Source organism: Hyla sarda, chromosome 1, assembly GCF_029499605.1.
Source record: "Hyla sarda isolate aHylSar1 chromosome 1, aHylSar1.hap1, whole genome shotgun sequence".
NCBI lineage: Eukaryota > Metazoa > Chordata > Amphibia > Anura > Hylidae > Hyla > Hyla sarda.
The window spans coordinates 88,370,452-88,658,809 of NC_079189.1; the positions used below are offsets into that span (position 1 = coordinate 88,370,452).

Consider the following 288,358-nt stretch of genomic DNA (forward strand, 5'->3'; position numbering starts at 1 on the left):
AGGGCAAGGGAGTAGGGAGGGGGGGAAGAGGGTGACGGCCGTACACCACGAAAAATGGGGATTTGGAGGAAGACTCAGAGACCCTGAAGTTATACGAGAATTCGGCCCATGGGAGGAGATCTGCCCAGTCATCCTGGCGGGAGGAAACAAAATGTCGCAAATAATCACCCAAGATCTGGTTAATCCTTTCTACTTGTCCATTGGACTGGGGATGATATGCAGAAGAAAAATTTAATTTAATCTTGAGTTGTTTACAGAGAGCCCTCCAGAATTTAGACACGAATTGGACGCCTCTATCCGAGACAATCTGCGTAGGCAACCCGTGAAGACGAAAAATGTGTACAAAAAATTGTTTAGCCAACTGAGGCGCAGAAGGAAGACCAGGAAGAGGGATGAAATGTGCCATTTTGGAGAATCGATCAACGACCACCCAAATAACAGTGTTGCCACGGGAAGGGGGTAAATCAGTAATAAAATCCATACCAATCAGAGACCAAGGCTGTTCGGGGACAGGCAGAGGATGAAGAAAACCAGCGGGCTTCTGGCGAGGAGTCTTATCCCGGGCACAGATAGTGCAGGCTCGCACAAAGTCCACAACATCCGTCTCCAGAGTCGGCCACCAATAGAAGCGGGAGATGAGTTGCACAGATTTCTTGATACCCGCATGACCTGCGAGATGGGAGGAGTGACCCCATTTGAGGATTCCGAGGCGTTGGCGAGGAGAAACAAAGGTCTTTCCTGGAGGAGTCTGCCTGATGGAGGCAGGAGAAGTGGAGATCAGGCAGTCAGGTGGAATGATGTGTTGCGGAGAGAGTTCAACTTCTGAGGCATCCGAGGAACGAGAGAGAGCATCGGCCCTAATGTTCTTATCGGCAGGACGAAAGTGAATCTCAAAATTAAATCGGGCAAAGAACAGAGACCACCGGGCCTGGCGAGGATTCAGCCGTTGGGCAGACTGGAGGTAGGAGAGGTTCTTGTGGTCGGTGTAGATAATAACAGGAGAACTTGATCCCTCCAGCAGATGCCTCCATTCCTCAAGTGCTAATTTAATGGCTAGAAGCTCTCGATCCCCGATGGAGTAGTTCCTCTCCGCTGGAGAGAAGGTCCTAGAGAAAAAACCACAAGTGACAGCATGCCCGGAAGAATTTTTTTGTAGAAGAACAGCTCCAGCTCCCACTGAGGAGGCATCAACCTCCAATAGGAAGGGTTTGGAAGGGTCAGGTCTGGAGAGGACGGGAGCCGAAGAAAAGGCAGACTTGAGTCGTTTAAAGGCGTCTTCTGCTTGAGGAGGCCAGGACTTGGGATCAGCATTTTTTTTGGTTAAAGCCACGATAGGAGCCACAATGGTAGAAAAATGTGGAATAAATTGCCTGTAATAATTGGCGAACCCCAAAAAGCGTTGGATAGCAAGGAGTCCGGAGGGGCGTGGCCAATCTAAGACGGCAGAGAGTTTGTCTGGATCCATCTGTAGTCCCTGGCCAGAGACCAAATATCCTAGAAAAGGAAGAGATTGGCATTCAAACAGACATTTCTCAATTTTGGCATAGAGTTGGTTGTCACGAAGTCTCTGAAGAACCATACGGACATGCTGGCGGTGTTCTTCTAGATTGGCAGAAAAAATTAGGATATCGTCCAGATATACAACAACACAGGAGTATAACAGATCACGAAAAATTTCATTGACAAAGTCTTGGAAGACGGCAGGGGCGTTGCACAGTCCAAAGGGCATGACCAGATACTCAAAGTGTCCATCTCTGGTGTTAAATGCCATTTTCCACTCGTCCCCCTCTCTGATGCGGATGAGGTTATAGGCGCCTCTTAAGTCCAATTTAGTGAAGATGTGGGCACCTTGGAGGCGATCAAAGAGTTCAGAGATGAGGGGTAAGGGGTAGCGGTTCTTAACCGTGATTTTATTAAGACCGCGGTAGTCAATGCAAGGACGTAGGGAGCCATCTTTTTTGGACACAAAGAAAAATCCGGCTCCGGCAGGAGAGGAGGATTTACGGATAAAGCCCTTTTTTAGATTCTCCTGGACGTATTCGGACATGGCAAGAGTCTCTGGGGCAGAGAGAGGATAAATTCTGCCCCGGGGTGGAGTAGTGCCCGGGAGGAGGTCGATAGGGCAATCATAAGGCCTGTGAGGAGGTAGAGTCTCAGCTTGTTTTTTGCAGAAAACATCCGCGAAGTCCATATAGGCCTTAGGGAGACCGGTTACTGGAGGAACCACAGAGTTACGGCAAGGGTTACTGGGAACCGGTTTTAGACAGTTCTTGGAACAAGAGGACCCCCAACTCTTGATCTCCCCAGTGGACCAATCCAGGGTAGGGGAATGAAGTTGAAGCCAGGGAAGTCCAAGGAGAATTTCCGAGGTGCAATTGGGGAGGACCAAAAGTTCAATCCTCTCATGATGAGATCCGATGCTCATAAGAAGGGGCTCCGTGCGGAAACGTATGGTACAGTCCAATCTTTCATTATTTACACAATTGATGTAGAGGGGTCTGGCGAGACTGGTCACCGGGATGTTGAACCTGTTGACGAGAGAGGCCAAAATAAAATTTCCTGCAGATCCAGAGTCCAAGAAGGCCACTGTAGAGAAGGAGAAGGCAGAGGCAGACATCCGCACAGGCACAGTAAGACGTGGAGAAGCAGAGTAGACATCAAGGACTGTCTCACTTTTGTGCGGAGTCAGCGTACGTCTTTCCAGGCGGGGAGGACGGATAGGACAATCTCTCAGGAAGTGTTCGGTACTAGCACAGTACAGGCAGAGGTTCTCCATACGGCGTCGTGTCCTCTCTTGAGGTGTCAGGCGAGACCGGTCGACCTGCATAGCCTCCACGGCGGGAGGCACAGGAACAGATTGCAGGGGACCAGAGGAGAGAGGAGCCGAGGAGAAGAAACGCCTCGTGCGAACAGAGTCCATATCTTGGCGGAGTTCCTGACGCCTTTCGGAAAAACGCATGTCAATGCGAGTGGCTAGGTGAATAAGTTCATGTAGATTAGCAGGAATTTCTCGTGCGGCCAGAACATCTTTAATGTTGCTGGATAGGCCTTTTTTGAAGGTCGCGCAGAGGGCCTCATTATTCCAGGACAATTCTGAAGCAAGAGTACGGAATTGTACGGCATACTCGCCAACGGAAGAATTACCCTGGACCAGGTTCAACAGGGCAGTCTCAGCAGAAGAGGCTCGGGCAGGTTCCTCAAAGACACTTCGGATTTCCGAGAAGAAGGAGTGTACAGAGGCAGTGACGGGGTCATTGCGGTCCCAGAGCGGTGTGGCCCATGACAGGGCTTTTCCGGACAGAAGGCTGACTACGAAAGCCACCTTAGACCTTTCAGTGGGAAACAGGTCCGACATCATCTCCAGATGCAGGGAACATTGGGAAAGAAAGCCACGGCAAAACTTAGAGTCCCCATCAAATTTATCCGGCAAGGATAAGCGTATCCCAGGAGCGGCCACTCGCTGCGGAGGAGGTGCAGGAGCTGGCGGAGGAGATGACTGCTGAAGCTGTGGTAGTAACTGTTGTAGCATAACGGTCAGTTGAGACAGCTGTTGGCCTTGTTGCGCTATCTGTTGTGACTGCTGGGCGACCACCGTGGTGAGGTCAGCGACAACTGGCAGAGGAACTTCAGCGGGATCCATGGCCAGATCTACTGTCACGATGCCGGCTGGCAGGTAGTGGATCCTCTGTGCCAGAGAGGGATTGGCGTGGACCGTGCTAGTGGACCGGTTCTAAGCCACTACTGGTTTTCACCAGAGCCCGCCGCAAAGCGGGATGGTCTTGCTGCGGCGGTAGTGACCAGGTCGTATCCACTAGCAACGGCTCACCTCTCTGGCTGCTGAAGATAGGCGCGGTACAAGGGAGTAGGCAAAAGCAAGGTCGGACGTAGCAGAAGGTCGGGGCAGGCAGCAAGGATCGTAGTCAGGGGCAACGGCAGAAGGTCTGGAAACACAGGCAAGGAACACACAAGGAACGCTTTCACTGGCACTAAGGCAACAAGATCCGGCAAGGGAGTGCAGGGGAAGTGAGGTGATATAGGGAAGTGCACAGGTGAACACACTAATTGGAACCACTGCGCCAATCAGCGGCGCAGTGGCCCTTTAAATCGCAGAGACCCGGCGCGCGCGCGCCCTAGGGAGCGGGGCCGCGCGCGCCGGGACAGAACAGACGGAGAGCGAGTCAGGTAGGGGAGCCGGGGTGCGCATCGCGAGCGGGCGCTACCCGCATCGCGAATCGCATCCCGGCTGGCAGCGGAATCGCAGCGCCCCGGGTCAGAGGACGTGACCGGAGCGCTGCCGCGGGGAGAGTGAAGCGAGCGCTCCGGGGAGGAGCGGGGACCCGGAGCGCTCGGCGTAACATGTATCCTGGGGAAACCCTCATGGGTAATTTTGATTTATAAACTTTTCCTCTGCAGAAGTTTTGATAAATCTTCCCCTATGTAACTATTGTACACTAAATCATTATTATTTATTTGCTAAAACTGTAGCACCTTATTATCTAAAAATATGTCAGGGCACAACAGTTGCACTAAAAATCTACCAGTTACACAAAACTTTTCTCTGCAACAAAACTTTCCACAATAATGGATACAATAATTAAACTTAGTTTGTCGCACATTTCGATCAGATAACAATCATGCCAGAAGAAAACGTTCTAAATAAAGTGAATTTACTGCTCAGCTCTGATGTGGTTCTTTACTATTATTGTCTAGCAAATTCCTCTGCCTGACTCTGGATCTGTAAATAACTAAAGCTACTTTAGTGTCTCATAGTTGATATCGCTGGTTGAATGATTATATGATGTGAGAAAATAACAACATTTGCAGTTCTGGGAAATCTCATATAGATGAATGTGCATAAAGCAGCTAAATCGTGAAATTTATTATTATTTGAAAGCACATTAAATGACGTCTTTATTCTTTAGTTCAGAAACCATGAACATTATGCTGATGAGATCAGATCCACAGCTGGCAAATGACAGGAACAAGCGCAAAGTATACTTGACAGATGGTATTGCTTTTCAAGAGGCATATTTCTGAAGGCTCAACAAACTCTTCTTTATATGAACATTTTGAGAATTTAAAACCTTCCCATAATATCTAATGTAAAATGAACTGCAAAGCTGTTTAGGGTCTGTCTCACAGAGCATGTCCTAACACTGTATTCTACATGTGGCACACAAAGAAACCACATAAGCTTCAGCCCACGGCAAACAGTCAGCTTCATTTCCCTCAGCAGTTGGACACTGCCAGAAACTCAATATTAATCACTTGAGAAGAATTACTTTACAAATGTTCAAAGCAAAGACAGTGTGATTGAATTTATATTAGAATGGTTAGATAAGTAATGCGAAGCACAGATGTATGGCAGTAAATATTATGTGAACCAAAAATCAAATGCTACTTTTATTTAACATTTTATATATTTTTCATTTTCAAATAGATATACTTTTGTATTGAAATGGCACATTGTATAAAACTCCATAGAAATGTTATGCAGATTCCTGGATGATTTCGAAAGCATGGTAAATTTTTGAACCCATGGATACTTAAATATAAACTTGAAGGGGTACCCCGGGGAACTTAACCCATAGTCCAGTTCAGCTGTCACTTCATACAGGGAGTGAGAGAAAGACATCATTCTCAGATCCTCCTTGTCTTTGTGCAAACCCCTAAATGAGACAAGCCCCGACCATACTGGAAGACAAACACTACGTGATTTCTGGCTTCCCAGCCACACCTCCCCTCCCTGTGTGAGGATCTAGCCCAGTCTCCTCAGCACATAGCACTGCTCTTTTCCTGCTGTAGAGCTCACCTCTGACTGCTGCCATTCAGAGAATATCATAATTTATTGCTGAGGGGAAGGACAGTTTGAAAGAAAAGGCATGTACAGTGGGTTTACAACAACACAGCATGCACAAAGATAGCAAAAGCAATTGGCTGGCAGAGCTGCACTGACCGCTGGGAGTTGTAGTCTGGGCTGCAAGCAAGAAAAAATAATATTCAGGAGACAACAGGGGCCACACTAGCTAGCAAAATCACATGGATAACTACAGGATACACAGAACAGGTATTGTGGTGGCTTTAGGCCATTTTTATTTTTATTAACTTTCCCGGAGCACCCTTTTAATTATATATGATAAATATAAACTAAAATATATTTGATCTAACAAAACATGTCATAGAAAAATGATTGCTATTTGCATTTTCACAGGCCTTTTCAAAAATGAAAGAAGCAATCTGCTTAAGCTGCTGTTGGATAGCAGTTTAATGTTCCCCGTGTGGTGAGGTTAGTATTACTTACCCCTCCACAATGCTCCGGGGTGCCCTCCGGGTCCAGCGCTGGTCTTCCGGTGTCTTCTCGGCCCTCTCCGATGACGTCAATACGCTGCTGCGCACATCATCCAATAGGAATGGTGTACACAGCGGCGTAATGAAGTCGCTACGCAGGCCCAGTAAGGCCTTGCGGAAGACAGCGGAGGACCGGAGAAGACAGCAGAGGACCGGAGATGACCAGGAGAGCCCAGCGGAGACCAGGGGTCACCATCGGGAGCGGCGGGGACACCATCGCGAGCAGCGGGGACAGGTGAGTACAGCTTCCTACTTTACATTGCACGAATCCCTCAACATACGATGGATTCGACAAACGATGGCTCGTTTGGAACGAATTACCATCGTATGTTGAGGGACCACTGTGTATAGCTGCCTTAATAACCAGACTAGCCGAGGTACCGAACGGGTTCCCGCCGAGGATATTGCTAAAAGTCTGGAAGTCAGCAACAGATACTGGGACTATAGATACTGGAGGCTGACCTGGGTTTCTCAGACTTTTGGATTCCTTTTAAAGCTGCTTTGATGGGGTGTGTACCTAATATGGAAGGAAGGCTAGGATTATATAAGGAACGAAAATGTTGTATGCCTGCTAAATAACTGCGAATTGTTACGCCTAGCACTCCGGGTCCCCGCTCCTCCCCGGAGCGCTCACGGCGTCTTTCTCCCTGCAGCGCCCCGGTCAGTCCCGCTGACCGGGAGCGCTGCACTGTCATGGCCGTCGGGGATGCGATTCGCACAGCGGGACGCGCCCGCTCGCGAATCGCATCCCAGGTCACTTACCCGTCCCGGTCCCCTGCTGTCTTGTACTGGCGCGCGCGGCTCCGCTCTCTAGGGCGCGCGCGCGCCAGCTCTCTGAGATTTAAAGGGCCAGTGCACCAATGATTGGTGCCTGGCCCAATTAGCTTAATTGGCTTCCATCTGCTCCCTGGCTATATCTGATCTCCTCCCTTGCACTCCCTGGCCGGATCTTGTTGCCCTTGTGCCTAGTGAAAGCGTTCCCTTGTGTGTTCCTAGCCTGTGTTCCAGACCTCCTGCCGTTGCCCCTGACTACGATCCTTGCTGCCTGCCCCGACCTTCTGCTACGTCCGACCTTGCTTCTGTCTACTCCCTTGTACCGCACCTATCTTCAGCAGTCAGAGAGGTTGAGCCGTTGCTAGTGGATACGACCTGGTTGCTACTGCCGCAGCAAGACCATCCCGCTTTGCGGCGGGCTCTGGTGAAAACCAGTAGCCTCTTAGAACCGGTCCACTAGCACGGTCCACGCCAATCCCTCGCTGACACAGCGGATCCACAACCCGTAAGCCGAATCGTGACAGTAGATCCGGCCATGGATCCCGCTGAGGTGCCGCTGCCAAGTCTCGCTGACCTTACCACGGTGGTCGCTCAGCAATCGCAGCAAATTGCCCAACAAGGACAGCAGCTGTCGCAGTTGACCGCCACGTTACAGCAACTTCTGCCTCTGCTACAGCAGCAACCATCTCCTCCGCCAGCTCCTGCACCTCCTCCGCAGCGAGTGGCCGCTCCTAGCCTCCGCTTGTCCCTGCCGGACAAATTTGATGGGGACTCTAAACTCTGCCGTGGATTTTTGTCTCAGTGTTCCCTGCATATGGAGATGTTGTCGGACTTGTTTCCTACAGAATGGTCTAAGGTGGCGTTTGTAGTAAGCCTTCTTTCAGGAAAGGCCTTGTCTTGGGCCACACCGCTCTGGGACCGCAATGATCCTGCCACAGCCACAGTCCAGGCCTTCTTCGCTGAAGTCCGGAGTGTCTTCGAGGAGCCTGCCCGAGCTTCTTCTGCCGAGACTGCCCTGTTGAACCTGGTCCAGGGTAATTCTTCAGTGGGCGAGTACGCCATCCAATTTCGTACTCTTGCTTCCGAGTTATCATGGAATAACGAGGCTCTCTGCGCGACCTTTAAAAAAGGCCTATCCAGTCGCATCAAGGATGTGCTGGACGCACGAGAGATTCCTGCCAACCTCCAAGAACTCATCCATTTGGCTACCCGCATTGACATGCGTTTTTCTGAGCGACACCAAGAGCTCCGCCAGGAAAAAGACTTAGATCTCTGGGCACCTCTCCCACAGCATCCTTTGCAGTCTACGCTTGGGCCTCCCGCCGAGGAGGCCATGCAAGTGGATCGGTCTCGCCTGACCCAGGAAGAGAGGAATCGCCGTAGGGAAGAAAATCTCTGTCTTTACTGTGCCAGTACCGAGCATTTCTTGGTGGATTGCCCTATCCGTCCTCCACGTCTGGGAAACGCACGCACGCACCCAGCTCACGTGGGTGTGGCGTCTCTTGGTTCCAAGTCTGCTTCTCCACGTCTCACGGTGCCCGTGCGGATTTCTCCTTCAGCCAACTCCTCCCTCTCAGCCGTGGCCTGCTTGGACTCCGGTGCCTCTGGAAATTTTATTTTGGAGTCGTTTGTTAATAAATTCCGCATCCCGGTGACCCGTCTCGTCAAGCCGCTCTACATTTCCGCGGTCAATGGAGTCAGACTGGATTGCACCGTGCGTTACCGCACAGAACCCCTCCTGATGTGTATTGGACCCCACCACGAAAGGATTGAGCTCTTCGTTCTCCCCAACTGTACCTCTGAGGTCCTCCTCGGTCTGCCGTGGCTCCGGCTTCATTCTCCCACCCTTGATTGGACCACCGGGGAGATCAAGAACTGGGACTCTGCCTGCCTTAGGAAGTGCCTCTCCCCCCCTCCCAGTCCTGTCAGGCAAGCCTCTGTGCCTCCTCATGGCTCCCGTCCTTGTGTCACCCTGCCCCGTGCCAAGCTTCACCCTCTGCCCTCCCTCCCCATTCCAACTCCTGCTGCACTGCCTGCCGTTGAGGAAACCCTCCATTCTTTCCCGGTGTCCTCATCCCAGGGGAGGCAGTTACCGGACAAAAAAAAGGGGAGACCTAAGGGGGGGGTACTGTTACGCCTAGCACTCCGGGTCCCCGCTCCTCCCCGGAGCGCTCACGGCGTCTTTCTCCCTGCAGCGCCCCGGTCAGTCCCGCTGACCGGGAGCGCTGCACTGTCATGGCCGTCGGGGATGCGATTCGCACAGCGGGACGCGCCCGCTCGCGAATCGCATCCCAGGTCACTTACCCGTCCGGGTCCCCTGCTGTCTTGTGCTGGCGCGCGCGGCTCCGCTCTCTAGGGCGCGCGCGCGCCAGCTCTCTGAGATTTAAAGGGCCAGTGCACCAATGATTGGTGCCTGGCCCAATTAGATTAATTGGCTTCCATCTGCTCCCTGACTATATCTGATCTCCTCCCTTGCACTCCCTGGCCGGATCTTGTTGCCCTTGTGCCTAGTGAAAGCGTTCCCTTGTGTGTTCCTAGCCTGTGTTCCAGACCTCCTGCCGTTGCCCCTGACTACGATCCTTGCTGCCTGCCCCGACCTTCTGCTACGTCCGACCTTGCTTCTGTCTACTCCCTTGTACCGCGCCTATCTTCAGCAGTCAGAGAGGTTGAGCCGTTGCTAGTGGATACGACCTGGTCACTACCGCCGCAGCAAGACCATCCCGCTTTGCGGCGGGCTCTGGTGAACACCAGTAGTGACTAAGAACCGGTCCACTAGCACGGTCCACGCCAATCCCTCTCTGGCACAGAGGATCCACCTCCTGCCAGCCGGCATCGTGACACGAATGGTACTATGAGATAGTTTGAGAGAAGAGTGGCAAAATGATGTGAAAGCTAGGATGTACTGGATGTCGAAGGGAGAAGAGGAAGGATGTTTATGTGTAAATTTAAGAAAGGTATTCCAGGCAAGCTTGTAGGTTCTGGCTGTGTTGTTGGCTAAGGAGTTGTTAATCAATTGTAAAGCCCCTAACAAATGAGTTCTTAGTCCAGAGTAAAAGAGCTGAGGGGAGGTGCTGGAGTAGCTACCCTGTCTGCCTGTAGCATGACCTGTCAGAAAACCTGCAAATTAAAGCGTGAAAGTGCGTCAGCAGTAGAATTCCTGTCACCTTCAATGTACACACACTTTATGTGAAATTTCCACATCAAGGCTGTATGCACCAACCTATGCAGGAAAGACATTATAGTCAATGATCTAGACCTGCCTTTCTGAATAATATCTTGAGTAGCCATGTTGTCAGTATGAAACACTACTGTGTGTCCCTGCCACAAGTGCCCCCATGTTTGAGCTTCTGCGACTATTGGTACTATCTCGAACAGGGCTGAAGTAGTAGAAAATTCTGGTAGCGCAAGAAGTTTCGGTGCCCAGGGTACTGAAAACCAGTGATTATTGAAGATAGCGGCATACCCGGCTGAAGCGGCCGCGTCGGTAACCACCACTGGTGATGATGCATTGGCTACCGGAATAAACATGGATATACCGTTCCAACCTGTGAGATACTGGTCCCACATTACCAGATCAGCTTTAGCCGCTTGGCCGAGGACCACCGGGGAGTCCATTTCCGGAGCTGACGGCAACAGGGCCAATAGGCGGGAGACGAAAGCCCGGCCTTGAGGAATGATCCTCATTGCGAAGTTCAGCATCCCTAAGAGGCTCAATAACTGGTGTCTGTTGGTGACTGGGGAGCGAGCCATGCCATGAATTATTGTGCGAATGCGTTCTAATTTCTCTTGTGATAATCTGGCTACCATGTTTACAGTGTCCAACCCCACCCCCAGAAAAGTTATGGAAGTACAGGGATCCTTAACCTTTTTATCAGCTACTGGGATATTCAAGCAGCTGAACATGGACAAGAGTGTCTGCAAGTCTTTAGGTACTTCATTCGGACTTTCCAGCAAGAGAAAGTCATCTAGATAGTGAAGAATGTTGGCACAGGACCACTGATTAACCAAAATCCATTCTAAGGCTGTGGCAAAGGCATCGAAAAGCCAAGGGCTGCTTATAGAGCCGAAAGTGAGGCGAGTAGCAAAGTAATACTGTCCTTCCCACTTGATGCCATGCCACTGCCACAAATCTGGATGAATGGGCAGTAGCTTGAAAGCGTCGGTTATATCTGCTTTGGATAACCAGGTGACGGGGCCAAGGTCCAAAATACGCTGAATGGCCGCGTCTACCGAAGTATATTTCATGGTGAATTCTTCTGATGGTATTAAGGAGTTGAGGCTAGGAATATTGCAAGAATGGGGGGTGGACAAATAATAAATCATACGATATTTATTAAAAAATTTCCCACATGCAACTCCAATGGGGCTCACTCTCCATTGGTTATATGGGGCCCTGTGGAACGGACCGATGACAAAGCCTTTAACAACCTCATTTTTTAACAGCTCCGTGACTACTCCTGGGTTGGCAGAAGCTGAGTGCAAATTTCGGCATTCGAATGTTTCCTGGGGTAAACTAACCAGGCCTGTGTGAAACCCTGACTCAAAACCCTTACACAGGAATTCTGCCAGATCAGAAGCCGGGTGACCCTGGAGGTATTCTTTCAGAATTTGAGTGTTTATCCCGCCTAGTCATGCCTCTTGTCCAGTCTTTTTGGGGCATTGGCTCTTAGGGTGAGCTCGATAACAGACGCTGCAGACATGCAACAATCGGCACTGGCTGAATCTGCACGATGAGTAGTTGAAATTGTTGCATATCTGCGCTTTCCCTAAATAATGAACTGGCCTGCCTAACTTGTCCACCGAGGGACCTGACTGTGTGAATTGGGTCAATGTAGCAGCGGCCTTAGCAGAGAAGGAGCGATAATAATCGTAAAACGCAAGCCCTCCGTATTTGTACCCGAGATCCACTAGTTTGTGAAGGTATTGATCTAGTTCACTGCGCCTATGAGGACTGGCAGCACACACGACATCTCTGTAGAGACCAAAGGCCAGGACAAACTCTGGAATATTCAATTTCTTGTTTAGTCTTGGGTCCCTAGCCTTGACAACTGAAACTACTCACCGCAGACAAAGGTTTTATTGTCAAGGATGTCCTGAGAAGCCACCAGGAGAGAAGCTAAGTTAACATCTTTCCCTTCGAGGATGTCTCTCCTAATGGCTTCAGGTATAAAATGTGCCGGAATGAGGCTGACTGATTGAGAGGACGTACCTGCGGAACTTAACCTGGAAGAGGGATCGGGGGTAGGTGTGAACGCTCCCGAGCTAGATGCAGCTGGTGGTCCTGACAGCATAACTGGAGTGGTGGCTGCCACCAGTGGCGTGCCGGCGCCTGAACCTGCCGAGCCCACGGCCGCTGAGGTTCCTGCAGTTGGTGAGGGACCGACGGCATCGAGGGTGCTGCCGAGGAGGTGGCAGAAGGACGGGACTCTAGAGAGGTCAACCTATCCTGCATCTCGTTTATTGAGGTGGACAATGAGTTTAATAACATATGGATCTGTACAAGAGATACAGGATCGCGATCTTCTTGGCTGTGGACGCTATGAGTCTTGTGGGAATTCAGGATCCTAAATAATTTGGCTTTCCTTGCCGTGGCAGGGAAGGGAATTCCCTGACAACGAAGTTCGGCCGTAATTCTAGGAATGGTCCATGACCTAAGCGTCATCGCGTTCCCGCCAGACGAAGAACTTGCTGGTGAGGGAAGAGCAGTGGAAGGAGGGGCAGCGGCCCCTTCCACACTATCTACTACGTAGGACATCTCCTGAAAGACAATAACGTACCGTCAGGAGTAACCTAAACTTAAAGAAACTGATGCTACCGAAAATAAACGACGTGAGGCACGTGGATTGACAAGACAATCAGCCTCAGGGAGTGCGTATGACAAGACTGGTGAACTATATGTGACAATACGTCAGATTACGAGACGCGAGGACTGCCGCGGGCAGTTAGCTTCTACTGACAATCCTGTGACTATAAGAAAGTACGAGGATTCGAGGATTGACTCACCAATCCACCTCGAAACCTATGACAAACGTGCAACAATAGCCTACCCTTAGTGCAAATCTACCGTTATCCGTAACCGCGCCGACATATATATGTATATACGCATGCGTGCACATATATACATACACATATATATACTCATAAACACATACCCATGTATGCATTCCAATACACATTTAGCCAAAAATAACCATCCTATCGAGTAATAAACAATTCCCAGCCCTAATACTCACAAAACGTGCCCTGGACCTAGCTAAGGAAAAGGGAAAAAAAAATGAGTGCTGCCACCCAGTGTGGTACTCCGAGACGTCCGAGAAAAAGAAATTGTAATGTAATGGTCAGCTACCTTGGAGTTGAACCAGAAAATTGCTTCCAACGCCCGGAAAGGGATATAAGAGTAGCCTATAAAGTAAGATGGTGCAGAAAGACTCAATTTACCAGAAGGCTGGTTACCCAGTAAGAACACAAAAATCCCATCCCCCCCCCCCGACCTACGGACATGTGAAGAGATAAAATAATCAACAGTACATACTTAGAAGCCCTAGCACAGTTTTAGGTTGGTGAAGTGATGATGTATTGAAGTGGTCCCCTCGATGGACGGAACCTGAAATGAATAAAGTAAACGTGCTATGTCAGCATCACTTAATCTGACGACCGATATGACCGTAATTATCGTGCCCAGAAAATACATGACTGTGAAAAAACTAGCATGTGTAACCAAAATGACCAGTAATATCAGCGAGATCTAGAATCATGCTAACTAAACCAGGCCAGCTAAAACCGGTTCGACCTCTTGCTACCATAGTGACATAAGGGCGCACTCCCGTCCGGCGCCCCCGCTCCCCCTGAAATTAAGGGGCGGGAAAATACGCAGCAGCGAATACGCAGCAGAATACGCAAGGCGAGAACGCACCCCCCCAGTGACCCGCCACTCCTTATGGCTATAGAACCACAACATTGGAAAAACAAAACAACTTCAACCTAAGCCATCTCCCCCCCAAATGCAATTTGTGTTGGTCATGAAACTGTGATCCTGACGCCCCTGCCAGCCAACAAGGAGTGCCCGTAATTGGGTCATGCCATACCCCCAGGACGCTGCCAGCGATCCGTGCCCGCACAGTCCAGGAGCCCAGGAGGCAAATATAACAGCTCCGTCATGTCCCGGTGCTGGCGCAAACCCTTGTCCTCCCTTAGTCAATTCCAGGGTATGTCCATGACGGCGTAAGGAACCCCAGCGCGGCTTCTGCTCTCTCTGGCGAGCCCTGCGCCAGCACGGACACCCCAGACCAGGTGACGGAACCCAGCCGCACCTTCTAAGTTCAACACGCTGGGCTTATTATGCCCTGATAGCCGATACACTGACCTGCCAGAAAGTCCCTTTCCCGAACGCTGCCCTGCGCTGCCCAAGCTCCTAAGCACCCGGAGCAATGTCACCGACAGCCCACGTGACCTGCCGGATGTCAACAAACCCACTTGCGTGTGCCGCCTCGCTGCTTCCTGTGCCGCCTGTATATGTGTACCTCGATTTGGTTACGGTCGGGACCTGACCGCTTGTCAGGTAAGAATCGAGGGCTGCCGAGCCCTAAGACCTGCAAAAACCCGCGGAAAAAGAATTCAAACCAGGCACCCTGAAGGCGCCCTTACCTGACAACTCGGATCACTGCCTGAGGAGTGTGCGGGACCGGAAGCTGACACCCGGAAGCGAGATGATGCTGTAGCAGAGACCAGGGAGTCGTGGACTCTGCTTAAATCATGCCCAGACTCCTCCCACAAATTAGGTTAGCTCTACCAGCTAACCTTCACTTATGTCTTGCAATAGAGACCCATGCAGGTAGCTATAAATAAAGGCAATTTCTGTTAAAGGGAAGAGGGGTCATTGGAATGTGTAAAATTTTACATTAGTAATCCCACATAAAGCAAGCCCAGGCAGCATCTGGCAGCATCAAAACAAAGGTGCCATACAAAGCTAGGTAAAATAATAAAAACAAGTTACTTCAGAGTTTTTAGACAGATTAAGGCACTTTTGTGTATTTTGTTTTCAGACTGACACAAGGATCACTAGCCCTATTGTAGGTGTAGCTTTGTATAGTACTATATAGTGTTCATATAACCTTACAGACACGCATTCTTACACTGATAAGAGTATGCATTACAGTACAATATTATAATCTGGAAAGCAAGCTACACTGTATACACTCTTTATTATATGTCTCCTAAGACTGGCTGCATACAATATAGATGCCGGACATGTTGTACACCTACCATTTTAAGATATATCTTAGCATTTAATGTTAATTCAATTTATTTTGGTGTGACACAATTTCAGCCACAACATTTAGCGTTATTTATTTATTCATTTTACCTTGCTCAGCAAATAGTATGCTGGTATGTTCTAGCAAATGTTTACAGTTGACAGCTATGTGTACCTTTAACTGATCTTAGGCTTCCTCCATAGTGATACAAGGAATTATTTAATGCGTACCTGACAAAAAAAAAAAAAAAAAAACAGTGTAGCCATTGGCAATGGTCTCTGATCATATCCAGCCATTTCTTTTTATTTCTTCAGTTTTTTCCTCTGGCTGTAAGCAGACTCATTTTCCTGTATAGAGATCAGTTGTTGTCCTAAACTCTATATAGAGAGATTTTTGAGAACCAATCCCAGCTCAGCTAACAAGCTCTGGTAAAGTGAAAGCTGAGCTGGGATTGGTCACTGTGGGAAAATTACTCCACTTTTTCTCTTACACAGTTTGATAAATCTGGGCCTATGGGTGTTCCCAGGCAGTGAGGATTCTTGCCCTCACAGCTGTAAACTTCTTGTCTCTTAGTTGCCAGGTAGTTAGCAGTAGCCAATCAGCTGTAGTCTCCTCCCTACAGGTCTCTTCTCTGTTAACCTCGGAAATACACAGAGTAAAGGGAAACACAACCACATACACACCTCAACTACTCACACACAGCTCAGCCCTACTGTATATACATAGCAAAGCCCTCCAGACACTCAGCCCTACACACACTCACAGCCCTACACACACTCACACAGCCCTACATATACATACGCACACAGCCCTACATATACATACACACTCACAGCCCTACACACACTCACAGCCCTACATATACACACACACAGCTCTACATATACATACACACACTCATCCCTACACACACTCTCACAGCCCTACATATACACACAAAGCCCTACATATACACACACAGCCCTACATTTACATACACACACTTAGCCCTACACACACTCACAGCCCTACATATACATACACATACATCTCTCTATATATATACACACACACGCAGCCCTTCACACACACACACACTCTCAGCCCTACACACACTCAGCCGTACACACACTCACACACAGCCCTACATATATACACACACAGCCCTATATATACATACACACATACTTAGCCCTACATACACACACTCCCAACCCTTCACACACTCAGCCTACACAAACACACTCAGCCCTCCACACACTTTACCCTGCTGAATAATAATTTCTGAAAAACATTTATTTGTGACAGCTCCTATTTAAATGCTAGAATGTAGGTTTGTTGTAACAGATTTTCCACTAATGATTATCTGAGAACAGTAGCAGTGCTTTTGTGATATTTTGATATATATTTACTACAAAATGCCTAAACTACTTGGGTACCTTGACATACTATTATGTCAGATTGATGAGTTAATCAGGGGGGGGGGGGGAGGGGATAATCAGTGTGTACTATACTACTAGACAAACCTTTTACTATAAAACTGTATCAATATGGAGTTCAGTATAAATATTAAGGGCATATTATTAGGATACAAAGAAGTATTATGCAGCCACTCAGATGTACGGTATCCAAAATGTAAACTTCTTTATTTCAAGAGCATAAAAGGTAATGAGGCAGGTTTCAGGATAATGTCAGGAGAGGCAAATACAGGGGGCTATGGAGCAGTGGGTTCTGACAGCGGTTTCGTGCCCATAATGCACTTCGTCGAACCACCTTAAATGCACTTACTCACAAGTGCAATTTAAACAATTAGAAGGGGGGGCAGAAACATGAAGGAGGTGCTCAAGGGATAGTGTGAATATGCTAAAATACATGTATCTCGAGTAAACAATAACATCTAGTAAACTGTACACTGTTAAAAAGCTTATCTATAACAGGTGAGTATAAGTAAGAAACATATATATATATATATATATATATATATATATAATAATCTAATCTATCATTCAAGCCCAGAGGTTCTATGGCATTCAGCCTGAGGATCCATCTGGTTTCTCTTTGCAAAAGCTGTTTACCTCTATCTCCACCATCTTTTAAAGGTCTTATTTGTTCAAGACCTGCAAATTTCAATACGGAAGCCTAGTTTTTATGATATTTATATATGTGTCCGATCAAATGGGGAACTCCCCTACCAGATTTGATGGAGTACATGTGCTCACGAATATGTACGTACAATTAATGCATGCTTTTCCCAATATAGTAGTATCCACAAGGACACACTATACAATTCACTTTGGCATATGATCATATAATTGACTTTTATTGTTACTTCACCTAACTGTAACGTATTGGCACACATAATGAGATGGCATAACGAGCATTACCCGCATCTAAAATTGCCTTTGGGCAGAGTTCTATTAAGCCAATCATTTTTCTGATTATGTTTTTTTGTTTTTTATAAGTTTGTCTTTTCCAAAAAATCTGAAATAATTTTGTTATTCCTAAATGTAATGATGGGGTTTAATGTTGCTGAAGGTCTTATTTATGGGTCGTCCTGTAATATAAACTAGTATTTATGTATTGTTTTCCTCATAATGTCATTCCGTATTGAGATGCAGGTCTTGAGCGAATAAGACCTTTAAAAGATGGTGGTGACAGAGGTAAACAGCTTTTGCAAAGAGAAACCAGATAGATCCTCAGGCTGAATGCTCTAGAACCTTTGGGCTTGAATGATAGATTTGATTATGCTGTTACCTGCATCATTACCTTTTATGTTCTTGAAATAAAGTTTACATTTTGGATACCGTGCATCTGAGTCGCTGCATTATACTGAGGTTCCTATGCGAGCTCCTGTTTGCCTTTTGGACACCGAGCACCAGGTAAAGATCCTTATAGGACTGCAATCACATGGCTCCTCGGCCAGAGTATCGCAGCACACATCCGTGAGTAAGGGCAGTGTTCAGCTTTTTCTATATATCCTCCTTAATGCTCTTATTGTACAATATTATTAGGATACAACATCAATTGAGAGGTGATAAATGTTTTGACAAATACCAACTCGTAGAATGAACTGGCAGCTTTGCTAGGAAATAGTTGTGACAGTTAATCTAGTGGATCTGCTTGGCTTTTTCTGGAGGCAGCATGGTTGGCCTCTATCAGAAAAAAATCTTTTTTTTAGAACTAATTTTACTTCCGTCTAGTAGTTGCAGTGTCTCCTTGACGAATCATATGCCATTATTGTATGTACAGAAAACCTGCTTCAATATGAACTTTCATATGAAGGCTTATCATGTAATACTGTAAAATGACACTGGATTAGGACAGTACTCTTTGAAGTTTACCTATCATGGTCAATAAAAGACTATATTCTGGGACATCATACTAGGCTTTGTTATTCTTTAATATGCCATGATTTTCTGTTCATTTTATATAATTGGCCATAATGCAGTTACATTTTTTGGAGGTTATCTTAGGTAAAGTTCTAAGAAAAGAAAGTTCACATGCACAGTACATTAAACATTGATAGATTCTGACTGTATAGCCACTGCTACTAAACATGAGAAGCCAAGGCTGCTATTGTACTGATAAAGATATTGTTTCTACTTCTTCAGTTATTACATGTATATACTTTAAACCCTTTATCTACTTCACTTCTTGGCACAACTTTTCTGCTATACTGGAATTTTTATTCTGTTTTAGAATGATATTCTTAATCATTTTATATTCTACAGAAGTAGGTAGTGTGGTGGAAAACAGCAGTCCCTTCTCCTGTACCTATTTGAGGCATCTACTTAATGGAAGGGATTACCTAAATGCCCAGGGCATCTATTTAAAGGAGATGTCCTGTGCGGACTATTCCTATTCCATCCTGCCCGGGCTGCAAAAAAAGAGAAAACAAACTTTCACTTACCTTCCTACATTCCCCTGGAGCTCCGCAACAGCTGATCGGTAGGCCGGGATGTCTACTTCCCTTACCCCGGGACGTCACACGGCACTTCAGCCTATCACTGGCCGAAGTAGGACATTGCAGCGGACATTGCAGCGGATATCGCAGCGGCCGGTGATAGGCTGAAGCGCCGTGTGACGTCCTGGGCTAAGGGAAGTAGACAGCCCGGCCAACCAATCAGCTGTTGCGGAGCTCCGAGGGAACGTAGGAAGGTAAGTGAAAGTTTGTTTTCTCTTTTTTTGCAGCCCGGGCAGGAAGGAATAATCTGCACCGGACATCTCCTTTAAAGGGGGATTTCCTACCAACTGGGGGCTTCTACTAGCTGGGGGAATACTCACCTACAGGGGGTATCTTCTTATTCTGAGGAGAATTACCCATGTACTGGGAGAATTTACTTAATTAGGGATTACCTACCTACTCAAGGCATGTATTTAATTGCAGGAATACCTACCTACTAGGCTTATCTACTTTATGGGGGGAATTACCTATCTATTGGGGCTGTTACTTGATGGAGATATTACCTACCTACTTGGAGCATCTGCCTAATGAGTGGAATAATCCACCTACTGAGGACATCTAGCTAATCATGGAAAATTCCTACCTAGTTGGGGGCATCTATTTTAAGGGGAGGGAAATTGACCAGTGCACCTACCTTCTCCCAACACACTTACCTATTCACTCAAACTATGCAGGGCAGCAATGGATGAGTTATTTGGGCACTAAAGTTGCAAGTAGCTGTTCTTGCCTAGGAACCAAAAAAATCTAACACCGGCCCTGCCCTTTAGGTAACTCTACTGATCTTGCAACTTTGGATGCCAAAATAGTTCCACTTCCAGACCTCTACTGTGGATATTGTTTCCATAATCAACTACAAAGTGAAGTGAGTATATTGTAGTACAGTCAGGATTCTCTTTCCACACAAACTGTTTATTATTATACTTATTAACATAAGTTTCAGGAATAAAAGACATTAATCTATGCAGAACAGCCTTTTCTTGACCAACTCCAACTTTTGCCCATGGGCAGTGAGGGGTTACTTACATGTACATGAAATACTCTAACCACATAACTAACAATAAAACACAACCTAATTTAGTTAAAGTAACTTTAATAAGAAATACAAAAAGAGAAAATTAAGCAAATACTGTAATTTGAAATAGCAAGCAAAGGTGATACATTAAAACAGTTTTATCCCTTGTGTTAACGCTTCTTTGAACAAGGTCACAAATTACAGGATATTTCTATTTTTTTTCTTCATAATTACATATGTAAAAATAAAGAAATTGGATCAGGAACCTTAAATAAATGTCAATAATACATTGGGTTCTCATTATTTAAAAGGAACATTTACACACAAATATTTAACAACTGTTGTATACACTTGCTTGTTTCTCTCAAATAGCAGGTTCATTGTATTTTGACATTTTTGTTCTGTTTTAAGATCATTATTAAGACATAAAACATGCAATTTACACAAAACATAATATAGGAATACAAGCTTTTATAACTAAGGGCAATAATTACAGTATCTTTTCTTTTTCTTGTAACATTCCATTCACCGTTTACATGATTTGGTTTACATATATAAATGATTGGTGTTTAAGAAAAATAATAGTAATTCCAAAGAATAATTCATTAAAGTGACTAGTGAAAAGAGATACAGGAAAGTTAAAATATCAACCAAAACAGCATTATGACATCTTTTTGAGCATATAGTTACTACAATTCTCTCCCGTTCCTTTTGTACTTCATTGCATAAAATGGAACTTATAACTTCTATAATGTAGTTATCTATAAAAATGTATCTACTACTATATCTTTATAAAAATGTCTAAAACAATGTTTATCTACAACTTCGATCATACATTCCTCTCTTATATATGTCCATTGTTCTGTACAGTATATGGCTGTCAGCATCAAGCATTTCGGGGGAGATGAACCAAGCTGTCTTTGTTGCCTATAGCAATCTATCAGAGTTCAGCTCTGGGCTACAAAGAGAATCTTACTAATAGACAGCTTAATAAATTTCCTCCTTCATTCTTATAAGCTAATGCAAAACAGAAAGTCAACATTTTGCAAGACTTTTGAACTTTTTTTTTATATAATAAATGAATAGGCTTCAATATTACAGGTTAAAAAATGTTATAAAGAAAAATTAAAATACAAGCATATTTTTGAGTGGAATACTCACACTGTGCAGAATAGTGCAGCAGAGAGCCAGACTGCAAGACTATTACCACACTGTGGCCAACGGATGCCAAGACCACATGTAAATACACTGTTTCTTTTTGTGCGATTCCTAAAATATCAGTTTCCAATGGACTTTTGTGCCCATTAAAATTAAGCAAATAACACATTTGGGGCTCACATTTGTTTTTACTTGTTTGCTGTAGGGAGTTTTTTTTTTTGCCATAAACACCTCCTTGGGGCCAATGTTAGTCTGTGGTGAATGGGGAATTATGAAATGCCAGACCCACATGACATTTTTTCATTTTTGCTGTTCTTTTACACCGTTTTTAGGCTCTGTGGCATGTTGAGGGTATGGCATTTTTCCCAACAAACTTGCTGTTTTTCCTACGGGAGAAAAAATGTTATGTGTATTTAAATGTTTTTCTGCCATTTTCCTTCCAATTAATGAAAATCATATCATGAATCACATGACTTGAAAAAAAAAAAAACACAGGAAAAAACGCCTATACTGAATCATAGGGGGAGGGGAAGATTAATCAAAACCTGTCCAGAGGAAAAATTGCTGATTTGCCCATAGCAACCAATCAGATTGCTTTTTTTATTTTAAAGAGGCCTTTTTAAAAATGAAAGAAGCAATCTGATTGGTTTCTACGGTCAACTCAGCAACTTTTATCTGGACAGGTTTTTATAAATCTCCCCCACAATTTTTGAAGAAAAAAAGCAGTATCTTGGGAGTGTAAAATGAAAGAGCAGTTTTGTGTTGCGCTTTTCTTGAGTTAATAAAATGTCAGCCAAAAGTTGTGTGTAACCCCACCCTCATACTTGAAATGATACATTTAACTTGTGCTACAAGATAATGTGGTTTACAAGATAATACATTATTGCAGTCCAGGAAACAATAAGCCATATTTTCCAATATAACCTAAGTGGTCAAATGTAGGTACTGTTTTTAGAATGAATTACCCAGATAAAGCTGATCTTCCCCAAAAGTCCCAATGACTCACACTAGTAACAAGGCATATGGAGTAAGTAAGGCTGACTAATATACCTCAATAAACCAATGGCCTCTTCCTTGGTTTGTGATACCTCAGTTGCCTTTTAATCTATTCTGATTCACTTGACCAGTTCTTTCAGTAAAGAACATTTTGGATAATGTGCCTTCTTTTCAAAAATGATATATTCATCATTATATTACATATATATTTGGTTTAAGTGAACAAATATTTTATTATAATCCTTGGAGAATGTATTTTTGAACATGAAACTTTCTTTTAAACATGAAAACTATCATATAATAACTTTTCATATTTCCTTTAGAGATGTATTAAGCTTTAACTTGAAAATGCCATTACATCAGTAAATGAAGTAAAGTAAACAGTCCAATGCACTTTTCACACCTAAAGTGTGTATTTTGGCCTTACCAAAGGTTTTACTAAAAAATTAGACACTTTTACAAATGAGCTTAAAAAATGATCAGTTGATATTGATGGCTTGGACTATTTTTACAAATATTGTGCAGATATAATGGTCTTTAATAATCTTTTTGAATAAATGTCACGTTCTTTTTACTTCTGTTTCATTGACTTGATAAATTGGTCAACCTGGAAGGATTGTTACAACTCAGCCAAGACAAACCTAAAACTTTCTAAAGAGAGATCAACCTGGCTTAAGTTTTCTGGGCACATGACTTAAAGGGGGAGAATTATGAAAACCTGTGTAAAGGAAAAGTTGCCCATAGCAACCAGACAGCTTTTTTACATTTTGCAGAGGCCTTGTTCAAAAGGAAAGACACAATCTTATTGGTTGCTATGGGCAAGTAGGCAACTTTTCACAGGTTTTGATAAATCTCCCCCAAAATGTTTATTCTTGACCATGTTACAGACAGTCCACTAACCTTTTACAGGACTCACTTACTTGCTACATTGTAGTCTTCTGTTAGCTTATGTTCTATATTTTTATTTTTGGCCCTAGAATGGTTAGGTTGGGTTTGCATATGTCCAGCACCTGGCATCCACTGTTTCTTCACGGCAGCCAGCTGCGTTCCCCTGTCCGATGATCTCTGTCGTGTCCAACCATCCGGTGTTAAAATTGAGATGCTAATTGATTGTGAACTGTTCAATTGAAATGAATGGGATGAGTTCTAGCATCAGTTTCCCTCCGGTGCATGCCAGAGGAATACTATGTCGGACAACTGATAAATGTGAACCCAGCTTTAGCCAGAAAAATACATAATACACAGGAAAGCTTAAGCTGCTTCACTTTCTTTTAGGTTCCATTTTTGTTTTTTCAATACCTAACCTAACACAGTACTTTGAACAGTCTTCCTCTTACTCAGCAAACACAACTTAAAAGGGTTGTCCAGAATCTGGGTCATGTTACAAAAAATCCTAATCTTTTATAACTTTTCAACTATCCTCTGATGATATCCTGCAATCCTATGTGATGACTAGGCTATAGTGATGCTGAGGTCATATCACATGACCATTGCTAAATTTTGTCTATAGTGAAGCCAATATCATGTGGAAAGAAGTCTGCTGGTAAATATATTAGATTTATATCTATTTTCTGTAACATATTTCTGGTTGTTTAAAATACCAAACATCAAACTTCATTGTCTTTATACTTAGTTAAGGTAAATATGTATTCATCACTGTCTTTGTTTTCAGACAGACTTTGCTTCATCACAAGTGAGCAATTTGCTTTTGTCAATGTTCTGAACAAGGCCGAGATATGAATCATACTTTTAACAAAGTCAAACAATGGATTGAAGACTCTTCCTGTAAGGATATGCATTCAATTATTTATTCATATTTATAGATTGTTTTTGTGTTACTTTCTTAACATAATGATTATACAATTTTGTGAAACCTAAATAAGAAAATCTATGTTGTGTCTGATTCTTTTATCATGTCTGTCTGACCACAGAATACAACCGGGGAATCAAGTTACATATTATTCTCAAAAATGGACTGGAAGCAAACCTCAAGTTTATTAAATTGATTTTGATGAGTTTATATTAGATCTTTGCAACCTGCATTAGAAAATACATTTTCTCATATGTAGTCAAGAGCTCCAGTTGCTTCGGGTACTATTATACTAAAAAATGAATGAACCACCAAACTTTCTACATTTTTCTGAATAGTTTTCAAGGAAATATTTAACATTTCAAACCACTAAGGATATTTATAAAAGGCCTTTTTTTTTTGTTTAGTGACCTGTACCTGTACATTGTAAGACAAATTCTACAGGATTCTACATGAATAATGCGACCATGAATTCCTAGTGTACTTTTTTTGGTTTTGCTTCACAGAGTATCAGCATATTTGTATATATCATACATGTCCTCATCTTATTGACCATGTTGCAGAATAATCTACAAGCCTAGAAGTATATAAGATGAACTGTTACTGTGTGAAATTTCAGTCTCTGACCCATGTCTCCTTTACAATATATATGGCATAGGAACACCTGTCAGTGAATCAGAAATATTAAAAAAAGGGTATCAGAAATATCCAACAAAGCTACAAAATGTACGGTAATTAAAAAAAGAGCAGTTAAGTAGAATTTTTCAGAACAGGAGTCACATTTTTAACTTTAAATTACAGTAAACACAAAAAATTATTTCCTTAATATGTTTATTTACAAAAAGACAAAATGTAAGAAAAATACTGAAATGGCTTTGTTTCTTCTTCGCTGAAAAGAGATAGTGACAATCCTGTAGTCAGAACACAAAGATAAGTTAATCTGTTCTAGAAGAAAAAGAGAATTCCTAAACTTGCCTGTAAATAAAAGAAAAAAAGATTGGAGCAACTGGATATCATGTGGTGATATACTGAGTTTTTAGCCTCAAAACTGAAATGTTTTTTTTGGATTGGTTTATTGATATGTTCATTAGGTTTATAGATAAGTCCAACCTTTTTCTTGTTGCTCAGACATGTTAAAAGGTAAGGCTGATTAGGGTCTAGTACTTGGTAGCATGCACTACTCTTTGGCTCAGTACTCAGTCCAAAGGATGCGCTCCATAGACACTAAGGCAACATATCAGTTGTACTGCGTTTCATCCGGCTATAACTAATGAATAGAGAGGGTCTCAGAACTCCTGTGCATAACATTGTACCCCCTATTTAGAGGGTAGGGAATACGTGTCTGTTCTTAGAGGGTCTGACCGCTGGGACCTCCCCACAATCTCCTGCCCGGTGCCCTAGTGTTCTGAACATTTGTGTTCAGAGCACAGGCTCTTCTCTTGCTCAAAGCGGCTGTGGTCGACAAGTCCCCTCCATGCATCTCTATTGGAGAGCTAAAGATACAGCGCTCATGTATCTCCGGCTCTCCCATAAAGAGGCATAAAGGAGGTGTGGTAACAACAGCTTTGTGTGATGGTCAACAGTCTCCTTGCATGGAGAGGAGATCGCTACATGCACAAGTAGAGCTGGAACGCTGAGCAGGAGATTGCGGGGGTATATGGGATAAGATGTTATGTACTGGAATTCCCCTTTAACTTTTGATTTCATTACTACTCACAGTACTATTCTATGGTGGGGTTGATTTATTGTTGTGTGTGACATGAAACACATAGAACTACTGGAAGTGTTTTAAATGCTTACATCCCATTTTCTGGTCTAATCATTATATAGATAGATAGTCAAGGTTACTAAAATAAGGGCATTTCCAAAAATAAACATATTCAATGTTATGAAATACTAAGGCAGCACTGAGGTGTAACAATACTAAATTAGTGTTGAGGTGTACAGTAACATAATGCTAAGGTAAAGTTGACTTGTAACATAATACTAAGGTAGCGTTGAGGTGTAATACTAAGTTGGCATTGATTACAGGAAAGAAATAAACTGGTCAATTATTATGTGAACAGGCCATTCAAGAAGCAAAAATCAATTTAAAGTAACATTGATTATACATATGGAATATATACAGTTTTTTTTCTTATATACAGTATATGTTACTTTATACAAATATTTATAACAACATTAATGGTGTTACAACATTACTTTCATTTCTTAAATGTTAAATTTAGAATCCATCACTCCCACTTTTATACATACAAATGAAAATAGAGAATTAAACATTAACAATTATTTAAGCGTAATGAACCAAAATGACTGTATGTAAAAAGTCTACATTATACTTATGTACTTCAGTTCATGTAGCATGCATGTATGTGCTAGAGTATTATTGCTTGCCAGTAACTGTGTATATAATATTGCACACACCTCAATGGAAGATCCAGATTCATTTTAGCTGTTTCACTTTCAATTACACATAATAAAATATATATTTATTTCTATCATATGGATAAAGTGCTCTGCTTCACCTCGTCCCTTTTGTCTGAAAATTAACAATAACATTTAAATGAACCAAATAAAAACAATTAAAGGGGTTTTCCAGCAAAATTTTATGTATCCCCTATTCACAAGATAGGGGATCAGCAGCTGATCGCGGTTGGTCTCCGGAAATGGGTCCCCGGCTCTCAGTGAGGACCATGTGCCGTAGACAGCATGCATTCCATTCATTACTATGGTAGTGCTGTACTCTGGTCTCTTCAGCATTCCAATAGAAATGAACAGAGCGTGTGCCATCTATGGCACGTGCTCCTCACTGAGAGCCGTAGTTGCATACCGGAGATCATGGTAGGCAGCATGTGTTCCATTAAGTTCTATAGGAGTGCTGTACTCAGATCTCTTTGGCGTTCTCATAGAAATTAATGGAACGTGCAGCGTCTAAAGCACGTGCTCTTTACTGAGAGCTAAGGTCGCATACCAGAGATCGCGGGGGCTCCCAGCGGTCAGTCACAAACCCCAAATCTCCCCCCCCTACCATGTGTAGGGGATAAGTTAGTCTTCGCTGGCAAACCCTTTTAACAAGCAATCATAAAATAATGTCTAAAGCACTAAATGACAATAAACAAGATGATTTGACTTTAGAGGTATAATAACTTCAATATGTTGGGCCCCAATATCTGTCATAGGGCTCTACAACTACCATTAATCATTTATCATAATAGTTTCCCCATATGGGTCTTCTTAGTTTTCAGAGACTAGAAGCCTTGATGTGACTGTAAAATATGCACTTTCTATATTAACATCATTACTTAACAGCTGTTATATAGTACACACTAGCACCAGCAACACTTTTAATAACTATTGTAAAGCAAATATATCATAATCTAGCATTCCGGATAAAGCAACATACTGTAATTTTGTTTTGAAAGAAAAATTTATTAATAAAAAAGAAACATAACACACTAAGGAACTTAACATTATCATTGTTCCCAACCTGTCTAATAAACCAATTAAAGCTTTAATTCACTTTTCTTGCTCCTTCATTGCCTCTAGTATCAGGGCACTCTGTCTATGGCTGGTGACTCTGTTTTCCCTGAAGCTTCAGATCATAGCGCCGTTCACCAATCATTGGCCATGGTAGTACACCACATCGGCCAGTGATTGGCTGACCGATACTGTGACATCATGTCTACAGCTTTGGCTGGCTCAAGGAAGCAGATTGGCAGCGAAGACCGGACAGAGATAGGCTACCCTGATACCGGTGGCTACAAGGGAGCAGAAAAAGGTGAGTTACATTTTTTGTTGTTTTATTGGGCAGACTGGGGACAATCGTAAAATAATACATTTCACAGGAAACCGCCTTTTAATTTGTAAGGATGCCCTCACATATATGTGGAGATTTGGCTCAGTAAACTGGCCAAAACTAATGGGGCAACTGGCAACAACTGGCAAAGTGACTATGTCCAGTTGACTATGGTCCAGCTGCCAGTTATTTCTCCTGGCATTCGGATTGAAGTGTCGGGTAAAATAGAACTGAGCCGAATCACAGCACATATGTGATGACACCCTAACCAGTTTATTTATTGGCTTGTGATTCTAAATGTTTTTTTTGTTCTTATTTTACTAGGTAAAATTTTTAATTTTACATTTCATGTTACCATTCTTGAATCAACAACAGAAGGTCCAATGTAAACATTTCTATTCATAAATAAGGAAGTCAATTGGCAAGCACAGTATCCTGTAGTTTTTTTTTACATTTTCTTTAAATTGCCTAAACTTTATAGAATTTAGCATTTGCGACCTTGGTGTTGATACAAAGAAGATGGTTCAATTGATGAAAACAGGATGAATTGACAAGAATTTGTGATATAAGAATGTATGTACTCCTGATATTTCACTTTACATAATCTTTACATAGTCTTAACAGAACTACACCCCTGAAATGTTTCAAGAAAATGAAGTATTTCTCACAGCAAAGCATTGCAGTAACACATCTTTTGCTATACACATGTTTATTCCCTTTTGGAACTAAACCAAAAAAGGTTATAAAAAAACCACATTGGATATAATGTCACACCAAACTCCAAAAATGGGCTGGACAAAATTATTGGTACCCTTAACTTAATATTTGGTTGTACACCCTTTGGGGAAAAATAACTGAAATCAATCGGTTCCTATAACCATCAATAAGCTTCTTACACCTCTATGCCGGAATGTTGGACCACTCTTCCTTTTTAAACTGCTCCAGGTCTCTCTTATTGGAAGGGCGCCTTTTCCTAACAGGAATTTTAAGATCTCTCCACAGGTGTTCAATGGGATTTAGATCTGTACTCATTGCTGGCCACTTCAGAACTTTCCAGCGCTTTGTTGCCATCCATTTCTGGGTGCTTTGTGACGTCTGTTTGGGGCCATTGTTCTGCTGGAAGACCCAAGAGTCTTGAACTTAAACCCAGCTTTCTTACACTGAGCTGTACAGTGCTTCCTAAATCCATTGGTAATCCTCAGATTTCATGATGCCCTGCACACGTTCAAGGCACCCAGTGCCAGAGGCAGCAAAACAACCCCAAAAACATAATTGAACCTCCACATATTTTACTGTAGGTGCTGTGTTCTTTTCCTTGTAGGCCTCATTCTGTTTTAGGTAAACTGTAGAATGAAGTGCTTTACCAAAAAGCTCTATCTTGGTCTCATCTGTCCACAAGACGTTTTCCTAGAAGGATTTTGGCTTACTCAAGTTCATTTTGGCAAAATGTAGTCTTGCTTTTTTATGTCTCTGTGTCAGCAGTGGGACCCTCCTGGATCTCCTAGTGTTTAATTTCATTTAAATGTCGAAGGATAGTTTGCTCCGACACTGATGCTCCCTGAGCCTGCAGGACAGCTTGAATATCTTTGGAACTTGTTTGGGGCTGCTTATCCACCATCAGAACTATCCTGCATTGACACCTTTAATCAATTTTTCTCTTCCGTCCATGCCCAGGAAGATTAGCTACAGTGCCATGGGTTGCAAACTTCTTGATAATGTTGCGCACTGTGGACAAAGGCAAATCTAGATCTCTGGATATGGACTTGTAACCTTGAGATTGTTGATATTTTTCCACAATATTGGTTCTCAAGTCCTCAGACAGTTCCCTTCTCCTCTTTGTGTTGTCTATGCTTAGTGTCACACACACAGATACAAAATGCAAAGACTAAGTGAACTGCTCTCCTTTTTATCTGCTTTCAGGTGTGATTTTTATATTGCCCACACCTGTTACTTGCCCAAGGTGAGTTTAAAGAAGCATCACATGCTTATTTTTCCACAATTTTGAAAGGGTGCCAATAATTTTGTCCAGCCCATCTTTGGAGTTTGGTTTGACATTATGTCCAATTTGCTTTTTTTCCTCCCTTTTTTTGGTTTAGTTCCAATACAAACAAAGGGAATAACCATGTGCATAGCAAAACATGTGTTATTGCAATCCTTTTCTGTGAGAAATACTTCATTTTCTTGAAAATTTTCAGGGGTGCCAACATCTACGGCCATGACTGTATATGTCCCATCAATATATATACACAAAGGTTGTATGAACTATCCTCAATTTAATGAAATTATTGTGTATCCTTCCTGGGATTTGTGAACCCTCCTGCTACCACAGAGAAAGCACTGGTGTAAACAAGTCAGTTATAATGTCCATTTGGACTCAACTTTGGGATAACAATATATAAAAAGAAATAAAATAGCTTTGTACAATATTACAGCGATACTATTAGCTATGAATATTTCCATACACAATGCTGTAATTTACACAGTTGCTCTGAATTACACTTTATATTAAAAGAAAATGGCAATTGATCAGACACAGAACTGTAGTGCAATTCTAGTGAACAAGAAGAACAAGTGCCGCAAAGGTTTCAATGTTTCTGACACAAATTTCCCTGATCAATTTGTTAAACGCCACAACACAAAGTTACTAAAATGGAATAATTCCTTCTAGTATAGGGTTAAAGAAAAAATTGACCTTAAGAATGTGACATAGGAATGTAGTTTTAATCATTTCTGTGAAATGCATGTTACACCTAAAGTATGGAATCAGGAAGGGCTTTTAGTACATAAGCACATTGCATTATCATATAAAAGATTAACATCGTATTTAACAAAATAGGATCCCCATAAGGAAAATGAAAAAATTGTCTCAGTAAAACGTGTTCTCTGTTAACAAGCATTCTTTTTGTTTTCCCCATACATTGCAGTTACACCATAATCCAAAGTGAAAATACTTTGCGGTCAAAAAGAAATTTTCCTTTTTTTTTAATATATATATCAGGAGTGCTACAGTATCTACTCAAGGCTCATTCTAGTTAACAGAGTCACCTCCCACCTCTTCTTAGATAGGAGGTGCTTACTGTACATGTCAATTCACAAGTTATTCGTCATACATACTAAAACAATCTATCTGAGTCTGAGAATGCCAGTACCGCTTTAGCATACAAAGGGCCTTTACTTTGAAAGGACAAGCCCTTCTATGGCAAGTTCCCTGTTCAGATAAGTGGCCCAATATACCAGGTTAAATGTACCAAATAAAAGTGGAAACACTATCCTAGACATTCTGTCAATTTTACTAACACTGTTGAATGTTTTCTTTGCTTCTTGTGGTTTTGCTTTGTTGGCATCTGCTGTTGCACTTTTTGATATCGTTGGGAGGGCGGAATCCTTAGTGATGTTTGGGGCATAGTTTGCCACAGCAACGGCATAGGCATTATTCTTCTTAATTACAGATGCCTTTTCCTTTTTCTAAAACAAGAGAAAAATAATTTAAAACATTGTTAGTTGTTCTGTCCAAAAAAAAAAAAAAAAGCAAAAGCCAAAGAAATTACAAAGTAAATGAAAACAAAAATGGAAAAAGAAAATTAGGTTTTGGTCTAGAATATGTAAATCTACACTGCAGTTTGTTTAAATAAATGATATTAAATATTTACATTCAAGCTAAACAAACAGTATGACTACAAGAAGTACATACAATAAATGTATTGTAGCCATTAATTTAAGAAAGAAAGAATATGGAAAAAAGACAAAATCTATTATGGCTTTAGATACAATAGGTCCATAGAGTAAAGTTGCAAGATCTTTATAAACGTAGGGTTAAAGAATGCCAATTCTTTTTGTTCTTTCACAGCACCAGGCAAAACAATATTCTTTCAATTTTTTTTCATTTATTTTTGTTTTTATTTTTATTATTTTTCATTATTTGTATTCTCTCTCAGTATTACATATTTTATATATATCTTATATATAGCTATTTATATCCTTATTGCAATAAGTTGCATGCATAAATACAAAATTTGCATTGTGTATGTAACCAGTGTTACAATCAACTGGTGCCAGAAAGTTGAACAGATGTGTAAATCACTTCTATTAAAAAATGTTAATACTTCCAGTACTTATTAGCTGCTGAATACTACACACAAAATTGTTTTCTTTTTGGAACACATAGCTCTCTGCTGACATCATGACCACAGTGCTCTCTGCTGCTGACATCTCTGTCCATTTTAGGAACTGTCCAGAGCAGCATATGTTTTCTATGGGGATTTTCTCCTACTCTGCACAGTTCTTTAAACAGACAGAGATGTCAGCAGAGAGCACTGTGGTCATGATGTAAGCAGAGAGCTCTGTGTTCCAAAAAGAAAATAATTTCCTCTGTAGTATTCAGCAGCTAATAAGTACTAGAAGTATTAAGATTTTTTAATAGAAGTAATTTACAAATCTGTTTAACTTTCTGGTACCAGTTGATAAAAAAAAAAAAAAAAAAGTTTTCCACCGGAGTGCCCCTTTAATATAAATAGACCTCAACTCTATACTACTCTTTGGGTGGACAACTAACCGCAATCCAATTCAACCCTGTTCACATTTGGACTAACAGCGATTCAAATAAAAACTCTTTTTGCTTGGAGAGTGCGCGCTTCTGAAAGTAAGCTGACATCACACTCCACTAACAGGAGACGGCTGCACAGACCACATTACACATGCCGCTGCCAGGAATGAAAGGAGTATGGGACTACTGCCAGAGGAGCGGTGAGTGGCACACAGTGCCATAGACGATCTATTTCTCCCGCTACTATTCCTTTATGTACACTTGTGTGTTCCTCTGTTTGTCAATCCAGTCCGGACTAGGAGTGGTGGTCCATCTGTAGTTATGGAGCTGACAGCGGAAATCTGTGCTGGAAATTAGCCGTCACTGTTCTGCCACTAATTAGACATGGAACAGTGAGTGACACCTGTTGCCATTATTATTGATATTGTGGAGTGATGTTTGACTTATGTTTTAATATTTAGCTTTTAATATATAGAGCTAAATTGCTTGATATTGGCTATTTATATTTACCGATGACCAGTTGGTTTACATACTGGACATTAGATCACAGGTCCATTATTTAAATCTTAATAATGGTTATATGAATACACATATTAGAGCCATATTTTATTCAGGGTTGCTATTGTTATATATTGTAAGTCTTGCCACAAGGGCGCTATGGCTAGACTATTTTTTATGTATTTTCAATTTTGCTATTTTATGGTTAGTTTTCCTTTTAATTAATTAAATATTCTTTTGATTAAATCTTTTTATAGTTTTTTAATAGTTTTTATTGTGTTTATCTGGTGGCAGACTGAGGATGGGTAATTTTAGTATTTTTTCAGTATTTATTTACACTCTTTGGGATATAAGTGTATATACAGTTAACCTTGCCAGATTTTTTGTTATGAGCTGCACAAGCAATTAATTATTTTGTATATAAAAAAAATTGTCTATGTATATTTATATTAAATTTACATAAACACATATTAGTTATAGATTATGTTGCTAAAATGTTTTTTCTTTAAAGGCATACTAAAGGCAATACACAGGCTTTATCCAGTGTACATACTTATCCTCCTTATCCCTCTCCCTACATTCATCTCCTTGTTATCTTGTCACCCCTGCTACAACAACACAATCCTGTATCTGTTACTGGACCTGTATGACAAGATTCTTTAGGCCTGCAACCTATTGGACACCACATGAGTCCATCTCATGTGGTGTGATGCAGTGATGTCACAAATGTAGTATCATTACTTTGGGGGGCAACTTTGTGGGGACATAAAAGGAGTATTGCCAATAAAGGGGCCTAACAGGAGAGCACTATTACTTTGTAGGGTATGGCTTTGTAGAAGAACAAAATGGAGCACTATTATTGTGAGGCACCATAAGGGGGAATTATTTTGTGGTAGGCACAGAGAGAATTATACCTGGGTGAGGGACACAATTACTTTATAGGAGACAAAATGGGCACAATGGGTGGACACTGTTACTCTGTGAACGGCACTGTGAGTAGTAGCAGGATAGAGAGTTTCTAGGCAGAGATGCTTATGGCTAACAAATATCTTTATTGTGGTCTGGACTAGAGATGAACGAATCGAATCGGACGAAGACGAATTGTTCCGGATTTCATGAAGAATTCGATTGAGACCGAGTGAATTTTTTTTCACTTTGCTTTTTTTAGCCCTATTTATTTTATTTTTTTGGGCATGATGGCGCTTCCTTCAATTCCGGATCACTGCTGTCTGGTATCGGGGGAAATACGGGCGGTGATCATACAGCTCAGCCGGGAGAAGGTGGTGACTCTTTGTTCTATATCTGTTTTTCTTTGTTTTTGTATTTTTGTGTAGTTGGGGTCAGATGCCATTTGGTCCAATTTTTTCAAGTCAAGTCAAAGCAAGTGTGCTGATATGGTGACAGGAGATTAGTAAAATAAAGTTAGGTATTGAGGATGCTAGCTACAGCTATAGTGCCAGTCTAGCAGTAAACATTGGTAATGTAGCTATAGGTTGATTTTATGCTCTTCAAATGAATATTTGCTACCTGTCATTGCCTGTAACTGGACAAATGCCCTTTATAATATGACCCGTTTATTTGTTGTTTATATGTTATCTGCATAGAATTCAATAAAATATAAATGTATAAATAAATAGAAAATGATTTAATAATATGTCTTTGAAGAAGCCATGGGAACCGATGTGGATACAATGCTATATGTGGTATATTTAGGTCGATTGCCAAAACCATGAGCTCCAGTTAGATTAATGTCCAGTAGACTACCGATTTGGTTTATTGCACAAGTTTCTGAAAATGCAGCATTGTAATACCTGCAGCTAGGAAAGACAGAGATAGTAGGAGAAGAACTAACTGCAGTGTAATGGACAAGCCAAACAAACATGGGTGTTTTATATTGGGTTCCTGATGGCGGCTTTATGATAAAGTGCTATTCCTGCCCCTATACGCTTATCTCCTATATTATGGAGAAGTGTTTGTGGGCTGGAGTACCTCTTAATAAAGCTAATGGCCCCAATACAGAAACTGGCAAGGGGAAGAGACAACCCAACAATCAGGATAGGATATTATTAGAAAAAAGGTAAACCCTGTTTTGGCATATGGTCAGATTGAGATAAAGCGTCAAATTTTTTCATGTTATCTGAGGGTAAAATTGTGCTGCGGAGAATAAGGGTAAAGGAGACTCCATAAGACTTATATAAAGGGCTAAAAGATATAGAGAACTTCGAGGTTTATGTCAGATAAGGAAAATGGACATTTGCTGTGGTGTCCAAATGCGAAGGCAAGGTGGGGGCGAGAAGGAAGAGGGGTAAATAGTCTCTTAGATCAATAGTTTAACTCTGACGTTTATTGGTAAAGGAGACCTATGGGCCCTACTACATTTGGGCCTTTATGATATTACATGTAACCCAACACTTTTTCTGAAATAAGTGCAAGGATTGAGGTAGATCGGGTTGAAATTTTGCAAAAGCATTAGAACCTCTAGGAAAAAGGTTTAGGTGGGAGATTTATCAAAATATGTGCATAGGAAATGTGGTGCAGATGCCCACAGAACCAATCAGATTGCTTCATTTTTTTAATTAAAGAGGTAATTTGGTTGCTATGGGCAACTGCACTCATTTTCCTCTGCACAGGTTTTAATTCACAGACCCCTTCTCTCTAGGTCTTTTACAATGACAGAATTTGCTACGTTAACTGCTCTTGTTAAGGTCCTGATAGGAGGTCAATTATTTATAAAGTTTAAATCATAAATTGGTGGGCACAGTTTGCAGCGCAACCTGCTTCATGAGCTGGTAAGGATCAGCGGATTTGCCACCATGTTGTTGGATCAGGGTTTCCCGGTGGGGCAATTGTTACCAAAGGTTTGCTTGTTGAACGATTAACCTGCATCCCGAGTCCTCAAGGACGTGGGGCGTTTGCATACGCCCGTGGGAATTCCGGTCCCCGAGGCTAGCCGGTTGGGGACCGGGATGCCTGCTGGAATCATTCAGCAGGCATCCCGTCACATCGCCATGTCTGCGATCGCAGAAAATCGCATGTCAATTCAGACATGCGACTTTCTGCTATTCCGGGCTGATCGGGTCTCTGGTGACCCGTTCACCCGGAAAATAGGTATGATCTGAGCTGTCAGTGACAGCCCCGATCATCCTGAGGGATAGGAGCGAGGTCGCAGTGCTGTGATCTCCTCCTATCCCCTGCCATTGGTCAGAACTGAATTCTGACCAATGGCAGCGCAGGACAGTGGGTTGTCATGGAAACCCCCGCTCTGCCCACCCCTGGATGTCGGGCAGAACGGGGGGAGAAGATGGAGGCCAGTACCTGGAGGAGAAGATGCGTGGGAACCGCCGATCGTCGCTGGAGACTGCGGAGATCACGGCGCAGGTAGGGAAGCGACGGTGGGGGGGGGGGGGAGGAAAGTTGCAGTAAAGCGATCTTTACTGTGGCAACCACTAGGAAGGCCGAACTGCAACTCCCAGCATGGCCAGACAGCCAAAGGCTGTCTGGGCATGCTGGGAGTTGTAGTTTTGCAACATCTGGAGGGTCACAGTTTGGAGACCACTGCTACAGTGGTGCCCAAACGGTAGCCCTCCAGATGTTGCCAAACTACAGCTCTCAGCATACCTAGACTGCACAAGCATGCTGGGAGTTGTAGTTCTGTAACATCTGTCCCTTCAGATTTTGCAATTTTCATGAAATTTTTTAAAATTGCTGCTCTACTTTGAAGCCCTCAAATTTTTTCAAAAAGTTAAAATATGTCCATTTTATGATGCCAGCATAAAGTGGACATATAGTTTTTGTGAATAAAAATAAAATGTATTTGGAATATCCCTTTTCCTGACAAGCAGAGAGCTTCAAAGTTAGAAAAATGCTACATTTTCAAAATTTTCATGAAAAAAAAAAGGATGCAAGTAACGCCGAAAATTTACCACCAAAATAAAGTAGAATATGTCACGAAAAAACAGTCTCAGAATCAGAATATTCAGTAAAAGCGTTTGAGTTATTAATGCGTAAAGTGACGGTGGTCAGAATTGCGAAAAAGGGCTCAGTCCTTAAGGTGAAAAAGGGCTGCGTCCTTAAGGGGTTAAAACCCTACGTGATCTGGGTTCAGACTGGAGGAATTCAGGAAATTTTGCTCTTTATTAGTGATGAGCGGCATAGGCCATATTTGTGATATATTTGCTAAATTCGCATATTCGTAATATTCACGTTTTATTTTCGCATATGCAAAATATTTTAATATGTGAACATTAGCATATAAAAATTAGCATATGCGGAAATTCGTATACGCGAAAATTAGCATATGCTTGTTTTCGCATATGCAAAAATTCACACACCAGTCTCACACAGTAGTATTAGAGCGTTCTTTACACCACACAAGCTGGAAGCAGAGAGGGGTGATCACTGTGATGTGTACTGTGAAAAAAAAAAAATATATATATATATATATATATATATATATTTGTAATTGCGAATATATAGTGCTATATTTGCGAATATTCGCGAATTTGCGAATATGCGATATTCTCGAATAAAATTTGCATTGCAAATATTCGCGAGCAACACTACTATTTATATGGAGATTTTTCTAGCAAACAATGACCGAAAAATTGCGGCCTATTTTTTATGCAAACTGTGCCCCCCAATTTATGATTTAAACTTTATAAATAATTGACCTCCTATCAGGATCTTAACAATAGCAGTTAGCGTAGCAAATTCTGTCATTGTAAAAGACCTAGAGGGAAGGGGTCTGTGAATTAAAACCTGCGCAGAGGAAAATGGGTGCAGTTGCCCATAGTAACCAAATTATCTCTTTAATTTAAAAAATGAAGCAATCTGATTGGTTCTATGGGCATCTGCACCACATTTCCTATGCACAGATTTTGATAAATCTCCCACCTAAACCTTTTTCCTAGAGGTTCTAATGCTTTTGCAAAATTTCAACCCGATCTACCTCAATCCTTGCACTTACTGCAGGAAAATGTTGGGCTATATGTGATATCATAAAGGCCCCAATGTAGTAGGGCCCATAGGTCTCCTTTACCAATTAACAACAGAGTTAAACTATTCATCTAAGAGACTATTTACCCATCTTCCTCTTCACAAACCCTCTTCCTCCTTGCCCCGACCTTGCCTTCGCATTTGGACACCACTGCAAATGTCCATTTTCCTTATCTGACATAAACCTTGGAGTTCTCTGTATCTTTTAGCCCTTTATATAAGTCTTATGGAGTCTCCTTTACCCTTATTCTCCGCAGCACAATTTCACCCTCAGATAACATGAAAAAATTTGACTATTTATCCCAATCAGACCATATGCCAAAACAGGGTTTATCTTCTTTTATTAATATGCTATCCTGATCGCGGGATTTTCTCTTCCCCTTGCCAGTTTCTGTATTGGGGCCATTAACTTTATTAAGAGGTACTCCAGCCCACAAACACTTCTCTATAATACAGGAGATAAGCGTATAGGGGCAGGAATAGCACTTTAACGTAAAGCCGCCATTATAAACCCAATATAAAACACCCCTGTTTGTTTGGCTCGTCCATTACACTGCAGTTAGTTCTTCTCCTACTATCTCTCTATTTTCTAGCTGCACTTATTACAATGCTGCATTTTCAGAAATTTGTGCAATAAACCAAATCGGTTGTCTAATCGACACTAATCTAACTGGAGCTCATGGTTGTGGCAATCGACCTAAATATACCACATATAGCATTGTATCCACATTGGTGCCCATGGCTTCTTCAAAGACTTATTATAAAAATAAAAATAAAATGTTATTCTTTTTTTTACATTTATATTTTATTGAATTTTATGCAGATAACATATAAACAACACATAAACGGGTCATATAATAAAGAGAATTTGTCCAGTTACAGGCAATGACAGGTAGCAAATATTCAGTTGAAGAGCATAAAATCAACCTGTAGCTACATTACCAATGGTTACTTCTAGACAGGCAATATAGCTGTAGCTAGCATCCTCAATACCTAACTTTATTTTACTAATTTCCTGTCACCATATCAGCACACTTGCTTTGACTTGAAAAAAATTGGACCAAATGGCAACTGTCCCCAACTACACAAAAATACAAAAACAAAGCAAAACAGATATAGAACAAAGAGTCACCACCTTCTCGTGGCTAAGCTGTATGATCACCGCCCGTTTATCCCCTGGTTCCACACAACAGCGATCCTGAAGAGAAGGAAGCGCCATCATGCCCAAAAAATTTTTATTAAATAAATGGAGCTAAAAAAGTAAAGTGAAAAAATAATAATAATAATCATGATTTAGAACGAAAACTAGAAAAAAAATATTATGAAATACACTCCTCATTAATTTTTATTATTGAACACTGAATTTTCTGGTCCCTGCCTGCTACCGAAAATTGAAAAACAAAAAATAAAAAATGTTAATGTTCATTTCAAACAGGGATACATTTATGTGGTTGGGCTGGGACCTAAATATGTAGCCGAAAATAATAAAAATGTAGAAAGGGGCCATTTAAACGTAAAAATTATATATTATTTATAATTAATTTGATTTTTGTTTTGTTATTAGTAATGTATTTTAATATTGTGTTAAAGTGTGTGTGTTTCACTTTTGTTTTATACATTTTTTACATTTATTACGTAGTACTACTACTCCCAGCATGGAACTGACTGTACTTTAATGGGAGCTGTAGTACCTGTACTAATAGACAGATCACCCTGGGTGTCACTCCTTACACCTGATGCGATTGTCCTTTCTATTGCAGAGATGAAGCGTCTTTCTCCAGCGCTGGCATCTCTGTACTATACTCTGAAGAATAAATTAGCCAGCACTAGTGATTCCAAACTATTGTAAAAACCTGGCTTGCAGGTGCAGGCTGCTCGGCTAAATATATAGATAGAACATGAAAAGCTATACAGCTGTAATGCAATAAATGAAGATCCACGGTCCACGCTATTTGGCGCCAAATTTGCAAGCTAAGTACCTCATAATTTCATAGTTTCATATCTTCATTTATTGCATTACAGCTGTATAGCTTTTCATGTTCTATCTATATACTCATGTTTTATCTATATACTCATGTTTCATCTATATCTTTGTGCTAGTAGTGTGCTGCTGTATTCTCCTGTTGCTGTACTATACTCTGGCCGTCCAGAGATGTGAATAGAATTCACATCACTTATTCATATTTCCCATAGTGAGCTGTGATTAACCAGATGGGTCCAACCAATCACAGCTCTATGCGGGAAATATGAATAATAGGTATATATATGGCATATACTCATACTACAGTGGGACCAGAGAAGAGCGGCCAGCCGCTCGCATCTATACATTATGCAGGATGATCGCATCGGGTGTCAGAAGTTACACCCGCTGCGATCTGTCTATTAATGCAGGTACTACAGCTCCCAGCATGGAGCAGAGTGTGCTCCATGTTGGGAGCAGTAGTACCTGCAGTTGAGGACAAATCACAGCAGGTGTTACTCCTGACACCCGATGCGATCGTCCTATCTAGATGCGAGAGAGCCGCTCGCATCTATACACTATACAGGACGATCTCAGTGGGTATCAGGAGTGACACCCGGGGCGATCTGTCTATTTCCACAGGTACTACTACTCCCATCATGGAATAGTCTGTTCCATGCTGAGAGTAATAGTACTACCTAAAAATAAAATTTAAAATTTGAAAAAAAAGTGAAAAACACACACACACTTTATTAAAATACATTACTGATAAAAATTTATTCGGATCAAATACATTTTATTTTTATTTTTAATTCGGAGAATCGGCCAAATCGAATTTTTCAAAAATTCACTCATCTCTAGTCTGGACCCAGATAGGGAAGAAAAGAAAACATTGACTACAATTAAAAATATTATTTCACCAGTTAGTCATTGGATTTAACTATACAGTATATACTTTTGTATAGAACTGGTATAGTATCTGATCACTGCCTGATGACTTTTATTTAAATGTTTACTAACATACATAAACCCTAGTATTGCTGCTGAGTATGGATCAATGTAACCATGGATATTAATTTCCACAGCAAAAAATGTTCTTACCTTATCATTGACAACACTTTTTCCATCCCAAGCCCATCCTCTTTTTGTAAAATAGTTAACAGTGGCAAATTCAATCAAAGCTGAGAAGACAAATGCATAACAGACCGCAATGAACCAGTCCATAGCTGTAGCATAAGCTACTTTTGGCAAGGAGTTTCTAGCACTGATACTGAGTGTTGTCATGGTCAAAACAGTTGTGACACCTAAAAGCAAAACAAAAGAATCAATCAACAACTTTACTTAATATTTATAACATGTTCTTGTTTCCATCTAAGATTGACAACAGATCATTAAAATCTTCTACTATTGAAAAGTTTGAGTTGCTTACCAAAGAATTAAAAGAAACAGTTGGGTAGCCCACTGGAACATTCAAATGTGCCCATTCTGCCACTGTTTGGCCATGTGAATGTTTCCTTACAGTAAGCAATCCCTGTCTGTGATGATAGTGAAACCATCTTCCTTCTAAACACAGAGGACGTACCCTTGTCATGGGTACCCGCCTAATTATAAGAAGATCCCTAGAAAGATCTTTGTACAGTCTATATATATATATATATATATATATATATATATATATATATATATATATATATCAACAAAAGAATGCAGCATGCAGCAGCACACTGCCAGCACAAGGATATAGGTGAAACATGAATATGCAGTTAAAACATGGAGAGCTATACAGCTATGTTGTAATAGATGCAAATGTGAAACTATGAAATAGTGAGGCACTTAGCTCGCAAATTTGTCTCCGCCGGCGGTCAAATAGCTTGGACCGTCCCACCGCGATAAGGTGGCCTCATTGGGACGGACCCTACACTGTGAATATGCCTCTGTGTGAACAGTTCAGTAAGCATGGCAGGATCTGGAACATCCAAGACACCTTATATATACACCTGATAGAGGTGGGTGGGGTGCAAGGCCAACATGGAGGTAGCCACTCTCCCGTATGTGCAATACAGACAAAAAATAAGTCAGCCAGCACATTAGTTGATACCAAACTATTATATGGACCTGGCCTGCAGGTGCACGCTACTAGGCTAGATATACAGCAACAAAAGAATGCAGCAGCACACTGCCAGCACAAGGATATAGGCAAAACATGAATATGCAGTTAAAACATGGAGAGCTATACAGCTATGGTGTAATAGATGCAAATGTGAAACAATGAAATAGTGAGGCACTTAGCTCGCAAATTTGTCTCTGCCGGCGGTCAAATAGCTTGGACCGTCCCACCGTGATAAGGTGGCCTCATTGGGACGGACCCTACACTGTGAATATGCCTCTGTGTGAACAGTTCAGTAAGCATGGCAGGGTCTGGAACATCCAAGACACCTTATATACACACCTGATAGAGGTGGGTGGGGTGCAAGGCCAACATGGAGGTAGCCACTCCCCCATATGTGCAATACAGACAAAGAATAAGTCAGCCAGAACTTTAGTTGATACCAAACTATTATATGGACCTGGCCTGCAGGTGCACGCTACTAGGCTAGACGGACCCTTGGGACGGACCCTACACTGTGAATATGCCTCTGTGTGAACTGTTCACACAGAGTCATATTCACAGTGTAGGGTCCATCCCAATGAGGCCACCTTATCGCGGTGGGACGGTCCAAGCTATTTGACCGCCCGCGGAGACAAATTTGCGAGCTAAGTGCCTCACTATTTCATTGTTTCACATATGCATCTATTACACCATAGCTGTATAGCTCTCCATGTTTTAACTGCATATTCATGTTTCACCTATATCCTTGTGCTGGCAGTGTGCTAATGCATTCTTTTGTTGCTGTATATCTAGCCTAGTAGCGTGCACCTGCAGGCCAGGTCCATATAATAGTTTGGTATCAACTAAAGTTCTGGCTGACTTATTCTTTGTCTGTATTGGACATACGGGGGGTGGCTACCTCCATGTTGGCCTTGCACCCCACCCACCTCTATCAGGTGTGTATATAAGGTGTCTTGGATGTTCCAGACCCTGCCATGCTTACTGAACTGTTCAGACAGAGGCATATTCACAGTGTAGGGTCCGTCCCAATGAGGCCACCTTAACGAGGTGGGACAGTCCAAGCTATTTGACCGCCGGCGGAGACAAATTTGCGAGCTAAGTACCTCACTATTTCATAGTTTCACATTTGCATCTATTACACCATAGCTGTATAGCTCTCCATGTATTAACTGCATATTCATGTTTCACCTATATCCTTTTGCTGGCAGTGTGCTGCTGCATTCTTTTGTTGCTGTATATCTAGCCTAGTAGCGTACACCTGCAGGCCAGGTCCATATAATAGTTTGGTATCAACTAAAGTGCTGGCTGACTTATTCTTTGTCTGTATTGCACATACGGGGGAGTGGCTACCTCCATGTTGGCCTTGCACCCCACCCACCTCTATCAGGTGTGTATATAAAGTGTCTTGGATGTTCCAGACCCTGCCATGCTTACTGAACTGTTCACACAGAGGCATATTCACAGTGTAGGGTCCGTCCCAATGAGGCCACCTTATCGCGGTGGGACGGTCCAAGCTATTTGACCGCCGGCGGAGACAAATTTGCGAGCTAAGTGCCTCACTATTTCATAGTTTCACATTTGCATCTATTACACCATAGCTGTATAGCTCTCCATGTTTTAACTGCATATTCATGTTTCACCTATATCCTTGTGCTGGCAGTGTGCTGATGCATTCTTTTGTTGCTGTATATCTAGCCTAGTAGCGTGCACCTGCAGGCCAGGTCCATATAATAGTTTGGTATCAACTAAAGTGCTGGCTGACTTATTCTTTGCCTATATATATATATATATATATATATATATATATATATATCATTTTTACAACTTTCTCAAAATCACATGATCCTGTGTGTGATTTTAACTTTAGTCAGTAATTCATCATTTGCGCCAATCGATCTTTGGCGCAATTTTGACACAAATCCAGTTTTTTTGGCGCAAATCCCCGCCAACAAATTTAGCACATGGAAAACACACTTAGCAATGTCAGAAAATGTAAAGGCGTCAAAATACATTAAAAAAATTTTTTTGTCAAAGCAGCGACGCCTCCAGGGCAGCTCAATACTATCCTGCGACATAGTTGTCTCTGAGGGACCTTCACCCTCCGTTGAGCCAGCATTGGACATGGCCACACAGGTTCAGGAAAGGTAAACACTAAAGCAGTGGTCTCTAACCTGTGGACCTCCAAATGTTGCAAAACTACAATCCCAGCATGCCCGGACAGCCGTTTGTAGTTTTGCAACATCTGGAGGTCCACAGGTTGAAGACCACTGCACTAAAGTAACAAAAAAAAAAAATACCCAAGTTGAAAATAAAATCCATTTTACATGGTGGCTATAAACCCCACAAAAGAAAATAACCCACGTCGCCTGCTGATATACTGCAGGAGGGACTCCGAAATGGCTGCTCTACAGGGTAAAATATGCTGTCCTCTGTGGTGGTAAGTTCTGTGTAAAAGGCGCTGTGAACAGCTGATTTCAACATTTGAGCCAAAATTACTAACAACTTGCACCAAATGATAAATTTGGTGCATGTCCACGAAAACCAAAGTGAAAAAAAAAAGGGTAAAAAGAAACTGTCAACAGGCAAAATTGATAAATACCCCCCATTATGATCAAATCATCACTAAGACGTCTTTTCTCCAGACAAAATAACCCCAAGCTTGATAACCTGTCTTGGTCCTGTAATCTTCCCATACCACCAATTATCTTTGTCGGCCTCCTCTGTATCCTCTCCAGTTCAGCCATGTCTTTCTTATATACGGGTGCCCAAATTTAAACACAATACTTTATAAATGGTCTGACCAATGCTTTATACAGAGGCAAAACTATGTCCCTAACATGAGCCTCTATGCATCTCTTGAAACATCCCATGACTTTGTTAGCTTTGGCATCCGCTGCCTGGCACTGAAAGTTGAGCTTACTATCCACCAATATCCCCAAGTTCTTTTTGCTAGAAGTTTTACCTAATGTCTTATTATTTATCACATTATTGTACATTTTGTTTTTATGGCCCAAAAGCATAATCTTACATTTATCCCCATTAAACTTCATTTGCCATGTCTGTGCCCAAGTCTCCAGCTTCCCCAAAACTGAGGTCAAAGTGTACTTCTAATTCGGATACTATGTCTGGCCTATTGGTTGTTATACTTGACGACTTATAACAAACCCCTTTAGGTAATTTCTTGTTCTTACCCCCTCCCCTTATTTCCACCCATATAGACTCCACATGATAATTTTCCTCACCTTTAAAGGGGTATTCCAAAAATAAAAATAAACTTTCATTTTTTCTTTCAAAGACAGCTCCCTCATCGTCTCCACTTTGGGTGTGGTATTACAACTTGGCTCCATTTATTTTAATGGAACTGAGTTGCAGAACCACACCCAACCTGGAGACAAACAGCAAGAAGTCTTTGAAAGAAAAAAGGCCTGTTTTTTATTCCTGTAATACCCCTTTAAATTTGCACAGAATGGGCCTAAAACAGGATTTTATGTATAAGCAAACCCCTCCCCCTTTCTTACCTGTATGGTCATTTGGGAACAGAATGTAACCCTGTAAATTAACCACCCAGTTATAGCTCGCATCCAGCCATGTCTCACTATGTGATAGTCCTCTTCCAACATTAAAGGAGATCTGCAGCCCTAGACACTAATCCCCTATCCACAGGATAGGGGATAAGAGTCTGATCTCGGGGGACCCCCGCTATCTCCTGTACGGGGCCTACCTACCTATCTCCTGTGAGGTTTCTGAAATTTGTATATTTACACCTGATGTTTTTATTCATATTTCCTTTCTTCTTATCACTTATGTTCTAACCCATCCCCCCTGCTCCATTCCCTGTTTTATTACTTATCTCCAGTTCGCTATCTACATTGTCTTTCCCCTCTATATTGTAGATTCTCTCCTGCTTAGTCCTTAATTTTAACACTTCTTCACCCTCATCTCTTTCTTCTCCTCAAGCACAGCTGCACCCTTCCGATTAGGATAGAGCCGATATCCGACAAAGAAGTCGGCCCAGTTCTCCATGAACCCAAAACCCTTCTTCCTACGCCAGTTTCTAACTCACTTGTTTGGCTCCCTAATCTCCTGCTGCCTCGCTAATGTGGCAAGTGGTACAGCTAATATTTCAGAAAATACTACCTTGGAGGTCCTTGCCCTAAGCTTGCTACCTAGGTCCCTGAAATCATTTCTAAGGACATTCTACCTACCTATTACTTTGTCATTAGTGCCTGCACTCCTTCTCCCCTCCTTACTGGAGCAGACGCCACCTTGCTGTCAGAGGCAGTGTCAGTGTCTTGCTGCAGCAGTGCTGGCTCTGAAATAACTTCCCCCTCATTTGTCTACTGGACAAACTTGTTGGGGTGTGCCACATCAGGGCTAGCCTCCCTGACCCTCATACCATCTACCTTACCGCCTCACAAATTTACCTGCCTCTTTCTCGTGCACCTCCATACCACTATCCTCCCTCCCCCCCAGGCCCAGAAACTGCTGGCTTAGGCTGGGTTCAAATCACGTTTTCTCCCATACAGGAGCGCATACGGCAGGGGAGAGCTAAAACCTCGCGCTCCCGTATGCTTTCGTATGCATTTTTGCGCTGTATGCGCTTTTTCCCCGGACCTAAAACTGTGGTCAACCACGGTTTTAAGTCCGGGTGTAAACGCGCATACGGCGCAAAAATGAGCCGACCGAACCGAACGTTTCACTCCGGCCAGCTCATTGAAATGAATTACATACGGGAGAGCATATGAAAGCATACGGGAGCACAAGGTTTTAGCTCCACCCTGCCGTATGAGCTCCCGTATGGGAGAAAACGTGATGTGAACCCAGCCTTAGTAAGCAGCAGATTCCTCTCCATATTATCCCTGCTTATCAATCTTGCTAGTTGTTCATTTAGATCCAGGACCTGGGCCTACAAGCTCAATTAATAGCTTTAATATCTGGGCGCCATATGAGTCGGCATTATATCTTTTCACAAAAACATGTAAAATAAATAAAACACAAATATTTGCCTAAACTAGCAAACTTGTTAAGTCAATATTTTATGTAAAGGATCTAAGAATAAGATTAAATAGAACCAGTCAGTTCTCTCTCTGAGGGTGACATAAAATAATGACGGGCACGTTGGCTTCAGTCTTCTGTTACTTCTGTGTGAATATGCAGTAGTTCTGGAGAAGTCAGAGTCTAATCACTATAACACAATGCCAGTGCGAGGAGGCCGATATATGCATGAGATGCAAACTTTCCCCGCCCACCTGCCGCTAATTGACAGCTTTCTCCCTATGCCCCTATCCTGGTTTACACTGCTGGCATAGCACTGCAATGATTATTCTGAGCTTTCCAATACTTCTGCACATCCACACATAAGTGACAGCTGAAAACACTACTTTATGCTGCCCTCAGAGAGGGGCTGACAGATTCCTTTTAATGTTGAGTTAATTACTTTTACTTTCTCAGAATAAAGTCTCTTTCACACCACATTGCAAATTATATGTTTTTTTTTTTTGCTATTTGTAACAGTATGGTAAAAGCATTTCCCTTCATCAGAAATGTGCATTAAAACATACACAGTACCATGCAGTCCTACGCACTATAATAAACATTTAACACAATACCTCTTTTATCTTTGAACACATAAAATTCTATTAGCTAGACATACAGTATGAAAAAAGAGTGTCCTTTGAGAAAACATTTGGCTAGCATTAATCAGTATACTCTTCCTCCAAATGTGCAACATGCTATAAACTTAGCAGAAGTATGCAGTTGTACTTGGTATAATGTTACATAACATTGAGGAAATTATAGCAACACTATTTAAACATGCACAATGAATGTATGAATGTAGCCTTATAGAGACATTATATAATTTCTCCATTCAAGGAAAGATGGGTATATCCTTCTATGGAGCCTCTTATGTTATATCTCAATTCATATTGATAGAATGTAAATAATACTGGCAATTAAAAGTAAATCAGTGGGTATTTTCATAATCAAAAGTTATCCTCTATCTGTATTAGGGGATAACTAGTGGTTGGGGGTCCAAATGTTGGTACCCTCAACGTTCATGAAAAGGGAATACAAATGTCTTTCTAAAATATGCAGTGGTAGTGTGTTTCTAACCAGCTAAATGATATTGGCCAAGAATTCTTGCAAATAAATTTTGAAGCTGGTTTCTAACCTATGGTTCTCCTGATGTTGGGAAAGTCCCAGCATTGTACAATAGCCTGGTGCTGTTATAGCATTTCTGCTGAAAGTCCTTTGGAGGTATTTCAATAATTATCAATTATTTGATACAGTATTTTAGGGTAAAAGTAAGAACAAATATCTAGAATTAAATATTTTTATATTTTAAATATAATAAGGCTGGGTTCACGTATATCCGCATAGGTGAACTCAGCCTAGATCTGGACGCAACTGATGCCACAACTGATGACAAGTTGTCATCAGTTGTATGATATCCGGCACCCATTGTTTCTGGACGGCGGAGAGGGGAAAGCAGCAAGCTGCGTTCCCCTGTCCAGTGTCCTCTGGCGTGTCCAACCATCGGGTGTCAAAATTGGATGATTGTGAACTGTCCAATTCAAATGGGTACACGCCGGAGGGAAACTATGCAGGATGCCTGATATATGTGAACCCAGCCTAACAACATAAATAAACTCTCTGTCACATGATGTTGTGATGTATGACTACTTAAACAAGTTCAAGGGAGGCCTGAATGCTTTTCTTGACAAACACAGTGAGGCAAAAAGTATTTAGTCAGCCACCAAGTGTGCAAGTTCTCCCACTTAAAAAGATGAGAAAAGCCTGTCATTTTCATAATAGGTATACCTCAACTATGAGAGACATATTGAGAAAAAAATCCATAAAATCACAATATCTGATAAAAACATTTATTTGCAAATTATGGTGGAAAATAAGTATTTACAAGCAAGATTTCTGGCTCTCACAGACCCGTAACTTCTTTAAAGGGGTACTCCGGCGCTTAGACTTCTTGTCCCCTATCCAAAGGATAGGGGATAAGATGCCTGATCGCGGGGGTCCCACCGCTGGGGACCCCTGTGGTCTTGCACGCAGCACCCCAGTTAAAATCAGTCCCCGGAGCATGTTTCGCCTGCCCCGTGGTTGCTGGTAATCAGACCCGGAGTGAACATGCTCCGGGGACTGATTTTAACTGGGGTGCTGCGTGCAAGATCACGGGGGTCCCCAGCGGCGGGACCCCCGTGATAAGGCATCTTATCCCCTATCCTTTGGATAGGGGATCAAATGTCTAAGCGCCGGAGTACCCCTTTAAGAGTCTCTACTGTTTTCCACTCGCTAGCTGTATTAATGACACCTGTTATCAGAATAAAAAACACCTGTCCACAACCTCAAACTGTCACACTTCAAACTCCACTATGGCAAAGACCAAGGAGCGGATGAAGGACACCAGACAGAAAATTTAAGAAAAATGTAGAACTGCACCAGGCTGGGAAGACGGAATCTACAATAGACAAGCAGCTTGGTGTGAACAAATCAACTGTGGGAGCAATTATTAGAAAATGGAAGACATACAAGACCACTGATAATCTCCCTCGATCTAGGGCTCCATGCAAGATCTCACCCCGTGGTGTCAAAATTATTACAAGAACGTGATCAAAAATCCCCAAACCACACGGGGGGGGGGGGGGGGGGACCTAGCGTATGACCTGCAGAGAGCTGGGACCAAAGTAACAAAGTCTACCATCAGTAACACACCACGCCACCTGGGACTCAAATCATGCAGTGCCAGACGTGTCCCCCAGCTTAACCCCTTAACGACGCAGGACGTATATTTACGTCATGCGCCGACTCCCGCGATATGAAGCGGGATCGCGCCGCGATCCCGCATCATATTGCGTCGGTCCCGGCGCTCATCAACGGCCGGAACCCGCGGCTAATACCACACATCGCCGATCGTGGCGATGTGCGGTATTAACCCTTTAGAAGCGGCGGTCAAAGCTGCCCGCCGTTTCTAAAGTGAAAGTGAAAGCGACCCGGCTGCTCAGTCGGGCTGTTCGGGACCGCCACGGTGAAATGGACACCGGGAGGGCCCTTACCTGCCTCCTCGGTGTCCGATCGGCGAATGACTGCTCCGTGCAGGAGGCAGGAGCAGTCAAGCACCGATAACACTGATCACAGGCGTGTTAATACACGCCTGTGATCTGTGTAAGAGATCAGTGTGTGCAGTGTTATAGGTCCCTATGGGACCTATAACACTGCAAAAAAAACAGTTAAAAAAAGTGTTAATAAAGGTCATTTAACCTCTTCCCTAATAAAAGTTTGAATCACCCCCCTAAAAAATGAATTTCCCATAAAAAAAATAAAACAGTGTAAAAAAAATTAAAATAAACATATGTGGTATTGCCGCGTGTGTAAATGTCCGAACTATAAAAATATATCATTTATTAAACCGCACGGTCAATGGCGTACGCGCAAAAAAATTCCAAAGTCAAAAAAAGTGCATTTTTGGTCACTTTTTAGACCATTAAAAAATGAATAAAAAGTGATCAAAAAGTCAGATCAAAACAAAAATCATACCGATAAAAACTTCAGATCACGGCGCAAAAAATGAGTCCTCATACCGCCCTGTATGTGGAAAAATAAAAAAGTTATAGGGGTCAGAAGATGACATTTTTAAACGTATAAATTTTCCTGCATGTAGTTATGATTTTTTCCAGAAGTACACCAAAATCAAACCTATATAAGTAGGGTATCATTTTTACCGTATGGACCTACAGAATAATGATGAGGTGTAATTTTTACCAAAATATGCACTGCGTAGAAACGGAAGCCCCCAAAATTTACAAAATGGCGTTTTTTCTTCGATTTTGTTGCACAATGATTTTTTTTTCCGTTTCGCCGAGCATTTTTGGGTAAAATGACTAATGTCACTGCAAAGAAGAATTGGCGATGCAAAAATAAGTCATAATATGGATTTTTAGGTGGAAAATGAAAAGGGTTATGATTTTTAAAAGGTAAGGAGGAAAAAACGAAAGTGCAAAAACTGAAAAACCCTGAGTCCTTAAGGGGTTAAGCCAGTAGATGTCTGGCCCCGTCTGTAGTTTGCTAGAGGGAATTTGGATGCTCCAGAAGAGTATTGGGAGAACGTCATATGGTCAGACGAAACCAAAGTAGAACTTTTTGATAAACACCCAACTCGTCTTGTTTGGAGGAGAAAGAATGCTGAGTTGCATCCAAAGAACACCATACCTACTGTGAAGCATGGGGTTGGAAACTTCCTGCTTTGGGGCTGTTTTTCAGCAAAGGGACCAGGACGACTGATCTGTGTAAAGGAAAGAATGGATGGGGCTATGTATTGTGAGATTTTGAGTGAAAACCTCCTTCAATCAGCAAGGGCATTGAAGATGAAATGTGGCTAGGTTTTCAGCATGACAATGATCCCAAACACAACGCCTGGGCAACGAAGGAGTGGCTTCATGTGAAGCATTACAAGGTCCTGGAGTGGCCTAGCCAGTCTCCAGATCTCAAACTCATATAAAACTTTTGGAGGGTGTTGAAAATCCGTGTTACTGACTGCCCCAAAACATCACTGCTCCAGAGAAGATCTGCATGGAGGAATGGGCCAAAATACCAGCAACAGTGTGTGAAAACCTTGTGAAGACTTAAAGAAAACGTTGGTGTGATGATTATGATGTTTCCACCCCCCATGCTTCACAGTAGGTATGGTGTTCTTTGGACGCAACTCAGCATTCTTTCTCCTCCAAACACGACAAGTTGAGTTTTTACCAAAAAGTTCTACTTTGATTTCATCTAACCATATGACATTCTCCCAATCCTCTTTTGGATCATCCAAATGCTCTCTAGCAATCTTCAGATGGGCCCGAACATGAACTGGCTTAAGCAGGGGGACACATCTGGCACTGCATGATTTGAGTCCCAGGTGGCGTAGTGTGTTATTGATGGTAGCCTTTGTTACTTTGGTCCCTCATTTTGACACCACGGGGTGAGATCTTGCATGGAGCCCTAGATTGTGGGAGATTATCAGTGGTCTTGTATGTCTTCCATTTTCTAATAATTGCTCCCACAGTTGATTTGTTAACACCAAGCTGCTTGCCTATTGCAGATTCAGTCTTCCCAGCCTGGTGCAGGTCTACAATTTTGTTTCTGGGGTCCTTCATCTGCTCTTTGGTCTTGGCCATAGTGGAGTTTGGAGTGTGACTGTTTGAGGTTGTGGACAGGTGTGTTTTATACTGATAAGTTCAAGCAGGTGCCATTAATACAGATAACGAGTGGAAAACAGAGGAGCTTCTTAAAGAAGTTACAGGTCTGTGAGAGCCAGAAATCTTGTTTGTATGTGACCAAATAATTATTTTCCACCATAAATTGCAAATACATTCTTTAACCCCTTAAGGACTCAGGGTTTTTCCGTTTTTGCACTTTCGTTTTTTCCTCCTTACCTTTTAAAAATCATAACCCTTTCAATTTTCCACCTAAAAATCCATAATATGGCTTATTTTTTGCGTCGCCAATTCTACTTTTAGTGACATTAGTCATTTTACCCAAAAATGCACGGCGAAACGGAAAAAAAAATCATTGTGCGTCAAAATCGATAAAAAAACGCCATTTTGTAACTTTTGGGGGCTTCCGTTTCTACGCAGTGCATATTTCGGTAAAAATTACACCTCATCATTATTCTGTAGGTCCATACGGTTAAAATGATACCCTACTTATATAGGTTTGATTTTGTCGCACTTCTGGAAAAAATCATAACTACATGCAGGAAAATTTATACGTTTAAAAATGTCATCTTCTGACCCCTATAACTTTTTTATTTTTCCACGTACAGGGCGGTATGAGGACTCGTTTTTTGCGCCGTGATCTGAAGTTTTTATCGGTATGATTTTTGTTTTGATCTGACTTTTTGATCACTTTTTTTTCATTTTTTTAATGGTATAAAAAGTGACCAAAATACGCTTTTTTGTACTTTGGAATTTTTTTGCGCGTACGCCATTGACCGTGCGGTTTAATTAATGATATATTTGTATAGTTCGGACATTTACGCACGCGGTGATACCACATATGTTTATTTATTTATTTTTTTACACTGTTTTATTTTTTTTATGGGAAAAGGGGGGTGATTCAAACTTTTATTAGGGAAGGGGTTAAATGACCTTTATTAACACTTTTTTAAAACATTTTTTTACAGTGTTATAAGTCCCATAGGGACCTATAACACTGCACACACTGATCTCCTATGCTGATCACTGGCGTGTATTAACACGTCTGTGATCAGCATTATCGGCGCTTGACTGCTCCTGCCTGGATCTCAGGCACGGAGCAGTCATTCGTCGATCGGACACCGAGGAGGCAGGTAAGGGCCCTCCCGGTGTCCGATCAGCTGTTCGGGACGCCGCGATTTCACCGCGGCGCTCCCGAACAGCCCGACTGAGCAGCCAGGATACTTTCAGTTTCACTTTAGAAGCGGCGGTCAGCTTTGACCGCCGCTTCTAAAGGGTTAATACCGCACATCGCCGCGATCGGCGATGTGTGGTATTAGCCGCGGGTCCCGGCCGTTGATGAGCGCCGGGACCGAAGCGATATGATGCAGGATCGCGGCGCGATCCCGCTTCATATCGCGGGAGCCGCCACAGGACGTAAATATACGTCATGCGTCGTTAAGGGGTTAAAAATCAGACAATGTGATTTATGGATTTTTTTTTCTCATTATGTCTCACATAGTTGAGGTATACCTATGATGAAAATTACAGGCCTCTCATCTTTTTAAGTGGGAGAACTTGCACAATTGGTGACTGACTAAATACTTTTTTGCCCCACTGTATAATATTACAAGCTATGGGTATTGTCATATTGTAGTCAGGAAGTAATTTCTCTCCCTGGCATGGGGAAATTGGCATTTTTTTCTTTGCCTTCTTCTGGATGAACACAGTAGGGTTATGGGATGAACCTGATGACCTTTTTCAACCTTATCAAATATGTAACTCTTTAAGAAGACCAAATACATTTTGCATAGTGGCCATTTTCTTTAGGAAGACCATCCCCATAGAAGATCACTTTTCAATGCAATTCTGTATGGTCTTCTAAAAGAGGTTTCACACTGTTAAACAGTATACAGTCATGGCCGTAAATGTTGGCACCCCTGAAATTTTTCTAGAAAATGAAGTATTTCTCACAGAAAAGGATTGCAGTAACTCATGTTTTGCTATATACATGTTTATTCCCTTTGTGTGTATTTGAACTAAACCAAAAAAGGGAGGAAAAAAAGCAAATTGGACATAATGTCACACCAAACTCCAAAATGGGCTGGAGAAAATTATTGGCACCCTTTCAAAGTTGTGGAAAAATAAGATTGTTTCAAGCATGTGATGCTCCTTTAAACTCCCCTGGGGCAAGTAACAGGTGTGGGCAATATAAAAATCACACCTGAATTATGTGTTACTGCAATCCTTTTCTGTGAGAAATACATAATTTTTTAGAAAATTTCAGGGAAGCCAACATTTACGGCCATGACTGTACCTATTTTCAGAATTTTGCCAAAATATATGATCTATTTTTACATTTTGCCAGCTTCAATATCTTTAAGGCTGGGTTCACACACAGTATTTTTGGGAGTGGAACTGACACAGAGAGAAACTATAATGGAAAGATTTGAAGACTAAAGGACTATGAATCTTTGAAAGTATTATAGCAAATTAATAAAAGTGACAACCGAGCATGCAAGCTCCTCTACTCAATTCACTTAGGGGACAAGGGACCTTTGTTTTAATGATCAGTAGAGCTCTCAGTGATCTAACTATCCTCTGGATGATAGGTTATAGTCTTTACATAACCCCTTTAACATTTCCGTCATTCTCAAGGCTTTGATCTACTGCAATAAGGACACCTCTGTCTAATAATAATGATAATAATAAAAATAATAATAATGATATTATGTGCGAACACAAAAATATATCTTTAAATCCATAAAATGAAGAGTGCAGTTGATTTCCTTTCTCTCCTCATAGAATGTTTTATTGATCAGGCATCTGCAGAATCATGAAATGGTACCAAAATCTAAATACATTTTTCTCTTAAGCCTGCTGCCGTTCTACATCTGTAATAAAACGACTCATGTGTGGAAATTGTTAAATATGGGTGTAGTAGAATTATTATGCACACATGCATCTGGGCTTTTGTTACAGCTACAGATGACAGGCTACTTTGGTGGAAGCAATAATAATTTGGGTTTATTTGCATATTTTCTCGCAAAGTAACATGTATATTCTACTTGTGGTTTGATTATTTTATTTTCACAGAAAGAAAATTTGTTCTAGGCATGAAATATTTATAAGATACCATATGAAATGCAGAAAAAAAAAAAAAACAGTAACCTTCAAAATGTGATCTGCAACGCTATAATCCAGCTTTTACCGTGATTATTATTATTTTGCCACTGTTATAATGTCTCCTTATGAAGTAAAGTTCAGTAGGCAACAATGTTCTGCGACAACGGATGAACAGTTTCTTTAAGTACTAATATTTAAAAAATTACAGGAAACAGGTGAGAAGATAATATCAATAATAAAAAGTTTTTGACAGGAAAGTTAGCTTTTTACCATTTATTAACTTATTTATCTAAACTATGAAAGAGTTGGGGAATTGATGATCAACTAGCAGCCTCTATGTGCCTGGTTTACAGCACTGAAAATGCATGTGACCCTGATGTATACTTCCTAACCCCTTACTTTCCCTTTTTCTTCGCTTAACATATCCTGAGATATGTGATGCAAGATGACCGGCTTTGAAACGAAACAACAACTATGAGTTTGCAATACTCTGTCTGGAGATGTATATGTGCATGTGGCCATAGCACATCACAGTGGTTGTGGTTTGGAATGCAGCCTGTCATCAGTTTAGCTAGCATGCCACTATAATATACCGTATTAAATTTGTATTGTGAAAAACTAGACTCTTAAAGGGGTACACTTTTTTGTATATCAACTGGCTCCAGAAAGTTAAACAGATTTGTGAGTTACTTCTATAAAAAAAATATATTAATCCTTTCTGTACTGATCAGCTGCTGTATGCTCCACAGGCAGTTGAGTTGTTTTTCTCTGTCTGACCACAGTGCTCTCTGCTGACATCTCTGTTAAGTCAGGAACTGTCCAGAGTAGAAGCAAATCCTCAAAACATACCTCTCTTGCTCCAGACAGTTCCTGACATGGACAGAGGTGTAAGCAGAGAGCACTGTAGTCAGACAGAAATTAAATTAAAAAAAAAATAACTTTTTCTGTAGTATACAGCAGCTGATAAGTACTGGAAGGATTCAACTTTTTAATAGCAGTAATTTACTAATCTGTTTCTGGCACCAGTTGATTTTAAATAATAGTTGTCATCTATCCTTAGGATTGGGGGATAACAAGGAGATCAGTTTGGTAGAACTAGCCATTCTGATAACCAGCAATGAAAGGAGAGAGTCATACATGCATGGTCAGTGCTTCACTTATTGTCTATGGAGCAACACCCAGCGACGTCTAGAAACCAAACATAGAAAAATGTGCCATTCCATGAATGAAGCACTGTCCACCAATGCACAGTCCACTCGTTTTTTTTGCTGGGGACATTTCTCCCCTGTTCTTGTGATCAGTGCAGGCCCAGTGGTCGCGCTCACACAGATTATCTAGATAAGGGATGCCTTTAAATGATGGTAATACACCCTTTACCATAATTCATGAGAAGTTAAGGAAGGAAATATCTGCATAGGTGTGCCTTACTTCTCCTTGTCCAAACCCAGGATTAATTTACCCTCTACAAACCTTTAATGGAGTCAAGTGCCAGATAGGGCCGGATTAACATAGGGGCTATCGGAGCTTCAGCTCCAGGCCTCTTCTCGAAAATAGGCCCAGCTAGCTCCCACACCAAGTAAAATAAAAAAAAAGGAGTCGTGGCTTCAGAGAGGGGGCATGGCTTGTGATGTGCGTGCCGGAAGTCATCTGCATCGCAGTTAAAGTTCAACATGCTGGGATTTGTTTAGGGTGAGCTGCAGAGCCATTAGCTGTAATCAGAGCATGCTGGGAGTTGTAGTTAGTAACTAACTGCAACTTCAAGCATGCTCTAACACAGTGTATGGCTCTACAGCAGATCCAAAACTACATCTCCCAGCATGTTGCACTATAACCTATACTATAGATTTTGGTAGTTTTGGTATAAGTCAGCTGCAGAGCCATGTCAGGGCTTGCTAGTAGTTGCAGTTATTTACAAACTGCAACTTCCAGAATGCCCAGATACAGCCTATCGCTCTGCAGCTGTCTCAAAACAAAACTACAACTTCCAGCATGTTGAACAATAACTTATACTATTCCACAATATAATGCAACATGCTGGGAGTTATAGTAATTGTTTGGGTCAGCTGCAATGCTATAGGCTATATCAGAAATGTATAACAGAGAAAAAGGGGGTGCAGACAGGTATGGCCCTTGACAGTGCTGGGTCACTGGGTCAAGGAAATGAGAATACACAGATTTCTTAAAGGGGTACTCCGGTGGAAAACCTTTATTCTTTTATTTTATTTTTTAACTCAACTGATGCCAGAAAGTGAAACAGATTTGTAAATTACTTCTATTAAAAAAATCTTAATCCTTCCAACTTATTAGCTGATGTATACTACAGAGGAAATTCTTTTATTTTTGGATTTCTTTTTTGTCACAAGCACAGTGCTCTCTGCTGACACCTCTGTCCATTTCAGGAACTGTCCAGAGCAGGAGAAAATCCCCATAGCAAACATATGCTGCTCTGAAAAGTTCCTAAAATGGACAGAGGTGTCAGCAGAGAGCACGGTGGTCGTGACAGAAAAGAAATCCAAAAAGAAAAGAATTTCCTCTGGAGTATACCACCGCTAATAGGTACTGGAAGGATTAAGAATTTTTAATAGAAGTAATTTACAAATCTGTTTAACTTTCTGGCACCAGTTGTTTTCCACCGGAGTACCACTTTAAGGGCTTACCTTCTAAGCTGCACTGGCCGGCGCAGTACAATAGGTGTTTACTGCTGGTTAGGCATATATGTGGAAGCAGCTGGCCATCTGACCCAAGCCTTAAGCAGGAGAGAAGAGGAAATCAGGATATCCTGGCAAGAAGTCCTGAGGAGAAAATCCGACTGGCAGCACTTTTCAAATAATCAATGTCCAGTATGGATGTATGGTACAAGTAAAAGTTGCTTTATTTCAGGTAAAGTATACAGGATAAAGCAGGACTGTATACTGTACCTAAAATAAACCAACTTTTACTTGCACCATACATCCCTACTGAACAGTGATTATTTGAAAAGCGCTGCAAGTCGGATTTTCTCCTCAGGCCTTCTTGCCAGGATATCCTGATTTCCTCTTCTCATAGGCTATAACAGGGCATGCTGGAAGTTGTAGTCAGTAACTAACTGCAACTCTCAGCACACCCTGAAAAAGCATATGGCTTTGCAGCTGACCAATAACTAGTACTACATTTTTTTAAAGTCATTTATGGCTTTTGTTTTTGATCCCTACTTAGCTAGCTAACTACCTACCTATATGCAAAAAAGAGGTTCCGCAGTACTCCAGAATCAATTCAAAGTGATTTATTTTCCCATGTAAAAGATACAATGTTTCACCAGCCTCACGTCGGCTTTTTCAAGCATGCATGCTTGAAAAAGCCGGCATAAGGCCGGTGAAACGTTGTATCTTTTACATGAGAAAATAAATCACTTTGAATTGATTCTGGAGTGCTGTGGAACCTCTTTTTTTGCATATGGCTAAACAGCAGACTGCGACCTGGACTGCATTCTCTGCTGACACCCACTGCACTTGTAACTTGGGTTGTGCTGCTTTTCCTGCTTGGATGACTGCCTACCTAGCTAGCTATCTACCTACCTACCTGGTGCCCTACCTAGCTAAGCAGCTACCTAACTAGCTACTTACCTACCTGGCTAACAACCTACCTACTGTCATATTTACCTACTTGGGAGGGGGAGATCAATCTACCTACCTAATACTACCTGTTGGGTACATTCACATGTGCGTATTTTTGCTGCAGATTGCTGCCTAATGATTATAATGGGTGGCAAAATCTGCTGCAGCAAGTCTGCATTTGAAAATATGCAAGCACGAATGTCCCCTAAGGGTACATTCAAACGCACAGGATCTACCGCATATATTACACTGCTGATCCACAGATGACTCAACCCTATAGTGTGCCTTCAGCTGTTTTCCCCCCTGTGTCCTGCTTCAGTATGGTCACTGTGTGATGTATACTTTGCTCCTGATGCATCAGTATTATTTGGCCCTTGTATTTTTTGTATACTGTTTATAAATTGGCATTGTTAGTCTGTTTATAATGTTTTTTACCCAGTATGGTGCTATTATCCAGGCTTTGTGCGAGGGTATAATTTGTACCATGTATACTGTTATAATTGGTAATATAAGTCCCAATACCCTGGATTTGATCAGTAACTGTACAATGGTAATATGTATTGTGATAATATTCCCCCTTGTATACTGGTTTTATTGGTAATATTGGTCTCAGTATATAGGATTTGGTGAGTAACAGTATGATGGTAATATGTATTGTGATAATATTCCCCCTTGTATACTGCGATTAGTGGTAATATTGGTGTCAGTATACAGGGTTTGGTTAGTAACAGAATGATAGTAATATGTATGGTGATAATATTCCTCCCTGTATACTAGTATTATATGAAATATTGGTCTCAGTATACAGGATTTGGTTAGTAACAGTATAATGGTAATATGTATGCTGATAATATTCCTCCTTGTATACTGGTATTATTGATAATATTGGTCTCAGTATTTAGAATTTGGTCAGTAACAGTATGATGGCAATATTTATACTGATAATATTCCTCCTTGCATACTGGTATTGGTAATATTTGTCTTAGTATACAGAATTTTGTCAGAAATAGTATGATGGCAATATGTATGGCAATAATATTCCTCCTTGTATACTGGTATTATTGGTCATGGAAAATTATCTTAAAGGGGTACTCTGCACCTAGATATCTTATCCCCTATATGGTCCAGGGGCCCTGAGTGTTGCTAGTCCACTTAATGCTATAAAATCATGGGGACATTTTGATTGGTGTATTTTATTGCTAGCTACATATCTACATGGCTCGCTACCTACCTAGCTATCTAACAACCTACCTAGCTACCCACTTACCTGGCTACCTACCTATCTCACACTGTATGTATTGTGCTGTGTTGCACATAATGTTAGTAAATGAAATCGCACCGTGACCTACAAATGGCCGCAATGCAGCTAATGGGTCATGCCCACTTTTAGGCCCATCAAAATCCTCAACACCAGGTTTATGATGCTCTTAATCTGGCCCTGGTGCCAGATTCTCTTTTTGTTTCATTTAAATGTTTAAATTGAACAATTAATTGCTTTATGGTTTATTAGCTTGGGGTGCCCTGACCGCACACCTTTTTACAGTTTCTTGATACACCCTTCCGTTCCTGAAATATGAGGATTTATAATTTGTCTGGGAATCAGTAACATGAGCGTGAACTTAATTTTATTAATGAAAATGATGGGTGGGATTATACAGTCAGGAGGTGTATATTAGGCATACACACCCGTCAATGTAAAACATCCATACCCCCATCCATAATCCCAACCATCACCTGATAATACTCACTCCCAATAATAAAATAAGTTCATGCCCATCTGATTCCCTGAATTGTCAGACAAACTATAAACCCTTATATCTGAGAAACTGAAGGGGGTATTAAGAAAGAAGGTGTGATTAGGGTACCTAAGCTATTTATTGATGGTTGGCCACAGGTCTTCTTAACGTAATTAATAATTTCTATATTTCTGAGACAAACAATAAAACAGAATATAAATTATAGAAGGCCATCAATTTTCAGCTGCTTTTTAGGGCATGCTAATCAGCCATGTCCTAAAACTATAGCAGCATCCTGTAGTAATGGCTACAAGGATGTAGTTGACAGCCAGGACATTATAGACCTCTCATGAGACAAATACTACTGTGCAAATAAGAGAGAAATACTATTACTTTCTAATAATGTCAATAGAATTAACACAAGTCAATATTATTCTAATAAGGTTGGCTAAGATAATTTTTTTATGATCAAATAGGACTGAAAGTAGAAGAAGGGAGTGGGAGGACAGCAAATTGTAGACTTATTCTCTACAGAAATTCCACAATGACAAATCAAGAAGTACAAAGCAATAAAGCCTTGTTGTCAGTGACTCATCTGTTATGGAAAGAAATGAAAAGACACATTGAGGGTGCATGCTTATGAAAGTAACAATTATAACAACTATTTGTACAGTCCAATTATTTTAACATGTAAATGGGATATTCCTATCTTGATGATCATAGGTAATTTATACCTAATGGAAGTTAAAAGGAATGCAATTTACATAATTTTATCATAATGCACTATGAACTATGCATACTGGATGCCTTGCACCCATCTCTTGCTGTGCCTATTTCCCATAAACAGTGGTTTTGGCTACCACTAAATTCTGGTAGCAGTGGCCAAGATTGCATACATCCTGTTTAATGCTTTTCCACAAGCACCTAGTCTGTCCACCTCTCCCTTGTGTTATAGAAATGAATAACAAAGCTCCCAGGCATGACCACCAGCCCTACTGTTGGACTAGTCTCCAGTGCTCAGCATTCCATCACAGGGCTAAAACCCTTAGCCCTGTGATGGAATGCTGAGCACTGGAGACCATAGCTTGCATATGTAAGTGTAGAATTAACAGTAATTAGAACTGTACTGTGTAAGAAGGACTTAGTATTGCCCACTAAGTCCAGGGTATGGGGAGCATAAGGAGATGGAAATACACTGATGGCGGAAAAATATATAAATAGAACCTATGAGCACATTCATGGTTCCTGAACCACTAGTCATTGGGATGGTCCTCGTTGACTTGATTGCTAGATCTCTCCCTATAACTAAATAAGGAGAAATCTATCAACCAATGCTGATGGGGCACAAGCAACCACCCTGATGACTGGTTTATGGTTAATGCAACATAACAATAGTCAGGTTCCCCTTAATCTGCAGATTTTTGCATAAATAAGAGTCTGGAAAAATAGATAATTTTGGAAAAATAACCCTTCAATTGTTCCTTGTTGATAATTTGTGACATATATTGTCAGCATCCAAGGAATATTACTGTATTATGGCTGAATTTAAAGAGAACCTGTTGAGACTTAAACAATGCAAATTAAAAGAATATAAAATATAAAAAAGAGTATATCTTGGCATCATAAAAAATCGGTGATATCCAGAAGAGAGGATATTGATTTTTCTGATTTAAGTTTTTAAAAGATGCACTGGACAGAATAAAATAATTTAGATTTGTGTTCATGAGGCCAAAGTGAAAAATAAGTAAAACATATATATTCTGTGAGGAAATATGTAAAAAATATTTGCAGTGATTCCGGGTCATACGGGTCTCCGGTGACCCGAAAAATAAGGGGGATCAGGATTGGCCTGAAGGGATAGAAGTGAGGTGGCAGGGGGGCCACCCCTCTTATCACTGCTATTGGTCGTTAAGAAGCGATGACCAATAGCAGATCAGGGGGGTTAACTTTCGGTTTCCCTATTGTGCCCACCGACAGTAGGCTTGGCAGAACGGGGAAACCGACAGGGACCGGCAGAAGAGGACGGCGATGCGGCTCCCTGGATCCAACAGAAGCCGGTAAGTTGCCTAGCAACATCTGGAGGGCTACAGTTTGGAGACCACTATACACTGGTCTCTAAACTGTAGCCCTCCAGATGTTGCAAAACTACAACTCCCAGCAGGCCCAGACAGCTGTTTGCTGTTTGGGCATGCTGGGATTTGCAGTTTTGCAACAGCTGGAGGGCTACAGTTTGGAGATCACTGTGCAGTGGTCTCTAAACTGTGGCCCTCTAGATCTTGCAAAACTACAACTCCTAGTATGCCCACACAGCAGTTTGTTGTCTGGGCATGCTGGGATTTGTAGTTTTGCAACATCTGGAGGGCCACAGTTTGCAGATCACTGTGCAGTAGTCTCTAAACTAGTCTCTAAACTGTAAGTAACAGTAAGTTTCCTGCTTGAAGTTTGAGGTGTGGCAAACTCACCGCAAACCCCTGCCAGTAAAAATATACCCTAAAAACACTACACTACACTAACACATAATAAAGGGTAAAACACTACCTATACACCTTACACTGTCCCCCCCAATAAAAATGAAAAACGTATCGTACAGCAGTGTTTCCAAAATGGAGCCTCGAGCTGTTGCAAAACAACCACTCCCAGAATTTCTGGACAGCCACTGACCATCCAGGCATGCTGGGAGTTTAGCAACAGCTGGATGCACCCTGTTTGGGAACCACTGGTGTAGAATAACCCTATGTCCACCCCTATGCAATCTTTAATTTAATCCTCAAATGCGCACGGTGCTCACTCACGTCAGAGCCCTGTCGTATTTCAAGGAAACAGTTTAGGGCCACATATGGGGTATTTCCGTACTCGGGAAAAATAGCACTACAAATTTTGGGGGTCTTTTTCTCCTTTTACCTCTTATGAAAAGGAAAAGTTGGGGGCTACACCCGCATGTTAGTGGAAAAAAATTATAATAATTACACTAACATACTGGTGTTGTCCCATAGTTTTTATTTTCACAAGAGGTAAAAGGAAAAAAAGACCCCCAAAATTTGTAAGTCAATTTCTCCTGAGTACGGAAATACCCCATATGTGGGCATAAAATGCTCTGTGGGCGCACAACAAGGCTCAAGAGTGAGAGCGCACTATGTACATTTGAGGCCTAAATTGATGATTTGCACAAAGGTTGCTGATTTTACAGCGGTTCTGACATTAACACAAAACAATTAATACCCACATGTAACAAGGGGTATAGTGAGCCTTAACACCCTACAGGTATTTGAAGACTTCTCATTAAAGTTGGATGGGAAAATAAAAAAAATAAAAAAAATGTTTTCACTAAAATGCTGGTGTCACCCTAAATTTTTTGTTTTCACAAGGGAAAATAGGGAAAAAAATTTGTAACCCCATTTCTTCTGAGTAAGAACATACCCCATATGTGGATGTAAAGTGCTCTGCTGGTGCACTACAATGCTCAAAAGAGAAGGAGGTCCATTGGACTTTTGAAGAGAAAATTTGTCCGGAATTTAATGCCACGTGTTTACAGCGCCCCCATAGTGCCAGAACAATGGACTCCCCCCCACATGTGACCCCAATTTGGAAACTACACCCCTCGTGTAATGTTATGAGAGGTACAGTGAGCATTTATGCCCCACAAGTGTCTGACAGATTTTTGGAACAGTGGTCCATGAAAATGAAAAATGTATTTTTTCATTTGCACAGCCCACTGTTCCAAAGATCTGTCCAATGCCAGTGGGATGTAAATACTCACTGCACCCCTTATTACATTCTGTGAGGGGTGTAGTTTCCAAAATGGGGTCAAATGTGGGGGGTTCACTGTTCTGGCACTATGGGGGCTTTGTAAACACACGTGGCCTTCAATTCCAGACACATTTTCTCTTCAAAAGCCCAATGGCGCTTCTTCTCTTCTGAGCATTGTAGTTCACCAGCAGAGCCCTTTACATCCACATATGGGGTACTTCCATAGTCAGAAGAGATGGGGTTACAAATTTTGGGGGGCATTTTCTCCTATTATTAAGAAAAAAACATTTACACATCCAACTTTAATGAAAAGTTGTCAAACACCTGTGGGGTGTTAAGGCTCACTGTACCCCTTGTTACATTCCTTGAGGGGTGCAGTTTCCAAAATAGTATGCCTTGTGTTTTTTTTTTTGCTGTTCTGACACCATAGGGGCTTCTTAAATGTGACATGCCCCCCAAAAACCATTTCAGAAAAACTCTCCAAAATCCCACTGTCACTCCTCCCCTTCTGAGCCCTCTAGTGCACCCACAGAGCACTTGACATACACATATTAGGTATTTCCTTACTCGATAGAAATTACGTTACAAATTTTAGGAAGATTTCTCTCCTTTTACCTCTAAAAATTCAAAAACTGGGTCTACAAGTACATGCCAGTGTAAAAAATGAAGATTTTGAATTTACTCCTTCAATTTGCTGCTATTCCTGTGAAACACCTAAAGGGTTAACAAACCTTTTGAATGTCATTTTGAATACTTTGAGGGGTGCAGTTTTTATAATGGGGTCATTTGTGGGGTATTTCTAATATGAAGGCCCTTCAAATCCATTTTAAAACTGAACTGGTCACTGAAAAATTTCGATTTTGAAAATTTTGTGAAAAATTGGAAAATTGCTGCTATACTTTGAAGCCGTCTGATGTCTTCCAAAAGTAAAAACATGTCAACTTTATGATGCCAACAAAAATTACATATTGTATATGTGAATCAATATATCATTTATTTGGAATGTCTGTTTTCCTTATATGCAGAGAGCTTCAAAGTAAAAAAAATGCTAAATTTTCAATTTTTTCATCAAATTTTTGAATTTTTTATAAAGAAATGATGAAAGTATCGACAAAATTTTACCACTAACATAAAGTAGTATATGTCACGAAAAAACAATCTCGGAATCAGAATGAAAAGTAAAAGCATCAGAGAGTTATTAATGCTTAAAGTGACAGTGGTCAGATGTGCAAAAAATGGCCGTAATGGCTGTAAATAAACCCCTCATGGGAATGACATGTCAAGCACACATTAAATCTAAAACTATTAAAGGCTCCAATCTGCATTTGTTTGGTTTACATTTTATTATTCTCATTTTGTAATACCTTTCATTTGTTAGTTTCCATATAGAGCCCAGTTAAAGCTTGATGTCCTTTAAGCCATAATTGAATTGCATCACCTTGAAATTACAATGCATTGCACATAGCATGTATATATATATATATATATATATATATATATATATATATATATATCACCGCAGTAGTACCACTTCTCCCTCATTATTTCAGCCAGACTATATGCTGAGATCTGATTGCAATCAGTAGAAGTCTACTCCAACTTTATATTCTATGGGCAAGAGGCTCCAGTCATAGCCAATCAGTGATGTCTAATTGTTGTGATATGCAGCTATGTGACAGCTAGATATTATATTATTAAGATTGTTCTATTATTTAATACATTATTCAGCGCATGTAATGAAGGCAAATGCAGTGTTGTGTCAAAACCCATTTCATCTGCCTAAACGTAAAACCCTGCAGATACGTGTTAAAACATAAGCACATGAAAAAGCACTTACTATATATATATAAGGAAGTTCTACTTTCTACAGAATTCAAGACAATATGAAGGTTACATACATCAATAAGTCCGCCTCAAAAAAAATGACCAGACCTTGCTAAGCGGCAGTCATGAAGCGTATGAATTATTGGCAGCAATGTGGCTGAGGGATTAACACTGTGTCCTTGACTGAAATGTGAACAAGGTCAACATCTACATTATGTCCCTCCAATGTTTGCATGGGTTTCCGCAAACTTCTATAGTTTCCACTCACAGTCCAAAAACATACTAAAGGTTCCTTAGAAATTTAGAGACAGTGATGAGCATATCTGCTAAATATGTTAGTGTTACTGTAATAAATACAAGCAAAATGTGTGATATATGGTACAAAGAAAAGCATTTACTAATCATTGAATCATAATCCCTCAGGGAACTGAAAAAGAGAAGCGATCATTGATCACTGTCCTAAGTAGACATGCTATCTAGAAAATTGATGAATGATGGGCAATTCACTTTATTTGTCCTAACTAAGCAACTACATATTGACCATTTGCTTAAAATTGAGTTTAATCTCTTAGGGATCTAGTGGACCAATGGGCACTACAAAAAAAGATAAATGTGTCCTTTTCATAAGGAAAAAGACAGTGATTAGCACTCTAACTTTAGATTCATTAAATCATTTATGGTTGGTAAAACCTAACTAAAAAAAAATATATATATTTTATTTTAAAGTGCTACTTTTTTGAACAATGGGGTAGATTTATGATGTTTTTAATACGTTTTGTGGGGTAAATACATTGTGAAATATGATGTATGAGCCATATTATGAAGTCAGTGTACCACTCTCTGTAACATGTTTTAGTGTAAAAGTGTTGGTGGGCTTTAAAGAAGTTGAGTGACAGACAACAGAGGGTTGTAGTCAATGGAGTATATTCAGAGCAAGGTCTTGTTACCAGTGGGGTACCTTAGGGATCTGTACTGGGACCAATTTTGTATAATATTTTTAAGGTCTCGATGGCAAGGTATTGGCCTTTTTGCTGATCACACAAAGATATGTAACAGGATTGATGTTCCTGGAGGGATACGCCAAATGGAAAAGAATTTAGGAAAACTAGAAGAATGGTCAGAACTCTGAAAACTGACATTTAATGTGGATAAGTCAAGATAATGCACCTGGGGCGTAAAAACCTTCGGGCAGAATATAGAATGTTTGACACAGTCCTAACCCCAGTATCTGAGGAAAGGGATTTAGGAGTAATTATTTCAGAAGACTTAAAGGTAGGAAGACAATGTACTAGAGCAGTAGGAAACGCTAGCAGAATGCTTGGATGTATAGGAAGAGGTATGAGCAGTAGAAAGAGAGAAGTGCTCATGCCGCTGTACAGAACACTGGTGAGACCTCACTTGGAGAATTGTGCGCAGTTCTGGAGGCCGTATCTCCAAAAGGATATAGATACTCTAGAGAGAGTTCAGAGAAGAGCTACTAAACTAGTACATGGATTGCAGGATAAAACTTACCAGGAAAGGTTAAAGGACCTTAAAATGTAGTTTGGAAGAAAGAAGAGACAGAGATAATATGATAGAGATTTTTAAATACATAAAGGGAAACAACACGGTAAAGGAGCAGAGCATATTTAAAAGAAGAAAAACTACCACAAGAGGACATAGTTTTAAATTAGAGGGGCAAAGGTTTAAAAGTAATAGCAGAAAGTATTACTTTACTGAGAGAGTAGTGGATGTATGGAATAGCCTTCCCGCAGAAGTGGTAGCTGCAAATACAGTGAAGGAGTTTAAACATGCATGGGATAAGCATAAGGCTATCCTTCATATAAGATAGGGCCAGGGACTATTTATAGGCTTCAAATTATTGGGCAGACTAGATGGGCCAAATGGTTCTTATCTGCCGACACATTCTATGTTTCTATCTTGTGCAATACATTAAATACAAACAGTACAGGAATAAGGTCAGGGCACAAAAGAGTCAACTAACAACAGCACAGCAAAAAGACAGACAGGAAATGCATGTATAAATGTACAACAAGAGTCAAACAAGCCAAGTTAATAGAGTGAGAGAAAAAGAGAGTGAGAGTGTCGAAGAATAAATACACTAAGCAAGGGGGGTAGTCAAAGAACAAGCCGAAGGTCATAATAAATGCAGGTAAAAATCTTTTGCTAGCATTAGTATTTCTATTAGTGCTGGGCGGTATACCGGTTCATACCGAATACCAAAAATTTTTTCCTGCACGATATGAATTTTTCCTATACCGCAATACCGGCTGGGCCCCTCCCCCCTCGAATTAATTAATTATCAGCCGCAGCCACATTAGGCAACTAATCATATGTGACCCGCGGGAGCTGTTCTGCTTCTCCCCCCCCCCCCGCGGTTTATCAGCCCAGCACTGTCCCCCACATAATATTAATAATCATATGTGACACGCGAGCGCTTCTCTCCCCCCACCAAATAATTATCAGCTGCTGCGCTGTACTGTACTATCCTGAGCCCAGGCTTCAGAAATGAACAAAATAAACTTTCACTCACCTTCTTCCAAAGTTCCCCCGTTGATCCGGAACCGGCCTCATGGTCCCTCCGCTGCTCTTGCTGCTTCCTGGGCATGGGAACATCACAGAGAGCCGTCAGCCTATCACCAGCCACAGCGATGTCCCGCCTTGGCCGGTGATAAGCTGAGCGCACTGTCATATAAGGAGCCGGTATGCATATCTTTGTATATTTCCCATAAAAGGGTACTCCGCTGCTCAGTGTTTGGAACAAACTGTTCCAAACGCTGGAGCTGGCATCGGGAGCTTGTGATGTCATAGCTACGCCCCTTCATGATGTCACGCCCTGCCCCCTCAATGCAAGTCTATGGAAGGGGGCATGACAGCTTTAAAGGGGTACTCCGGCACTAAGACATCTTATCCCCCTATCAAAGGATAGGTGATAAGATGCCTGATTGTGGGGTCCCGTCGCTGGGGACCCCTGTGATCTTTCACGCAGCACCTCATTACCATCAGCCCCCTGAGCATGTTCGCTCCGGGTTTGAGGACTTCCGATTACGGGGCTGGAGTATTGTGATGTCATGGTTCCGCCCCCTTGTGACGTCACGCTCCATCCCCTCAATGCATGCCTATGGGAGGGGGCATGACAGCTTAGCGCCAGAGTACCCCTTTAACCACTGAAGCACTGTTTTATTTATAGATATCATTTAGTCAAAGACTAGGTAGAGTTTTATGTTTCTTATTAATCTTGAGAGAAACTGAGAAATACAAATATAGTTATACGGTCTGCTTTGAAAAGATAAACATTTTCCATGATTCACATTGAACATTTTTATAAATTTTCTTCTACAACCTCTGGAAGCTATTTGGAGAAATCTCAATTGTAAATATAGGTAGCACAATAAATATAGTAACCAAAGTCCACGATTCAGAGTATGTCGTACTTAAAGAATTTCCTTCCAAAAGAAAAGGCTATTCTACTTTAATATAGAAAAGGGTATACACATACAACTATAGAGATTTCTTAGAAGGTTATATCTCCTTGAATTAGGTAGTTACTACTCTCAATGAAAATGCCAACATTTATCACCAACATAGCCATCAATAACCTAAAGGTCACAGAACTGTAATGAGCCATTTCTCATGTCTGATACCAAGTGTCTACAGATCTTAATCAAAACAACCTATTTACCTGCTCTATACCCTATACACAGAGATATAGTACATATGTATCATTGTTGGGTAATGAAAAGAGCAATTGCTCTTAGATCACTCAATTCTTGAAGACACGCTGCAATTTGAGAAAAAAAAATCCTGACATGTAGCCTGGAGGAAACAATAAGAAGGCATTGTATAACAAATATTGTTGATGCATATGAATGACTTCAAAACAGTACTTAATGGTAACATCATTGGGAATATTTTGGAGAAAGTGGTCATACCTGGACAAAGAACGAGAAAGCCTTTCTTCACCTTCAGTACCATTTGATATATCAAGTGAATCTAGCCATCTGTGGATTATTTCTAAGGCAATGAATGGACATTACCAGGTTTGAGGCAAATTACTTATTGTCAATGTATTTAGGTCTAAAATAATCCTTTCACAGGAGTAACAAAAGAAACTATAGTGATGGCTGAGGCCAATGGCTGACATATTTACTCTACTGTGCAGGCGTGTCTTCAAGCAAAATTGTCACAGAACTGATTATACACTGTAGCTGCTGATGAACCTTTCACTGAACTATTGTTAAACTGTATACTAACATTCACTACTACTGATATCTCAGTTTCTAAAACATAAAGATGTAAAATATGTTTGTTACAGACACCTCTGCCATTAGGTGTGCTGCTCTTTTTTTCTGTTAGTTATTTATTAAGATTGTGTGTATTGCATTTTTTTCCCCTTAAAGGAGAAGTTTCATGGATAGCGGCGCATCACAAACCCCCCAATATATCTCTATAGAAGAGCCTAAGCTAGCCGAATGGCTCTCCCATACAGATGTATGGAGAGGGCATGGCGGCCTCTGCTTCAAGCGAGGGTCGTGACGCACCGCTCCAGGGGAGAGCCAGAGCTCCATACAGGAGGTCACGGGGCCCCAGCGTTTGAAACCCCCGCAATCTAAAACGTATCCTCTTTCCTGTGGATAGGGGATACGTTTTTATCCATGAGACTACTCCTTAACCTGTTGGGGACAGAGGGCGTACATAGGCCATAGCAGTAGATCGTGACCCAGGAGCGGTGGTCGGAATACTCAAGTGGGGCAGTAAACAGGCATACAGCCTCCAGCCATACACTGTATATGGCTGAAGGCTGTATGTCTGTGGGGGAACTATACTGCACCTAATGTGGGGGAACTACTGTATACTGCACCTGATGTGGGGAATTATAATGCAACTAATGTGGGGGAACTACTGTATACTGCACCTAATGTGGGGGAACTACTGTATACTGCACCTAATGTGGGGGAACTACTGTATACTGCACCTAATGTGGGGGAACTACTGTATACTGCACCTAATGTGGGGGAACTACTGTATACTGCACCTAATGTGGGGGAACTACTGTATACTGCACCTAATGTGGGGGAACTACTGTATACTGCACCTAATGTGGGGGAACTACTGTATACTACACCTAATGTGGGGGAACTACTGTATACTGCACCTTATGTGGGGGAACTACTGTATACTGCACCTAATGTGGGGTAACTACTGTATACTGCACCTAATGTGGGGGACTACTGTATACTGCACCTAATGTGGGGGAACTACTGTATACTGCACCTAATGTGGGGGAACTACTGTATCCTGCACCTAATATGGGGGGACTACTGTATACTGCACCTTATGTGGGGGAACTACTGTATACTGCACCTAATGTGGGGTAACTACTGTATACTGCACCTAATGTGGGGGACTACTGTATACTGCACCTAATGTGGGGGAACTACTGTATACTGCACCTAATGTGGGGGAACTACTGTATACTGCACCAAATGTGGGGGAACTACTGTATACTGCACCTAATGTGGGGGAACTACTGTAAACTGCACCTAATGTGGGGGAACTACTGTATACTGCACCTAATGTGGGGGAACTACTGTATGCTGCACCTAATGTGGGGAACTATACTGCACCTAATGTGGGGGAACTATACTGCACCTAATGTGGAGAACTATACTGCACCTAATGTGGAGAACTATACTACACCTACTGTGGAGAGCTATACTGCACGTAATGTGGGGGACTACTGCACCTAATGTGGGGGACTATACTGCACCTAATATGGGGGAACTATACTGCACCTAATGTGGGGAACTATACTGCACCTAATGTGGGGGACTATACTGCACCTAATGTGGGGGAACTATACTGCACCTAATATGGGGGAACTGTATTGCACCTATTATGGGGAAACTATACTGCACCTAATGTGGGGAACTATACTGCACCTAACGTGGGGAACTATACTGCACCTAATGTTGGGGACTATACTGCACCTAATGTGGGGGACTATACTGCACCTAATGTGGGGGACTATACTGCACCTAATGTGGGGGAACTATACTACCAACGTAATGTGGGGGAGCTATACTCTTTACCTAATGTGGGGGGAACTATACAAAAATATAAAATTGTACTATTCTGATCCCTATAACTCTTATTTTTCTGTATATGGGGATGTATGAGGGTAATTTTTTGCTCTCTGATTTGTAGTTTTTATCGGTATAATTTTTATTTTGATGGGACTTTTCAATAGCTTTTTAGATATATTTTTATAGTATTTGAAGTGACCAAAAATGTTCAAATATGGTTAGTGCACTACTACGACTTTTGGGGCCCCACTTTTGATTTTGCCTAGGGCCACGCTAAGCCTAAAACCTGCCCTGGCGGCAGCATGGAGCAGCGGCGGCAGCAGAGACATCGCGGCAGGGGGAGTGCGGCCGAAAAGTGCGGCATTGGAGGAGTGTGGCCACTGTGGCCTTCTAAAAATTGCAAAACCAAAGGCTGTCTGGGCATGTTGGGAGTTGTAGTTTTGCAACATCTGGAGGACCACAGTTTGGAGAGCACTGTGTAGTGGTCTCCAAACTGTGGTCCTCCAGATGTTGCAAAACTACAACTTTCAGCATGCACTGACTGTCTGCACTATATCCTGGTCTCCAAACTGTACCTTTCCAGATGTTTCAAAACTACAATTCCCAGCATGCCTAGACAGCCATGGATGCTGGGTGGTGTAGTTCTGCAATAACTGGCCCTTCAGATGTTGGAGAACTACAACTCCCAGCATGCAAGGACAATCTGGGCATGTTTGGAGTTGTAGTTTTGCAACATCTGGAGGGCTACAGTTTGGAGGACACTACTTAGCGGTCTCCAAACTGTTCTTCAACAGTTGTTGTATAACTACAACTCCTAGGATGCCTTTCGATTGTCAGTGCATGTTGGGAGTTGTAGTTTTGCAACAGCTGTATTCACACTGGTTGGGAAACACTGAGATAGAGTCTGTTTCCTAACTCAGTGATTCCAACCAGTGTGCCTCCAGCCGTTGCAAAACTACAACTCCCAGAGAGCTAGAGTCTGTTTCCTAACTCAGTGGTTCTAGTTTTGCCACAGCTGAAGGTTTGCCCCCCCCCCCAACCATGTGGATGAACAGGGTACATTCTAGTGTTGAGTGGCATAGGCCATATTTGAATTTGCAATATTTTGCGAATATATGGACGAAAATTTGTCATATATTCGCTAAATTCGCATATTCGTAATATTCGTGTTTTATTTTCGCATTTGCGAAAATTTGCATATGCAAAAATTTGCATATAAAAAATTAGCATAAGCGAAAATTCGCATATGCGAAAATTTGCACGCCAGTCTCACACATTAGCATTAGAGCCTTCTTTACACCACACAAGCTGGAAGCAGAGAGGGATGATCACTGCGATGTGTACTGTGAAAAAAACAAACAAAAAAACGAATATTCGTTATGAAAAGGTAAATTTGGGGGCTACACCAGCCTGTTAGTGTAAAAAAATAAAAATAAATTACACTAACAGCATGTTAGTTAGTTGTTGCCCCATACTTTTTATTTTCACAAGAGGTAAAAGGAGAAAAAGACCCCCAAAATTTGTAATGCAATTTCTTCCGAGTATGGAAATACCCCATATGTGTACGTAAAATGCTCTGCGGGCGCACAACAAGGCTCAGAAGTGAGAGAGCGCCATGTACATTTGAAGTCTAAATTGGTGATTTGTACAGAGGTGGCTGATAGTTATAGCAGTTCCGACATGAATGCAAAAAACAAACACCCACATGTGACCTCATGTTGGAAATTACACCCCTCAAGAAATGTAAGGAGTGCAGTGAGCATTTACACCCCACAGATGTCAGACAGATTTTTGAACAGTCTTCCGTAAAAATTAAAAATAAAATTTTTAATTTGCACAGCCCACTGTTTTAAAGTTCTGTCAAACGCCAGTGGGGTGTAAATGCTCACTGCACCCCTTATTACATTCCGTGAGGGGTGTAGTTTCCAAAATAAGGTCACATGTGGGTGGGGGGAGTGACCATTGTTCTGGCACCATGGGGGCTCTGTAAACGCACATGGCCCCCCCGACTTCCATTCCAACCAAATTCTCTCTCCAAAAGCTCAATGGCATTCCTTCTCTTTGGAGTGTTGTAATTCGCCCGCAGAGCACTTTATATCCACATATGAGGTATTTCGATACTTTTTCTCCTATTGAAAATGAAAATGAAAAATTTGGAATAACACCATCATTTTATTGACATTTTATTTTTACATCCCACTTTAACGACAGTTTGTCAATCACTTAACCCTTGTTACATTTCTTGAGGGGTGTAATTTCCAAAATAGTGTGCCATGTGTTTTTTTTTTTTTTTACTGTTCTGGCATCACGGGGGCTTCCTAAATGCGACATGCCCCCAAAAATGAAAATGAAAAATTTGGGATAACACCAGCATTTTATTGAATTTTTTATTTATTTTTTACGTCCCATTTTAACGACAGTTCGTCAATCACTTAACCCTTGTTACGTTCCTTGAGGGGTGTAGTTTCCAAAATAGTATGCCATGTGTTTTTTTTTTTTTTTTTACTGTTCTGGCATCATTGAGGCTTCCTAAATGCAATATGCCCCCAAAAACCATTTCAGCAAAATTCGCTCTCCAAAAGCCCATTGTCGCTCCTTCCCTTCTGAGCACTTTACATCGACATATGAGGTATTTCCTTACTCAAGAGAAATGGGTAACACATTTTGGGGGGCATTTTCTCCTATTACTCCTTGTAAAAATGAAATGTTTGGGGTAAGACCAGCATTTTAGTGTTAAAAATCAAATTTTTCATTTTCACGGCCCATTTTAACGAAAGTCCGTCAATCACCTGTGGGGTATAAAGACTCAATTTACCCCTTGTTACGTTCCTTGATGGGTGTAGTTTCCAAAATAGTGTGCCATGGGTGTGTGTGTGTGTGGGGGGGGGGGGTTACTGTTCTGGCATCATAGGGGCTTCCTAAATGTAACATGCCCCCCAAAAACCATTTCAGCAAAATTTGCTCTCCAAAATGCCAGTATCGCTCCTTCCCTTCTGAGCCCTCTAGTGCATCCACAGAGCACTTTACATCCACACATGAGGTATTTCCTTACTCGAGAGAAAATGAATTACAAGTTTTGGGGGGCCTTTTTACCTTTTACTCCTTGCAAAAATGAAAAAAAAAAGGGTTAACACACTTTTTGAATGCCATTTTGAATATTTTGAGGGGTGCAGGTTTCAGAATGGGGTCCATTATAGGGGATTTCTAACAAAAAGACCCTCATATTCACTTCAAAACTTAACTGGCCCCTGAGAAATTTGTGAAAAATTGCTGCTATACTTTGAAGCCCTCTGAGGCTAGGTTTCCACTGCAGTTTTTGAGCCAAAACCAGAAGTGTATTCAAAAGGAATAGGACATATTAAGGAAGGACTTACACTTCTCCTCCCTTATGGATCCACTTCTGACTTTGGCTCAAAAACTGCAGTGGCAGTTTTCCAAAAACTGCCAGAAAAAAAAACAAGTGGAAACCTAGCCTAATGTCTTTAAAAAGTAAAAACATGTCAACTTTATGATGCCAACATAAACTAGATAAATTGTATATGTGAATCAATATGTAATTTATTTGACATGCCCCTGTAATTTATTTGACATGTGCTTCAAAGTTAGAAAAATGCAACTTTTTTTTAAATGTTTCCTGATAATTTATCACTAACATAGAGTAGAATATGCCACAAAAAAACTATCTAGGAATCAAATTTATAAGTAAAAGCATCCCAGAATTATTAATGCATAAAGAGTTAGAGGTCAGATTTTAAAAAAATGCTCCCGTCCTTACGGTCATAATGGGCTCCATCCCATGGGGTTAATTTATTAGCTTGGACATTTTCACGTGATGATATCAATCAGTTTTGTGTAGGTTTTATTTCTGGCTGGAAAAAGAGGAGTAATTTAAATTTTTGGGTGGATTCATAATTTATATTTATGGTGTGTATATATATATATATATATATATATATATATATATATATAATGTATTTATTCATTTAACGTTTTTATTTTTTTTACTTTATTAGTACCCATAGGATATTTGTACAAGCAATATTTTAACTGCTTGTATGGTGCACTGCAATGGTACTGTATTGCAATGTACTGTCAGATTGATAAACTACAAGTACAGCCTGCTTATGTATTTAAAGTAAGCATTTTTACAATATTTAGCATACTATTTAAAAAAAAAAAAAGACAAATTTATAAGCATGGCAGAATCAATTCACCAAGATCGAAATTTCCAATGTTTTACAATTTAAATAATTATTAAAGGCCAAAAAAAAAAAAAAAGTATTATATCTTCTTATGTTCATTTAATACTTTTTTTTAAGTGACACTGCTTGTAAATTAGAAATACTAAATCACATTGTGATCAAATTGATACATTTTCTTCTACAAAGTAACTTTTTTTAAGTATACAGTACTATTAAAATGAATAGCTTTGTTGAATGCATTATTAAAGGGGTATTCTGGGATTTTTTTTATTTGACTGTGTAAAGGGGCTGTAAAGTTAGTGTAGTTCATAATAAAGTGTCTGTACCTTTGTTTAATGGCTGGTCTTGAAATTCTCATGTGATCTTTGCCCCGATATTCTATTTTAGCAGAATACAAAATGATTGTTGTCTTGGGCTTTTCCCAGGTTAGAGTGCTGCTCGAGACATTATATCACTATATAGGTGTTGAAAGGGAGTGGTAGTACTTCACTGGATGGAGTGACCACTAAGTGGCATGGAGATCATTCTCCACAGAGCTGTAGGGAATTGTTGTTTCAAGCACAGCACACATGGAAGGCAGCTCAGCTGTGCTGCAATGGGTGGGGTAGCTGATGTGTGGGAGGGACAAAAGTGACCTCACACTTACAAACAAGGGATCCTGGGACTTGTTGTTGGAGGGAAGGAACTTCAACAGGAAATAGCCATTTCACCAAAAGAAAGCAGCAGCATTATGGTGGGCTCACAATACCGCCATTTAGCCCTAAGAAAATCACAGATCCTTCCTAAACATGTCCATTACTGTCTGGAAGGTAAATACTAAAGTCACCTTATGGTGGATAACCCCTTTGATGTTTTTCCTATAGATGCGAGAACTTTATACATTCTTTATGATTTTATGAGATGAAAATACATCTTTGTGATTTTTACATTGAAAACACTGTTAATGCTCAGGTATGATGAACTGCAGTCTTTATGAATTATCTGCTTATGTGCCCAGTTTTATATTCATTGATAATAAAAGAATAAAAACTTATGAAGACGTTACCTTCTTATGGTAGAATTTAAGTGAGGGTTTATCATATGTAGTCATGTTGTTATTATATATTTGGCAACACTGTGACCAAATATTTTTTTACATCAATGGAACTACAAATAGGTTAGCGGCTAGTGTTACTTTAAAAGCTCAGTGTGAAAGTGTTAAATGACAGACCTCTGTTACAACTGTCGCTTACTGAGAATTCAGCGTAGTTTGTTAAATCTGTATAACTGCCCTTTCATTCTGTTTTTGTTTTCCTCAATTTGCATTTATTTTTATATTTTAATTTAAATACCATTTTTTCCAAATGATTGATGAAACTAAATAGAACTGCAATACCTGTCAGGTTATAGTCTACATTTAATTGTCCACCGTAGCTTCATCACAAGGTGGTTGTTTAGTGGAATCTTTTATTATAAAACGTGTTTGATATTTTGTATCTCATTTATGCATTGCTTAAGGCCAATTTTAAATATGTGAAATGTCTGTTTTTTCTGCACATGATATATACAGTACATATGATATAAACTGAACACTCTTTACATATTATTTATTCTGACACATTCTCCCGAGGGGTGGAACTGTTACATCCTCCAGAGCTTTTCAAGAATATATTTTAATAAGTGAAACAAACACTTTTTGCTTTTTCGCTGTCTGGACAACATCTCTAATAACAGTCAAAACACGGGAGTAATCTTAATGTGGGGTGAGATTTTATTGAAGGCAACCTCTGGGACTATTTATCACTGCACAACAACATCAGCAATAATACAGAGCAAAGTCTGTGTGTGCTAACATAACAATATGCCAGCTGTTTAAAATGTGCATGACAATGCAAAATTAGACTGCCTAGTCTGTATTGAATTTTATGAGAAAAAAAAAAAAAGACAGATTCTGCAAAAATAGATATAGTTGGATATTATGGTATTATTAATATGGTTTTCCAGGATTTTCAAAACTTGTCTACTAACAAAAGAATCTGCATGATATAGGAAAAAAACTTTACTCGCCTGCAATTGTGTCTTTTTCCAGCCTTGACATTATTGTCACCAGTGTTATTCCCCCAAGCCTGATTACATCACATATGTTGCTTACATGATTCTTTAGCCAATCACCGATTTCAGAGCTGTCTCTGTGTATGTAGGGTATGTCACTGCTGAGTTCAGAGATTGGCTGCAACATGACATGGGCAATGTGCATGACATCATCACAGTAGGCATGGAAGGGACCTTATGGCAAAATTATGGGTAAGTGTTTTATTTATTTATTTTTTCTGATGCAGGTTCTAGCCAGTAGGCAACTTTTAAAAAAATCCTGAAAAAACATATTTGGGACTGTACAATGATTACAATATTTAATGGCTGGAATATATACTCTGATAAGTCCATTTCCCATTACACCATATTTACATTATTTAAAAATAAATTGCAAATATGTAAATGGTCTGAAAATGTGATCACTACACTGCATATGTTTCACATCTTCACTTTTAAAGGTTACCTTTCATCAAAAAAACTTTTGATATTTTATAGATTAATGTATGCAGAATAACTTTCCAATAGCATGCTATTAAAAAATATGCTTCTTTCTATTTAATATTCCACTTTAAAAAAATGATCACTAGGGGTCTCCCTTCCAGTCCTTTTTTTTTTTTTTTTATAGATTTCAGATTTATGCAGGAGTCCTAAATCTCAGACTGCAGCTGGAACACAGACAAACTCACGACTGCTCACTGCCAGGGAGCAGTGTTGAGCTTGTCTATGTCCCGGCTGCAGTCTGAGATTTAGGACTCCAGCATGAGTCTGAAATCTATAAAAAAAAGGACTGGTAGGGAGACCCCTAGTGGTCATTTTTTCAAAGTGGAAAATTAAATAGAAAGAAGCATATTTTTTAATAACATGCAATTGGAAAGTTATTCTGCATACATTAATCTATAATATATTAAAAGTTTTTTTGATGAAAGGTACCCTTTAAGTAGTAAAACATTGGCCTTTTTAGCTCAGAGAACTGCCTAGCCTGTATAGAAGTGTGGCAAATTCCCAACTAAATAAAATATTAAACCAGTATGGCTGCGGGTGTAAAATAGAAGCACAAGAAAGAGAGTTCTTGAAAGTGAAGAATACTTAAAATCTGAAGTGTATAAGAAATGTGAAAACCTATTACTTTATGCTTTATTTACATAAATGCAACAAAAAAATTGTCCACAAATCTAATTTGTGTTGTATATAGTCCTTTACCCTGATGAAGGCATAATGTCTGAAACGTGTGTTGGGGTGCTTCAGTGCAGTAGAATCCCCTGGTATGGTTACCTGTACTAATTCTAGTGCATTTCTCTAAAATCCCATTGATATGTATCTTCAGCCAGCACCCTGATGTAACATTACATATCTTACCTTCTTGCTTGAATATTTTATGAATATTTTTTTTTATGTAATATGAAGTTGATAAACCAAAGATATACTGTACTTTTCTAACATATTTTCTCACTAGTACATAGCCTTTATAGGTTTACATATGCATGTATTAATATAAAATTACAAACCATTACATTCTCACATAAAAAGAAAGGAATTGAAACAATGCCTTCCACATACAATACAATAAGAACCAGTCTACAGTATCAGGTCTAAAATCTAATTTTCTATGCCACAGCAAGCTATCTCGCTAGATTGAAAACCTTTCCAACATCTGTGGAGAACATAATAGTTTTTTTATTGAAAATTTGAGCTACAAATATCAGCTCTATAACTCCTAACTTTTGTTGATCCATTATACAACAAAGCAAGGGTCCTCTTCCTGGAGACCTTTGACACACTATTTAAAGGGGTATTCCAGGCAAAACCTTTATATATATCAACTGGCTCCAGGAAGTTAAACAGATTTGTAAATTACTTCTATAAAAAAATCTTAATCCTTCCAATAGTTATTAGCTTCTGAAGTTTTCTGTCTAACTGCTCAATGATGATGTCACATCCCGGGAGCTGTGCATGATGGGAGAATATCCCCATAGGAACTGCACAGCTCCCGGGACGTGAGTCATCAGAGAGCAGTTAGACAGAAAACAACAACTCAACTTCAGAAGCTAATAACTATTGGAAGGATTAAGATTTTTTAATAGAAGTAATTTACAAATCTGTTTAACTTTCCAGAGCCAGTTGATATATAAAAAAAAGTTTTGGCCTGGAATACCACTTTAATTCCCCCTAGTGACAAAGTGGCTACCTTGCAAGGCTTGGGAACATGAATGCAAATTTGAACAGACATCTGGCAGAAGTTACTTATTTACTATTCCTCTAAAACATGTTGGTAGGGTAACTGGCTACTGATATGAATTTCCAAGTGGAATGTTTCTGATGGATTCTTCTTGGAAATTCCGCTGTGTGAACATAGACCAAATCTCTGCTTTGGTTTTTAGATCCTCCACAGGGACTCCCATCTATTATCCCAGATTACCCCAACAGGTATTCAACCATGGGCTTTCTAAACATAACACTCCGTTTAACACATATCAGTGTACTATGTTGGATTGTTTGCTCTAACAAACTATATAAAGCTTTACATTCTAAGCTTTCAAGCTTTGCTTCATGGTACTATCCCCCATAAAGTCCTCCAATCTTTTTACTCATCCATATATCCTTTGCAGGATGATCCACAATCTTACTACTGTGAAAAATCCCCTCCTCTGTTGACCATAAAAAGACTTTTATTAAATTTCAGGTTTGCCTCCAGGTCATCAGCTTTAGCCTTTTGCTAGATCTTTGCAATGGCCTCTGATGCATTGTATTTTTAAGCTGTAATACAGTCACTATAAAGATATCTTTTTCTAGTCACTGTATTTTCTTCTTACATTATGAAAATGTAAAGAAAATGTCTCAAAGGAAAGGTGGTCTGTAAACAGCAATAACGGAAAGGTATATTCAATATATATAAGCAGCTGCACAACACATTTCTTGTTGGATATTGGACAGAACAATATTTTACAAATACATACAATACAATAATATATGATGTAACAGGATGTTTGGTAGATTTTAAATGGGGACAATCCTGATCACCTATCTCATATAGAGTCCAAATGAAAAGTCCTGCATTCCCTATAGCACTTTAGATCAATAACTCGCTTTTAGGTTTATTGTAGTATGGTAGTATTTTTTCCTTTTTAATTTTTTTGCATATTTAACCAGAAAACAGATTTCCAGAGAGACAGAAAAGTGACCCAAATAACTGAAGGAATTAAAGTGTTTGTTACGCCGAGCGCTCCGGGTCCCCGTTCCTCCCCGGAGCGCTCGCCTCATCCTCGTTGCTGCAGCGCCCCGGTCAGATCCACTGACCGGGTGCGCTGCGGTCCCGCCTCCAGCCGGGATGCGATTCGCGATGCGGGTGGCGCCCGCTCGCGATGCGCACCCCGGTCCCCGTACCTGACTCGCTCTCCGTCGGTCCTGTCCCGGCGCGCGGCCCCGCTCCCTAGGGCGCGCGCGCGCCGGGTCTCTGCGATTTAAAGGGCCAGTGCACCAATGTTGGTGCCTGGCCCAATCTTCCCAATTACCTATTAGTGTGATCACCTGTGCACTTCCCTATATTACCTCACTTCCCCTGCACTCCCTTGCCGGATCTTGTTGCCTTAGTGCCTAGTGAAAGCGTTCCCTTGTCTGTTCCTAGCCCGTGTTCCTGACCTCCTGCCGTTGCCCCTGACTACGATCCTTGCTGCCTGCCTCGACCTTCTGCTACGTCCGACCTTGCTTCTGCCTACTCCCTTGTACCTCGCCTATCTTCAGTATCTTCAGCAGTCAGAGAGGTGAGCCGTTGCTAGTGGATACGACCTGGTCACTACCGCCGCAGCAAGACCATCCCGCTTTGCGGCGGGCTCTGGTGAAAACCTGTAGTGGCTTAGAACCGGTCCACTAGCGCGGTCCTCGCCAATCCCTCTCTGGCACAGAGGATCCACCTCCTGCCAGCCGGCATCGTGACAGTAGATCCGGCCATGGATCCCGCTGAAGATCCTACACTGGTCGCCCAGCTAGCCTTAAAGATCGCCCAACGAGATCAACAGCTGGCATACTTGACCTCCGAGGCACTGCGTATTCAGTCACAGATACAGCAGCTGCAGATACAGCAACAGCTACAGCTGCAACTACCATCTCCTCCGCCGGCTCCTGCAACTCCTCCGCAGCAACCGGCCGTTCCTAACCCCTGCTTGTCCCTGCCGGACAAATTTGGCGTAAAGATCGCCCAACGAGATCAACAGCTGGCATACTTGATCTCCGAGACACAGCGTCTTCAGTCACAGTTACAGCAGCTGCTGCCGCAGATACAGCAACTTCAGTCACAGCAGCTGCTGCCGCAGATACAGCAACTTCAGTCACAGCTACAGCTGCAACAACCATCTCCTCCGCCGGCTCCTGCAACTCCTCCGCAGCAACCGGCCGTTCCTAACCCCTGCTTGTCCCTGCCGGACAAGTTTGATGGGGACCGCAATGATTCTGCCACAGCCACAGTCCAGTCCTTCTTCGCTGAGGTCCGTGGTGTCTTCGAGGAGCCTGCCCGAGCTTCTTCTGCCGAGATTGCCCTGCTGAACCTGGAACAGGGTGTTTCTTCCGTTGGCGAGTACGCCATTCAGTTCCGTGCTCTTGCTTACGAATTGTCCTGGAATAGTGAGGTTCTCTGCGCGACCTTTAAAAAAGGCCTATCCAGCAACATTAAAGATGTTCTGGCCGCACGAGAGACTCCTGCTGACCTACATGAACTCATTCATCTTGCCACTCGCATTGACATGCGTTCTTCCGGATGGCGTCTGGAGCTCCGCCTGGATATGGACTTTGTTCGCACGAAGCGTTTTTTCTCCCCGGCTCCTCTCTCCTCTGGTCCTCTGCAATCCGTTCCTGTGCTTCCCGCCACGGAGGCTATGCAAGTTGACCGGTCTCGCTTGACACCTCAAGAGAGGACACGACGCCGCATGGAGAATCTTTGCCTGTACTATGCCGGTACCGAACACTTCCTGAAGGATTGTCCTATCCGTCCTCCCCGCCTGGAAAGACGTACGCTGACTCCGCACAAAGGTGACACAGTTCTTGATGTCAACTCTGCTTCTCCACGCCTTACTGTGCCTGTGCGGATATCTGCCTCTACCTTCTCCTTCTCTACTATGGTCTTCTTGGATTCCGGATCTGCAGGAAAAATTTTTTTGGCCTCTCTCATCAACAGGTTCTACGTCCCCGTGACCAGTCTCGCCAGACCCCTCTACATCTATTGTATTAACAATGAAAGATTGGACTGTCTCATGCGTTTCCGCACAGAACCCCTCCTAATGTGCATCGGACCTCATCACGGAAAAATTGACTTTTTTTTCCTCAGGTTCTTTGGCCCCAAGAAGAGGGGGAGACCCAAGGGGGGGGGTACTGTTACGCCGAGCGCTCCGGGTCCCCGTTCCTCCCCGGAGCGCTCGCCTCATCCTCGTTGCTGCAGCGCCCCGGTCAGATCCACTGACCGGGTGCGCTGCGGTCCCGCCTCCAGCCGGGATGCGATTCGCGATGCGGGTGGCGCCCGCTCGCGATGCGCACCCCGGTCCCCGTACCTGACTCGCTCTCCGTCGGTCCTGTCCCGGCGCGCGGCCCCGCTCCCTAGGGCGCGCGCGCGCCGGGTCTCTGCGATTTAAAGGGCCAGTGCACCAATGTTGGTGCCTGGCCCAATCTTCCCAATTACCTATTAGTGTGATCACCTGTGCACTTCCCTATATTACCTCACTTCCCCTGCACTCCCTTGCCGGATCTTGTTGCCTTAGTGCCTAGTGAAAGCGTTCCCTTGTCTGTTCCTAGCCCGTGTTCCTGACCTCCTGCCGTTGCCCCTGACTACGATCCTTGCTGCCTGCCTCGACCTTCTGCTACGTCCGACCTTGCTTCTGCCTACTCCCTTGTACCTCGCCTATCTTCAGTATCTTCAGCAGTCAGAGAGGTGAGCCGTTGCTAGTGGATACGACCTGGTCACTACCGCCGCAGCAAGACCATCCCGCTTTGCGGCGGGCTCTGGTGAAAACCTGTAGTGGCTTAGAACCGGTCCACTAGCGCGGTCCTCGCCAATCCCTCTCTGGCACAGAGGATCCACCTCCTGCCAGCCGGCATCGTGACAGTGTTGCATCATTAAAAGAAAAACATGATGTAACTATAGTGTGTCATGGATTGTCTTACATTAACATATCACATACATTTATGACATGAGAATCACATGGGCTCAGAAGTGAGCACTGTGAAAGCCTAGAGATGATTGACCTCCAGGGGGGACATTTATCAATGTTTGCTTATGTATTCCTTTTTCTAGTTTTTTTTTTTCTTACAATTCTTTTGCTTATGTGCGACTTATCTATCAACTGTAAATTACCCAATGTGTTTAAAGGCCATCTGAAGTACAATGTCCTATGGTCGCCAACAGCACTCAACACCAAACAATTAGACCATATTAGACAAGGAACACAATGATATAGAAAAAAGGTATACATTTTATTGAATAACAATCCCCCTGACGAAGCCACATTGCGAAAACGCGTTTGGGGTAGGAGGTAAGAGGCATTGCTCTCTAGGGTGCATGATCTTCCTTTGTTTTATTATGTCTTGATGTCTTTATCGGAAGCTGTCTTTGGATACTAAGTGACATTTAAATTGGTTACCACCCTTTTCTCATGTTTGTTTTATAGCATTAATACACAGTTTTGGGGTTATACCTGCTGTCAGTTTCTGTATTATTTATTATTGTTTTAGCCTATTCTTCTCAAGGATTCTATTATCAGGCACAGATCCGATATATGGCCCTATACAATTCTTTATAAGAGCAATATTTTATTACATCTAATTGATGCCTCTACCCTCCACTCATCTGTCCGAGCTCTGTTGTTGTGCCATTATGTGTCTTTTATATATGTCCTTTTAATATTGATTGTTATTCAATAAAATGTTTACCTTTTTTCTATATCATTGTGTTCCTTGTCTAATATGGTCTAATTGTTTGGTGATGAGTGGTTATTTATCAACTGCTTTCAGCCTGTGGATAAATTTCTTTCATGTAACCAATTTTTCTTTTTTTGCTTTGGTAGTGGCTTTTTCTGCTCCATGTCTGAGCTGGAGTAAATTTAGTAGGTTTTTTCATGCGACTTTTTTGCGACTTTCGCACTTGATGAATCTCTGACCACTGCAAGTCAAAAATCACTTTGTGCTTTGGTAAGCATGATAAAAAATGTTTTGCTTAGGACACTGCACAAGCAAAAAGCAAGTGCGACTTTTTTGCAACAATTTTAAGCAAAATAAACCCAAAAAACACTAAATGCTTTGATAAATGTCCCCCCAGGTTCCCACTATACAGATTATACAAAGTTATACAGATACAGTATAAAGCGACACCCCCCACTGGTAACCCCTCAAACTTTTAAAAAGGAATAATAGAGTAATTCCACAAATCAGAGTTATGAAAAATATGCCCCAGAATTGTTCATGAAGAACACAAGTATTTCTTAAAACAGACATGACAGAAGAGCAGACAGGTCCTCTGTAAGTATTTTCATCAAATTATAATTGTACATTTTATGTGACTTTCTATTACACACTATGTAACACTATGGTTTACTGAAAGTCTATAGATTTTTTTTTTTTTTTATAAAATAGCCATAATGACAGAGTGATTCAGAAAAGATGATGCAAAAGTAAAGGCCTGCAGTTAAAGGGGTTATCTAGGAAAAAACTTTTTTTTCTATATCAACTGGCTCCAAAAAGTTAAACAAATTTGTAAATTACTTCTATTAAAAAATATTAATCCTTTCAGTACTTATGAGCTGCTCAAGTTGAGTTGTTTTTTCTGTCTAAGTGCTCTCTGATGACACCTGTCTCGGGAACTGTCCAGAGTAGAAGCAAATCCCCATAGCCAACCTCTTCTACTCTGTGCAGTTCTCGAGACAAGCAGATATGTCAGCAGAGAGCACTGTTGCCAGACAGAAAAGAACAACTCAACTTCAGCAGTTGATAATTAATGGAAGGATTAAGATTTTTTAATAGAAGTAATTTACAAATCTGTTTAACTATCTGGAGCCAGTTGATATATAGAAAAAAGTTTTTTCCCTGGCAAACCCCTTTAAAGTAACATGAGTGGTATATTGCTATGGACTTAAAATCAAATAAATACTAGGCTGACTAGTATGGATCTACTGGTGCCACAAACCATGGTATGGCGACAAACTGAAATGATGTGCCTATTGCCAATTTTATGAGGTGACCTTTTATCTCAGAGGGAAGGTTAGTCACGTCAATGTTAGAATTTGGGGCTCAGAAAATGTTCACAATGTTGGATCAGTCTTGCCAGAAAGAACAATTTACCAATATTGTGCTGACCTCCACGATCGTTAGATCTAATAGCCTGACACTTCTTATTGTGGGGATACGTCAGGAACTCAATGTATCTGTCGTTCCAGTCAGTGAAAACAGTGGAGTCTACATCCGAGGATAATGTGACACGCATCTGGACAGAACTTTACTACAACCTAGACATCTGCCATGTCACCAATGGAAATCAATTTAAACATTTGAAGTGAATATATATAACTCGGATAGATATTGTGTTTTTTCATGTTAAATTTGTGCTATGGGTTATGAATATGGAGGCTATAATTTGGCACCATACTTTTTCAATCACCATGTATGTGCACTGCTATATTTACTCACCAAAGACTGTTCTTGCAGGAACAGACTCCCTGTTCAGCCAGAATGACACCTGAGACAAAATGACTGTCATAATGCAGGGGAGATAGGTCTGAATCACAAAATAACCAATTTTTCGCTTCAAGTGAAAATGTGTTGTCATAACCGTGTACTCTCCTGCCAGACAGAAAAATCCAAATGAGAATTTTGTTCACAGTACAGATAACTCCTAGCATGAAAGGCTGCACAGGATTCTCTCATTTCTCTATATGCAATAACAAGATCCTGTCATAAAAAGGTTATAAAAAAGAGCAAAAACATTTCATCTGTCCATAATAATGTATGGTATTTAAGGCATTTCAATCTCTTTGAACATATTAAGATATTAACTCCTTGAGGACCTAATTCTTTAGCATTGCATTCCAGGCACCATAATCATATTTTATTCTCCATCAATGTACAGTGGCTGTATCAGTGCTTTTTGTATTTGTGTATATATATATATATATATATATATATATATATATATATATATATATACACCGGGAGAAAAACGAATAGAAGATTTTCTATAGTGCTAAGATACTGTGATCCTTTCCCTTGAGCTCTTTGCACGTCCGTCCAAGGGGACAAAGGGTTACTACAATTATTTGCAGAAATGGCATGTTACCAAATTAGAGCTATATTCACATATGTATGCATTCAACAGTCACCAAACGTGTTTCTGCTGCCAGATGATAAGCAGATTCATCAGTGGTGACACATAACTGTAGCTAAGGTAACATGATATTCTATTACCCACGCTTAACATTTGTATGATTCCACCTGTAAAAGAAAGTTTTTCCTATCACAGAGATTTTAGTTTATTAGCTCCAAGTATCCACAATTTATATAAGTAGAATATCATTCATTTGTTGGGGTGCTCCTCTCTAACCACATATTTGGTTGTATATTTTCAGGTTGTAGATGACTTTGTACAAGAAGGTCTCTTAAATTGTCATATCTATAGGTTATGAGGGGTCTGTCTCCCACTACCTGCATCAGGTCATTGTCCATTTTAAGAATATCCCAGTGGTCAGATATAATCGACCTGTTATGATCCGCCGCTCTATCAAAAGTACCCACAATTCTTATTGGGCCCTCAATCAATAACTTCACCCTTGGGGTGAGGAGCTCTTCCCGGGTCCTAGATAGTGTTGTCTTGCATGCATTTCGTAAAATGTAATCTGCGTATCCTCTGTCCAAAAATCTTAGCCTCAAATCTCCAGCTTGCATCTGAAAGTTTTTCATTGTTGAACAGTTCCTCCTGTGGCGGAGACACTGCCTCTTCGGTATCCCCCTTTTTTTTGAGAGGGACCGGATGGCAGCTCTCCCACCTCAGAAGGCTGTTCGTGGAGGTCTTTTTCCTAAAGATTGTACTCTGGAGTTTCCCTTCCTTGTCTTTTTTAGATGCTCACATCTAGAAATGCCAGACTTTCTCTCTCCATTTCTGATTAAAGTAGAGACCAAAGTGCAAGAACAAATAAATTGCTCATATTCAGATGTCGTTCCATTCCATAGAATGAAAATATCATCCATGAACCTCATCTATAGTAATTTGTGCTCAACAAAAATGTATCTTTCGTCCGCAAGTACTGTTGTGGCCTCCCACCAGCCCAGGAGCAAGTGACCCTAAACTGGTGGTAAATGCAGTCATTGTAGAGAAAATTATTTCTGGTGAGCACAAACTCAAGCAATTTTAATACAAATTCATTATGTCTCTGGAATTGTATTCCTCTGGTAGAGAGGAAGTAGGAAACTGCCTGCAATCCCAGATTGTGATGTATCGAAGAATAAAGTGCTTCAACGTCTATACTGCCCAAGATTGCGTCCTGTTCCATAGATAGACCCTCTATCCTTTTTAGGATGTCCGTGGTGTCCCTCAAATATGGGCAATAGGGCAATGTCAGAATGAATTGCCTCAAGACCTTGTCTATGCAGACTCCTACGTTCTGGCCCAACCCTCCTATTCCGGAGACAATAGGTCTGTCTTTAGTGGCACTGTGCCTTTATGTATCTTTGGGAGGGCATAGAGTAATGGGATTAGCAGGTACTAGAAAGTCCCTCTCATTGGTGTCAATTAATTTCTCATTGAAAGCCTCCAAGACCAAATCCATAAGTTCCCTTTTATAGACTTCTGTAGGGTCCCTGTACAGGACCTCATATGTTTCCCTGTCATCTAAAAACTTATAACACATATGGGTATATTGTGTACTTTTCCAGGAGTACAATATTACCCCCTTTATCTGAGGGTTTCACTATAATATTATCCGCATTTTGCAGTTATTTGAGAGGTTCTCCATTAGGTCAAAAAAAGGAGGCTGAAATGTATTAATGTCCTTCAGAACTAATTCCAAAAATATGTCAATGCTAGATGTATCTCCTATTGGAGGGAAACTTTTATTTTTAATCTTACAGTTTGTAAATGGGCCTTCAAAACGGGATTGTTCATTTGTCAATTCCTCAAGGTCTCTAGAGGTTTTAAGGTCCTTAACTGTGATACTCTTTTTTCCGTAGATGATGGAATTTATGCCATTTCAGTTTTCTTGTAAATAAATGCAGGTCCTTAACCCACTCAAAAGCGCTGAATTTAACAGTTGGGACAAAAGAAAGCCCTTTCTTAATGTACTTGTGTTTGTGTTGATGATAATTGGGTATGAGAGAGATTAATTATTTGTGAGTCTTCCGGTTTTGAATGTTCCCCTATTTTATTTAAGTCAGATTTCTGGGGGTATCTTAGGGTGTATGGGTCCCGCTCTATAAAAGAGGAGGCCGATGATGATGATGAGGGGGGACCCCATTGTTGTGAGTTGGTATTCCTGTTGTTTCCTCTAGGTCTGCCTCTACCTCTTCCTCCTCTCCTTCTACCCAGACCATGTCCTCTATTTCCCCTTCCACCTGTTCTTTCATTACCTGATAAATCAGTATCTGAAGTGGAAGCCTCTGTTTCTGACTCTTTTTGAACTCTCTCTATTGATAAATACTCTCAATTTTCCTTAAAGTCTTGTAGGTCTCTTATGCATTGAAGATGTTTTAGCTCATTGAATTGATATTAAAAAAATTCCACGTTACTCTGTAACTGTATCTCTTTGTTCGAGAATTCAGGATCCCCCTTAAATTATAATACAATATTCTATACATTTTTGTAGAATATTTTAATACTGGCCGTGATCCGTGATGGGGCATTAATGTGTGTCACTATGTTTATCCTGGATCGCGATCACATGATTGCGACCAGGAATGCGCAGATACCACCCCCACCGTGAAGCGTCATGCAGAAGCATCATGCAGAACTGAGAGGGCGGAAGTGATGCGGCTGTCCAGAGCGGATATGACAGCAGACACCGAGTCCAGAGCTGGTGAGCGCCAGCAGCCGAGCAACCTTGGCTCTCTGCATGACAGCAGGTTAGTGATCAGCTCTGGGAATGAAATGTGACTCTCAGAACTGTGAGTACTGGCTTGACCGGAAAAAAAATGATTTTACAGGCATCTGGAGGAAACAAAGAAAGCAAAATATATGTTATTTCTTTTTCACAGGTATGGCCGTTGATATGTGTATATAAAAGCCTACAGCCTAGGTGTCCTGGCACATCTCTTCTTTGCAGGAAAAACAAATGAATGATATTCATTTATACAGGATCACAGTATCTTAGCACTATAGAAAATGTTTTATAAATTTTTCTCACAGTATATATATATATTTATATATATATATATATATATATATATATATATATATATACACGGTATATATATATATATATATATATATATATATATATATATAGTAAAAGTTAAATTTCAAAGGTACATATCCCCATATGTTTTGACGTTAATATTTTGAGATTATAATTTGCTGCATATGAGATTGGGACCTTGGTTTGATGTGGGACCTCTACAATATTTTCACGTATACTCTTTACTAAAGGTGTATTTTTCAACAGAACCATTTGGGGGTAAATATGATTTATTTATTAGTTTATGTTTTTAAATCAGAATGCAAAAAATAAAATAAAATAAAAAGCAATTCTGCCAGATTTTACACACCTTTCTATCACTATTCATCTTTCTCATATAAGTATTTTAGCACAATCATTTTTATGAAAAAACAATTTAAATGTTGCATTCTAAAAGGAAAAACTTTTTTTTTTTTACATTTCCATCAACTTAGCTGTATGAGGGCACTTTTTTCTGCAATGAGTTGTTATATTTATTTGTAATATTTGGAGGTACATATAGTTTATTGATTGACATTTTTCAAGGATTTTAAAACAATAAAAGCAATACCATATATGGTTATCTCTAGGGTTAATTGTTATTTGCAACTTATTTCCATTTTTAAGGGAAAACATTGTTTTAATGTTTTTGTACTGTGCACTTTTTTTTTTTTAAACTAAAATGTATTTTTATTTTATTGATCATTATTACCCACTGTTGGCTAAATTCTGATAGTTTGATCACTTATGTGATACTTTGCTATACTTTGCATGTACATAGCTATATGCCTATTAAGCTAAAGGCACAGCCTGATAGATTGCTTGGTGGTAACAGGCAATATTGTTTTGGTATACTTACCAAAACAATATTGCCTGTCAACACCAATCAATCTATCAGGCTGTGCCTCTAGCTTAATAGGCATACAGCTTTGTCAGGCCTGGGGGCCATTGTTAGGCCTCAGCTGCTATGGCAACCATTGGCTCCTGTAACTGCATTCACATCATGCATGTTGATGGATCACAGAAGGAGACACCTGTCTCTGTAAATCACCGTGGATCACAGCATCTAAATAGTTAAATTAAATCTTCCAGTCCATCTGCACACTATGAGCTGACTGATATTGATGCAATAACATGAAAGTTATCTTCTATAAAGCCGATGGCCATTGGAGAAGTTATATAATAAGGCTTTTTATTTTTTTGGCTGAAGTGTCAAGGAGGCAGGACCAAGCTGCTGAAGTGTCACAGCATTGCCCTTTATCAGCTTAGCCCCACATCAGTTTGTGCAGAAACGATCTAGCATTTGTTATGTAGATCAGCCTGCAAATGATTGAACCATGTAAAAGCCTCTCTAAACAATAGCCAGTCTACTAGATTAGCGCAAACCTGCCTCTCTATAAGGACTTCAAGCTCTGTATATGGACGGCTCTCTTGGTCTCATATGGAAACCATTGTACTCACTCACTTCCAGAACACTATAATTATCAGTGACTCTTATTATTTCAGGTACCCTAAAGGGCACATACCCTTCTGTATAATCTGCAAAATACAAGAAGGAAATGTGCACCATAAATATAGCTGTCCTCAGGTAAAGATTTATAAATATAAAATAAATAGCTACAACATAAAAACGACCAAACATGTTATTTATCAAATGTGCCTTGTAGCAACTGAAGTGAATAAAAGTCCATAGAGAGATCTCCTAGATTTCTAGACTCTCCACGAAACTCCCTCATCCCCTCCTTCAGATTTCAAGGAGTCATAGGGAAGTTTGATCCTTATCTATGCAGCCACAGAATGGCACAAAGGAAGAAGGCAGCCCATGGGCAGACAGTAATAGCATAATAAATATCCATAATTATTGTGTCCAGTACTTGGCAGTACTGAAGGGCCCGATGAGGAATCTGAAACTGGGACCCTCCAGTATCTGCACTGCTGGTTCTTAACAACAAAGAAGACATACACTATACTTTATTTGAAAAGTAAATCCATAAAATAAGTTAATTTTTTTTTACTCTTCTAATGTACTTACCAGTACTTGACTTAATGGTTTCCTTTCCAACCAAATGGCCTAAAAGGACATACTGATTAAGTCTAGAGCCATCTGGTGCCACCACAACCGACTCTGTGGCATTACGGGTCCATACATATGTCACTTCTGAAGTTGTATAAGCATCTGCATCAAGCAAACAAATCAAGATTTTACATGTTTGACTTAAAACAGTATTGCAACATTTTCCACTGATGGTGTTTTATTCATAGTAGAATATTGGTAAATAAATGGCTTATACCCCTTCCCCTTCTAAAATGCTGCACCCCAGTTTCAAATATCTGCCTTGTATTAAATAAGCATTTTAGGAATTTTTACTAAATGTTTTCACACATTTTTACAGCATTTTCGCTGTCTTGACAAATTGCAGTAACAACAACATGTTTTTTCCTATCTCCATTTACTATGATTTGGGGAAAATCACTGCAAAAAAACTGAAAAAAAAGGGGAGGTGTATAATTACTATATATATATATATATATATATATATATATATATATATATATATATATCCTTATCCCATAGTAATAGCAGATAAAGCTAATAGAGGTGGGGAGGGGTCTGGGAGCTAGCAGGAGGGGATATGGTCAGTAATGATGTCCTCCTGTACTCGACAGGAAGTCACAGTCTGACATTCTGTTGTAACCATTAGGCACTGGAAGATTGGGAGGGTTAGACTGGTGATCACATAAGCAAACTAGAGGAATAAAACATAGATGAAGCTGAGATGAAATAAAACAAATGGTGCTGTAGGACTAGTGATGGTGAGTGGACATGATATAGGCAGAAAAAAGCAGTTCTTCTTTAACATAACGCTGCTTATATCTCAAATTGTGTCCTAAGCAAAACAGATGACTATTATTTTCAAGATATAGTAAAGATAAAGTGGCCCTGTTAGTAGGAAAAGGGGGTGTAAATAAGTCCATGACTAGCTAGAGCTACTTATCAAGATTTCAGATTTACCTGTTTTTATCTCCATACATAGTCCTTTCTAGGCTGAAATCTAAAGATTTTTGTTAATATTCTCAAAAACCCAGGGACATTCCCCAGTATGGTAATTTGACTGAAGCCACTAGATAAAGAGGAGATGGGTTGTTCTTACCTGGGCTCTTGTCATGCTAGGAAACACCCCTTTAGGCTTTTTAGCCTCATTTACATCTTAACAAAAAGGTATATATTTTGGCTCTAAAAAAGGACTATAAAGAGTAAAAAAAATAAAAAAAATAAAAGGATGCTCAGAATCCTGATGATCTAGACATGTGCATATTTAGAACCCTGTTTTCCTGACAGCTCCCCTTTACTCATAGACATTACACATCTATGTTGATGTTATCTGGGGGATGTTACTAGTAGATTAAGCCTTCAGTTTTACAGAACATTTTACTCAACTCAAGCAGCCTGATCATATGTAACTAATAATTTAGTTATACACTAAAGCTACCCACTCCATTACAATATTCCTTTAGAAATTTAGCAAATAACTAACAGAAATCGGGGATATCTGTGCCTGATACAAGAAACAGCTGTATAATAAAAAAAAAACTCAGAAATGCGACACGTTGAAATTTCTAGCATGTCACTAAACACAGCGTTGCCTTATGTCTTGTATATCTACACTTCTCAAATGATTGTAATGAACAAATAAGTTGTATTTACTCAAAATATTTATTTAAATGTATGGAACCTTAAAAGAGTTGCATTTAACTCTACCATGTAATGAAATTAAATATCTATTCTTGGTAGATAATACATACATTTATATCAGCTTGCAATGTCTTTACATGTAAAGCCATTCTGTGATTTTTTATTATTTTTTGACCAGAAACGGACAGTAGTCTTGAAGATAAGCTGTCAGTGAAAGACAAATATCTGTCTACGTGCTGTAGATGATAGGTGAATGGTGTGCATCACCATTGACCTATAGTTGGCAATTCACAGCTGCAAAGCTCAAATTCAATTTATATTACATCAGAATGCTGTAACACTTAAAGGAGAAAGGTGTTCTTTTACTTCTATACCTACAAAATACAGTTTTCTCTAGTTTTAGAAAAGTGAAGCTCAGCTATTACTATGAGGCTGTAATTTCTATTCCTTTATTTATTTTGAGACCTGATATGCAATTTCAAATATTTCTCATGTGGCTGTGTGCCTCTCAGTAATACAGTATCTCCCACAAGTGAGTACACCCCGAACATTTTTGTTACTATTTTAGATCTTTTTATGTGACAACACTGTAGGAACGACACTCTACTACAATGTAAAGTAGTAACAATGTTTATTGTTGTATCCGCATAATTGACTTACTAAAGAAGCTAAAGGAAGAGGTTTAGCTAAAGGAAAAGGAAAAGGTGCTCAAGCATGTCCCCAGGTAGGGGAGCGCAAGGTCTCTAAAATCCACCAGCTCTGGGATGTCATCAGGAAGGAGTGGAAGAGGACTCCAGTGGCAACATATCAAGCATTGGTGAACTCCATGTCCAAGATGCTTACAATGGTGCAGGGAAATAATGGTGGCCACACACAATTGACACATTGGGCCCAAATTGGACATTTTCACTTAGGGGTGTAGATAATTTTGTTGCCAAGGTTTAGATATGAATGGCTGTGTGTTGAGTTATTGTGAGGGGACACAACATTAAACACTGTTATACAGGATGTGCACATTGAAGCAGACTATCATTTCTTCAGAGTTGTCATATGAAAAGATATAATAAAATATTTACAAAAAAACATTTGAGGGGTGTACTTACTTATAGGAGATGCTGTACATTACTGCATATAAGGTCTGTGTGTCCAGGATGTTGCTTCCCTCACTAAGGCTGGGTTCACCTATGTCCAGCATCCAGCATAGGTGAACTCAGCCTAGATTTTGACGCGACTGATGCCATAACTGATGACAATGTGCGTCAGTTGTCATCAGTTGGATGGCACCCAGCATCCATTGTTTCTGAATGCCAGACAGTCTGGTGCCATCCAGTGTGTCCAACCAACCGGCATCAAATTTGAGACGCTGGATGATTGTGAACTGTCCCATTCACATGAATGGGATCAGTTCTGGCATCAGTTTCCCTCCGATGCACGCAGAAGGGAAACTATGCCGGACGCCGGACATATGTGAACCCAGCCTAACTGTGCTGTGGGTACAGCCTGTGTGATCCGCCCTGAAAATATGGCTGCTTTCTTTCCACTCAAGTAGACAATAAACAGATCACATCCGTGCAAAGGTAGGATTTTGCCAGGCACTTCTCCTCTTAAATGATTCTAAACCACACTCAGTGGATGTGCAAAAACAGGATTCCAAAGTTTTATTCAAGGTGCAACAACAAGTTTCGAGTCCGGGAAGGACTCTTCGTTAGGCATAGTGAGTTAAAATACACACACAGTATAAAAAGTCCCCTGGGTAATAACAACCAGGTCATCAGGATACAAGTTTACACAACACACATTTTTTTTAAACAGTAGATATATATAAACAATTGAATATTATAATGTGCATGATCCATATAGATAAGAAGGTATATGTGAGAACTGGATACAGTTTTTCTTATTTTTGGCTGAATGGTGAAAATGACAGTGCTGCTTTGAAAGAGCACTGTGTTGTGCTTAGGGCTGGGTGGCATGACCAAATATGTGTATCACTGTATTTTTTTTAATTTACCGCGGTTCCACGGTATATAATGGTATTTTCTCACCCCCCCCCAATCATGTGACCCGCGCGCGGTGATCGGCTCCCCCCCCCCCAAAATCATCTGACCCGCCAGCACTGTTCTGCTCCCCCCAACCCCCCCAATCATGTGACCCGTGCACGGTGTTTGCCCCCCCAAATCATCTGATCCCCCAGCACTCTTCCGCTCCCCCCAATGAATGATCAGACCAGTGGGGTACCACTCACAGATGTCAAGCACTGCCCTCCTCCTCTTTGTTGGGGGCCGCCGGGCGCTGGAACTCACTGTACGCCAGTGGTCTCCAACCTGCGGACCTCCAGGTGTTGCAAAACTACAACTCCCAGCATGCCCGGACAGCCAACGGCCGTCCGGGCATGCTGGGAGTTGTAGTTTTGCAACAGCTGGAGGTCTGCAGGTTTGAGACCACTGCTGTACGCTGAATAGCTATGCCCGGGCTGCAAAAGATACAGAAAATAAACTTTTAACTCACCCACCTCGGCCGCACGTAGAGGACGGGGACTGGAACGTGGACAGCCGTCAGCCTATCAGCCGATGTCCCGCCCCGGCCAGTGATAGGCTGAGCCCACTGTCAAGCAGGCTTCTTACATGACAGTGGGCTCAGCCTGTCACTGGTAGGGGCGGGACATCGCTCCGGCCGGTGATAGGCTGAGCCCACTGTCAAGCCGAGTTCTTAATGACAGTGGGCTCAGCCTATCACTGGCAGGGGCGGAACATCGCTCAGGCCGGTGATAGGCTGACGGCTGTCCGGTGTTCCAGGGCAGACGTAGGTAAGTTAAAAGTTTATTTTCTTTATCTTTCTTTATCTTCTTTATCTTTATCGGCCCGCAACAAAGAGGAGGAGGGCAGTGCTTGACATCTGTGAGTAGTACCCCGCTGGGCTGATAATTCATTGGGGGGGCCAGAAAAGCGCAGGCGGGTAACATAGGATTAGTTCCCCGATGTGGGGACAGTGCTGAGCTGATAATACATTCCCAAGGGGGAGGGGCCCAACTGGTATTGCGGTATCGGCTAAAATTCATATCGTGCAGCCCAAAAATTTCGGTATTCGGTATGAACCAGTATACCGCCCAGCCCTAGTTGTGCTGAAGCCCCAAATGAATGGAAACGGGAGCGAGGCAGGTAAATAGATCGTAGTATAGATATCAGTGAGATACTGATGGTGCTGTGAAGAGGCGGAGACGTGGCAAGTAAAAAGACCTAGAAGCAGCGATCATGATGTCCCTGGACCACTAGTAAGCCAGCAGCGCTGCCAAACCAGATAGCGATATGCTGGAGGGTACGGATGCTATTGAATTAGCTGGATACAGAGGCGAATCTTACATTGAGGCCAGAGGAGTTTCACATTAAGCATGATAGTATCAGGGGAACGAGTATATGTGTTAATATTATGGGGGGAACGAGTATACAAGTATATTGAGCATGATATTATCGGGGGGAAAGAGTATATGTTGAACAGAAACTGCTAAGATGAGTGGTGAATTATGGGCATTATTAAATTAATTATTCTTTCCACTCAACACACTGATCTGTTGTATATAACCTCTTACTCCTCCTTGCTGCTTTCTCTCATATTAAAGGGGTACTCCGATGGAAAACATTTTTATTTTTTTTTTAAATCAACTGGTGCCAGAAAGTTAAACAGATTTGCAAATGACTTCTATGCTGCTCTGGACAATTCCTGACACGAACAGAGGTGTCAGCAGGGAGCACTGTGGACAAGACAAAAATGAAATAAAAAAAATAATTTCCTCTGTAGCATACAGCTGCTAAAAAGTACTGGAAAGGTAAAGATTTTTTTAATAGAAGTCATTTACAAATCTGTTTAACTTTCTGGCACCAGTTGATTTAAAAAAAAAATGTTTTCCACCGGAGTACCCCTTTAAGTGATGATGAGGAAAAGCAGAGAAAGCTATCAAATCCAGGAACAGTGTACTGTTTCATGTATGCCAGGAGCAACAGGATAGCCAGCTATGTAAAGGAGTTACACAGTAGTTACTATTTAAAAATGAATTGTATTTAGGCAGCAAATAAACAATAATTATATCAGTGCCTTAAAAACATGCTAGATTTTTTTCTGTGAGTATAAAAAAGTCTGTAACACAAGGCTATCTCTAGAGAGCAAACGTAAGCTGAGTAGATGAATAATTACAGAAATATATGTGTTTAACACATCTCTACATGTAGTTATGCAGTGTAGTGACATCAGAAATGCTCGTACAGTTGGTAAGTCAGAGGTGAAGAAGATAATGGGCAGCAAAGCTCATTCAACACACCTACATATAGACCTCACTTTAAATGCAGGAACAATAGTCGTTTTTATATGGAATTGGACAATGTATTTTTTTGCTAATAATAGCTGGTTCTTCTTCATGTTATAGAACATTGTAATTATGTGCAACAACAATAAATGAAATAAGGACATAAAACAAGTCAGTACATTCTAATTAACAAGTGACCTTCAAACAAAGCCTGGCAAATACTTACAGCTGCCAAATTTTAATGGACAGGCATGTGCATCCATAGGAAAATCTTCCAAATGCATGGGGCATTCAGCCTGGACAGTGAGCCTAAGAAGCAGAGATAAAAAAAAAAAAATATGTTTTCTTCTCTAAGGATTAATACAAAGGGAAATCTGTTCCACAATGCCGCCCAACTTATGATGACTGAGATAATAACATCATTAACATTTAAATCTGAGGTTTTCTTTTCATGTGGCCCTTCATAAGACGTTTATAACATCAAAACATTGCAAACAAGCTAAATTTAATCATTTCCATATTTTATATAAATTCACAAATACAGAAGCAGTTCATGTTGTAATATCTAAACACTTGACTTATTTGGGTGAATTAACTGTAATGGTACTTGAGTTGTTTAGTTAAAAAGAATATTTTTCCAAAAAGATTTGGATGTTTTTATTTTTATCATTTTTTTTTTTCAAAATAACTGTAGTGTGAAAAAACAGAACAGCTTTGGTTTACAACTTTAAATTAGTCCCCTGTTTTCAGCAAATTATGCTTAATTGTGGAATAAACATGGTGATGGAGAAAAGTTAAGCAGTTATCTAACATACTTTCTATATCAATTCCTCACAGTTTTCAAAATAATTGCTTGTAGTCATTGAATGGGCCCCACGTGTATATTTATTCCTTTCAGATTTCTTACATGTGTAATGCAGTGGTTGGCGACAAGGATAAAATCTGAGCTGCCAAATACAATGAAGAACACAGGTGTGGGCAAGTGCCCTGAAGGGATCTATTACTGGCAGAGAAATGCGTCTGGTAATTCTGCTGCTTTTTGCCACAATTCTGAGCGAGAAATGCTTTGTAAAGTGTTTAAATGCAAGAAGTAACCAAGCTGGGAGAGTAAGGAGACAACCTTTTAGTTTGGACTGAAAGTACTACTTGCCTGTGTAACTGTGGGCCTTGAAATCTGCATAATACCCTGCCCCTCTGCAGGAAACCCCATAGGAATTAGAGGATGAGAAAGCGCTGGCACCCAGTACACAGTGAAAGGAGAGGTAAAGTCAGGTTTCAAAGATATGATAGGATTCGTGAGGCCTAGTGGCACTAGTAAAGTGAAAAAAACGACTGTGTCACAGTTTGATAGAAAACTACATCTTAGCTAGTGCCCCTGAGGTCAGGGTCTGACAGATGTAAGTAGTCACCAGATAGAAGGGTGGATCTGACCACATGTGGTCCTGTGAAAAGTAAAGAAGACCTGTGAAGAGAACTGGAACCCGAAAATAAGTTGAAGGGATGAATATTATTATATTTCTGTTAACTATATATTAACATCCAAGCACAAATAGACCTCTACAGTACTGTAAAAATGTGAAAGCATCCACACGTAGGCAGATGTTCCCGAGTGGACACTCAAGGCCATTGTTGGTTTGACATCAAGTCAAGTTATGTTATATGAAATCAAATTCTTTTTAGGCACACCCTGGTATCATTTTTGCATTTTACCTGATTCTGGACATACATGCAGGTTGGCAATAACATGTCATAGGATAGGCCATCAATGTTAAAAATCTCGGAAAATCCACAGAAAAGAACAATGTTGTACAATAATGAACCAAGATATCTTTACTTGACCATATTTAAAGAAAATAGATGTTAGATTCCAAGCAGGGATAAAACCATCTTGTAAACACTGCTTTTATCCTGCTACATCTCATCACTAAGTTATATAGATGCTTTCAATTCCATACAGAACATCCATTTTGATGCCAAGTAACACAACAGTCCATTGTCAGTGTGCTGACAACAAACATAGAAGGGGAGCCCCTAGCAAAGATCAAAATGGGCTCCTCCTTTTGGTGCTATTTTTTTTCCAACTATGGAAGAAGAGTCTAGTGTTTTTTTTCACTACTAAACCAATTCACCATTCAAAGATTTTTTTAAACATATTTTTATTAAGTTCAACAAAATACAGAAATAAGGCATTGCTCTGAATTATGAGATGATGTCAAAAAAGTACAGATCAAGAAGTAAAGACAATATGCAAAAAAAAGGTAAGTAGTTAGCAAATACCAAGCATCCCTATCTGACATATATCACAGAATAGTAACAAACTCAATGAAACCAAACAAAAAAAATATAATAATCCCCCCTTCCCCCACCCCTATTATTCAGTCTAATAGAGGCAAAGGAAAGAATCCCAGAAACCAAAGGAACAAGATTAAAGGGGTTATCCGCTGCTAGACATCTTATCCCCTATCCAAAGGATAGGAGATAAGATGTCTAATTGCAGGGGTCCCACTGCTGGGGCCCCCCGCAATCTCCCACAGCACCTTGGGTTCTAAACAAATGCGGGGTTCCTGTGGCAGGGATCGTGAGGTCACGGCCATGGCCCATTGTGACATCACACCACGCCCCCCCCCCCCATTCATGTCTATGGGAGAGGGCAGGTTGGCTGACACCCCCTCCCATAGACATGAATGATTTAATGACATCACGAGGGGCTGTGGCCGTGACGTCACAATCACGGCCTCCAGCTCCGAGCATTCTGAACAAAGTGTTTAGAACGCTGGAGCACCGGAGTAGGGTTTGTATAGGAAGCAACTGAGGATGACTATGAATAGGAAAATAACAAAGTGCAATCGCCTCTCCCTAGAGCTCATAGCTGCTCCCTTTAAAAGGAGCGTCACAAGATTATTTTCTAGAGGCTTTTAAACGGAACGATAGGGGCAGGCTAAAGAGCTTTTCCACGAATGGTCATTGGGCCCTAACAATATAGCTCCTTTAGAAAGGGAAACTATGCATAGTTCCTCACCTCAATATAAGTTAAGCAACCAACCAAAGCTGGCCCCTCATTCCAAGGGCCCCATAGGAGAAGCACTACCTGTTTCTAGAGTATGTACTCATGTTAGAATAATAGTTCCATTATATGTATAATCTTCCGGTTGCTGTCACCAAATACAATTCTTAATAGCAGACCCCAACTAAACAACATCTCAAGTGGAAAATATAAGCCCTAAAGAATAGGCTTGCTGCTATTAAATCAGAAAACCATGCCATCAACGTCAAGCTTTTTTTCACCTTCCAAGGCTTTTTTTTATGATCCTCATCACCTTCCACAATATATATGTGTAGAAAAAAAAATTAAACATAACTGCAACTGGTGCAAATTACAAGAATAATATCCTTTGTTCGATCTTATTCTTTAATAGGGATTGTTAAAGTGGCATGAAGCAGACAGCAGTTAAGCATTTGAAAGGAGATGATTTCTCAGAGTTGTAATGTCAATATTCGGAGATTTAAGTAATAAGGCATGAAGCACAGTATAGAGTATTGAAGTGGAACACAGAAAATCTCCTTTACACACCGTGACACTATGTTCCTTTGTACAACATATCCTTCAAAGCTTCTCTAAATCATCACAGCAACATCTTTCATGTGAAGCTAAACATTTTTTGGGCAGCAACCATTGCCTTTTAAATGAAAGAATTCTCTAAAGCCTTTCTTGACTATGTACTGATATCTTCTATATGGTAACAGCTTTACAGACTCAAGGGTTTGATCCTAATGGTCTTCTCTGTTTCTCTGTGTATATATGTATATATATATATATATATATATATATATATATATATATATGCATTCCTGTTAGATCTACAAAAATATAAAGGTCTTTATTGGATGGCTCTACCGTACAGAATTGTTAATACAAAACCCAGTCAGTTGAAAATATTTCACATGATTCTTTATCTATTTCACAAATCACTTATAATATGTCACAGAAAATCCCTTAAAGTGAATATCTAACGTTATCTCTGCTTTTGAAAAAAATATAGCTCCCAACACTATGAAGATAAATTAACTCCTTCCTGACACAACAATCGTTGATACCAGCATTTGCGCTTTTTCAAAAGCAATCACATTTTTCTGTCCTTGTTTCATGTTTGTCCTGTGTTTAATATTTGTTGCGGTTAAATTTGAGTCTGTATGATAGCAATACCAAATTTTTATAGTTTTCGTAATGTTTTACTATGACACCCATAACTTTTTTTTATTTCTTTTACTAATAAACATGTTTTGATTGTGTGCAGGATGAACTGTGTTTTTTATTTTATAGAATTTTATGATAGACGTGAATTTGTGAACATTTATTAATCCTTTTATTTATTTATTTTTTTAGGTGGAAAGTGAGGTGATAAAAATACAGCAATTGGTATTGTGTAGAAGTGCCATCACTACAAGGGGTCATTCCCCGAAAGGAGACTTTGGAGCTAAAGGCTATCTTCACATGGCAGAATTTTCTCACTGAATTTCCTCTACTTCTCCATGCAAAAACCATGGTACATAAGCAGATTCCAAAGAGTGTCAATGTGAAAATTCTGCCCATAACTAAAGCCCCATTGATGTCAATAGAAGGTCCTGGAAAGGGTTATTCTCTTCTTCAAAAATTGACATGTCCTGCTCGCCCATTACTTGCTGAGGTGGGACACTGCTGTGGCCTGTGACTGGCTTAGCAGATGTCTTGTCTACAGCTGCGGCCTACTCCAATGAAGCAGACTGTTAGCGAGGCCTCGCTAAGGAAGGTGATTTAAAGTTTTTATTATTTTATTAGGCAGGTTGTTGGGGAAATTCCACCAGATAACCCCTTTAATTTGATCTCTAGTGATATTGTATAGTAACAGTATAATTTTTTGGGAAAGTCTTTAATAATTTGGCTTGTCCCGCACAATAGAAGTTATTCCCTATCATTGTATTGGTGGTGTACACTTGTCCATAACTGAAAGAGCAAGTGTACAACTGTCAATGATTGACATGGTGGAAATGATTGAAGTACTGTTGTGTCATTTTGTTAAACAGAATACACCATGCAGGAAAAATAACAAAATATTTTGGGCTTATAGATGTGACAATATCATTCATGTATATTTATTTAATATTTTTTACATGATTAATGGGGAAAAAAACTTTTTACTTGTTTATTTCTATTTTGAATATTTTCAATAACTTTTTTTCTAGCAGTCACCAATCTTGTAGTTATCTTCACCTTTTAGTTTCACAAGGACAACAGGCAAAACAATAGCCGGACAATGAGTGGTAGGTATGTACGGGGGTGTTCACTAACCAACAAGTCACCTGTTGTCCTGCTTCTGAACGGCCTGTTGTCCTTGTGAATACAAATGTCGAAGATAACTACAAGATGCTAGTGAAAAGTGTATAAGAAACTTTCACTATAAAATGCTATGCACCACTGAAATAGTATAGCCGGGTGTATCATTACAAAGAGTCCTGAACTTGGGTGCTGGCCCTTAACAGAATTGCAGTGTATTGCACAGATTGCACTATAAGGATATTTTCCCAGTGTAAAAGTTGGCAACATATTTTATTTTTAGTGCTCATATTTAATCTGCAATTCACAAAAATGTGGCTGCACAGATGAATATGCACACATTAAATAAAATACATGGTCAAATTGTACACTGAGTACACTGATTTAATGAGCCTTATCAAAGCATTTAGTAGTTTTTTTTTTTTTGCTTGAAATTGTCGAAAAAAAGTTGCACTTGCGACTACTCTCTTTTTTCTGCAACTTTGTGCAGTGTCCTAAGCAAAAAAAAAAAAATCTTGCTTACCAAAGCAAAAAGTGATTTTTGACTTGCAGTGGTCAGAGATTTATCAAGTGCAAAAGTCGCAAAATAGGTCGCATTACATGAAAAAAAAACCTACTAAATTTACTCCAGCTCAGACATGGAGCAGAAAAAGCCACTACCAAAGCAAAAAAAGATAAGCATACATTCATAAATGTCCCCCATTGTCCTTCCTGTACAATACATTGCAATTCTGTTAACAGTCGACGCTCGCAATGTATGGAGCACAGCCAGTTCTGAGCCCACTATATATTCCCTGACTAAACATCTTGACGTACATGTATCTTAGATGCCAGTAAGGGGTTAATATATGAATCAATGCAGAATTTTAAACTTTAACACATGATTAAAAAAAAAAAACTTTATGTATGTTTTTTTTCTATAAAGACGCAGGACGTAAATGTAAGTCCTGGTGAGGTGGTACTTAATGCATCGGAGCGATGCAAGCATCGGAGCGATGCTCGGGTCATGCGAGGCAGGTCCCGGCTGCTGATAGCAGCCAGGGACCTGCCAGTAATGGCCGACATCCACCATCACGCGGATGTCCGCCATTAACCCCTCAGATGCCGTGATCAATACAGATCACAGCATCTGCGGCAGTGCGCTCACCTGCCTCCGCTGCCTTCCATGGGTCTTCTGCTCTTGTCTGAGATTGAGCAGACCAGAGCAGAAGATGACCGATAACACTGATCAGTGCTATGCCCTATGCATAGCACTGAACAGTATTAGCAATCGAATGATTGCTATAAATAGTCCCCTATGGGGACTATTAAAGTGTAAAATTAACAGTAAAAAAAGTAAAAAATTAAAGTAAAAAAAATGTGAAAAATCCCCTCCCCAATAAAAATGTAAATTGTCAGTTTTTCCCCAATTTACCCCCAAAAAGTGTAAAAAAAATATTTTTATAAACATATTTAGTATCGCCACTTGCGTAAATATGCAAACTATTAAAATATAATGTTAATAATCCCGTACGGTGAACGGCATGAACGTAAAAGAAAAAATCCCAAATTGCTGCTTTTTTATAACATTTTATTCCAAATAAAATTGATAAAAAATGTATTAAAAGTTTCATATATGCTAATGTGGTATAAAAAAAATTACAGATCACAGCACAAAAAATGAGCCCACATACCGCCGCCTATATGGAAAAATGAAAAAGTTATAGGTCAGCAAAATAGAGGGATTTTAAACGCACTAATTTCATTAAAAAGTTATCAATTTTTTAAGCGGTATAATAATAGAAAAGTATGTAATCATGGGTATCATTTTAATCGTATTGACCCACAGAATAAAGAAAACAGGTCTATTTTACTATTAAGTATACAGCATGAAAACGAAACCTTCCAAAATTTGCTAAATTGCGGTTTTCTTATCAATTTCCCCACACAAATAGTATTTTTTTGGTTGTGACATACAATTTATGGTTAAGTGAGTGATGTCATTACAAAGGGCAACTGGTCGCACAAAAAACAAGCCATCATACTAGTCTGTGGATGAAAATATAAAATAGTTATGATTTTTAGAAGGCAAGGAGGAAAAAACAAAAACGTTAAAATAAAATTGTCCTTAAGGCCCAAATGGGCTGAGTCCTTAAAGGGGTACTCCGCCCCTAGACATCTCATCCCCTATCCAAAGGATAGGGGATAAGATGTCAGATTGCCGGGGTCCCGCTGCTGGGGACCCCTGGGATCGCTGCTGCGGCACCCCGCTGTCATCACTGCACAGAGCGAGTTCGCTCTGCACGTAATGACGGGGCATCGCTACGTCACGGTTCCGCCCCTCAATACAAGTCTATGGGAGGGGGCATGGCATCACGCTGCTCCGTCCCCTGTATCGCCCGTCATTAAGCACAGAGCGAACTTGCTCTGTGCAGCAATTATAGCGCAGTGCCGCTGTGGCGATCCCGGTGGTCCCCAGCAGCGGGACCGTGGCGATCTGACATCTTTTCCCCTATCCTTTGGATAGAGGATAAGATGTCTAGGGGCGGAGTACCCCTTTAAGGGGTTAAAGGGGTATTCCAGGATTTTTTTTACATTTTACAATGCTACAGGGGCTGTAAAGTTAGTGTAGTTCATATTATAGTGTCTGTACCTGTGTGTAGCGGTCGTCTCACAATTCTTCTGTGATTATCACCCCAATTTTAATTTTTAACAGCATACAAAATTACTCATGTCTCAGGATTTCCCAGGTTGCAGTGTGTCCAGACCTGACATCACTAGTCAGGTGATCAGAGAGAGCCTGTCCTGCTTCAATTTTGTAACAGCTATAGTGTTTCAGTATGTGTTTCAATGGGTGGGGGGCTGATGTGTGGGAGGAAGGAAAGTGATCTCAAACTTTTAAGCATGGAACGGTGGGAAGTGTAGTTTAGAGAACAAAATCCAACAGGAAATACCCAGTTCTGGCAGGTAAGTACTAAAATCATCTTATGGTGGATAACCCCTTTAATATGAGCTAAAAACAAACAGAAAATCACCCCTGTAGGCCAGTTATTGACTGCTGTCATCACTTATGTTTCATTACTATGAATGTAGACTGTGCAGAGGAAAAGCTGACCAGATGCCCATATCAACCAATCAGATTTTTTTTAAAAGGCCTCTGAACTTTTTTTTTAAAACAATGGTATTGGTTTCTATGGGCAAATGGTCAACCTAATGGTCAAAACCTAATTTAACCTAATGACAGTTTTTACAATAAGAGATCCCTTGAAACAGTATTGATAAATCTTGCTCATCATGTCTATATAGCAGCCACTGATATATGTAAAACATAAAAAGTAATAACTCTACTTAGAACTTAAGTAATAACTTACAAAAGATTAATTAATGGTTTATATATTTATGCAACTAGAGGAAAGGCTTATGAACTTGGGCATATTACAGCTCTGTACAACTCAGCCTACGGTGCCTTACTACTGTCTCTATATACCTCTCATTTTATTAAGATGTTGGAATTCATATATGACAGGAAAAGAAATTGTGGCATGATCCATCACATGCCGTCTTACAGAATCAATGCCTCTAGGGAAGAATAACACCACTGCTATTTAGAGATGCCATATGGCATCTCTAAATAGATTCTATGTTCTACTGTAAAAGCTTCATACGCATGACAAACCTGTGTGAATGGTGCCTTAGACTCAGTTCACATGCCCTATTTTCTCTGTCCGTCTGGTTTATCTAGTGGGAAATTATTAGAACTACAAAGCTTGACACAATACAATGAATTATTGTATGATTGTATGAATTAATGATTCTATAATTTCATTCTGGCATTGACTTAAAAAAAATAGCTTGTTGACTCTATATGCTGTGATGGTACATTGATAACTAGTAGACAAAAATAATTATGTGCATGTTACTTGAATCATCCTCATATACAGATCAATCTCATAAACACAACATTTATCAGCAAACTGATATTAGATCATCCCTACATACAAGTCATCCACATAGGCATAAAATTTGGGAGCAACGTATACCCTTTTTGGTGACCATACTGCTGGCTCTATTGTTGGCTAGGGGCCCATTATGATATTGTCACTTCTGGCAATAGGGAAAAGTGCACACTAATGCTCACTCTACTTGAAGATTCCGCTCTAAATGAGGGGCCCCAACTTGGCAACAGCCCCAACACTGGACTAAGTGCAGAGGTGTCAGAATTGTCAGACAGGCCAGGTTGGAGACAAATTGGAAGATTAAGCTTAAAAACAGCAGACAATGTGGTTAAACAGAAAACAAGACAGAAAGTCAAAACCTAGAAATAACATAGCACTAAATCAAACAGAACAAACAAAGATAAGACTAGCCAGGTAAAACCAGGAAGGTAGTACAGTACAAAGTCAGGAGACAAGGCAGAACGATAATCAGGCAAGAGCCAAACCAGGAGTATACATCAAGTAAAAATCAGCAGGCAAACAGTCAGGGTCCAGGAAAGGCTGAGTAGTTAACAAACTACTAGAGAAGGCAAGTAAGACCAATTAAGGGAGTGGCAGTAGTGCAACTGCTGGTTTTAATATCTTTTCCTCAGGAGGTGTAAGTGCCAGCACTCCCGATTGGTTGGCAGGGTTATCAGCAATATGACACGCAGTTCTGCACTGAGCAGAGCTTGTCAACAAAGAGACCCAGGACAATGCTCTGCAGGAAAGGAATCAGCACAGGAGCAATGACAGTTATGTTTATGACAAATCTAGCCAGCTGATGCATGCATAGGTCAGAAACATCTCAAAATGGAATGCCAAGGTATCTGGCACAGGCTCCATTCATTTCAATTGCCTAAATACGCTGAATATATATATTTGGGCTTGGACTGAATAAAAAAGCCGACTCCCACTTATGCTCAGAAAATTACCCAAATGTGGGCATTAGCGGACTACGTTTGGGTCATTGAGGTGAATGGGACTAATTTTGAGATTTGCATCCGATGGCCATATTGTAATGTGAACTCAGCACAAGATAAAGCCAGCAATGTGGACATCAAAAAGGGTATACTTTGCTGATAAATGTTATATCTATGGGGGTGAACTGTTTGTAGAGATAATGTAATCTAATATCTACTTTATTAATGTTTGTAGAGATAATGTAATCTAATATCTACTTTATTAATGTATTTTATGTTTATGGTGATGATCCCCATCAGTTGGCCAAATCATGATGTGAACCAACCCTTAGAATTAATGATACAGTGGGGCAAAAAAGTATTTAGTCAGCCACCAATTGTGCAAGTTCTCCCACTTAAAATGATGAGAGAGGCCTGCAATTTTCATCAAAGGTATACCTCAACTATAATAAGGAAAAATAATCCATAAAATCACATGATTTTGAAATAATTTATTTGTAAATTATGGTGGAAAATAAGTATTTGGTCACCTACAAACAAGCAAGATTTCTGGCTCTCACAGATTTGTAACTTCTTCTTTAAGAGTTTACTATGTCCTCCATTTGTTACCTGTATAAATGGCACCTGTTTGAACTTCTTATCAGCATAAAAGACACCTGTCCACAACCTCAAGCAGTCACACTCCAAACGCCAATATGGCCAAGACCAAAGAGCTGTCGAAAGACAGCTATCTCCCTTGATCTGGGGCTCCACGCAAGATCTAATCCCTGTGGTGTCAAAATAATCACTAGAATGGTGAGCAAAAATCCCGGAACCACAAGGGGGACCTAGTGAATGACCTGCAGAGGCTACCATCAGTAACACACTATGCCGCCAGGGACTCAAATCATGCAGTGCCAGACGTGACCCCCTGCTTAAGCCAGTACATGTCCGGGCCCATCTGAAGTTTGCTAGAGAGCATTTGGATGATCCAGAAGAGTATTGGGAGAATGTCATGTAGTCAGATGAAACCAAAGTAGAACTTTTTGGTAAAAACTCAACTCGTTGTGTTTGGAGGATAAATAATGCTGAGTTGCAACCAAGGAACACCATACCTACTGTGAAGCATAGGGGTGGAACCATAAAAGCTTTGGGGCTGTTTTTCTGCTAAGGGACCACGAAGAACTGATCCATGTAAAGGAAAAAATGAATGGGGCCATGTATCGTGGAGTGAAAACCTCCTTCCATCAGCAAGGGCATTGAAGATGAAATGTGGCTGGGTAGTTCTGCATGACAATGATCCCAAACACACCACTCGGGCAATGAAGGAGTGGCTTCGTAAGAAGCATTTCAAGGTCCTGGAGTGGTCTAGCCAGTCTCCAGATCTCAATTCCATAGAAAACTTTTGGAGGGAGTTGAAAGTCTGTGTTGCCCAGCGACAGTTACAAAACATCACTGCTCTAGAGAAGATCTGCATGGAGGAATGGGCCGAAATACCAGAAGCAGTGTGTGAAAACCTTGTGTAGACTTACAGAAAACATTTGACCTCTGTCATTGCCAACAAAGGGTATATAACAAAGAATTGAGATGAACTTTTGTTATTGACCAAATACTTATTTTCCACCATATTTTGCTAATAAATTCTTTAAAAATGAGACAATGTGATATTATGGATTATTTTTTCTCATTATGTCTCTCATAGTTGAGGTATACCTATGATGAAAATAACAGACTCTCATCTTTTTAAGTGGGAGAACTTACACAATTGGTGGCTGACTAAATACTTTTTTGATTCACTGTATGTCCTAATGTCGTATAAACAAGCTGTTAATTAGAACCATCCAATCGATATGTTAATAGTCATCATCACATCTCATCATGATGTATTCAGCTTCTCACCTACAAGAAAATGTGTTCACATCCATAGTTCTCTTCAGAACTGTCTGATCTAATATTTATTTGCTGCATGTAATGGAAAGAATGGAACTTACAAGAATCACTTTCATCACCATTTCCATCAGATTAATTATATATGAGGTGTGCAATATAAAACACAATTTTAAGATCAATGTTTTCCAGCAAAACATATTAGTCAGCCCCAAATTTTAATTTGGAAAACGATTACAATTCATCCACTGTGGATTAATAGGTCCCTGACCCCAGTGAGAATATTGATCCATGCTCCCAATATTCTGCTAAATTTATTGACGCAAGTAAAGTCAGAAGAAAATTTCTAAATAAAATAGTAAGATGATATAACAAAATAAACATGTTTATTTGTATTATATATTTAAACATTCTAGGATAATTATATTATAATTATAACTATCATAATCATATAACACCAAGTTTAATGAATAGAGATTCTTACATCCTTTGGTTTATAGAAGGAGTCGTATATTTTGCATTTCTCTATCACTGTTGATTTGGGCTTTGAGACGAGCAATCTATCAATAGGTGAAAACAGGTTTTTATTGCATCAGCCCATATTGATCCTGCATTGCTATAGGTAGCTAACACAGACCTAAGATTAGGCAATTGAGCATAAAACACTTGCAAAATCGATTTTTCAGGATCTATAAATTTTTATTAGAAAGCCAATATGGAGGTATTTTTCATAGAAGTTAGAAGAGCTCAATTGACTTCTATGAGGCTGTATCAATGTGACTAAAGTGTAGGTGTGTAATTTTCCACTTTATGTGAGTCTTTATTTATTTCTCTCTGTTAATAGCACACTGTGAATGAAATAATATACATGGTCTTGGTTGACACTGTTATAGAATGGTTTGGCAGATAAGAACCATTTTGCCCATCTAGTCTGCCCAATACTATGAGTAGTCCCTGGCCCTATCTTATTTGAAGGATAGTCTTATGCCTATCCCAGTTTTATGCCTATCCCATGCAAATTCATTACTGTATTGGCAACAACCACTCCTACAGGAAGGCTATTCAATGGGGGACATTAACTAATCTAGTCTATTCTGGATATGCTTATAGACCAGCGTATGTGGTATTCTCCTGTCTATTGTGCTCCTAATTTATCAAAGGTCTCACAGCCCTTGATAAATTCTGTGCTCAGACTTCAGGGTCTACAGCTTAAACTGCATTTAGACCTGCTCCAACATGGTCTGAAATTTCCGCGTATTTTGGGCAGATGCGACTTGTCGCACAAAAGTCGCACTTGATAAATTCAGCACCAATGCATTTTCCAATGCATTTCCGTCTAAAATAGACTTGCAAGCATCATGTTCTAAAAATCCTCTACAGCAAAAGTCGCAGAAAAGTCGCACATATTTAGACTGCGACTTTCTGTGTGACAAATTTAGACAGGAAAAACCAGTCTAAATAGTTTGATAAATCTCCCCCAATGTATCTACTACTCTTGTCAGTAAAGCAAAACTTAATCATATTACCAAAGAAACTTTCGCCCTCTAATATAAAACTATGTCCTCTTGTGGTGTTTCTTCTTCTTTTAAATATCCTCTCCTCTTTTACTGTGGTAATTCCCTCTATGTATATAAAAGTTTCTATCATATCCCCTCTGTCTCGTATTTCTTCCAAGCTATACATGTTAAAGGGGTACTCCGGTGGGAAACTATTTACATTTTTATTTTTAAATCAATTAGTGCCAGAAAATTAAACAGATTTGTAAATTACTTTTATAAGTCATTCCAGTACATATCAGCTGCTGTATGCTTCAGAGGAAGTTAATTTCTTTTAAAATTTCTTTTCTGTCTGACCACAGTGCTTTCTGCTGACACCTCTGTCCATGTCAGGAACTGTCCAGAGCAGGAGCAAATCCCCAAAGCAAACCTCTTGTTACGCCGAGTGCTCCGGGTCCCTGCTCCTTCCTGGAGCGCTCGCGGCGTTCTTTAGCGTGCAGCGCCCCGGTCAGATCCGCTGACCAGGAGCACTGCTCTGTTATCACCGGCGGGGATGCGATCCGCATAGCGGGATGCGCCTGCCCGCGGGTCGCATCCCAATCTTCTCACCTGCCCCGTCCTCCTGCTGTCCTGTCCCGGCGCGCACGGCCCCGCTCTCTAGGGCGCGGGCGTGCCGGCTCTCTGAAATTTAAAGGGCCAGTGCACCATTAATTGGTGCCTGGCCCAATCAGTACCGATCACTTCCCACATTATAAAAACCCACTTCCCCTTCCTGTCCTTGCCGGATCTTGTTGCCTAGTGCCCTGAGAAAGCGTTTCGTGTGTATCCCTAGCCTGTGTTTCCAGACCCTTTGCCGTTGCCCCTGACTACGAACCTTGCCGCCTGCCTTGACCTTTTGCTACGTCCGACCTTGCCTTCGCCTTGTCCTTGTGTACTACGCCTGTCTCAGCTGTCAGTGAGGTGGAGTCACTATCAGGGGATACGACCTGGGAGTTACCGCCGCAGCAAGTCCATCCCGCTTTGCGGCGGGCTCTGGTGAAAACTAGTAACTTCTTAGAACCGGTCCCCTGGTACGGCCCACGTCATCGCCTCACTGACACAGAGGATCCACTACCAGCATCCTAACCGCTTACCAGTCCGGTTACTGACAACTCTCCTGATCTGGATAGTTCCTGACATGGACAGAGGTGTCAGTAGAGAGCACTGTGGTCAGACAGACAAGAAATTCAAAAATTTCAAAAAAAAATTCTGTCACGACCACAGTGCTCTCTGCTGACACCTCTGTCCATGTCAGGAATTGTCCAGAGCAGGAGAAAATCCCCATAGCAAACATATGTTGCTCTGGACAGTTCCTTAAATGGGCTGAGGTGTCAGCAGAGAGTACTGTGGTCGTCACAGAAAATAAATCCAAAAAGAAAAGAACTTCCTCTGTAGTATACAGCTGCTAATAAGCACTGGAAGGATTAAGAATTTTTAATAGAAGTAATTTACAAATCTGCTTAACTTTCTGGCACCAGTTGATTAAAAAAAAAAAGGTTTTCCACCGGAGTACCCCTTTAACCCCATAAGGACTCAGCCCATTTGGACCTTAAGGACTAAGACAATTTTATTTTTACGTTTTTGTTTTTTCCTCCTCCCCTTCAAAAAATCATAACTCTTTTATATTTTCATCCACAGACTAGTATGAGGGCTTGTTTTTTGCACGACCAGTTGTCTGTTGTAATGCCATCACTCACTTTACCATAAAATGTATGGCGCAACCAAAAAAAATACTATTTGTGTGGGGAAATTAAAAAGAAAACCACAATTTAGCAAATTTTGGAAGGTTTTGTTTTCACGCCGTACAATTTATGATAAAAAGGACATGTGTTTTTTATTTTCTGGGTCAATACGATTAAAATGATACCCATGATTATATACTTTTCTATTACTGTTGCGCTTAAACAAAATAGCAAACTTTTAAACCAAATTAGTACGTTTAAAATCCCCCTATTTTGAAGACCTAGAACTTTTTCATTTTTCCGTATAAGTGGTGGTATGAGGGCTCATTTTTTGCACCGTGATCTGTACTTTTTATTAATACCATATTTGCTTATACAAAACGTATTAAATTTTTTATTAACTTTTTTTGGAATAAAATGTTATAAAAAAAGCAGCTATTTTGGACTTTTTTTTTTTTTTTTACGTTCACGCCATTCACCCTACGGGATCATTTACATTTTATTTTAATAGTTCGGATATTTACGCACGCGGCGATACCAAATATGTATATAAAATATTTTTTTTTTACACTTTTTGGGGGTAAAATAGGGAAAATGGGACAATTTACTGGGGGAGGGGGTTTTTCAAATTTTTTTACTTTATTTTTTAACTTTTTTAACTTTTATTTTTACACTCTTATAGTCCTAATAGGGGACTATTTATAGCAATTATTCGATTGCTAATGCTGTTCAGTGCTATGTATAGGACACAGCACTGATCAGCATTATCGGTCATCTTCTGCTCTGGTCTGCGGGAAGGAAGAAGACTCCTGGAAGGCAGTGGAGGCAGGTGAGGAGACCTCTGTCTGCCGTGCAGGATGATCGGATCGCCGCGGCAGTGCTGCAGGCGATCCGATCGTCCTGTTAAGTGACCGCGATGCTGCAGATGCTGTAATCTGTATTGATCATGGCATCTGAGGGGTTAATGGCGGACATCCGCGAGATCACGGGTGTCTGCCATTACCGGCGGGTCCCTGGCTCCACAGCCGCGACCTGCCGTGCATGATGCCGGCATCGCTCCGATGCCCGCGGTTATGTTCAGGACGTAAATGTACGTCCTGGTGCATTAAATACCACATCCCCAGGACGTACATTTACGTCCTGCATCGTTAAGGGGTTAAATGAAAATATTATTACATATCAAAAGACTTTTGAATGGGACTCCCCATTATTATATGGGGAAAGACATCTAGCACAGCTCTCAGTGTCCGCAAGTTCACACAATTGAAACCCAAGACTCCAAGGATAAGTACTTATATTGCAGTTCTGAATACACAAACAGCTAACAAAGCAAACTACAATGGATCACACTAATAAATAGAATCATCTTGTGTAATGTATGCTCAAATAAGCATCCAATAAGGCATGATTCCATTTGTCAAATAATGGCTGGCATAATGTTCTTCAAAATGTGGTACCGAAAACGTGCATGAGTATGAGATATTTGCTGCAACTTTTTGGCACATCTACTTTTTGTATTTGTAGCACACTTAGCTTGTGCCATTTCCTTCGATAAATGTACATTTACAGTCATGGCCATTAATGTTGTCACCCCTGATTTTTTTTACTTTTTTTAAAGAAAATGAAGTATTTCTTACAGAAAAGGATTGCAGTAACACATGTTTTGCTATACACATGTTTATCCCCTTTGTGTGTATTGGAACTAAACCAAAAAAGGGAGGAGAAAAGCTAATTGGACATAATGTCACACCAAACTCCAAAAATGGGCTGGGCAACATTATTGGCACCCTTTCAAAATTGTGGAAAAATAAGATTGTTTCATGCACCTGGGGCAAGTAACAGGTGTGGGCAATAAAAAAAATCACACCTCAAAGCAGATAAAATGGAGAGAAGTTCACTTAGTCTTTGCATTGTGTGTCTGTGTGTGCCACACTAAGCATGGACAACAGAAAGAGGAGAAGAGAACTGTCTGAGGACTTGAGAACCAAAATTGTTGAAAAATATCAACAATCTCAAGGTTACAAGTCCATCTCCAGAGATCTAGATTTGCCTTTGTCCACAGTGCGCAACATTATCAAGAAGTTTGCAACCCATGGCACTGTAGGTAATCTCCGTGGGTGTGGACAGAAGAAAAAAATGTATGAAAGGTGTCAGCGCAGGATAGTCCGGATGGTGGATAAGCAGCCTCAAACAAGTTTCAAAGATATTCAAGCTGTCCTGCAGGCTCAGGGAGCATCAGTGTCAGCGCAAACTATTTGTCAACATTAAAATGAAATAAACCCCAATGGTAGGAGACCTAGGAGGACCCCACTGCTGACACAGAGACATAAAAAAAAGCAAGACTACATTTTTCCAAAATGAACTAGAGTAAGCCAACATCCTTCTGGGAAAATGTCTTGTTGACAGATGAGACCAAGATAGAGCTTTTTGGTAAAGCACATCATTCTACTGTTTACCAAAAACGGAATGAGGCCTACAAAGAAAAGAACACAGTACCTACAGTGAAATATGGTGGAGGTTGAATGATGTTTTGGGGTTGTTTTGCTGCCTCTGGCACTGGGTGCCTTGAATGTGTGCAAGGCATCATGAAATCTGAGGATTACCAATGGATTTTGGGTCGCACTGCACAGCCCAGTGTCAGAAAGCTGGGTTTGCATCCAAGATCTCGGGTCTAGCAGCAGAACAATGACCCCAAACATATGTCAAAAAGCACCCAGAAATGGATGGCAACAAAGCGCTGGAGAGTTCCGAAGTGACCAGCAATTACTCCAGATCTAAATCCCATTGAACACCTGTGGAGAGATCTTAAAATTGCTGTTGGGAAAAGGCACCTTGCAATAAGAGAGATCTGGAGCAGTTTTCAAAAGAAGAGTGGTCCAACATTCCAACTGAGAGGCGTAAGAAGCTTATTGATGGTTAAAGGAAGCGACTGATTTCAGTTATTTTTTCCAAAGGGTGTGCAACCAAATATAAAGTTAAGGGTGACAATAATTTTGTCGAGACCATTTTTGGAGTTTGGTGTGACATTATGTCCAATTTGCTTTTTTCCTCCCTTTATAGGTTTAGTTCCAATACACACAAAGGGAATAAACATGTGTATAGCAAAATATGTGTTACCACAACCTTTTTCTGTGAGAAATAGTTCATGTTCTTGAAAAATTCCAGGGGTGTCAACATTTACGGCCATGAATATATAAACAAGTTGGTTGGTAAGAACAGGCTGGTGGATGGGCAGTAGACGTACTCAGTAGAGATAACAAAATTTATTGGTAGATTTGTAGTATTCAGGTACATTTGAGGAGATTTATCAAAACATGTGTAAAGGAAAATGGTGCAGTTGTCCATAGCAACCAATCAGATTGCTTATTTCATTTTTCAGAGGACTTTAAAAAAAATCAAAGAAACAATCTGATTGGTTACTATGGATAACTGCACCATTTTTCCTCTGCCCGGGTTTTAATAAATCTTCTCTATTATGTATTTGTATTTATGATGCAAAGTGAATTCAAGCCTTGTAAAACAGGAATGATGATTCAATAACATCCCCACATTTATGATTATAACGTTTCCGATGTTGAACCAAAACGTCTATTTAAAGACCACATCAGCCCATGTATTTTATACATTAACAAAATGATGTATTGATCAATGCCATAATATATGTATATATATATATATATATATATATATATATATGTATATATATATATATATACCGGTATATATATACCGTATATATATATATATATATATATATATGGGGCAAAGTTAAGCATTTTCAGCTTGAAATCCCCTACAGAGGGGTACATGAGAATATGTATCCATCCATCATATGGTTATGTTGATGGATTAAAAGTAGAGACGTTGGCTTAGTACAGTGCAGCTATTATTCCCATCTAACAATGTTAATTTCTGGTGCCGTGGCAGTGCCAATCAACTATTAATGACCTATCCTATGGACAGCCAATCAATAATTTTTAGACATGCAAATCAATTATTTTTTTAACAAGTTTTTATTTCATTTTATTATATCTATCATACTTGTATTTTAACTGATGTGTAGAATAAAGTTATAAAGTGGTACTCTCATCACAGCTAATACATTAAAACATGTAGGATAAACCTCTTTCCTCTTATATTCCTGCTACTTTTCTTTCCTTTTTAACAGTTCATTTTCAAGGTTACAGACCACCACTCCACTGTTAAACAGGTTGTTGGGCTAGTGTGGTGGTGTGTGTATAAATATATATATATATATATATATATATATATATATACAGCAACCCAACCACTGCTTCTATCAAATTTACATTCTTCTCCAGATATACTTGTTCCTTTTCTCCTCTGTTTGACTCGCTGTCTAGGTTACAGACCGCCAATCCACTTTAAAAGATGTGTTTGAGCTAGTTTGCTAGCCTATATATATATATATATATATATATATATATATATATATATATATATATATATACCCATCCATGTCTTCTAATGTGGAGTAGTAGTCCCTAGGCAAAAAGCTGTCAAAATAGGGAGGAAAGGAGCAGGAATAGCAGAAGAAGTAGGTAAATTGCTAAATGATCGTATTAGCTAAAACATTTACATTGATATGCCCTACCAATTTAACTATCTTAGTTAAAGAATACTACTTTAAATTAACTTTTTTGTGCATATTTTGTGAAAAAAAAAAACTTGTCAAGACAAGCCCTCAACCAGGTATGTCAATATGAAAAAAATTAGTTATGGCTCAGTAAATTAAATGATGTAGAACAAAACCAATTGCTTGATAGATTTGGTGTCCAGTGTAAAAAATAAGTGTGTAAACAAGAGGTGTAGGTTGACATATGTGCAATACTATACACTTTGTAAATGAGACTTTATACTTTGTAAATGTAACCTGTAAATCTATCATGTAATGATGGAACAAGCACTGTAAACTTCCTATTGAAAGATTTTAGATCTCCAAGGATTTGTCAAGTTTAATTATTCTTTCAAGTTACAAACCAACTAACTTCTCTATTCTAAGATGTATTTTTACGTGTTTGACCTAGTTTTCAAAGAAGAGAAATCTAATCTCTCCAGTAACAAATTTAAATCACCTGCCAGGGTAAGACTGGATACTGGAACCCTGCCAGCACTGGGAGCCCATAATTTAAGAAGTAGAATTATGATAGAACATACAACATAATCAGCGGTGACAGTATAAGGAACACCTCCTCATGTAACAAAATATTATATAAATCATCCCCATCACTGTCAAGTGTGCAGACGCTTAGGATGTTTATAGAATCTGTTAGATTAATACTGCATTATGCATGCAAACAATTCAGCACATCATTCACTCTGTGCTGTACAGAGAAAGTGACATAACTGGACAGGCATAGTTAGCTCTTAATGGGCTATGAGGACACATTTTTGTGATAACAGATGGGTGGGCTGATACATGGTGCCAAGTATTGATGATGTTGATGATGATGTTGATAAGTTTAGCCATTACACATAATGGCATCCAGGCTGTCCCCATGTAGGGTTCTACGCTAATAGTCCATTTATGTGGAAATGTTTTATGTGAGACAAAAGGGAATGAACACTTTTGGCTAAAACTATTCATTATTTAAAATTGTGTTTGGAATTGACTGTTGATTGTTTGCTGTGGCAGGCGAGGCCGTACAATGACCCCCACATCTGCTTTGTATTTAATCAGCGATAAGAGGATTGAATCTTTACTTCTCTTTACCTGTGGAAATATATATATATATATATATATATATATATATATATATATATATATATATATATTGTAATGTCCATTTTTGTGTTTTTGCATTTTTCCGTTTTAGGCCTTGTTCCATTTTTTTTATGTATTATCTGTTTTCTGTGCTATTCTCCCTGGCTAGGGAATAGTTAATCGTATTAGCCAATGAGAACTCGGGTGGGGCTATTTAAACCCTAGCTCTGCTACACTCTGTGTTGGTTATTAGATCTACTCTATGTTATTAGTGTTACCTTTGCTATGACTGTTTTAGTTTGTCTGCATTTCTGAGTTTTAACCATGGTTGATTCCTATTATGATAGATTTTAGTCTGCTTTGTTTTTAGAACATTTGTCGGTTTTGTAGGATTAGGTTTGTCCGTTCTGCTTTAAACTTGTTATATCTTAGTCTGTGTTCACACTGTGAGTCTTGCTTGTACCTGTGCTCTGTATTTAGTATTCCTGTTTAGAGTCCTGACCCGTATTCCTCTGTGTTTTGGAGTATGGTTTTGTAATATTCCTGTTTGGTATCCTGATCCATATTCCTCAATGTTTTGGAATTTAGCTTTTGAAGTTTTCTCTGGAGGCTGTTCAGACTCATCCTTTTCTCTGTCTTGTGTTCTGTGTAATATTTTTCTGTTTCCTTCTAGGCTAGTATACTGGTCACACGGCGGAGTGTGCACGCTGGCAAGAAGCCTATTTGGCATTTGTATTGATGTCCCTCAATGTTTGGAGTGGAAGTCTAGTTTGTCCTTTGTTTAGTGTCCAGCGTGAACAGTGTTCTATGTCTCCTGACCTGTTTAGTGTTTTACATTCAGTTCATCTGTTCATCCCCTGCATCTCCTGGTTTCTGCTGTATACTTAATCCATATCTAGTCTTGTTCATTTATTTATATCTGCCATTTATCTTGATTCCGGTTTCTGAACTGTATGTTACTACACTATGGGGGGTATTTATCAAAGGATTTATGTGTTTTTTTTCACGTAACTTTGGCGCAATGCTTTGGCGCAGTGTCTTTTTGCGCCAAAGTTTGGCGCATTCTGTCCACTGTAATTTTTACAACTTTTTTTAAATCACACGGTCGTGTGTGTGATTTTAACTTTAGTCAGTAATTCATCATTTGCACCAATCGATCTTTGGCGCACTTAGCAATGTCAGAAAATGTAAACAAAGGCAAATTCCAATTTTTAAACAGGGATCAATTTATGTGGGCGGGTAAAGCACTAAAAATGTAGCTGACAATAATACAAATGTAGTGTGTGTGTGTTTTTCACTTTAATTTTTTTTTTTTAAGCAGTACTACTACTCCCAGCATGGAACACACTGTTTCATGATGGGAGTAGTAGTACCTGTACTAATAGACAGATCGCCCGGCGGGCGCTCTTCTATGGTCCCCTGCCCTGACGTATTTATACACATATTCATATTCCCCGCAGAGAGCTGTGATTGGCCAAATGGTTCCAGCCAATCACAGCTCTCTGTGAGAAATAGGAATATGTGTATATATACTGCAGTGCAGGGGACCATAGGAGAGCGGCCGCTGCATCTATACATTATACAGGAGGATCACAGCGGGTGTCAGGAGTGATACCCGCTGTGATCTTTCCATAACTGTAGGTAATACTACTCCCAACATGGAGCACACTCTGCCTCATGCTGGGAGCTGTAGTACCTGCATTAATAGACAGATTGCAGTGGGTGTCAGAAGTTACACTCGCTGCGATCTGTCTATTAATGCAGGTACTACAGCTCCCAGCATGGAGCAGAGTATGCACCATGTTGGGAGTAGTAGTGCCTGCTTAAGGACACATCACAGTGGATGTCACTACTGCTCTGCACTATACTCCGGGCCGGCCACTCACTCATTGATATTTTCCTCAGATCTGTGATTGGCTGCAACCATCCGGCTAATCACAGCTCTGTGTGGGAAATATGAATGAATTATGTTATATTCACATCACTGGCCGGAGTATAGTGCAGAGGTGTGAGCAATATATACAGCAACATCTGTGCTATATAATGGACGATCGCATCGGGTGTCAGGACTGAGACCCGGGGCGATCTGTCTATTACTACAGGTACTACTACTTCCAGCATGGAACAGTCTGTTCCATGCAGGGAGTAGTAGTACTACCTAAAAAATTAAAAAAATAGAGAAAAAAAAGTGAAACACACACACTTTATTAAAAAATACTAAAAAGTTGGCTATAAAATATATACATTTCGTTTAATAAAATGTTTTCCATCACTGCAGCATCCTTTTTTTTTTGGTACCAAACAAATTTTGGGTACCAAAAAAAAACGCCAAAAGGTGACAAAAATGCAATTTCTGCACAAATGAAAAAAACGCCAGAAAAAACGCCAGATGCAGGACATTGCAATGCAATTTTCATGCGTTTTTTCATGCGTTTTTTTAATCACTAAAAACGCAGGACAAAAACCAAGTGGAAACTTAGCCAAAGGCAAATTCAGAACAAAGGTAAAAACGCAAGAAAAAACACCAAAGCGCAAGGAAAAACTCCCTGCGCTTTGGCGTTTTTTTCTGGCGTTTTTATGCCAAAAAAATCGCAGGGCAAAAATCTCAGTGGAGTCCTAGCCTCGAGTTAAAAAATAAAATCCATTTCATACGGTGGCTATAAACCCCACAAAAGAAAATAACTTGCTTGCTGATATACTGCAGGAGGGACTCCAAAATGGCTGCTCTACAGGGTAAAATACCTCTGTGGTGGTAAGTTTTGTGTAAAATGCGCTGTGAACAGCTGATTTGAACATTTGAGCCAAAATTACTAACAACTTGCACCAAATGATAAATTTGGTGCATGTCCACGAAAACTAAAGTGAAAAAAAAAGGGTAAAAAGAAACTATCAACAGGCAAAACTGATAAATACCCCCCTATATCCTGCTGTTTGTATTTTTACATCCTGTCTGGTTTATCTGGTTGTTTTCCCGTTATGTTTCTGGCCTGTCCCCAACAATGTACAGTATTATTTGTGTACCTTTATGCCCAGGCAGTTAGGGACTGGCACTGTGGTTGTTGAACCGCCATTTAGGGAGGAAGCGCAAGTAGGCAGGGAGAGTGTTTCTAGGAACAGCTTAGGGCTCACTCTCCCTGTCCATCCTGTCGGTATATTTATTTTATTTTTTAAGTTTTAAAAATAATACTAATAATAATTAAAAAGTCTAGAGATGGTACACTGCTGCAGCCAGTTACTAAGCAAGCGGGTAGGTCCTGCTCTGACTACCCTACTTGAAAGCAGGCAGAGGCAGTGAGCAGAAGGGACCAGAAGTGCATAAAACTGATGCTAAGGGTGATCAAATTCACCAATGCTAAGGGTGATCAAAGTCAGTATCGCTTGTTTGTTATTTTTACATTATCCCCAACAACATCATCATCTAGTATGTCCTTTGGAGTATTTTCTGCCTCAAAAATAGACAAGTCAATTCTTGAGGCTGGGTTTATATGGCAGAATTTCCTCACTGAATTTTCTCTACTTCTTCATGCAAAAACCATGGCACACAAGTAATCTGTGGCAGATCCAAGCAGAATTTCCATGTGGAAATTCTAACAGAAATCCTTGTGGAATCAAAGCCCCATTGATGTCAATGGAAGTTTCTGATGAAGATTATTTTCAATGAAGGAATTCAGTGAGAAAATTCCGCTGCGTGACCATAGGCGTAAAGGGATACTCCACTGGAAAACATTTTTTTTTTAAATCAAGTGGTGCCAGAAAGTTAAACAGATTTGTAAATTACTTCTATTTAAAAATCTTAATCCTAGTACTTATCAGCTGATGTATACTACAGAGGAAGTTCTTTTCTGTTTGAATTTCCTTTCTGCCTGACCACAGTGCTCTCTACTGACACCTCTGTCCATTTTAGGAACTGTCCAGAGTAGGAGCAAATTACCATAGCAAATCTCTCTTGCTCTGCACAGTTCCTGATATGGGCAGAGGTGTCAGCAGAGAGCACTTGTTGTCAGGCAGAAAGGAAATTCAAAAAGAAAAGAACTTCCTCTGTAGTATACAACAGCTGATAAGTAATGAAAGGATTGTGATTTTTTAATAGAAGTAAATTACAAATCTGTTTAACTTTCTGGCACCAGTTAATTTAAGATAAAATTATTCCAGTGTAGTACCCCCTTTAAAGTGTACCTGTCGTCAACAATTTTTTTTTATATAATGTAGATAATACCATTATATATATATATATATATATATATATATATATATATATATTTGTAATATACATTGGTTAAAAATTGTGTATATTTTTGGGTGAAAAAGTGCTGTCCCTGCAGCTATTGTCTGTGTGTCTCTATGAGGAGTCCAAATACAGGAAGTGATGATAGGACAAGAAGGGATCTGTGCAGACTCCTGGCATGTCAATCATCCCGATGTATGAGCCACGAGCATGTTATAGAGCCTCAGTGCACACTGTCCTGTTTTTTCTTAGTGCACAGAGCCCTGCTTGTCACTTCCTGTATTTGGACTCCTCATAGAGACACACATGCAATAGCTGCAGGGACAAAAATATACATATTTTTTAACCAATGTATCTTACAAATATACATATAATGGTATTATCTACATAAATCTAAAAAGTTTTTGTTGACGATGGGTACACTTTAAGGGGGTTGTTCAAGGAGCCAAAAAGGAGCCAATAGTTGCACTGTGTTGCCACAAAAGAGGTAGCAGTAAAAGTAGCAGTAGAGGTAAGACATTATCTGCACTCAGGACAACCCATTTAATGTTGATAAATTACATTATACTTGGATACAACAAAAATAATTTAAAAAGAACATGTAATGTGGACCAATTTTCTTTAGACAGGCATTAAAGAAGCATTTTAGTTTTTTTTCCCATTGTGCACCCATATCATCACTAGTACTACAGTGCTATCATGTTTCATTTCAGCACCGCTGCATCCATGGGGTTTTAAACTGTAACCGGGCCATGTGATCACCACCCTGTCACACAGAAAATCAAAATGCTTAATGTGTTAAAGGAAGTGGTTCGTCCTGGGTCAGCTGACTTCCTGTGAACTACAGGATGACAATCTGTATAATCTCTCTTCGGGCTGCTCACAAATCTCTTCTGGCTGCTGTATGTGCATGTATGTTTATGGATAAAAATGTATTTGCTTAAATAATTTAGACCTAAGGAGAGATGTGCCAATCTAAAAACATTTTATTTTCCCTTGATTCTCCAAAATACAAATTACTTTTATTCATTGCATATCTCCAGTATGGCTAATCAGTTCTTTTATCTCCAGACCTTAATTTAGTCAGTCCTGAAATCTGTAAACATACAAATTATTAAGCCATTAAGGATGGTTTTTCTCCTCTTCTAATAGCCATAATGTTTAAAATTTTCCACCTACAGGGCCATATGACAGCTTGTGTATTGCACCATCAATTGTACTTTGTGATGACACCACTCATTTACCACTAAATCTACGGTGAAACAAAAAAATAATAATAATAATAATTTTGGGACAAAAAAAAAAAATTTTGCAACTTTTGGGGGCTTCTGTTTATATATTATTTAAATTTTTTTTAGTCCGCATAGGGAACTATTGCATGCACAATGTTGAACAATTTAGTGCCATAGAACAGCAATAATCAGTGTTATCAACGCTTTATCACTACAGACTGCTGAGGCCGCCTGGAGTACCGGAGCACTGAATGGACAAGACAGAGGCAGGTATTGACCCTCTGCCTATCCTCTCAGCAGACCGGGACCCCATGATTTTGCCATGGTGGGCCCGATCAGCTCCAGCTCCGTGGGGTATGTGACCATCACTGAAGTGTGTGGCAGGCGCATATCAAGGACATGTAACACGAGACGTGCATGCTGGAGCTGAGCTCGCTTTATAGACTGTGGGTTCCAGCAGGTGTGAACCCGCTGCTAATGGTGGACATCAGCGAACATAGTTATGTCTGCCATAAACCCTATAGATGGTTTAGATTACAGAGATGCCTGTGGGTTTGGGATGCTTATCAAACCACCGGTGAGAAAATAGGGGTCTAATGAAGCAAATGACAGAGAAGGCCTCCTGGCCTTCCTTCTACAGGCTGGATCATCAATCCAATGATTTTGCCTGGCTATATCCGTAGGGTGCCAATCTTGCTGTACAATAGTAAACAATAGCACAGCATTTTGCAGTGAATGCAAGCCAATGATTGCATATAATAGCCCCAAATAGGGACAAAAAAAGTGTAAAATAAAAAAAACACTTTAAGGACCAAGGGCGTAACGGAACACCTATGGTTTGGTGCTTAAGGAACAAGGATGTACCTTTACACCCTGGTCCCGTTACCGGTGTTTGAAACATGCTCACAAGCTGAGCACGCTTCATACGCGGTTGGTCCCGGTTGCTATCAGCAGCCAAAACCCACAGTGAATGCCAGGCATTGCAGATAAACCCTTAAAACATCACAATTAAAGTTGATTGTGGCATCTAAAATGCGGGGTTAACTCTCCTGGCAGCTCAGTGGAGCTGATCAGGCCCATCGCGGTGAAATTGCGATGTCCCATTCAGCTGAGTGGATGGCAAATTTTTGGTCACTTCACACTGTATATCATAAAAATACGAATAAAAAACAATCAAAAAGTGCCATTAAATAAAAAATGATACAGATCTACATATCACAGATCATAGCGCAAAACATGAGCCCCCATATAGCCCCATATGGTGAAAAATAAGTTATGGGGGTTAGAATATGACAATTTTAAACAGACTAATATTAGTGAATGTAGTTATAATTTTTTTAAAGTAGTAAAAGAAAATAGGTATTTTTTACAATATATTTAGGTGATAGAGGCATAAAAATTGGGTACTGAGTAATATATTTATTTATCTATTTTTTTTGTGGGATGTTGCAAGTACACTTTAATGGTAAAATTAAAGGTGTGCTGTATCTGCAAGGCCAAAATTAAAGGGGTACTCCGCCCTAGACATCGCATCCCCTATACAAAGGATAGGGGATAAGATGTCAGATTACGGGGGTCCCGCCGCAGGGGAATCCCGGGATCTCGGCTGCAGCCCCTTGCTTTCATTACTGCACAAAGCAAAATTGCTCTGTGCGTAATGACGGCCGATACAGGGGCCGAAGCATCGTGACGTCACGGCCCACCCCCTTAATGTAAGTCTATGGGAGGGGGTATGACGGCTGCCACACACCCTCCCATAGACGTGTATTGAGGGGGCGGGCTGTGACATCACATGGGGCGGCGCTGTGATGTCACGATGCTCCGGCCCCTGTTTGCTCTGTGTAGTAATGACAGCGGGGTGCTACAGCCGAGATCCCGGGATTCCCCTGCGGCGAGACCCCCGCAATCTGACATCTTATCCCCTATAAGATGATAGGGGCAGAGTACCCTTTAAGGGGTTAAGAGAGATGAATGTAAGACTGCTGACAGACACTCAAAATGTTATGTCTCCTTTCGCTTACATACTACAAATCTAAGGGATTTTCTAAACTTGCACTTTAGTAGAGCTGAACTGCAATACCAGAAAACAGCCATTAGACAAAAGTTTACTTTTTCCAAAAAAATTTTTTTTAGCTATTGCCCATCCAAAATGACTGATCACAAAATATACTATAGTCTTTATGTGTAAAGGTGCCATCACATATGTACAGTGATCGGGCTCAGTGTCTCTCCAGCTCTGTAGAAAAGGGGATATTGATAATTTAACTGATCCTTCAATTGGGATACCAGATCGCGGGGCATGCTGATAAACTCTAAGCAGAAGAGGGTCCATATTTCTTAACATATCAGAGCAGTTTTGTAATAACTATAACCCTTTACAATACCAACCACATAGTTTACTTTTAGGTGCCAAAAGTCCAGAAAACAGTTTTAAGCTGATTCTCGATGACCAGATGGCTCCAATGTTTTTAGACAAGATGTAAATATTGCAAAAAAATATAATATTTTCTATTTGATTATTGTTGCATATGTCTCCGTATATTACTGGACATTGGCTGAAGTTCCACAATTACCATATGCTGCCTCTAGTTCACTACATAATAAGCTCATACGGTTTTAGACATCCTGGTTTCATGGACCTATTAAAATATAATGACTGCAATCCTGTTCTAGAGTACAGAATCCTCCACAGAAGCCTCTATAAACTGTATAAAACACCATTAAACAACTCAGTTATTTTTATGATACTGTAAATCATTTGATCATTTCACAGTTCATGACTCTACCTGTAATATAACCGCTATAAAAGGCTGTTATAATTTAAAGGAACAATAACATCATATTGATGTAAACCGCAACACTACATCTAGAGATGTAAGGGAACATATCACTTACATTTTTGTAATAACTAACACTATAAAGTAGGTTTAGTTATTATGATAATAACAAAAACATTTTTGCAACCCGTTCATGCTATTTTTTCAATGTAGTTATGGAGCAGCAGTCTTGCTTGTCGGATGACAATCCAGGGCATTTTATTGGCATACCAGAGAAGTCTTATGGGTGGGGCTCATATATATAAAAGTACATATGTATTAGTATTTAAAAAAATATTTCAACAGAAGTATCTTCTTTAATTCTTATAGTGCATGTGTTAACTGGAACCTGTGTAATCTGTTTCTATCTTCATAAGCCTAAGTTTGCAATTTCCTGCATCTGGCGTTTTTTCTGGCGTTTTTTCATTTGTGTGGAAATTGCATTTTGGCCCCTTCGGCATTATTTTTTTGGTACCCAAAATTTATTGGGTAACAAAAAAAAAAAAGGGATGCAGTAGTGATGGAAACATTTTTTATTTAACTTTATATATATTTTTAGAACAAAATTGTAATACATTTTTAATAAAGTGTGTGTGTTTCCCTTTTTTTCTCTCTTTTTTTACATTTTTTAGGTAGTACTACTGCTTGCAGCATGGAACACACTGTTCCATGATGGGAGTAGTAGTACCCGTACTAATAGCCATAAGCCAGATGTGATCGTCCATAATATAGCAGAGATGCAGAGCGGCTCTATACAGCGCTCACATCTCTGTTCTGTACTCCGGCCAGTGATGTGAATAGAACATCAACCATTCATATTTTCCACCCAGAGTGGGGATTGGCCGGATGGTGGCAGCCAATCACCGCTCTCAGAGGGAAATATGAATGAGTGATGTTCTATTCATATCACTGGCCGCAGTATAGTGCATAGATGCGAGTGCTGTATAGAGACGATCCACGTGTCTGCAATAGAAAGGATGATCACAGCGGATGTCAGGAGTGATACCCGCTGTGATCTGTCTATTAATGCAGGTACTGCTACTCCCATCATGGAGCACACTCTGTTCCATGTTGGGAGCTGTAGTACCTGCAGTTAAGGAAAGATCACAGTGGATGTCACTCCTGACACCCGCTGTGATCCTCCTGTATAATGTATAGATGTGGCCGTCCGCTCTTCTATGGTCCGCTGCACAGACGTATATATACACCTATTCATATTTCCCACTGAGTTGTGATTGGCTGGAACCAATAGGTGTGTATATATGGCAGTGCAGGGGACCATAGAAGAGCGGCCACCCACATCTATAAATTATACAGAAGGATCGCAACGGAACCCGGGCGATCTGTCAATTAGTACAGGTACTACTACTCCCATTATGGAACAGTGTGTGTTCCATGCTGGGAGTAGTAGTACCACCTAAAAAAAAATGGAAAAATAATTTTGCGATTTCTCATTGATTTACAGCTAACATCTGGCCACAGCGTTTTTTGGACGAAAAAACGCCATGCGGCAGAATTGGCGTTTTTCCCCAAAAAAAGTTGAAACTTAGCCTAATAGAGGTATTATCTTTAATGGTAATTGTGTAGGTGTTTACTGCTGAGAAGTGATCTCTACAGAAGAGAAAGGGCCAGCATTTGAGTCTTTGTGGCTGTAAATTTAGGATAAGTTTTCAGGATTTTTTTTATTTAGATGATTTAGATAAAATAATTAGAAGAATTATCACAACAAATGTAGAAAAATAATGCAGAAATTTCAGCAACTGAAAATCTTTGTTCATACATCTGATTTTGGTTGTTATAGTTGCAAGCTGCATCTACTCTAATTAATTTTTCTGTTATTTTTATTAGTGCATACCAAGGCAGTTAGTACATTTCTATGTACAAAAGGGCTGTTGCCTCTGAGCGCTTCAGAATATGTCCATAGACAGCTTGCTGCAGACTGGCCCGAAGTAGCTAAGTATTGCAGACAGCCTGGAGGCGGAATGTGCAGGTCTGTTCATTTCTTTAGTCTTATTTTTTTATTAGTGCATTGATTGTCTTCTGAGAGATGTAGAGAAAACTAACAATAGTAAATATAAAATAATGGTGAATTTATAATTTGCATAGTGGTAGAAGCAGCAACCACTAAAGTTAGCTTACTAAAGATGAGTTAAAGGGAAACTCTGGTGGAAACAAGTAGAAAACAAATGTTTTCAAATCAACTGGTGCCAGGAAGTTAAACAGATTTGTAAATTAGAAAAATTGGGGTATGTGCAGCTCACAGAATAAATTAGTTGAGGCTATATGGAATGTACTTACACCAAAAAAAAGTACAAATGTAAAATAATTTGTAGAAAGAAAAAGGTACCAAAAGCCTCTACACTAATACCATAAATGGTACATGATGGTTAATTACAGAAAAATAAAGTCGGACTGTGCTTCACTTTAAATGATGAAAAATAATTTATTATAAAATAATTATATATATATAAATGAGACATTAATATAAAACATAAATAAAAAACATATAATATAAATTAATACCTCCTTACACAGGGCCCTTGTGGGGAGGTAATATAGGATGATATAAAGCAATAAAACATTAAAATCCGCTGGAAGAAAGTTCTTGGTGTGCTAGTATGGCTGGACGTCCGAGAGGCAGATGACAAATACTGTGGAGTCTGTGTCCATGGCATGCGCTTGCGGCGATGGGCCCGGTTGCCACAGGCCTAGGAGAAGTTGCCGTTCACAGAGATAGATGGATTACTCCGGAGATGGAAGCAAACTCGGAGGTAGATGGATCTGCTCCGGGGACAAAGCAAAGCCTCGTGGAGGGCCTCTCGGCGGCTGATGGTATCAAAGCAGGTAAATGCAGCCAGGTGTAGATACAGGATATGGCAGAGCTTAACAGGAGGGGTGTCAGAGATAGGGAGATGCAGTTAATGGATTTCAGGGTACTTTATAAACGACCCTTTCCTCAGTAGAGATATGCTGAGGAAAGGGTCGTTTATAAAGTACCCTGAAACGCGTCTAGAGAAAGAGGCTATTGCCGCACGACTACCGCAATCCATTAACTGCATCTCCCTATCTCTGTCACCACTCCTGTTAAGCTCTGCCATATCCTGCATCTACACCTGGCTGCATTTACCTGCTTTGATACCATCAGATGCCGAGAGGCCCTCCACGAGGCTTTGCTTTGTCCCCGGAGCAGATCCATCTATCTCCGAGTTTGCTTCCATCTCCGGAGTAATCCATCTATCTCCGTGACCGGCGACTTCTCCTAGGCCTGTGGCAACCGGGCCCGTCGCCGCAAGCGCGTGCCAGCGCTGAACACAGCCTCCACAGCATTTGTCATCTGCCTCTTGGACGTCCAGCCATACTATCACACCAAGAACTTTCTTCCATCTATGGGAGCTGGTAACTATACAACTACATGAGCTATCTTGAAATTCTACAACATATATAATTATCGAGTGCACTTCATAAAAAGTGAACACAATGTCGGATTAGTGGAAGATTTCACTGTATAAGCGGATTTTAATGCTTTATTGCTTTATATCATCCTATATTACCTCCCCACAAGGGCCCTGTCTAAGGAGGTATTAATTTATGTTTTTTTATTTATGTTTTATATTAATGTCTCATTTATATATAATTATTTTATAATAAATTATTTTTCATCATTTAAAGTGAAGCACAGTCCGACTTTATTTTTCTGGAATTAACCATCATGTACCATTTATGGTATTAGTCTAGAGGCATTTGGTAGCTTTTTCTTTCTACAGATTTGTAAATTACTTCTATTAAAAAATCTTAATCCTTCCAGTACATAATAGCTGCTGTATAAAACAGAAACTTTTTTTGTGAATTTCTTTTCTGTCTGAGCACAGTGCTCTCTGCTGACAACTCTGTCCGTGTCAGGAACTATCCAGATTAGATGCATATGTCCATAGAAAACCTCTCCTGCACTGGATAGTTCCTGACACGGACAGAGGTGTCAGCAGAGATTGCACTGTTGTCAGGCTGGAAAGAACTTCACAAAAATGACTCTGTAGTATATCTGTAGTATACAGCAGCTGATAAGTACTGGAAGGATTAATATTTTTAAATAGAAGCGATTTACAAAAATGTTTAACTTTCTTATACCAGTTGTTTAAAAAAAAATATATACCGTATTTATCGGGGTATACCACGCACCGGCCTATAACACGCACCCTCATTTTACCACGGATATTTGGGTAAAAAAGGTTTTTTACCTAAATATCCATGAAAAAATGAGGGTGCGTGTGTGCGCGTGTATACCCCGATACACCCCCAGGAAAGGCAGGGGGAGAGAGGCCGTCGCTGCCCGCTTCTCTCCCCCTGCCTTTCCTGGGGTCTAGAGCGCTGCTGTCGGCCCTTCTCACCCCCTGGTTATCGGCGCCGCTGCCCGTTCTGTCCCCCTGACTATCGGTGCCGGCGCCGATAGCCAGGGGGAGAGAAGCGGCGCCGACAGCCAGGGGGAGAGAAGGGGCAGCGGCACCCATTGCCGGCGCCGCTGCCCCGTTGCCTCCCCCCATCCCCGGTAGCATAATTACCTGAGTCCGGTCCGCGCTGCTCCGCTGCTCCAGGCCTCCGTCGTGCGTCCCCGGCGTCATTGCTATGCACAGCGCGGCGCATGACGTCAGAGCGCCGCGCCGTTCAGCGCATAGCAATGACGCCGGGGACGCACGACGGAGGCCTGGAGCAGCGCGGACCGGACTCAGGTAATTATGCCACCGGGGATGGGGGGAGGCAACGGGGCAGCGGCGCCGGCAATGGGTGCTGCTGCCCCTTCTCTCCCCCTGGCTGTCGGCGCCGCTTCTCTCTCCCTGGCTATCAGCGCCGGCACCGATAGTCAGGGGGACAGAACGGGCAGCGGCGCCGATAACCAGGGGGTGAAAAGGGCCGACAGCAGCGCTCTAGACCCCAGGAAAGGCAGGGGGAGAGAAGCGGGCAGCGACGGCCTCTCTCCCCCTGCCTTTCCTGGGGGTGTATCGGCGTATAACACGCACACAGACTTTAGGCTAAAAATTTTAGCCTAAAAAGTGCGTGTTATACGCCGATAAATATGGTATATTCTACCGGAGTACCTCTTTAACTTCCTAAGCTGTCTCTGGCAGCAGCTAACTAGATTTGTTTCATTTGGCTCTATACCAGTAATGGGTCACAATTTGGATTGGGAAAACCAACTAAAAACCATTTTAGATCTGCCATCATAGATGTATTGGAGGAGGTTATGGTCCTTAACGACTGAGGGCGTACAGGTACGCCCGTGGGAATTTCGGTCCCCGCCGCTAGCCGGTCGGGGATCGGACTGGGATGCCTGCTGAAATCATTCACCAGGCATCCCGGCACATCTCCGATGAGAGTCCTGAGACCCCCCCATGTCAGCAATCGCCGCAAATCGCCGGTCAATTCAGACCGGCGATCTTTGACGATTCCGGGTCATACGGGTCTCCTGTGACCCGGAAAATAAGGGGGATCGGGGCTGTCCAAGACACCCACGATCTCCCTGAAGAGATAGGAGTTAGGTGGCAGGGGGTGCCACCCCTCCTATCCCTGCTATTGGTCGGTCAGAATAGCAGATCGGGGGTGAGGGGGAGTTAAAGTTCGGTTCCCCCGATCTGCCCACCCACAGTAGTCCAGGCAGAACGGGGGAACTGTTCTGTGACCGGTGGTCACTTAACATCGGCGGCCGAAGCGGGCGCCGCGATGACGTGCAGCTGGCTGCCTGGTGCAGACTACGGAAGCCGGTGAGTTGCCTTGCAACATCTGGAGGGCTACAGTTTGGAGACCATTATACAGCGGTCTCTATACTGTATCCCTCCAGATGTTGCAAAACTACAACACCCTGCATACCCAGACAGCTGTTTGTTGTTTGGGCATGCTGGGATTTGTAGTTTTGCAACAGCTGGAGGGCTAAAGTTTGGAGATCACTGTGCAGTGGTCTCTAAACTGTGGTCCTCTAGATCTTGCCAAACTACAACTCCCAGAATGCCCACACAGCAGTTTGCTGTCTAAGCATGCTGGGATTTGTAGTTTTGCAAAATCCGAGGGCCACTGTTTGGAGATCACTGCGCGGTGGTTTCTAAACCGTGGCCCTCTAAATCTTGCAAAACTACAACTCCCAGCATGCACAAACAGCAAACGGCTGTCTCGCCATGCTGGGAGTTGTGATCAGTACATGCTGGGCGTAGCAGTTTTGCAACAGCTGGAGGCACACTGGATCGAAAATACTGAGTCAAGTAACAGAACCGAACTGAAGGTTTTCCAACCAGTGTGCCTTCAGCTGTTGCAAAAGTACAACTCCCAGCATGCACGGTCTGTTAGTGCATGCTGGGAGTTGTAGTTTTTCAACAGCTGGAGGTTTGCCCCCCCCCCCCCCCATGTGAATGTACAGGGTACATTCACACGGCGGGGGTTTACAGTGGGTTTCCTTCTTCAAGTTTGAGCTGTTGCAAATTTTACACCGCAGCTAAAACTCCTAGCGGGAAACTCACTGTAAACCCCCGCCTGTGTGAATGTACACTAAAAACACTACAATACACTACACTAACACATAATAAAGGGTAAAACACTACATATACACCCCCTTACACAGTCCCCACCAATAAAAATTTAAAACGTATCGTACGGCAGTGTTTTCAAAACGGAGCCTCCAGCTGTTGCAAAACAAAAACTCCCAGCATTTCCGGACAGCCAATGACTGTCCAGGCATGCTGGGAGTTTAGCAACAGCTGGAGGCACCCTGTTTGGGAATCACTGGCGTAGAATACCCCTATAACCACCCCTATGCAATACCTAATTTAGTCCTTAAATGCGTATGGCGCTCTCTCACTTCAGAGCCCTGTCGTATTTCAAGGAAACAGTTTAGGGCCACATATGGGGTATTTCCGTGCTTGGGAGTAATTGAGTTAGAAATTTTGGGTGGCTTTTTACCCCTTATGAAAGGGAAAAGTTGGGGTCTACACCAGCCTGTTAGTGTAAAAAAATTAAAATGTTTACACTAACATGATGGTGTTGTCCCATACTTTTTATTTTCATAAGAGGTAAAAGGAAAAAAATCACCCAAAATTTGTATCGCAATTTCTCCTGAGTACGGAAATACCACATTTGTGGGCGTAAAGTGCTCTGTGGACGCACAACAAGGCTCAGGAGTGAGAGAGCACTATGTACATTTGAGGCCTAAATTGGTGATTTGCACAGGGGTGTCTGATTTGACAGTGGTTCTAACATACACACAAAAAATTAATTCCCACGTGTGTCCCCATTTTGGAAACTACACCCCTCACGGAACATAACAAGGGGTATAGTGAGCCTAAACACCCCACAGGTGTTTGACAAATTTTCATTAAAGTTGGATGAGAAAATGAAAAAAAAATTGAACTAAAATGCTGGTGTTACACAAAATTTTTCATTTTCACAAGGGAAATAGGAAAAAAAGGCCCCCCAATATGAATGTAAAGTACTCTGCGGGCAAACTACAATGCTCAGAAAAGAAGGAGTGCCATTGGGCTTTTGGAGAGAGAATTGAAGACCATGTGTGTTTACAAAGCCCCCATAGTCCCAGAACAATGGACCACTCCCCCCCTCGTGTGACCCCATGTCATTTTTCATTTGCTCAGCCCACTGTTCCAAAGATCTGTCAAATGCCAGTGGGGTGTAAATGCTCACTGCACCCCTTATTAAATTCTGTGAGGGGTGAAGTTTCCAAAATGGGGTCACATGTGGGGGGTCCCACAGTTCTGGCACCACGGGGGGCTTTGTAAATGCTTATGGCCCCCGACTTCCATTCCAAACAATTTCTCTCTCCAAAAGCCCAGTGGCGCTCCTTCTCTTCTGAGCATTATAGTGCGGCAGCAGAGCACTTGACATCCACACATGGGGTATTTCCATACTCAGAAAGAATGGGGTTACACATTTTGGGGGACATTTTCTCCTATTACCCCTTGTAAAAATGTAAAATTTGGGGAAAAACAGCATTTTAGTGAAAACATTTTTTCTTTCATTTACACATCCGACTTTAACGAAAAGTCGTAAAACACCTGTGGGATGTTTAGGCTCACTGTACCCCTTGTTATGTTCCTCGAGGGGTGTAGTTTCCAAAATAGTGCGCCATGTGTTTTTTTTGTTCTGGTTCTGGAACCATAGGGGCTTCCTAAATGTGACATGCCCCCCAAAAACCATTTCAGCAAAATTTGCTTTCCAAAAGCCAAATGCGGCTCCTTCTCTTCTGAGCATTGTAGTGCAGCAGCAGAGCACTTGACGTCCACACATGGGGTATTTCCATACTCACAAGAAATGGGGTTACAAATTTTAGGGGGCATTTCTCCTATTACCCCTTGTAAAAAAATTGAAATTTGGGGAAAAAAACCTGCATTTTAATTTAAAAAAATGTTTTAATTTACACATCCAACTTTAACGAAAAATCGTCAATCACCTGTGGGGTGTTAAGGCTCACTGTACCCCTTTTTACAATACTTAAGGGGTGTCGTTTCCAAAATTGTATGCCATGTGTTTTTTTTTTTGTTTTTTTTTTTTTGCTGTTTCGGCACCATAGGGGCTTCCTAAATGTGACATGCCCCCCAAAAACCATTTCAGCAAAATTCACTCTCCAAAATCCCATTGTCGCTCCTTCCCTTCTGAGCTCTCTCGTGCACCCACAGAGCACTTTACATCCACATATGAGATATTTCCTTACTTGAGAGAAATGGGGTTACAAATTTTGGGGGGATTTCTCGCCTTTTACCCCTTGTAAAAATTCAAAAAATGGCTCTACAAGAACATGCATGTAAAAAATGAAGATTTTGAATTTTCTCCTTCACGTTGCTGCTATTCCTGTGAAACACCTAACATGAAAGCCCCTTTGCCCTTTTAATATAAAACTATGTCCTTCTGTGGTAGTTTTTCTTCTTTTAAATATCCTCTCCTCCTTTACATTGTTGTTAAAGGGGTTATCCAGGAAAAAACTTTTTTTTATATATCAACTGGCTCCAGAAAGTTAAACAGATTTGTAAATGACTTCTATTAAAAAATCTTAATCCTTTCAGTATTTATGAGCTTCTGAAGTTTAGGTTGTTCTTTTCTGTCTAAGTAATCTCTGATGACACGTGTCTCGGGAACCGCCCAGTTTAGAAGAGGTTTGCTATGGGAATTACTTCTAAACTGGGTGGTTCCCGAGACAGGTGTCATCAGAGATTACTTAGACAGAAAAGAACAACCTTAACTTCCGAAGCTCATAAGTACTGAAAGGATTAAGATTTTTTAATAGAAGTAATTTACAAATTTGTTTAAATTTCTGGAGCCAGTTGATATATATATATATATATATATATATATATATATATATATATATATATATATAAACGTTTTTTCCTGGAATACCCCTTTAAGGTCCTTTAACCTTTCCTGGTAAGTTTTATCCTGCAATCCATGTATTAGTTTAGAAGATTTTCTCTGAACTCTCTCCAAAGTATCTATATCCTTCTGGAGACACCTGTGTAGAGAAAGGCCTTTTTAAAAATAAAGAAGCAATCTGATTGGTTGCTATGGGCAACTTATCCACTACTGATCCACTTTTTCTACACAGGTTTTGATAAATCCTCTCCATGGTTCTCAGTACTGCAAATAATACTCCAAGTGAGGTCTCATCAGTGCTCTGTACAGCGGCATGAGCACTTCCTTCTCTACTGCTAATACCTCTCCCTATAAAAACATGAGCACTTCCCTCTTTCTTCTACTAATACCTCTACCTATACACTGAAGCATTCTACCTGCTGCTCTATTACATTGTCTGCCAACCTTTGAGCAGGCAGACAATGTAAGCTGTGGTCTTAATGAGTTAATGCGTGTGGTTAGGGGTCTGTCTGAAATCAATTATTATTTTTTTTTGTTTAACAAATAAGTAAGTGAAACAGTAACAAAACAATAACTGTACTTTAGTGTTCATCTTGAACCTTCACCTGACTGATGATTCAGGTAAGTTCCAAGTATACTTGATCTACAGTATAATGTGTTAATAGAAGCAGTGGACATGGAACTGTGATAGAAATATTAAACTTTGAACCTTATATGGATATATTATAAGACATATACTTACTGAACTTACATTAATACAATTAAAAAAATGTTTCTACTTAAAGTTACTACTGGTTTGTAATGTCCTTGTCTAGGATATGGATGTGAAATATGTTTTATAATTTTACACTCACCATACATCACCCAAATAGCAGTTCAATATTTCTACTATTACAAAGTTTAATTTGTCATGTAAAGGGTTATTATAAATTTAGCAAACAATGCATATTTATTGTGTAATGGAAAATCAAATCATACAGGTTCCTAACATACAGTATTTTCTGTACTAATTCCTTTAGGTTTTCAAGATCTCTGTTCTCAACTATTTAATAAGAGTCTTCACCGTTTACTTGAACTGAATCAGAATCTATCCTGGTCATGTGAACGGATTGTTAGACTGGGTTCACATATGTGCATGCACTGGTGTACACCGGAGGGAAAATGATGCTAGAACTGATCACATTCATTTGAATGGGACAGTTCCCAATCATCTGGCTTCTCAGTTTGGACGCCGGATGGTTGGACACGGCGGACGGCACCGGACAGGGCAACGCAGCTTACGTTACGTTATGTTCCCCTGTACGGCGTCCAGAAACAATGGATGCCAGATGTCATACAATTGATGACAACTGATACATGTTGTCATCAGTTATGGCATCAGTTACGTCGAGATCTAGGCTGAGTTCACCTATGCCAGATGCCGGACATATGTGAACCTAGCCTTACATGACAACAAGTTGTAGAGCTACACAAAAACCTGACTGTGATAACTCTCACATTATCATGGTTATCGGCCTCTGTAACCCAAACCCCTATGTGGCAGGGGAAATTGAAATTTGGAAAAAAAAAAAGTGTATTTATCATTTTTTTTAATTATTATTATTATTATTGCTGAACTCCAAGCTTACAATATATAACATAACAGTCAATTTTCAGATTTCTGAGGAAATGCATTTGATATTCCTAGCTGACTACAGACAAATAAAGACATGTGTCTACAATATCCATCATCTTCATTTTTTTGTCTTTTTCGTGTTGATCTGTAGTTGCTACACATAAAAACTCTGCCAGCATAGAAAACTGCATTATTAAATTATCATCAAAAACATGATAATACAGTCATGAGGTGACTTTAACACCTTCCATTATCCATTTCAACACCAGAAATTGATTTGTAAGAAAAAATAGACATCATATTGACTGATATGTCATTTTAGCAGAAAAAACTTTTTTTCATACTCAGATAAATCATCTTCCATGGGTGAAGCAAGAGTCAGAAACATAACGGCTTTCCTCTACCCTGTCTTATAAAAGAAGGTCCAGGGCTGGTCCAAGATAATAAAACGGGTGTGTAGTCAGTTATAGAGCCAAGAGTCAAACCCAATAATAGAACAACATCTACCAGCAGACAAGGCAGGAGTATAGTTAGAAACAATTCTAAGGTCAGGAACAATTTTAAAAATTTAATTTAGTAGAAGAAACACATGAACAAGAGCCTATATACACCTACATTAGCAAGCAATGCCTTAGAGGTCTACTGCTCAGCCAGGCCTGATATTACCACCACAAGCATGGCAGCAGACCATCGACTGGTGTTTGGTCATTGTCAGGTTTTGTGTCTAGAGCAAGGGATACCATTGCTGAGACTAATATAAGAAGCATCTCATTGTCTAGAAATCAGAAATAGGTGTTACCAGGAGATTTGTCTACTGGCTGGGATGTGGTACTGAAACTGGACAAGGTGAGTAACACCCCAAAACATTAACAAATTAAACATTATATACTGTGAATATTGTCTGTGACTTAAATATTTGACATTCAATATTCTTCTGTTTGTGAATTTCCCTATACAAAACAATTTAAATAGCTTCTGTCATTTTTAAAAACTTTCAACATTTCGTCCAGACTGAATTGCAGAATTACAACCTGGTGAAGTGTGCGGCAGCAGGCTGCCTCGTCCAACTCATTCACTCAATTATAGTCTATAGTTTGACAGCCAGGGAGTGAAACGTGCTGCAGTGCGCTTCACCGGGTTCAAACTCAAGATTGCATAGAGTCTCAGTACTGAAACCCGATGCAAATTACTGTAAAGAGGTACACCGGTACTTCTATTTAAAAATCTTAATCCTTCCAGTACTTATCAACTGCTGTATGTTCCAGAGGAAGTTGAGTTGTTCTTTCCAGTCTGACCACCCTGCTCTCTGCTGACACCTCTGTCCATGTCAGGAACTGCCCAGAGTATGAGCAAAACCCAATAGCAAACATCTCAAAGAGCACTGTGGTCAGAAAGAAAATAACTCAACTTCCTCTGGAATATACAACAGCTGATAAGTACTGGAATAATTAAGATATTTAAATAGAAGTAATTTACAAATCTGATTGAAAAAAAAACTTGTTTTCCACTGGGGTACCTCTTTAAGCTTTTGATGTGTCCAGAAGACATGCCATACATTTTTACAAATGACAGTAAGGCATTCATGTATAATAAAAAAACTAAATAGTCATAAAATGTCATCAAAAATGTATATTGTACATGTATCAAAACTACATAACAAAGTAACTACCTCATGGTATATAGCAGTGTTCCATCATCCTGAATTCTCAGAAGCTTATTTGGCATTGTCATGTTATGGGCTATAGATTTTTTTCCATTATGAAAGAAAGTGTCCGGTGTCCAAATTTTATTAGCCATCAGATTGTTTAATCGAAGAATACGCATTGGTCCAGTAAACCTCAGTCTTTCATCTTCCCAATTTTGACGAAAGAATACATCTATAGTGTATTCCTATAGCACAAAAAATAAAAATGTATTAGTATTCATTGACCTGTCACTTTAATTGCATTTTGATAGAATACATGTCTTTATTAAATACAAAATAGTCAAAAATGTCAAACATTTAAACTGTATAGTAATTGGTGAGAAATAACTACAACAGCGAACGTAGGCCCCTTTCACACTATAAAGTTGATCTGTTAAAAGATTCATTATAAACATCAGTTAGAAAAGCCTTAAAAACGGATGTTAAATGTCCGTTACAAAGTCCCATTCAAGTCTATAGGATTTTTTTTATTATCCGTTATGACCCATTATAGCCCGTCATGAATAACGGACGTTATTTGTAACGGAAGGAAAAACTGCACATGCACAAATTTTTCTTCCGTCACAAGAAACGGGTAAATTAATGGCCGTTATTTTTAACATTGAAGTCTATGGCAAACGGATGAGCCTTTATGTCATCCGTTTGCACCTGGTTTATAATATCTGTTATTTCTTCTGAGCATGCTCAGAAGAGGTGACATCAGCAGACTCCTGCAGTGCTGAGGGACTACTACTACTCCCATCATGGAAAAGACTTGTTTCCATGATGGGAGTAGTAATTCCCCGGCTGTGGGAGTCTGCCGGTGGCTGGGGAGGCTACATTAGTGTTTGTACTACTACCCCCATCATGGAACAGAGTCTGTTCCATGATGGGGATTGTAGTACAGGGCTGAGGGATTGATCGCACCGGGTCTCACTTCTGAGACCCCATGCGATCAGAAGTTATAAAGCAGGGGAGCGGGCGGCATAGTCCGCAACCCTGCGATGTATTGTGTGTTTTTACTTTCATTTTTAAATTCCCCGCCTGGAGCCCTGAATGGCCAGTACCAAGGAGCCATTCAGGGCTTCCAGCGGGGTTTTTAAAATGGCAGCGGGAGCCATATGTATATTAAAAGAGCTGTGGGGGGGGGGGCAAGATATATAGCGCTGCAGGGGGGGGCAGACATATAGCCTATATATCTAGCCCCCCAGCGCATTTATAATATGCCCACAACAGTGCATTAATAAAGATATGACTCCCACCGTCGCATATATATATATATATATATATATATATATATATATATATATATATACCCCCCGCCGGCACATTTATATAATGTGCCCCCCGCTGCTGGCCCGATGCACTGCTGATAGAAATACTTTTCACATATAGCGCTGCAGTGGCATAATATGCGTTGTGGGGGGCACATTATAAATGGGACGGGGGGGTAAACGGCAGGGGGTATATATTTATAAATGCGCCGGCAGGGGGTATATAATTATAAGTGCGTCGGCGGGGATCATATCTTTATTAATGTGCTGCGGGGGGCATATTATAAATGCGCTATGTGTCTGCCCCCCTGCAGCTCTTTATATCTTGCCCACCACAGCGCTTTTAATAAACATATGGCCCCCGCTGCCAATCACAATATTCATTTTAAAAACCCTGCGGAGAGCCCTGAATGGCTCCTTGGTACCGGCCATTCAGGGCTCCCTGCGGGAGATTTAAAAATGAAAGTAAGAACACACGATACATCGCAGAGGAGTGGATCATGCCGACAGCTCCCCTGCTTAATAACTTCTGATCACATGGGGTCTCAGAAGTGAGACCCAGTGCTATCAATCCATCAGCCCCTGTACTACAACCCCCATCATGGAACAGAGTCTGTTCCATGATGGGGGTAGTAGTAGAAACACTAATGTAGCCTCCCCAGCCACCGTCAGGGAATTACAACTCCAATCATGGAAACAAGTCTTTTCCATGATGGGAGTAGAAGTAGTCTCGGCTGTGGGAGTCTGTAGGCAGAGGTGTTAAAATGGCCATACATGAAGAATGTTATAACGGGTCTCGGATGAATATGTCCGTTATTTTCATGGACACTATTCATCCGTTAGCACCCGTTATTTCATCCGTTATTATACATCCATTTTAACACAGAAAACGGATGTTTACTAACGGATGAATACTCATAGTGTGACAGGAGCCTTAGCAAGACATATACCACAGGCACAAGCAAACCATAAAAAAATGTCCAGTAAATCAGAAGAATATTAAGCTGAATATCAATTATCATTCAAGAAGTAAACTGTGTAAAAAAAAGCTCATCTTATGAAAAACATGCCATACTTGAAACGCTGCACAGACCTTTTATTGATGTCCTATCCTTAAAGGGGTACTACACTGAAAATATTGTATCCCCTATCCAAAAGATAGGGGATAAGATGTTGGGGACCCCCGTGATCTCTGGGCTTGCTGCATGCTCCATTCATGTCTATGGGAGGGGGTATGACGGCTAGTACATAACTGTCATGCCTTCTCCCATAGATGTGAATGGAGGGGGCGTGGCAGCTGGCATCGCCAGTCATTGGGAACGGAGCACTGTTCGCTCCGTGCACCGAATGACAGGGGTGCCGCGTCTGAGATCGCAGGAGTCCTCAGTGGCAGGATCCCCGCGATCTAAAAACTTATCCCATATGCTTTGGGGATAGGGGATAGGGGAGTACCGCTTTACAGTCCCTATACACTCTTGGCCAAAGTCTGTCGAGCCCAATATCTTTGTCAGGACCAGCTGTTTAAAGTGTATGGGTGCCTCCTAACTCTTCTGTGACAGATTATGATAGGGAGAAAAGGATCAGGAGCTGTCTAGCAGCAGCCTGCCCCCTCTTTCTCTATGGAGAACACATGCACAAGATAGCTGGAGAGATGGAGCTGTCACCCAAATAATTGTCAGTCATTGAAGGCTTATGCCCACCTTTTAGGACATGCCACAATACCAGAGCAGCAGAACTTGTGGCATCTCTGCTGATTGGCTGACTAAAGGGCTGGTGCTTTGGTTTAATGGGAAAAGCTGCAGTACTAGGAAAAGATGCTACCAAATGTACAGAAAAGCCACAGCGCTCAGAACAGCACAGGGGCACCTTCAACTAACTGAGTGGCAGGGTTGTTCGGATAAGAAACCCCTAAACACATCCCCCCCCCCCCCCCCCCACACACACACACACACACATGCACAAACCAATAATGGAACCTTTAAGATTTCACATATACAATTTTGCTCTGAAATGCACTTTGGGTTGATACACAAAAAGTCACTTTTTCTAGTTTTGCTATTATCCTTTATTGAGAAATATAGTAGTTTGTCATTTAATCATATACCAGCATGAAATAGAACCCAATAGTCTAAACAGTTACACGTTTATGGTCTGACATTCCTGCAGATGGTCAATATATATTATGCTTTATTTAGCAGTCTCGACATCTCCTGAGAAGGCATGGGGTGAAGTTACAGTGCCATGTAGTTATGCTTTCCTTCTCCCACCCACTCAGGCTTTGCACAAGATACCTGGCACTTATGTCAAGTCTAAGAAAAGTTATGTACAGTTACCAGGTACTGGAGAGGGCTAATAGGCTTTAAAGGGGTACTCCGGTGGAAAACAAATTTTATAAAAATCAATTGGTGCCAGAAAGTTAAAGAGATTTGCAGATTACTTCTATTTAAAAACTTAATCCTTCCAGTACTTGTCAGCTGCTGTATGCTCCACAGGAAGTTGTACTTCTTTATGGAATTATTTTCTGCCTGACCACAGTACTCTCTGCTGACACCTCTGTCGGTATAAGGAACCTGGTAGCAAACCTTTCCTGCTCTGGACAATTCCTGATGGACAGAAGTGTCAGCAGAGAGCACTGTATTCAGACTTCCTGTGGAGCATACAACAGCTAATAAGTACTGGAAGGATTAAGATTTTTATATAGAAGTAATTTACAAATCTATTTAACTTTCTGGCACCAGTTGATTTGATAACATTTTTTTCCTTTAAGATAAATGATCACGTATAGTAGTGGCTTTACACTTCTTACATGTATTTACTACCTTCAGACAGTTCATCTCTTGAAAAAACTAAAACAAATGATGATGTAAAATGTTGTTAATATATAAAGCACTGTAAAGGCTGAGAACACGGCTACAATATCTAGCGTACTCTCGTGTGATATGGGTTGTCATGGACGTCACGATATGACGCGCTCACAAGTCGGGTCACATGGGTATTATTCGGGCATCTGATTGGGTACACTGGTATATAAACATAGTCAGTCTTTAACCTAAGGACACGCCCCGGAAGAAGCCTATCTTGGTGAAACGTCGGCCCACGGCGGTCTGGTCTTACACTCTCTCACCCTCTCCACTAGGTAATTTATTGCTTATACTTCATTTACGTCCTGTTGGGTTCTCAGTTTCAGCCTGCATATATATTTTTTTTTTACGGGTGAAATCCACTTCGTTTCTATGCACCTTATCATGGGGCTATTACTCAGGACTTAACCTCTTCCTGGCTTACTGATTTATTTACTCTGGGCATTTTGTTGTATTTCCCCATTACTTACTTATCTCTGTACTTGTGGCAATGTACACATGAATCTGATGTACAATGACCAGATCCCCCCCTTCCTGCCCTTGTGGATTTGGAGTTGTATCTCTCATTTTATGTGCTTTTAAGTGTTTGTCTTATTTTTGTGCATTTTGTACTAATAAAGCTTAATGAGTCTTTGATACTTTGGTCTACATACACTTTTCTTTTTTGAATTAGTTAATATATAAAGCAGCAAAGACAGCAAATAATGGATTTCTAAATGTGAGTGTCTAATGTGGAAACTAATAGACTGGATTGGAAAAAGCCTTTAGCTATCTGTCAAACCTAAGTAGATCTATGTAAATGAGTGAGGAGGTCAATACATGAGTATCTTTAAAGTAGATGTAGTGCCGAGTGCTGACTGATGACCAAAATCCCCCCTCCCCTCCCCATTTATTGTTTAGTGGGTATGGGAACAAGAATATTTCAAAATAAATAAAAAAAATAATACGAAATGTCTTATTTAAAACAATCGTATTAAGCCTTTTGACATTTTTTTTTCTTTTCTTTTTTCTGGATTTAATTTCAACAGGCAAAGGTTTTACAGCTGAAAAAAATTTAGGTATGGGATTCAAATAAACTAAAGCCGCCATATATTTTACATAACTAGTTTGACCAACAGCTCTCTTTCCCAATCCCATGGCATGCTATGATTAAAGTCTTCTGGCTAAACCGTGTAGGAGGTTTTCATAGTTTTGCGTAGGAGGAATTTGATAGTCTGTACCACCAAGTACATTTTACTCTAAAATAATAATGGAAATAATAATAATTTGTTGGAGAAATACAAGAAATTTTCCTTAGTTTGGGGCTACCAGGGTAGCAGCCAGAGTCCATGCACCAGACTAGACTTACCTAGAAATCATCTCTAGGGGCAGTGAGCTAATCTTGTGCACACACCTAGAATGTAATGTTAAGTTTATTTACCCTGAAAATAAATTAATGCTCAGATTTGCATGTATTTTGGATGGGAAGAGGGTGGTAAACTGCTGCCAGACTCTGGTGGTGATTTGTCTATTGGCTTTCAACTGACACCTGCTGTTGGGGCAGATTTAGAAGGTCACCGTCTATCAATTGTCAACTATAAATTGTCAGATCGGTGGGGTTTTGGCCTCCCTTTCCTTCAGCTGCTTGGCTTCTAATAGAAGGACTTTGCATAGAGCTGTGTTCATATATATTCCCTGTTGCTCCATTTAAAGTCTATGGCATAGCCATGCACAGAGGCTAGGTGATCAATACCTCTGGTTAGAATGCCCCTTTAAAATCTATCATATACTTGCATCATTTTTTTTATTTAGAATAATTGGGATCATTCATAATTTGTCTGTGAATGACATATGTGTAAAGGTGTACAGTACATGGCTTATGTAATTCACAATGTCTTGATGCAGTTAGGTAAATCATCTATTTTTACTGCCTTGCTGAGTTGTATCAAAAATCTACAAAGCCACAGATGACTTAGCTGACCAAGTAAGCAATCTTTAGATATTGATCCAGCCTTCAGTGTTCCATATGAATTCCAATAACTTAACCCAGTGCCGTTGTCCAGTTTCCATTCCTACAGCACGATAGAAAGTATACTTACAGAACGTACTTGAGTTTACTGCCTCATGTTACGTAGAAAAGATTTATGCATTCTCAACCATATTGTCAATAGCATACTGTATGCCTCTTAGTGGCGGTAAATATTTACCAAGTCCCTCCACTGTGTATTCATGTACATTGAGGACGTGTTAATGTATTCAAATGTATTCAAAGCTTCTTTTATCTGAGAAGGTCTGACGGGCCCTCATAAATTTCAATAATTTACAGATACTCCGCCTGAATAAATTTATATGTTTTAATATTTACTGATCCCTTTAAAGCTATTTTAAGATAAAATTACCTCCGGGATGAATCCCAATTTCTGAATAGTTTCCATTAGTCACAGGCTAAGGGCCAGCAGACAATATGAAAACCTGCAAAACGCATTGACCTATACTTTTTTGATTGGCTTCATACTTCTTTTTATGGTGGTATAATATGCAAGTAGATAGTGTAACTTCTAGACAGCACAGGCATCCACTACAAAGAATATTAGTTTAACCATTTTTCATTTGGTTCTCCAGAGGACAGATGATAAAACTGATGCGTGATTCAGATTTACAGTCATTTCAGCACTGAAATCAGATAACCTCATTAGACCACAAAGTACATGGAACACACAATCTATTTTCATGGCACTGTTTTAGAGTTACAGTGGACAGAAGTCAATTGGGCTTAAAAAGGTTGTCAATCTTGTTTGAGAAGGTCCCCAGGAAAATTGCTGGTCTTCTAGAGAATTGTTCCAGTTACCGATCCCACCTTACCATAGCTATATGCCTTAATAGGTTAATTGTATTTCAAAGGGTTGTCTTATTATTTTCTAATCACTAATAAGCTTAAATTTTGTGGGTCCAGAAGATTATACTTGTATTGTTATAGAGGAAATGTACCGGTAGTAAATAAATGTGCGACTTTGTAATACATGGTGCTGTAGAGTTCTCTGAAGTAAAAGGAGCACTTTGCAAAAGACACACAAAAGTCTTAATAGAGCTTATGGATTTGGGTTGGGGTCCTGATGAGGTGAAAAAAAAACTTTACCCCTTCCATGGAATTAAATACAGTGACAAAATGTTTAAATATATTAAGATTTATAAGGGTGGTTCAGGGATAAAATGTTTTATAAGGGGTAAATGAAGGTTGCTCACATGCTCAAGCCTTCACTATTGTTGTTCTGATGGTGCCCAGGTCCCCACTGATCTACACTACCTGGTCCCTATTTTAACATGCAAGAAATACCTGCTTAGCCACTCAAAGTAGAAACAACAAAGATACCCTTATTAGGGAAAGGTAGCTAAAACCAAAAACCATGTGCCTCTAATGCACTATTATACCTATATAACCCTAATAAAACATCACTTTTAATATACGATTAAGAACTAAAGTTATATTAAAATCACCTATATTGCTACAGAATCACAAATATATGCATATAGTATCAATGTTTATGAACATGGGGCGTACAGTACGTCCCATATACAGCATTTGCTTGTCACACTGTATGAATAGATGTCAAAGGTATATTAGCCCAAGGCTGCAGTCCAAAGATTACTATTGCTGTGGCAACAATAAAATGTTAGAACCCTAACAGACATAGCCCCCTAACTAGTTTCACTCTAAGCAAGCTTCATCAGAGGTACAGGCTGTTAGTGACTTAGCTAGTCACTAGCCTGTACCTCTGATGAAGCTCGCATAGAGTGAAACTAGTTAAGGGGCTGTGTCTGATAGGGTTTTAACAAAAGCTGTGCACAGGAAAAGTTGACTAGTTGCCCCTAGCAACCAATCAGATTGCTCCTTTCATGTTTTTGAAAAGGCTCCTGAAAAATAAAAGAAGCAATCTGATCTGTTTGACTTTTCCTCTGCACAGGTTCTGATAAACCTCCCCTATGTATTTTCAAATACAAATTTTGAGTTTAGATATCACCTGATAATTCCGTAAGGGTTAGATCACCAAAGTGCCTTCACCTGTTGCAAAACGACAACTCTTCGGCTGTCCAGGCATGCTGCTAGGAATTGTAGTTTTGCAACAGCTTGAGGAACAGTGTTTGGGAAACACTCCGATTAGTGCTGCAAGATTTGGGGGAAATGTGTGATTGCGATTATGGAGGTAAATACTGAGATTTCGATATGCGATTATGATATAATTAACAAATGGTGAAATCCCCCCTATTTAATGTTGAATCCCCTCACTTCACATAGCCATTGGCATGCCACACTAGGTGATGCAGCAGGCTGGACCACCACATCGGAGCCACGGTTCTCCCAGGCCGCTTTATGGTGACGCTGTATATGTTGATGCAGGGCCGTGGTGCCAACATTGGGACCCTGGCCATGCTTCACCTTCTGCCGACACATCTTGCATGTGGCCAGGTTAACATCCTCCTGATGCTTGATGAAAAACTGCCACACCGCCGAGTAGCTGATTTTCCCCCTAACAGTCTGCACTGATTGACTGCCGCTGTCTCCAGGAACCCCTGTTCTTCTACCTCCTGGGAAGGTAGGCTGCCGCAAAGCACTCCTGCCACCATGCTGACTGCCGACCATGCTACCACCTTGCTGGCTCAGCTGCCTCAACAGTGTCTGCTTCAGGAGCCTGAACGCTCGATACACCGCCTCCCATGCCACTCTCCTCATCACTTCTTGCCCACGACTTTACTCTAGCAGATCGTCCTCACAAAATAGTGGAGATGAACCCACAGCATAAGATACATCTGTGGAGGAGGGAACAGCATAGGACAGAGGCAATGGGAGGACAGGGACTGCACCCAGGCCATGCCAACTGAGGGTTGTGTCTGAGGAACCCACCAACTGTTGACTGGGGGTGTCAGATGTTACTTGTGATGAAGTGGATGACCGTGTTAACCAATCCATAACGACAGATGGGTTGCTGGCCGAGACACGACCACTAGCATATACCAGGAGCTCAGGCCTCTCGCTGTGACTCCTGCTGCCACTCGCCCCTAGTCTGCTGCGACCTCTGCCTGATGAATTTAGCCCTCTGCCACTCCTCTGTGCCCATCCTGGCACTTCTCTGCCTGACATACTTCGTGTGTATATGAGAGGAGTACAATGCGCTTCAGTACGCTTAAAACAGTATTTGTCTACAACACCAGCAGGTGTGTACTTTTGGATGGCCGTTCACAGTATCTAGGCCCTTAAGACTTTAATAGGAACAAAATGGTACACCACTTAGATGTACGTATGTGTTATGCACTTATGAGGGGAGGACAATGCTCTCCAGTACGCTTAAAACAGTATTTGTCTACAACACCAGCAGGTGTGTACTTTTGGCCTTTCACAGTATCTAAGCCCTTAAGACTTTTAACAGGAACAAAATGGTACACCACTTGTACGCACCAGTTAAACTTAATAGAGGACAATACGCTTTTAGTGCTCTTCTCACCCTAGCTGGCTGGCTACTATTAGCTTTTCAGTTGTTGTACACACGAGTGCTGCAGCCCACAGTCGCTGTGTAATACACCCAAAATTCTCAATCTCACTCCCTTCCCTATCAGTGCTTCTAGGCTGGATTTGGGCTTGAGGTGAATTGCTGCTGTAAAAAAGCTTTTCTGTGCAACACACACTGCTCTCTGTCCCTCTCTCTCTGCAATAGACCGCTGATGTGACTGGGAGGTGAATCAATGCTGTAAAATTGCTTTTCTGTGCAACACACACTGATGTCTGTCCCTCTCTCTGTAATAGAACGCTGATGTGATTGGCCACAAGATGGTTGCCGATTATATAAGGCTGTGACATCACAGGGGTGGCTGGCTGCTGATAGGCTGCATGTTGCATGTGATTCAGGGTCATCCCACTGACGATTGTTCCCGCCTTCCCCGGACTCCTTGCCCCATGTCCTCACATGTGGATCCGCCATTTTAGATGCCCTGGAGCCTGGACAGCACTAAATGGAGTTTAATTAAATGATTTGCGCGATCGAATTGTGGCAATATTTGCATTTGTTATGAATAAAATTTTTCCAGAAATTCATAACGAATTCGGATTCGTCAGATTTGATTCACTCATCCCTAGACCTCACTCATTTTACCACAAATTCTGGCGGGAAAAAAAAACCATAAAAAAAATAAACAATTTGGGTTATACGTTTTGTGTGCCACAATTTGCGACCAAAAAAAACAATACTCTCCATTTTACAAGAAAAACCCGAAAAGGGAGCATGTCCACGGGAGAAAGGAAGCGTGATGCCACAAAATGGGCGTGTCCCAGACAATCTTAAAAAATTCCAACATACTGTAATTATTAATGTTCCCAAATTTGGATTTGAGCTTGAAAAACCTGACAGTACGAGCATGTGTAAAAAAAAAGCAAAACGCAGGGAAGAGTGCAAAACGTAAGGAAACCTTAGAAAATACCCTAGGAAAATACCTGTCGGGAATTAAAACCCACAAAGAAAACTCCACTCTTAGCAAATCAACCCCATTATCTATATTCTGCAGGTTCATACAATTACAATTATGTCCATTTTTTTATAGTTTCTGTTTTAATTTACTACCTAAAAATAATCTTTTTGTAAAAAATATAATATCCTCTTCTGATCCCTATTACTTTCTTATTTTCCCAAATATGTGTCACGCCGAGCGCTCCGGGTCCCGCTGCCTCCCCGGAGCGCTCACGGCGTGCTTCTGTCTGCAGCGCTCCGGTCGGCATTGCTGACCGCGAGCACTGCTCCCTGGTCCCCGGAGGGAACGCGATCCGAGGCATGGCTCGTGCCCGCCCTCGGATCATGCCCCATGTCACTCACCTCTCGCCCCGTCTGCTTCCTCCCGGAACGCGCGGCCCCGCTCCCTAAGGCGCGCGCGCACCGGCTTGCTACAATTTAAAGGGCCAGTGCACCACTAATTGGTGCCTGGCCCAATCACTCCCTAACATATAAAAACCCACTTCCTCTTCCTCACCTTGCCGGATCTTGTTGCCTGCCCTGACCTTCTGCTACGTCTGACCTCGCCTCTGTCTAGTTCTTGTGGGCCGCGCCAGTCTCAGCTGCCAGAGAGGTCGAGTCGCTACTGGGGAACACGACCTGTTAGTTACTGCCGCAGCAAGTCCATCCTGCTTTGCAGCGGGCTCTGGTGAACACCAGTAACTGCTTAGAACCGATTCCCCAGTACGGCCCGCGTCATCGCCTCTCTGGCACAGAGGATCCACCTCCAGTGCCTTCACCACCCGCTAGTCCGGACCCTGACAGTAGATCCGGCCATGGATCCCGCTGAGGTGCCGCTGCCAAGCCTCGCTGATCTCTCCTCAGTGGTTGCCCAGCAGTCCCAACAGATTGCTCAACAAGGAAAACAGCTGTCGCAGTTGACCGCCATGATGCAACAGCTTCTGCCTCCACAGCCTCAACCGCCAGCTCCAGCATCTCCTCCTCTCCGAGCCGCTGCTACTTCTGCTAGAGTCCGCCTGTCTCTCCCAGATAAGTTTTACGGGGACTCTAAAAAGTGCAGGGGATTCCTGTCCCAATGTTCCCTGCATTTAGAGATGTTATCGGAGCAATTCCCCACCGAACGGTCTAAGGTGGCGTTCGTCATCAGTTTACTTTCTGGGAAGGCCTTGGCCTTGGCCACGCCGCTCTGGGACCGCAACGATCCTGCCATTGCCTCCGTCCAGTCCTTCTTTTCTGAAGTCCGCACTGTCTTTGAGGAACCTGCCCGTGCCTCATCCGATGAAACTGCCTTGCTGAACCTTGTCCAAGGAGACTCTACTGTGGGCGATTACGCCATACAATTCCGTACTTTGGCCTCTGAGTTGGCCTGGAACAATGAGGCTCTCTGCGCGACCTTTAAAAAAGGTTTATCCAGCCATATGAAGGATTGTCTGGCCGCACGAGAGATACCCTCCCCCTGACTGAACTCATCCACCTGGCTACCCGCATTGATATGCGCTACATTGAGAGACGTCAGGAGCTCCGCCAGGAGAAAAATCTCGTTCGCACCAGGTGATACTCACGCCTGGCTCCTCTCTTCCAGCATCCTTTGCAGTCTGTTACTGTGCCTCCCGCTGAGGAGGCCATGCAAGTGGACCGGTCTTGCCTGACCCATCAAGAGAGGACTCGCCGGAGGAACGAGAACTTATGCCTATACTGTGCGAGCTCTGAACATTTCCTAAAGGATTGTCCTCTTCGTCCTTAGCGTCAGGGAAACGCTCGCAACTAGTGAACGTGGGAGAGGCGTCACTGGGTGTAAATTCCTCCTCTCCACGCCTGACTATTCCAGTGTGGATTTCTCCAGCTGATAAAGCCTCCTTCTCTGCGGAGGCATTCTTGGACTCTGGTTCAGCAGGAAACTTCATTAAAGCCTCCTTCATCAACCGGTTTAACATCCCTGTTATCCATCTCGTCAAGCCCTTCTTCATTTCCTTAGTTAACGGAGAACAACTGAATTCCACCGTGCGTTACCACACGGCCCCAGTACGCATGACCGTGGGGGTTCTTCATCAAGAAATGATTGAGTTCTTTGTCCTGCCTAACTGCACCTCTGACATCCTTCTTGGCTTACCCTGGCTCCAGCGGCATTCTCCTACCCTCGACTGGACCACTGGGGACATTAAATCCTGGGGCTCTTCCTGCCACACACGCTGCCTTAAGTCGCTACCCACCAGCCAAGTCTCCATTGCTTCTCCATTGCTCGGCCTTCCAAAGGCCTATCAAGACTTTTCTGACGTATTTTGCAAGAAACAGGCAGAGGTCTTACCACCACATAGGCCCTACGACTGCCCTATAAACTTGCTCCCTGGGACCAAACCGCCCCGTGGCTGGATTTACCCTCTCTCCGCTCCAGAAACTGAGGCCATGACGGAGTATATTCAGGAGAATCTCAAAAAAGGTTTCATCAGGAAGTCTTCTTCTCCTGCTGGAGCAGGATTCTTCTTTGTTGCCAAGAAGGATGGGTCTCTACGCCCTTGTATTGACTACCGCGGCCTCAATAAGATCACTATAAAGAACCGCTACCCTCTGCCTCTCATCCCGGAACTCTTTGACCGGCTGCGCGGAGCAAAGATTTTTACTAAGCTTGACCTCAGGGGCACGTATAATCTCATCAGAATTCGTGAAGGAGATGAGTGGAAAACCGCTTTTAACACCCAAGATGGTCACTTCGAATACCTGGTCATGACATTCGGTCTTTGCCACACCCCTGCAGTCTTCCAAGACTTTGTCAATGAAATCTTCCGGGACTTGTTATATACTTGCGTGGTGGTCTATCTCGATGACATTCTAATCTTCTCCTCCAACCTAGAGGAACACCGCCTCCATGTTTGTCAAGTGCTCCAGCGCCTCCGTGTTAACCATCTCTACGCCAAGATTGAAAAATGCTTTTTTGAACGTACCTGTCTTCCTTTCCTGGGATATCTGGTCTCAGGACAAGGTCTTCAATTGGACCCCGACAAGCTCTCCGCGGTCTTGGATTGGCCACGCCCCTCCGGACTTTGCTCCGTCCAGCACTTCCTCGGATTCGCTACGGCCGCCTTAAGGCCACCTTCGAACTACGCACCACGCTGCCTGCCCTGACCTTCTGCTACGTCTGACCTCACCTCTGTCTAGTCCTTGTGTACCACGCCAGTCTCAGCTGCCAGAGAGGTCGAGTCGCTACTGGGGAACACGACCTGGTAGTTACTGCCGCAGCAAGTCCATTCTGCTTTGTGGCGGGCTCTGGTGAACACCAGTAACTGCTTACAGCCAATTCACCAGTACGGGCCACGTCATCGTCTTTCTGGCACAGAGGATCCACCTCCAGTGTCTTCACCAGTCGCTAGTCCGGACCCTGACAATATGTGGTTGTATGAGGGAATTTTTTTTGTGCCGTGATCTGTATTTTTTTATTGGCACCACTTTTGTGATGGGACTTTTTGATCCCTTTTTATTTATATTTTTCGGCTATATGAAGAGACCAAAAATTAGCAATTCTGGACTTTTTTTTTTTTTTTTATGTTTACACCATTGACCATGCAGTTTTATGAACTTTGTATTTTAATAGTTCGGGAGTTATGCATGCAGCGATACTACATATGTTTATGTTTGTTTTTGCTTATTTCATTTGAAAAATGGGGGGAAAGGGGGTGATTTAAATGTTTATTGTCAGGGGACTTTTTCAAATTTTTTCCACATTTTTTTAGTCCCCATAGGGCAGTGTTTTCCACACAGTGTGTCTCCAATTGTTGCAAAACTACAACTCCCAGCATTCCCAGACAAAGGTTGTAGGGCATGCTGGGAGTTGTAGTGTTGCAACAACATGAGACACACAGATGCAATCTTTTGATTGCAGACACTGATAAGTGCCGTGCCATAGGAGCCTATAGCAAAGCACTGATCAGTGTTATCAACGCTCTATTACTACAGATTGCTGAGGCTGCCTGCATTTTTGGAGCGCCAATCGGACGGGAAGGAGGTATGTAGGGACTCTCTGTCCATCCTCTCAGCTGATCTGGACCCTGCGGGATCGAGTGTCCTGATCATCTCCACTGAGCTACCGGCACTTGATTTTGGTCATTTTAGACACCACAATCAACTTTGATCATAACGTCTAAAGGGTTAATGCTGGGCAACACCCGGATAGGTGATGTATGGCACTCCTGAGCTTGCTTCAAAGGCCCGCCGCACACCTGCGCCATATACATATGGCAGCCAGTCATGGAAAGATTAAGTCACCTCCTCCCAGGGTTAGGCACTGCTGGGAGGGGGAGACAGTGAGACGCAGGCTGGAGGCCCTGGACCACACTGCATGGGAATTGAACATACAGCCACCACCAGAGTCTGGTGACCGACTCATCTGCCGTGTTTCATCTGCTTGTCGGCTCTCATATGGCGTGGCCCCTATAGCGTGCGGCTATACACGGTTTCTCACACATTTTTTGAAAGGGCAAAATCGTCATATCTCACTTTGCAAAAATCGTGATTCGATTACAATTGCAGTTTATTGTGCAGCCCTTACTAGGATAGATAAACAATTATAGCTCACAGAAGTAAGGTGCAAAGCACTAGGATTATACAATATTTTCAATTGAAATTGCAATAAAAAACTCCAGAAAAAAACATGAGTGGAAACCTAGCCTAAAGAACACTAACATAATACAGAAAATACCCCAGTTCAGGATTCTTCTCTATAAATGAAAGATCAAAAATTGTCTGATAAAGCTGAAGAACAACAGAGATTCCATTTGAAACATTAGACATTACTGACACTCAGTGTCTGAGTGGCCAAAAGTATGTAAGTTTGGACCTGTTTTTGTCCCCTGTACATATATGTACAATTTTGTGTGGAATAGAAAAGTTCTGCATGCACTACTTTTCTGTACCACAAAAAAATCATAAGTTGAGGTAAACATTTTTCTCCTTCTAGAAGTATATTAGTGACATATGGTGTACTATTGTGTGTTATAGTGTAATATAGTATATATTTTTTTTCCTATTTCACAGTTTTTACGTAGTTTAAACTAAACTTTCAATATATTGTTCCTTATGTAATTATAAGACACTTTGCCATTGACGTAAACATTTTAATTCTTAATGTTTAAATATTTTAATGTGATTGAAAAAACAGCCACTAGGTAGCTTTGTTCTGTTCCCTACGCAAGTCAAACAGTTAGTTTGGTCTCCTCCCGACATGGCAGGAGACCAAACTCAGGAAGTGCGTGTGGGACATGGTAAGGCACAGCTCTCGAAGGCTTTAGTGATGTCACGCCTGCTGAGGAATGCCCAATTTCTCCTGCTGGGAGCTCAGACAATGTAAGAAAGTGGAAAGGTTTGATAGACAGCTTTTTAAAGCTCTGCAATTTTTTTTAGGGCAAGAGGGGTGTTAGGAGTAGTTAGGAAATATAATCTGAGTTAGTTTCGAAAATATGGTTTGATGACAGGTACTCTTTAAACGTATTCTTTTTTTGATAATATGTTAAACAGTATGCAAACGTCTATCACAAACTAAAACGTATGCAAAATTGAGCTCAATTGCTTTTGTTTTGGTATATCAGTTTGTGGTATACCACAAATGGATGTGTGTAACATTGATGTAAACCTACCCTAACAAAAAAAGTATACATTTAGAAAGTATGTAACATTAAGCCAAATTGGTCATGTTTTTGTACATGTTTGTGTTCTATGACAATCAAACATACCAAAACAAGTCTAGTTAAGGCGTCTTTCACACTACACTAGAGGCTCCGTTACAAACAGCCATTAACCCCTTAAGGACTCAGCCCATTTTGGCCTTAAGGACTCAGACAATTTAATTTTTACGTTTTCATTTTTTCCTCCTCGCCTTCTAAAAATCATAACTCTTTTATATTTTCATCCACAGACTAGTATGAGGGCTTGTTTTTTGCGCGACCAGTTGTCCTTTGTAATGACTTAACTCATTATATCATAAAATGTATGGCGCAACCAAAAAACACTATTTTTGTGGGGAAATTAAAACGAAAAATGCAATTTTGCTAATTTTGGAAGGTTTCGTTTTCACGCCGTACAATTTATGGTAAAAATGACATGTGTTTTTTATTCTGAGGGTCAATACGATTAAAATGATACCCATTATTACATACTTTTATATTAATGTTGCGCTTAAAAAAAATCACAAACTTTTTAACCAAATTAGTACGTTTATAATCCCTTTATTTTAATGACCTCTAACTTTTTTATTTTTCCGTATAAGCGGCGGAATGGGGGCTCATTTTTTGCGCCATTATCTGTACTTTTTTTTATACCACATTTGCATATAAAAAACTTTTAATACATTTTTTATAATTTTTTTTTTAATAAAATGTATAAAAAAAAGTAGGAATTATGGACTTTTTTTTTTTTTTCGTTCACGCCGTTCACCGTACGGGATCATTAACATTTTATTTTAATAGTTCGGACATTTACGCACGCGGCGATACCAAATATGTCTATAAAAAAAAAAATACGCTTTTTGGGGGTAAAATAGGAAAAAACGGACGTTTTACTTTTTTATTGGGGGAGGGGATTTTTCACTTTTTTTTTTACTTTTACTTTTACATTTTCTTACATTTTTTTTTACACTTGAATAGTCCCCATAGGGGACTATTCATAGCAATATTACGATTGCTAATACTGATCAGTTCTATGTATAGGACATAGAACAGATCAGTGTTATCGGCTATCTTCTGCTCTGGTCTGCTCGATCACAGACCAGAGCAGGAGACGCCGGGAGCTGGATGGAGGAAGGAGAGGGGACCTCCGTGCGGCGTTATGAATGATCGGATCCCCGCATTAGCGCTGCGGGCGATCCGATCATTCATTCAAATCGCGCACTGCCGCAGATGCCGGGATCTGTATTGATCCCGGCACCTGAGGGTTTAATGGCCATTACCGGCGGGTCCCTGGCTGCTTTCAGCAGCCGGGATCAGCCGCGCATGACACGGGCATCGCTCCGATCCCCGCGGTTATGCACAGGACATAAATGTACGTCCTGGTGCGTTAAGTACCACCTCACCAGGACGTACATTTACGTCCTGCGTCCTTAAGGGGTTAAAGGGGTATTCCAGGCAAAAACTTTTTTTTTATATATCAACTGGCTCCGGAAAGTTAAACAGATTTGTAAATTACTTCTATTAAAAAATCTTAATCCTTCCAATAGTTATTAGCTTCTGAAGTTTTCTGTCTAACTGCTCAATGATGATGTCACGTCCCGGGAGCTGTGCATGATGGAAGAATATCCCCATAGGAGCTGGACAGCTCCCGGGACGTGAGTCATCAGAAAGCAGTTAGACAGAAAACAGCAACTCAACTTCAGAAGCTAATAACTATTGGAAGGATTAAGATTTTTTAATAGAAATAATTTACAAATCTGTTTAACTTTCTAGAGCCAGTTGATATATAAAAAAAAGTTTTGGCCTGGAATACCCCTTTAATGGCTCTTTTTTTTTCTACTTTGTCTGCCATTAACGTCCCTTATAACGGTGCCTAACAGTGTAATAACGGGCACAGAGGATCCCATTCACTTGAGATGTGTCATGCACAAATTTTTCTCCCGCTATTTTCCTAACGTACGTCACCTACCAGGCGAAAATGGTAGTGTGAAAGAAGCCTAAGCTCAATGTTGCAAATGTTTTTAAATATTTTAAATGTATATTTTTTTTAATACAGTAAAACAAACAAAAAAAAATGTATACCACACCATACATCACCAATATTCTTCTATGGGGAAAAAAAAAACTTACCACAGAATCCGATTTGTTGTGGTACATAAATGTACTACATGAAGAACTTTAAAAAAAAAATGTACGCAAACGTACTGGGGACAAAAAAAGGTCCACACTGACCACAACTTTTACATAATGGAAGTCTATGGGTACACTGCAGCATACATATAGGTACCATTATTTAAATGTATCTCCTGGCACACTGCTGTGATATAGAGGTAAAACAGTCCTTTACGCAGGGTATGTTGCCATTTTTTTTTTTTTTTTTTGCCAAGATAGACTAATAAAGAGCGTCATTCTACACTTTAGACCATTGGAGTTCTCTGCCTATTTTACAGCTGATGTGTCCATATAGCATGGTTTTCTTTATTGCTGACAAGGGTGCTTTGGTATAAAAATTACTGTTACTGCTTGTTTTTTATGTGTAGTCCATTTTTTGCCAGTCCATGATTTTAATACTTTTACATTTAATTGGGTCATGTTTATATAATAAGGATTTATGTTGATCACTTGGCAGAAGAAGCTCAGAACATCACAGAAACTAAGAGAAAATGGCAGATGGACTGTTTAGTGTATGTACTGAGGGATAACAAACAGCTCTATGACTTACATACTGGATGTGTTTCCAGTAGTAGATAGATTTGAACTGGAAAATAGTACTAAGAGGCTACAATGCCTTTAAGCTCTTAATCCTAATGGGAACACTGCAGAACTGAACATAAATGCAGTAGAGCAGCAAAGAGTAAGGCTTGGGTTAAGGCTCTGAACTAAGGTTATGGCTTCTCTCAATCTGTTGAAAATAGAGCAACAGTCAAATAGAAATATGAAAGAGCGGCGTTAGGCTCGTGCTGGACAAGCCTAACGAAGCGCCAGGTGTGCGCGAAGTAGCTACAGCCGTCCTCTCCCCACCACGCTATCGTGTTTCTGATTTTAACATGAAGGAAATAAAGTGCTGAAGATTTTATGCAGCTATAACTGGTGAGTCGCCGCTCTTTCATATTTCTATTTGACTGTTGCATATTCGGGATCCCAGGATATTCACCAGGACCTGAGATCTACTTGCTAGAGCAGAGCACCTCAGGATAGCATTTTCAATCCAGCCTCCACATACACATCTTACCCTCCGGCTTCTATGTTACACAAGTAGTTGCCGACTCCACATTGTATTCCTGTCCATTGGTTGCTTGTTGAAAATATAGGTCTGGTTCTTTAGCAATTTATAACTTATGTATTACAAAGAAACTAACATGTCACAAAGACAGATCTTTTTAACCCCTTAAGGACCAAGCCTATTTTCACCTTAAGGACCAGGCCAATTTTATTTTTGCATTTTCGTTTTTTTCCTCCTCGTCTTCTAAAAATTCTAACTATTTTATATTTTCATCCAGAGACTAGTATGAAAGCTTGTTTTTTGTGCGACCAGTTGCCCTGCATAATGACATCACTCATTTTACCATAAAATGTATGGTGCAACCCAAAAAATATTATTTGTGTGGGGAAATTTAAAAGAAAATCGCAATTTTTCTAATTTTGGAAGGTTTTGTTTTTACTCCGTACAATTTACAGATAAAATTACATGTTCTTTATTTGGTGGGTCAATATGATTAAAATGATACCCATGATTATATACTTTTCTATTATTGTTGCACTTAAAAAAAAATTGCTAACTTTTTAACCAAATTAGTATGTTTAAAATCCTTCTATTTTGACAACCTATAACTTTTTACTTTTTCAGTATAAGTGACGGTATGAGGGCTCATTTTTTGCGCCATAAGCTTTACTTTTTATTGATACCACATTTGTGTTTATAAAACTTTTATTAATTTTTTAATTATTTTTTTAAATAAAATGTGACAAAAAGCAGCAATTTAGCACTTTTATTTTTACGTTCACACGGTTCACTGTATGGGATCAATAACATTATATTTTAATAGTTCGGACATTTACGCACGTTATGTGAATTAATTTTTTTTTACACTTTATGGGGGTAAAATGGGAAAAAAAGAACATTGAAATTTTTTATTGGGGGAGGGGATTTTTCACATTTTTTTTTTACTTTGATTTTTACACTTTAATAGTCCCCATAGGGGACTATTTATAGTAATCCTTTGATTGCTAATACTGTTCATTGCTATGCATAGGGCATAGCGCTTATCAGTATATCGGGCATCTTCTGCTCTGCTCTGCTCAATCTCAGACCAGAGCAGAAGACCAGTGGAAGGTGGCGGAGGCTGGTGAGGGGACCTCCGTGCACCGTTCTGGATGATCACGGCATCTGAGGGGTTAATGGCAGACATCTGCGTAATCACGGATGTCGACCATTATCGACAGGTCCCTGGCTGTGATCAGCAGCCGGGACAAGCTTCACATGATCCGAGCATCGCTTGGTTGTTAAGGGGTTAACCTTAGTCAGCTGCTAACACTATGAATTATAATAGCTCATTGAGTTAAATAAGCCCCTCCCCTAATAAAAATTAAAATCACCCTCCTGCTTCCGATTTTTCAAAAAAAATAAAATAAAAAACACAAGAAAACCCCTCATATTTAATATCGCCACATGCAGAAATGTCTGAACTATTAAAACATAATGGGGGATATTTATCATTGGCTTCTTGACATTTTATTGGCTGAAATTTGACACAAAATTTTAGCAATTTCAAAATAAACAACTTGGTCAAAAGTGACTGTGAGATGCAGTGCTTTATTCTTACTCAATAACTAAACCCCAAGGCCAAAGCCCGGGGTGTAAACCCCTATTGCTTACCCCTTAAAAATTAGCTTTTATTATTGATAGTTAAAAAATAATTCCCACAACAAAAAGATTAAAACTGACAACCATGTGATCCAAATATAGCAGTAGGTGCATTAAATAGGATCAATGTCCTCTCAAGTACTAGGTAGCCCTGCAGTGGCTGCCTATTCAGGGGATCACTCTGGTGTCGCTTAAAAAATACACATAAAAATCCGCCTCTACATGCTTTCTCAAGAGGCAATGGTGGCAAGGCCATTGCCACCATTGCCTCTTGAGAAAGCCGCGGAGGCGGCGAAACATGTAGAGGCGGCAATTCTGTGTATTAGAATTGCCGCCTCTACATGTTTCGCCGCCTCCGCGGCAAAATCTATCAAACTCTGTGCCTTTTGGCAAATTTGGCAGAAAACCCAGGAGAGAAAAAAGGCTATAAAGTGGCTTCACACAGACATATATTGATAAATCTTCCCTAATGTTTATGATCCCAAATGGTAAATGACATACATGTAAAAAAATATTAAAGTCCAAAGTTGCTGATTTTTTGTCATATCACAAAAAAAGCAAAAAAGCTTAATGTTCTTCTAATAAAGGACTTGGATGAAAACATCTAACAGTGAGTGCTTTGTTCCTTTTTTCGCTTATCTTGTGTGCTGCTAAAAAAAAACTGTTATATGTTACTCACTACCTTATCCTGATCATGTAATTTTTACGTCGCTATCACCAATATTTTACTAGAAAATAGCATATTACAGCTGCTTAATCTCTTTTCCATCTTGTCAAAGGGAGGGGGCGTGTCCCGCTCTTGCCTACACTGTGATGACTCCCCCCTCCCTCACTCTGCTGACTCACTGCTCTCGGGAGCCTGGCAGCCCTGCTCTGTAACCCTTTCCTCTCTGGATTTATGCAGTACACACACACACACACACACACAATTATTATTGTAGATTGCCAGTACTCTAACACCAAAGACATTATGGTGAGTGTATAATTTAGATTTCCATATGTCATTCATGTGTATCATCCTTAGGCAGCTCTGTAATGCTGTAATATTGAAATAGTTGGAGGTACAAATGTATATAAAATATATAAATGTAATGAACTTAGTGAAGGGTGATATGCAAAAAGTTGCAATACATTTTTGGTGCAACTGTTATGATAAATGTTGGCCATTGTATCTTTTGAAATCACAGCACAGATAATGGAGGAGATTTATCTAAACGTGTGCAGAAGAAAAGTGGACCAATTCACCAGTCCATAGTAACCAATCATATTGCTTCTTTTATTTTGGTTGCTATGGTTTGCTTTTCCTCTGCACAGGTTTTTCTAAATCCCCCTTAAAGTCAAATTGTTGGCATGTGCTTTCTATAGACCTAAGTTTATCCATCTTTAATGGAAAAGGTTCAATCAGTAACATCAACCATTATGCTTTCCCAGCTACTCAAATGACATGGCTATGGAGAATCCAGTATACACATTCCAATTCCAATTTTTTACCTTGTACAAGCATTATTACTATGAACACTAAGGAAAAAGTTACCATTGACTTTGCACCATTGAAGTTTGAATCCTAGTAGATATACATACAAATATATTATAACTTACCATATCTGTGTCAGAAACAGGTCCGAAACTTGTCACATAGATATCAGTGTGCACCTCTGTTACACGATCTAGAATATCAAAGAATACAATGACAATTCAAAAAGCTTTAAAATCAAAGAGGTGTCACACATATCTTTAGCATTAACATTGTTTCCAGACATGTCCTGTATGGATTTATAGCCTTAAAAAGAGTTGTTGAGAGACAATAAAGTTTTATATATGGCTGGAATTGTAAAAAGCTATACTCAATCTAGTCCCTTCTCAGCTTTCAGTCTGACTCAATTTGGTACCCCGCTTGTCTACACTCATTCTGAGATGAGTAATCTTTGCAGAATCTGTCTGCTCAGCCAATCACTGTCCACAGGATAGTTCCACCTTAGTCAGTGACTGAGTGGACACTTCCTGCTGAGACAACTCAATTTGAAAGCAGGAAGTTGTGGTGGTAAGTTGGGGGACTGGATGAGGTCAGACCAGGATCGGGGTAGGTGAACATGACTTTTTTCATTTTTACAACAATCCCAGCACTATATAATACATGTTATGTTCATGGACAACACCATTAATCATGGAAGAAGGAAATACATCAGCACCTAGCCATAAACAGGGCTTTATAGGAAGAATTCAGGTCCCAGCATGCTATTCAAAGCCTTTTTCAAAATTCCTTATTTTTTATTATACTTATTATCATCATTGTTGTTGTGAATCACCCATGTTTAAACTATTGACTATCTGAATTTTAATATATAGGTTATTCCACATATTTGATTTACAGATTTAACTATTAGGAAATGTTGCCTAAATGATATAGTGTGAATCATCATTGAAGTAGGATATGTACCCTAGGTAGCCTAAATTTTCATAGTAACCATTAATCTTGTTTGCTAAGTGCATTAGGATGAGTTTGCATATGTATGGAGATCCAAAGCTGTCTCGAAGGGAACAGCGGATGCCACAGAGTATATTGTATCCAGCATGTTAAAAAATTCATAGAGTTTTTTTATTTTTTTTATTTTTTTAGTTTTATATTTTCTGTATACATTCTCCGTACACAACTATGGCACATGTGACCAACTTCTTAGTAAGACCTTATTTAAAAAACAAACAAACAGAAAAACAGATTAACCCCTTAAGGACTCTGGGTTTTTCAGTTTTTGCACCTAAAAATCCATATTATGGCATTTTTTTTGTGTCACCAATTCTACTTTGCAGTGACATTAGTCATTTTACCCAAAAATTAACGGCGAAACGGAAAAAAAAATTATTGTGCAACAAAATCGAAGAAAAAAACTACATTTTGTAACTTTTTGGGGCTTCCGTTTCTACGCAGTGCATATTTCGGTAAAAATGACACATTATCATTATTCTGTTGGTCCATACGGTTAAAATGATACCCTACTTATACAGGTTTGATTTTGTCATACTTCTGGAAAAAATCACAACTACATGCAGGAAAATTTATACATTTAAAAATATCATCTTCTGACCCCTATAACTTTTTTATTTTTCCACATACAGGGCGGTATGAGGACAAATTTTTTGCGCAGTGATCTGAAGTTTTTATCAGTATGATTTTTGTTTTGATCTGACTTTTTGATCACTTTTTATTAATTTTTTAATGGTATAAAAAGTGAGCAAAAATACGCTCTTTTGGACTTTGGAATTTTTTGGCGCGTACACCATTGACCGTGCGGTTAGATGCACTTTAGTAATATTAACGTAAGCCATCTATCCTTAACCTCTTCAGGACACAGGGCGTATGGATACGCCCTGCATTCCGAGTCCTTAAGGACCGTGGGCGTATCCATACGCCCGTGGGAAATCCGGTCCCCACCGCTAGCCGGTTGGGGACCGGAGCCGGATGCCTGCTGAAATCATTCAGCAGGCACCCTGGCACATCGCCCAGGGGGGTCCTGAGACCCCCCATGTCGGCGATCGGAGAAAATCGCATGTCAATTCAGACATGCGATTTTCTCTAATTCCGGGCTGATCGGGTCTCTGGTGACCCGATCACCCGGAAAATAGGGCTGATCGGAGTTGACAGCAACAGCCCAGATCAGCCTACGGGATAGGAGTGAGGTCGCAGAGCTGCGATCTCCGCCTATCCCCTGCCATTAGTCAGAACGGAGTTCTGACCAATGGCAGCGCAGGACAGGGGGTTGCCATGGCAACCCCCTGTTCTGCCCGCCCCTGGATGTCGAGGGGATCTAGGAAGAAGATGGAGGCCGTACCTGCAGGAGAAGATGCCTGAGGACCTGGGATCTTTGCTGGAGCCTGCTGGATACTTGCTCAGGTAGGGAATCGATGGGGGGGGGGGAGGGAATTGAAAGTGAAAGTAAAACGATCTTTACTGTGGCAACCACTAGGAAGGCCAAACTGCAACTCCCAGCATGTCCAGACAGCCAAAGGCAGTGGTGCCCAAACGGTAGCCCTCCAGATGTTGCCAAACTACAACTCTCAGCATGCCTCGACTGCCCAGGCATGCTGGGAGTTGCAGTTCTGTAACATCTGTCCCTTCAGATTTAGCAATTTTCATGACATTTTTGAAAATTGCTGCTCTACTTTGAAGCCCTCTAATTTTTTTCAAAAAGCAAAAATATGTCCATTTTATGATGCCAACATAAAGTGGACATATTGTATTTGTGAAGAAAAATATAATTTATTGGGAATATCCATTTTCCTTACAAGTAGAGAGCTTCAAAGTTAGAAAAATGCAACATTTTCAACATTTTCATGAAGTTTTGGGATTTTTCACCAAAAAAGGATGCAAGTAACGCCGAAAATTTATCACCAAAATAAAGTAGAATATGTCACGAAAAAACAGTCTCAGAATCAGTATATTTGGTTAAAGCGTTTTTGCGTTATTAATTCGTAAAGTGACGGTGGTCAGAATTGCGAAAAAGGGCTCAGTCCTTCAGGTGAAAAAGGGCTGCGTCCTTAAGGGGTTAAAACAGTACTTTTATGACTCCTTTCAAATGATGAAAAAAAAAAAGCTTCCTGCATCTTCCTGCAAGATGATCTGCTACTGTAACTCCTTGTTGGATGCTAGGTAACGTTTCTGGGACTAACATTTTACCCAACAGATTAAAAGCTCAGATCCTGTCAGAAAGATTGGTCGCCACAATAGAGATCACTGACCTCTATAATGAAAGCTATGAAGTTGCATGCTACATTTCAAGTGCACTCGGCTTTCAGTGAGTCCAGAGGTTAGATATGCCATAAAGATGAATTTTATAGTAAAGACCTTTTAACATCCATAAATCTTGTTTTGGTAAAGCATATTTACCAGTTAAATAGACAAAATCAAGTAGCAATTGGGACTCAATAGAGCATGGTATATAATAAATAAATCAACCCTATAGAGCATGGTATATAATAAAGTCTACAATGTTATTTTTGAAAATAAATAAATAAAATAAAATACAGATTACAGATGAACACCAGAACAAGGGTTATAAATCGATATTTGGAGAAAGTTTGGTTAGTGGCAAATTAGTTCTCCATGAACTGGCTAATAAATAAGACACAAAACACATGTACAATGCTGCTTAAAGAGGTATTCCAGGGGGGAAAATGTATATATCAGCTGGCTCCAGAAAGTTAAACAGATTTGTAAATTACTTCTATAAAAAAATCGTAATCCTTCTAATAATTATCAGCTGCTGAAGTTGAGTTGTTCTTTTTTGTCTGCCAACAGTGCTCTCTGCTGACATCTCTGTCTGTCTCGGGAACTGCACAGCGCAGAATAGGTTTGCTATGGGGATTTGCTTCTACTCTGGTCAGTTCCTGTGACAGGTGTCATCAGAGAGCACTTAGACAGAAAAGAACAACTCAACTTCAGCAGCTCATAAGTACTGAAACAATTAAGATTTTTTTTATAGAAGTAATTTAACAATCTGTTTAACTTTCTGGAGCCAGTTGATATATATAAAAACATTTTTTTTCCTGGATAACCCCTTTAAGAGCTCTAAAGCCCTATATAACACTGCTGGGACACCTAGAAATGTATTCAGTTAGTTTTGAAGTGGTTTTATGTTACGTTTACATTAATGTAAAAGTTACAGCAACATGGGGTAATCCATGGTAACTAACATCTTGTTTAACCCCTTAACGACCACAGACGTAAATGTATGTCCTGTACATGACCGCGAGCATTGGAGTGGTGCTCGCGTCATGCACTGCAGCTTAAAAATGTAAAAATAAAAAGTAAAATAATGTGAAAAATCCCCTCCCACAATAAAAATGGAAATTGTGCCTTTCTCCCATTATACACCCAAAAAGCTTAAAAAAAAATGTATAAACATATTTGGTATGGCCGCGTGCATAAATGTCCGAACTATCAAAATATCATGTTAATGATCCCGTAAGTTGAACGGCGTAAACGTAAAAAATTAAAAAAGTCAAAAATTTCTGCTTTTTTGTCATATTTAATAAAAAAACTATAAAAAGTGATTTAAAAGTTTCATACACGCAAATGTGGTATCGATAAAAAGTACAGATCATGGAACAAAAAATGAGCCCTCATACCACCCCATACACGGAAAAATTAAAAAGTTATAGGTGTACAAAAAGTTTGAGTTTTGTTTAAGTTTTACAATAATAGAAAAGTATGTAATCATGGGTATCATTTTAACTCCTTAATGACGAAGGACGTATATTTACGTCCTCCGCCGGCTCCCGCGGTGACTCCGCGTCATAGCGGGTCGGTCCCGGTGGCCATCAACGGCCGGCTAATACAGGACATCATCGATCGCGGTGATGCCCTGTATTAACCCTTCAGACACGGCAATCAAAGCTGACCGCCGCATCTGAACCGAAAGTGAAACTATCCCGGCAGCTCAGTCGGGCAGTTCGGGACCGCCGCGGTGAAATCGCGGCATCCCGAACCACTTACAGGACACCGGGAGGGCCCTTACCTGTCTCCTCGGTGTCCGATCGGCGAATGACTGCTCCGTGCCTGAGATTCAGGCAGGAGCAGTCAAGCGCAGATAACACTGATCACAGGCGTGTTAATACATGCCAGTGATCTGCGTAAAAGATCAGTGTGTGCAGTGTTATAGGTCCCTATGGAAGCTATAACATTGCAAAAAAAAAAGTTTAAAAAAAGTGTTAATAAAGATCATTTAACCCCTTCCCTAATAAAAGTTTGAATCACCCCCCTTTTCCCATAAAAAAAATAAAACAATGTAAATAAAAATAAAAATAAACATATGTGGTATCGACACATGCTTAAATGTCCGAACTGTAAAAATATATCGTCAATTAAACCGCGCGGTCAATGGCGTACTCGTAAAAAAAATTCCAAACTCCATAAAAGCGTATTTTTGGTCATTTTTTATATATTAAAAAATTTATAAAAAGTGATCAAAAAGTCCGATCAAAACAACAATGGTACCGATAAAAACTTCAGATGACGGCACAAAAAATGAGCCCTCATACTGCCCTGTACGTGGAAAAATAAAAAGTTATAGGGGTCAGAAGTTGACAATTTTAAACGTATACATTTTCCTGCATGTATTTATGATTTTTTCCAGAAGTACGACAAAACTAAACCTATATAAGTAGGGTACCATTTTACCTGTATGGACCTACAAAATAATGATAAGGTGTTATTTTTACCGAAATATGCACTGCGTAGAAACGGAAGACCCTAAAAGTTACAAAATTGCATTTTTTCTTCGATTTTGCAGTGGATTTTCGGGTAAAATGACTAATTTCACTGCAAAGTAGAATTGGAGACGCAAAAAATAAGCCATAATAGGGATTTTTGGGTGGAAAATTGAAAGGGTTATGATTTTTAAAAGGTAAGGAGGAAAAAACGAAAATGCAAAAACTGATAAACCCTGCGTCCTTAAGGGGTTAATTGTATTGACCCAAAGAATAAAGAAAACGTGTAATTTTTACTGTAAAGTGTACAGTGTGAAAACGAAACCCTCCAATATTTGCAAAATTGTGGTTTTTATGAAAATTTCCTTCCTAAAATTTTTTATTGGGGTTCGCCGTACATTTTATGGTAAAATGAGTGGTATCATTACAATGTAAAATTGGTCATGCAAAAAACAAGCCTTAATATGGGTCTGCATATGGAAATATGAAAGAGTTATGGATTTTAGAAGGTGAGGAGGAAAAAACAAAAACACAAAAATAAAATTGTCCTGGTTCTTAAGGTCAAAATGGGCTTGGTCCTTAAGGGGTTGAAAACACACTGTACTAGCAGATATTATATGCTTTTTTGATGGGATCTATAGTTGCCAGCAGACAGCAGGCAGGGGTGAACAGGTGGGAGTTGTAGAAGCCAGCAGATAGGACAGCAGGGAGCGGTGTACTGGTGGGAGTTGTAGTAGCCAGCAGACAGCAAGGGTTGGTGGTTGTACTGTCCAATCAGTGGCATCTGGCACATGGTTTAAATTCCTCACTGATCCATTCCTGGTTTTTCCACGTCGCTGGCAGACAATATTGTTCACTTAGGGGTGATGTCGCTTCTGCTGCACTGAACACTCTCTCTCTCTCTCTCTGATGCTACACTGGAGGCTGGACAAGACAGAACATGGTAAACTGGGCAACTTCTGGCTAATGGTCTGATGACCCAGAAGTCCATGGGGTCTAGGTTCATGGTGTCTGTCAAAGAAAGGGCAAAGTTTAAATATGTACAAGATGTTGAAGCATGTATGAGAAGAGCAATAGTAAAAGATAAGGATATGCTTGGCTAAGAATGTTCTGAGGCTATTATAACTAAATGGTTATTTGGCACAGAAAGGTACGTTTGTCCAGCTTTACACCTTTTTCGGATTTCCTGATGGTTCAATTTCTTGTGTGGTAAAGAGAATAAGGCAGATACAAAAAGAAGCAACCAAATATGGCTTTTTATTACAATATTACTTGATGGCTTAACTGTTGAACTTTATTCAACTCCATCTCCAAACTGAATGTGACACCAGGATGATGCTGCACTGGCCTTTCTAGTAGGGTTCCACCATGTAACTGTGATTTAATGACACTCTTGATAGGTTGTTTGTTTTTAGGATGTTACTCTAAAAATGTCCTACTTATGCAGCACTTATAGATATGTCCTTTCTTATCTCATCTCTAAGCACAATATACAGATGTAGGCATGGCTATCTTGATTGAGTTATATGTTTTGTTGGGATATTCTAATGCACCAGTAATCAATATAAGGCCAATAATTGGCTTCTCGTATGTTGTGAGATTACAGCAGCATTTTGTGCCATGGGCTATTCTGTACATGATTAGGCAAAATTTGAATGACTTTTCATTCAATCTGTTATTTTAGGCTGAAAGTATATACCAAGTTTAATATGAAAAAAAAAATGTGTATAGGTAGCTGCAACCCGACAATAGCTACATCAGATTTGACAGTTGCCATCTACCCCAATGGCTCATCAATATACCCTATGGACAATATCGACGGATCAGACAAAATTGAACGCACATCAATAAATTTGAGGAGGAAGCACAGACCCTAACTAAACAGTACCCTAATACACTCCTACAAGACTCATTACACAAAGCTAGAACACAAGACAGAACACAATTTTTCAACAACACCCCTATAAAACAAGAAGGCACTACACACCAAGCTAAACTTATAATGCCATTTAATACATCACATCAACAGATTAAAAAGATTGTCAACAAACACTGGCACCTATTACAGTTAGACAAAACCATTGGCCCATCACTACCGTCAAAAGCTCCAGTCATATTTACAAAAGCACCAAATTTAGGATTAAAAATTGCAACCACAACTAAACAGACCAGACCATTATCACATAAAACAATACAACTGACCCTTTCTGAACTAACAGGATTTTACAGATGCAATCAGTGCAACAATTGCAAAGTTACAAAGTTCCCAAAAAAACTGACATAATAACATCTACCACGAACCATAAAACACATCCAATAAAAGAACTTCTAACTTGCAACACTAAAAACATCATTTATATTATCAAATGCCCATACAATAAACAATATATAGGTCGCACATTCCGTACACTTAAAAAGAGGATAGCTGAACATTTTGATAATATAAAAAGAGGATACAAGAAACACACACTCTCTGCCCACTACAAGGAAACACACATTAGAGGCACACATTAGAGGCACACAGGTCGCAGCCCTACAGTCAGTTCACTCCGACTGGAGAGGCGGCAATTTTATTTCAAAGATGTCAAGTATAGAGTCCAGATATATATACACGAGATGGAAACTTTGGCCCGTAAAGGCTTAAATGCCAAACTGGAAATGTTTGGATTCATCTAGATAGAGACCACACTAGGATGACATGAGGAATCTAGTTTCCTTCCTTCTCCGATTCTACAACCCATCATCCTTTCACTTCTTTCTACATCATTACTTTATATAGTCATCTTTCCACCGTACAGCTATAGTATCCTAATTTAGATCCATAAATGTTCTTTCTGAACTGTATATTTATATCTGTGCCTATTTATGTATACAATTTTTTATTTTATACCTTAAACTATTTTCTATAATTCTTTCTGTAATTTAAAGTTTTTTGTACAAAAAGATATATATCCTTTATATTTTTATACATATTCTTCTATATAGATTTTTCTACTCATAAATGCATTGTGATATCCGAATTACTACCATTATCAGTAGGACACATAGCTCAAATATCACACTTCTGCAATACGTGTCTGCAGTTTATAGTCTCAATACAACGTAACACCAACTCAGTATAATAAATCACCATTCCAATTATGAATCAATATATATGATATCAACCTATTGTCTTATTATCACAAACATCTCTACATACGCATGATTATAATATATTTTTATTATTTTTTGCCATCCTTACATCATTTATTACTATCTTGATCACCATGTATATACAAACAATGTTTCAACATATTTCCACATAATAAACATTTATGAACATATCCACAATATGCCATCTCTCTATACCCAATTTTTAAAAATTTTTTTTTGCAATCAAATCTTTACACTCAACAAGAAGTCGACAACGAATTTTCCACATCCAGGTTTTGCATCACAACACTAGACAATCAGTATCACCTGTACAACGATCCAGCACACAATTTGTATAAAACGATGAGAACTATCCAATTACAGGGCTACGGCAGGTATAAATAGTACCTCTCCACAAGCAGTCAGCCATTGCTGTTGAAAAAGAGGTAGATGAGTACCTCAAAACGCGTCTAGCCTCTATCAACTGTACCCCAGTATTGGCAAAGCCGACGATCTTTACCATCATTCACCGGATTGCAAGAAATTTACCGGAGAATGCTTCCTGGGTTGTACGCATCCCGTCTGCCAGCAGACATCTCCCCAGCGAAAACCTTTTTCCAGCAAACAGGCTCCAGGTCATTGCTGGTAAGAGGCACAGTGTGCCAAATCCCCAAATCCACTCAAAACTTTCCCTGTGCCGCCGGAGTAGAGTGGTCCACATTTGAGTGGCATCCAGCGCAGCCTCATGCACCCACAGGATAACAATTAAGAGACTATCTATATCCCACTCACCAATCTCTATCCCTGTGCCGCCAGGGTAGAGTGGGATACACAAAAGGAAACCCCAGCACCGCAGAGCGCATTGATTTTAACCCCTTACCAACACACTTCCGCATGCAGTATCCTGACCAGATACGAACTATACAGATACATTGCTACAGAGACTATTTGTAATCAACCATACAAGGCAAGATCTCTGTGTATACATCTATAAGCGCTACAGACTATTTGCCACACTGGGATACCAGCACTTTTTTACCCTGTATATTATATGTCTATTTTATTTTATTTTATTTCATTGTATGAATATTTTATACATTCACTAACTTGCTTATCGTGGTGAGTCAGATGTAAGGGCCCTACAAAGGACACCACCAGCACTATTATTGTAATAAATAGTTTTAAATTATTTCACTGGATCTACATCATTTTTACATATATTTTATATACACCCATTTATTGGTGACAATCAGGCCCAGACTTGAGGAAAGTGTACCCCCACTATACAAGTTTAATATGAAATGGACAGCTTTTGGCACAGATGTGCATTGTTTTCAGTTATATGTAGCCACATATAAACCAGTCCAAAACCCAGACTGACTAACATTTTTCTTTAATTCCACCAATTATGTTTGTTTGGGTCAATATGCAGCGATTTTTCTAAAAATGAAGCCTTATGTATGTTGTCCTGATGAAGTTTCCCTGACAAAATAATTCTTTGCCATTGTTGTATATCTATATTTACCCATGTCCTATATTGGTTTTTGTAGCTCTACGAGGGATTGTATGTTCTGCTTATTCTGCTACAAACTGGGAATTAGGGTTTTTAATAGTTTTTAGAGGGGTGTTCCCATCTCCTCAATCATGTCTCTATGTGTAGAGCATAGCAGCATAAACAGGTTTGCAATTGCCTTCATTTATAAAACTTGCCTGGCTCTGTAGATATCTATTATCTCCACATTTGTTCCCATCTTCCAGCTCCGCCTTAGAAGCAGTGGTGACCTCACTCCCCGGTTGGAGCTCCTGAGAGCACACCAGGCTCCCTGCTCAGGCTTATCTCAGCACATTCATCATGTCTGTCAGTGGCAGGCATAGTGCTTCAGCTTGGGAGCTTTCAGACACAGAAGCAAATGTCCTGTCTCTGACCCCAGCCCCATCGACCAGCAATCCCAGGAGTGTGAGCAGATAACAGAAGCAGAGAGGTAATCAGGGTAGAGGAACAACCCATTTAACAGTGTATGGGCTTTGTGATACTATGTAATAATAAAAATTTAATTTTCTGTATTTTATTAGCGGTTGTACACATTTGTAGTTTTATAAGAAATCTTTAACAAACCTAATGGAAATGTAAAGGAGGACACATTTGTCAATGTATTGAATTGACATTTTGACAAAATTTATATTCCCTAATTTAAATTCTCTAATTTAAAAATGAATACTTTACCTTTCATGTTTCTAGTTCTGAAAATGTCAAGAGAGAATTACACATACAGATCTGCTAACCCTTACCTTTCCAACATTTTTTTAACTCAGTTTTATTAACAATGATTACAAATAGTACAAAAAAGTACAGTATAAAAGTCAGAGTTATAAACGCAACATCACATGTGCAAAATCATATACATAAAAGAAAAGATGGAACATAGGCATACAATCAAAGAACATTGATGACATAAACACTGTGAAGGTACGTGGACATATGTCTTCAAAAACTGCAAAAAGAAGGAAGCAAAACCCTCCCACTCTGAGACATGAAAGCACTACCTATTCAAGGTATATCAGTGTAGTATGCCAATCATGTTGCTTTCTTTACTATGTTATATACCTGTTCCACTATAATATGCTGTACAATGGATTGGAAATGCAAAATACTGCTGTCTAAACTTAAACAGCTAACACAGCCCTGTATGGATATATCCTGAGGGTAGAACTCAAGTAAGCAATTAACAGGGCTTTTCTGATGCCTGAAAAGATGTAAAGATGTCAGCAAGGTCCTAGCAGTAGACCAAACAAACACACTAGTACTGTAAAGGGAATATTCACTTTAAGACTCACTTAATCCTTTGATGACATCTTTATTGGTTGTACAGAGCCTTAAGGCTGCTTTAACAGTCACTTTTTTCATAGTAAATGATAGCTAATTTAGGTGTATGGTTTGTTTCTTCCATTCGCACATAACAGACATTGATTTGTGTAATTTCATTGAAGGTCGATTGTTTTATCATCATTCGAACACTTGGATCTGTCATCAGCCTAAAGAGTGAATAAAGTGCAGCCGCAACTACTGGAGAATACAAGTAGTCAGGAATACTCCAGTATGCCCAAGACTCTTATAAGCCATTATAAACAGTAGCAGCTGACAAGTAAAGCACCATTTTTAAGAATAAATAATCATTTTATGTGTTTAATGATCGTTTTGTTCATTTACTACAGTAAATTATCATTAGAACTGGATTGGGTGAAATATCACTCGACGCAGAAGGGAGTCGGACAGGCTAGAATACGAATTATGGTTATATATTTATAGATAATGATAATCTAGAAACAAAGTTGTCAGAAGACAAACAAATTATGGTATCATTCTATTGGACAAAAGAAGAATCATAGCTTTCATTAAAAACAAGAAAGAAAGTGCCTATTAACGTTACTGCTTACATTAGGTCGTAAACCTCAATTATCATGGATTAGAATAGTTATATGAAAGTGCAGCTAATTGTTCAGACATGATATTACTGCATCCATCACTGAAATCCATTCTAAAGAGCCTCTTTGTATAGGCTGGGGGTCCTCTGAATTATCTATATTCATTCCGCCACACTAAACTGTTTATTTCATAGCAAGCAGCTAGCATTGTACGATGGGTCCAATAACATGATTAAAAAAAAAATTGTTCTCTATATAGGAATTCATTCAGCTCTATAGACAAACTTCTACTGCAAAAAATTGCATCATTGACATTTGTGCATCCCCTGCTTACACATCGATATATGTTACGACTAATAATGGTATTTTGGGCTGCACAATCCCAGCAAGCAGTCTGAAAATGAGTCATTGCTTATTTTCGAGAATAATTAGCCTAAAATTTTTTGCTATACCTGTCTGAAAGTCTGTCTAAGGACATAAAAGGTCGTTAGACTCTCAGAAAAGTACAGTGGTCCCTCAACATACAATGGTAATTCGTTCCAAACGACCCATCGTTTGTTGAATCCATCGTATGTTGAGGGATTCCTGCAATGTAAAGTATAGGAAGTTATACTCACCTGTCCCCGCCGCTCCGGACCGCGTCCTCACTGCTCCCGATGATGTCCCAGGGGTTCCCGATGCTGTCCCGCTGCTCCGGCGTCTTCTTCGGGATCCTCCGGCTTCTTCGGCATCTTCTGCAGGGTCCGGGCTTCGCTTTCTGGTGACATTATTACGCTGCTGCGCCGGCATGGCGTGCGTAGCGACGTAATAACGACGTTAGAAAGCAAGGCCTGGACCCTGGAGAAGATACAGAAGACGCCGGAGGATCCCGAAGTGGACCCAGAGCAGCGGGGATAGGTAAGCGAACCTGTCCGGGATGCTTAAACTGCTATCCGACAGCAGCTTAAGCATTTTGCGCTGTCGGATAGCAGTTAATGCGATGGCCCCGACATATAAAAGCATCGTATGTCGATGCTGACATCGACATGCGATGGCCTCTGAGAGGAGGAGTGAACTATGGAGACATATCTGGGGTAGTTTTAAACACCAAAAATGAAAAACAAATTAAAATAGTAAGCTTCACTTTTAGTATTCACTTTTACTGTACATCTATTCCAGGGAATCAAATACTAGTAGGAATTGGAGCATGTGCACTGGAACAGCTGGGTATTTAACAAGTAACTTTTGTATTTTTAACATTTACTGTAGTTAGTTTATTTTTTTACATTCACAGTCACAGTCAACCCCTTAAATTTTACCTGTCGTTTAGCAAAACCTTTGACATGTCACAGAAACATGTTGAAAGTTTTATTGGTTGGGGTCTCAATGCTGAGACCCCAATGATCAGGAGAAGGAGTGGTAGCATGCTTCAATCCTTACCTTGCAGTGCTCCCTCTCCAGCTTTTCTGGATGGCCCCTATACATATAATGGGGCTGCAGGGTGGAGTAAAGAGCACTACCGCATGATTCTCCCCACTCGTATTCCTAATCTTGGAGGACTCAGCATAGAGACCAAGCAAAACTTTGAATTAATTTACATTATAAAAGTTTGTGTTCGGAAAAAACACGGAAACAAATAAACATATAATATCTTACCAATTACAGTACTAACTTGTGGGTAAAAAGAGTGAAACTACATTGCATCATTTTCTATGGCTATGGCTACTCATTATAGCCTGCAAAAAAATTGGTAAATGCAGTGATTATTACAATTAACACTGACTGAACTTGTGACGTGGGTGCAACTGTAAAGGTTTTATCGACTTTTCACACTCACTCTTACGTACACTTTTCTTAATAGGCTTAAAGGGGTTCTCCGGTGGAAAACTATTTTTTTTATTTAAATCAACCGGTGCCAAAAAGTTAAACAGATTTGTTAATTGCTTCTGTTTAAAAATCTTACAATCTTAATTGTCAGCAGAGAGCACTGTGGCCAGACAGAAAAGAACTACACAACTTCCTCAGTAGCATATGGCAGCTGATAAGTACTGAAAGGATTAAGATTTTTTAATAGAAGTAATTTTTTGCCACAGGTTGATTTAAAAAAATTAGTTTTCCCCCAGAGTATGCCTTTAAACACGTAAAATGCATCTCACGACCAGTCCACACAGAACGATTTGCTTCCTGGGGACATAGTCCAGCCTATTTCCAGTTTTGAGTCCATACAGAAGATTTTAGATTACGATCAAAACATACCCCAGAAAGTAAAGAAAACTATACAACGATTACTTTTGTCAATTCAATTGTTTTGGATTGATAGAAATATACATATTTAATCGTTAGTCTAAAAATGTATCCTATATACAAAAATCCCTTTTTTTTAAGTGTACATTACAAAAGGGCTGTATGTTCATGGTATACACTGGCATACTAGCAGAATGCTATGTTGAAATATAATAAAATATACTGTATGTTGAAATATATCTGATATATATGATGAGCCCATTTATTTTTATTACTAAACATAACATCCAAAGGAAAAAGATCATCTAGTACTACAGTAATAAAGAAAATAATCTGGTTTGTTTCATCTAGATTTAAAAGCATTCCAAGACAGAAGCTGCAAACCCAATGAGACACTCTAATATTATCTAGCGTAATGTAGTGCGAGTGGTCGGGCTTTAGGTCAGCAGTTTGTTCACTTCCTATGTAAACCTGGCCTGTTTCTGACCATATACCTTTATTTTTCAAGGATTGTAAGGGCATCCTCTTAAGTCCAGAAAAAAAAGTTTGGAAAATGGGTAGAATGTAGTCTGTTTTAGGTCCATTAACTTTTTAGAAAAAAACATTTTTTTTTAATTGCCATTTTTGACCACAACTTTTTTAATTTTGTCTTTACCAGGCTCTATGAGGATTATTTTTTTTACCATGATCTGTAGTTTTTGTCAGTACCATTGTGGTACTGATCTGACTTTTTGATCACTTTTCAATACATTTTTTTCTGGGGTATGATGTGATAAAAAAAATAACCGTTAATAGGGTTAATAGCAGTACATGGCGATCTTTGCATGCTGGTTAATACTGGCGGGCCTCAGCTAGAGCAATCAGCTTAGGGCCGTCCGGTATGGCATACAACCTTAACGTTTATGCACGTCACTGGTTGTTAAGAGGTTATAAGGGGTTATCCTGTATCCACAGGATCCACAGGATAGGGGATATATTTTTAAGTGCTGGATAACCTCTTTGAGGCTGTATTCACGCCATTCACGTCCATTTTTCACATTTGATATTTCAGAAAATAGCAGTAAAATTGTGGACTAATTAGTGACAGTACCGCTAATTTTCCCATGTTAACACAGCCTAAAAAGGGGTTAAAAGGAACGTTCATCTTCACATTTATTACATGAGTAACATGTTCTCACTGGTTGGAGCTATTAGTGCTTTAGAGGTTTCCAAACTTTAGCCCGGGTCTTCATACCATCTCCAGGTTCCAAAGAGTCTTTTTTCATAATCACTTTCCATAAAATGAGCAAATAATCTCACCAATTTTGCTTGTTTTTCGCCCATATCTCTCTCTTTGGAAAGTGTCGCAGGCACGCCAAGAGTGATGTTTTGTGGGCCAAATGGCAACATAATTTTGTACTTTACAATTAGCTAGAATTTATTACAAGACGTATCACTCATAGTAAATTCTGGCCACCTGCTAGGCAATAAAAACTGGGATAAATAATGTACATCTGTATAAACCCAGCCTAAGAACATACCACTGAAGATGTGGGCTGCTAAAAAAATAAGATTTATAATGATTCTAGTCACCTTGTATGGGAAAATGGATGCATTCACAGATAAGCATCATTTTATACGCTTTGTTGCTACACTATTCTGCCCCTGAGGGGCAGCAGAGAGCTGATGGAATAAAAACATCAAAACAGAGCTAAATTGCACCTAAATCCTGGAAATTCATGTGTGAATGCATTTAACTAATATTCTACTTCTTCCATATTCGTAGTGCGAATAAAAGAAGAAGCAATATGTGATAGCCTCTGGATATGTTCTTTCTCTGAATTATCTGAGAAGGCTAAGGCTAGGTTTGCTTGGACGCTGAAGCTTCAGCTATTTTGATGCAGAATTCTTTTTGGTCATAACATATTGTATTGACAAAGATCTGTTATGTCCCTAGCCTGGGCATGGAATACTTCATTATTTCTTTATTTCTGCAATGTCGGTTCTCCTTTTGCTAATCCCTTGCTGTGTGTGCTGAATACAAACATGTCAACTAATGCAAGGTCTAAGGTCACCGGTGACATAATGATTTAGCGGTGATTTATTGGAATATGGTATAAAAGAGAACCCAGACTAGATCATTATCTCACTTGTGACCTGACTTGTAAGCTGACAGCTTGATGCATTTTTTGTCTCCATGCACAGCAATAATACAGCAGTTGAGTGGGTGTAATTTTATTTATACACATCCACTGTGTGGGACTGGTACACAGCTATTTTTTACATTACATTTCACATTCATTTCTCAGAGGTGACACTCTAATTAACTCATTTATTCCAAATACGATGACACAATAGATTATCTACAATGGTAGAACACCTACCGATGTTTTAGTAAAGAGGTCGTGATCAAAACCGAAAAGTCATCATAATGCAGTTTTTAGCTTTGCACAGGACTTCAGGTAAACCTCATATGGCCCCAATGTACAACAATGCAAGTAAATAGTTAAATGACAAACTGTGCTTAGATATATCTGCAGTGCTGGTCAGCTAAAATTTTTATGTAAAAAAATAGCATTTTAAAATAATAATTTTGGTTGAAAAAATAATACATTTTACAGATACATTAATGAGGGGTCCGTAAGTGCAGTTCTCAGCATATTTATTTCCCATGTAGTTTGGTCACCTTGGTGCATGTGCAAGAAAAGAAAGCATTGATTTAGGAGAAAAAAAGCCATAATTCATTGAATTGCCGATAGATCTGTGCGTTTTTATCAGTGCTTAGGAGATCCAGAAAATATCTCACACCAAAGGCATGGTCACATCTTGTTTAATCTCTATGTGTGTTTGTAGAATCATAAAAAAGGGCTTAGCTTGGCCAGTTGCATTGACTTACCTGAAATACAGTATACATGTACCATAACAAGTCATAGCTTTAGTTATAGCTTTTTGTTTTTTTTACAGAAATGTAAAATAATTATATATTTTTGTTTATACCATAACCAACCATCCAACCAATTTTTCATTATTTTAATGCTGCCTGTGCTGGCCTTTTCATGCTGTGCGCTTGCAGAGGGTATGGTAAATTTATCATTTGTGCAAAAAGTATTTTTGCTTTTTTTTCTCCAGTGACCAGCTGGCATATGAATGGGGCTTATAGGGGCTTCCTATCATTTGCGCAAATTTGCTAAACAATCTGTGCTAATAATAATTTCCCCCCAATATATTTAATATTTAAAGTAGATGTGATTGGCTGTTGTCTCCCAAGGAAACTACAACTGACTAGGCATTTTAAAAATTCAAATGGGAAAACCTCTTATTAGACATGGTCATCAGCGCTAGACTAGCCAGGAACAATATCTGAAAAAAACTTCCAACTTTGTTAGGATAGCCAGTGAGAAGATGTTAACTAAGCAGTGTAGCTGATGAACTTCATTTCTTGATGGCTGCTGTTTACACTATGGCAGAAAGACACTTTCAGTAGGACAATGCACCAAGCCACAAGGAACGTATTGTAATGGCTTGGTTTCAGGACCATGACTATTTGTTTTCCTTGCTTCCTTGTCCTTTACATTCCCCCAATCTTAATCTTATAGAGCATCTTTTGGATGAGGAAGACTAGTCTGTTTAAAGCATATTAGTACCCTCATCTAATGTGTGGCAACTGTGAGAAGCAACCCTGTCAACTTGGGACAATATTCTTGCAGAGTACTGTTTAATTTATTTTTATAAAAATTTTGAGTAAACAATACAGAGAGAGACATTATGTCAAAAAAAGGGTATGTATGAATAAAACAAAGAACAAATTACAAGTAGTAAATGCATCATACATTGGTGAATTGAATCCTTGAGTTTTCTTAGTGTGTACTATTTTTATGTACTTATTATCTTTATTAACACTCACTAAATATGAGAGTCATAGACCAGATTTATCAAAGAATGTCTACGGTGGAGCTATTTTCCCACATTTATTTGGGTGGTAGGTTTGACTAGTGCGCATCTTATTTATCAAGAAGGTTCAGCAGGATGATTAATTTTGTGCACCTGTGGGTGGGAAAAGCTCTACCACATACACTTTTTCTAGACGCTTGTGAGGGAGGGAAGTAGACACTTTCCCGGGTCCTGAATTTGGCAGGTTAGGTGTTTTTACTTACTTTCACAGAGCTCCCGAGACATTTATACTTGCATTTTAGATGCTACAATCAAATTTGATTGCGGTGTATAAGGAGTTAAAGCCAGTCATCACTATGATCGGTGATGTCTGGCATTAGAGATGGGTCCTGGTGGCAGATAGCCACCAGGACCACCCAGCTATGACCCATGCTCAGCTCCTGAGCACGTGTCATAGAAGGAGAGTGGGATGCTGTCGTCTACAAGGGGTTAAAGGTTGAAATGTGGAAGGTAAAAGTGATTCTCATGCCTACAGGTAGGTGGTGTAGCTTTGCGACTAGAAAAGTACCTTTGCGCACAAAATAGCGACTTTTAACAAATATCGCAAATGATAAATATGTGACCACTGCATGGTCAAAAAGAAAAAGTTCTACAGGTAGGCAAAAAGAGTAAAACTGTCTATATCAAAAGGTGCATAAAAGTCTCAAATATGCTGCTTGCGTCTGAACTGTGCTCAAACATAGACAAAAAAAAAAATGCTCTAAACGCAATGTTAAATCTCCCCCATTGTACTCATGAAAATAGACTAATTAACTGATACTGCAACCATAACATTTTCACTCCCTATAACTATCTTATAAACATGTATCTTCAGAAAACATATATCTTCAGAGGATCTCATCCGTGCTCCATTCTTGTATAGATAAGGAGTCAGTCCCTTTATACCCGTATCAATTTTTTTTTCTTAAATGTTGACATCCCTGTATATAGTATACAACATTCAGAAATGCCATAGAGAACTGCCGCAATTCTGATGGCCAAAGGAGATGCAACATTCTACTGGGTAGGAAGGATTAATAAAGTGACCATTCATTGTATATACTCTAGTTCTAAATAACATGGGTCAGATAGTTAAAAGTGCTTGACCAACTATTACTCTTCAGATAAATGCTCCCTATGCCGCAGAACCATACACGAAGCCTCTGTATTATGGGATTTAACAGCAGTGACTTTTGACTCCACATATCAACAAGGAAAATAATGCAAACTGTAGAGTTAACAACTTTTATACTTACACAGTTGTATAAATAAAGACATGTCAATCAGACCCAAACTTTCACAGACTTCATTCAGTAAAAGATGCAAGTGCAGGTGCTAGGCAGGAAAGGTACCTAGCTGCCTAGCACCTACACTTGCATCTGATACCTCGGACAGGTTAACCTGTTGCCGATTCCAGGAAGCTGCTCCACCATCATTTATAACTACGCGCTTATTGCTGTTGTGTCTATATACACAACAGTACAAGGTGAGCAAGATTACATACTTGTTTTACAGCATCACCATATACATATATACCTTGTTCAAAACGTATTGCCCTATGAGGAGCTCTGCTCTATCTTTTTCTTCATAGAATACATTCATTCAGTAAAAGGCATAACTAAGACACTGTAGGCATATACAGAAGTGGTGGGACGGCACTACTGCTTGCAAAAATCATGTTGGAAACTCTGGTCACTGTTGGGAGTAGTAGTGCAGGGGATAGGGGTGCACAAATAAAGAGCAAACAAAGTCCATAAGTAAGAAGGTTTTTAGAAACTGTATTTCGGCACTCACCTATTAAAATGTAACTTTTACCTTTCTCTGGACTCCAAGAGGCAAGAGGAAGTGGACACACCATGAAACCAGTTTGTAGCTACCATCACCCGCTCAGCTTTGGCTGTAGCGTTTCTAATTTCCCTATTCTAGCAGTGGTCAACTGTTTTTATGAAGATGATGAGATAAAAGTTACATTCACTAGGTGAGTGCCGAAGTACAGTTTCTAAAATTGTTCTAAATTGACAAGACATTGTAGACACTTTTACCTTTTTAACCACTTTTGAGTTAGTCTCTTAATTTCCTTGCATCAATAGAAAATCATCACATTTACCAATGGCAAGTTGCATTACCAATAGTCCAGTCTAGATAAATGTCTAGATCTTTTCGAAATTCCATCATGTTTTTCCAGTAAAAATACCCTTTTCTGTACAACAACGGAAGTGCCTTTGCTACACATATGTAAATGATGTATTCTACTCTATTGCACAGACTACTGTGGATCACCTCAATGACTCGTGGTTCAGGCAGCTCAAAGGGAATGACATGTTTCCTTTAACTAAATTCAGGTAATAAATACACACCTCTTTGCCACTACCTACTGAGTTTTGGGATAACAGGTACCAACACACACACACACATACACTTATACACTGCTTTCCAGCATTCACAGGGTTATGTTCTTTAGAGTATACAAGGATCAATCCTATTGTCATTTAAAGCTTTAATATAAAAGATGCAGGTTTGGATTTGGCCCTCAAAATATAAACCACGCTATAGTTATTGTTTAAAGTTATATTTTTATATCCTGAGTCCTTGACTCCATCAGATCATTCGGCAAAGAAGGTGCTTGTGACTGGACAGTGTAATGGAAAGGCGCAAGACAGTAAATATAAACAAAGTGCATTATTCTTTTCCTCATCCCGCTAAGATTGCTTAGTTCTAGACAGAGAATGTCCATATTTCTACATTTTGAAGTCACAAAGCCAAGCCTAGGTGTTTAACATCACACTAAATATCATGTTCAAGTATATCAAAAATACACAAAAAAAATAATATTTACTCTCCAATTTAAAGGGTTTATTGGCTTTGCTCAGAAACTTTTCATGACAATGGGAATAATGCTTTAAATAATAAAAGCAAGAAGCCACACGGATAATTGCAGCGTACATAATAACAAAGACACACATAAATATAATGTTTATGTGCAGTATACGAATGCTCTGCTTATCACTTGCATTTTTGTGCTGATACCTTAAAACTGCCCAGTTTACAGGAGTTGTGGCTGCTGTGCTCGCTGTATGCCACCGAGTTGAATTATTAAACACAATTCAATATTGTGCTGACTTTTGAACTTTACCTTATAACTATGTATAAATATATCAGAGGACCGTACAGAGATCTCTCCCACGATCTATTTATACCCAGAACTGTATCTATAACAAGGGGGCATCCTCTACGTCTAGAGGAAAGAAGGTTTCTACACCAGCACAGACGGGGGTTCTTTACTGTAAGAGCAGTGAGACTGTGGAATTCTCTGCCTGAGGAGGTGGTCATAGTTAACTTGGTAAAAGAATTTAAAAGGGGTCTGGATGTATTTTTGTAGAATAACATTACAGGTTATGGATTCTAGATCTATAGGGACAGAACACTGATCCAGGGATTTATTCTGATGCCATATTTCGAGTCAGGAAGGAGTTTTCTACCTCTAGTATGAGGGTTTTTTGCCTTCCTCTGGATCAACTCAGTAGGGTTATAGGTTGAACTTGATGGACTCTGGTCTTTTTTCAACCTTATGAACTATATTACTATGTTATAAACTATCTTAAATCTGTAAAAATATCAAAATAGATGGACAGATCAAAACAAAAATTGTATGAGGTTAAAGGGGTACTCCGCTGCCCTGCTTCCGGAGCTCCGCTCCCCAGTGTCCAGAAGTTTATTGTTCCAAACGCTGCATGCGGGCTTCCGTGTTCAGGGCCGCCCCTCGTGATGTCACGCCCACCCCCTCGTGATGTCACGCCCGCCCCCTCGTGACGTTACGCCCGCCCCCTTCACGAAAGTCTATGGGAAGGGGGTGTGACGGAAAGATGCATACATTTTATCATAAATAACTTTTACACATAAAATTTCTCACAGGGCCCTTGTAATATAACATAAAATAACATTAAAATATACTTGATAATAAATGGACAATCTATAAAAAGGGAAACCTATAAGATACAAGAAAAATGTCCAGTGTGTATGGAATGACACTTCGGAATAAATATATATAACTGCAATAGTGATTGACCGCAATTCACATTCAATAGCAGTTCGTATTCAATAATGCGGTATCTGAATAACTGATGGTACTATGTACCGCTCACCGCTCTTTGAATAATCGCCATCCACCACTCTGTAAAGGCTCTGCTGATGTATTTCTAAAGCAGCTGAGGAAGGGGCTAGTACACACTTGTCCATGCCCCGAAACATGTTTGGCCTACCTACCCTGTCTGAACAAGATGCTAAGGAAGGAATTTTTATTTAGGAACTTTACCTGGATTACTATCTGACCGCTATTAGATTGAAAATTCGGCCAGGTACTACTTTGCATACCACCGTGTGTCACCAGAGCCCTGCAGCTGCCGGCCACAGCAGAAACAGCTGTGATGTCAGACACCGCTTTTACTTTCCATCTACACGCGCCCGGTCTGGAGTACCTTGGCTGTATACTGTTCCGGCAGAGTCGCAATATTATTTATTGTATACCGGCAACTATTACATCCATCAGCAGAGCCTTTACAGAGTGGTGGACGGCGATTATTCAAGGAGCGGTGAGTAGTACATCGTACCTTCAGTTATTCAGATACCGCATTATTGAATACGAACTGTTATTGAATGTGAATTGCGGTCATTCACTATTGAAGCTATATATTTATTCAGAAGTGTCCTTCCATACACACTGGACATTTTTCTTGTATCTTACAGGATTACCCTTTTTATAGACTGTCCATTTATTATCAAGTACCGTATTTTTCGCCGTATAAGACGCACTTTTTCTTGGGGGGGGGGGGGAAGAGTTGGTGCATCTTATACGGTGAATACACACACCTATCGGGTTGGTCCCTGCGACCCGCGGCTAATACTGGACATCACCGATCGCGGTGATGCCCTGTATTAACCCTTCAGACGTGGCGATCAAAGCAATGTTAGAAAAAATCCACAGCATTTTACAGCAAAAGTATGACCTAGGGGAAATAGATCTAGCAGTGAATTGAAGAAAGATGTATTTATAAAATGGTGCAGTATACATGTAGCCTGGATTTATTATTTGTACATGCAGACTATATACCTTTGTTTCTCAATAGTGCAGAAGAAATTAATCTTTCCAATGTAAGCAAGAATCAATGGAGTCAAGTGTTAAAGGGGTATTCCAGGATCTTTTTTTATTTGACTATGCTACAGGGGCTGTAAAGTTAGTGTAGTTCATAATATAGTGTCTGTACCTGTGTGTGACAGTTTTCTCACAAATCTTCTGTGATTTTCGGAATTTCCCAGGTTGCAGTGCGTCGAGACCTGACATCACTAGTCAGGTAATCAGAGGGAGTCTGTCTTGCTTTAACGGGTGGAGCGACCGCTGGGTGGGAGAGAGATAATTTTGCAACAGCTGTAGGCCTCATGATTCGGAAACACTGGTCTTTGAATGGACGCAGCTCATTTGTGCTGGGTGGGATGGCTGATGTGTGGGAGGGAGGAAAGTGACTTCACACTTACAAGCATGGAACTATGGGATGTGTAGTTAAAGGGGTACTCTGCCCCTGGCATCTTATCCCCTATCCAAAGGATAGGGGATAAGATGTTAGATCGCCGCGGTCCCACTGCTGGAGACCCCAGGGATTGCCGCTGCGGCACCCGGCCCTCATTACTGCACAGAGAGAGTTCGCTCTGTGCGTAATGACGGGCGATACAGGGGCCGGAGCAGCGTGACTCATGGCTCCGCCCCTCATGACATCACGGCCCGTCCCCTTAATGCAAGTCTATGGCAGGGGGCGTGATGACCGCCACGCCCCCTCCCATAGACTTGTATTGACGGGGGCGGGCCGTGACGTCACGAGGGGCGGAGCTGTGATATAACGATGCTCCGGCCCCTGTATTTCCCGTCATTACGTGCAGAGCAAACTCGCTCTGCGCAGTAATGATAGCGGGGTGCTGCAGCAGCGATCCCCGGGGTCCCCAGCAGCGGGACCCCAGCGATCTGACATCTTATCCCCTATCCTTTGGATAGGGGATAAGATGTCTAGGGGTGGAGTACCCCTTTAAGAGAAAGAAATTCAACAGGAGATACTCAGTTCTGGCAGGTACGTACTACTAAAAATCCCCTTATGGTGAGTAACTCCTTTAAGGCCACAACTAACTGATTTAATAAAGTATTACACAATTTAAATTGATCTGAGTTATTGAATTGCATAATGCTTAGATGGCCATTGACACAAAAATGTTAATTTGATATTTTATTGGATTCCTGATTTCACTAAGCAGTAAGGTGGTACACAGAGGCATGAGGCAAGCTTGGTATCACAGCTCATCCTTATTCAAGTAATTGGGGATGAATTATAATACCTAACTTAGGCCATGGACAAAAATTTTACTTTTTCTGGAAAATCTCACACCATTTTTTAAATAGTTTTTTCATATAGCTAACTCTTCAGTTGACTAGCACTAAGATTTCATACACACTGAGACCACTCTAGAGCATTTGTTCTCTATTGTTTCTCCAGTTCTTTGCCATTTATCTACAGCCATTACCACTGGAGAGACGTGAACAACGATAGTGGAAATTAAAGCTCTTTATGATTTCATGTTTTTTATATATAGCAACTGTCTCCAGAAAGTTAAACAGATTTGTAAATGACTTCTATTAAAAAATCTTAATATTTTCAATAATTATCAGCTGCTGAAGTTGAGATGTTGTTTTCTGTCTGGCAACAGTGCTCTCTGCTGACATCTCTGCTTGTCTCGGGAACTGCACAGAGTAGAAGAGGTCTGCTATGGGGATTTGCTTCTAAACTGGGCAGTTCCCGAGACACGTGTCATCAGAGAGCACTTAGACAGAAAACAACTCAACTTCAGAAGCTCATAAGTACTGAAAAGATGAAGATGTTTTAATAGAAGTAATTTACAAATCTGTTTAACTTTCTGGAGCCAGTTGATATATAAAAATTCTGGATAACCCCTTTAATTGTTTCATAGAGAATCTTCGTATTGTGATCAAAATAGAACACGATCTGCGGAAATAGAAATTTTTTAAGGATTATACACACACACACATATATATATATATATATATATATATATATATATATATATCAGGGGTGTGGAAATTTAAAAAAAAAACTACTTGTCCAAGGGACTAAAGCGGAACACAATCTACTTGTCCCTCAAGAAAATCCACTTGTCCTGGTAGATAAAATAATTTCCACCAAAATAGTCTGATCCCCCCCACTAGACCACCAGGGATGGATATAAGATCCTTTAGACACTGCTGACAACTTAGACAGCGGTGATCTAATGGTTTAATAGCGGCCGCAGTGATCGCAGTATGCCAGGCTATTAGCAGCAGGAGAGCTGTAGCTCCTTTAACGCCTGAGACAAGCCCAGATAAGTCTAGATGTAACTTTTTGATCACCTTATGAAAAATTTCTCATATGAAGTGACCAAAAATGAACAATTCTGGACTATTCTTTACATTTACACCGTTCACCATACGGTTTAATTAACATCATATTTTAATAGTCTGGACATTTCCACATGCAGAGATGCCACTTATGTTTTATTTTTGTACATTATTTTTATTTAAAGAAAATTGGAAACTTTTATTAGGAAAGGGGCTTATTCACATGTATACGCACTTTTTAAAATATTTTAATCACTATTTTTGAGTCTTCATAGGGACTTATGTGTTACTGGGGGGTGTTCTGCTTCTCCAGTTTATGTGGTGCATTTTGTGTCAGAAAATGCTGGAAGTTGCATTTAGTTACTAGATAACTACAACACCCAACATGCCCTGATACAGTCTATGGTTGTGGGGGTGTTGCAGCATGTTGCACTGTATAGTACAGTTAAGGTTATTGTGTAACATGCTGGGAGTTGTAGTTTTGGTTTGTGTCAGCTGCAGAGCCATAGGCTGTGTCAAGGAATACTGGGAATTGCAGTTAGTAACTACAACACCCAGCATGACCTGATGCAGCCTATGGCTCTGCAGCTGACCCGAACCAAAACTACAACTCCCAGCATGTTACACATTATAGTTCTACAGTTTAGGTTATGGTGTAACATGCTGGGAGTTGTAGTTTTGGTTCGGCGTGTTTGCGTGCATCCGTGGGGCTCTTGGTCGGCGGGTGAGTATGAAGGGGAGGATTCTGGGGGTGCAATTTACTGCGGGTGGCCAGAAACCACTAAAAATAAAATTAGATGGCACAACTGGCGGCGGAAGTGCCCCCCCCCCCACATCATACATTACATACACACATCACAGATACATCATACACACATACACTCACACCATACATATACACCATACATACACCCACCGCTGCCCCCCCCCCACATTATACATCACATACAAACACACATCACCCCGGCAGACATCATACACACATCACACATCCACTCACACCATACATATACACATCCTGCATACACCCGCCGCTGCCCCCCCCCACATCATATACATACACACATCACACTTAGACAGACATCATACACACATCATACATTACATACACACATCACACACACTCACACCATACATATACACCATACATATGCACACATCATACATACACCTGCCGCTGCCCCCCCCACATCATATACATACACACATCACACTTAGACATCACACACATCATACATTACATACACACATCACACACACTCACACCATACATATACACCATACATATGCACACATCATACATACACCCGCCGCTGCCCCCCCACATCATATACATACACACATCACACTTAGACAGACATCACACACACATCATACATTACATGCACACATCACACACACTCACACCATACATATACACCATACATATGCACACATCATACATACACCCGCCGCTGCCCACCCCACATCATATACATACACACATCACACTTAGACAGACATCACACACATCATACATTACATACACACTCACACCATTCATATACACCATACATATGCACACATCATACACCCACCGCTGCCCCCCCACATCATACATCACATACATACACACATCACACTTAGACAGACATCATACACACATTATACATTACATACACATCACACATTACATACACATCACATACAGACATCATACACACATTATACATTACATACACATCATACATTACATACACACATCATACATTACATACACATCACACACAGACATCATACACACATTATACATTACATACACATCACACATAGACATCATACACACATTATACATTACATACACATCACACATAGACAGACATCATACACACATTATACATTACATACACATCATACATTACATACACATCACACACAGACATCATACACACATCACACACAGACATTATAAATTACATACACATATCACACAGACACTCCCACCATACACATACACCCACACTTCCTGTCGCCTGCATTCTCGGCCTCCTCACCTGAGCCGCCATGAGTGGACATCAGAGCTGTAGTCCTGGCCGGTGTGAGGTTACATGGGTCTGAAAATCTCCCCTCACACCGGAAGTCCTCTCCTCTCTCCCCTCCCCCGCTCTGTGTTTTCCCCGTGCAAACATGCAGCCTCCCCGTGGTGGATTAGGTCCTGTGGAGACAGGGGAGGGGGAGGGATAGAGCTGTGTGCGGGGGAGGGGGGAGCTGTGTGCCCAGCTGCCTACGTCCTTTCTCTCACCCTGCTGTGTCTTCTTGTGTAGAGCTGCATCCTCCGGGAGGGGAGATAAGGGGACTCTGCAGTCAGCTGGGGGCCCCCGCCGCCCCCTTCATACACTCTGAGCGCTGGTGTGAGGTGTAGACTTCCATCCGCTCCTGCGCCTCACACCGGCAGTAAAGAAAAATAAGGGGGACGTTGGTCTGTCCCTGCTCGCCCGATACAGGGCTAAAGTTATAAACAATTCACCTGCCCGGCGCCCAAAACTACTTGTCCCGGGCGTCGGGCGATAGAATTTCCACATCCCTGTATATACACAACTAACTAAATGGACATGGTCACTCCACTCTAATTAACCACAATCCGAGCACAATAATCCCCCAATACCCTAAATGGGAAAAGACAATTTATAACCAACACAATATTGTGGCTCAAGGATTATATGAACACTAAGAATTAATCAAAAATAAAATCGAATTTAATAAAATTCCAGTCGATTTTGTACAACTATAGAACTATACAATTGTACTCCACATGGCCCACGTGGGTACAATATACATATATATATATATATATATATATATATATATATATATATATATATATATATGGTATACAAAAAAAGAGGATTGCACCAGCACACATTGGTCAAAAAATGTAGGCTCTCAGCGCACTTTTTGATCAAAACGTGTCCCCCATCCACCACGGGGAGGTGGCCTCATTTAGGATGGGACCCTAGCACAAATTCTGAGCCTAACGCTCAAATATCCACTCACCTCTGCTGGGCATATAGCCTCTGACTGGGTGACATGCTGGATCCATAAACAATTTAAAACTCCACCTGTGAAAAAGGGGAAGGGGTGCACAGGTAAAGAGGGGACACGTTTTGATCAAAAAGTGCACTAAGAGCCAAAATTTTGTGACCAATGTGTGCTGCTGCAATCCTCTTTTTTTGTATACTCTGTATCTGCCATAGCAGTGTGCACAGTAAGTATTTATTCTAATCTTACTATATATATATATATATATATATATATATATATATATATACCGTATTTATCGGCGTATAACACGCACTTTTTAGGCTAAATTTTTTAGCCTAAAGTCTGTGTGCGTGTTATACGCCGATACACCCCCAGGAAAGGCAGGGGGAGAGAGGCCGTCGCTGCCCGCTTCTCTCCCCCTGCCTTTCCTGGGGTCTAGAGCGCTGCTGTCGGCCCTTTTCACCCCCTGGTTATCGGCGCCGCTGCCCGTTCTGTCCCCCTGACTATCGGTGCCGGCGCCGATTGCCAGGGAGAGAGAAGCGGCGCCGACAGCCAGGGGGATAGAAGGGGCAGCGGCACCCATTGCCGTGGCCGCGGCCCCGTTGCTTCCCCCCATCCCCAGTGGCATAATTACCTGAGTCCAGGTCTCCGTCGTGCGTCCCCGGCGTCATTGCTATGCGCTGAACGGCGCGGCGCATGACGTCAGAGCGCCGCGCCGTGCATAGCAACGACGCTGGGGACGCACGACGGAGGCCTGGAGCAGCGCGGACCGGACTCAGCTAATGATGCCACCGGGGATGGGGGGAGGCAACGGGGCAGCGGCGCCGGCAATGGGTGCCGCTGCCCCTTCTCTCCCCCTGGCTGTCGGCGCCGCTTCTCTCCCCCTGGCTATCGGCGCCGGCACCGATAGTCAGGGGGACAGAACGGGCAGCGGCGCCGATAGCCAGGGGGAGAGAAGGGCCGGCAGCAGGGCTCTAGACCCCAGGAAAGGCAGGGGGAGAGAAGCGGGCAGCGACGGCCTCTCTCCCCCTGCCTTTCCTGGGGGTATATCGGGGTATACACGCGCACACACGCACCCTCATTTTTTCATGGATATTTGGGTAAAAAACTTTTTTTACCCAAATATCCTTGGTAAAATGAGGGTGCGTGTTATAGGCCGGTGCGTGGTATACCCCGATAAATACGGTATATACAGTAAGATTAGAATAAAAAAAATTATATATATATATATATAAATATATATAAAAAGCAAAATCATCGGTAGTTGCAGTATCTTGTAATACCTTTTTTATTGGACTAACAACATTATGTAGAAACAAGCTTTCGGGATTCCTCCCTTTATCAAGTCATAAGCATTTCTGAGCTCACAAGGAGAGCTCAGAAATGCTTATGACTTGATAAAGGGAGGAATCCCGAAAGCTTGTCTCTACATAATGTTGTTAGTCCAATAAAAAAGGTATTACAAGATACTGCAACTACCGATGATTTTGCTTTTTGCATCACTGGACTAATACAGCTACTCCTAACTAATCTGAATATATATACACAACAGAATTGATCCTCACAGCACACCGGTAAAGTGCAAAGAAGTGCAAGTTTATTCACCCATCAGGACATACAACGTTTCAACGGCATCACGCCGCCATTCTCAAGCATCGCTTAGAGAGCATATGCTTGAGAATGGCGGCGTGATGCCGTTGAAACGTTGTATGTCCTGATGGATGAATAAACTTGCACTTCTTTGCACTTTACGGGTGTGCTGCGAGGATCAAATCTGTTGTGGATTTATCTTCATGGTCTGCCATTGAGACCGTGTCATATGCCTGCTTGCACCCCAGGATACCCTATACTCATTCGGTTGTGCTGCTCGTGCAATTTCGTGTATATATATATATATATATATATATATATATATACATACACATATTTAAATATATACACACACATATATATATATATATATATATATATATATATAGCCAATTTATTATACAGTGTTTTTATTCTTATACTATAAATAATAAATGATACTCAAAAATAGGTCGCTATATTGCATAAAAAGTCCAATTGCCTGTAAACTATAGGCTTTTTTTTTCTATAAGCATTTGGTTTCATCAGTAGTCACTATAAATTATTATTGGAATTTTGTTTTTTCAGGCACAATATGAACTTTTTCTCCTTCTCTTTTTTTCTTCACAGTATACAGTATATGTATTTTTTATGATCAATTGTAAATAAAGCAATTTCAAATAAAATGGTAACTTCCCCTTCAGGGGACATTTCTGGCTTGGCTTAATAAATTCCCAGTTTTGTTCTAAGGCTTCTTAACCCCTTAAGGACACATGACGTACTGGAACGTCATGTGTCCACTCCCGATCTATAACGCGGGGCCACGGCGTGGCCCCGCGTCATAGCGGGTCGGGCCCGTCCTCTAACAATGGCCGGGACCCGTGGCTAATAGCGTGGGGCATTGATCGCTGTGCCGAGCGCTATTAACCCTTTAGACGCGGCGTTCAAAGTTGAACGCCGCGTCTAAAGTGAAACTGCAAGTATGCCGGCTAGCTCAGTGGGCTGTTCGGGATAGCCGCGGCGAAATCGCGGCATCTCGAACAGCTTACAGGACAGCGGGAGGGCCCCTACCTGCCTCCTCGCTGTCTGATCGCCGAATGACTGCTCAGTGCCTGAGATCCAGGCATGAGCAGTCATGCGGCAGAATCGTCAATCACTGGTTTCTTATGAGAAACCAGTGATCAATCATAAAGATCAGTGTGTGCAGTGTTATAGGTCCCTATGGGAGCTATAACACTGCAAAAAAAAAGTGAAAAAAAAAAGTGAATAAACATCATTTAACCCCTTCCCTATTAAAAGTTTGAATCACCCCCCTTTTCCCATAAAAAAAAAACAGTGTAAATAAAAATAAAAATAAACATATATGGTATTGCCGCGTGCGGAAATGTCCGAATTATAAAAATATATCGTTAATTAAACCGCACGGTCAATGGCGTACGTGCAAAAAAATTCCAAAGTCCAAAATAGTGCATTTTTGGTCACTTTTTATATCATGAAAAAATGAGCCCTCATACCGCCCCATACACGGAAAAATAAAAAAGTTATAGGGGTCAGAAGATGACAATTTTAAACGTATAAATTTTCCTGCATGAAGTTATGATTTTATCCAGAAGTACGACAAAATCAAACCTATACAAGTAGGGTATCATTTTAACTGAATGAAGCTACAGAATAAATATCAGGTGTCATTTTTACTGAAAAATGTACTACGTAGAAACGGAAGCCCCCAAAGGTTACAAAATGGCGCTTTTTTTTTCAATTTTGTCTCACAATTATTTTTTTTTCCGTTTTACCGTAGATTTTTGGGCACAATGACTGACGTCATTACAAATTAGAACTGGTGGCGCAAAAAATAAGCCATAATATGGATTTTTAGGTGCAAAATTGAAAGAGTTATGATTTTTTAAAGGCAAGGAGCAAAAAACGAAAATGCAAAAACGGAAAAACCCCCGGTCCTTAAGGGGTGGTACTCTGGTGGAAAACTTTTTTTTTTTATCAACTGGTGCCAGAAAGTTAAACATATTTGTAAATTACTTCTATTAAAAAATCTTAATCCTTCCAGTACTTATTAGCTGCTGAATTCTACAGAGGAAATTATTTTATTTTTGAAACACAGAGCTCTCTGCTGACATCACGAGCACAGTGCTCTCTACTGACATCTCTGTCCATTTTAGGAACTGTCCAGAGTAGGAGAAAATCCCAATAGCAAACATATGCTGCTCTGGACAGTTCCTAAAATGGACAGAGATGTCAGCAGAGAGAACTGTGCTCGTGATGTCAGCAGAGAGCTCTGTGATTCAAAAAGAAAATAATTTTCTCTGTAGTATTCAGCAGCTAATAAGTACTGGAAGGATTAAGATTTTTTTTAATAGAAGCAATTTACAAATCTGTTAAACTTTCTGGCACCAGTTGATTTAAAAAAATAAAAAAGTTTTCCACCGGAGTACCCCTTTAAAAGAGTCAGTTCATTGACCTGGAGAGAAGTTATCTCTAAAAGGTGGCACCAGAAATCTACTTAGAATATCCTTTTTCCAAAAGAAAAAAATGAACACCTTAGTAACAGGAAACAAGGAACAATATATGTAATAAAATTATAACAATTTTACTGCAGCAAGCAAATTTTATTATGAAGTCTCTAATGTCTTTAGAATAGGCTGTCTAGTATTCATAGATGAAAAATAAATGCTGACATTATTATAGCTGGAAGTTTTAATAATTCACATGTAGGTATTGCTAATCTAGGGAATTATTTATGATTGAGATGTTACCGAAAATGATGCTGTGTGTGTTGCTGGAATAAAAATACTGCATTAGGGCCTGACATTCCTATGGGATAATTACTGTAAAGAGCCATAACATTGGTCACAGCTGAATCATAGAGTGCACTACAAAGATACAGTAATAGAGGTATAAATAAGTTATAATGTATCTGGTAAAGTAGTCCTTTCATGTCCAAGAACCTTGATCTTCACCTCAATAATCTCTGCATGCTCCATCTCGACTCAATCTTGTTGACAAACATAATATAGTTCTCAAAGAGCGGTAACGCGGTACTGCGTGAAGCGTCTGAACAAGGAGCCTGTGCTGGTATAGGATCTAGATGTAGCAGATGGTGCTGGTGGCGGTGCTCTGATGTATATAGTCAAATTCAAATGTTCACAAAAAGAAGGTAAGGAAGACATCGGCCACTCACCGGTTTTCAGCAGAAAATATCTCCTTTATTGAAGCATACTCATGTCTTCCTTACCTTCTTTTTGTGAACAGACAAACATCATTAAATGGCTTTTACAGTCATAGGAGACAAGGATATAGTGAAAAGTTTGCAATATAAGGTCATCCAAATTCAAATACCGTATATACTCAAGTATAAGCCAACCTGAATATAAGCCGAGGCCCCTAATTTCACCCCAAAAACCCAGGAAAAGTTATTGACTCAACTATAAGCCTAGGGTGGGAAATACATCATCCCCCATCTCATCATCCCCTTGTCATCATCCAGACCCCCGTCATCATCACCCTGTCATTTTCACCCCGTCATCATCACCCCGTCATCATCACCCTGTCATCATCAACCTGTCATCATCACCCTGTCATTATCACCCCGTCATCATCACCCTGTCATTATCACCCCGTCATCATCACCCTGTCATTATCACCCCGTCATCATCACCCTGTCATTATCACCCCGTCATCATCACCCTGTCATTATCACCCCGTCATCATCACTGTCATTTTCACTCCGTCATCATTACCCCCTCATCATCGCCCTGTCATCATCCCCCTCGTCATCACCCCCCCCCCTTCATCATCACCGCCTGTCAATCTCTTTCAGTGGTCTTCAACCTGCGGACCTCCAGATGAGGCACTCTTCTCCGCTCCGGGCCAGCCCCGCACTAGTGACGTTGCCTTGACGATGACCCACAGGGACATTCATGCGCAGGTAGGTCTGCGGCGCACGGACGTCCCTGTGCGTCGTCGTCAAGGCAACATCACTATGCCGGGGCCGGTCCGGAGTGGAGAAGAGGGTCTCCCGATGAAAATGGACAGCCCGGAACGACTAACCCTCCCCACTGGACGGTCCCTGCAGCATAGATGGCCCGGTCCAACTCACCCTTCCTTCCCCCCAAGGGGAGGTGACTAGAAAACTAAAGGGGGGTCTGGATGATGACGAAGGCCGCAGTGGTCTTCAACCTGCAGAACTCCAGATGTTTCAAAACTGCAACTCCCAGCATGCCCGGACAGCCGATGGCTGTCTGGGCATGCTGGGAGTTGTAGTTTTGCAACATGGGGAGGTCCACAGGTTGAAGACAACTGAGAAGGGATTGACAGGCGGAGAGTTCACGCAAGAATAAGCCGAGGGGGCGTTTTCAGCACAAAAATCGTGCTGAAAAACTTGGCTTATACTCCAGTACAGTGTTTCCCAACCCAGTACTCAAGGCACACCAACAGTCCAGGATTTTAATTTTTCCCTGTTCTATTCCAATGGAATAACTGAAAAAACCCAGAATGTTGGTGTGCCTTGAGGACTGGGTTGGGAAACACTGCTCTAGTATATACGGTAGTCAGATGTTGCAGCAAAAAGAATGGGATTAGAATACCATATTAGTATTCAATCCTGATATAGTTGCTTATTTTGGAAACACTATCATAAATATATATATACCATACTCAGGGGCAAAGTGAAGGATTTCTTTGTTAGAGAGTGGGTCCAGCTGGGAACTAAAAAAAAGCATGTTTTATGTTCTTTCTAAGATCTTACAAATGTAAAGCCTGGAAGGTCCGTCATTTTCCCATTAACAACAGATTTAAGGTTTAGAAAAGAAAAATAATGTTTGCTAACATTTTGCGGGCTCTTGCTTTTTATGCTGGATCATGATATCTTTTTACTGGCATAAATCAGCTAAAAAGTAGTGCAAAAAATGAGACATAAATAAACTACAACTTAGAAGTGATGAACAATGCAAGAGTCTTAGGGGCATTAGAATACCCTGAACACACCTGAGCGAAGGTTGTAGCTATAACTGATGACTGCTGACAACAAAGGACCCATGGTGTATGCCTCTGGCACTATTTGTTTGCAATAAAAGAGAATACCATGTCAAAACCATAGTAGGCACAGACACTTGCAGGCTTTCTAAATGGGTTTCCTACCACAACAATGATTTACCAATAAGACATCATGAACAACACATTGGCCCTCATTTATAATTGGAAATCCAACAGTTTTTGTCATTTTTTTTTTTTTTGGCACAAGATGTCTGCGACAAGGCGCAGACATCGTGCAACAAACTGCAACAAGCCTTTCTCGGGGATTTTTCAAGCCGAAAAAGGGGCGTTTCCCGACCAAAACCAAGGTTTCCAACTGATTTATTAAGAAACCCGACCAGACTTTTAGGGTTTCAGTGTCCTTTTTTTCCCACTGCTTCAAGCAGTGGGAAAAAAAGTACACTGAAACTCTTAAAGTCTGGTCGGTTTCTTAATAAATCAGTTGGAAACCTTGGTTTTGTTAGGGAAACGCTCCTTTTTAGGCTTCTAAACTCTCCGATACATGCTCTTATGTCAATAGTCATTATGCATTGTTTTCTAAACTAAAAAAAAATATTAGTTATTTCTTCTGACAGGAAATTTGCTAATAACGCGAGAATTCGAAAGCTGAGACAAAAAAACCTGCCTGCGAAAAAAAAAAACCCGATTGCGACAAAACGTGCAAAACAATAATAAATTGATAGGGAAAAAGATGGTCGAGTTGAAAACAAAAAAAACAAAACCAACCCTACATTTTTGATAAATCAGGACCATTGTTGGGATCTCTACTGATTCCGATTCACCAAAACTCCCATTTGTTGAATTCAAACTGAATACAGGGAGGCCATGCATGCTCTCTTCAAGCAGCCTGTTCATAAAATTAGTAAGGGCCTGATCTTTGGAGTCTATTGATAATCAATATACTACGGAGGAAAAATTCCTTTAAAGGGGTACTCCGGCGCTAAGACATCTTATCCCCTATCCAAAGGATAGGGGATAAGACAGCTGTCACGCCCCCTCCCATACGCTTGCATTGAGGGGGCGGAGCGTGTCATCACACGGGGCGGAGACGTGACGTCACTATGCTCCGTCCCCGTGATCGCCAGCAATCAGACCCAGAGCGAGCACGCTCTGGGGGCTGATTCTAATGGGGTGCGGCATGGAAGATCACGGGGGTCCCCAGTGGCGGGACCCCTGCGATCAGGCATCTTATCCCCTATCCTTTGGATAAGGGATAAGATGTCTTAGCGCCGGAGAACCCCTTTAAGACAAATAGTACATATAGTAATAAGAACTGAGTGTGGATTACTATACAGTATACGTAAATGGGTTATCCAGCAAAACCTTTTTTCCACTTATACGCCCAGGCTGTGTTATCACATAAAAAAGCCTATCCTTACCTCCCTCACTCCTCCATAGCCTATAGTATCATGACATCCAGTCTTCAGTCTTCCTAGTGCTGCAGACATTACATCACATTGCTGCTTAGCCAATCACTCCTGCATGCTTGGAGTTGAAGTTTTGCAACATCTGGAGGGCCACAGTTTGAGACCACTAAGCTAGATGGCTATTTCAATATGAAGGTCAGTTGACTGAAATGTATTGCCTAAATTTTTTGTTGATTGTTGTGAATATGTTTTTATAACAAAAGACAGCAGCATTAAGTATCAAGAACAAATGTACAGTATTGACAAATCTCTGGAGGTAAATCTCTATTTTTACATTTATTTGATTTGAAATCATTACTGCAATGTTTTACGCTTACATATTGCGATAGAAACCAGCGCTTCCTTGAAAAAAAAAACACGTAACATTTCTTACTCCTTCAATTACAAGTGTAGCCACCGTGTCGGCATATTTGTCACAAACACAAGACAATCCCTGACTATATTTATTTGTTCTCCCACACAGGGGCACATCTGTGCTTATAATTGACATGCTCCGATAAGAGCCATGACCACATTTGGAATGTCACCTAATAAAAAAAGAGAACACTGCCTGTGGCCGGGAATGCCTTAAATTACTCCTTCGGCGATGCTAAATTGTTAATTGCCTATGTGTCTTTTGTACATATCTAAAAATGGATGTATAAGAAAACAGGACGAAAATCCTCTTTATTAAATGCTACCATCTGTGATGGCTAAGAATTCAGTTTCTATGGGAACCTCTGACAACAGCTAACATCGTGTTTTTCTTACATATGGCCATATTAAATGTAATTGAGCAATAGCGGTGTTGATGCTTCTTTTTTTGAAAAATGAGTCATTCATTATACAGCATTACTGCATTAACTATATGGACCTAAGTGACTTTAATGATGCAGTGAAAAGAAGCTTTAATGCACTCGAATTACATGTAGATATAATTAAAACTGGTCCCATTAAAATGTATACATATGAATGATACATAATAAACACATATGTAATGCACTGCTGACATATACAGTGGAGCAAAAAAGTATGTAGTCAGCCACCAATTGTGCAAGTTCTCCCACTTAAAAAGATGAGAGAGGCCTGTAATTTTCATCATAGGTATACCTTAACTATGAGAGACATAATGAGAAAAAAAATCCATAAAATCAAATTTTTAAAGAATGTATTTGCAAATTATAGTGTAAAATAAGTATTTGGTCACCTACAAACAAGCAAGATTTCTGGCTATCATAGACCTGTAACTTCTTCTTTAAGAGTCTCCTCTGTCCTCCACTCGTTACCTGTATTAATGACACTTGTTTGAACTTGTTATCAGTATAAAAGACACTTGTCCACAACCTCAAACAGTCACACTCCAAACACCACTATGGCAAAGACCAAAGAGCTGTTGAAGGACACCAGAAACAAATTTGTAGACCTGCACAAGGCTGGGAAGACTGAATCTGCAATAGGCAAGCAGTTTGGTGTGCAGAAATCAATTGTGGGAGCAATAATTAGAAAATGGAAGACATACAAGACCACTGATAATCTCCCTCAATCTGGGGCTCCACGCAAGATCTCACCCTGTAGTGTCAAAATGATCACAAGAACAGTGAGCAAAAATCCCAGAACCACACGGGGGGACCTAGTGAATGATCTGCAGAGAGATGGGACCAAAGTAACAAAAGCTACATCAGTAACACACTATACCACCTGGGACTCAAATCATGCAGTGCCAGAGGTGTCATCATGCTTAAGCAAGTACATGTTCAGGCCCGTCTGAAGTTTGCTAGAGAGCATTTGGATGATCCAGAAGAGGATTGGGAGAATGCCATATGGTCAGATGAAACCAAAGTAGAACTTTTTGGTAAAAACTCAACTCGTTGTGTTTAGAAGAGAAAGAATGCTGAGTTGCATCCTAAGAACACCATACCTACATGGGGTGGAAACATCATGCTTTGGGGCTGTTTTTCTGAAAAGGGACCAGAACAACTGATCTATGTTAAGGAAAGAATGAATGGGGCCATGTATTGTGAGATTTTGTGTGAAAACCTCCTTCCATCAGCAAGGGCATTGAAGATGAAACATGGCTGGGTCTTTCAGCATGACAATTATCCCAAACACACCACCCAGGCAATGAAGGAGTGGCTTCATAAGAAGCATTTCAAGGTCCTGGAGTGGCTTAGCCAGTCTCCAGATCTCAATCCCATAGAAAACCTTTGGAGGGAGCTGAAAGTCCGTGTTGCCCAGCAACAGCCCAAAAACATCACTGCTTTAGAGGAGATCTGCATAGAGGAATGGGCCAAAATGCCAGCAACAGTGTGCGAAAACCTTGTGAAGACTTAAAGAAAACATTTGGCCTCTGTCATTGCCAACAAAGGGCATATTACAAAATATTGAGATTAACTTTTCTTATTGACCAAATACTTATTTTCCAATAATTTGCTAATAAATTATTAAAAAATCAGGCAATGTGATGTTTTTTTCTCATTATCTCATTATATCTCTCATAGTTGAGGTGTACCTATGATGAAAATTACAGGCCTCTCATCTTTTTAAGTGGGAGAACTTGCACAATTGGTGGCTGACTAAATCCTTTTTTTGCCCCACTGTGTATATATATATATATATATATATATATATATATATATATATATATATAGTTAAAGAGAGCCTAGTGGATAATCATTGTGTCTGTCTTCACCTTTTACCCTTTTATCATTGTGAGTAATGATCTTGCACCCATATGAGTATAATAATGTTATTGCTTTAGGAGGCATATCTCAAACTCAGCACATAAAAGGGATTTATATATATGAAGACAGGTTATGTGTAGCAGATTATTAATGGAGGTTGTGGAATAAGAAAAATTCCCTTGCATACTGTGCCTGAAGACAAGCAAGCCACCCAAGGATATACCACATTCTTCTAAAGACTAACATTTAACATGAGATTTAAGAGATATGTTATATGCTTGTTGGGAAGAGCCCCCCCCCCCCCCCCCACACACACACACACACACCATATTTAGAAGCATGTCAGATTCTTACACATTAAAGCTAACTTTCATAACATTCATAGCTTATTCTAATGAATAAGCAGAATCATTGCCATGTGAACTGTAATTTTAATACTTTAAACTATTGCATTAGCATTGTCTGGTTGACCCCCAACTGGACAACAGTCTCAAACACAATGCAATAGTCAGAAAAGGGTCAGGGCACAAAATCATTAACTAACAACAGCAAAGCAAAAAGAAAGACAGACAGGGAATGCACATCCAAATTTAAAATCGGAGTCAAACAAGCTAAGACAATATCCGGTGAGAGTGTTACAGTACATATACACATAGCAAGGGGGTAGTCAAAGAACAAGCCAATGATCAGGAGAAAAGGATAATAGATGCAGACAAGAAGCAAGTGCTAGGAATAATATCTTTATTACAGACAACATGCAGAGAACATCTGAGGTATTATAGCCCACCTCAGGAGGGCATGGATGGCTCCTAATTGGGCTGGGCATTATCACAGTAATGAGTGATGCTGCAGCTGAAGACAAACAGAGCTACAGGCAGAAACACCCTTAATAAGGGTCTCCCACTGGGGAGAATGTATGTAGCCAAGAAGTCTTGATCCACTTTTCTTCTTTTACCCAGTATTAAAATACTCACATGAGCAGGCAGTATTTAAAATTCTGCCACACCTAAATTAAAGCACTAAAGCAGACCTGTCAGTGTGCCAATAAGGGCTAGTCATTTGGATTTCAAGAATGCCTTTTCAATAGACCTCTCTGTGAAATATAAGTATTTTTATAATTATGAAAATTAGACTCAAGTACCCAGGTGGCATTCCCCAACACAGCAAGAACCCAGGTAAGTCGAGACTGTGACCAATTTATCTAGTGGCTGTCAGTCGAATGAGCTAAAGAGAGCCATGCTGAAAAGGACATTGGCTGGATTTGCGTGGACTTTTGCCATGCAGAGGAATGCCCCCTAGGCACTTAAGCATAATTAGCAGAATAGGAAAAAATTCTCTCTGCAATGGAGATGACTATTGAAAAAGAAAACCTATGCATGGAATCATATTGGCTAGCTCTATCTAGCCATGTGCTAGACCCTAGTTGTTCTGCTGACAGTTCCACTTTAAGTTTTGTCCATGTTTTTTTTTTTTTCTCTTTAACATTTTCTTTTACTTATATGGCTTCTATTTCTTGCTTTTCTTTCATTAAAACACATGGCACTTTTGTATCAACATTTGAATGCAAGGAACATGTAATGTCAAGCATTACAATTATAATAATCTTATAATAATGTTATAATAAAGCACACATGTATATCCCATTAATTTACTAAATTATAAAAATAATAAAGAAAAACAGTAATAGGCATAAAGTGTGTATTTATGTAATATTCTGTTACATTACGTTCTTCTTTTTGTATCTTTCTATTATACCTTGTTTTTGTTCTCCTTCTTTAGGCATCACACACGGTTTTGCTGTACTTCATTAGGCAAGCTAAATTGCCAGGCACAGTAAGGCAAAGTTTCAACTTGTTTTTTTTTTTTTTTTTAATGCAAAGAAAAAAAACGCCACATCTGCCCCATTAAATTTTTTCAGTAAAAAAAACCCTGTGGCCAGATCGTGCCATTTTTCTCCCATAGAAGTCTATGGAAGTGAAAAAACTCCAAGAAAAACGCCATGTGGGTTTTAAGGTTGCTGTTTTTGCAGGCGGTTTTTATTCTTTTTTGGACTTAAGTGATCCAAAAAAGCGATGGAGATATTAAATTTCATAGGGGACCATTAAAAAAAAAAAGATACAGTGGGGATGGACGAAATTTAAAAATTAATACAAATTTTGTTCTAAAATATATAAATTTATAAACAGGGACCAATTTGTGTGGGCGGGCAGGGACCTAAAAATGTAGCCGGCAATATTAAAAATGTAGAAAGGGGCCATTTAATTGTTAAAATAATATATTTTTTCTAATAAATTTTTTGAAACTTTTAATAATGCTTTGTAATTATGTGTTTTATAAAGTGTGTGTGTGTTTTTTTTTACTTTTGTCACTTTTTTAAAACATTTTTTAGATAGTACTACTACTCCCAGCATGGAACAGAAACGCCATAAAAAAAACGCAGGAAAATTATGTGGCGTTTTTTCTGGCGTTTTTTTTTGGAAACTTAGCCTAACAAAGGTAAAAAGGAGCACAATATATCTGCATGATTTTTTTTTTTTTTGACTGGCGGATGCTCCGATGGCAGTAATAAGAGCAAGCTTCCTGCTGTGGCCAACTATGGGTGTCCGCTCATAGCGGCAGATTTTCTGCTGCACATCTGCTATGAGCAGGGACTGTGTCTACATCTGGGAATCGGTCACTATGAGCGCACACACAGAGCTACAGGGAGCTTGCTCTTTGGACTGCCGGTAGCGCATCCGCAGCATGAAATACACTGTGGATGTGATCCTTGGGAAGACTAGATGGGCCGAAGGGTTTTTATCTGCCCTCACATTCTGTGTTTCAACTTCACCAATGTGGAAGATGTTTGTAATGACTCGTCCCAGTTTTGGTCCAAAGGTTTAACATTTTAGGTTCTGGCTTAGCTTTAGTTGCTGTGGTTATACCCTGACCTATCAGTGGGTCAGTCTCTTTAGCCATTCAGATACCTTGTGTGACTACACCTGTTCAGATGCCTATTTAAGCCTTCAGTAGGCTAGTGCACTTTGCCTGTGAAAGAATAGTGTTTCTGGAGCTAGCTTTCTGTATTGTATTCTACTATCTGGTGTTGACTTAGGCTGTGTTTCCCAGATTAACCCCTTACTTTCTGATTAAACATCCCTCTGGTTCTCTCGGTTGTGATTTCAGATTGTTGACTCTGTTGGTTTTTTAGTCTCCCTCTGTATTGCTAGTGTTTGTTAACCTGTTGTATTCCTGACAATTCCCTCACCTGTGACTGAGTATTTTATAGTTTGTTATTTTGACTTGACGCTCCCAGCACGCAGATAGGAAGGGACCGTCATTGTGGTTGTCGATCCGTCATTTAGGGCGTATACACAATAGGAAGGGACAGGGACTGTGGGTGAGTGCAGGACTTTAGCTTTTTCCTGGCCATACGTGACAATGTTTACTTGAATTATGAAATGCCCACCTCCAACCCCTACTGTAAGGCATGTCCCTATCTGACATCTAAAGAGGTTATGCAATATTGCAATTCTTTGCTACTATCTTCAAAAAAGAGTGTCATTCTTGTCCTCAGGCTGTGTGAGGTATTGCAGCTCAATTCCTTCAAAGTTAATTGAGGTGAGTTGTAAGACCACACACAACCTGAGGACAGATGTGGCACTGTTTTTTGAAGAAAGCTGCTGTTTTTCTAATCCTGGATATAACTTTATTAAATAAAAAGGAGGATTCACATTTGTGTGTTTTGGTTCTAAAAACAAATGTTCTTATATATCACATCTGAGCATTGTCACCAAGCGTTTTCATATTCCCACATTAATATTATAATGTGTCACTGAAACAATATAATTTATCTGCTACATGGCTTCGATATAAGTGTTCTACAATTTTTATGTGCATTCAGCACAATACAGAATACAACTTTGCCAATGTACATGACAAATAACATTGAATACCATTAGCTGCTACAATACAACATGTATAACATAACTTTCCTATGATACATACATACATACATTCCACATTTATCCAGCATGCATATTACAAACTAAAAGAGCTGTCTATGTTAAACTAAAGGATACAGTTCACTCGATGAATTCAATTACTTGAAAGGTAATTTCCCCGTACAAGCAACAAATTGATATCTTATCAAGGGAAAGAACGACATACCTAGGAAAGAAGTAACTATTGTGTGATTCATAGCAGTCAAGAAAAAGAAACCTACTGCAATGCAGTAAAATGTTCATTATTGTGTCGCCTCATCCTATTACCATAACTAGGGGGAGGTTATTATTTGGGACTTTCTGCACCTTTTGTTAAAGCTTGTTTTATGCCAGTTCCTATTGCACAAATTCTATTGCACAATGTATGATGTATGATGAATTTGCACAGTTTTTTCCAATGTGTTTTGTAAGCCACCAATTGCGTAACGGAGCTGGATGTGGATCCACTAACATGTGTGGCTGATGACTCGGACCGTATCCGGGAGCGGATTCTAAGATGCCGCTGGTCTTCACCAGAGTCCACCGTAAGGCAGGATGGGCTTTTTGCGGCAGGCGACACCAAGGTCGCTACCCCCGACATGGCTCGACCACGCAGGAGAGAGAGGTGAGTGACTGGCTGGGATTCACATGCAGGCGCGTCCCGCGATGCGAATCCTAGCCCCGCAGTCAGCCGGGGACATTGCGCTCGCGGCCGGTGCAGGCGGCCGGAGCGTGGGACAGAACAGTACCACCCTCTTTGGTCTCCCCCTCTTTTTTGAGGACAGGAACTTGTGGATAAGGTCAGGATCCAGAATGTTGTCCTGCAGTTCCCAAGATCTTTCCTCTGGGCCAAATCCTTCAAAATTTTCTCCTCTGACCAGCTTGGAATCTAAAATTTCTTTGACGACATAAACATCGGAGGTACCAGAGATGGGAGTAGGAGTGATGACTTTTTGGTTATGGATTTATGGATAACAGAGAGAATTCGGGAGGAGGGCGTCTTTTCTTGTCCGCTTGTGATTTCATATGAGTGGTGGCATGCTGAAGAGAGTCACAAGTCTTTTGCCAGATGGAGACAAAGTTCTGCACTTGATCATCGGCCATGGGAACTCCAGAGGAAGTGGACAGGGGTAAAGGAGGACGAGGATGAAGTCCATAGACCATGAAGAAAGGAGAAGACCCAGTGGATTCGGAATCCTTATGGTTGTAGGAAAACTCGGCCCAGGGTAGCAGGTCGGCCCAGTCATCTTGGCGAACGGAAACAAAATGATATAGTCTTCCAAGACCTGGTTTACCCTTTTGACTCGTCCATTGGATTGAGGGTGGTGTCCCGAAAAAAAAATCTAATTTAACTTGAAGGCGTGAACATATGGCCCTCCAACACTTAGCAATAAGTTGGACTCCTCGGTCGGAGACAATATGGGTGGGCAATCCATGCAGGCAGAAGATATGGCAGAGGAACAAGTTGGAAAGCTGTGCTGCAGAGGGTAATCCCGGTAATGGGCCGAAATGAGCCATTTTAGAGAATCGATCCACAACAACCAAAATGACCGTATTTCCGCCAGAAGAGGGAAGATCTGTAATAAAGTCCATAGCAATATCGGTCCAGGGTTGCTCTGGAACTGGCAAAGGATGTAGTAGACCAGCAGGCTTGGAACGAGGGGTCTTGTCCCGGGCACAAACTGAACAAGGATTAGCAGACTTCTTGGTAAGCAAGACGATGGGGCTACCAGAGTGGAGTAGTGAGGAATAAATTGCTGATAGTAATTGGCAAAGCTGAGGAAGCGCTGAATTGCTTTTAAGCCCAAAGGTTGAGGCCAGTCCAGTACTGCGGACAGCTTGTATAATAATATACCCCAGAAATGGAAGACAGTTTTTTTCAAAAGTACATTTCTCCAGTTTAGTGGAGACACTGTAACACTTGATGGAGGTGAGAGCGATGAGACTGGATATTGGGCGAGTAGATGAGTATGTCATCCAAATAAACAACAACACAGGAGTATAGGAGGTCACGAAAAATATAATTGACAAACTCCTGGAAGACTGCTGGAGCATTGCAGAGTCCGAATGGCATCACTAGATACTCGAAGTGACCATCACGAGTTTTAAATGCGGCCTTCCATTCGTCCTCTTCTCGTAAACATATAAAATTATAAGCCCCACAAAGATCCAATTTAGAGAAGATTTTAGCACCTCGCAGACGATCAAACAACTCTGAGATTAAAGGGAGTGGGTAGCGGTTCTTAACTGTAATTTTATTTAGACCTCAGTAGTTGATGCAAGGTCGCAGAGACCCCTATTTCTTTTCCACGAACAAAAAAACGGCATCGGCAGGGGAAAAGGACTTCCTGATAAATCCCTTCTGAAGATTCTCCTGGATGGAATTAGACATGGCCTGAGTTTCAGGAACAGACAAAGAGTAGATTCTGCCCCTGAGAGGTGTGGTGCCAGGCAGCAAATCAATTGGACAATCGTAGAGACGATGTGGTGGTAACACTTCATCTTGCTTTTCACTGAAGACATCAGCATAGTTCTGAAGAAAGGAAGGCAAACCGGGTAGTGGACGAGATGATGGTTCAAATTTTGTGATACTTATGTGGATACAGTTGTAGTTGCAATGCGGACCCCAGCGAAGAACTTCTCCAGTTTTCCAATCCAGGTGAGGAGCATGGAGTTGCAACCACGGTAGGCCAAGCAAGAGAGGAGAAGTAGAATGAGGGAGTGCATAGAAGGACAAGTTCTTCCTATGCAAGACTCCGACCTGCATAATCAACGGTTTTGTGCGATATAGCACGGTACAGTACAGAGGCTTTAACAGGCGGGACACCGGCAGACGATGCCTATGTACTAGGGAATCATCAATAAAATTTCCTGAGGAGCCTGAGTCCAAAAAGGCATGAAGGGAGATGATCTCTTTGGAAGGTAGGAAAAGCTGGACTGTCATTTAAGCGTGGAGATGTGGTATTCAAACCTAGGGAGGCCTCTCCCACAAACCCTAGGTGCGCGCGTTACCCTGTGGCTGAAGACGCAGAGGACAATCTTTTAGGAAGTGATCCGCACTGGTGCAATATAGGCATAGATTCTCGGTTCGTCGGCGAGTCCTTTCCTGTGGGGTCCGGGTAGACCGATCCACATGCATAGCCTCCACTGCGGGAGGCAATGTAGAAGGTTGCGGTGGCTGCTGGAAGACAGGTGCCAGACGAGGAAAGCACCGAGGTTGTGCAGACTCCCTTTCTTGGTGTAGTTACTCACGTCGCTCTGAGAAACGGATATCAATCCGGGATGCCAACTGTATAAGCTCATTCAGATTAGATGGCAATTCCCGGGCAGCGAGGACATCCTTGATTTGACTTGATAATCCTCTCTTGAAAGTGGTGCAAACAGCTTAATCATTCCATGCTAATTCCGATGCCAGGGTACAAAACTGAATGGCATATTCGCCCACAGAGGAGTTGCCCAGAGTAAGACTCAGCAATGCCGTCTCAGCGGAGGAGGCTCGAGCAGGTTCTTCGAAGACACCCCGGAACGCCTAAAGATTGATAGTGAGAGCATCACTGCGATCTCAAAGCGGAGTTGCCCAGGCCAAAGCCCTTCCAGTTAAAAGACTGAGGATGAAGGCCACCTTTGCTCGTTCCGTAGGAAACTGATCCGTCATAAGTTCAATGTGCATAGAGCACTGAGTCACGAAACCACGGCAAGACTTGTGATCCCCCTCATATTTCTCGGGAAGAGACAGATGGAGTTTTGATCCGCAGATGACTGCAGGAGCAGGAGGTGCCACCGGAGCAGGAGGAGGCTGTTGTAGTGACGGTTGCTGCTGAGCAGTTAGCAACTGCTGCATCATGACGGATGACTGGCTCAACTGCTGTGCCTGCTGGGCCAACTGCTGTGACTGGAGTGCCACGATGGAAGCGAGATCCGGATTATCAGGCAGAGGAACCCCAGCGGGGTCTATGGCCGGATCTTGCTGTAATGGAGCTGGATGTGAATCCACTAACCTGTGTGGCTGATGACTTGGACCGTATCGGGGAGCGGAGTCTAAGGTGCTGCTGGTCTTCACCAGAGCCCACTGCAAGGCAGGATGGGCTTGCTGTGGCAGGCGACACCTAGGTCGCTACCCCCAACATGGCTCGACCACGCAAGTAGCTGGGCAAGGCGAGGTACAGAAAGATAAGGTAGTAGCATAGTCAAACATAGCAGAAGGTCACATAGCACGGGACATAACAAATTGAGTATAGTGGAGTTGTACAAAACTGCTGTGTATTTTTAAAAAGTTGCACATAGTAAATGTGATTAAAAACTCCCTACACTTAAACCATGCCTCAATACTGCTGCCTAGCCTCTTTGGTGGAGAGGGTATGAAAATGACTAGAATACAGCAGTGTCAAATTTATTTTATATTCTTTTGACAGTCTCTGTCTATAGTATTTGTCAGCTCAGCAACAACCTGATTCTTCAACATTGCTAGTAAACAGATGGCTCAACTAGTCCTTAAAGGGGTACTCCTCCCCTAGACATCTTATCCCCTATCCAAAGGATAGGGGATAAAATGTCAGATTGCCGGGGTCCCGCTGCTGGGGACCCCCGGGATCTACCATGCAGCACCCACCTTTAGCGGCTTCCGGAACCGCTGGAGGTCCTCAGGCTGAGCCCATCTCAATCACGAGGACAGAGCATAGTGATGTGACGGCTCCGCCCCCGTGTGTCACGCCCCCTCCCATAGGCTTGCATTGAGGGGGCGGAATATGATGTCACACGGGGCGGAGCCGTGATGTCACTATGCTCTGTCCCGGTGATCGGCAGTAATCAGACCCGGAGCGAACATGGAAGATCATGGGGTCCCCAGCGGCGGGACCCCCGCGATCAGGCATCTTATCCCCTATCCTCTGGATAGGGGATAAGATGTCTTAGCGACGGAGTACCCCTTTAACATTTCTCAAGTGTCCTCTTTTGGACTTTGGGCTTAAGTCCCTCTGTCCTTTTTTGCCCCTTACATGGCCCTCTTTTTGACCTGGAGAATTGACATTACACATTTCACCAGAAACGTTCAGGTTCCTAACTATATTAGGCCCCGACATGCATATTATTCCTTCAGGTGCGATTTAAATCACATAGCTGTTATATTCAGATGAATCATGTGATAATATTAAAATAAAAAAGTAATCAGACTCATAGAATGCAGGTGAAAATGGAAGTTTCATACAGTGAATCATAAGTGTTACTCTTTGGTTATCCAAAATGTAGGGTGGTATGCATCCTACATCAACTTTAATACATAGTAAACTAAAAGCCCACTAAAAGCCTACTAACAGAGGAGTCTATTGTTGATGTCACATATGTCTAGCGATCCTGCTCAGTACTGAGCCAGATTTACTGAGCCGGATTACCGGCCACAACTGATGCCCCAAATGATGGCAAATTATATCAGTTGTGTATGGTGCGCTGCCAAGTTATTTCTGAAGGTTGGGCAGGGAAACACTGCAAGATGGAGATATATCTGAACTGTCTCATTGAAATGAATGCAATCACTTTGATCATTTTCCTTCCAGTGCTTTTCTACAGTGGCGGAGGGAAATTGAGCCGCCTCTCTGAACACATGTGACGCCACCCTAAGTAGTCCTCTACATTACATCCCTAAGCTTAGTAGCCCTCTCTATGAATCAGGATGTTGCCTTTGCAGGCTTTCAACAGGTAAAGATAAAAATATGCAAATTCAGAATCAGAGTTGTTTGAACTATTTTCTGATCACTGTATTTTAGTGGGATTTTGGAGATGACAGGGTCCCTTTAACCACTTAAGGACCCAGGGCATACCTGCGTCATAGTGGTTAGGGCCCGGCCTCTAACAACGGCTAATAGAGCGCTATTAACAATTTAGACGCGGTGTTCAAAGTTGATCGCAGCATCAAAAATGAAAGTAAACTACTCCCGGCTAGCTGGCAGACACAAGGATGGTCCTTACCTTCCTCCTGCCTCCCTGATCGCCGAATGACTACTCAGTGCCTGAGATCCAGGCATGAGCAGTCAAGCGGCAGAATCATCGATCAATGTTATCCTATGAGATACCATTGATCACTGTAAAAGATCATTTAGTGCAGTATTATAGCCACTAGAGGGGGGCTATAACACTGCAAAAAAAAAAGGTAAACAAAAAAGTTAATAAAGATCATAAGGATAAGATAATAAAAGTTTGAATCACCCACCTTTTCCCATTTAAAAAAAAACTGTGTTAATAAAAATAAAAATATGTGGCATCGCCACGTGCAGAAATGTCAGAATTATAAAAACATATCGTTAATTAAACCGAAAAGTCCAAAATAGCGTATTTTTGGTCACTTTTTATATCATGAAAAAATGAACAAAAAGTCCGATCAATACAAAAATGGTACCACTAAAAACTTCACATCATGGCACAAAAAATTTGCCCTTATACTACCCCATACACGGAAAAATAAAAAAGTTATAGGGGTCAGAAGATGACAATTTTAAATGTATACATTTTCCTGCATGTAGTTAAGATTTTTTCCAGAAGTATGACAAAATCAAACCTATACAAGTATGGTATAATTTTAATCATATGGACCTACAGAATAAAGAAAAGGTGTAATTTTTACCGAAAAATAGAAAAATTTACTGTGTAGAAATGAAAGCCCCCAAAAGTTACAAAATGGCATTTTTTTTTTTATTTTGTCGCACAATGATTTTTTCTTCCGTTTCACTGTAGAATTTTGGGTAAAATGACTGATGTCATTACAAAGTAGAATTGGTGGCGCAAAAAAATAAGCCATCATATGCATTTTTAGGTGCAACATTGAAAGAGTTATGATTTTTTAAAGGTAAGGAGGAAAAAACGAAAGTGCAAAAATGGAAAAACCCTGAGTCCGTAAGGGGTAAATGAAGAAAACAGGTGGCAAACTGATGTATTTAGAGAGCCATTAACATAGGAACAAATCAAGGCAAACAGGTTTACCAAACAGTATGGAATATAGGATTCAGCCAAAGTCTTTGTGAATTATATGGGTAAAACAGATGCTTCCTTATACTTATCTCCATGGCTCAACACAAACCATGAAACGACTGGCTTTTGCAATACTCAGGAGATGTGAACACTATATGGGGCAAATTTATCAAAATCTGTGCAGAGGAAAAGGAGAGCAGTTGCCCATAGCAACCAATCAGATCACTTCTTTTATTTTTCAGAGGCCTTTTTAAAAATGAAAGAAGCGATCTGATTGGTTGCTATGGGCAACTCAGCAACTTTTCCTCTGCACAGGTTTTGATAAATCTCCCCCTATATGCCTATGCATAGCCACCTAGTGATTTCTGTGAAGCTCATGTAGCTATATTAACCCCTTAAGGAAAATGGACGTACTCCTACGCCCCCGTTTCCGAGTCCTTAAGGACCGAGGACGTAGGAGTACGTCCTGTCCATTCCCGGCCCCCCGCCGCTAGCCGGAGGGTAGCCGGTGCCCGATGCCTGCTGAAATCGTTCAGCAGGCATCGCGGCATATTGCCCAGGGGGGTCATTATGCCCCCCCATGTCGGCGATCGCCGCAGATCGCTGGACAATTCAGTCCAGCGATCTGCGGCGATTCCGGGTCAATCGGGTCTCCAGTGACCCGGTGACCCGAAATTACTGGCTGTTCGGGGCCGTCTCTGAGGGCCCCGAACAGCCAGAGCCTGCAGGGGTGAGGTGGCACTGGTGCCACCTCACGATCGCCCTGATTCGTCGGCCGGATTACCGACCAACCAATCAGGGCGCCTGCTGCGGGTGTCACTCGCGCACCCGCTCCACCCCTCTTCCGGAAGACGTGAGTGGGTGCAGGACGTGCACCCCTGGTGCTGGGGACCCCGATCCCCGGCGTTAATGTTGGGATCGGGGCCCCAGGAGCGACGATGGCGGCGGCGGGACTGACCTGCAGCGTCGATCAAGCAGCAGCAGGAGGTGAGTGACAGCCTCCTGCTGTTGCTTAGCAACAGCTCCCAGCATGCAAAAAGGGCATGCTGGGAGCTGTAGTTATGCAACAGGAGGAGGCAGACCACCACAACTCCCAGCATTCCCTTATGGGCATGCTGGGACTTATGGTTTTGCAACAGCTGGAGGCACATTCTTTCTATGGAAAAGTGTACCTTCAGCTGTTGTGTAACTACAACTCCCAGCTTGCACAAACAGCTAAAGTGCATGCTGGGAGTTGTAGTGGTGCATCTGCTGGTTGCATAACTACAACTCCCAGCATGCTCGTTGGCTGTCGGTGACTGCTGAGAGTTGTAGTTTTGCAACAGCTGAAGGCACACTGAGTTAAGTAGCAAACCAGTGTGTCTCCAGCTGTTGCATAACTACAATCCCCAGCATCCCCAGCCAAAGTAGTATGCCTCCCGCTGTTGCATAACTACAACACCCAGCATGCCCTTCCGCTGTCCGTACATGCTGGGGGTTGTAGCTTTTGCAACAGCTGAAGGCACACTGGTTGCAAAACACTGAGTTTGTTGCCAAACTCAGTGTTTCACAACCAGTGTGCCTCCAGCTGTTGCAAAACTACAACTCCCAGCATGCACTGATAGACTTTACATGCTGGGAGTTGTAGTTTTGCAACAGCTGTATGTTCCCCCCCCCCCCCCAATGTGAATGTACAGGGTACACTCACATGGGCGGAGGATTACAGTAAGTATCCGGCTGCAAGTTTGAGCTGCGGCAAATTTTCTGCCGCTGCTCAAACTGCCAGCGAGAAACTACTGTGAACCCCCCGCCCGTGCGACTGTACCCTAAAAACACAGCCCCCCTCCCCAATAAAAATGAAAAACGTCTGGTACGCCACTATTTCAAAAACGGAGCCTCCAGCTGTTGCAAAACAACTACTCCCATTATTACCAGACAGCCACTGACTGTCCAGGCATGCTGGGACTTTTACAACAGCTGGAGGCACCCTGTTTGGGAATCACTGGCGTAGAATACCCCTATGTCCACCCCTATGCAAGTCCCTAATTTAGGCCTCAAATGCGCATGGCGCTCTCACTTTGGAGCCCTGTCGTATTTCAAGGCAACCGTTTAGGGTCACATATGGGGTATCGCCGTACTCGGGAGAAATTGTGTTACAAACTATGGGGGGTATTTTCTGCTATTACCCTTTTTAAAAATCAAAAATTTTTGAGAAACCAACATTTTAGGTAAATTTTTTTTTTTTTTTTTACATATGCAAAAGTTGTGAATCGCCTGTGGGGTATTAAGGTTCACATTACCCCTTGTTACATTCCCCGAGGGGTCTAGTTTCCAAAATAGTATGCCATGTGGGTTTTTTTTTTGCTGTCCTGGCACCATAGGGGCTTCCTATATGCGGCATGCCCCCAGAGCAAAATTTGCTTTCAAAAAGCCAAATGTGACTCCTCCTCTTCTGAGACCTGTAGTGCACCAGCAGAGCACTTCTCACCCCCATATGGGGTGTTTTCTGAATCGGGAGAAATTGGGCTTCAAATTTTGGGGGGTATTTTCTGCTATTACCCTTTTAAAAAAAATGTAAAAATTTTGGGAAACCAAGCATTTCAGGTAAAAAAAAATGTGTTTTTTTACATATGCAAAAGTCGTGAAACACCTGTAGGGTATTAAGGTTCACATTACCCCTTGTTACGTTCCACGAGGGGTCTAGTTTCCAAAATGGTATGCCATGTGTTTTTTTTTTTGCTGTTCTGGCACCATAGGGGCTTCCTAAATGCGGCATGCCCCCAGAGCAAAATTTGCTTTCAAAAAGCCAAATGTGACTCCTTCTCTTCTGAGACCTGTAGTGCGCCAGCAGAGCACTTTTCACCCCCATATGGGGTGTTTTCTGAATCGGGAGAAATTGGGCTTCAAATTTTGGGGGGTATTTTCTGCTATTATCCTTTTTAAAAATGTAAAATTTTTGGGAAACCAAGCATTTTAGGTAAAACATTTTTTTTTTTTTTTTTACATATGCAAAAGTCATGAATCACCTGTGGGGTATTAAGGTTCACTTTACCCCTTGTTACGTTCCCCGAGGGGTCTAGTTTCCAAAATGGTATGCCATGTGTTTTTTTTTGCTGTCCTGGCACCATAGGGGCTTCCAAAAGGTGACATGCCCCCCAAAAACCATTTGTCGCTCCTTCCCTTCTGAGCCCTCTACTGCGCCCGCCGCACAATTAACATAGACATATGAGGTATGTGCTTACTCGAGAGAAATTGGGTTTCAAATACAAGTAAAAATTTTCTCCTTTTTACCCCTTGCAAAAATTCAAAAATTGGGTCTACAAGAACATGCGAGTGTAAAAAATGAAGATTGTGAATTTTCTCCTTCACTTTTCTGCTATTCCTGTGAAACACCTAAAGGGTTAATACACTTATTGAATGTCATTTTGAATACTTTGGGGGGTTTAGTTTTTATAATGGGGTCATTTATGGGGTATTTCTAATATGAAGACCCTTCAAATCCACTTCAAACCTGAACTGGTCCATGAAAAATAGCGCGTTTGAAAATTTTGTGAAAAATTTCCAAATTGCTGCTGAACTTTGAAGCCCTCTGGTGTCTTCCAAAAGTAAAAACTCATAAATTTTATGATGCAAACATAAAGTAGACATATTGTATATGTGAACCAAAAAATGTTTTATTTTGAATGTCCATTTTCCTTACAAGCAGAGAGCTTCAAAGTTAGAAAAATGCAAAATTTTCATTTTTTTCATCAAGTTTTGGGATTTTTCACCAAGAAAGGATGCAAGTTACCATAAAATTTCACCACTAAGTTAAAGTAGAATATGTCACGAAAAAACAATCTCAGAATCAGAATGATAACTAAAAGCATTCCAGAGTTATTAATGTTTAAAGTGACAGTGGTCAGAATTGCAAAAAACGCTCTGGTCCTTAAGGTGTAAAATGGCCTGGTCCTTAAGGGGTTAAACATAAAACTTTCCAAACACTGACTCTAGCTACGGAATATGTGGAAAGCCTGGATAAAGGCTTCATGAATATATCTATATAGCAGCAAGTAATCAATTTTGCAGGAAAGCAGGTAAAACAGTATTTTTTTTTTTTTTTTTTTTTTTTAACAAATACAAGTTTTCAATGTCATGTTTAACCCCTAGAGGACCCATGATGTAAATGTATGTCAAGGAGTCCTAGGACTTAGCACACCATGACATACATGTATGTCATAAACATGAATCGAGTGCAGGTGCTGTGTCTACTTCATGCGCTTGGGACCTCAATGCAAATGGTGACATCATTGGTCCTGCTGATGTCCACCATTAACCTTTCAGATGCTGTGGTCAATACTGCTCATGGCATCTAATGCAGTTGTGGGCTTTTTTGGGCTCATTGGAGCACCAAAATGATGCAAAAAATGATCCCTCATACAGCTCCATATACAGAAAAATGATTGGGGCTGCAACGATTAATCGATAAAATCGATTTAATTCGATAATGGGATTCGTTGTCAACGAATAATGTTATCGAATAATCGCCCGATTCGTTGTCCGCGGCGGTAGTGAATGAAGGAAGCTGACATGTCCCGCATGTAGGCTTCATTCATTCACCGCCGCCACCCGACATGTCCCCGCTGATGCTCTACTCCTAGCGCAATTAGCGTAGCGCCGGGACATGTCTATTATTTGCTGCTCATCTCTGTACCCGATGGAGATGAACAGCAGAGAATAGACATGTCCCGGCGCTGCGCTAATTGCGCTAGGAGTAGAGCAGCAGCAGGGACATTTCGGGCGGCAGCAGTGAATTGAAGTATCGGGCCAATACTAGCAATTTGCATAGTATCGGGGACTCGTTTAGTGTCCCCGATCCCAAAACAGATACCTGCTTCTCCCGTTCTCCCGTCCGCATCCCTGTCCCATGGAGGAGCATGTGACACACACGTCACTCCACCTCCTCCCCCGCGCCCAGCATAACACTACGGAGGAAGCAGAGTTACGTGTATGTCACATGCTCCTCCATAGATCGCCATGATGCGGACGGGAGAAGGGGCCGAGGACAGCCGCAAGCGAGTGCTATCTACAAGGGTGGGGGCTGCCGTCTACTGGAAGGGCTGCTACTAATGGCTGCTACACATGGGGGTATCTGCAGAGAATTGCACCCTAGTGTAATCTAGAGACACTAGGATGCTATGCTCTGCACACACCCCCATGTGTAAAGTAGTGTAAGTGTGTACTACATGCACACTGCTATACACATGGTAGTATGTGCAGAGCATTGTATCCTAGTGTCTGTACTACAGACACAAGGGTGCAATGCTCTGCATATACCCCTATGTGTATATCAGTAAAAGTGCACACAGCTTTACCCGTGGGGGTTTGTGCAGAGCATTCCACCCTTGTGTCTGTAGTACAGACACAAGGGTGCAATGCTCTGCACATACCCACATGGGTAAAACTGTGTGTATGTAGTACATATACACTGCTATACACATGGGGGTATGTGCAGAGCATTGCACCCTTGTGTCTGTACTACAGACATGGGTCGGGTGCAATGCTCTGCAGTCTGCAAATACCCCCATGTGTATAGGAGTGCTATAGAAAAATTGTAAAGTAAAAACAAATTAAATGTAAATAAACCGCCCCCCCAATAAAAATTAGCTCCACCTTTTCCTATTGCTTTTCCTATATACAAAAATCGTAAAAAAACAAAAAAAAACATTTTTTTACATATCTGATACTGCCACATGGCTAATTGTCTGAACTATTACAATTAAATATTAGTAAATCATTAACATTTTATTTTAATAGTTCAGACAGTTACCCATGCAGCAGTATCAAATGTACGCTGGTTTCTGTACAGGATCATTAATAATGACCCTGTATAGCAACCGAAGTAAACTTTAAAAAAAAAAAAAAAAGTAAAAAATTGCTGTTGTTTGGTCACATCACATGCTAGAATACTTTTAATATGACCAGTGTACATAATTCTTCAAGTAAAATCAGCTGAACCTCTTTTTTTGGCATTTTGAAGTTTTTCCGATTAATCGATTAATCAATAAAATAATCGACAACTAATCAATTATTAAAATAATCGTTAGCTGCAGTCCTAAAAATAATAGAAAGTTATAGGGGTCAGAATAGGAAAATGTTAAGCATATTTATTTTCTTACTAAAACTTTTTTTTAAAGTAGTGCAATAATAGAAAAGCATGTCAACACAGGTATGGTTTTAATCATATTGATCCACAAAATAAAGAAAACATGTCAGTTTTACCATAAAATGCCACAACCAATAATTATTATTCGTTGTGCCATACATTTATAGTAAAAAAATATCAATACATTACTAAGGAAAATTGGTTGCACAAAAAGGGTCTGTAAACGGAAAAATAAAAGAGTTACGTCTCACAAAATGCTAAGAGGAAAAAAGAATGTGTCCTCAAGGGCAATATAGGTCATTAAAGGGTTAAATGTGTAAGTTATGGTGTTAAACGATATTAGTTACAGTACTTTTATTTGTAAGGTTTTTTTTTAGGAAACATGACAAAATCATCCGATAGAATGCAAGGGTTAATGTGGAGATGGGTGACATTTGCGCAATATGATAGATTGTTTTAATTACATGGATTCATGTATTTAACAGATGTATACCGAATTCATGCATTAGCAACATGATTAGCCATATGATTAACACCGCCTGAATATTCTTAAGAGACTTGTTGAAGAGGTTTATAACGACCTAACTGCCACATTCTGTCACATGGCAATAAGGAATCCTATCAAATAATAGCTATATAGAGTAAAATTACTAAATGTATCCATACAGAATACCAAACACCAATCAGCAGTCAATCATAAAAAAAATTGTCTTTCTTAAAATTATTCCCAACTCTAACATATGTAAATAAAGGGGAAAAAAGTCTATACAAATAGTTTTTTTTTATTTTTATTTTTTTATTTAGTTAGTTAACAATTAAAAATAAAACATTTAGTAAAAATTAAGTAAAATTTTCGAAAGAAAAATATACATTCAAGTAAATCAGTAGAACAAAAACAACATATCTCTACTAGAAGCTATACTGTAATAGTAAAGCCTGTAAGCAATGGAAATGCAAACCTTGTTCTCATAACAAATACATGTGCCTCAGGCTTAACAAATACAAATAATGATGTCCTCCGTATAAAGAATACTTAATGATCCTAAGTGTTGGATGACCTAATAGTTACAATAGTGCAGTAGAGCACATGTAGCACATTATTATAGGCATTATGCAGCTAAGTGGAAGACATTTCCGAATAAAATACCATACAAACTTTGTTAGTAGAAAAAAAAAAATTCAGGAAAACATAAAAAAGGTAGGTAAAAACGATTATGAAAGTTACAAATACTGAAAGAAAGGCAAAGAATGCCTCCCTGCCCAGCAAAGCTTACAACCAGTAGAAGATGGCTATAGAAACAGTTATAGTGCTGGTTGTACATACAATGGGTAAATATAACACAGGCAGGGTCATATTGTCCATCTATCTGCTCTATCGAAGGAGCAAAACAACAAAAATAATGGCACAGCCAGGTTTCTTACATGTCAGATACAAAAAGTGCCCAATGGACTTGACTGACATTAAAGGGGTACTCTGGCGCTTAGACATCTTATCCCCTAAGATGCCTGATCGCGGGGGTCCCGCCGCTGGGGAAGCCCGTGATCTTGGCTGAAACACCCACCTTAACGGCTTCTGGAGACGCTGGAGGCTTCGGATCCCAACCACGCGAGAGAAAGAGCGTGATGTCATGACTCCACCCCTGTGTGATGTCACGCCTCGCCCCTCAATGCAAGTCTATGGGAGGGGGCGTCACGCCCCCTCCCATAGGCTTGCATTGAGGGGAAGGAGCGTCACATCACATGGGGAAGAGCCTTGACGTCATAACACTCCGGCCCCGTAATCGACAGTAATCAGACCTGAAGCGAACACGCTTTGGGGACTGATTTTAACGGGGTGCGGCGTGCAAGATCACGGGGGTCCCCAGCGGCGGGACCCCCGCGATCAGGCATCTTATCCCCTATCCTTTGGATAGGGGATAAGCTGTCTAAGCGCCGGAGTACCCCTTTATTGTTTTCAGCATTTTCGTAAGGCTCCTTGTTAAACTTCTGAGGCAGATTTGAACACAACTTATTGCTGCATGAATCAGTCACTCACTCCATTTCTGTACCAGCACTAATATATATATATATATATATCTATATATATATATAGAATTCAAATGGTCTTTGTCTGGATTTTTTGCACTTTTCTGCTATAAAAATCACATACACAGCAGTTTTTGTTTTGTTTTTGAGACATTTTGATGTTTTTGTTCTTTTGTTTTTTTGTTTTGTTTTTTTATGCACCATGCTCTAAGTAGGGTTTTTCTTTCTATAATTTTCTCTACAGGACTTCAAAAATATCAGAAGAAAATGCATTTTACAAATGTAACAAACAACACCATCAACACATAAAATCGTGCTTTAAAGAAAAAGCTTAAAATGTAAAAGAGTTTTTAGCAGCGGTTTTAGAGAAACTAATAGAACTGTGTGCGTGAAACAGGCCTTCAGATAGGAAACTTTTTGGGGAGCTACTGGTTGCTTTTAACTTTCAAGCTACAATAAGCAGTAGATTATTTTGAGCCTCACTATGGGCCTTATTTTGGTCAAAAAAATGCTGAAAGAGGTGTCAAGTCTTACCAACATAATTTCCTCTGAGTGAGTTTGACTCTGACTAAATACTGTGAGAGAACACAACCTTAGTTGTCTACAATCAACAAATCTACACAATTTCTCAGTGTAGCTCTAGCCTAAGGCCAATTTTTGATGACTGTAATAAGACTTCATTTCATCATCTGTATAAGGTTGGTGTTACACACAGCATTTTTTTTTTAAACTGCCACTGCAGTTTTTAAGCCAAAGCCAGAAGTGGATCCAGCAGGAAGAAGAAGTTTATTATAAGTCCTTCCTTTTATATCCACTTCTGACTCCACACCATCTTAACATTTAAAGGGATTGTCTGGGAATTTTTTTTTTTACAGTTAAATGTTCTCAGTCTGGGTAAAAACTAAAGGAAATGTGTACTCACCTGCCTTGATTCCCTCACTGACCTTGTTCCAATGGTGCCCTATCCTACTGCACAACACATCCTGGTCTCGGTACTGACACGAGGAAGAGCCCATTCAGCCAATCATTGGGTGAGACAGGTGACCACTGTGGCTAGTAATTGGTTGAGGGACACTTCCAGGATGTGCTGTGCATTTGGACTGGGCACTGTAGGAATGGCAGCCACGTATGGAGACAGATGACTACACAATTTTATTGTTTTTACCCCAAACTGAGGACACTTACCTTAAAAACAATCCCTAAACCAGGATTTTAAGTTACCAAACAACATACATTATCTCAAAACATAACTATTATTTTTAACATATAACATTTTAACTTAAAAAAAGGATGAAACCTGAAGAAAAGGTTCTAGAGCAAGATCTACTGCAGTCTACAGACTTCTTAACACCATTGCCAAAGCATGTCAAAGCTAAAAGGAAAAATGACTGTCTACACTGCAGCAGACCTACTGATCACAATATAATTTCATTCCGTTTCATAGAAGACCCCAAATTAAACTTCACTTCACACATTAACAATTTCAGATTTCCTACTGTTAGATTGCTTCTCTACAATGTTATACTCAAATTGCTAAGTGTAAATGACATGTACAATGCTGGTTCTGACCCAACAATAGTAATTCAAAAGCTCTTTACAAAAATGTAAATATTAAAACAGCTGAATAAAAAAGAGTGATACATAGACAAACATATGCTACTTTTTTATTACCCTAAGGGAGAATGTGCAGTATAGGTGTAGCTGAGATGAATGTGTCACATCACTCTCTTACATAAAAATGATGTAAGGCAAAATAATGCTATATGCATTCTTCAGTTATACATGACAGAATCCGGATTAAATGCTTCCGTTGAGGCCACAGTTACACCTATAGAGTTAATATACATCAGCATATACAGAGTGTCAACTGATGACTATAGAAAGCAAAATAATGGGCAATAATACACATACAGAAGTATAGTGAGGAAGCAAATACTCACCAGTCCCCTACTATGATATAGTAGTGAAGTCGATGGCTTTCTATGTATATGCCCCCATATACCGTATTAATCTCAACAGAAACCAATGGCTAAAATCAGCTTTTCCTTAATTCAGTGAGTACAAAGTTGTAGAAGTGCTAAATGTATAGTCATGTTCACCTTTTACTAGCACTATAGGTTTGCCGTCCTGTTCTTAGAGTCAACATTTACAAGCTTTTCCTGCCATTGCACACCAGCTGGAGATCCATAGAGCACATGCATTAAATCCATATATTGCGCAGTGATATTATAATAAAACATATATCTAAAATTCACGAAATATTACCTCCTAATCCAGGCCTCAGACGGTTATCATATCCATCCAGGAGTCTGTCTAGAATTCTTGTGAATATGGTGATGTTATTTTTTGCATCATCATCCATTACATTGTCTGCTAACACTTGCCTGTACAGGAATAAATACATGTTAAGGGTTAACATATGGGAAATGATGTATGACATATAACACGAATGAGTAAAGCCAACGCTGTTGGATGATTTAGCAAATTATTACACGAGAAGGTGGGGGGCACAAATCACCTTAGTATGAAGAGTCATAACAATATATTTTATAGTGATATTTATTGTACAATGCAGTATAGGATCAATGGCACAATACCAGTAATACAGTAATGATCATGTGTGATTACAGAATGCTATACATGACTGCTAAAAGTGTGTCTGTTACTAAAATTTCACTGTACAATATATTTAATAAAAGCATAAAGTTTAGATAATATATTTACTACTTTTTAAACAGGTGAGGGTTTATGATGATGGAGATATAGCTAGAGATTTTGATACTTTTGAAAAAATAAAAGTGTGGCATTCAAGGGAGACGGAAATGTTGTTGTCTGGTAACGCATCTCTAGATTCATCTCTACCTTGAATAAAGTTATTAAAATACTATTTATTATATATTTAAAATGCAAAAATAAAAAGGAAATCCTAAGGAGTAGATTTCGGTGATAAAAATGAGGTCTTGCCATGGAAAAAGATAAGAAAAACAAAATGATGATTATTATTGCTGTTGTTATTATTATTATTATTATTGTTGTTGTAGATTTCGGTGATAAAAATGAGGTCTTGCCATGGAAAAAGATAAGAAAAACAAAATGATGATTATTATTGTTGTTATTATTTTTATTATTGTTGTAGATTTCGGTGATAAAAATAAGGTCTTGCCATGGAAAAAGATAAGAAAAACAAAATAATGATTATTATTGTTGTTGTTATTATTATTATTATTATTATTGTTGTAGATTTCGGTGATAAATATGAGGTCTTGCCATGGAAAAAGATAAGAAAAAAGGGGCTAAAGAAACTAAATTATTATTGTTTTTATTTTTATTATTATTATTATTATTATTATTATCATCATTATTATATATCTGGTATATGAATTATGTTTTGCAAAAATCTCATACCAACTTTCCTGTTACTTAAACACACGTCCTAAGCATCCTATAGCTTGTGTAAATATGCAAAATAGCCGAAATAAAAAAAAAAGGTGGGCTTGCAAATAAGTACGAATAAAAATAACAGGCTGTGCCTTCTGTTCTGAACCATAATAAAATGCTAATTACATTTAATGTTCCGGGCTCAGCTGAGATATTTTGGACATTTTTAGATTTTTTTTTTTTAAGGAATTGAGCAATTCATAAAGCCTCACAAAGAAGGTCTAAATGATCCCCTTTGCTAAATATGTGTAAGGAACATTGCAGATAAATATAAGCTGGAACACAAAGAAAACACTTGCTATGTATTTATGTTGCCATTATAAACCAACAAAACAATGAGCAAAAAAGTTGCCTAATAAAAGCAGCCACTGTTTGTGTTGGAGCTGGCATTGTACACTAACGCCACCTAGAGGTCCTTGGTAGAGATATTTTGTCTACTTTTCCAGGGACAAGACTGTTTCGAATAAATACTATAGTAACCTCACGTAGCATGACAGTAATTTCAGACACCTTTCCTTGCACGTTCATACATTGCATACGGGTAAATAAAGTTAGTGGTGCACATGTAGACTGGGCCGCAGTATAATATGGTGAAAGCCATTTACAGTGGATAATGAACACATACTCAATAGGAAACACTGCTCCCGACAGATAACAGCTTGAGGGCATTGTGTTCTTGTAACATTACCGAAGCCCACATTCTTTAGAGTTATGTCACTTTCCCAAGCATAGTGCTCCATGGAGATCTCCATTGCTAAGGGCCAGTGTCAGATGTGTAAGAATTAAAATACCAGCATGACTAGCATCTAAAACCCGGCTACAATAACTCAGCAGGGCAGTGCTTCCCAACCAGGGTGCCTCCAGCTGTGGCAAAACTACAATTCCAGCTGTCCGGGCATGCTGGGAGTTGTAGTTTTGCCACAGCTGGAGGCACCCTGGTTGAGAAACACTGCAGTAAGGGATTGAGCCAATGCAACAGAATGGGATATAGTGCAACAGAATGGGATATAATGGGGCTAGGGCAGTGTTTTCCAACCAGGGTGCCTCCAGCTGTTGCAAAACCACAATTCCCAGGGACTAGGGCAGTGTTTTCCAACCAGGGTGCCTCCAGCTATTGCAAAACTACCATTCCCAGGGACTAGGGCAGTGTTTCCTAACCAGGGTGCCTCCAGCTTTTGCAAAACTACCATTCCCAGGGACTAGGGCAGTGTTTCCTAACCAGGCTGCCTCCAGCTGTTGCAATACTACAATTCCCAGGGAATAGGGCAGTGTTTTCCAACCAGGGTGCATCCAGCTGTTGTAAAACTACAATTCCCAGGGACTAGGGCAGTGTTTTCCAACCAGGGTGTCTTCAGCTGTTGCAAAACTACAATTCGCAGGGACTAGGGCAGTGTTTTCCAACCAGGCTGCTTCCAGTTGTTGCAAAACTACAATTCCCAGGGACCAGGACAGTGTTTTCCAACCAGGGTGCCTCCAGCTGTTGCAAAACTATAATTCCCAGGGACTAGGGCAGTGTTTTCCAACCAGGGTGTCTTCAGCTGTTGCAAAACTACAATTCCCAGGGACTAGGGCAGTGTTTTCCAACCAGGGTGCCTCCAGCTGTGGCAAAACTACAATTCCAGCTGTCCGGGCATGCTGGGAGTTGTAGTTTTGCCACAGCTGGAGGCACCCTGGTTGGGAAACACTGCAGTAAGGGATTGAGCCAATGCAACAGAATGGGATATACAACATGGAAACATCGGCTCACCTTGATGACTCCCACATCACGATGGTCAGAAACAGGACTAGTTTCCTTCTACAAAACAGCAGGTTACTGTCCATTCTTGCACCAGTTATTTATAACAGGAAACCTGAGACAGAGAGAAAGATTATTATTGGGAAGCACTTAGATAAGAAGGACTGAGAACTTACAGCAGTGTTTCCAAATCAGGGTGACTCCAGCTGTTGCAAAACCAAAACCCCCAGCATGCTCTGACAGCCAAAGGCTGTCCGAGCATGCTGGTGGTTGTAGTTTTGCAACAGCTGGAGGCACCCTGCTTGGGAAACATTGACTTACAGGCTATGCAAAGAGCAGGGTCCAGGTAGACTTCAACTGCATGCAAGATCCAGCGACACCAATAGTCTCACTAGGTGCCTGCAAGAAAGTCCATGAGGACCATGAAGCTACTGTCGCTCTTCTTCAATTGGGTTATTTTGCCGAACATGATTAGAGAGGTTCTGCATAGGGAAGTCCATAAGGACCATGCATGGAGAGAAAACACTTCCTGAGCCAAGAATTGAGTTCTCTAGACCTGGTTTGGGAGGAAGGACATGAGGACAAGGTATCACAGTCTCCCTCTGGACCAGCGTTTCCCAACCAGGGTGCCTCCAGCTGTTGCAAAACTACAACTCCCAGCATGTTATAGTTTAGCAACAGCTGGAGGCAGTCTGGTTGGGAAACACTGCTCTGGACCATAACACTGTTCCGATCTTACCTGGGAAATGTCCAGTCTCAGCACCATGTGCTATCCCACTTGACAGCAAGCTCCTTTTACCACTATTCTTCTGCTTTACACATGTACACTACACAGAACAAGAGGGACCACAGGGACTGCCACTGAAAGGCTGGCAAGGCATGAGAGCCAAGTAGGAATGGCAGAGCCCCTGAGAGGTGGAAGCCATCTAGAGCTCACAGCCTATAGACACACACACAACCAACAAGCCGGCGAGGAGCTGACATCTCCCGGACTCCTAAGTTCTCCCAATCCACCAGACACAATGGGAAGAAGGAGTCTCCTGCACAAAGTCTTATTGTTGTCTACCTGGAAGGGATGCCGGGGACAGTGCCAGCCCGGAGCCTGCGGACGATGCCGGGTTTGCAGGTGCAGAGAAGCTGCAGTAGCTGAGATACATCCAGATCCTGGCTGCTATGAATGGAGGAGGGTCTGCCGCGGGAGCGAGCGCTGTGCTGTGCTGCTGATGCTGCTGCCGCGGGGACGCGCTCCAGTGCCGCGGGGACGCGCCTTGGTCTGGGAGTCCCCTCAGTAGACGAGGATGGAGGGAAGAGAGGAGCTGCTGCACACTGAATGTATGATCGTGATATGATGCTCTGTGTCTAGGCACCGCAGGGTGCTGGGGGCATAAAGCAGTGTTCCCCAACCAGTGTGCCTCCAGCTGTTGCAAAATTACAACTCCCAGCATGCCCTGTCCGGGCATGCTGGGAGTTGTAGTTTTGCAACAGCTGGAGGCACCCTAGTTGGGAAATACTGCCATAGAGCGTGCATCTACTACACCCTTGTGGGGTGGCCCAGTATGGGAGGTGTTAGCCCCCTGTCAGGCAGCCTCTCCACAGTGTCCCCTGGGCCCCCTTGCATCTGTCCCCCCATGTAAATATAATTTTAATGTATTATACCATGTAAGGCTGGGTTCACATCACGTTTTAGGCAATACGGGACCGCATGCATACGGCTGGGGGGAGCTAAAACCGGGCGCTCCCGGATCCCTGCCGTGTGTGGCCCGTATGTAATGTATTTCAACGAGCTGACAGGACTGAAATGCTGACCCCGGTCGGCTCATTTTTTGCCCCGTATGCGGTTTACCCACCGGACCTAAAACCGTGGTAGCTCATTGAAATACATTACATACGGGCCACACACGGCAGGGATACGGGATACGTTTTGGCTCCCCCAGCCGTATGCGGTCCTGTATTGCCTAAAACGTGAAGTGAAGTGTTGTCACTTTAAGACTGTTCACCGTGTGACTTGTCATGTGATTGTTACCCAGGAGGTACCAGTGAGCAGGTGATCCCAGGGGTGACCTATGGGTTCCCTGTTAGTCTCCCCCATATAAGCGATGGGCGGAGCTAGCTATCTCTCTTTCCTTACAAGTCTTTGCTGAGGTCAAGTCGAGTCCTAGAGAATGTCCGGAGTTACAGGAGCCTCAAGTCCAGTCTGCAGCCACAAGCAGCTACAAGTAACCACAGTCTCAGTATTGTCAGTCATCAGTCAAGTCAGTCACAGTCACCATTTGTCAAGTCGACGTGGCCTGCATTAAACTGACCCCATCAACTACAACTCCCAGCAAGCCCTTAAGGTCTCTTCTTCACTGGTCACCTCCGTGGGCCCTGGCTGAACTGTATAGACTTTACCATATGGCTACCCTCAGTAAAGCTACCGCTATCCGAAACTTGGCGTCGGAGTCGTTATTGCCCACATGCCTAGCCCAGGATCTAGTGGTATACCTTCGGGTGGTATTGAGGATAAACCACGCCCTGGCGTCACAAATACCTAAGGTAATTCCATCTGCCCTTTGCATCACACCCTCTACCACACAAGCTTCACCCGTACATTCCATATGCACCCCATTACATCACGAAGCTGCTGCTTACCTTATAGAAAAAAGGGCAAGTTGCATCCAAATTTATTTATAAAAAGTTAAATTTTCCCCCTCCATTGTTACATGACTAAGTCATGTCCATCTCATTGGCAGTCTGCAAAGCCGGTGTTCTGCAATGTGAACTGTGGGCTATTGACTGCAATTATCTGTCTGGATCTGCTACAATTAGTGACAGAGATATAAAGCATGCAGATCCCTAACTGCATTGAAGGAAATGCTGAGGCTATGGGAGCAGTGCACAGTACCATCTGGGGCTAGGGCAGTGTTTTCCAACCAGGGTGCCTCCAGCTGTTGCAAAACTACAATTCCCAGGGACTAGGGCAGTGTTTTCCAACCAGGGTGCTTCCAGCTGTTGCAAAACTACAATTCCCAGGGACTAGGGCAGTGTTTTCCAACCAGGGTGCCTCCAGCTGTTGCAAAACTACAATCCCCAGGGACTAGGGCAGTGTTTCCCAACAAGGGTGCCTCCAGCTGTTGCAAAACTACAATCCCCAGGGACTATGGCACTGTTTTCCAACCAGGGTGCCTCCAGCTGTTGCAAAACTACAATTCCCAGGGACTAGGGCAGTATTTCACAACCAGGGTGCCTCCAGCTGTTGCACAACTACAATTCCCAGGGACTAGGGCAGTGTTTTCCAACCAGGGTGCCTCCAGCTGTTGCAAAACTACAATTCCCAGGGACTAGGGCAGTGTTTTCCAACCAGGGTGCCTCCAGCTATTGCAAAAATACGATTCCCAGGGACTAGGGCAGTGTTTTCCAACCAGGGTGCCTCCAGCTGTTGCAAAACTATGATTCCAAGGGACTAGGGCAGTGTTTTCCAACCAGGGTGCCTCCAGCTGTTGTAAAACTACAATCCTCAGGGACTAGGGCAGTGTTTCCCAACCAGGGTGCCTCCAGCTGTTCTAAAACTACAATTCCCAGTGACTAAGGCAGTGTTTTCCAACCAGGGTGCCTCCAGTTGTTGCAAAACTACAATCCCCAGGGACTAGGGCAGTGTTTTCCAACCAGGGTGCCTCCAGCTGTTGCAAAACTACAATTCCCAGCATGCCCGGACAGCCGAAGGCTGTCCGGGCATGCTGGGAGTTGTAGTTTTGCAACAGCTGGAGGCACCCTGGTTGGGAAACCTTGGACTAGGGCATGATTGTGTGGCTGATTCTCTCTTCTGCCCCAGCTTGCTTTGCTTCAGTACTTGTGGGTCTGGGCTTTCCTTGAGTCTTTTATTGCAGGAGTCAATAGCAGTTTGCAGGTAATAATAAGGAGTCACTATCGGTATCTCACCTTCTAAATGCAGGTAAATTAATGCTGGGTGCTACAGCCCTCCCTGCTGTTGAAAAAATATTCATTTACTTTACAGCATGTATATATATATATATATATATATATATATATATATATATATATATATAAATATATAGATGCACCTATGTTGTTGTTTTAAATGTGCCAGTTCTGCAGTGTTCCCGTTACACACAAGCCATTGCTAAAATCCACCCATCTCTCCCATTTTTCTTGCTTTCGTATTCGGCGTATCATCGCCATGCAGTCAGCACCTGTGTGTCTCGGCTTCATCCTGATTGACTCCCTACAGACGTTCTGCAGATGTAAAATATTAGCAAGATAAAGGCTAGCGAAGGATATTTTTCCCGTTTTTTTGACAGAACACAGTTCAGATGCCTACATTTTATGCAGTGCATTTAGTTTCCTGTCAAAGAAAACACTAAACAAATGCTCTTCCATATAGGCAGCTATAGATCAGAATATGCTACACATTCACATAAACATTGACGTTATATAACATTATTACATATAAGGCAACAGCATCTATAAAAGACTATACTTTCAAGAGATCTGGAAATGTTTACTGTCTTTCATAAATAATAATGCTTATGTGGAGCTCTAATATTTCTTCTTAAAAACATAAATAAATAAACTGACCTAAAAAAGCAGCTCATTCAAGGGTTAGCCTCGAGTTATATGGAGGTGTAGCGTGACCCCCATGGGAGACTATGTCACTATATTGTAACTCTATGCCTTTGATTTTATATGGAGACACAGAGGGATGCATGAGGCATATTGCTTGTATAGAACACCTAGATTATCGCCTTAGTTTGATGCCTTATAGTTGTGCCATACACTGGCATGCAGGTACTCTACATCTCCTTATGCCTTATAGATGTACCATGCACTGGCACACAGGTATTCTACATCTCCTTATGCCTTATAGATGTACCATACACTGGCACACAGGTATTTTGCATCTCCTTATGCCTTATAGATGTACCATACACTGGAACACAGGTACTCTACATCTCCTTATGCCTTATAAATGTACCATACACTGTCGCACAGGTATTCTACATCTCCTTATGCCTTATAGATGTACCATGCACTGGCACACAGGTATTCTACATCTCCTTATGCCTTATAGATGTACCATGCACTGGAACACAGGTATTCTACATCTCCTTATGCCTTATAGATGTACCATACACTGGCACGCAGGTATTTTGCATCTCCTTATGCCTTATAGATGTACCATACACTGGCACGCAGGGATTTTGCATCTCCTTAAGCCTTATAGATGTACCATACACTGGCACACAGGTACTCTGCATCTCCTTATGCCTTATAGATGTACCATACACTAGAACACAGGTACTCTACATCTGTGGTGTCCCGGTACTGCATACTATACAGTACCTATGTATGTGTGGATCCCCATAGCCAGAGTCCCTAGGACGTAGGGGTGCCTGTCATTTAATTAACCCCTTGTCGCCTCTATTTCTACTAATAGACCAGTGGTCTATATAAGGTTAATGTGAATAAAATGATATATCTGTAAATAAGTGGTTAATTACCTGTGCCATACCGTTGCAGGACCTGCGGGTCATGTGACTAGGTGAACTCTATGGTATTGAGCTTAAGGACCTTTGGATGCTCTGTGACGTAAGCAATCCCATTACTCTCTGTAATGGTGAATGGCAGATGTTCAGACCAATCGGATTTGCCCCCTGCGCATATAAGGGAGCTGCGGCCATGTTTCTCTCTCTTACCTCGTGGGCTGTCATGAGAGAAGGATCTGCGCAGCAACTAACGCAGTGAGTTAGGCCCGAGCCTTGCGGCAACGGATGAACAATTCTAAGTCTAGAGTGCATCAATCCCCAGACACTCTGCAGCATCACCGGACCTAATAATGCCCCTAAATCCGGACGGATCTGCAAATATCTACCCTAAATTCAGAGACTGTATGACTAGCTCAAGGTCCGCAACAACTGCCAGTCACTAAGCAAGAAAAGGACTGTTTATATGAGACTGTTACTGTGCCTTGGATACTGCAAGCACTTAAGTAAAGTTGTTCAAGTTCAATCTCTTTGTGGAACTTCAGTCATTTCATGCACCTATCGTTACTGGGAAGGGCGGCGATAGGCCGGAGCATTGACTCAGCATAACAGCCCTCAGCCTGGCATCACGAACTATAGGGTTAACATTAACCCCTCAAATACCGATACCATACCACCACTACCATACACCCCCCAAGGGCTACCACAAAGTCTTTTTGGCATTGCACGAACAGGATTCGGGTGTGTGCCTACTATTGCCACCAGTGAAAGTGTACTCCCCCCCAGAAAGTGAACTTTATTCATGTGTTGCTTTGTACAAGAGCGGTGCTTGTGGTGCACCATGCAAGGGGGCCAAGAAAAAAGTAAGGGGGAGGCGAAGATTTGTCTACAGTTGAAATGTGTAAACTGCGCAATGAGTTCATGCTGTGATCCTCTGGTCCGGTCAGCACAGGCGGAGCCGAACTGCTGCCGGAAAAGCGCGTGAAGAAAGCCCGCGCTGCGCCACCCCCGCCCCTGGAAGTCGGGGCTGCACCGATAGCGTCCTTCCTGCCCAGTGCCATTTTGGAGAAGCCCACTATAAAAGATGCCATGCAGAGCAACCTCTTCAGTCTGCAGAGAGAGCTGGAGAGTATAGACATGGTGGAGAGCAGCGTTCCACGTGGTCGAGTTGGCAAAATGGCGCCGGAAACGCGGAAAGTTGTGGCAGTCGCAGCCCAACTTTTTCAAGAGCTTACTGACCGTCTGCAGCAGTTGTCATTAGACGAAGAGGGGGCCTGCAATCTTCTCCCACTGCCTGATGATGACGACGATTGGCCAGAGACACCTCCAGCGAACAGTGCAGGGACACCTGGAGGTGCGTCACCGGTGAGATTTTCCCCTCACCACAGGACCTTGGACTCGTGGGCCGAGATCCCGTCGGAGGAGTCTGCTGGGAGTACCCCGCCAGAGGCGGCCTATTCTTCCTCTTCCAGCCCTGAGGTCATTCCTCGATCAAGTTTGCCAAGTGCACGACCGTGCTCACCAAAATTGCCGCAATGGGTGTTCGGAGATGAGCCGGAGCTGATCGAGTACATGCACAGAGTACTTCAACCATTACCTGGGAAGCCACTCCCACCAATCCCAACTGCAGAAAGGGAAAGGGCCCGTCAAGAAGCCGAGCTTGCTGAATTGATGGAAAAGCTAAAGGCCCGATACAAAGAACTCTGCGCTCCAAAGCACGTACATTTGCCTTATAAAGAAAGAGTGTGGTATCAAGAAAATACCAAAGAAATGGAGGCATTGTACATTCGTAAATGGGATCACTCCTGAGAAGGGGAGGAGCCATTAGAAAGAAGAAGAGCAACTGTGGCCAAGTTCGACAAGGTCAGAGGTTATGGGACACTCCTTGACTGCCACACTGGGCAGACCATCCTCGTAAACCGGAGAGCAGTGCAAAGGCCATATCTCCATAAGAAGTTCAACACCTTGGAGGTGAGTGAAATTGTGGAGTACACCACCGTCCAGAGCCTTCGTGGAGAATGGGCTGCAGCGGTCACCAGACCAACAGCCCCGGCACGGCTTCCTTTCGGATGTTTCCCGTCAATGGATTGGGAGTCCAATCCCTTCAACTTGAAGCCGAAAAGGTCTGCTCCTAAAGCCTCCACCAGCGTACCCAAGGAGGAGGAGCCTAAAGAGTCAAGTTCATCATCTTCTATTTACAACAAAGAGTCAAGTTCATCATCTTCTATGTACAGTAAAGAGTCAAGTTCTGCACAGGGTGAAGAAAGCTGGCCAAAGTTGTGGCCACCCAAGTCGATGCCTGGGCCCTCTCGGAGCATTGAGAGTTTGCCAGTTTATGAGGTACCAACGAAGGGGTCATGGGTTGCTCCTAGTTTGGAGATGGTGCTCAAGCCCTATTGCCCCACTGTGATCCAGGCTAGTAAGCCTATAACCCCTTCTCAAGCTGCTTTCCACCACTCTATCCTCACCAATGTGGTGTGGCAAAGCTATGTCAAGTCTGATCCTACCCCTGATGTTGGCAGATATAGAGGAACCAAGAGAGGCACTACAAGAGTAAAGAAGAACATCTTCTAAAGAGACTCTAAAGTAATGTCATATTGTTTTTCTGTCTAACCATTTTGTCTTACGGCAACCAAGTTCAAGAATTGTGCCTAGCAGGACTGTGCTAAGTTGTTCCAGTTTAAAGTTCAGCAACGTAACCACTAAGCTTGTGCCTGACTAATAAGTCAAGAGACTCCTAGCCTGTAGGAGATTCATCAAGGACTGTACCCGGCTGATTTGTGGTAAGGCTGTGTTTACCTTTCCCTTCCTATGAACTCCTAGTGTAGGTGGACTGCTGATCCTTACACGTCTGCTTCATGTATATACCACCAGCTTCATAAGAACTCTTATGATAAATGTTGTACTTATCGGGTGAATGCACCTGAAACATGTTGGAGTGTTGATAAATGTATAGTAAATATGTATATGGTTCTGTACACAGAGAGCTATCCTTGTATCTGTGTACATAAGTAGTAAGTAAAGGGTGTACATAGAAAAATAGTCTAATGTCCATGTACGTAAAAAGTAAGTTAGAGTTGTACATGGAAAATATTGACGTACTGCACGTGTACACTCAACACAAAAAATATGTATAATTCTTGTACATACAAATGTGTAATAAACTAAAGGTGTTTAGTAGGTAACTCAGCAGGGGACGCCTCGGCTCCTCCGAGGGTAGTATTGTTGTTGTCGCCCGTCGCTAGCACCTCTCTCAACCAAAAATAGTAGGGAGAATTTCCCTTAAACTAGTGCTTGTAAACATAGTACTCTATATTACTGACTTAAATGGTACTACCTCAAAATTTCTCTAGTACATAAATCAAAAAGCTAATTATCTCACTTAAAGAAAACACTTAGGAATTGTAGCATATTGATACTCAATTCCTGCCACTGTTAGGTACACTTCTTTTCTCCTTTCATTGCGTGTGTAAGATGCTCTGCCTGGCCAGTAGGTGCTCTTGCTAATACAGAATTAAACACGTAATTCTAAGAATAACCTGGATAGGTTGTTTTGAAAGTGCTCTAGGGGTAAGTAGCGTGTAGTCGATAGACCCTAGCAGCCACCCTTACTGTGACCTAGCTTCGGGCTAGCCAGTATACCTTTCGTCTACTAACTAACAGGTAACTTATCGTTGCCAAATAGAATGTGTGAGATAATATAAATGCCTAGTCAGCTTGAAGCTAACTGTATAGATAGCTGTACTAATGTCTAGTTAGCCTTCTGTATAGAAGTATGTGCTAATGTTCAGTTTAGCCTCATCAAAATGTGTAGAGAGCTAATAAAGTGTCTTAGGAGCTAGCAACTACATGTCAGATAGCTGCCTAATTGTCTAGTAAGTTTCAAAATGTATAAAACGTTTTATAAAGTTGTATAGGAAGCTAGAAACTATACTTAGAAACTAAGTATAGATAGCTTCTTTAAATGTCTAGATAGCACTAAATGTCTAGATAGCATTAAATGTCTAGATAGCATTATATGTCTAGATAGATTTCTAATTGCCTAATCCAGATACTAGGAAAGGTGTCAAAAGAATGTATATGTGTTTAGTCTACTTAGGATGTATAGTAAAAGTACAGATCATCCTGTTCTATAGCATCCTGTTCTAGTCCTAGTCCCTCTGTCTCAGGGGACAGACATCGAGGCCGACTTATCTTTAGTAAGGAGGTTTGTGGTGTCCCGGTACCACATCCTATACGGTACCTATGTATGTGTGGGTCCCCAATGCCAGAGTCCCTAGGACGTAGGGGTCCCTGTTATTTAATTAACCCCTTGTCGCCTCTATTTCTACTAATAGACCAGTGGTCTATATAAGGTTAATGTAAATATAATGATATATCTGTAAATAAGTTGTTAATTACCTGTGCCATAGCGTTGCAGGACCTGTTGGTCATGTAACTAGGTGAACTCTATGGTATTAAGCTTAAGGACCTTTGGAGGCCCTGTGACGTAATGTAATGGTGAATGTCAGATGTTCGGACCAATCGGATTTGCCCCGCCCCCTGCCCATATAAGGGAGCGGCGGCCATGTTTCTCTCTCTTACCTCGCGGGCTGTCATGAGAGAACGATGTGCGCAGCAACTAACGCAGTGAGTTAGGCCCGAGCCTTGCGGCAACGGCTGAACTATTCTAAGTCTAGAGTGTATCAATCCCCAGACACTGTGCAGCATCGCCGGACCTAAAAATACCCCTAAATCCGAACGGATCTGCAAATATCTACCCTAAATTCAGAGACTGTATGACTAGCTCAAGGTCCGCAACAACTGCCAGTCACTAAGCAAGATAAGGACTGTTTATATGAGACTGTTACTGTGCCTTGGATACTGCAAGCACTTAAGTAAAGTTGTTCAAGTTCAAGTTCAATCTCTTTGTGGACCTTCAGTCATTTCATGCACCTATCATTACTGGGAAGGGCGGCGATAGGCCGGAGCATTGACTCAGCATAACAGCCCTCAGCCTGGCGTCACAAACTATAGGGTTAACATTAACCCCTCATATACTGATACCATACCACCACTACCATACACCCCCCAAGGGCTACCACACATCTCCTTATGCCTTATAGATGTACCATACACTGGAACACAGGTACTCTACATCTCCTTATGCCTTATAGATGTACCATACACTGGCACACAGGTATTCTACATCTCATTATGCCTTATAGATGTACCATACACTGGCACACAGGTACTCTACATCTCCTTATGCCTTATAGACGTACCATACACTGGCACACAGGTATTCTACATCTCTTTATGCCTTATAGATGTACCATACACTGGCGCACAGGTATTCTACAACTCCTTATGCCTAATAGATGTACCATACACTGGCGCACAGGTATTCTACAACTCCTTATGCCTAATAGATGTACCATACACTGGCACACAGGTATTCTACAACTCCTTATGCCTTATACATGTACCATGCACTGGCACACAGGTACTGTACATCTCCTTATGCCTTATAGACGTACCATACACTGGAACACAGGTACTCTACATCTCCTTATGCCTAATAGATGTACAATACACTGGCACACAGGTATTCTACAACTCCTTATGTCTAATAGATGTGCCATACACTGGCGCACAGGTATTCTACAATTCCCTAGTATAGTGCTGCAGCAGTTCTTTACACTCCATGTTACCATTCAATTTCTAAGCAGAGCATTGTCAAAGGTCCTTTTACACAGGACATTTATTGGTTGAAAGACAGGATTGTTGCACCATGAAAAAGGCCCAGTGATCGGCCAATGAATGAGCAAACACTTGTTGTTGGATAATGACTTGATTTGTGATCACCTTTACCCAAGTGAATAGGCAATGTGCTGCCACATGAAGGATCAGCAGTCGTTCATGCAGCCATTTACCCCAATGGTGGGAGAAGAGCGCAGATTTATAAGTCATAGAGGGAGATTTATCAAAACCTTTGCAAAGGAAAAGTTGCCCAGTTGCCTATAGCAATCAATCAGATTGCTTCTTTCATTTTGCAGAGGCCTTATTAAAAATGAAAGAAGTGATCTGATTGGTTGCTATGGGCAACTGGGCAACTTTTCCTCTGGATAGGTTTTGATAAATCTCCCCCATAGTTTTTAATAGAGTAAATTCTAGACAAATGAGGTTGTCTGGTTCAGAAAACCCCCATAAACCTTCTTTCCCACCACGCCTTTTAGCGTACATATAAGGCTAGGTTCACACTACGGAAATTCCGCCTGCAATTCCGCTTTGAAATTGCAGGCGGAAATTCCGCTTACTAAAATGTATAGTGTAGTGAATGGGTTTCCATTCACAAATTCACACTTCAGAATTTGTGAAGCAGAATTTGTGAACGGAAAATCTGCTTTAAAATTTCCGTCTGAAGAATGGCATTACTCATTCTTCAGGCGGAAATACTCGCGGAACACTTGCAGTCTATTAGAGACTGCAGTGTCCGTGCGGTCCTAGCGCCGACTGATTCAGTCAGCACTTGCCACATTTGGAATCTCCGGGCGGAAATTTTCTGCCCGGAGATTCCGCAGTGAATATCACTTATTGGCATCCATTCCACAGTGGATATCACTTATTGGCATCCATTACCCATAGACTGCTATGTTAATATTATTTACTAGACAGATGTGAAGGTGGGAAGAATGTAGCATAAATCATTATGCATTTAAATCATGTGAAAACACAAATGTGGTGTGTCGGAAATACACCTCATCTGTCTTATATACAAGAACCTTGGGTCAAGTTAAAGATGAAAGGAACACAATTGTGGGATAAAAAGTCAGAATTCTAATATCTTACCTAGGAAAAAACACATTCCAAAAGAATTCCAAAACAAATGTGAGCATTTAACCCCCTTTTTTTTTCTTTATTTGATAGAGCGATTCTGAGATAGTTTTTTCGTGACATATTGTACTTTATATAAGTGGTGCATTTTTGTTTTGTTGACATGCAGCATTTTTGGTGAAAAACTCCAAGTTATTGTGAAAAAACGAAACATTTCTGGCACATTTTTATTGTTATTTTTTTATGGTGTTCACTGTGCGGTAAAAATGATGTTATATTTATTCTGTGGGTGAGTATGATTATGGCGATACCCAGCTTTCTATGTTCTTTTTCCTTTTCTGAGCAAAATTCTTTTTTTTTCATTCATTTTCCAACAGCCGTAACTTTTTTATTTTTCGTCCGACGCCATTGAGTGGGAGCTGTACTTTTTATTGGAATCATTCTTTTGATACATTCTACCTTTTCATCTTTTTAATTCCACAATTTGTACCAAAATTGGCAAATCTTTCGCTTTTTTTTTAACTGTTTTTTACTGTTTACTGTGTGGGATCATTTACATTATAGTTTTATAGCGCATGTCATTATGGATGTTGCAATACCTATTATGTATATGATTTGTGTATTTGATCTATTTTGATGATAATACAGGGCTTTTATTCGGAAAGGGACATTTTTTTTTACACTTCTTACTTTTATTGAAGAACTTTTTATTAAATTTTTTACACTTTTTACAGGTTATACTATGCTGCAATACATTTGTACTGCAGCAGAGTATGACCCGATCAGCTGCATTCAGTACAGCCTGTGCGATCCAGCCTGCTGCCATATCAACAAACGGCGACCCACAATCGTATCGCGGCGCCGTTGGTGAACAGGGGGAGCACACTCCACCTGCCAACACCATAAATGTGATTAGGATTGACAACGGCCTTTGGCAGTGCAGGAGACCGCTAGGACATATGCATACATCCCAACGTGCAAACATGTCAAGTGCTGGGATGTATGCATACTTCCTATAGCAAGAAGGGGTTAAAGTAAATGTCCTAAAAGATAATAAATCCCATTAAGTCTTATGCAGAGTAGTATTAAAGGGGTACTCCACTGGAAAACATTTTTTAAATCAACTGGTGCCAGAAAGTTAAACAGATTTGTAAATTACTTCTATTAAAAAATCTTAATCCTTCCAGTACTTATCAGCTGCTGTATGATCCACAGGAAGTTCTTTTCTTTTTGAATTTCCTTTCTGCCTGACCACAGTGCTCTCTGCTGACACCTCTGTCCATTTTTGGAACTGTCCAGAGTAGGAGCAAAAATCATTCTCAGAGAGCCTTTGGCTGTCTGGGAATAATGGCTCCCTGTTTGGAAAAACAAGGGTCTGTTCACATTATACAATTTTTAACCTGCCTTTCAATAAAAAAATAAAAAAAACATGCTAAAACGCACAATGTGAATTGACACATACTTATCAGCCTTGTTCTTGGTCCGTTGATCTTCTCCTGTAGCCCCCCCCCCCCTCTAATGATGTGGTTGAACTTTTGAAAAGCTTGTTCATCTCTATTCAGACCTACTCCTGTTTTGTTCAGAAATACCAATGCAAAATATTGATCAAAATATCCAAACACAACTGAGGCCTAAGTAAGAAGCCTCACCAAAATTGCATACCTATAGAAAGGAAAAATAGCACATTGTTGCAAATTCTATGTGACTGGTTTGTTGTTTTTACTGTGTGTTATGTGGTACACAAGGGTCAAATTTGGTTGCCCATATGTGGGAACGGCTAGGGGATGAGCTATTTTCCATGGGGTTTGTAAAAGCATATAGACACATAAAGAAAACAGACAAGGTGCCAGGCATCGCCAGTGTAAAGGCCTGCTGCTGGAATACACAACCAAGGTAGCAGTGATGGTGCTATCTTTTTGGTGAGCAGAGTGAATGTATACTCTGCTGGTTGACGCAAGGGGGACTGAAGGTTTCTAGGTATCTGCATTTTTCTTGGTGATCTTTTTAATATGACAAAATGGGGTTTCTGTTTTTTATTTATTTTTTGTAGGTATTTTGATTCCTATTTCTACACATTTCTCCCACCTATATACAGGACACCTTCACACTCTTGGGCACAGTTTCAACGAAAATAGCTAATGCAGAATGTGTTCCATCCTTTCGGTATCATCCTCTGTAGTATCAAAGCCTTCTTCAGGCATCAGAGCACCGCTTAGGAGGGAAAAAGCTGAAGGGACCTCCGTGCCTCCTATCAAAAGATTGACAATGATTTCAGAGTACAAGCCCCTCGAATCATACTGCTGTGGCATACCTTAGCAATATTTAATAAGACAGGACTACCCCTTTAGGCAGTAAGACTTCCAAACATATCCCACATGTTATGTTGAACAATGTTTTCCTAGTGTGCTATAATGCAGACACTACTTGCGTGATACATGCTTGTGTGTTCAATACATTGAGTAAATCGAAATGTTATTTCTCCTTAGCCAATTACATGTAGATCTTCTTCTGTGCTTTGGGTCATTGTTTTTGTGAATAACTCAATTACACTGTCACGATGCCGGCTGGCAGGTAGTGGATCCTCTGTGCCAGAGAGGGATTGGCGTGGACCGTGCTAGAGGATCGGTTCTAAGTCACTACTGGTTTTCACCAGAGCCCGCCGCAAAGCGGGATGGTCTTGCTGCGGCGGTAGTGACCAGGTCGTATCCCCTAGCAACGGCTCAACCTCTCTGGCTGCTGAAGATAGGCGCGGTACAAGGGAGTAGACAGAAGCAAGGTCGGACGTAGCAGAAGGTCGGGGCAGGCAGCAAGGATCGTAGTCAGGGGCAACGGCAGAAGGTCTGGAATCACAGGCAAGGAACACACAAGGAACGCTTTCTCTGGCACTAGGGCAACAAGATCCGGCGAGGGAGTGAAGGGGAAGTGAGGTGATATAGGGAAGTGCACAGGTGTAAACACTAATTGGAACCACTGCACCAATCAGCGGTGCAGTGGCCCTTTAAATCGCAAAGACCCGGCGCGCGCGCGCCCTAGGGAGCGGGGCCGCGCGCGCCGGGACAGAACTGACGGGGAGCGAGTAAGGTACGGGAGCCGGGGTGCGCATCGCGAGCGGGCGCTACCCGCATCGCGAATCGCATCCCGGCCGGAGGTGGTAACGCAGCGCCCCGGGTCCGTGGAACCGACCGGGGCGCTGCAGTGAGGGAAGTGTAGCGAGCGCTCCGGGGAGGAGCGGGGACCCGGAGCGCTCGGCGTAACAGTACCCCCCCCCTTGGGTCTCCCCCTCTTCTTGGGGCCTGAGAACCTGAGGATCAGACTTTTGTCCAGGATATTGTCCTCAGGTTCCCAGGACCTCTCTTCTGGACCACAACCCTCCCAATCCACTAAAAAAAAAGTTCTTCCCCTGACCTTTTTAGAGGCCAAAATCTCTTTGACAGAGAAGATGTCCGAGGAGCCGGAAACAGGAGTGGGAGGAACAGATTTAGGAGAAAAACGGTTGAGGATGAGAGGTTTAAGAAGAGAGACGTGAAAGGCATTAGGGATACGAAGAGAAGGAGGAAGAAGAAGTTTGTAAGAGACAGGATTAATTTGACACAAAACTTTAAAAGGACCAAGATAGCGTGGTCCCAACTTATAGCTCGGGACACGGAAACGGACATATTTAGCGGAGAGCCATACCTTGTCTCCAGGGGAAAAAATGGGAGGAGCTCTTCTTTTCTTATCTGCGAATCTCTTCATGCGAGAAGAAGCCTGTAAGAGAGAATTTTGGGTCTCTTTCCATATGGTGGAAAGATCACGAGAAATTTCATCCACAGCGGGCAGACCAGAGGGCAAGGGGGTAGGGAGGGGGGGAAGAGGGTGACGGCCGTACACCACGAAAAACGGAGATTTGGAGGAAGATTCAGAGATTCTGAAATTATACGAGAATTCGGCCCAAGGTAGAAGATCTGCCCAGTCATCCTGGCGGGAGGAAACAAAATGTCGTAAATAGTCACCCAAGATCTGGTTAATTCTCTCTACTTGTCCATTGGATTGAGGATGGTATGCAGAAGAAAAATTTAATTTAATCTTGAGTTGTTTACAGAGAGCCCTCCAGAATTTAGACACAAATTGGACGCCTCTATCCGAGACGATCTGTGTAGGCAACCCGTGAAGACGAAAAATGTGTACAAAAAATTGTTTAGCCAACTGAGGCGCTGAAGGAAGGCCAGGAAGAGGGATGAAATGTGCCATTTTGGAGAATCGATCAACGACCACCCAAATAACAGTGTTGCCATGGGATGGGGGTAAGTCAGTAATAAAATCCATACCAATCAGAGACCAAGGTTGTTCGGGGACAGGTAGAGGATGAAGAAAACCAGCGGGCTTCTGGCGAGGAGTCTTGTCCCGGGCACAGATAGTGCAGGCTCGCACAAAGTCCACCACATCAGTCTCTAGAGTCGGCCACCAATAGAAGCGAGAGATGAGTTGCACAGATTTCTTGATGCCCGCATGACCTGCGAGATGGGAGGAGTGACCCCATTTGAGGATCCCAAGGCGTTGGCGTGGAGAAACAAAGGTCTTTCCTGGAGGAGTTTGCCTGATGGAGGCTGGAGAAGTGGAAATCAGGCAGTCAGGAGGAATGATGTGTTGAGGAGAGAGTTCAATTTCAGAGGCATCTGAGGAACGAGAGAGAGCATCGGCCCTAATGTTTTTATCAGCAGGCCGAAAGTGAATTTCAAAATTAAATCGGGCAAAGAACAGAGACCACCTGGCCTGACGAGGATTCAGCCGTTGGGCAGACTGGAGGTAGGAGAGGTTCTTGTGATCGGTGTAAATAATAACTGGAAATCTTGATCCCTCCAGCAGATGCCTCCATTCCTCAAGTGCTAATTTAATGGCTAGAAGCTCTCGATCCCCGATGGAGTAGTTCCTCTCCGCCGGAGAGAAGGTCCTGGAAAAAAAACCACAAGTAACAGCATGCCCGGAAGAGTTTTTTTGTAGAAGGACAGCTCCAGCTCCCACTGAGGAGGCATCAACCTCCAATAGGAAGGGTTTAGATGGGTCAGGTCTGGAGAGCACGGGAGCCGAAGAAAAGGCAGACTTGAGTCGTTTAAAGGCGTCTTCCGCTTGAGGAGGCCAGGACTTGGGATCGGCATTTTTTTTTGTTAAAGCCACAATAGGAGCCACAATGGTAGAAAAATGTGGAATAAATTGCCTGTAATAATTGGCGAACCCCAAAAAACGTTGGATGGCACGGAGTCCGGAGGGGCGTGGCCAATCTAAGACGGCAGAGAGTTTATCTGGGTCCATTTGTAGTCCCTGGCCAGAGACCAAGTATCCTAGAAAAGGAAGAGATTGGCATTCAAACAGACATTTCTCTATTTTGGCATAGAGTTGATTATCACGAAGTCTCTGAAGAACCATACGGACATGCTGGCGGTGTTCTTCTAGATTGGCAGAAAAAATCAGGATATCGTCCAGATATACAACAACACAGGAGTATAGTAGATCACGAAAAATTTCATTAACAAAGTCTTGGAAGACGGCAGGGGCGTTGCATAGACCAAAGGGCATGACCAGATACTCAAAGTGTCCATCTCTGGTGTTAAATGCCGTTTTCCATTCATCCCCCTCTCTGATGCGGATGAGATTATAAGCACCTCTTAAGTCCAGTTTGGTAAAAATATGGGCACCTTGGAGACGATCAAAGAGTTCAGAGATGAGGGGTAGGGGGTAGCGGTTCTTAACCGTGATTTTATTAAGACCGCGGTAGTCAATGCAAGGACGTAGAGAGCCATCTTTTTTGGACACAAAGAAAAATCCGGCTCCGGCAGGAGAGGAGGATTTACGGATAAAGCCCTTTTTTAAATTTTCTTGGACGTATTCAGACATGGCAAGAGTCTCTGGGACGGACAGAGGATAGATTCTGCCCCGGGGTGGAGTAGTGCCCGGGAGGAGGTCAATGGGACAATCATAAGGCCTGTGAGGAGGTAGAGTCTCAGCTTGTTTTTTGCAAAAAACGTCCGCAAAGTCCATATAGGCCTTAGGGAGACCGGTTACATGAGGAAGCACAGGGACACGGCAAGGTTTACTGGGAACCGGTTTTAAGCAGTCCTTGGAACAAGAGGGCCCCCAACTCTTGATCTCCCCAGTGGACCAATCCAGGATTGGGGAATGGAGTTGAAGCCAGGGAAGTCCAAGAAGGATTTCAGAAGTGCAATTGGGGAGGACCAACAGTTCAATCCTCTCGTGATGAGATCCGATGCACATTAGAAGGGGCTCCGTGCGAAAACGTATAGTACAGTCCAATCTTTCATTGTTTACACAATTGATGTAGAGGGGTCTGGCGAGACTGGTCACCGGGATGTTGAACTTGTTGACGAGAGAGGCTAAGATGAAATTTCCTGCAGATCCAGAGTCCAAGAAGGCCACAGCAGAGAAGGAGAAGGCAGAGGCAGACATCCGCACAGGCACAGTAAGACGTGGAGAAGCAGAGTAGACATCAAGGACTGTCTCACCTTTGTGCGGAGTCAGCGGACGTCTTTCCAGGCGGGGAGGACGGATAGGACAATCCTTCAGGAAGTGTTCGGTACTAGCACAGTACAGGCAGAGATTCTCCATGCGGCGTCGTGTCCTCTCTTGGGGTGTCAGGCGAGACCGGTCGACCTGCATAGCCTCCACGGCGGGAGGCACAGGAACAGATTGCAGGGGACCAGAGGAGAGAGGAGCCGGGGAGAAGAAACGCCTCGTGCGAACAGAGTCCATATCCTGGCGGAGCTCCTGACGCCGTTCGGAAAAACGCATGTCAATGCGAGTGGCAAGATGGATGAGCTCATGTAGGTTAGCAGGGATTTCTCGTGCGGCCAGAACATCTTTAATGTTGCTGGATAGGCCTTTTTTAAAGGTCGCGCAGAGTGCCTCATTATTCCAGGATAATTCTGAAGCAAGGGTACGGAACTGTACGGCATACTCGCCAACGGAAGAATTACCCTGGACCAGGTTCAACAGGGCAGTCTCAGCAGAAGAGGCTCGGGCAGGTTCCTCAAAGACACTTCGAATTTCCGAGAAGAAGGAGTGTACAGAGGCAGTGACGGGGTCATTGCGGTCCCAGAGCGGTGTGGCCCAAGCCAGGGCTTTTCCAGACAGCAGGCTGACTACGAAAGCCACCTTAGACCTTTCAGTGGGGAACTGGTCCGACATCATCTCCAAGTGTAATGAACATTGGGAAAGAAAGCCACGGCAAAACTTAGAGTCCCCATCAAATTTATCCGGCAAGGATAGTCGTATTCCAGAAGCGGCCACTCGCTGCGGAGGAGGTACAGGAGCTGGCGGAGGAGATGATTGCTGGAGCTGTGGTAGTAACTGTTGTAGCATAACAGTCAGTTGAGACAGCTGTTGGCCTTGTTGCGCAATCTGTTGTGACTGCTGGGCGACCACCGTGGTGAGGTCAGCGACAACTGGCAGAGGAACTTCAGCGGGATCCATGGCCGGATCTACTGTCACGATGCCGGCTGGCAGGTAGTGGATCCTCTGTGCCAGAGAGGGATTGGCGTGGACCGTGCTAGAGGATCGGTTCTAAGTCACTACTGGTTTTCACCAGAGCCCGCCGCAAAGCGGGATGGTCTTGCTGCGGCGGTAGTGACCAGGTCGTATCCCCTAGCAACGGCTCAACCTCTCTGGCTGCTGAAGATAGGCGCGGTACAAGGGAGTAGACAGAAGCAAGGTCGGACGTAGCAGAAGGTCGGGGCAGGCAGCAAGGATCGTAGTCAGGGGCAACGGCAGAAGGTCTGGAATCACAGGCAAGGAACACACAAGGAACGCTTTCTCTGGCACTAGGGCAACAAGATCCGGCGAGGGAGTGAAGGGGAAGTGAGGTGATATAGGGAAGTGCACAGGTGTAAACACTAATTGGAACCACTGCACCAATCAGCGGTGCAGTGGCCCTTTAAATCGCAAAGACCCGGCGCGCGCGCGCCCTAGGGAGCGGGGCCGCGCGCGCCGGGACAGAACTGACGGGGAGCGAGTAAGGTACGGGAGCCGGGGTGCGCATCGCGAGCGGGCGCTACCCGCATCGCGAATCGCATCCCGGCCGGAGGTGGTAACGCAGCGCCCCGGGTCCGTGGAACCGACCGGGGCGCTGCAGTGAGGGAAGTGTAGCGAGCGCTCCGGGGAGGAGCGGGGACCCGGAGCGCTCGGCGTAACATACACGTCAGCTTACAAACAGATGACCAGATGTTCTTTTTAAGACTTTAGAAACAGTATTAGATTATTTAATAACGGCATGTTGATTGTGAAATGATGCTCATTTATTGCATAAATATTTATGCTAGACTTTACCACGCCAGAGTTGTCAAAAGAGTCAAACTTTTTTTTTTATTCCTCCAGAGAAGAATATCCCAAAGGCTTATCGAACATCCGTGAAACAACAATGTTATTCTTGAGAATCTCCCATGAATCATTATTGTGGATCTGCACAGTTTTCTCCATCTGGGGATCATGCCACTCACTTTAGTTATATTGATCTACAGAGCTTTTTAAAATGGCTTTGTAAGAGTTTCCAGACAACTATGTCAACAATCTATTTTCTCATTCTTTCTAGAATTTCCTTTCTTGGGCAGCCCCATGATCCTTCAGAGCAGCTGAGCCATAATTTTTGTTTTAGCAAATACAGGAGATCCCGAGTGGGTAAACTTATTCCATTAGCTGAACATGCCTTAAAGGGCTACTCCACCCCTAGACATCTTATCTTTGCATAGGGGATAAGATGTATGATCGCAGGGGTATCGCTGCTGGGACCCCCACGATCTCCGTGCAGTCACCTGACATTTTAAACATTATGTTCAAAACGCTGGGTTAGGGTGGCTGTGGTTGTGATGTCATGCCATGCCCCCTCATGATGTCTGTCCAATGTGACATCACCTAATGTCATGACCACGGCCGTGAGCTCCCGAACCCAGTGTTCTGAACATAATGATCAGAATGCCAGGTGACTGTACAGAAATCGCAGGGGTTTCAGCGGCCGGACCCCCATGATCAGACATCTTATCCCCTATCCTTTGGATAGGGATAAGATGTCTAGGGGCGGAGTACCCCTGTAATAACATATGTATTAGGGATAAGGTAGACCACCCCAAGAATAAGGAACACTTTTGAAGTGTGCTTAGCCATTTTATTTAAGTACGATGACATTTATAGAAACAAATAAATGTCACCAATTCACCTCATGCAGATTGAAGCTGTGTATCCCAGACCTTGTTATGATGCTTTCAGTGTAAATGCTTAATGGGCTAAAACATAAAGTGCTGCTATTTTTCATTATTTTTGATTAACTGGGTATTACATGATTCCCACCAACATTACTCCCATTCCACTTCATTATAATTCAGCCTCATTCTTGACTATTCACATCGAGTAATTGAAATTCAGAGATAAAAAGGCAGCGTTACACAAGCATTCGTGTCACATCTCATGGGTCAGCTCTGTATTTGTTTGGGTTTCTATATTTTTCGTCTTTCTGTATAAGGTACATTTCTCACAGTTGTATCCCTGTCATTTCATACTTACGGACTGTTGTTAGAGCAGTCAATTGTTTCTTTAATGGAACATGTAAACAGTCTATTGTAGAGAGCGCACCTTTTTAGCTTAGGTATAAAATTGTTCCTCAGGGTTTTTGACAATACAGCTTTAATATTATCATCCAATTAAATAAGGATTTTTTCCTAAAGCCTCAAGTGCATGGCCGTATTAAGGCTCCTTAAAAACTCCTAGCTGTTACAGAACCATAATACAGCAGTGAAAGTTTATAGCCCTATTACACCTTCGTATACCCCTGATGGAGTTATACAAAAGTCAACAAATTGAGTCATTCTATATCTGATGCTTTATTACAGAGATATTTTTCCCAAAAACCTGGTTCCAGTGAAGATTACTTCTGTTATACAGTGTCTATTAATACCTTAATGACTCATCGTTTTTGCATTTTCGTTTTTTCCTCTTCACCTTTTAAAAAGCATAACCCTTTAAATTTTCCACCTAAAAATCCATATTATGGCTTATTTTTTGTGCCACCAATTCTACTTTGCAGTGACATTAGTAATTTTACCCCAAAATCGACGGCAAAACGGAAAATCAAATCATTGTGTGACAAAATTGCAGAAAAAACGCCATTTTGTAACTTCGGTTTCTACGCAGTAAATTTTTTTCGGTAAAAATTATACCTTATCATTATTCTGTAGGTCCATACGGTTAAAATGATACCCTACTTATATAGGTTTGATTTTGTCGTACTTCTGTAAAAAATCATAACTACATGCAGGAAAATGTATACGTTGAAATATGTCCTCTTCTGACCCCTATAACTTTTTTATTTTTCCGCATATGGGGATGTATGAGGGCTTTTTTGTGCAGTGATCTGAAGTTTTTATCGGTACCATTTTTGTTTTGATCAGACTTTTTGATCACTTTTTATTCATTTTTTAATGGTAAAAAAAAGTGACCAAAAATACACTATTTTGGTCTTTGGAATTTTTTTACGTGTATGCCATTGACCGTGCGGTTTAATTAACAATATATTTCTATAGTTTGGACATTTACGCACGCGGTGATACCCCATATGTTTATATATTTTTTAATTTACATAATTTATTACGGGAAAAGAGGGGTGATTATGACTTTTATTAGAGAAGGGGTTAAATCACATTTATTAACACTTTTCTTTTCACTTTTTTTGCAATGTTACAGCTCCCATAGGGGGCTATAACATTGCACACACTGATTTTCTACATTGATCACTGCCATGCATTAACATGGCATTGATCAGTGTTATCGCCGCTCAACTGCTCTTGCCTGGATCTCAGGCACGGAGCAGTCATTCCGCAATCGGACACACAGGAGGCAGGTAGGGATCCTCGTATCACCGAGATCTGTGAGGTCCGGTATTAACCACGGGTCCCGGCCATTGATGGCCACTGGGAGCGACCCAATATGACGTGGAATCACTGCGTGACTCTGCGTCATATCGCGGGAGTTTGCGCAGGACATAAATATATGTCCTGCGTTGTTAAAGAGTTGTTAAAGGGGTACTCTGGTGGATAATCCTTCCAGTACGTATCAGCTGCTGTATAATACAAACGAAGTTGTGTAGTTCTTTTCAGTCTAACCACAGTGCTCTCTGCTGACACCTCATGTCCATGACAAACCTCTGCTGCTCTGGACTGTTCCTGGCATGGACAGAGGTGTTAGCAAAGAGCACTGTGGTCAGACAGAAAAGAACTACACAACTTCCTCTGTAGTATACAACAGTTGATAAGTACTGGAAGGATAAATATGTTTAAATAGAAGTAATTTACAAATCTGTATAACTTTCTGGCACCAGTTGATTAGAAAAAAATAGTTTTCCACCGCAGTACCCCGTTAAGGGGCATTATACATCACTACAAAGAGGCTGGCATTTGTCACTGTAGGTGTAAGTGAAGGATTTTTCTACACCCTTTTTTTGTGTGCTGGTAATGTGTAGGAGAACCAAATTTATTAAATGTTCAGAGAGCATTTGATAAATTTTGTGCAGGTACACTTTTGTAATTTCACTCTTCATATACACCAAAAAGCTAAGCTAAGTCTGTGCTAGTTTATTTTTAGAGACTTTTCAGTGGCTTTGTGCCTTTTTTGTGCCTTTTCACAAAAAGGCGCAGTTAAAAAAAAAACATCCATATCATGCGTATTTCCGAATTCAGTGGATTACAACTCAAAATCAGCAGAAATGTCTAAACCAAAAGGCGCAAAAAAGGACCCTTGCGTCAAAATATTGCCAAATATAGACAGAAAAAAGGTGTACACACAATGATAAATGCCAGCCAGAGTGTCTATGTTTTCCTCATATGAAGCCATAGAGCAATGCACCCCTCCTTGTGCCTCTAGCTGTTGCAAAATGATGACTCCCAGAATGTAGAGAAATCCAAAGCATACTGGTAGTCATAATTTTGCAAAAGCTGGAGAGTCACAGGTTGGAGAACACTGCCATAGAGACTTGACTGATAATAAACCAACCAAACACCAGAGCATTCTGAGCTACAGTCAACTATAAACACAAAGAGAACACAATAAACACAAAGAGAACAATACAGGTAAACATTATACAGCAGGATTTCAGATGTACTAGCTACTACAACATATGTGGGTAAGCTTGAACTTATATTCACCTGTTTTCTAAGTCATCTATTATTAATAGTTTTTCTTTAAAGTCAGTAACAGTCTGCGTTCTCATGTAAATGTCTCTTAGGTGTCATGTGCTTTATGCCACAGAGCCATTTGTAATGTGGCTGTACAGTGGCCACATGGGCATAAAAGAACATTTTACATAATATTCTTAAATGAGCATGAACTACCTTGTTTTGGATACATGATGGAAGAAAACTTTGAAAATAATGTCTGCTTTAAGAAGATTTTACTGTGTTTTGCAGTTAATAGTACTGTGGGGATTTTTCACAATTTGACTCGTACGATGAGCATTCCCATTCTCAATTAAGGCAATTTGCGATCAGTAGGGTTCGATCTCTAGGCCCCCACTTGTCCTGAGACTGAAAGGGCCACAGTACTGATTTAGTTATGGGTTCCCTTCAGAGTTTTTAAATGTATGTATAATGGCACTCCTGGCCACCTTTTTGTATTGGAACCTGCAGCTGGCCCATACCCATGAAAGAATGTGCTATATGAAAGAGGAGGCCCCTCCCTGCAGCTCACACAGGTGCGATTTTTAAACAAATCAACTGGGATGCCATGCGGAGTCATGGTGTTGAGTATATATATAAATATATATATATATATATATATATATATATATATACACACAGCACACAGAGAGAGATGCGAGGATAGCACACCGAAGTAATTCCACAGCAGGTGGGTGCAAGCCAAAGTCAACAGTCCCAGTCGCAGACTGTATAGCCAATATCCAAAGTAGGTATTAGGCAGCACACCAAATAGTGTTCAAATCAAAGTGCGGTTTAATATCCCATGTCAAGATACAACGTTTCGGCAGTATCACACTGCCTTTCTCAAGTGCTTGAGAAAGGAAGTGTGATACTGCCGAAACGTTGTATCTTGATATGGGATATTAAACCGCACTTTGATTTGAACACTATTTGGTGTGCTGCCTAATACCTACTTTGGATATATATATATATATATATATATATATATATATAATTTCAGTTTTATTTTAACCTTTTCTGGCTGAATATCTTCTTTAAGTCAACAGTTTAAAGATGATCAATGGGACACTGCATGTAAAATGTAACCTATCACATTGTGCAAATAGGAAATTAATTTATAGATTGTAGATGGAAGCTTAAGTCTAACCAACTATCGTCTGTCACATGCTGGTGATGTAGGAGTCATATTAGTTCTTTATTGCCAATCTGGTGGGACTGTGGTCCTGTAAAACATCTGTGAGATCGGGTGTCCTTAACTCTTTGGCATATTAAAGGTTATCATTTTAATAAGAACCCACCATGGTCTTTTTATCAATGGGTTTACATACCTTCCCCATTTCTGATTTCTGAACAATTATCTTTCATAAATAAATAAATAAATATATATATATATATATATATATATATATATATATATATATATATACAGTGACAAAAGCTAAAGCTCATAAAATAGAAGTATTTCATATGCCCTCCTGGAACACCTGACTGCACACTGCCTTTATATTACCATGGGTACTTACTTAACTAATCCGAATACTGTGACTGTTTTCTTCACAGTTGGTACATTTTTTTCTCATATTGGCCTCTTAGTCCCGCAGGCCTATTTACTGTCAGATGAATGTCAAAAGTGTTTTTTGGTCAGTGTCTCTGTGCTTAGACCCCCCACAGATCAGGAAAATGGGAAGAAACAATCTTCATCCAGCTTCTCTGGACAACTCCATAGACTTATTCCCCATGCTCATTCTCCTGATTTGTGGGGGGTCTTAGCACTGAGACACCGATCAACCAAAGCTTGCATCCATATCTCCTAAACATTCAGGACCGCCCCCAAATGTCCCTCATTTAAATGTAAATGGTTCTTAATAATTTACTTACAGTTAAATGCGGAATTTACTTGTAAGGTTTAGCAACGTATCCTCCCTTTATAAGGTTAGTTAGGTAAAAAAGCTAAATACAATATTTTGGGCCCCTCACATATTTATTTGATTTATTTGATTGTACAATTGTTCCCATTATTAAAGTTAAATACGTTAAACTTATTTTATCCCTACAGAGCATATATTTAGTCAAAAGTCCCATTTTCTGCAGTTAAAAAAGAGAATATCTAGAGAAGAATTAGCATTCAAGGCTTTGATTCCGATGCTTAATAAGGCACTTTTGCTAGTTTCTAGGATATCTGTAATTTAAGCCTTTGGAAAAGCTCTGGGAACCATTGAATTTTGGTGTCTTCTGATTAAGCAGAATAAAATTACCCTTTTTTTCCCCTTAAGAAATAGTTGACAGAAAAATATGTGTGCAGTTAATATGCATATGGTGACTATGCACAGTTAATATGCACATGAATTTTACTAAATCACAGTTATAAACACCATCAAAAATATTTATAAAAAATAAACACAACAAAAGGCATGGTTTATTGTAAATTTGTCCAGTATTTCAAAAAGCTGAAAAATTGTGTGTTTAAAGGCTTTCCTAATGACCATTGCCTTTTTAAACAACCTTCATTTTCTGATTTCTAACATATTTGTAAATTAATTCACGAACAATGGCTCTGTACCCCAGAAATAAATCCCTAAAGTCTTAGCTACTAGGTGTCTCACTTCCAAATAAACTGCTTTCCACTGCCTGTTGTTAGGGGAATTCTATCTCTAGCAACAGAGAGACCAAGATAAAACATGGGAAATGGGGTTGTGGCTTAGCCTGTGCTGTGTACAAGAGAAAGCTGGACTGTATGCATCAACTCTGAGCCTGTCTGCCACCTTTTTTACAGTCCTTCCCCATTATCTACTACCCCACATAAAGTTCTGGGAAGTTATCCATTGTTTAGCTTGTTATCATCATCAGAAGCAGCAGTTCCCTGCTTAGACCAGGGCTGATTTTGTGATATAAGCCCTTGCTTGCTGCAATCTCCTCCTGTCCTCTCCTTTTAGATTGTCATCATCAGCAGCAGAAGTAGCTCACTGCATAGACCAGAACTGCTTTTATAATGTAACCCCTTCTGTGCTGTGATGCTGTTTTTGTGATACACTTATAGTCCTCTTATAGTCCTCAACATTTTTATTTACTTCCCTGCAGCATTGACATGCCCATGCATCTTGCAGCCAAACAATTGCCTCAGTAATCTTTTCTCAACTACTACTGAGGCCACTGGCTGCAGAGTGTATGGGCATGTCATCCCTGTAGGGAAGGAGCAGTAAGAAGGATCAAAAAAACTGGATTCAGCAAAAATAAAACGTGTCATTCCTAAACTTTTCTAGCCTCCAAATTGGGGCCCTTCAGATGTTGCAAACCTATAACAGCATGTGGGGAGTTGTAGCTTTGCAACATCTAGAGGTTACGAGAAAATAAATCTACAATGGATTTGGTTGTAATATATGTTAACCCCTATATGCACATACAGACATTACTTTTATTGCCCATAAGGTGGTATTTTTATATGCATAAAATATATAAATATATATATATATATATATATATATATATATATATATATATATATATTCTTTATTTATTTTTATTTTTTTCAGAACTTGGTGTCATCTGACATAGGTTTTAGGTCACATTTTTATTCTCATAGATTGTCAGCTCTTATGACCAGGGTCCTGCTTTGTAATGTATGATTTTGTATTTTCAAGTATCCTCTGTATTTTGAAGTCCTACAGAATATGCTGGTGCTACATAAATAAAGATCATCATGTGAAAGTTATTATTCACTAACCGCCTGAACAGTCAATTCAAGGGCTGGTTTTATGCATGAAGCATTTATCATCATATATGAAAAGCCAACACACCATGACATTTGTCTCAGGTAACAGCCCCTCATCAATCATCATCAGTTTAATTATGGAGTAAGCATTGCTTGTAGAGATTCCCCTTTAAGAGTAAATGTGTAATATAAGAATGGGGCTTATTAGCATAAGTATATACCAGAAATATTAAACAAAAAAAGAAAAGGCACTGAAATCGAATCCACTGCAGTTTTTGAGCCAAAGCCAGAAATGTATTCAAAAGGAATACGACATATAAATGATGAACTTACACTTCTCCTCCCTTATGGATCCACTTCTGACTTTGACTCAAAAACTGCAGTGGCAGTTTTCCAAAAACTGCCAGTAAAAAACCCAAGTGGAAACTTAACCTAATACATACACAAACTGCTTCTCGGGTTCACACTGAATGCCGCTTCATAGACACCAATAAACCTAGATGTCACTGATATCATGATCATACAGGGATAGAATATATAAAACAACAAAATAGAGCTACTCATACTGATATAGATATGAAGTAGGATTATTATCGGAGTTGGAGTAGTAACAAGTGAACTAAACCCATAGATGAGTTTGGTCATACTTTTGAGAAATTATTGCTTCAGCATGAAGACAAATATTGGCATGTTTGCTTTGGCTGGAGAAGTGCCTATATATGCAGTAAGCTGGGGATTCTTCATGCATTCCCAGCTAACTGTAAAAGATTCCCAGGATCGGGCACACTGTGTCTCCCTGGTTAGAGCAGTGAACTTTTCTGGATGTGTGCCAAAAAGGTTTCTGCTTCTGCAGGGAGGAGAACTGGAAAGGTAAGTATGTTTTTTTTGAAGAAAATGTTGTCAAAGCTCAGACATCTTAGATACAGTAGGTGACAGTTATTCCTTCAGTTTTGTTTTTTTTTAACATAAAGCTGAAAGGTTTTTCTTTTGTTTCTGCTTTTTTTTTTATTTCTTCAAAAACCCTGTGGCCATAAGTTCGCTTCTCATGGAAGTTCATTAGGGGCTTAGGAGGGATAGGCCAACAGCTAAGAGTGCTTTCATGCAGGACTGAAATGCTGTGATTCCGCAACGGAAAGTTTACAGCATTCTTCTGGTAAATCCTCTGTCAAAATTTTATTGTGGATTTTCCACTTCAGCTTTGGAAGCAGGGTACATCTAATGTTAAAAAAAAGTACATCATCTATGTATTTAAAGAGGTACTCCAGTGGAAAAAAATTTTTAAAAAAATCAACTGGTGCTAAAAATTTTTACAGATTTGTAAATTACTTCTATTAAAAACTCTTACCCCTTCCAGTACTTATCAGCTGCTGTATACTACAGAGGAAGTTGTATAGTTCTTTTCTGTCTGACCACAGTGCTCTCTGCTGAAACCTATGTCTGTGGTAGGAACTGTCCAATGCATTATGGTCAGACAGAAAAGAACTATACAACTTCCTCTGCAGCATACAGCAACTGATAAATACTGGAAGGATTAAGATTTTTACATAGAAGTAATTTACAAATCTGTTTAATATACTACTACCAGTTGATTAGATTTTTTTCCCCCCCAGGGAGTCCCCCTTTAAATCTGCAATACAAGTCAATTTATGTTTATATTCTGTCCAAATTTATCTGCAGCATGTAGATGAGATATGTAAAAATGTAATTCACAGTACTGGTACTGTAATACATTACAGATTTTCTACACAAAATTCCATTGCAGAGAATCCACAGCATATATGACCCGTGGCAAAGCACCCCAAAGTGTATGGGCTTTATTTTGTCTGATTCACAGTTAATCCACTAAGGGATGCTAAACAGTACCAAAGAGTACAATAGAATCACAGGGGGGTACACACTTAAAATATAACTTTTATTTAGACACATGCTAAAAACGTAGGCCCCACAACAATAAGCCAGTTAGATAATTGGACACCAAATCTATGAAGTGCAATGCAGACCGCATAAAGCAGAGTGCGTCTGTATTGAGGGATAAGGTTGGGGAGAGCAGGGTCAAAGAATTGTGACAGTCACCCTAGAATTCCCTGTCGGGGAGATGTGGTGAACGACATCTCCCCGACAGGGAATTCTAGGGTGACTGTCACAATTCTTTGACCCTGCTCTCCCCAACCTTATCCCTCAATACAGACGCACTCTGCTTTATGCGGTCTGTATTGCACTTCATACTGTATTGCACTTCTAACTGGCTTATTGTTGTGGGGCCTATGTTTTTAGCACGTGTCTGAATAAAAGTTATATTTTAAGTGTGTACCCCCCTGTGATTCTGCTTTATTTTGTCTGACTAACAAATAAGGGATGTGACTCACAAATAAGGGCACTAAAAGTGTCTAGCACTGCATTAAGTCTAAAGGCGGCTATAGGTAATGTGACGACAAGGATATGATTCAAGGAGCAGCTTGGTCCTAATCTAGCAGATTAACCTTTTACAAGGAGCTATGTCCTCCTTTAGAAGATTAACACTTTACAAGTAGCACCTCCTTTTTTAGCTGGGCTTCATAAAACATGTGTCTGATAAATAAAATTCTGTACAAAGTAAAATTCAAGCTCTAATTATGAGGTGAATGTTTTGCCCGATTTGCATTTTTTCTGTTTTTCTGCCATTTGCGATACACTGGTGAATTCATCATACTTTGAATTTAAAAAAATCATGTATAATATTTTTTTTTATATATTTGTACAACACAATCTGAATGAATTTACCATGTAGAAAAATCACAGATGTTCATGTTCAGGCCAGAAATGTTTAGGAGAAGTACAGGTAGAAGATTTTTTGTTTATTTTATATAATAGTACTATTTTTTGTGCTGAATCTTTTGACTTAAAATACACTTAATAAGAAGTTACTCTACAGTTCACGGTAAAGAACTAACTGTGAAAACAGCTCAGAATAATAGTCCATATATGTAACGTCACAGTTTGTCCATTTCACCTCAGCACCAAATGGATCGTATTGAAGCGCAGGTACGCATAAATGTAGAGGCGAAGGAGCTCCAGTGCTTTCAAAGATAAATATAAAATCCATTTTTATTATGACTTGAGGATATAATCTTTTTAAGGCATCATCGTAGAGTATGAAAACACAGGATCCCTAATGCCAACGCATTTGGGGCCCTTCTGGCTCTTAGTCATGGCTATGTTTAGTCATAGATGGAGTAATATATTACAGAAAAATATTACACGATTTTTGTAGCAGGCCTCAGTAAATTGATATCACAGAAAAACATTAACAATAATAAATACTAATTCTGTTGATTTCTCTGTCTGAAGGTACAGTCCAGTAAGCATTGCTGTAGCTAAAATTATTTGACACATCCAGTCTCTGTTAGACATAAAAATATGTCAAAACAAAGTGGTTAGGAATTTGAAGCTCAAGCTGTTAAAACCCAAGCTAAACAGTTTTCAATACCATGCAGCATTTGAGGGAGAAAGTATGTTTTCTGTTCCTGGGCTGACACTTTGACACTTGGATTGACACTTCTGTGGATGAACAGTACATTTCTCTTAATGGACACTCTGTGGCCAAGTAAATTTACCATTATTCACTTGTCCAGTGCTATTTTAAATAGGCCTTTGTGAGAATAAAGTATGTAGGTATAGTTAATATATTTAGTTTTATGTACCAAATACTCTTCCTGCTGTGATTTACAATAGTGAACATATCTAAAGATCAGAAATGTGCTTATGTGAATGCATTCCAGAAAAGGGCTCAATATGATACCGTGAAAAAAAAAAAAGCAAAGGCGAGTAACCGCATTAAAATCTCATCCTGCAGAGACGGAATTCAATTAATCTGACAAGTGATCATATTTTCAGCAGGAAGCACTTGTAGACTTCTGACTTGATTTAATTACAATTGAAGGTGTGTTTCTAAATTGGACAGATTGTCCTCAGAGGTGGGAAACTTAGGAGTGAGATAAGAAACAACCATCCTTGTATTCCGGTTATTTACAATCATTTCCACAGAATGTTTTAATAAACTCTTTAATACCTGGATCTTACAAGGCCTGGGCCATTTTTGCCACAATTGTTTTACATTGGTAAATTCCACCAAATATAAAAGTCCCAAAATGGTAATTTTATTAAAGGGTTATCAACCATAAGGTGACTTTAGTACTTATCTGCCAGTCAGTAATAAACATGCTTATGAAGGATTTGTTCTGGTCTTGGGGCTTAATGGCTGTGTTGTGAGTCCACTATAACACTGCTGCTTTCTTTTTGTGAAATGGCTATTTCCTGTTGGGGTTCCCTCCCTCCAAGTACAAATCCCAGGATTCCCTGTTTGTAAGTGTGAGTTCACTTTTCTTTCTCCCACAGATCACTCACCCCATCCTTTGCAACACACCTAAGCTATGTGTGCTGTTCATGAAACTACAATTCCCTGCAGCCATTTGGAGAATGATCTCGTTCCCACCTTTGTTCCACCCATTGAAGCTGACAGAGTCCCTTTCAATGCCTGACTAGTGATGTAATGTCTCAAGTCACACTCCAACCTGGGAAAACATGAGATTACTTTAATTTTGTATGCTGTTAAAAATAAACATTGGGGCAAAGATCACATAAGAATTGTGAGACTGAAACACAGGTACAGACACTTTATTATGAACTACACTAATTTCACAGCCATGTAGCATAGTCAAATAAAAAAAAAAAATCCTTATATACCCCTTTAAGCTCTTCATGGTGCAATGCATTTTGAGACATTCCATATTTTTGTCTCTGCCTTTCAAGAGCTATAACTTTTCTATTTTTCCATCAATTTATCAATTTCAGGCTTGTTTCATGCAGGACAACTTATGTTTTTAAGGGTAGCTTTAATGTACTAAAAAAATAAAAACACAATTGGACCACTGGGTTTTGAGCTTCATTGCTACAGAGTTTATCATGCAGAATAAATTACATGTTAACTTTGTTTTGTGTGTCAGCATTATTATGGAAATATTGCAGTTATGTATTTTATTGCACTTTGATAGCTCTCCTAGGACACCCAACCTTCAGAAAGGTACTAAGATTTCAGACCTAAGGACTTTGACTAGACAGGTGTTGATAGAGGGGCTGCCATTAGGTGATAGAGGGGTTGCCACTAGCCTGGATGTTAAAGGGGTACTCTGGTGAAAACCTTTTTTCTTTTAAATCAACTGGCTCTGGAATGTTAAACAGATTTGTAAATTACTTAGCTGCTGAATACTAGAGAGTAAATTATATTCTTTTTGGAATGCTCTCTGATGACATCACGAGCACAGTGCTCTCTGCTGACGTTATTATAATAATAAGTCTTTATTTATTGTTTTCCTTAGTGGGATTTGAACCCAAGGCCCCAGCACTGCAAGGCAGTAGTGCTAACCACTAAGCACCATGCTGCCCTTAGCATACATCTGCTATGCACGGTTGCTAAAATGGACAGAGATGTCAGCAGAGAGCACTGTGCTCGTGATGTCATCAGTATTCCAAAAATAAAGGAATTTCCTCTGTAGCATTCAGCAGCTAATAAGTACTGGAAGGATTAGAAATGTTTTAATAGAAATTATTTACAAATATGTTTAACTTTCTGGCACCAGTTGATTTAAAAGAAAAAAGGTTTTCACCGGAGTACCCCTTTAAGTTCATCATTGACTGTGGCATCTACAGGGACTAAACATCTCAGGATCAAAGTTATATCTGATCACGGCCACTGATAGTGTGTGTCAGCTGTAGTCAGCTGTAGCCAGCATATTTATTGTCAAAGTCTAAACAAAAGCAAGATAATTCAGTTTTAAAAGTCTTTACCAGAAATATGCCAAAAGGAAACACTGCTTAAAAAAATCCAAATATAGTTATTTGAACCAGCAATTGAAGACAATAAACAAACAAACAAAAAAATATATAGGGGGACATTTATCAAGGTATTTAGAGTCTTTTTTTGTGCACAAAAAGTCTCACATGCGCCTAAGCACTTTTTTGTGTGACTTTTGTGAGTTAGCAAAAAGTTACAAACAGCCTTACCTAAGCAAATTTTATTTTTCACTTTGAAGTGGTCAGGTATTTATGATGTGCAAAAGTCGCACGTAGGCAATGAAAAGTCACAAACCCCTTACAAAAAGTCGCAAGTCTGCTACAGGTCTGACCTGGAGTACAAAACTCCCGTACATGAGCAAATTTAACCTCTTAATGACGCAGGGTATTTTCCGCTTTTGCATTTTCATTTTCTCCTCATCACTTTCTATAAATCATAACGCTTTCAATTTTGCACCTAAAAATTCACATTATGGCTTATTTTTTTTGCTGTGACATTGGTCATTTTACCCAAAAACCCACGGCGAAACGGAAAAAATAAAATCAATGTGCGACAAAATTGAAGAAAAAATGCCATTTTGTAACTTTTAGGTTCTTCCGTTTCTACGCAGTGCATTTGTCGGTAAAAATGACACATTCTCTTTATTCTGTAGATCCGTACAGTTAAAATGACACCCTACTTATATAGGTTTGATTTTGTCGTACTGCAGGAAAAAATCATAACTACATGCAGGAAAATCTAGTTATGATGTCTACGATTAAGCCTCAACGTAGGTGAAACGCGTCAGACCTTTTTCTGTATGTGAATTGTGTCAAGATTTGTGAATAAAGGAAAGTTTATTTTATCCTCTACCTAACGTGCCGGACTTTCTTCTTTTGTTGATTGGACTTTTGGCCGAGGGCGGTACCGGCCGGTCCTGGGCACAGGTGAGCTACGTGGATGTTCAGTGAGAGCGGAATCCACAGCCTTCATTACATGCAGGAAAATGTATACATTTAAAAATGTCCTCTTCTGACCCCTATAACTTTTTTATTTTTCCCCATACAGGGCTGTATAAGGGCTCATTTTTTGCGCCGTGATCTGACGTTTTTATTGGTATCATTTTTGTTTTGATTGATCTTTTTGATCGCTTTTTATTCCCCTTTTATGGTATAAAAAGTGACCAAAAATACGCTATTTGGGATTTGGCATTTTTTACGTGTATGCCATAGACTGTGCAGTTTAATTAATGATATATTTTTGTAGTTCGGATATTTACACACGCAGCAATACCACATATGTTTATTTTTATTTACACAGTTTTTTTTATTGGGAAAAGGGGGGTGATTCTGACTTTTATTATGGAAGGGGTTAAATTATCTTTATTAACACTTTATTTTACTTTTTTTTGCAGTGCTATAGCTCCCATAGGGACCTATAACACTGCGCACACTGATCTCAGGCACGGAGCAGTCATTCGGCAATCGGACAGCGAGGAGGCAGGAAGGGATCCTCCTGCTGTCATGCAAGCTGTTCGGGACACCGCGATTTAATCGTTGCAGTCCCAAACAGCTCCACTGAGTTAACCGGCAACTTTCACTTTTACTTTAGACGCGGCGATCAACTTTGATCGCCGCATCTGAAGGGTTAATACCGGGCATAACCGCGATCTGTGATGTCCGGTATTAGCCGCGGGTCACGGCCGCAGGGACCGATATGACGCGGGGTCAGCATGTGACTTTGCGTTCTATCGCGGGAGCCCGCTCATGACGTATGCATACGTCATATAGCGGGAAGGGATTAAAAAGTCACAAAAAAAGTCTCACAAAAGTCTCAGCTGCGACTTTTTCGTTTTGCTTATGTGCTCAAAATTTATCAAACCCCTGTGATAGTATGATAAATATGTATCACATAAGCAAAACTAAAGCAAAGCAAACAATGATAAATGTCCCCCATAGACATTATTTTAACTTCCTACCAATTGTAAACCATGGAGGTGGAAATGTTACAGCTAGGAGCTTTATTGGTGCATTAGAACCTGTGCAGGACACAACGTCATAGAATTCACTATGATTCACTTATTATTAAATCTACCAAGGAGTGACTGAAAAAACAAACACAGCATTTTTGGATGGCCAAGTCAAGGCCCAAACATAATCTTGCCCTTTGCATGCAGGATGGTACTCCAACTTTCCACCGCTTTGTGTAAGAGTGGAGAAAAAGATCTCAACTCAATATCAGTTATTTTAAAAGAAACAAGTAAAAATATAACCAGGGAAGCACTTACTTTGTGTTGACTAATCCAGTGGGGATGCTAGTTACAGCTGTTTCACGCCTCTCTGTGTACTTATGTGTGGTCAGAAGAAGTGCTTAAATAGACATGAAACAACTGTAAGCGTACCTGTCTCTGTCTGTCTAGCGTTCCTGCTTGTTTGATTTTATGCACCGAAAATGAAGAAACTGTCCCATGGGATTAGTCAACAGAAGATGAGTGCCTCCCTTGTTTTCTCTTTTCTTGTGATTGTGAGCTGTATCTTCTTAATGTGGGATTTGAGCACCACATAGTTTGTACTGGTGATGTCTGCGGGATGCCCACGAGACTGTGCAGCATCTAGCTACTGAAGCTGGAAATTGAGATATTGATGTGGCAGTGCCGACTGCTTTCTTTTTAAAGTCTATTGTAGACGAAACAACTGCTAAAAAATTTCTGCCAAAGGTGACAATATGAAGTTTTAGAGCCAAGGTTATCCTTTAATAGAGTATCTCATTATTTGTGATGACTATTTTAATTGCTTCATTTTTATCTTTATATATTATTAATAATGTCTAAATATGCTTAAAAATATTTCACAGAGTGTTATTTTGTGTAACTAGTTGCTGAACTATAATATATACTATCTTTTATGAGTAGAGCTCTTTTTTTTTTTTTTTTTTTTTTTTTTTTGGGTCATACATACAAGATAGCAATTATGAGAGCCAAATGAATCATACATACACCTTTCAGATGTGACATTTGCCCAATTAGAATACAATACCAATCAGGCTGATACTGGGAAATGAGTCCAAACATCAGAGCGGTTAAAGCTGTTTAATGCAATTATGCTGTTACACAAAATACCTTTGTGACGTTAAAAAAAAAAGCCGTAATATGAGTAAGGAGGATATTTCGCTGAACATTGGATTTACCAACGTGTTTGTAAGAATTGTGAATGTAAAAGGGTTTGAATGTAAGCCAGATGCAAATTGGCTGAGAATGTCTGACTTGGTATAATAATGGTTTACTTGGAAATACCCACATGCAATGCAATTTCAACTTCACTTTTTTTCACCTGTCATTGGATATTATTTTGCAGTTTAATGATCTTAGGTGTTGAATGATAGATAGATAGATAAAAAACAAACAAATCTGCAGCACTCCGTTCCTTCAGATGAATCAGTGCGTGGCTTTATTCATCGTGTGTTAGAAGCAGCTAAGTTTTGGCTGTATCACACCCCCATTATCAAGCCATTTTAATGTGAGACAGCCAAAACGTAGCTGCTTTCAACACAAGATGAATAAAGCCATGGAATGATTCATCTGAAGGAACAGAGTGCTGCTGATTTTTTGGTTCTTTTTATACTGGAGGGCCTCTAACCCAGCCTCCAACAGCTTGAACCCGGACAATTATAGGAGTTGTGCTGCTCTCCTGTGAAGTGTAGATAGATAGATGGATAGATAGATATGTAAATAATAAAATAGATTAGATTATTTGTTTGATTTATTTGTGGGGGAAAATTGAATAACAAAACAAAACACAATTTTGCAACTTTTTTTTTTTGTTTGGTGGGGGGGGGGGGTTGTTTTTACAAAGTCTACATTATAGTAAATCTGACATGATCTCTTTATTCTATGGGTCTATATTAATAACACGATACCCATCTTTCCATGCATGTCTGTTATTGTACTACTTTAAAAAGCAAAAAGTCGAACTGTTTGCGGGAATATCAGTGAGTTTAAAGGGGTATTCCAGGCAAAAACTTCTTTATATATATCAACTGGCTCCGGAAAGTTAAACAGATTTGTAAATCACTTCTATTAAAAAATCTTAATCCTTCCAATAGTTATTAGCTTCTGAAGTTTTCTGTCTAACTGCTCACTACTCAATGATGATGTCACGTCCCGGGAGCTGTGCCTGATGGGAGAATATCCCTTGCATGATGGGAAAATATCCCCATAGGACGTGAATCATCAGAAAGCAGTTAGACAGAAAACAGCAACTCAACTTCAGAAGCTAATAACTATTGGAAGGATTAAGATTTTTTAATAGAAGTAATTTACAAATCTGTTTAACTTTCTGGAGCCAGTTGATATATAAAATAAAGTTTTTGCCTGGAATACCCCTTTAAATTTGGTGCATTTTGACCCCTATTCTTATTTTTCCATATACGAGGCTGTATGAGGTCTCATTTTTTGTACTATTATCCATAGTTTTTTTATTAGCATTTTTTAGCATATACAGTATGACTTTACGTCATATATCTTACATTATATTTTAATATTAATGATACCAAATATGCTTATTTATTTATTTAATTATTAAAATTTTAAATTTGTAAAATGTGAAACAAGGGTGATTTAATTTTTATTGGGGAAGGGTCTTATTCACATTTTCCTTACTTTTTTCGGTTTTTAGTCCCCACAGGAGACTATTTATAGTAATCTATTGATTGCTATTACAGTTCAGTGCTATTCATTGGCATAGCACTGATCAGCTATATCGGCGATCTACTTGTAAAGTCTGCCAGATGGCAGCAAAGCAACACGGATGAAGTAATTAGACCTCCTGCTCCATTTTCACTTATCTTGGGTGGTCTGATGAGTGTAACTAAGCACATGAACTGTTTTGGTTGTGGTGATTATTATTGATCATGGCATATAAAAGGTTAATGGCAGGAATCAACATGATCGGCCTCGCCTGTCATTATCTGTGAGGTACAGCCTGCTGAGTGCAATTGGAAGAGCCTGTAATTGTGACAACATCGTCATAGCTTTGTAATGGAGAAACAATGGCACTGATTTACTATTGTAAACCTGACCTGTTTTGTTGGGTTTGTAGAGAAACCTTAGAAAATACTGTGGAAAATATCTGTTTGAAAAAAACAAAACCTACAAAGAAAACTATACTCCACTCTTAGTCAATCAGGACCAATGTGTGAAATCTTCACTTGTGTATGAAAAACTGTGTTAGAAAGGGTCAGTGTTTTATGACAGAAAGGCATGGAAGATTATGTGCAAAGTGATTTCCTGCATCAATACACAGTCAGATTCCTACTGGTAATTTAAAGGGGTAACCTGGCAGGAAGGCAATTTATCGCTGTGGGCAGCAACTGGCTCAGTGGTCAAGATAGAACCTAGAAGAGAGGATCAGCAGGGATCCACTGAATGTCAGAATAGTGGCAGTGGGAGATTGTTGAAATACACAACTCTTTTAACTCCTTATATGCTTGTTTTTTTCCCTTGCTTCCTAAGAGCCGTAACTTTCTTCTTGAGTGGGGCTCGTTTCTTCTTGGACTAGTTTTTGGGTTTGGAGGGGGGTTGGGTTGGGGTTGTGGATTACGCCATTCTCTTAGTGCAGGCCTTGACTGCCATGACAACTGTGATTGCTTCACGGGGAGTCCACCCAGCATCTATATCATCAAGGGCAAAGCTGAATAGCCAACATTGAAGATCACTGCCAGCTATTGGTGGTGGCTGTTGTAGTGTTTTCAGTCAGACACATGCAGCTCTCTCTGGCAATGTGAGCTGCAACTCGCAAATCCCCGTCAGCTGGTGAAATAGGTTGCCTTTAAGGCCAACAAAAGGCGGCCTAGATTGTAAGGAATGACCCTCACCCTGCACTTAGTCATTCCCAGTAAGAGCCGTCCCGGATTGGCCTTCCAGCCATACTACAGCCACAGTGTCAGACTGCATCGCAGCACAGACACTGAATAAATACCGGCTCTTACTTCACCAAAGCCAGGAGCCTTGGTGACACATAACGCCCATCCAGCACGATGCCTTTTACCTTCTCACAACATGTGTAGTATCGTTGCGTGCATAAATTATATAATGTTAATGTTATATAATTAAAATATAATGTTAATAAAACTGCACAGTCAATGGCATAAACGTAAAATAAATGCCAAAGTCAAGAAATGCGTATTTTTGGTTGCTTCATATACCATAAAAAAATTAGTTAAAAGCGATCAAAAGTTAGCATCAAAACAAAATGGTATCAATAAAAACTTTAGACCATGGCGCAAAAAAATTAGCCCTCATACATCCCTGTAAAGTGAAAAATGAAACAGTTATAGGGGTCAAAAGAGGACATTTTTAAACATATTAATTTTCTTGCAAAAAGTTATAATGTTTTAAAAGTAGTAAAATACACTGCTCAAAAAAATAAAGAGAACACTAAGATAATATATCCTAGATCTGAATGAATGAACTAATCATATGAAATACTTTCGTCTTTACATAGTTGAATGTGCTGACAACAAAATCACACAAAAATGATCAATGGTAATCAAATTTATCAGCACATGGAGGTCTGGATATGGAGTCACACTCAAAATCAAAGTGGAAAACCACACAACAGGCTGATCCAACTTTAATGTAATGTCCTTAGAACAAGTCAAAATGAGGCTCAGTAGTGTGTGTGGCCTCCAAGTGCCCATATGACCTCCCTACAATGCCTGGGCATGCTCCTGATGAAGTGGCGGATGGTCTCCTGAGGGATGTCCTTCCAGACCTGGACTAAAGCATCCACCAACTCCTGGACAGTCTGTGGTGCAACGTGGCATTGGTAGATGGAGCGAGACATGATGTCCCAGATGTGCTCAATCGGATTCATGTCTGGTGGGCCAGTCCATAGCATCAATGCCTTTCTCTTGCGGGAATTGCTGACACACTCCAGCCACATGAGTTCTAGCATTGTCTTGCATTAGGAGGAACCCAGGGCCAACCACACCAGAATATGGTCTCACAAGGGGTCTGAGGATCTCATCTCAGTACCTAATGGCAGTCAGGCTACCTCTGGCAAGCACATGGAGGGCTGTGCAGCCCCCAAAGAAATGCCACCCAACACCATTACAGACCCACCGCCAAACCGGTCATGCTGGAGGATGTTGCAGGCAGCAGAATGTTCTCCACGGCATCTTCAGACTCGTCACGCCTGTCACATGTGCTCAGTGTGAACCTGCTTTCATCTGTGAAGAGCACAGGGCCCCAGTGGCGAATTTGGTGAAGCAGTTGGTGAAGCATGATGAGACCATATAGTGGCTGAATGGCACAGCCGGGAGGTGGCTGAAGCATGAGGAGACCATATAGTGGCTGAATGGCACAGCCTGGAGTTGGCTTAAGCATGAGAAGACCATAAAGTGGCTGAATGGCACAGCCTGGAGTTCGCTGAAGCATGAGAAGACCATGTTATGGCTGAATGGCAAAGCCTGGAGTTGGCGGCAGCATGAGTAGAACATAAAGTGGCAGAATAGCACAGCCTGAAGGTGGCTGAAACATGAGTAGAACATATAGTGGCTGAATGGCACAGCCTGGAGTTTGTATCAGCATGAGGGGACCATGTAGTGGCTAAATGGCACAGCCTGGAGTTGGCTGAATAATGAGGAGACCATATAGTGGCTGAATGGCACAGCCTGGAAGTGGTGAAGCATGAGGAGACCATATAGTGGCCGAATGGCACAGCCTGGAGTTGGCTGAAGCATGAGGAGACCATATAGTGGCTGAATGGCACAGTCTGGAGATGGTGAAGCATGAGGAGACCATATAGTGGCTGAATGGCACAGCCTGAAGTTGGCTGAAGCATGAAGAGACCATATAGTGGCTGAATGGCACAGCCTGGAGTTGGCAGCAGCATGAGTAGAACATATAGTGGCTGAATGGCACAACCTAGAGTTTGTGGCAGCATGAGGAGACCATATAGTGTCTGAATGGCACAGCCTGGAGGTGGTGAAGCATGAGAAGACCATATAGTGGCTGAATGGCACAGCCTGGAGTTGGCTGAAGCATGAGGTGACCATACAGTGGCTAAATGGCACAGCCTGGAGTTGGCTGAAGCCTGAGGAGACCATATAGTGGCTGAATGACACAGCCTTTAGGTGGTGACGCATGAGGAGACCATATAGTGGCTGAATGGCACAGCCTGGAGTTGGCTGAAGCATGATGAGACCATATAGTGGCTGAATGGCACAGCCTGGAGGTGATGAAGCATGAGGAGACCATATAGTGGCTTAATGGCACAGCCTGGAGGTGGCTGAAGCATGAGGAGAACATTTAGTGGCTGAATAGCACAGCCTGGAGGTGGCTGAATCATGAGAAGACCATATAGAGGCTGAATGGCAGAGCCTGGAGTTGGCTGAAGCATGAGGAGACCATATAGTAGCTGAATGGCACAGCCTGGAGTTGGCTGAAGCATGAGGAGACTATATAGTGGCCGAATGGCAAAGCCTGGAGTTGGCGGCAGCATGAGTAAAACATATACTGGCTCAAAAGCACAGCCTGGAGTTTGTGGCAGCATTAAGAGACCATATAGTGTCTGAAAAGCACAGCCTGGAGGTGGCTGAAGCATGAGTAGAACATATAGTGGCTGAATGGCACAGCTTGGAGTTTGTGGCAGCATAAGGAGACCATATATTGGCTAAATGGCACAGCCTGGAGTTGGCTGAATCATGAGGAGACCATATAGTGGCTGAATGGCACAACCTGGAGGTGGCTGAAGCATGAAGACCATATAGTGACTGAATGAAACAGCCTGGAGGCGGCAGCAGCAGCAGCATCAGGAGTCCGAAAAGTGACCCGTGACAGAGTGGTGCGGAGGGTGGCGATACCAGTACCCGGTGACGAAGGTGGGTGAATGAAGGAGAACCTGGCATCAGGCAGGTGGAAGGATCAGAATAGTAGCTGAGGCAAGTAGGCAGAAGAAAACTGTCTTTTTTTTATCAATGTATTGGTGTGCACAAGTAAGTATTGAGGATATGCATTACGTAAAACTTAACTTTTCTTAGGATAAAATATATGGACCCAAATAATTTTTTTAAATCTAACAAAAGGAAAGTTGTGCAAAAAACACCATGTGCCACCAATACCACCAAGTATTTCTGCGATGCAAATACCTCTAAAAGGTGGAAGGGAATAACGTATGGTCCATTGTAACAGGTGTGGGTAAAACCTTCCCCACAGCACAATTAGAAAGTATGGAGGTGGCAGCATTAGCATGAGAAGACCACATGGAAGCACAATGACAGAGCCTGGAGGTGGTAGCATCAGCATGAGGAGACCATAGAGAAGCTCAATGAGAGAGCCTGGAGGTGGTAACAGAACCTAACTGAAGGTTTTCCAACCAGTGTGCCTCCAGCTGTTGCAAAACTACAATTCCCAGCATGTACTGACAGACCGTGCATGCTGGGAGTTGTAGTTTTGAAACAGCTGGAGGTCCCCCCCCCCCCCATGAGAACGTACAGGGTACATTCACACGGGCGGGTTTACAGCAAGTTTCCTGCTTCAAGTATGAGCTGCGGCAATTTTTCACCGCAGCGCAAACTCCTAGCGGGAAACTCACTGTAACCCGCCAGTGCAAATGTACCCTAAAAACACTACACTACACTAACACATAATATAGGGTAAAACACTACATATACACCCCCTTACACTGTCCCTCCCAATAAAAATGAAAAACGTATTGTACGGCAGTGTTGCCAAAACAGAGCCTCCAGCTGTTGCAAAACAACAACTCCCAGCATTTCTGGACAGCCGCTGCCTGTCCAGGCATACTAGGAGTTTAGCAACAGCTGGAGGCACCCCTCTTTGGGAATCACTGGCGTAGAAAACCCCTATGTCCACCCCTATGCAATCCCTAATTTAGTCCTCAAATGCGCATGGTGCTCTCACTTTGGAGCCCTGTCATATTTCAAGGAAACAGTTTAGGGGTATATGGGGTATTTCCATACTCGGGAGAAATTGCACTACAAATTTTGGGGGGCTTTTTCTCCTTTTACCCCTTATGAAAAGGAAAAGTTGGGGTCTACACCAGCCTGTTAGTGTAAAAAAAAAAAATGTTTACACTAACATGCTGTTGTTGCCCTTTACTTTTTATTTTCACAAGAGGTAAAAGGAAAAAAAAGACCCCCAAAATTTTTAACGCAATTTCTCCTGAGTACGGAAATACCCCATATGTGGGCGTAAAATGCTCTGCGAGCGCACAACAAGGCTCAGGAGTGAGAGCGCACTATGTATATTTGAGGCCTAAATTGGTGATTTGCACAGGGGTGGCTGATTTTACAACGGTTCTGACATAAACCCAAAAAAATAAATACTAAATACCCATTTTGGAAACGACACCCCTCACGGCATGTAACAAGGGGTACAGTGAGCATTTACGCCCCACAGGTGTCTGACAGATTCTTGGAGCAGGGGTCAGTGAAAATGAAAAATGTAATTTTTTTGTTTGCACAGCCCACTGTTCCAAAGATCTGTCAAACGCCAGTAGCGTGTAAATGCTCACTGTACACCTTATTACATTCCGTGAGGGGTGTAGTTTCCAAAATGGGGTCACATGTGGGGGGGGTCCACTGTTCTGGCACCACGAGGGGCTTTGTAAATGCACATGGCCCCCGACTTCCATTCCAAACAAATTATCTCTCTAAAAGCTCAATGGTGCTCCTTCTCTTCTGAGCATTGTAGTTCGCTCGCAGTGCACTTGATGTCCAAACATGGGGTATTTCCATACTCAGAAAAAATGGGGTTACAAATTTTGGGGGGCATTTTCTCCTATTACCCCTTGTAAAAAAGTAAAATTTGGGGAAAAACCAGCATTTACACATCCGACTTCAACAAAAAGTTGTCAAACACCTGTGGGGTGTTAAGGTTCACAGTACCCTTTGTTACGTTCCTTGAGGGGTGTAGTTTCCATAATAGTGTGTGATGTGGGGGGTTTTGCTGTCCTGGCACCATAGGGGCTTCCTAAATGGGACATGCCCCCCAAAACCATTTCAGAAAAACTCACTCTCCAAAATCCCATTGTTGCTCCTTCCCTTCTGAGCCCTCTAGTTCACCAGCCGAACACTTGACGTACACATATGAGGTATTTTCTTACTCGAAAGAAATTGGGTTACAAATTTTGAGAGGATTTTTTTCCTTTTACCCCTTGTAAAAATTCAAAAACTGGGTCTACCAGAACATGCGAGTGTAAAAAATGAAGATTTTGAATTTTCTCCTTCACTTTGCTGCTATTCCTGTGAAACACCTAAAGGGTTAACACACTTACTGAATGTCATTTTGAATACTTTGAGGTGTGCAATTTTTATAATGGGGTAATTTATGGGGTATTTCTAACCAGAAGACCCTTCAAATCCACTTCAAACCTGAACTGGTTCCTGAAAAATTGGAAAATTGAAGCCCTCTGATGTTTTCCAAAAGTAAAAACATGTCAACTTTATGATGGAAACGTAAAGTAGACATATTGTATATGTGAATCAATATATCATTTATTTGGAATATCCATATTCCTTATAAGCAGAGAGCTTCAAAGTTAGAAAAATGCAAAATGTTCAAATTTTTCATGACATTTTTGAATTTTTCACCAAGAAATGATGCAAGTATCGATGAAAATTTACCACTAACAGAAAGTAGAATATGTCACGAAAAACAATCTCGGAATCAAATTTATAAGTAAAAGCATCCCAGGGTTATTAATGCTTAAAGTGACAGTGGTCAGATTTGCAAAAAATGCTCCCATCCTTAGGGTCATAATGGGCTCCGTCTCCAAGGGGTTCATCTAACATTTTTAGCCCAGTTTCAACATATTTGGATATTGTGGGCACATCTTGTAGATTATTCATGGAATTTTAACAGGACTGGTCCAATTTTACCAGCAATATGCAATTCCATGTTATGATGGTCTTCATTATTATGATTCACTGTTGCGGGTAGAACCCCAATACGTACAATTTATGTGTTGGTTGAAACTAAGAATCTGAAAAATATTGTGTAAAGTCACATTGTGACATGATTGATACCATGATTCCATCCTGATGGTTTTACCATTTATTGTGAGGTTAAGCCATATAATTTCTTTTATTTCATCTTCTACTCGTAGATTTCAAAAGAAGCTAGATATATGTCCTCATCATTAAGCTCCTCATTTGTTATGTTGACATGAGGGTTATGCTTTGAATACCTTGGGTTTTTGCTTTACCAACATTTGAAAGCATTTTATTCCCTTTAGAATTACAGACTCTCTGAATAGGTCCAGCTTTGTTGCATTTTCTGCATATATGCCCTTTAAAGGGGTACTCCACTGCCCCAGAGTTCGGAACATTTTATTCCGAAAGCAGGGTGTGGGCTGCGGGGGTTGTGACATCACGTCCACACCCCTCGTGACGTCAGGCCCCTCAATGCAAGTCTATGGGAGGGGGTTTGGCAGCTGCCATGCCGCCTCCCATAGACTTGCATTGAGGGGGTGTGATATGACATCAAGAGGGGAGTTGCCGACCCCCGCAGCCAGCATTCAGAACAAAATGTTCCAAACACTGGAGCAGTACAGTACCCCTTTAAATCTACATTGGGTTAGTTGATGACATCCCTCAACACAACAATAACAGGATTAATTTCCTCTCTGTATAATTTGGTTGTTCATTCCTGTTAGCTTATTGACGCTCACCTTTCTGACTAAAGCTCCTGTGCATCTAACTCTGCTGTCTTCATTGATCATCTCCTTTTAAGTGTTAAAAGGCTTTGTTAAAAGTATTTTCTGGATGTTTTTCTTTACAATCCCGCACACTAGGCGATCTTTCAATGTATCACTTAGACCTGTTCCAAACTGAATGTTCAGACACTCCTCTTAGTTCAGCCACATAGGCCACAATAGATTCACCACCCATTTGCGTTATGTTTGTAAAATATGAAACGTTCAACTATCACAAAGGGGAGGATTTATCAAAACCTGCGCAGAGTAAAAGTTGACCAATTGCCTATAGTAACCAATCAGATTGCTTCTTTAATTTTTGAAAAGGCCTTTCAAAAATGAAAGAAGCGATCTGATTTGTTGATGTGGGCAACTGGTCAACGTTTCCTCTGCATAAACACAAAGCATAACCCCTGCCCCCCCCCCCCCCCCCCCCAGACACACACACTCTCCATATGGCACTCAGTACAACTGGCACCCTCTTATCAGCACCAATGTCCTTAATTGTTCAAGTTGGTCAAATATACAGCGGCTTGTTATCTGCAACACAGTCAAATGTCAAAATTCTTCCAATATAGGCGGCCATCTTGAAACAGATGACAGAAATATTTCAGTCAAAGAGAAAATAACAATGATAACCATCTCTTACATGAAGAAGAGGACACTATATATGTTTTTATTACGTTTTTCTTGTTGCCAAATGTACTGTTTACAGTCAGATATATTGGTGCTATCCAAATAAACATACATAAGTATGGACTGAGCCTGAGTGTGAAAACAACAAGGCATAATAATCAACAGCAGCAGAGAGAAACATGGATTAGGGTTCTAAATCATCACAACACTAATATGGTTCTAAATGCATACATTACATATGCACATACATAACAGCTGTCAGCTATTTGCAACTTATTGTTTTTTAATGTATTATAACATCACAATGAACAGTTAATAATGCAACTTACTAATCTAAATACAGCACTGGAAAACCACAGGGCCCTTGTGGTCCACACAGTGTAAATAACAATATTGTAATATGAAATGCTTACTAAAATGTTTAAAAAATATATATATAAAAATATAGGAACAGGGGGGCGTGGCTTGGCACGCACAAGATGAGTCGCACGGCCTGAGAGCTCCCGCCTGAACCGATGCTTAAGGAGCCCCTGAGACTGCTATGGGAGGCAGATCTAAACGGAAAACCAGCAAGCATAACCCCCAATGTACCGGCGACGGCCCCGGCTCGATCCTCCAGTTCATTTCACAGCGGAGACCCCCTGTATCCACCATGTGGCCTCCGGCTCCCCTACAACCACCACCAGACGCTGCTGCGCATGCTCAGAAGGCAGAAGCTTCCGGCACTGCGGCCCCCGTGAGGACTCCTGGACAGCTGCCTCTTATCGGAATGGCCACAGCGCAGCCACAGCATCCTCCACCTGACTCCGCCACTCGGGACGAACAGCAGCACCAGACCCCGGCGCTCCTCCCTTCACATGCCGACACCGCACTCGCACGGGCAGACAGACGCCATGCTGCAAATGGAAGCGCGGCCTACTCCCAGCCTTCTCCTACATCACCAGGGAGTGGAGGCCCTTCCATCCCGGATAAAGGCACAGACGCGGGAGGTGAGCAATCTTTTCCCCTGACAATCTCTGAGCTCCAATCCGCCTCTGACACACACCCTGCCGTAACTACTACCTCCTCTCTTATTAACCCCTCCATGCCGGTCAGGGTTACTGCTCTGAGGAGGAACTTGCTTTCACTGGAGGCCCCACTGCGATCCCCTTCCCTTGCCGAGCCTCTCCCACTGGCCACACCCGCACAGGCCAACCTTCCACTACTGGGCCCCAAAAGCTATACAGCTGCTGTATCCCTTGCAGCTTCCACTAATGCTGCCCCCCACTCTCAACTGCTACCATGCCAGCAACCTGTCTCTGGTCCACCCGCAATCAATGCACTCACCTGGGCTGACGCCATGGATTCTGCTGAGTCACACTCAGACAACGACACACCTGGCTCTGGGACTGATAGTGACACCCCTGATTACTGGGGAGCCAGCCCCCTGGCCAAGAAAAAAACCCCAATGAAAACCCCTATGAGCTCGACTCACCTCACAGATCACTCATCTTCAGATGACATGCATATAGAGCACAAGCAGAGTCGACGCAGAACTCACGCTGCGGATCACGCCAAGCCTCCACATTCAGCCCCGCCAGGTCCATCTTTGCCATCTCCAGAGAATGCTGCAAATACTTTGAAAAACCACCCGGAGCTACAAGCTTTGTTGGCCCTATTACCAACTAAATCTGACATCCAAACATTGGCGACTGATCTCCGCCATGCTTGGCAACAAGACCTCAAGCCAGTCAAACAAGATATCCAGCACCTACCTGCAAGAGAAGGTGAACTCTCTAGAGGACTTTCATGTTTCTGCCACCAACCAAATTCAACTTTTGCAGGAATCCACACGCAATCTCTCCCTGCACCAAGCCGCTGAAATTGCTCACCTGGATGATCTTGATAATCGAAACAGACGGAACAATATCCGCATTAAAGGAATCCGTCACACCACAAGAGATCACACCGACATTACAGAAAATCTTTAATGATATCCTTCAGAAGCCTCCAGACTCTCCCTTGGAAATGGACAGAGCCCATAGAGCCCTCAGGGCCAAGAACCCTGATCCGTCCAAACCCAGGGACGTTATTTACAGAATTCACCACTTTGTCCTAAAAGAGGAAATAATGAGGAAAGCCAGAAACCTGAAGTCCCTCTCATTTAACGGACACCCTGTTCACCTCTTCCCTGACCTATCCCTACGCACCCTCAGGCTGAGGGCTGCACTCAAACCACTGCTCCAGCTGTTACAAAACGCACAGATTGTGTACAAATGGGGATTCCCCTTCTCCCTGATTGCCAGATACGGGACTACTACTGCGGAACTTCGTTCCCCAACAGATCTACAGCATTTTCTATCCACCTTTCGGCTACCTCCCGTGGCCCTCCCTGACTGGGATAGACTCTTCCAGCTCACCGCTGCCCCGCCGATGTTACGAAGTGCCCCACAGCATCAGGCGCCCCCACACCGGACCGGACAACCTTCAGTACCCAGATCGTCCCCACCAAGACGCAAGACTTCAGAGGTCCAAGACACGACAGCATGCTGATTTGGTTGTTCAACTATTTTCTGATGTTTAATTGCATTGTCCCTCCTGTTAAGCTAACACTCGCAAGTTTCTCATCCATTCACTGGTTAATAGTCAAGGCGAACCTCTGGTTAACCTCCCTGGTAGTCCATAGCTCCACCCAGACCACTGCTGTAGATTTCCACTACTAAGTGGTGTTCTGCTCCGCTGCCACTAGTGGTTATGGCTGATATCCATGTATCTGCTTGCCCTGCTGCTTAGCTCTCGCGGACCATCTGCGTACCCCCATTAGTCACACGATTAGGCTGGCCCTAGTCTGCTTTCTGGCCCTTATGGCCCCTCTTCTAGCCCCTATGTCCCCATGTCTTTGTGGGTACTCCTTCCTCGCTTCGTTCTTTACCCCCCTAATGTCTACTTTTCTTCTCTTTGCTCTTTACAGGACCCTTCGTCGCATGCACGGACTGACAAGTGGCTCGGATGACTCGGATCCCCCGACGTCTGGGGTAAGTGGCTCACACTGACATCGACTGACCATGACGACTGACCTCAAAATAGCTTCCCTCAATGTGCAGGGATTTAATACACCGGAGAAGAGGGCCCAGACCCTTTACACTTTCCACAAGCAGAGAGTGCACATACTTTTTATACAGGAGACCCACTTCCAGGTGGGATATATCCCGAAACTAGCCAACCAGTATTACCAGACTTGGCTACATAGTGTTAACCCTGACTCTAGATCTAAGGGGACCTCCATGGCCTTTCATAAATCCCTTCCAATAACTATTACTTCTTCTAAAATTGACCCTCTCTCCCGTTATATATTTGCGAATTGTGATGTCCAAGGCCACAAATTCACCTTCGTGAATATTTATGCACCCAATAGGGACCAGGTCCCTTTCCTCCTCGGGGTCCTTGAGTCTTTAGCTGCCTTTGCCACGGGTACGATACTATTGGGCGGCGATCTTAACGTCCAACTCTTCCTCCAGATAGATACTTCTACCGGACACTCAGTCATTTCCCACGCCAAACTCAGAGCCCTAAGGAGGAAACTTCACGTATTACAACTCTGTGATGTTTGGAGGTCCCTCCATCCTCAAGACAGAGATTACTCTTTTTTTTCACATACCTGCCAAATGTACAGCAGGCTCGACTACTTCCTCTTCCCTCATCACCTTCTCAGCTCGGTGTCTCGCACAGAGATAGGCGTCATAACTCACTCAGATCATACACCGATATTTTGCTTTCTTTCGCTCCCGTCCTTGACCAGGCCCCGTGCTACCTGGCGCCTAAATGAGACGTTGCTCTCTGACACATTATGTCTTCAGGAACTTAAAGTAACTATCTCTCATTTCATCTCTGACCACGCCTCGGACACATTCTCTGATTTAATTAAATCGGAGGCCCTGAAATGTGTTCTTAGAGGGGTGTTGGTGAAGCACAAGACACAGCTGAAGAGGGAGGCGTCTGCGAAATTCCTCGCACTCCAGTCACAACTACACTCCCTTGAGTTACTACACAAACGGACTCAGCAGGACCTAGTATATAGAGAGCTTATCAAAGTCCGTTCCAACCTCCTGGCGCATATGAACATTAAGCACAGGCACTACAAACAATTAACTGGAAAATTATTTTATGAATGGGGTAACAAATGAGGTACATTTTTGGCTAGGGCACTTAGATTGAAAAAGTCTTCACTTTATATCCCGTCCATAAAATCCCAAACTGGCACCCCCTCCTACCCGACGTCCGACATCCTAGATTCTTTCCGACAATACTATATGTCGCTATATAACCTCTCCAAGCCCAGTCCCCCATGGACCCAATCACCTGATACTCCCACGCTATCACAATATATTTCAGACACGGCCCTCCCCCGCCTACTGCAGGAGGCTGTGCGGGCGATGGAGGAGCCCTTCTCACATGAGGAGTTATTAACTGCTATAGCCTCGATGCCTGCTGGCAAAAGCCCTGGCCCAGATGGCTACTCTTCTAAGTTCTACAAACTCCACAGGACTGAGATCGCTCCTCCTTTGCTTGCTGCCTTTAATTCCATTTCAGATACATCTCCTCCCCCTCCATCTTTTCTGCGGGCATTCATTACAGTACTACCTAAGGAAGGTAAAGACCACCAGCTCTGCCCGAGCTACAGACCCATTTCACTCATCAACTCCGACACTAAACTATTCGTGAAATTAGTCGCCAATAGACTGACCCCGTACATGACCTCCCTAGTCCACCCGGATCAAGTAGGCTTTGTTGGGGGACGTGAGGCTAGAGATAATATGCTCCGCACTTTCTCTGTTATCCACCATGCTCACAAACACGCTATACCATTGCTCCTCTTGTCGCTGGATGCAGAGAAAGCTTTTGACCGGGTGGACTGGGACTTCATGACGGCTTCTCTATCCCAAATTGGACTAGGTTCCACCATGCTCTCCCATATAGGGGCTCCATACTCATGCCCCCAAGCCCAAATTAGAATGAATTGCCACCTATCGGACCCGTTCGCTATTTGTAATGGCACAAGACAGGGTTGTCCCTTGTCCCCATTGCTCTATTTCAGTGTTTCCCAACCTTTTTCGGGTCGGGGCACACCTCGTTAAAAAAAAAAATTTCCGTGGGGCACCGCTACCGAGGTTGACGAGCAAAAAAAACAAACGCACTGCACTATTAGTGTTGCTCGCGAATATTCGTAATGCAAATTTTATTCACGAATATCGCATATTCGCGAATTCGCGAATATTCGCGAATATAGCACTATATATTCGTAATTACGAATATTCGTTATTTTTTTTACTTTTTTTTTTTTTTACTGTACACATCACAGTGATCATCCCTTTCTGCTTCCAGCTTGTGTGGTGTAAAGAAGGCTCTAATACTACTGTGTGAGACCGGTGTGCGAATGTTCGCATATACGAAAATTAGCATATGCTAATTTTCGCATATGCGAATTTTCGCTTATGTTAATGTATATGCAAATTTTCGCATATGTAAATTTTCGCATATGTTAATTTTCGTATATGTGAATTTGCGCATATGCGAAAATAAATCGAGAATATTACGAATATGCGAATATTCGCAAATATATGACGAATATTCTTCCATATATTCGCGAATATTCGCGAATTCGAATATGGCCTATGCCGCTCAACACTATGCACTATATCTATTTATCTGTCTCACTGTCACTCAGTACTTACTGCACTTGTCTCCTTGGAGGCCCGGACTATAGTAAAAAAAAAAAAAAAAAAAAAAAACTATGAACAAATTCCTATGCACACTGCATATATCTTATCTTGCATATATCTTATTTTCCCCCACATTAGGTTGGCAGTATAGTTACCCCCACATTAGGTTGTAGTTCCCCAACATTAGGTTGTAGTTCCCCCACATTAGGTCCAGTATAGTTCCCCCACATTAGGTCCAGTATAGTTTCCCCACATTAGGCCCAGTATAGCTCCCCACATTGGGTCCAGTATAGTTTCCCACATTATGTGCGGTATAGTCCCCCCACATTAGGTGCAGTATAGTTCCCCACATTAAGTCCAGTATAGTTCCCCCACATTAGGCCCAGTATAGTTCCCCCACATTAGGTCCAGTATAGTCCCCCCACATTAAGTGCAGTATAGTTCCCCCACAGACATACAACCTTCAGCCATACAGTGTATTACTGAAGGCTGTATGCCTGTGTACTGCCCCACTTCGGTGTTCCGAGCACCGCTCCTCCGGTCCGGCTATAGCAGTAGGTCCCGGGACCGGAGGAGCGGTGCTCGGAACACAGAAGGAGACGCGCCGCTGGTAACACTTATCAAGTTGACAGCGCGCGTCCTCCTCACTGCTCCGGTCCTCCGCGATTGTTGCTATGGGCGCACGCATAGAACCTCAGTGACAACCCTGGGTGCGCTACCTCCCGGCGGTCCCCGTGTTTTTAAAGTGGGTGTTTTTCCCACGGCACACCTTACACTATGTCACGGCACACTAGTGTGCCGCGGCACAGTGGTTGAAAAACACTGCTCTATGTACTCTGTATGGAACATCTCTTGGTAGCCATACGCTACAATCTGGACATACAGGGTCTACCCTTGCCCTTGTGCCATAGCAAATGCGCCGCATTCGCCGATGACCTCTTACTTTATCTTTCCTCTCCGCTCACTTCACTCCCCTCCCTATTATCCACGATTAAACGTTTCTCCTCCCTCAGCAACTATAAATTGAACATGACAAAATGTGAAGCGCTCAATATCTCTCTCTCCCCACACACCTTCTCAAAGCCTCCTACCCATTCAAGTGGCAAACCACCTCCTTAAAATATTTAGGGATCCAAGTGCCGTCACACATCTCAGACTCTTTTCGACTCAACTATCCACCAATCCTGCAAGCAATCCGATCTGACCTAACTAAATGGGAGAGGATGGACTTCTCCTGGATAGGAAGAATAAATATACTCAAAATGAATGTCCTTCCGTGCCTACTCTATCTCTTCTCCTGTTTACCCGTGGTACCTCCCCGGAAATTCTTCCAAGACCTCACGACAATACAGAACAACTTCATATGGGCACACAGACACCCTAGACTGGCAAGACATACTCTACTCAGGAGGAAGAGAGAGGGGGGCCTGGCCCTCCCGGACAACTTCTCCTATTACTTGTCGGCTATACTTGCTCGCATACTGGACTGCTTTAATCAGACCTCAGATAAACAATGGATTCAACTTGAATCTGCCAAAGTGGGCTGCGACCTGAGATTGCTCTTATGGGGGCCTCGTAGGCCTGTTCGTCCCTCGGACTCCCATACGACCCCGCCGGTTCTCTATTCCATCAGCCAATCAAAGACTCGGTACATGTCCTGACTGTCCATCTTCTCCCCAGATGGTCCCCTCATACCCCTGTTTGATAACCCGGCATTCCCCCCAGCACAATCTTGCAGATCCTTCCTGAACTTCTCTAGTAGAGACTATGTAACATTCCGGTCCCTGCTGACGAACTCTTTACTGAAATCCCTCGCGGATCTACTAGACTGCTCAAACCCCTCTCCCACCCACCGATTTCAATACGCCCCAACTTCAACACTTCTATTCGGCTTCTAAACATGCCTTATGTCTCCACCGCCCCCTGACTAGATTTGAACAACTTTGCACATCACTGACAGCAATACCCCACACCATCAGTGTTCTATACCCTCTGATTCTGGAAACTCAGACGATTAAACCTATCCCCTTCAGAGCAGGTTGGGAAAAGGACATAGGCCACCCTATCCCAGAGGCAGACTGGACATTCGCTTTTACCCGCTGTCAGACTGCCCCTACTGTTTCGACATGGTTGCAGGAACTCTCCCAGCTCCACAGATTTGAGGAGCTACTAGCAGACTCTCCCAGACAACTCTCCAAGTTCACCCGCACCTGGTAACCTTGGACGGCTTTCACATCCTCTGCGAGCTACAGACGTCTTTACCTCACTGACTGATACTTCCTTCCCCCTTTAACGATCTCGTCCCTCCAGCAAACCCCGAGACTTGACCTATGCACTCTCACCTGCCCTGTCGTCCCCTCCTTCTCCTACTGTTTGACGTGAAACCACTGGATGTTCGGGGGGCTTTCCGTACGAGTCCGAGCTGCTTGGTAAGTCCTTCATCATATGAAACAGGTCCTCTCATACTTCCATCTACTGCTTCTACTACTTCCCTTCTCTCCCCTTTCCTCTCTGTCCTCTCTCTCACTTTTCTCTTCCCCCCTCCCCCTATCAGGTATGTCTACGTTTCCCATGTTGTGCTATAAGACTACATTCCATACTGTTCACCGAAGCAGCGTTCAGATTACCTGGACACCTCACATACCCCCTTAGCTCCACACATCCGATTGTCTACTCAGGGAATCCTGACAGTAACAAACACTAAACGGTGTAGCGACCTCTCCTACACCGCTCACTCCAACTGACACTCTTTGCATGGATTCCCACTTCACATTGCAGGGGGGAGGTTTTCTCACGAATTTAACTGCTGCTCCTTGCCTGGTATTCTGGCTACTACTGTTGCGTGAGCGAGTGTTTTACGCTCTCGCTTACCTGTCTTACTTACTTACTTATTTCATATTGTATATTGTTTATATTCTTTGTTACGCATACATCCTAAAACTCAATAAAATTCTTTATTGGAAAATAATAATAATAAAGGAACAGATAGCCAGCGTGGAACATGCAGATAATCCTTTGTTGAATAAAATCGGAAACACAGGAACAGGAGGACATCACGAGGACATTATGTCCTCCTGTTCCTGTGTTTCCGATTTTATTCAATAAAGAATTATCTGCATGTTCCACGCTGGATATCTGTTCCTATTTCTACTGTTTGGTGTAGCCATACGCCTTCCTTGCTGTGGAAAGGACGACTATCCGGTGAGCTGATCTACCTGTCTCCTCCTATATAAATATAAAATATAAAATACATATATATATATATATATATATATATATATAATATTTTTTAAATGATATTACTGTAGCATTCTAATGATCCTGCCTTTAAAGGAGAACTACGGGATTGAAAAATGTATCCCCTATCCTAAGGATAGGGGATAAGTTTCAGATCGCGGGGGGTCTGACCGCTGGGGCCCCCCGCGATCTCCTGTACAGGGGCCCCGGCTCTCTGGTTAGAGAGGGCGTGTTGACCACCGCATGAAGCAGCGGCCGACACGCCCCCTCCATACACTGCTATGGGAGAGCCGTAAATTGGCGAAGACAGCGCTTCGGCTCTCCCATAGGAGTAAATGGAGGGCACGTGTCAGCCGCCGCCTCGTGCGGTGGTCGACACGCGCTCTCTATGCAGAGAGCCTCGGCCCCGTTTGGGAGATCGTGGGGGGGCCCCAGCGGTCGGACCCCCCGCGATCTGAAACTTATCCCCTATCCTTAGGATAGGGGATAACATTTTCAATCCCATAGTTCTCCTTTAAGTATTCAATGTATACCCAATTTTGGGGACACAGTTAATAGTGTAATCGTTACTTCATAGACATAATGTCTCATAAGATAGCACTTTTCTTAAAGTAATATCCATTTTGAGTATTGTATCCAGTAAAAGATATAGAAGTACATTTTATCAAAATCTGTGAAGAGGAAGAGTGATGCATGTGCCCATAACAGCCAATCAAATTGCTTCTTTAATTTTTATAGAGGCCTGTGAAAAATGAAAGAATGAAGCTGATTGGCTGCTTTGGGCAACTGCACCACTCTTCCTTTTTGATAAATCTCCCCCATAGCTTTTGTATTTTGGTGCACTGCACCACTGACCCTCCCGGCGTGTATTTTCTGTAGAGAGCGGCGGTCTGTGCGTGCGCACTGCAAGTCCTGTAGTGTCCCACTGTGTAGTGGCTTTGAGCGGTGTGTGTGGGTCTCTGTAAGCAGGTCAGCTGAGAGGCTTGATGCGATCCTGGGGATGTGGTCTGCTGATTGAAAACTGGTATGTGGATGAACAGCGGCATCTTCATGGCAAGAAGGTGTGCATTTGGTAAAGGAATAAAGGAAATATGATAGCGTACGGATACTTCCTTTGTTCTTAAGTATCAGAACACAAGGGCGTACCTGTATGCCCTTTGTTATGAAGTGGATAAGTTTTTAAAGGCTTTACTTTTTTAATGTGTTTGGCTTTTCAAATGCATTGGTGATTTATATATCTAAAAAAGTTGATCATATGCCCCATGAAATGTCTCTTCTCAAGACAAAACAAATGTAATCCTTCTAATCTTTTCTCATAGCTAAGATGCTCCACATCCCTTATTAGTTTAGTTGCCCACCTATGTACCCTTTCAAGCTCCAGAACATCCCTTTTATAAACCGGTGCCCAAAATAAAACAGCATATTCCAGGTGAGGCCGTACTAATGCTTCATAAAGTGGTAGTATTATGTCCCTGTCACGCGAGACCATGCATCTTTTGCTATATGACATTATCATGCTCGCCTTGGGAGCAGCTGCCTGACATTGCACACTGTCCACTTTCCTACTATATTGCTAATTAATGATATTTAGATAATTAAATAGGTTGATGAGGGGGGGAAGGATGGGCTATGGGTTTAGTTTCCCGGAGTACCCCTTTAACCCTTAGATAAAAATATTGGATGAAGCATCTGCTGCATGTAGCTATACAAAAATACAGAGAAAGAGAACATTATAGAGTATTATATACGCTTTATAGAGCTGTACTATATGTCTGAAATGAAGGGGAAAAAATAAGTATCACAAAAAAGGGATGTTAATGTACTATTGCAAAACATAAAGCACAATTTTAAAGTTATTTAAGATTTGTTTCAATTTGTTTAAACAGTGGCATGCTATATTGTGATATCTATGTATATAAAACTCAATGGTCCTTATTTACTAAGAGTGCTGTGTAGGTTTCTCTGTGGGTTTTAATTCCCTTCAATTTATTTTCCACAGTATTTACTAAACTTTACCCACATTTTCTATTTTACCTACACTTTGCTTTTTTTTACACATGTTATGATCTGTAGGGTTTTCCTCAGCTGAAATCCACCACATTTTATGTGGAAACCTTAGTAAATATGTTGGGTTTTTGTGAAAATGTCGGGAACACGCTCCTTTTCAGAGACCACGCCCCCTTCCCCAGCAGCCACGCCCCCTTTTCAGGATTTCAAAATCTGGCACAAAACATGTCAGGTTTGCAATAGTAAATGAGGGCCAATGGGGGTAGTTATCAATGTTGCCTGTTGACAGTTTCTTTTTACCCTTTTTTTTTTTCACTTTGGTTTTCGTGGACATGCACCAAATTTATCATTTGGTGCAAGTTGTTAGTAATTTTGGCTCAAATGTTGAAACCAGCTGTTCACAGAGCCTTTTACACAGAACTTACCGCCACAGAGGACGGTGTATTTTACCCTGTAGAGCAGCCATTTCGGAGTCCCTCCTGCAGTATATCAGCAAGCGACGTGAGTTATTTTCTTTTGTGGGGTTCATAGCCACCATGTGAAATGGATTTTATTTTCAACTTGGGTAGTTTTTTGTTTTTTTTACTTTAGTGCAGTGGTCTTCAACCTGTGGACCTCCAGATGTTGCAAAACTACAGTTCCCAGCATGCCCGGACAGCCGTTGGCTGTCCGGGCATACTGGGAGTTGTAGTTTTGCAACATCTGGTGGTCCGCAGGTTAGAGACCACTGCTTTAGTGTTTACCTTTCCTGAACCTGTGTGGCCATGTCCAATGCTGGCTCAACGGAGGGTGAAGGTTCCTCAGAGACAACTATGTCGCAGGATAGTATTGAGCAGCCCCGGAGGCGTCGCTGCTTTCACAAAAAAATGTTTTAATGTATTTTGACACCTTTACATTTTCTGACATTGCTAAGTGTGTTTTCCATGTGCAAAATTTCTTGGCGGGGATTTGCGCCAAAAAAACGGGATTTGCGGCAAAATTGCGCCAAAGATCGATTGGCGCACATGATGAATTACTGACTAAAGTTAAAATCACTCACAGGACCATGTGATTTTGAGAAAGTTGTAAAAATGACAGTTGAGAAGATGCGCCAAACTTTGGTGCAAAAAGACACTGCGCCAAAGTAATGCGCCAAAGTTACGTGAAAAAAAAACCCACATAAATCCTTTGATAAATACCCCCCATTGTGTGTATGTATGTGTGTGTGTATGTATGTGTGGGTGTATGTGTGTATGTTCCAGCATCACGTCCAAACCGCTAAAGACATTAACATGAAACTTGGCACACATGTTATTTATATGTAAACAACAAACATAGGATAGGTAATTTAACCCTTAGCCACCCCCATTTGCCAGTGTTGTGTTTTTTATTTAAAGTCCCATAGAAGTATATGGGAAATTTATGTTACTGCATAATTTCCAAACAGCTGGAGATATTTTGATAATACTATCACATGTTACTTATATGTCAAATAAAAATATATAATAGTTAAATTAACCCCTAACCTGCCTCCATGTGTGAAGGATGGGTTTTTTGTTTCAAGTCCCATGCAAGTATATAGGACTTCTGGTGCCTTACCCCACAAGTTCCACTCTACATCTCCTGGTGAATGTGTCAGTCCGGCTGGTAAGCCACATCCCATCTCACAGAGACAAAACCACCTTTTAAGCAGCACCCGTGCAACAAGACATCCACACCAGCTCTTCATGTGTAATATACATTATAACCTACTATATATGAGTTCATGTGGAATTGTGCTACCTAATTTATGATTTTTTTTTCAGATACACTACTCAATACAGTTATTTTCTGTACTACATTAAATCCTGTATCTACTTGAATAAAAGGGTATGCATGTGTGAATAAGAAAGGGAGGACATTGAAATGTTGGTTGCCTCTTAAAGGCCAAATCAACAGAATTCTTGAAAGGGTGTATGTATGTTAATAGAGTTCTGGTAAGAATGTTAAGAAGCTCTCCCCATTAGTCTTTCAGACATCAGTTCCTTGTAGATGATATTATGCCCTTGTACTGCAGTCTAGAGAACTACATCAGAATTGCTATATGATACAAGACAGGGTTATTCACCTTTTAATTTATTCACTTAAATAATGGAAAATGACCTTGGGAATGTGTATGGGGAGCTCAGCATACTGTGGTTATCTCAGATTTTCCATATGGCTATAACTGCCAATGTAAGCTGATAAACATTGCTACCATGCTAAGGTAATAACAAGGACTAAATATTTTTAATTTTATGTATTTAAATAAGATCACAGCCCCATGTGTTCTCCTATTTGATATAATTGGGTAGGAAAATAGTATTCTATCAAAAATTAGATTTAAAGGGGATATCTTTAAGATGAGAGTCTGCTCCAGAGACCCCCTAAATATCAGACGGAACCACTTACTATATAGCTAGTGTTAAACTAATAAATAAAAATGTATTATACATTTTTATAGTTCATTGACAACATGTTTCTCTCTTCTTCAGGTCCGCCTTGTTACTTTTTATAAAATAATATTGAAAATAAAATGAATGGGGTTGTCTGGCAGATAAAATAAAAGGGGTGAGTAAATT

The 288,358-nt window shown here is 41.1% G+C and overlaps 1 protein-coding gene across 3 annotated transcripts; it reads right to left on the minus strand.

Annotated features, from left to right (window-relative positions):
* Nucleotides 1-24,671: 24,671 nt before the first annotated feature.
* Nucleotides 24,672-228,698, minus strand: GABRA2 (gamma-aminobutyric acid type A receptor subunit alpha2). 3 transcript variants are annotated; one of them, XM_056557356.1, is made up of 10 exons: nucleotides 228,549-228,698; nucleotides 227,495-227,597; nucleotides 224,575-224,693; nucleotides 163,799-163,866; nucleotides 141,062-141,282; nucleotides 99,379-99,461; nucleotides 93,194-93,337; nucleotides 87,431-87,583; nucleotides 41,187-41,389; nucleotides 24,672-31,554 (listed from the first exon to the last, which is right to left on the minus strand). In XM_056557356.1, exons 2-10 carry the CDS (start codon nucleotides 227,566-227,568, stop codon nucleotides 31,261-31,263), a joined length of 1,359 nt encoding a protein of 452 aa, XP_056413331.1. In that variant the 5' UTR covers nucleotides 227,569-227,597; nucleotides 228,549-228,698; the 3' UTR covers nucleotides 24,672-31,260. The 3 variants fall into 3 exon arrangements, with proteins under 3 accessions (XP_056413331.1, XP_056413341.1, XP_056413350.1); XM_056557366.1 differs by lacking the exon at nucleotides 228,549-228,698 and adding an exon at nucleotides 228,222-228,531; XM_056557375.1 differs by lacking the exons at nucleotides 227,495-227,597; nucleotides 228,549-228,698 and adding an exon at nucleotides 224,250-224,485.
* Between the last annotated feature and the right edge of the window lie 59,660 nt (nucleotides 228,699-288,358).

Excerpts from the sequence above, each read along its gene's own strand:
- GABRA2 (XM_056557356.1), bottom strand. The coding sequence starts at position 227,568 with ATGGACAGTAACCTGCTGTTTTGTAGAAGGAAACTAGTCCTGTTTCTG. Across the intron at positions 224,694-227,494 it reads GTGATGTGGGAGTCATCAAG|GCAAGTGTTAGCAGACAATG; the intron begins GTGAGCCGATGT and ends ATTCCTGTACAG. Across the intron at positions 163,867-224,574 it reads TCTGAGGCCTGGATTAGGAG|ATCGTGTAACAGAGGTGCAC; the intron begins GTAATATTTCGT and ends TTGATATTCTAG.